At 39.2% G+C, this 257,896-nt stretch overlaps 5 protein-coding genes and 1 non-coding gene across 9 annotated transcripts; 1 reads left to right on the top strand and 5 right to left on the bottom strand.

Annotated features, from left to right (window-relative positions):
• Positions 1-19,095: 19,095 nt before the first annotated feature.
• On the bottom strand, positions 19,096-132,464 carry ZDHHC8 (zinc finger DHHC-type palmitoyltransferase 8). Its single transcript, XM_059827705.1, has 11 exons — positions 132,361-132,464; positions 42,198-42,319; positions 37,750-37,907; positions 34,377-34,549; positions 33,581-33,683; positions 30,123-30,214; positions 28,289-28,421; positions 27,247-27,364; positions 26,395-26,512; positions 22,383-23,396; positions 19,096-19,284 (listed from the first exon to the last, which is right to left on the bottom strand). Exons 1-11 carry the CDS (start codon positions 132,462-132,464, stop codon positions 19,113-19,115), a joined length of 2,307 nt encoding a protein of 768 aa, XP_059683688.1. The 3' UTR covers positions 19,096-19,112.
• Positions 132,465-142,607: 10,143 nt separating this feature from the next.
• Positions 142,608-151,847, bottom strand: RANBP1 (RAN binding protein 1). Of its 2 annotated transcripts, none has more exons than XM_059827479.1 (6): positions 151,780-151,847; positions 149,566-149,702; positions 148,165-148,322; positions 146,023-146,151; positions 143,992-144,057; positions 142,608-142,993 (listed from the first exon to the last, which is right to left on the bottom strand). In XM_059827479.1, exons 1-6 carry the CDS (start codon positions 151,792-151,794, stop codon positions 142,869-142,871), a joined length of 630 nt encoding a protein of 209 aa, XP_059683462.1. In that variant the 5' UTR covers positions 151,795-151,847; the 3' UTR covers positions 142,608-142,868. The 2 variants fall into 2 exon arrangements, with proteins under 2 accessions (XP_059683462.1, XP_059683463.1); XM_059827480.1 differs by having other exon boundaries at positions 142,608-142,990.
• LOC132318933 (small nucleolar RNA SNORA77) lies at positions 143,775-143,907 on the bottom strand. Its single transcript, XR_009484415.1, has one exon. It is a non-coding gene; the product is annotated as a small nucleolar RNA SNORA77 (small nucleolar RNA).
• Positions 151,848-152,498: 651 nt separating the features above from the next.
• TRMT2A (tRNA methyltransferase 2 homolog A) lies at positions 152,499-160,227 on the top strand. Its single transcript, XM_059827478.1, has 11 exons — positions 152,499-153,109; positions 153,826-153,934; positions 154,427-154,608; positions 155,495-155,609; positions 155,871-155,986; positions 156,600-156,711; positions 157,759-157,881; positions 158,495-158,570; positions 159,093-159,209; positions 159,435-159,531; positions 159,859-160,227. The coding sequence occupies exons 1-11, from the start codon at positions 152,499-152,501 to the stop codon at positions 160,145-160,147; spliced, it is 1,947 nt and encodes a 648-aa protein (XP_059683461.1). The 3' UTR covers positions 160,148-160,227.
• Positions 160,228-165,440: 5,213 nt separating this feature from the next.
• On the bottom strand, positions 165,441-179,952 carry DGCR8 (DGCR8 microprocessor complex subunit). Its single transcript, XM_009816744.2, has 13 exons — positions 179,073-179,952; positions 178,465-178,627; positions 176,837-176,979; positions 175,809-176,091; positions 173,935-174,132; positions 172,424-172,525; positions 170,363-170,461; positions 169,017-169,099; positions 167,746-167,846; positions 167,180-167,286; positions 166,835-166,962; positions 166,293-166,406; positions 165,441-165,984 (listed from the first exon to the last, which is right to left on the bottom strand). The coding sequence occupies exons 1-13, from the start codon at positions 179,793-179,795 to the stop codon at positions 165,901-165,903; spliced, it is 2,328 nt and encodes a 775-aa protein (XP_009815046.2). The 5' UTR covers positions 179,796-179,952; the 3' UTR covers positions 165,441-165,900.
• A 16,126-nt stretch (positions 179,953-196,078) lies between these two features.
• TANGO2 (transport and golgi organization 2 homolog) lies at positions 196,079-230,355 on the bottom strand. Of its 3 annotated transcripts, none has more exons than XM_059827649.1 (9): positions 230,323-230,355; positions 222,817-222,938; positions 217,199-217,287; positions 215,129-215,248; positions 214,007-214,121; positions 204,337-204,407; positions 202,032-202,185; positions 199,138-199,242; positions 196,079-197,312 (listed from the first exon to the last, which is right to left on the bottom strand). In XM_059827649.1, the coding sequence occupies exons 2-9, from the start codon at positions 222,870-222,872 to the stop codon at positions 197,192-197,194; spliced, it is 831 nt and encodes a 276-aa protein (XP_059683632.1). In that variant the 5' UTR covers positions 222,873-222,938; positions 230,323-230,355; the 3' UTR covers positions 196,079-197,191. The 3 variants fall into 3 exon arrangements, with proteins under 3 accessions (XP_059683632.1, XP_059683631.1, XP_059683633.1); XM_059827648.1 differs by lacking the exon at positions 230,323-230,355 and adding an exon at positions 229,695-229,742; XM_059827650.1 differs by lacking the exons at positions 196,079-197,312; positions 230,323-230,355 and adding an exon at positions 229,695-229,742 and having other exon boundaries at positions 199,049-199,242.
• Between the last annotated feature and the right edge of the window lie 27,541 nt (positions 230,356-257,896).

The raw sequence follows: 257,896 nt of genomic DNA, 5'->3' as shown, positions 1-257,896 counted from the left end.
GTTCCAGCTTCGCCTCCCTACCCACATTCCCACACTACAAATTGCACTGTTTGTGTTACTCCACTAATATGCCAGCTGGGTAGACGGTTTCCAAGAGCCAGATTTCAGTCAGTGTGAGTGACCCCAGAACAACTGAAAGTAGTCTGTTCCCTCCCCCAAGCACACAGAGATCTGTTTAGTCGCGGTGCTAACAGGCTCCCTCGTTCTGCGGGACATACAGCAGAACTACAAGGACACTGTGCCTGCCCAAAAGAAAATGGTCTTTCTGCTAAAGAAGTTAAACCACTTTCCAGCTTTCCCAGCTCAGTGTCCTTCCCCTGTCCACCACTTTGTGTCTCTGTCTCACACACTTACGGTGCAGTCAGAGAAGTAGATCTGACTGTAGTACAGGTTCTTTGGCTCGTGGACATTTTACAGATCAACAGTGGCCCCCAGGGGTCAAACAGCTGAATCAGAGACCCTGATGAAAATTTGCTACAGACAAGGTGGGTTTTTTCCCCTCCTTTAACCTTCTTGCCTGCCTCATTCTCTATATTTAAGGTACTCAGCTTTCTGTTTCTTTTCATATAGCTTTAAAATTTTAGTTTGATTCTTTTTCTTTAGTTTATCTTGGAAGTAGCCCCTATCATAGAGGCAGGCCTGTGTATTTATACTGTGTATATTATCCAGAGCCCAGGAGGAAAAAGCTTATTTTCAAAACTTCACATCCAGTTCCTCATAAATAGCACAGTTCTTTTTCCTCAGTTCTCGGCCTCCTAGCTTCCTGCAAATGACTTCTAAATCTTTCCGCCCCATAATGCCTTTTCTCTTTTATTCCTCATAACACTCATTCTCCATTAACTGTCTTGCTTGTATCCTACCTCTTCCCCTGCAGTCTGCCCTCTAACCTGAATCCCAGTTTCCGTATTCAACTTCCAACAACTCACAAAAGAAGAAAAAACTGCACCAGATACCATCATCCACTTGAGGACAGGACAGGCTGAAGCTGGATGGGACAAATAGTCCAATTCCTGATAAATCTCTCAATTGCTTGAACTGAATTCTAAAATCATATGTTTCAGTTTGAACCTTTAGTGCTATTGAAGGTGCATCGATTGCACAAATATTCAACACTTGAGGTCAAAATCCCAGTATAGACAGAGGCAAGTTTGCCAAGTGCACGACAGTGGCACCAACTTACACCAGGGCTGAACTCAGCTCACCACCACAGAAGTTTGAGACTTTTGTTATGCAATAATCAAAATTGTTTCCTCAGCAAAACTGTATTGTGGAACATCTGGGCAATCTCATTGTGCTAGAAAATGAAAAAGGATAATACTGATTTTTTGCCTCAGTGCTGTGTTTTGGGTGTCATTCTTCTGCGATAACACTTCACCATCAGAAATCTCCTGTGCATATCCTCACATTCTGCAGTTTATTTTTGCTTGGTTTAGGTTCTAATGCACTTACATAATTTATGTGCAAAAGTCTTTTGAGATTATCTTAGATTTTACTCAGTAAGACCAAAATTGTTATTTTTAATTAGATTATGTTTACTGTTTTGTAAAACTTGCAATTCAATTAGCTTAAAAAACATTCTAAAAATAATTTGTTGAAAGTTACCACTAGCTTGAATATACAGTCCTGCATTACATTAATAACTACTTAACTTCTTGCTCTTTATTTTTTTATATATATTCATATTGGTACTATTCTAATCCAGTTTTATTGTGTTGTATTTCATCTGTGAGCAGAAAATCCATCTAAGAGGATAACCTACTGATGGTACCCACTAATGGAATTATTCTATTAGCTAAAACAGTAAATGCTTATGCTACTGATGCCATAGATCCAATACTCAGGGATGATTCCCAGGGGGTTATCCCATTTCTGTGGCTAGATGCAGAGATACCGTCAAGCAAGGTGCCCAAGGTTAGGGTGGCCTCTTAAATATGTTGTGACCAGAACAAAGCAAACCAGAGGTTAGAAAGCCAGTATGGTTGGCAGAAAAGTCAGTACGGATGTGGCTTGACAAATGGTGTTGCTTTCCCCTGGCAGACAGAAAAACCTTGTGGCAACAGCAGGAGCAACGGCAGCTCTCGGGGTTAACATCACTACACAAGGAATACGGAGAACTTCTGTTTTCTATAGGGGACCTGGATGACTACAGGGATGCGTCAGTGTTTGGATGTTTTACCATTAGCTACAGGGAAAGCAAGGGCAGGTCTCTAGCCTACAATTGGCAAGCAAAATTTACGAACGTTCAGGCTTTTTTTTTTTTAAACAAAACAATTAGAGCAATAAAAGGACATCTGAAACAAGGAAAATGTGGTTTTGAAAAGCCGTTTTCATGACCCCAAGCACATTTACTCACCATGTATCAGCTTCCCAATGTAAAAAAAAAATCTGTAAATTTATTCTCAAAAGAGACAGAAAGAGAGAGAAAAAGGAAATACTATGTCATTTGATCCAAATGTATTCAGACATACACTGTGGACTTACTGCTGGCCTTCTTAAAGGAAACATTGATGTCATCCTGGCCTGCTTCAGACCCAACAAAATTTAAATGATACACTAGTTTAAGCTTTTAGCTTATAAAATGATGCTACTTAAGCTCACTTAATACATTTTTTTATAGAGCAAGGGAGAATACTGCTTTTAAGCAACTTTGGTTTCTGTAATTTGACCAGTGAAAAAAATAAAATATTCTGAAGCAGATGCTGGCTTCCTGACCACATCTGACCGCATCACTGAAGGGTAAGCACAACCATGCAAGTACGGTGTTGGTTAAATACAGCACAAAATTTAGGGAGATTTTGGCATGAAAGCAAGTCTACATATATATGTTAGCAGTGATTCAGATCTTGAATTTAATCTAGGTGTTGTGAATCACCCACTAGAGGATTCTTCAGATCTCTTTTGGCCAGAAAAAAATGAGAGAGAAGCTCATTTAGGATGAAAGACTTGTCCTCTTCCCCAGACACACTCTCTATAAGCATATTTAAAACTAGGCTTCACCTTATCTAGAGCATAGAAAGTCTTTATATCATGAAAGATTAATCCATTTCTTAATTTTACACTCACAGTCACCATCTTTCTCACTGAAGTAGATATTGAAAAAAATTTCTTTAATAACACTGGGTATCACTGGTAGATGGAAGTACCTCAAATACAGCTGTAAGGAACCGCTTTTCTTTCCTGGGACTGAATCTCTTTCCTTACTCCATTAGGAAGGAGTAAGCCTCTTTAGCATACTGTGACTAAAGTCTCATTAACACTGAGAATTTAAAAAAAATCTCCTTGCGCTTCTTAAATTGTCCCAAAATGTTTGAGGCTGCAATGACAGGATAGCTTTAGGATAAAAGTCTGTCTTCGGCATATTGGTGCTACGAAGCCTTGCCTCTGATGGAAAGCATGAAAAAAGAGTTGCTACAGAGGGCAAGAATAAGAACTTTTAGCAAAATCCTTCAGGTGTGGGAGGTGTTACCTGCCAGATCTTCAGTTGCTCTAGAATCACATGGGTGCGTGCCTTGAATGCTACAGGGCATTGCAGATTTATGACAATGGATGTCACCCCATCACATACAGGGTATTGTGTTTTCAGCTTTCGGTGTCTACGTTTATTATCAATGAGTCCTTCTCAGTATCTTAGCTTTCAGTCATTTAAAAACAGAAAGTTTCACTCTACCAAACACAAACAGCCGGAGGTACAAATCAAAAGACACACCAAAAATAAATTTGTGAAAGGAAGGACCTAAGAAGAAATGTAATTTCCGATCTGGTAAACTAGTTTTATTAATACAGTCTCTAGCCCTTTCATTAAGTAAACACATCCAGTTCTGCCCCTGAAGTCATACCCATGAAACTAAGGGTTTATAACAGCAATACTAACACTGCATTATCTAATGTAACGCTCTAATAAATAATGATGTATCACGCCAGAAGGGTTTAATTTGAAACAGATGGTCTAAGGAATGGAAACATAAGCAAAGTATTTTACTGTAATCACTATCCAGGAAACAAAAGGGGATTTGATATTATTGCCTCAAGGACCGCCTCCCCCTCCCCAACATTTTTGTCTTAGGTAACAGTAAACTTTTGTTTTGCTAATGAAGCACAGGTGCTGCTTATAGCTCACAACAATGAAACAGAACTCAGGCATTTTTCCTAATCCTGATTAGCAAGTGAGAATTTGCTTTTGCAACCGCGTTTGCTGCTTTTGCAAAGTTCAACTGATCTCTTTTTACACCATTTACTTCTTTTGCATGTTTTAGAAAAGAAAATAAATTTGTAGTTGTTATGGACTTGACAGTGTTGGCTTCTGTTGCATTTGATAGTAATGGTCACTACTAAGCACTTAATATTTAGGGACCACAGTCTATTCCCTAAACCCACCTCTGCTTTTAGGTGCACTGGCAAACCGTTAAAAGACCTGATCTGCAAAATTCACTTAGCAGGAAAGAGAGCTCTGCTTGCAAAATCATCTGAGGTACTGTGATGTACATAATTACATAATTTAGGAGACTTCTAGTTTTAATAATCCATGTAACGCTTCATAAGAAATACAAAGGCAAAAATTCTAGTTCCCCCAAAACGGATATTCTTTTCTATCTGTCTGTCAGGAGCTGTTTCAGATATTCCCTGCTTTACTTCAGAAAAATCACCCTAGGGATGAGCTTGGCACAGGCTGTCTAAACTCCACTGTTCCTTTTTTTTGGAAACAAGCATTTAAATGCAGTGTTTTCACATACAAGCTTGCATTGAGGTTGTGTAGGCAAAACCCTGGGATGAAATAGTTTTTGAGGCGCTAACTACAGGTCTGGAGAACCTGCAAGATGGTCAGCCACACATGTGACATTTTCTGATGGCAACAGGGCAGAAATAGCAGCTGCAGCTCAGGTTTAGCTAGACGAGCTTTCTGAACACCACCCCTCTTTCAGAGGGACTAAGGCCCAGACCAAGCAAAGCACTCGCTTAGACTGCACCTACCTTTAAATACAAGAATAATCTTTCCGAAGCCACTGGACCTTGTCAGTATTGTGCCAGTGTTCAAAAACCCCACCCTTTTCAGGAGAAATAATGAGCTTGACACTTACTTTTCTCAGGTTTGGGGAGTTTTTGAGAAATAGAATTTTCATATTTCAAGCCCTTCTCTGCAATGCTGAAGACTTTTTTTTTTCCCTTACCTCTATTGAAAACTCAGAAACTCCCATAAACAAGTGTTTACTTGAGACTTCAGGAGCTTGGGGCCTTAAAAATCCCAAGCATTGTGAGATCAGTCCAAATAGCTTGAGAAGTAAGAAAAGTTAATGGGATATTCAACTATTTAAACACAGATGTGTGCTTAAGTGTCTATTACACATTAGTCGCACTATCTACTAAGCTTGATATAAAGCCAGGAGCTAAGAATTCTTGAATATTAGTTGCTCTTCTCTTGACTTACTGTGTGACAAACACTTCAGGAAGAAATGGCCTGAAAGTATTGTCCTGGGCGCTCTGCAGAGACTGTCTGAGCACAAGCTCCTTTCAGACCCTGTGTGGATGAATTTCACACTGCGTTCGCTGGGTTTATACCTTTAGGGAGAATAGCGGTGGAAAGATTAATTTGTCCCAGTGACAGCATTTCTCAGGAAAAAAGGAATGTAACGTGCATCTACATGACTGATGAGACACAAATATAGTCTTGCCTCTGCTGACAGAGATGATGAGCACAGCATCAGACTGAGCAGTGCTGTCTCTTGACGGCATGGTCAAGAGCCGTTGCTTCTAAGTAAGAGGAGTTAGTACAGTTCCTATGTCTGTTCAGCATTTATTTTTGCCTGAACACAAAATGCAAAGTTCAGGACTGAGGAAACAGACTTTAATCACAGATAAAACGATCAGCACCTGGATCCTGTGGAAATATTCCGCACTTCCATTAGTATAATTGAGACCTGTCCTACAGCATAACACACACACTCCCACAGTCTGAATCTCCTAGCTGGGAGCAGCACATAATGATGTTATTTCACCTGAGAATTTTTTCTTTTTTTTCCCATCAACAAGTAGAAAATCATACAATACTCATTACTACATATCGTCTTTCTGTCTCATTCCCAACACTAATAAGCACAGGACCTAATTATCCCCATTTATAAATAAGTTTCTTCATCCTATCTCTGTCCAACAACGTTTTGGCAGGCATCCTCAGAAGAAGATTTGAAATTATGTCCCTGCCAAAAACTATTGCTGCTGATGAATCACAGCACACACAATTGAAAGGCTGTGGTTGCTTTTATAAATATCTGGGCACATACATATATATGTAAATGTATGTGTGTATATATATATGTATGTGTGTGTATAGCAACTTGGAAATTGCTATACGTATAGATCAGGCAAAATGGCATGGTGGTTTTTTCTCGCTTCCAAATGATGTTACTGAGCTCATTGAATCAAATTTCTGCTAATGTATTCATGCATTTCCTAGGGAAATTTTAAGGACCCTCAGGTGAAAATCAACCCTCTGCATTGAGGTAGTCTGACCACCACTTTAGTTTAAGTTATCAAAGTCATCAGTTGTAGGACTCAAATGATGAATTTATTCTTGAGCATAGAATTAGGCAGTCATGGAGCATCCAAGGAACTAGGCTTCAAAAATCAACTAATGTCAACCTGGACTAAAGAGAGCATTGCTTTCACATCCCCATGCAGGGGATTGCTAGTAACAGTAGCAGAGGTAATGCTGTGCTGAAGGATACCTTCGTTGCTTTTCTTGCAATGAATTGTTTTTCTCTCCTAACTGATTTGCCACTAGCACTTTATTGTTATAACCTGGTGTGATTTACCAATGACGTTGCTTCAAAAAGAAGGAATGTATGAAAATTACTTAGCTGAAATGAACTACAGGTTCATTAGCTAAAATAATTGTTGCTATTAGTAGGAATGTATGCAGAATTCTTTTTAAAATATTAGCAAAATCCACATTCAGCAGCCATTGCTGTAGCAATAGCTGAAATACACAGTATACATTTTATGCAAGTTTTTGAATCTGCATTTCAGATCTTCTATAACATTTTATATCTGCAAAATGAAGAGTAATAAGCAATTTACTGTTGCTCCAGATTGAATTTATGTTTTGTAATTAATTTAATATGTCACATAAAACAGAACTTTGAACTGTAAACTGGCCTGGAAAAAAAATTACGAATGTTTTCTTCTTGCCAACTTCAACAGTTTGGGGAGGAGAATTACTTCTACAATGCTTCACTCTGGCTTTTTGACAGTGCATTTGACAGACACATGGCATTGAAAGACTGGTTGCTGCTTAAAATTAAAAAATAAATTTTGTACTAAAAGTGTCCCTCCAAGATAAGTGCAGAGGAATGTGGAATTGCCAAAAACTAATGGCTATCATGTGAGGACAGAGATCCATTTGAACTTTTCCCTGCCAGCCTGCTTTCAGTCCCCAGCCAAACCTATCATAAGGCTCTGAAGATCTGTGCTATCACTCTGCCTTATACCCCTGCCCTCGTCAAGGCCCTGCCTACATTATAACCCTCTTGTCTTTCTGCAAAATAATGATGGAAATCCATCTGGAGCAGGAAGAAGAGATCTTCTATGTACCTAAGAGCGTGCTGCCTGACCCAGTCAATCAATCCTTCATACTGATAGAACTGGAGGAAATTTTTCTTGCCAGCAATAAACCCAACTGCTCTTTGCTCTCTTTTGACACTGTCTATTCCCTTTCATGTCAGCTGAAGATATTTCTTTTCCCTTTTTCATTACCTCTGTTTTCTCTTTGACCTGAGCTAGGGACTGTAAGAATGCCCTCTGAACTCCCATACCTCTGCCAGAAAGTATGGTGTCCGTGTCGTCATCATATAGCCTCTACCAACCAATGCCCTATTGCCAACGGATTTCAGATCTGACCCCAAGGAACGGCCACATGACCCAACACTGCAAGTCACTTAGCAATTTAAATCAACTTCTGTTTCATACCAGAGTAACAGCTGCCGAGCATGACGTGACTTTCCCAAGGTCACAGAGTAAGTCAGTGACACAGCTGCAAACACAAACCGTGCACTGTTTCCCAGGTCTATGCCTCACCCCCACTGGGTGGCAGGTAACAAACACATCCTGATCACCAAAGAGAAACACTACAAAGAGCTCACTGCTTAAAACTGCCCAGTGTTTGAGCTAGGAGGGAGACAGACACACTGTACCTAGACAGACACTTCACAGGTCTCTGCTTCAGGCAGGCAAAGCATTTCTGGGTGCACGGGTTGTGTAATGACTCCATCCAACAGCAGGATGCTCAGATTCCTTCTGGTGATCAATCTCTGTGGGTATATATATATAAAAATAACCAAAATCACAGAATCACAGAATCACTAAGGTTGGAAAAGACCTGTAAGATCATCAAGTCCAACCATATATAAAAAAACCAAACAAACAAAAAAAAACCCCACCAACCCACCCACAAACCACAAAGTACACCACAACCCACACCAAAACAACCCACCCACACCACACAACACCATGCCCATCAAGCCACATCCCACAATGCCACATCCGCACGCTCCTTGAATACCTCCAGAGAGGGTACCACCTCCCTGGGCAGCCTGTTCCAGTGTTTCACCACTCTTTCAGTAAAGAACTTTTTCCTAATATCCAGCCTGAACCTCCCCTGGCGCAACTTGAGGCCATTTCCTCTAGTCCTGTCACTAGTCACTTGGGAGAAGAGACCAACACCCACCTCTCTGCAACCTCCTTTCAGGGAGTTGTAGAATCAAGTTGTTGTTGAATCAAGGATAGCACACCCCAAGTCTCTTTTTACCAAAAAGGACTCTCTCCATCATATGTGACACAGAGCTGAAATGCAATTCTGCAGCATCCAGGGCTTTAGACATACATGAAGAGAGACTGTATAGCTATCTCTAGAATTTGTGTAGATATAACTCAAGAAAAAATTATTTTCAAAAATAAATTAAAATAGTCATAAAGAATGATATTATAAATTCTGTAAAAATGAGGGATAAATACGGTAAATTATTATGGTATACTTTCTTATGAAGGTTTTACAGGTTTTGAAAAATGTAGCTATTCTGTGCTTCAATAGTAGTGGAAATAAATATATTTTGCCTTTACAGTCAAATAAACTCATGCAACTTCTGTTTACACATGCACACACCTTATCTTCCTATCCCTTAAAGCAGGATGTGCCTTCCTGTGTTAAAAATCCCAGTGATTAATAATTTCTAACTCTTTCCTGCCCCTTTATTTGAAAGGGAGTATTGAGTAAAAGACCATACTAGCAAAGGAATTATTTTGTGCACTAATAGATGTTATTCCTTCTTTGATAATCTTCATGTGCTATGAACACAGTATTGTAGATAAATAGATACGTATTTCTGTACAACATTAAAGCAGACACAAAAAAGACAGGAATTAATAACAGTTTTCTAATGGCAACATAGCAACTTAGTCCATGCTCTCAGGAAAAAATGTAAAAGGCTGTATTTCCTCAGCAGCCCACAACATGTCAATGGCTGCAAAACTCAGCTCTCACTGTGTTCTGGGCCACAGCAGCACACTGCAGTGTGCCCCCTTTTTGAGGTCACTCCCAACCTACAGCTATTTCTTTTACTGTATTTCTGCTCGGTAATTTTAGTTATTATTATATATATGTACAACTATTCCAATAAGCAGGCAGGGAAGAGCAGAATTGCTTAAGACTATGAAGTGTATGGTCTCTTGGAATGAGGATTGTGCTATGTGGGTATTACGCAGAGGGTTTGGATTATAAGGAAATATACAGGAGGTCAAGGGAAGGATCAAGGCAGAAGTGTCTTTCATATATTTACTAAAACAGCTTTCCAAAGTCAGTGTGAAAGTCCAAGACTACTGTCAGCAACACTCATCACACAAACACGCAAAAACTTCCTCACCAAAAACCTGACTTGAAATGATGCTGTCATTTAAGGTTAAATATGCCCCAAATCTGCCCTACCGCTCCTGGATACCTGTGGGATGCATCTGCTTGGCTCCAGCTACAAAGCTGATCACATAATGATAGGATTTGAGCCTCTCACAAACACTCACAACACATTTGTGAGGTTAGGAAGTCACACCCCCATCTGACATGGAGCAAGGAGGCACGGAAAGACGTACAAGTCAGCAGTAATTTGTAGTGGAGCCAGCAGCTGGTGCCAGAATGCCTGAAGCCCATTCCTGTGCCTTAAGTGCAGACTGTGTTTCCAGCTGAACATCTAACTGGTACATCTTTTACTGAGAACCATAGCTTAACACTGCGAAACTGCCAACAAAACAGCAGTGCAAAGCACGTGCATTTTGATATAGAAGATTATGGCCAACAACAGAGCAGTTTGTCTGCATTGTGAAAAATTAGTCATAACCAAGTACCACCTATTTATAACTACTTATCTGTTTTTAAGTCTGTTATTTTAGATATCTGTCAATGAGACAATAAGGGCTGATCCCAAGACCATATGGATTCCTAATATTCAGGCTGCAAAAATAGGATCATGCTGTTACTCACTGAATTTACTCAGACACTGCAGTTTCTACAAGGTGAGTTTTTCCTAAGAAAAAGTAGCATTGGTTTGTATTTCTAAAAAAAACCCCACCCCACAACAAAAACCCTTTCACCATCTGTTCAAATGACTGTACAAGAGAAGAAGCTGACAGTAAAGCTGTATTCCGCTAAACCACCTGTGCCCAGGACTAGAACCAGATTATAATACCATTTTATGAGCTTCCACAGTCATCTCTGATCCAAAGATCCCTATGTGCTCTGCACCTACATAACTGAAAGAGGCTTTCAACATGTATGCTCCATGGCAGGGATGTGTGCTTCACAACTGGCACACACAGGAGCCATCCACCTCATATCCATTGAAGCAGTGAATGCATGAAGAAACCACTGCCCAGGAGGCACTTACCTGCACACCGCATGAAGGGACAAGCCAGAAGGCAGAAGAGCACCACGTTGCTGCTTCACTAGTAAAACCAAATTCCCCCCTTGCTGCCTGCCACTCAAAAACGCCTACATGAAGACTATTTATCTAAGTTTTCTGTAGTAGGGACCGAAGTTCCATTAAAAATAGAGTTGGCCCAAAAATGGGATGTGTTTATGAAATTCCACTTTCCCCTTTGTCCCCTATTGTGGGAAAAAAGATGACAAGTACTTGATTTGCCCCCAGTTAGAGGCTTGAAGAAGTCCTAACATCAATGAACTACAGCAGTGAGCTAATTCCTGTGGGTGCCACTCCCAATGGCATGTTGAGTATAATGAGGCACCATTAATATTAAAGGAAAAACTACCATTGATTTCAGGGGAGCTACGATTTCAGGGTGAGCTAGGCATGGCATTTATGAGCTTAATGTGCTATTGTGCCACTCTGAAAACAGGAATTCTCATTTTAGGTGTTCATCTCAAGTATTCAAGGCTTGTGATTTTGGTGTTGAAAGCCCTACATTGAGTCCTCATTGCTGACTGTGTAATGACATGATTTATTGAACCCAAACTCATGGGCATGCTTTGGTTCCAAAACAACAGTGCTAACTAAACTACAGTTCTTCATTTGTATGAAAGGCTACTTTTTCCCTTAAAGTGTTCCAGGCATTGCCCTTTCTCCAGCTATTCAGACATATCCTCCCTATCATTTCTTTCAGTTACCACTGAGTTCAGTGGGAGGGTTTCACACACACAGACAGTGCTCAAATACATCCTTGAAAATCCTGTTCTTATCCCATATTATAGAAATAGATGGTTAGTACAAGCCCCATGTGCAGGCTAGGAGCTTAAAGGTGTGAAATAAACTTTAGGAGGTAGTATAAGGCCCTCATGTTTTTTACATGGCAGATACTTCACAAAGTCTGCTGAAAGGAAGGTTTTTGAATTACTTGTATTTGTAAAATTGTTTTATTTCAGAAAGGGGATATTTTTTAAAATACCTGTGGTACCCCTATTATTCTAAAATGCAACTAAACTCCTAGAAAAGCTCACAAAGTGGCAGAACCTGCTGCATAAATTATATTGTGCACTTCTGCCATACAGTCTGATCAAACTGGCCTATGCCCACGAATGCAGAAATTACTTTCATTAATGAGGAGTGGATAGACAGAATATCTTAACACAGACTACAAATATTGGTAAACCTCAGCATTGGCCACAGTGCTCACATAGCCTCATACACTGTCCATCTCAGGCCAGATATATTCTATATCTAATACCATACTAATAGGGTATGTCAGTACTTCATATTCCTTGCAAATAAATGGCAAAATTACTGTCTGAAAAATCCACGCAAGGGATGCAGGTGTAAAAGGTGAACAGGATGGCAACACAGTATGAAATAAATTGTAAGGGAAAGGAAACATGAATAATCTTCCTTACAGTCAGGAGATGAGAGTCTCTTCCACAGAGGCCACTTTTCTCTCTCTAGGTAAGATCCACTGTCTGAAGCTTTGCAGAAGTCCCTGTTCCATATCTAGCTAGAGTCATGAGTATTGCATCCCCGTTGGCAGAAAAAACCCAACACTTGGGAGGAAGGAATCATTTTGCTCGTTTGAAAGAACTGGTGAAATACCATCAATGCCAGTGGGGCTGAAGGATTCTTCTTGTCACGGCGAAGAGCCAGTTTTCTCAAGGCCACTTATTGGAGGTGATTTCTGATGGTTCGTCTTAAGGTCTCAGCTTCCCCTGAAAGACAGCCCGTTGCCTCCTCCTGCACCTCTCCTTTATAGGTCTTAGCACTGGGGTGCTCTCAGGCATCCCTTGTGCTCTTACGTATTCTCCACTTTCTGCAAGCTTCCATCACTGCTTTCCCTTCTCTCTGAATATCCCTTAAAATGTTGGGTCTACCTACCAGTCTTCCATGGCCTGGAACATAACCACTGGCAGAAACCCTGTTTCCAGTCTATTTTATTTGCTTATGTTTTAGTAAGTGGTTTTGGTTTTGTATGTTGCTGCTGATGCAACCTTTTTTTTTTCTATCAATACAGATCAGTTCCATTTAAAATACACCAGACAGGGACACCTGTAACTAGTTTTACTTGAATATATGTACACAGTTATGTACACATTATATACACATAGGCATTATCTATATACATATATATATACACACACATATATATAAGGCACTGTAAAATGTACCATCACTTCCCTAGGACTGTTTTTAATCTGTAAAAGTAGATCGTATTTCTTTATATAATTTGAAATGTCTAACCAAGACATTTTTTAAATGTTTCAGGGTTACAGAGCTATCAGATATGAAATAAGCCTTACTTTAAAATTCAAGTTACTGCGACAAGATGAACGAAACCTATTTTGACAGTAATTCTAATCTCTTTATTATGTCACTGCTCCTCTCTTAAAAGATATATTCACCTGTATAGTTTCCTTTGTCCCTCCTTAATTATATTCCAAAATGTGAACTGAAACTTGTCCTGCAGAATAAAAAATAACAATAATGGAGAAATTAATACAAACTTGGATAATTTATCCATTACTTAGAGAGAGGAGAGCCAAGATTGCTGTAAGCCAAGATGTCTTTAAATAAAATGTACTGAAACAGATCATGAACTTATATAATTCTGTTTGATGTAGCCAACATCAGTGCAGTCTGGTGACTACATTTTTGGCCATTTTATATATAAGGTAATCTCTGCCATGTGAAGACACGACAGCACACAAATATGACTGGCATTTATAATGAACATGCTTGAATGGATCCTTGCTTAATGTAATTAGCCTATATATGCAAATTATGGCATCAGGAATGCTGCAGCAGCTGCTGTTAGGAGGGCTTGGCAACTGTGTGTGTTATAAGCCAGTCTTACAGATCAAACGGACATATTGTCAAAGACTAGAAACAGATAGATGAAGATAGATTAAAAATTGTACATCTTTGGGATGTATAAACCCAGACACCCTGGATAGAATGTTTCAACAAATACCAATACAACATTTTTTCCATAGTTACTCTGTAGCAATGATTCACAATTGTGTGGACCACAGGATCCCTATTAACCCCACTTTAATAAAAAACAGTATAGAAAACTTCATTTAGTGTTGTTTCATGGACCACTTACTGTGGCCTCACAAGCATGATCCATTGGTCACAACTAGGAGACACTCTTTTAAAGACTCAGCATATTTTCTATTCTACTGTAAGCACCTTGAAAATGAGACTTAACCTGTAATCACTTCTTTTAATATTTTGTCACCTGCAGATTTTGCACTGGAACTGGCCTTTCCAGTGCTACTGTTTCAGTTCACGTTTTGCACAAGTGGAAGTGGAAAAGGGCAGCCCACCATGAACCATCTCGGCAAACAAATGCATCTGAGGTGTAGCGTAACTCATCAGGGAAAACTGGACACTTGAAAACAGTGAAGTGACTCAAAGGTTTAAAAAATATATATGTATTACGAGAGCCACAAAAAAGGTTACAGACAGAGCTCCACAAAGCCTGCACGGATACATTCCAACAATTCAAGGTGGCAGAATAGGTGAAATACAGACCATAAAAACGGTTTGACATTAACTTTCCAGACTGTCAGAGACAGCAACCTTGACCCCATCTTTCCCACACAAAAAAAAAATACTGAATATATATATATATCTATATCTCTAGTCTGGACCACAGATATAGTCCAAAGAAAACCACATTGCAATTTCCACATTAGGCTTATAGGAGAATAGGCATCATCTAAGGAACGTCCATTGTAACACCCATGAGGTGGTTATCTTAGGCCAACTTGACATAACATTATGCTTGGTTAGCGGTTTTAGAATAGCAACACAACACAGTTCATTTGCTGCACGTGGCTACTAACACATAGCTCTGTGCAACCCTTAGAGCTGACTTTAACCAAACTAAGTAATTACATTTGTTTTGTTTAATTTTAAAATAAAATGCAAATGTAAGATACTAGGGCAGTTCCTGCTATCACCTTTCTTAAAAATTCAAGACTTGAAGACTTCTTTAACATACTTGCTTACAGACACATTTTGAGACTGTATTAATGATCTTCAGGAAAATATGCCACCCTGAGGCTTTTTCCCTTGTTCACTTCAGGTTATGTCTGCATCCAGTTTTGACATAGGGGGCCAAATGCTGGTTGTATATCAGTGCAGTATTTGGCCCAGAGTTTCAAAGTCTTTGCTAGTCAGACTTTCTTATGAGGTCAACAAACAAAGTAGTAAAAAAAGAAAATATTAAGGCTTCAAGTAAAAATATTTCCTCTCTCTCCCACCCATGTAGTAAGGTACATTTAATTTCATAATACTCAATATATTATACAATTAAAGATACAGAGATCCAACTTTCCAGGCAGATTGTACTACAATGAAAACCTGGAGGCTAAATGGGAGTGTATGAACAGGGAACAAACGGCTAATAAAATGCAATATGCAATGAAAATTGATGCATAAACTAAACAAAAACTATTGCTGTCTTTTAAATAAGTAATACAATCCACAGCTAAAAATAAAAACATATTGAAAAGATTTAAGACTTCTGAAACATGAAATAAACATGACAAAAATAAAGAAGGTACTTTACAAGATGTGTTAACTTGTGCTGGATTTTCATGGCTGATCCCCACCTACTGTAAATTAGCATAACTTAAATGAGCTTTGATGGAGCCACACCAATTTACACCAGCTGAAGATTTGGCCTGCAGTGTCTGTAAAAACTGAGACTATCTGGGTAGAAGAACCTTACTGCTAATCTGTAAACTGCTTGAAGAACTATACTTTAACATGGGCTGTATTCTGCTCCAAAATTAGACTTAATAAATAGGTCCCCAGTCCCGCAACAGGAGCTATAGAAGCAGACACTTACATTTATGAGAAAATAGCTGCAGGTTCAGTGCCTTGGATGGAAATGAGGCTGGATTTGCTGCATGCAATCTCCTGCTAACAGTTCTGCTTAGATTATTCTTTCAGAAGATTTGAATAATTTCAACTCCAGGCTATGTGCACTGAATTATATGCAAACCTCAAAAAGAAAAAAAAAAAAAAAAAGACTTTGGTACCATTGTAAACCTATTAACAAGTCTAATGTCTCTCAACTGTGGGCAAAACTACTCACAAAATACATAATCCTTACATCTGAACCTGTAATGACACAGTGTATTCATTCTTTCCTCCCTTACCCTTTGTGAACTATGTCAAAATAACCCTGGCTACTAGTGCTTTATACACACAATACTGTGTTTAGTCTTATTGAGAAATTCTCTCATGAACTAACGTAGTTAACTTCAAAGGCTCTTTGGCCCTTCAAGTTCCTCAGTAGCTTTTTCATTTATAAATGCAGGAGAAAGAACAATCAAAGTGGAGCATCACTGGGATGCAAATCTCAAATATTACATTGGTGCAAATTTTCAGCCTTGCTTGCATGAATTTCATGTACGTATTCAAAGATACATGACAAAATGTGCCCTTGTCTCGCTCCCTAGCCCAAATTCAGTGTGTCACATATCCCCTCTTTTTCAGGGCTTACATATGGCATACATGATACTTTAAAAACAAGTAAGTCTTGTGATACTCTATGCACCAGAGTGAATTCCAGTCCTTGAGGAAGTACTGCATCTTCCTGAGGAGTTAAACAGTTAAAGATGGAAGAATTCTATAAGGCCATCTGGTCTAGCCCCTTGCCCCTGCAGGCTCACCTCTTCGAGAAATTTTTTTAATGACTTGTCCAAATACAGTTTGACTGTCCTAAATAGTTAGTCTTCAATACTCTGCCTTGGAAGACTAGTCCACTGTTCCTTCCCCTCCATCTTTTCTGCCCCCTTCTAAATGTCGACCATTGGTTACCAGTGACAACCCTTTGATTTACCTTTGGTTTTACATCTTTTAACTAATGTATTTGTAAAATTATGATACTCAATTTCCACTTCATTGCTTAGCCAGTGACATGTTTTTAGCCCTTTAAATCTTCTCATCAGCCAGCCTGTCCAGTCTTTTAATATATATTGATCCATCTGTACCTGATCCAGTTTGCCAGCATCTTTCTGATACCATGGTGCCTCCAATTAAAGGCAATAATATTCTACATGCCAGTGAGCAAATCTGCATAGAAAGACTATTGCTTCTCTGCTCTGCAATGTCCCTACAGTAGGCATTTAAAATACCACCTCGGCAATAAAATGCATACTGATTTCTAGTTCACTCTCTCGTAACTTTGGCCTATTGCAGCTGCGTTGCTTTCCAAGTTTCTCCGTTCAGGCAACATAAAGCATTACACAGAGAGATGATTAACTTTCTTATGTTCTCTTCAACCTTCCTCTCCAAAAAATGATGTGATATACAAGGGACATAATAAGCATGTATTGCAGCAGATGTCAAGATTTATCAAATCAAAAGATAAATTTTAACCAGGCAAAACTGAGGTCAATATTTGCCTTCTGGAATAATTAATCTCAACATACATGAAAACAAGACAGACGTTATCAACACATTCTGAATTGCTACCAAATATCTGGAGAGCTCTCCATTATAGTCAAGGACTGAAAAGGATTCAACCTCTTGAAACAAATATCCTGAAAAACTATGAATTTAGCTCTCTAGTCAAAACTATTCACTAGGAGAACCAGGTGGGAAGTCGAGGTTTCATATGCTGACTGGCTCAGTGATAAACAATCATTTTTAGTGACTTTGGCAACAGTCGCTCAGGATATTCTTAATTGCACACATGATCTGGCTAGTTAGCATTGGTCCAGATCTCAGTACTTTTGACTTCTGAGGTGGTAACTGAATGGGAAGGAAAAGGAGATAAGGAATGGAGAAAAGAAAAAAAATAATCCATTATTTGTCCCAAAATTCGCTTTGCTAGAGTCCTCACATTTGTGACAAAAGTAATGCACCCCTTTCTTGGTTTTTTTGGTAAAGTTGTCTTTAAATCCATCAAAGTAAATGTAGCTTTCTGGAGACAGAAAAAGGAAACCTCAGAATGTTAAATAGATTTGATTGATATTATTTTAAAAAGTTGTTCCCCAGGGGGAAAAAACCCAAACAGAAAATCCTTTGTCTAACAGTATTGAAGACCAGAGGGAATGTGCTAGTAATTAGGCAGACAGAAAATTTCTATCCTTTAGATGTACACTTGGCTCAGTTACACACACTGTAAAGTCACAGATCATGATAACCTTGCTGCAGGATTACAGACGGCAACAGGGCAAGGCAGTAAACCACGTTATTGCCTAAATCCAACAGGTAATAAGGACAGTGCAGGGGAAGCAGCTGACGGCTGTTTAAAATATGTTCCCATCCAAACATTTCCTTTTTTATCTGCTTGGTTTTGTTTATGAGTCAGAGAAGCCTTTAAAAACCAGAGGGAGCAAGAGGTCAGAGTGGAAGATCCTTACTGGTGGTGCGGTCCTTTTCGACGAGAGACGAACATACGCACGTGCGCGCACACACACACAATTTCACACACAGGAAGGCAAATGGCAGACAGTGAGAAGCTGTTGCTATCCTTTCTCCTGCTCCCGTCTGGGACCAGGGAGGCTTTTAAAGACAACACGGTGTTTGTGGCCCAAGTGCCCTTGCCTTGCTCCTTCCCAGGAGGAGGAACCCAACTTCTAACACCTGGGGGACACAGAGCAGTTCTTGCACACGCAGACTGCCCAGCACAGGGAGCCTGCTTTCCATGTTGGTAGGAAAACAGCAGTTGGGCCTCTGACTCCTGCCGGACACATCGCTGGCCAGAAAAACTGGGAAGGGGCATGGGAAAAGCTGAATGATCCTGGACTGACCATACTTTTTCACAGCACAACTGGTACACAACAGGTTTGTTGGACAGACGTACGCACAATGGCTTTAGCGCTCTCTTGCATGAAAGAAATCCACTCTGTGGTTGTGGTGTTAGGTTGTAGCCAGTTCCTGCCTGTTGCTTCAGGAAGAGTCTGATGGACTGTACAATTTTATTCCCTCGAGAATAAGGCTGCAGCTGGTTTTTGGCCAAAAGAGAAAGATGAAAACAGAACAAACCCAAAACAAGAAAAGGAGAGTGGCCGGATGCTGCTGCTCCTTCTTTGTTGTTACGTGAGTCTTCACAGTGCTCCTAGCTTCATGGCTGGCTGAGTGGATGGCTCTTTATTTTTAATTAATTTTATTTTACACTGAAATTTCATAGGTTGTTCCACCAACTCCAGACACCTTCTTAACATTTGAGTGTCTAGCAGGGCTGACAGGTGTCCCCTGGGAACTTGATGTTGAACCCAACCTGGATATTCCTTTTGGCTGTCCATTTATTTTACTGTGAGGTGTCTTCAACTGCATGTCATCCCTGCATCAAAAGAAATATCAAAAGATGCCATGTTAGTGATCAAAATGTGACAGCAAAATGGCTATCACATTCAGGATAAACAATTATCCCTGTTACCCTGAGTTCCAGTGTTGCAAAATATTCAAGCATGGGAGCAACCTGGTTGAAGCCAATATACTTGATGAAAAGCCACTGAAATGAGAGAATTCATTTGACCGTTAGGTTAGTGGATCAGACCACAGTAATATTTGTTCATTTAATTACTTCCTTAAATACTTTGTTGAACCAAACTAATTGCATAACCATTTGTAGGACTCAGGAGGGTTTAACTGTCACCACTGTTGACCTTAAGCCAAACTGTGTCTTACAATCAGAAATAAAATAGTCAGAAAAAACACTTCCCAGTTAAATATCCAGTTAGACAAAATTATGTTGCTCATCTCTGAAAGACATAAGAGAGAAGAAGCGTAAAAATTCTTTATGACAGAAGACACAAACTTAATCAAGTCAGGAAGCACTCTATGATGCCTGTAATTAAAGACCATATTCCAGATGGACTCCTTAAAATAATTTCCTTTCTTATGACCTACTGCCCAGGAGCATGGACAACAGGCTTTCCTCAAAAGATCTTTTAAATCTAGGCCACTACACACTAAAGCTTAATGTGTCTCATCCCAAAGACTCACAAAGTAATTAAATAAAAGCCTACTAAAGAACTTGTGTATGTTCTGGAAGTGCCAGCACAACTGGGGTCTGCTGTATTCTCACATCTTACTCCTGCACAGTGGATGTCTGCTTGGGTTTGCCTCAGTCTGAAGTTTAAGACTGGCTCATGCCAGCAGCAGTGACTGTGGGCTGAAATACCTTCCAGAAGGGAACGCTTTCTGTCTGCCTGCAAACCAAGGCAGCCTGAGCTATTTCAGACCACTCTGACTTTTTCTGGAGGCCAGAGGGTTTGATGGATTAACTGGATTCAAAAGGCAATTTCTTTCTTCACATGTGTCTGCAAAACAAAATAAACTATCCCAGACTTTTACACAGCTCTTAATAGGCTCAGAATAGCTCCAAAACTAAAAGCACTTTTTATGTGGCAACCTAGTCTGACAGCTGTACCCTGGAGCTGGAGCAGCAGGTCCATCAGCTCACACCAGCCCGGCTTCTCCTACGCGTTTAAGCTATGCTTGCACTACAGAATGGAGTTGTGGGTATCTGAACCAGCAAAACACACATACATAAATATAAAAAAAAAATTGTGTGGTTTCATAAAATGCTGCTGTATCCCCAAACAGACAAAATATGAAGGGACCAAATCCCAAATTCTACATTTGCCTCACCAAAATATTATAAAACCCTTAATTCAGCACTGAAATTCTCCTGAAGAACACAGTCTGCCTCCTGAAACAAGGCAGAAAGGAGCTGGGGAGCGTTAGGGGAAAGGGGAGAAGGGAAAGTCATTTGTAGTGTTACTGACAGAGAATATGTGCTAGGTTTACAAAACACAGAGTGCCTGTGGGAGGTTTACCTCATTAGGTAAAAAACTTCAAGTTTATTAAGCTATTTATTTATTAATCTAGGCACTAGACTTGACTGGAACTTCAGTAAAAAAGATCTTCTGCAATGGTATCATATGTCCGCAAGTTTAACATCTGATGGGACCTGTAGCTATTTTAATAGCTAGACCTCTTTTGCCAGACACTGTATTTTTCATTACTTCAAAGAGCTGAACTGAAATCAATTTACAGGCTCTACATTTTAAACAAGCACAATGTAAAAGCAGTGGGACCAACAGGCTGACAGCATAACCAAGAACCAGAGACTAAGAAAAGATAAACAGCTTTTCATATTAGCGCCTTTCCAACAGCAGCAGCTGACACATCCAGGTCTCAGACAGAGGGCAGAGAGGCAAAAGAAAGTCCACAGGTCTTTCACTGAAACAGGCTCATTTCTTTAAAATAGATGAAGAGGAAAAAATGGCTGTCTACCTCCTGAAAGTTAGATCTTCCACCAGTAGACAAATAATCTTAACAACTACAATTCACTTGAAACATTGAGGAAAAACATGCTGGCACTAAACTTCAGGAGAACTACAATAATGGTTCTCCCACATTTCAATAACTTTCCCCAAAATGTGGGATAATACTGGAGTGAGACACCTGGGACCTTAACCAGAGGACAGCATAGTGCAGTAAGTGCCAGATGCAAAGAAAACCTAGATATTTCTGATGAGCCCTCCAGGCCCCAACTTGGCTGAAATACTGCATCCTTTGCGGGATCATGTAGCTCTTTTCAAACTTTCCAAGCTTTATAGTCTCCAGAAGGAAGAGAAAGAAAGATAAACACATACAGAAGCTGCAGCTGAGGATCTTGCTCAGATACCACTTACTCAGGCTCTCAGCACAGCAAATCCTCTCTCTCCCCATGCTTTCTCACAGAAGGGAAGGAGGCAGCAAGGCCCTAAGGTAATACCAAGATGGTCTGTGCTTTTATCATCAGTTCTGTACTATGGGACACTCAACACAGCTAAATACCCAGCTGTCTGTGCCAAGGACAATTTCCAGGACTGGTCTCAGCCTGTTTCCCTTAGCACAGGGTACGCTTGCACGTGCTGTGATCCCAGCTTTGCCTCTGTGTTCCAGCAATGGCTGCGTCCAGTCTCCCTTTAGGCTGCAAACTAAAACAGCTCCACCCTTTTGTGCACAACAGGAGGGATAATCTGCCTCATATCTTGCAAATAATTATCCAATTCAGCTAAGACACTAAATCACTACGACTTCTACAACTTAACTGACAACCTGTAGTTCAAGTTACAGCAAATCTGCAAACATTTTGTCATGATGAGGTTGCTATGAGGGTGTCACAGAATTGAAGAGCACCCACAAACCTCCCACCCTTGCTAGCCTACAGCAAACATGTAATCTGGGTCGTGTTACAGCAAATCTGCAAACATTTTGTCATGATGAGGTTGCTATGAGGGTGTCACAGAATTGAAGAGCACCCACAAACCTCCCACCCTTGCTGGCCTACAGCAAACGTAATCTGGGTCATGACTCCAGCGAACCATGCTGCACTTGCTTGCAAACAGATTCACATTGCTAAGCAGCACCTACAGCAGTACATACCTTTGTGCTCCCACTGATTGCACCTCTGTAATTTCCACAGTGTTTACAAATGAGACAGCCTTCGGGCCTCCATAAGAAGGTGACCTAGGCATCCCTGTGGGGGACGATGGGACCTGGTGGCCTGGGGATTTGTAGGAGCCATTGCTCACCCTGCCCTGTAGTGCTTGATGGGACTGGACATTATTATTGGCTAAATCAGCTTGCAGAGAGGTTGTGGAAGTCCTTGGTGCTCTTGTCATTGCACTTGAGAGTGAAGACACTGAGGACTGCAGTAAAGGGTTCCTTGTGCTAAAACTGGTAGCAGCCATCAGATTGTCTCTAGATCCATATCTCATTGCCATGCTGCGTGGGTCTTCAGAGAGCGTGCTGACTTGCTGAAGGCTGTAAGAGCTAGGGGTGTCATAGACACCTGAGTCTGCAAACACTGAATCAGGGTGCGAGTGGAGGAGCTTCTCCCTCTCTTCCATCTCTTTCCTCTCCTGGATGGATGCCATAATGGTTTTGGAAAGGTTATCATAGCGGACTGGGGAGGGGTCTCGCTGATGTGGAGCTGGACCCCCCAGCACTGGGCTAAAGCTCTGCGGTGGTTGGCGTTGCAGCTCGCTCCCCCGTAGATGGCACATTTTGGCTGATAAATATGGGGAGTGGTACCCAACGGAGCTGACCACAGAATGGGCGATGCACTTCCTCCCCGAGGGCGACATGGGGTTTAGCAAACTGTCATATGAAAGACTCCCATTTCTGTTTGACAGGGAATTGGGAGAAAAGATGCTTTTGTAAGGGGTGGAAGCTGCCCCTTCAGACTTTATTGGATGAAGGGGCACTTTGTCTGTCCCTCTCCTGCCAGCAGATTTCAGGCTCAGGGATCGTGAATTGATGGCAAAGGAATCTATCTGGAGTGGGGAAGACTGATAGGTCTTGTGGAGGGAGCTCTTCCGGTAGCTGGGGATGTCCGAGCTGGGTTCGGACTGGTAATCAAGGCTCCTGCCATCCTCTTCTATCAGAGCCCCTTGACTGTGTCCCTCCTGCATGGTGACCTGAAACAGAGGTGAATATGAGAAACAGAAGCCAATGATATGTAAGTACAGGTTTGCTCTCCATGGTGAGTGCACGGGAAGAAAAGAGCTGGAGGTCTTTTCTCAGACTCTCAGCCCAGCTGTGACACAGGTTCATTATAAGAAATCTCCTAACTCCTGTTCAGCATATGGAAAAGCACCTTAGAATCAAGGAAGAGTTATTAATAATAAGCGCTAAATAATATTGACAGTAATAGATACGTCAATACATGGACACTGAAAACACAGAATGAGAGACTTTCTAAACTAAGACTCAAGTCTCAGTCAAGGTAAATCAGATTGTAATCTGATAATACTGCCCTTGGCAAAAGCACTTCGCTTCAAGTTTTCTGCAAATAGCTCCTCAGCTGAGGGATGCCTGGTTTTGCGTGCTGAGTCAGAAATACTTTAGGCTTCATTTCAACACACCGGGGACCAGCACACTCTTATCTACTTTACTCAGAGCTATGAATATTCAGTAATTCTGAATTTCTGGTCATAGGTCTTCAAAATTAAGCACCTAAGCATAATTAAAGCAGAGAGGCTCCTTCCCACCATTTAGACAACAAAACGAAGCAATTTTCTCTTTTTTGTTGCCTGTGTAGGACAGCGTGGCCACATCAGAGAAGGAAACATAGGCCATAATTTGTTTATGTGCAGTGAAAACAGGTAGGACTTCACTTTGTTTACTCTATGAAAGATTGCTTACAGTTCTGTTCACTTAAAGTGCTATTCTGTGCTAAGCACATGATTTTTGCTGTTATTTTTAAGGAAGAGTTTGCCATAATGCACAATAAATTGGTTACATTGGCTCTGCAAATACAGAATTATTATCAGTCACATATTTAATCAGAAATGCAGTCAATGCATTTTGTTCTTCACCTAATTTCTTTTAAAGGAAGATTATCCAAAAAAGCCTAATTGGCAAAAATCTGTTTTATTCTGAATTTTTCTTCAAGTTTTTTCTTTGAGCTAGAAGATAGGGAAATATGCAAAACAGCTCACTATCTTCTAGAGCATGGTGCTAAATTTGGCCTTCCCTGGAAAAAGGAGACCAAGCGACAGCCTGTAAAGGAGGAGGAGAGAGCAATGATGTAGCTTATAAGTATGTTTGTGCTACTTATCCTTGTACCCCGATCCGTCTTTCCTAACAGCTTTCACTGCTCAAAAGCAGAATTACATTGACAGGCTGAAGAACTGATACAGAAGAGACAACATGATATTCCTCACACCCAGCTAGTCTCTTTTGTACTGTACCTTATACTTAGATATGGCTTGGCAGACAAATACATGCTATCCTATCAGCTTGCCAACTGAACTCATTTTTATAATATACCCACTTGACTACTAGAAAGTTGTGACTACTATAAAATTGAACAAGTCCACAAAGCTGATTGTACGCACACCAGTCAGCCTATAGTAACAACAGCTTTTTAGGTTAGGATTGAAACAGCAGCCCTCAGAGTGAACATGCTGTACCCTGTTATCATTTCACAGCACTGCTCAGTCTCCTGGCCTAATCAGAACCTATCCTGTATCTATATTGCATCTATGGCTATGTACTAAATTAATAAAACAAGCTCGCCTTCCATGGCGCTCTGACTTTTGGCATCATGACCCAAAATACTGTTGCTTACACAGCTCAAAATTGCTAGCTGATGCCTGTAAATAGAGTATTTTGAATTGGATGTCAAGCCATTTTTCATGCAATAAAGTGAAGATGATAGGATATTAAACTTTTTGGATACAGTGAACACACCGTTGTTCTTATGTTCCCTTTCATAACCAACCTTTTCTTCATGAAGTGGACAAATCCAGAGAATAAGATTTACAATTATTGCAGTAAGACTAAAACCCGAACTTGGTGGTAGCTGGAATTCCACTATCTATCACCATCTTTCTTTTCAAAACGAGAAGGATACTAGAAAAGTTTTCTTTACCATTTAAGGAACATTCTGTCTTATTCCAGTGTTCCTGCAGTCAATTATATATCTCTACCATATTTTACTTTCCTTACTTGTATCACCCCCTTCTTGTTATTGCAGCGGTGACATTGGAGAACCTGATGAAATTAATTGTAAAAAAACTGCATTGTGTGTGGTATGTGTGTTTTAAGGGTATCTCCACTGGTGTGTGAAGACTTGGATACATATTGCAAATATACACGTTAGACCAGTGATTTTCAAACTGCTGTTCTCAGGTCCTGGGGGGCCAAGGAATATTTGCAACAAATCCATGAGAAATAAGTGAGAAAACCAAGCCTATTAGCAGTGGGCTTAGTTTTGCACTCTGCTTCCAAAGGGAACAGTGTAAACTGTTTCAAAACTCCTAAGCAAAAGAGAAAACAGTCAAAATTCCAGAGCAAGGCTCCCTAATTGCTTGGACCTCAGTTTTCTTGATAGGAGGAAATGATGCCAAGTGTTAGGAAGTGTTTTTTTTCCATATAACCCAAACGCGCTAGGAAGGTGCTAAGGAAGGTCAAACATGAGGAATCTTCCGTTAATTTTAACTAAAATATCTCTTGGGATGCTTTAAAAGTTCTTTGTTTTGCAAGCTGACATCTTAAGGAATCACTGAGCATGCTGTCTGTTGGCTAAAGGGTCTGATCCAGGAAAGCGATAAGCATGCCTAGCTCCCTCTGAAGTGAATGTGAGTTGGCACCTATGTCAGGAGAAGCCAATGGGAGGTGACACTTCTCAGCATCTCAGGATCAGGCCGAGACACTGGTAAAGCAGCAGTGCATGCCTGTCAGCAGGACAGATGTGTCAAGCTCAACAGAGGAGAGCTGTGAAAGCAGACATGTTTTTATAAGGAGCATAGTGAAAATATACACTATCACACAACAATGCCAAATGTTGTTATTTACTTCTCCACTCTGACATTCACTAGAGCCCTGCGGTGAATTTATCCTCAGCTCCATGTTGCCCAGTGTTAGCTGGGAGTGGATTCTCCCAGACTTGCTCACCTGCTCAGCCGTAGCATGGTAGTGGACTTTGGGATTGTTGCTGAAAGCTGGTCGATACTTGTACATAGCAGGTGTAGGAGGGCTGATAAGTTTGGGTGAAAGGCCACCTTCTGTAAAAGAAAAAAAAAAAAAAGGACTTTCTATTAAAATGTGTGGACAGAAAGCTATCATCCGTAATTCTTTGCTATCCATGGTCCTCTGCAAACAGATCTGTTCTGGAAAGAATAAAACTTGCTGTACTTTTGTGCAGAATTCCACCAAAATCAATGGGGCCCCTGTTGAAATAACAGTTCATTGCTGCCAGATCAGCAATCTAAAGAGAAGAAGAAACAAGGTATAATACATTAAGTGGGGTGACATATTTTGGTGAGTAGTAATTTTGCCATAATTTGAAATACTAGATATTTGGGTTGAATTCAGCTACTAGTTTTGTCTGAAAAAAAGAAGTTTTTTAATAGTATCAAAGCTTTAATTTCACATTTTCATAAAAGAAATAATTCAGTTTGTAATGCCTAAGCATTTCATGCTAATATTTCTGATTCCTTAGTTCAAAATGACATTTTTTATTTTTAAATTGATCGAAAAATTTAAGAAGGGGTTTAAAAGGGTTTAAAAACTCTGCAACACTGGTATGAAATATCCAACCTAGGCTTGAATGAACCACTTCAAGCTGACTTTTCTCTCCCTTTCCTGCTGTTCATTCCCCTAGCTCAGAACTCCTATAAATAGAAAAAACCCCTTCACCCAGATCCCATTACTGTTTTGAAAGAATACCAGAAGCCTTTTAAAGAGTCTGAAATATTTTCTTATTAATAAAAATAAAAAACTGATTATGCAACTATACCTTCACTGGTCCCCAGCTGCCCTTTTAGCTCAGAGTACTTGCTTGGATCTCCTTTGGGTGGGAGAGGTGGTTGCACATCCATACTTTTATCCTCCAGACCTTCCAGGCTAATTTTAGACTGAAAACGACCAAAGAATCAATCATTACCTGCAACTTGGTTAAACAACAGCACGTGTCAGAGTGCTGGATGTACCACAGAACAAGAACTACCTATACCTATAATGACAAAGATGATTTAGCATCCACTGCAGCCAAGGACTGTCATGTGTAAAATTAGCATTGTCGTAACAAGCCAGTATAATTTTAAATGCACTATCCTAGTCTACTTGGCATGCTAAATAAAATTATCATCACACTAGTTAACATGTGGTAGAAGACAATGGTGTTTTCTAGGATTTTTCAGCAACCTTCCAGGCAGCTCTCAGCAAGTAACTATCCAAAGAGCGTAGCAAGTAACTTTCCAAGGAGTGTAACAAGTAACTATCCACAAAAATCTTGCAAGGTGGCTTCTTTCGAATCCACTGCTTTTTATACGACTAAACAAATCCTTCTATTTCATGCCAGGAGAAACTGAAAAAAGAAGAGGAGAGAAGAGAACTCAGCTTCTGAGCCAATATTCCTTTCACTGGACCACAAGCCTTCCTGCAGTCTGGAAGCTCAAAACCTTCTTTGAATTAGAAGAGCTGAGCTGGTGGTACAAGGGTTCCCACACAGTGTTAGGTTCGTTAAAATTAATTTGAACGCCAAGAGGTGGCAACTCTTGGGACAGAAAGTAACTATTGCAAAGAACAGCCACCTCTTCCAAAAGATGCCCAGAGACATTCTATTATAGAACTGCAAAAAGGGCTGTTACTGGATCAAGAGCTGCTATTACTGAACCTGGGTTACTTTCAGAGGATGAAGTACATGACAAGGACTCAACCTCTATCGTTTTCTCAAAAAAATGCATCATCTCAAAGAGATTTTCAATGACAAACTCATTCTCAGGCTTGATAATGCTCTATTCATGCCTTTCAAAAGCAGCACTTGAAGGCTACCTTACCTTGCTCCGGCTGAGGTTGGCTTGGATCCCATTGTCACTGATCTTCACTGTGATCTGTCGCTCAGATAAATCAGGTCTGAGGAAAGGAGGCTTCACACTCACAGCTTGCTTTTTCTTGGGCTCAACTATGTACCTGATTAATTGTTCAACAGTCATCATTAAAATAAATAATAACCTAAGAACAAGGCATAAAGACAAGAAAATCTTCCTGCTTCCAGGGTATGATTTAGGAATGTGTCAGAATCTAGGTAAGCAAACTGCATTTATTTCAATGGATGTAATAATTAAAGAGCAATAAAAAGATCAGTGGTTTTTTTAGTGAACAAAAGGAGAGGATGCATTAAAAAACCCAAGCAATTCTTGAAGCACTGATGGACAAGAGCACAGTTCACATGAAGAGAGAAAGAGAGGCCTACCACCAATGGAAGCAACTTACTAGATCTTACCTAGTTAACATGAAACAGCTTCCCTGCGGTGGAAGATGGTGACTGGGGAAATAAGACCCAGCACATGGGGAGTTAACATGGAGAAGATGACGTGCTGTCAGTTCTAGCTTACCACACAGTGACTTGTTTCTGTAGCATGTTTAGAGTGTTCAAATAAAGGGATGTAAAAGAAACAGACAGGTCTATAGGAAGCAACAAATCTAAAGGGAAATGGCTGACTTTAGATACAGAATTCTAGTCCACTAGAAAGAAATTAGGTAAGTGCAACTGGGCAATGGCTGGACAATGTATAAATACTAATACACATGCAAGCTTTCTCTGTTTTATCTAGTGAATAGGACATTCTAGTAGTGATGGCTCAGTGATTTTCAATATACAGGACAATATGAACAGGTCTTCACAACACAGAAACATTCTGCTTGCTGAAAGTCTGAGAATAGCCATGATGATAGTACTTACACCCCTCTCTTAACAGGAGTGTCTCCCAGCTTCTAATATCTGTCTCTCTTAAAGTATCTTGACCTGATTTTCACATTTTGGTAAGTTTGAGAAGCAGCTATTCCAGTGTCTTCACTTTAACACACATAACAGTCTTTTAGGACTTACTTGTTGCATAGCGAAGGGAAAAAAAAAAAGGCAGATAATAGTGTCAGGGTCTGGAATTGCTCAACACCCTGAAAAGGCTCAAATACGTCTTCTTGTAGTACGATTATTAACATGTTTGCAGGCTGGTCAGCTCAGCACCTAGGATATTTATATTCCATCTGACCTATTGCATTAAAATCCTGATTTCAAAATGTGAAACGATAAATTCCATTTCCCCCAAAATAGAAAGCCATAAATAAAATCCCAAGTTCCATGATGTAGACCTCATTGAAAATCTGTTTTATGATAATGAAAGTGCCAGTGAGATTGAAAACCACAGAAGCCTTAAATTAGATTTAAGTCCTAAGGAGAAAGGCTGATTTTAGATTCCTTCCTTTTCTCCAGCAGACTAGAACACCTGGACATTGACTGTACAGTGCAAAAAGTCGTGTTGGGAATATGATAACATAGGGAAACTTACCTTGTTACTGAAATCCACTGGATAAACAAGTTGGTGAAGACAAGAGTATCAGCTCCTGATATAATTTGACATGCTCATTCCAAATAAACATTTCTGGGATGAGGGTTATGAATTACATGAAGAAAGCACCTGCTTGTACAGGTTACAGCCATGCAACAGTGAAGCAGCTATCACAGAGCTCTGCCTTCAGGAGTGTTTTGCTTTACTTTCCTGTTATTTCATCAATGGTCTTTAACTTGTGAGCCCAACCAAGCACATTTTCTTCCTCTGTCCCAACAACTACTCTGCCTCCCTCATTCCCAGTTGAAAGCATTTCTCTTACCTGGGAGCCAAGGGACTGCAGAGCACATGTTCCACATTTCCACAGCATCCTCGGGTAAAAGGATTCACTCCCCCACGGAATTTACCTGTCACCTGGAAACATATTCGGGATGGTGCTCAAACTTCTGGTTATATAAAAGTCATCATTCAGCCCTCAGAAAGCCAAGAACAAGTATGCCTTACTCTGACCCTACTGTCCTTCCCAAACAGATCGTTTTTCTTTGAATGCTGCACTTCCTTTCTCCTGCTCTAACACACCACTTCCATCAGCTGCTTCTAGCTAGGAGGCACACCAACTAAAGATCCTTTCTGAAAAGGGTAGTGAGCGCAATGTGACTGGGTTTGAAAGTGGCCAGATTCTCCTCTCCATGCTGCTCCTGCATTAGATTCATGCCTGCTGTCAGCCAGATATCCTGTTTTGGTCCCTTTCATTCCCCTGTCACTTCCACTCCTCTGCCTTGGCAAGTCCCCTCCAAACAAACAGGAATGTCAATTCAACATTCGTAATGTTGGATAAGAGCAATGTTTCCCCGCTATCAGCATCCCATCCCTAGCGACAATCAGTACAAGCCACTGCCTTATGCAGGAGGGTGCCAGGAACTCCCTGGTGATTATGCTGTTTGCCTGGAAATGAGCTAGTTTAATAAAAGCCAAGCCTCACTAGACTGGTGGGATCCATTCAAAGCTTCATAAGCATTATAAAGTGTTTGTACTCTACGGACAGATACTTGAAAGTAACCATATGGGGATAAATACCAATAAAGCCAGAGAGATTAATAGTGGTTGCCATTAAAAGCATGACTGTTGCTGTTTGCAAGTAATGCATTTTAATCAACTCATAGTTCTGATCTAGCAACAAGTTTACAGAGTACCAGAAAGACTTTAATTACTTGCACATAAAATAATGATGATTAAATGATTTTGCAATGTATTATGCTGGCCTCTTTGATATAACATAAAACTTTTTAAAAGGCCAAGAGAGAAATGTTGGAAGTTCTGAGTGTTGGAAGAGTAACCTGATGACTAAAACATGGGCCTGGGACATTTGGCACATCTGCATTCAATGCTGGGCTTAAGCTGACTTATGCCAGATGTTGGCAAAGCAATTCATATCTCTGTGCCCATTTTCTCAAACACCATATGAAAATAAAAGTTCTCTAACTCACAGATTACATTACTAATTATATCAATTTGGTTTCTAAAGTAGTTTGAAATCCATTGATAGAAAGCAGTCTCAGAAGGAAGGATATTTATTTACTCTATTCAGAAACTAAAAATACCAGGATATGAGCAGATGTTGGGTTATGGGTTATTGTGATTCCATAAAAGACTTTCAGAGGCATTCAGAAAGCTCACAAACATCTAAACTCAGCCACTATGCACTCCTAAATCACAGTCTGCCTACTATGAACGCTCAAAACCTACGAACTCTGGAATGAACAAATAACAAAAATTTACAGTAAAACACCAAAAATGTCTGTACCGCCGGCCTGTAAAATGTACTGGGAAAAGAGGACAAGTGTAGCTGAGCATATCGTAACTGGAAAGCTGACATCAGATAACTAACAGTGTGAGAAAAGAGAATTAATACTGAGACTGCAGGAAAAAAGTGAATGTTTTAAAACAGTGGCAAAGCCAGGAGCAGATCTCATATCCATCACTCCTGGTCTGCTGCTCTTATTACTTAGATATGCTTCCTTTGAAAGGGACCTGAAGGCCGGGAACATCCATCCTCTAGTTACAGCTAGGCAGTACAGATGACTAAACAGAAATTAAGACCAGGTTATATTTAATTTTCAGAAAATGTCATGAGAAGATTAATTAATCTCAAGTGGTTTGGTAGTTCAGGAAACCAAATCAAGCTAGGATGCATTTTCCAATAGTTATTACAATCAAGTTAAATGCAAAATTCTCAAGCTTTCTAAATGTTAGTGTAGCCATAAACACAAGAAATTAAGTTTTACCTTTTTTTAAATTTAAATTTTTCATTCCCCCTCAGCCTAAAATTTTCATGGACAATTTTCACCACTGCATGAAGACAAGCCTAAGGCAGACCATGATTTGGGCTATGAGACTGAAATGCCCTGGGTTTTATGCTACTATTGTTAGCACTATCAAACCTAATACTTGGCCAAAGTAAATTTTAAAATGAAGAGCAGCCGATTCCAAGCAGGACAGAGAAAAGCATTTAAAGATCTACAGCTATGGTAAGCCTGCTTTGTTCAAAGGCCACGTTAGGCAACAATTCAGGATGACTTCAGATTCTTTGCTTATGTAAACCTCCCACACTATTCTGGATAAAAGTTTTTATTGTCTCTTGCGGGATAGGAGACAATCTCATCCCAGTTTACGAAGGCCTGGCCTCAGACAGATGTCTTCATCTCCTACAGTCTGCACAGCAGCCATACAAGGTACATAAGCATGAAGCCATCAGCCTGCAGGACAGCTAGAACAGCACACTCCTCAGCATGAGCTAGAGAGTACCCATAGATGCAAGAGCAGAAGAAATGCATTTGGAAAAAAAAGTGAAAAAGGAGTGTGATGTGGAAAAAAAAGTGAAAAAAACCCCAGATGTGTGAGGGGTGCTTTGGAGCTGGAGCTGTGAAAGGGAAAAGCACTGGAATTCACACAATTAATTAGCCTTGGGAAGAAAGCTGAAAATGCTGTCTGCAGCTGACTGGCATGCTGCGTGACCCAGCGTCAAGCCTTCTGACTGAGCTACCCCTTACGAATGGCAGGGGCAAGCTATTGATCCCATGACTAGATGTCTATCATCTGTATCATGCTATTGATATGCACACGCATATAGGTCTGGATCACCCACACAGGGGCTGTGGATCATACACATTTGAGTAACTACAGGGGAACTAAAATTTTACAGGCTTTTTGGCACAGGATGTCATGTTGGCACTTGGTTTGGAGAAGCAAAACAAGTTAGGTCCAATAGCCTCTCTGTGTGCGTGTGCACATACGCACAAGAACAAGAGAGAGACAAAGAGAGCGAGACAAAGAGCTAGCTCAGACCTTATGTGCAGTGTGGGTTAGCTGGGGGAGTTCAAAATATCAGGAGACAGGGCAAAAGCATGATTTAATCTTTTCCTTTGTTTCTTTCATTCAATCTCATGGTTTGTTCAGTCTGACTCATAAAGTTTGAACTTCTGGGGTTGATGGTACTCACCACATAAAACCTATTTCAAGGCCATGAGTAGATTTTAAATGGTAAATAAGCCTGGGATGATCTTTTGTGGTGAAAAGGGGGAAATCTTTGCTTGTAGTGCATTCAGGAAAAAAATCTGAAAATAAAAAGCTAGGCAATCATCCTAGATCTTCACAAAAGCTCCAGTAAGAGTGTTACTGCTAAGATTTGGATCATTTTTTGCTTTACCCAAGCTGAGTTGCTGACTTTTCTTCCTAACTCAACATCTTAGCCACATACACAGAGAAAGGATTGCTTCTTACCTGTTCATTCGTTGTGCGCCCTCGGGCCACTAGAACAATATGGAAGCCAGTGAGACCAATGACTGGAATAAAGAATAACCCAGCCACACACATGACAGCCATTCTGTACCCAGGAGTTAAAGAAACTGGGATGAGTGAAGGGAAAAAGAGGCTATGAAGGACAGGGAGAGAAAAAGAAGAAAAAAAAATCATCTTGGAAACAGGGAGGGTGTCCCTCACCTTTAGTTAGGTCTAACTAAATTTTATCTCAAAGTTAAGTACATCTGCTCCTAGCCTGGATCCTTATCCTTGAGATGGTTAAAAAATAACGTGAACTCATTGATTCTGGCTCTAACCATCTTGTAAAGACCGTTCTGCACTAATCTGTCATCAGGGGTAACACCCGTCAGAGCCAGCGGTTCACGTATTACACTAGCATGCAGGGGGACTGCTTCCAGGGCAAACTCTGCTTTAAAATACAGTAACAGAATTTTAAATACAGTAAATAGTACCCAGCAGTTTAGAGTCACACCCATTTGGAAGTAAAATTCGGGGAGGCAGCATATCTGTCTGCTGGGTTGACATAGCAAAGACCGAGACAGACAAAAGGTCAGCTATAGTTCGGGGGTAATCAATGGTTACACAGGTAAGATGGGTACAGAGGAAAACATGCACTAAGCATTTACAGGGGAAGAGCAATGGGGGATCAGGAAAGGAGTAGATCTTCCCCACTTCCAGGAAGACAGATCTTGAGATTCATTCTTTCATATTTTCCTCAAGGCCACCCTGAGTCTTGAAAGACCAAGAAGAAGGATACGTAATGGTAGTATGAGCTGCTCCCAGCTTTTCCATATGGTTTAGTACGAAGATGAGCCCAAAGGTGAATACTCCAACCATGTGTGTACTTAAGGACAGCAAGAAGAGAAAAAAATAGCGGTAGTTCCTCCGTCCTATGCAATTGTTGACCCATGGGCAGTGATGGTCAAAATCCTTGTAAAGAAAGGGAGAGATAGGGAACAATATCCAAACGGTGAAAGGAAATACATTGTCTTAGAGATAAATCTGAACCATCATCATGTAAAATTACATCAGGCTAATTCTGCAGCTTTACAACAAGCTAGACTCGCTTTATAAGGCTCTTCTTAGGACAAAGTGGTTTCTGTATCTATGGATGGAGAGGTACTTGAGTATTTATAGGGTTTGAAGAGAGGATATAAAAAAATAAAAGACAGGCTATTTATCTGCTAGCAGCAGAAGCACTGATTTTTTATAATCCTTAGCATGAGGAGTCAAATACAATGAAGTTGTTATAACCTAGAATGTTTTGAAGATGCAATACTGCTGCAGAATTCTCTGCCCCACATTTCTGTATTTACACGTAGCTGAATGAATCCACTTTAAACAATGGACAACACGGAAGATACTTTTTTACCAAGCAGGTCCCGAAAGAAAAGCAACAGCTGAATAAGACACAGGCAAAGTTCTGCACAAGTTCATTAATAGTTATGAACCCAAACCTAACTATTTGTCTCAGTCAAAAGTTCCAAGTCCCTCATAAAGTCAGATCCCTTTTAACAGGAGATTTAATAATGAGGGCAAGCCACAGACACCTTTCAAGTACCTTTCCACAGTTTTATAAGCATGTAAATCCACTGTTTTCAGTGGGATTATTCTTGACATAAGATCAAGATCAGGTGCAAGAAATAAACCCTTTTTATTTCTGTGTTTTTCAGAACAAATATTACACACTCATTACATCAACAAATCAATTGTTTATTCTTTGTTTTGTGGTAATGCTATTTTTAAACATTCCTCAAAAATGACAAAGGGGTTTTTGTATTTTTAAGTTTTGCACAATATATTTACCAAAAATTTACAAAATACAAGAAAATGGATTAAAGCTTTCTTAAAGCACATTAGAAAATGACAGGGGCAATTTAATAAAAATAATTTCAGGCTATATCTGAAATGCTGACATAGCATATGTCTGTTATGCAAATCTGGTTGTATGCAGCCCAAAATATCTATGGATTATGAAACTATGTAAGTACCCACTGCAAACACTTCAGTAAAGAAAACAAAAATCTGACCACTTTTGTCACAGATTCATTTTTGGGTCCCTCTGGTCACAGGAGGCTTTAGGTTTTAACTGATTTTATTTTTGCAAGTGTTGTCGTCTTTTGTAGTTTGTTCATTTTTATCAAGTTAGCTCAAAAGCTTTATAATTGGGAAAAGAATTTTTATTGCATGTTCTAGACTGAAAGTGAAAAGATGTGAACTACAACCCTGAATGGGTTCCACACAGAAAAGCCAGTAGAGTCACTCCTATCACTGTCTCCAAGCTCTTCTAGAATAGAGGTGAGTGGGAAATAAGTATCACAAGAATCAATAAAGCATGCTGTTTAAGACCATGATTTATTGATTCAAAGTCATTAATACTTTTTGCCTATATTCCTCCACAGCAGTCATAATTTAATTATATAAGCAGAACTTCTTACTTGCCCACCAGAATAGTAAGGAATGTTCAACTGATCTGACCATCAATAAAACTTCTGGAGAGCTAGGCAGAGTCACCTTGCGTTCTGCTATTTTATTTAGGTTACTTTTGGATTCTCTCCCATTTTCATTTCTTTTGCAGAACTGACTCCCATGGAGGCCTTATGGCAGCATGAAATTGCAAGTGTTTATACCAGTGAGTTCTGAGCAATCTTTTTCTGAGAAAACTTCATTTGTTGAAAATGAATTTTCATGCTGAGCCACTGGGGACGGCAGAAGAAAGAAATTCCATGGGACAACTGAGAATTTACCATTATCTAAAAAATCCTCAGGATCTAGAATTAGCAAAAACATTTAGTTTTAAAACTAGGAATATACGACTCAGGTTTTCTACAAAAAATCCAGCTCTATTCAAAAATTCACAGCAGTCTAAAGAAATTTTGTGACACAACTTATGAATAGCTGTGGCTATTCCCCTCTACCCAGGGACCTCGGCAGCTCCTTACTCTCCATCTTCTCAAATCCCGCATCCTTCTAAGGCCTTCCACAACAGGACAGCCTTGTCCTATTTATCGATGGTTACTAGGCACAGCACTGCTTCCAGATAATTATAACTTAGATATATATTGCCCTGAAGGAGAAAATGACTGGCACAAGATAAACCCAGGCAGCCTTTCTCTCACACGTAACTGTGCTGCTTTCTTTGGGACTATTCCCTTGCTTATGGCAAAGAGGATTAGGACAAAGATGGTGTATACAGCATTCCAGCTGACTCTGGTATTTTTCCCCTTTCTGATTAGTAATTCCTTTCATTTTAATGGCACAGCTGAATATATTTTAGACATATTAAAGATCTCATCTTTCTACTGGAAAAGAAATAGACCTTGCAGCAGAAATGATCCTTAGGAAGTGGAATTTTTAGCTCAGCAATAAAAAAATCCCCCCGGCAATACACTGCTGTGGATACAGCACTCCGTACTTAGAAGTTTGGGAGATGTTTATAGCCCAAAAGCACATCTTACTCTTTAGGGGTTATTTTTTAAAAATCCTGTGTGCCTCACCAAGACCCTAGGGCTATCAAGAAACATGAAAGACCCATAATTCAGAGTGACCAACATTAGAAACATGAACGAGTTCATGTTCTGAGCTAGGGTGTTGAAACAAACATGGGGTCCTTCCATTGACTGGAGAACCACTTGCTGAATTCTGCGTTTGGTTTTCCTAAAGCTCACACACCATTCTAGCTCCTCTGCTTGTCCACTAATGTAGGCACCAGTTTGTTCAAAATTAAATGATAAGCCCTAAGCTCACACATGACAAGCTACAATGGTTCACCCTGAACTTCCTGCTCTCCTGAACTCTGCCTCTGCATCCACTCCTCTATTCACCCCTTTTTTACATTCACGATCCCATAGCTACTTCAAGGAAGATATAGCCAGCATTATAAATTTTTATTCTAATTATCACTGGCAACAAAGCTGACATCAAACGTTATTGCATGTGTAACATACATCACAACTGAGGGCTATGTTTCAAATGGTACTAATTAGTACGAGTCCATCAATAAGGCTACAGCTGGGAATTTCCAAGAACTGAAATATTGGGGGAAGCACCCAACTGCATGTTTCCAGTAGTATGTGCAACCCCATCACTGAGGCAAAGCCAACAGATCATGTAATCAACAGAACTGATACCTCAACACAGTTGTCACAGACGCTGCAGTGAGAGCAGCGTGGAGGACGGTAGAAGTGGCAGGTGGCACACCATTTCATCCGTACTTGGATTCCTTTAATCTCCACGTTCTTGTAGAGTGGAGCTCGGAAGTCATCGTCTTTATCTTCATCTTCATCTGCTGCTCAATGCAAAACTAAAAGTTAGTGGAAATAACAGAGGGTAAAGATAAAAGAGCTAATCCAGTCAGTGCCTTGGATGCAGGAGCACTACACGTGCTCTTGGGCCTGTCAGAGAAATAACAGAGTGGTGGAAGTGATGGACTGTCAGAACAGGTTGTCCTGGCTGCAGAACACTTCAGTGATCAGGGCTCATTTTAGCACCTCCCATAGGGGTGCTGTGCAGTCTTACTCACCAGCCCCGGGACAAAGAGAGGTGTTTGAGTCAAGTCTTAGCCAGCATTTACAACCCGAATGAATAAGATGAGCTGCAGTCTAGTCAAAGAGGGGATGGAAATCACCCAAGCCCTTGCTGTGAGAAGTTCTGCTGCATGCATTTGGGATGAATTCAATGCTAGCCTATCAGTGCATAAAGTGAAAGAAATTACACTGATAAATATTAGAAGGTTGTGCTAGCTCAAACCCCAAAAATCAACCCAGATCACCCTAAGTGATGATGATTTGTTCAGCGCTCACATGATTTGTTCAGTGTCAGCCCACAATCATCCCAGAGACCTGTTGCTCCAGGGAATCTGATGCCACAGTGAGATATACCATTCTGAGGCAATTTGTGTGCCCATGAAAAGTTCTTGCATCAGTGCTTACTTCTTTATAGCACATCCCATGCTCCCCTCTTCATATCATACCCAGAATGCCCTTGCTGTAGTAATGGTACATAACTGGGAAGATCTCACCTCTCTCAAAGGCAGCATGGTCTACTGATCTGAGCACAGGACTGGGAGTCAGGAAGTCCTGTATTCTCATTTTCTCACTCTGTGGCCTTGAGCTAGTCATTTAGCCTCTCTTTGTCATGAGTAAGATGAGGATGACAATATCGTAGTCATCTTATTAGGGACAATGCGGAGGGCAGATGGTTTATCATCTCAGCTAAGTGCTGCTCTGTTTAAGAAAAGAGGCCATTTAAAAATAAATGCACAAAATAAAAGCCAGTCTATAATAGACAAATATATATTGGGAAGAAAAGGAAAAAAATGAGAATGACATTCATGAAAGTTCATCTTCTATTCTAGAGTCCTGTGATCTTTATTTGTTTCCTTTTGACAGAGAAAATCTAAGAAGTTCACATCTATTTAACACCTGGTTAAACATTATAGTGCAGCTGGCATTGGTTGACTGGCTCCAAATTAGGTGGAATTTGATAATATTGTCCCAGCGGGGCATCAATCACTGTCATTTAGTTATATATTAAATCTTCTCTAGATGTGTTATCATGATCCAATTTCCATTGACTTCAGAGGGAGTTTCTCCCTTCACTTAGATGAGCTTGGGATCTGGCTCAGCTACAGTATTTACCTTGCAAGAGTATTCTCTGGATTAACATTTGTGCATGGAAGCAGAGTGCTGTACTGGCACCAGTCTCTATAATTTTCCTTCATAACTAACTAGTCAGTGAGACTCTTAGTGAGAGCTAGACTCTAAATCCCTTAGGCACTTCTATCAATACAATCTGTGGATTCTTCAATACTATTATAAACTAGACCATGATGTATGTAATACATGTGGGCATATGAAAACAAGACACTAGAACAGTCAAACCATTTAAGCTCTTGTAAAAAAAACTGACTATGCAGACAAAAAGTCTGTACATTGTATATACCTACATGCATATAAACACATTAGTCTTGCAGAATTGACACACAGTTGAAGAGCTTGTATAAGACAGTTTCACATCAAAAATACTGGAAGCCAGTTTGTAGTTGGTATCTATAATTAGCCAGCAACGAACGTTGCCAGTCTCAACCCAGACTGTAAATCAGATTTGTCAGGGTAGCACCAATTTCAGTGACTTAATACTTCCTTTCCTTCTCATTCATTTTGGTGTATTACTGGCAACTCACTCGCACAGAGCCAATCCTGATTCATACCAGAAACATTCAGAGAGCCAACAAATTAAAAAATGAGTAACAGATCTGGGAGTTTGATTCAGGCCCTCTTCAACAACACAAGAGTGAGCTAGGTTTACTTCCCCCCATAGCCCAAGTTCCATCTGCCCGAGAACCTGTAAGCACATACAATATAGCTAGAAATGTGTTTATTTCCAGCTTTCAGTGATCTGAGCAGAAGAATACATTGGCAGAGGAATGTATCTTACTATACAGATTCTCATACTCTGATCCACTGACACAGGGCAGCCAAGTCTCGTGTTTTTATACCATATCTTATGATTTTTTGTGGCTTCCTTAAAGGAATCATGTGATTTCATTAGAATCTCAGCTTACGTATTGCTTATTTGTAGTTTTGAAGTACATTTGTAACTATCAGAAATATGCTCAGAAGCTTGAAAACCAAGATGACTAAACCTTATTTCAATAACAGAAAGCAAATAGACCTATTGTATATTTATTTTAAATCACTCCTACAATTTTTGAACTCCTTGCGCTGGCAGCTCTGCAGGCGGCGTGGGGTGGTGATAGCTTTTTTCACATGCACACTTGTGATCTGAAATAACATCTGCTCCTCTCTCCTCCCAGCACTGGTATTTATAGTCTTTTTTGTCTTTTCTTTTTCTTATCAGTTTGCTTCCTTCACACATCTAAACTCCTACTCCATCACTTTCTTCCAGGATGACTTCCATCCCTTTTCTCATCCTTCCCCACTCCCCTTGCTCCCAGCCTCTTCCAGACCCAAGCACATGCACAGCATAGAGATATAAGGCCAAGGCCACAAATGAAGAGAAAGAGACAGAAGGCGAGCTGTAGGAAACTCCTCCTCTTCCTGCTTTGCTCCTGACTCCCTTGTGTTAAGGGAGACGGGAAGGGAGGGAAGGTGATGAGAAAGTTTCAAAGTTTCTATCTGTATGTTCGTCCTTTAAATGCAAAGTCCAAAATGAAGAACTTGTTTGCAAAAGGAAGTTAGGGAAGTGCAAAGGAAGGTATGAATTTACAATACACTCAGTACTGATCACTCATACGGCACGGTAAGCGCCCGGTTATTGGCTCCAGTCTGTGGGAACTACATTGCACAAAGATATTAGATTTCCAGACTGAGATTTTCAAAACCAAACAACTGTATTCCAGCTCTCCTCCTACCGAAGGCAAAAAGCATGGATGCTTTCGATAACCTCACACCCAAAACATGTTTAACCACTGCTATCTCTGCTGAGGTGGAGGAACTAAAAAGTCCTGGAAACTCATTAAAAGCTCTAAGTGCTTAAGCTCTTTTGAAAATCTCACTAGCACCTATTTGTACCTTTAAGCACCTAAACACTGCATCACTTAATCTTGCACAAATGACTGAATTTTGCCTTTGCCTTAGTTTGCCTTTACACACAATTATTTCCTTATCTGGAGTGCTGCAACGCTTAATCAGGGGTTCAAAAGCTTCAGCTGAAAGGAATGGAAGACAGATGCTCGTCATTAGACCCTGCTACCTGGACAAACCTGGCACTTGCTATTCAGGGAAGCCAGCAGGACAGGTACCTTGTTCTTGTCAGGTAGCAATTCAGAACAGATATTGAATTCAGTGAACAGAAGTGAGAAAGCACAGCTTGCAGAGAGCACAGATCCATTGGTTTAGCAAGACTGCCTGGAGCAGTCTCTGCTGCAAACTGCATGTGAATAATTATGGGAAGACAGATAAAATTAGGTGATAATTCTCTCATTAGGATGTGTTAAAAGAGATAGCTGCACTGTGGTTCCCATTACAAAAGCTGAGCGATCTGGATCCTATTTTATCAGCTGTGAATCAGTACTAATTTAAGCAGGCATATCTTTCTAAATGTATACATTTTTAGACACTGTAAGGCAAGCCTTAATCATTATGTTTTTTAGCGTTCAATGCTTTTGCATTTGTTTTAAGGCTTTTTGGAAGGTCTGCTTTGATGAAGCTGTTTCAGAAAGTTCAGCCTCTCCCCTCCACCATGCTCTCTACCTATTGTGAAGACAGTGACTTAAATCCGATGTGCCAGCATGACACAGGGGATGGCAAGCACAATCACATCAGTCAGCAGAGCTACTCAAGGAGAACCATTCTATGCAACCCTGTGCCCTCGACTGCCAGTCTGAGCAAGTGCAAGCACAACTGACACCTCCTAGCTCAGAAAAGAGATAGAGGGCATCCAGCATTTCACCACCATCCCATCTCTACTGCCAGCAAATAAATAAATAAAGCCTACAAGAAAGAATACCAGAAAAAAGGGGATTAGTCAGCAAACAGTGTATTTGGATACCTGACACCTCCTTTGGCTTGGGTTTTTAAATCTGCCCCCCCACAACAGTCCCATTCTTGGTTACCTCGTGGGAAAACTCCAGGGTCCATGAAAGTTGCCATGCTGAAGTTTGCCAGTACAAACAAGAACACGAGCCCATTGTACACTGGGATGGCTGGGGAGATGGCTTTTGTCAACCAGGGGCACCTGTGGAGAAGAAAAGTTGTAGGTAAGGGCTCTTTCAGCTGTAACTCGTAGTTTTTTCCCATTCACCATCATCACATAGAGAGTCCTGTCCCCTCCCCACCAGCCATGCAGCAAGGCTGAATTTGCAATTTAACAACAGAAATTTCCATAGAGACAGTTTCAGTGATCTAAACTACACTGCAGACACCCTTTGTAAAGCTGCTTTGTTCCACAGCACAGAAAGCACCAATTGTTCACATGGCTTATAGGGCTTTGCAACTCCATTGCCTTATTTGCAACCTGGCATTTTGCTTCTCTGTGTAAAACCTTCATCCCATTGTTGCATTTCTGTTTACCTTCTACATAGCCTTGTTGCAGTTGGTGTTACTTTCAATTTTCACTGGCATAAAGCAGAATAGGATTCTTAAACCACTGATCTCCACAGTAGGTACAAAGAGAAGCACACTCACTTCTCACTACGCATCCCTGAGTGGTTTTCAACTCCATATAACACTCAGAACCAACACTACAAAACCTTTCCTTGGGGGAAAGTTTAGTCAGACTGAGCATGGGTTCTGTAGGTGTCGGCAGAATGTAAGAATGCAATATCGAAAATTAAGTGTGTGGCATCTGCCACACGAGCACTTTTCAGAAACACTGGAAAGACTTGCTGCCTACCCGGCAAACGTAACTGAGAGCAACTGAAGATAAAGCATAAAGGAGAAAAAGTAGGAGACTTTGGAAAGAGGATGGAGAAATGCCTGTTAGTTACAGGAAAATTGTTCTAGCTGCAAAGAAGAACACTTCCCACCAGCACAGGAGGGCAGGACCAAGGCAGAAAACAGCCTGCCTTACAGGCAACTTCACCCAATAAAAAGCAGTGTTTATTCACTTAGCCATTTACAACCTCTCTAAAGCTCATCTCTAAACACTAGACCAAGTCTACTTCTCTTTTCTGCATAAAGAGGTTTGGTGTTACAGGGTTGCTGCAGGGGAAAATCTGATCACCCTCATGAATCTTGCAAATATAAATAAGGAAAAATGTGGGACAAAGAATCTCTTTGAAAAAAAGTAAGACCCCTGACTGAGTGACTCCTTAGATTTCCAGCTGCCTTGACATCCAGGCACTCCTCCAAAGCTGCCGAGCAGACAGCCATTCAGCAGCAATACCTTGCCACCATGAGCATAAATCATACATCGGCCCACATATTCTGGATTGTATTTTGCCTGAATTACACCTACAGTTGAATCTGATTGTCTGCCATGCTGAAGCCTGCAGAGAGAAAGAAAAAACAACAACAAACAACCAGCCTTCTCCCAAATCTAATTTGCACTGGTTTTGCTACCGATATGCTGTTTTGAACAGCTGAGAATGGTGTTATTGACCTTGAAGAGACACTGTTAAACATGCTCTTGTGGCCAGCATTGGAAGGGCACCACATTTTTTCCTCCCATTTCTTTGTGAGCAGGCAGGAAGAGATTGTTTTGCGCTCCCCTCCTATTCACAGCCAGGCTTTTAACATTGCTCTGCTGCAAACTGCTTTTAAAAGGACCTTTCCTTGTGCGTGCTTCAATCAGCCTGGCCTGGAGCGAGTAAAAGATAGACAAATCCTACCCAGGGTGAATGAACTATAAAGCCAAGAGCAAGATATGTCTGTGGCTGGGGTCAAATCTCCAGGCTGAGTAAGGGAGAAGGAAAAAATAAATCTTGAGTAAGGATGCTTTGCTACAGCCTACAGAGGGGGAGCAGAAGCATGGGGTTTCTCCTGGGACTGGTCTTAAGCAGAGAAAGGCCCAGGAAATTAACACCTATTAAGAGAATAGGAAAGGGCTGAGAGCTCAGTGGAGGAAAGCTGAATTTCTGTATTTCTCTTGCATTCGGAATCTCAACCAGGTGGTTGTGGAGCTTGGGTAAAGGAGCAGATCTTGTAGAAGAGAAAGCTGATGGAGATGAACTAGCTCAGACAGACCCAGCTGAAGACAGCTTGACTGCATGAGGTACCCTAAGATCCTTACATTCCCCAAGAGGTGGAATTTCAATGTGCAGCGAGGTCATACTGACTTGCTGCCATGCTCAGTTTTCTTCAAAGCAGCTGTCGATGACTGAAAACCAAGGCAAGGCAGAAGTTTCTCGCTTGCCATGAAATGTGCCGCAGTGACCTTGCCAAGCAAGCTGCAGGCCTGTCACTAACAACAGTTACTGCCAGATCCTTTGGAGGAAAACAAAAGAAGTCCTGAAATAAACAGTTATAGAATGAATTCTACTCAGGGAAGGGTTCTTCCCTCTAGATTATAGTAAAATTAGATTCAGCAATGGACATGACTGACTTAATTTCTTCCCATGAAGTAACTGCCTACACAGAGAAAGATTATGAAGTTACCCATTGCTTGTCAAGGATGGAGGAGAGATATCCTTGGCAGTGAAGTCAAGTAAGTTGGCAAATCAAGGGACAGGAAACTCTTTCTTACAGGTAACTAGTTACTCAGAACAAGATTATAATGAGGGAGACTGTCTCAGATAATTAATGTAAGCATTTAACATTGTAATTTGTGATTTACTTTGTCATGTTCCCAACAAACTGATCAAAAATACTAGGAAAAGCTTTAGCCATAAGCTAAACTAAACAGCTCATTTAATGGGTAAATAGTGTATCTGAAAATACTTCACGGAAGTTGAAATAAAGGATAGAGTGAGTCATCGTACATATTAGCCAGAAGGTCTGTTCACAATCCTTGTATTTTTTCTTCCCAGAATCTTTATGCAGCATCACAAATTACATAAAAGTAGATGGAACAAAAGGGTCCTTATTTGTAAACTAGATTGACTGGTAAAAACAGATGTGGAGATCAAGTCCTGGCTCATAACTGTAAAAAGGTCTGAAAAAGAAAATAAAACTGCTACTAGGATTCCCAAAAAATTATGCATCCTCTCTGTCCCTCTCCTCTAATGCACACATAATTTTAGGCAAAGTAACAGAAATTCTAATCCAAGTCTGGCAGTTCGTTTTATCACTAATCCATCATGCACAAGCCTGGCTTCTGACCCTCTGCGCTCTCAGCCTAGAGAAGGAAGCTGCAGAAATGTATGAGCAGGACCTGTAGTGCATTTCTTTTTACTTTGTGCACATCCTCTCTCCAGGAGCTTGGCTTCCAGCAGCAGTAACGCCAATCTATGGGACAAATTTAGCTGAACATTTCAGTTGCTTTTTCTAACAGAAACTGTTATGAATCTAGATAAACACATGGATTCAAAGCTTCCTTTGGTTGGTGAACCCAAAATTTCAAGAGGCTACAGTTTTTGTGTCTTCAACTGATCTCACAGCGGAACTATATAGCATGAAGTTTACCACAAATTTTATAGGGCAAAAATAATTAAGTAGAGCCAAGAGCAGTGTCTAGTCCCCTAATGCAGCACCAACAACACATTTTTCTGAGAGAAAAACTAAACCCCAAGATTTCTGATGTGCACTGACATCTAGGAGCAAAAAGACCGAGTCCTAACCCAGAGCTTTTCTATTACAGCTTAATTATTGTCAAAGAAAGCTGCACTCTGTATTTGCAGGAGCACCTGCAGAATCATGGTCATTGCAGAGGTCAAAGAAAATATCCTTGGACCACCAAAAAGTTAAGTGATGGAACACAGCACCAGATGTGCTATGACTTGCTTTTTGCATAAGCAGCTAGACATGCTTCACCCAGCACACCTACAGCTCAGAAGACTCTCTGTTCCCCATGGCCATTATTCCTCACTACACAATCAACGTTCAAGGTAGATGTGAAAATAAATGTACGATGGGCGCTCTATTCCAAGTTAGTGTGGATCCGTCACTTGAACCAGGAGACCTGAAGGATAATATTGGTACTGTTGTGGGTACCAGCCATGCTACATCAAGAACTGCTCAGGAGAGAAACCTTCAATGGTTTTGTTTACTGTAGAAATTAAGAGCCAGCACACACCACTGTGGCATACTAGAGATAATTACGGATCTCAAATTCTTCTGAACGAAGCACACAATTACACAGGCAGCATTTTCCTCATAATTATACTTCTCTGACATCATAGAGTGATTCTGCTCATAACTCAGAGGAAAATAATTCAGGGTGACAGATTTAATCTCATTTATTCTATTTGCTCTTGAAACCCTATCCTAATAAAATGGAAAGTTAAAAAGATTAGCAAATAGGATCACACAACTTGCTAGGTGTCAGATAGACTTACGCATCATCAGCTGCCTTCCTCTGCTAAATTAAACAACAAATAATCCTTTCTGCTTTTTTGCTTGGTGCTTTGTAGCAAGACATGTTTGTGTCTTATAATCATAGTTCACCTATAATTAAGCAATTGAATAGGATGTTTTTCTTGAATCCTGCTCTAAATTAAGATTTGGTGGTTTTTATTAAAACCTTACACATGCTTAGAGAGGCAGTAGGCCATAGAGGATGAGCTTGGGATTTCAAGAACCAGGTTTTAGTCTTGGCTCTGACATTGGCTTGCAGAGCGACTGAAAGCCATCTGCTTCTCCCCTCCGCCCCAGTTAGGCCTTTTGCAAATGAGACATGAACTACTGACAGACCATCTTCCCCACTGCAGCACAGAGAAGGGGTCACCTTTGATTTTGCAAATCTCAAAGCGTCTTTCTTAGGGCTGGGCTGGTGGCCCTGGTTGGTGTTCACTTCCAGGGAGCGCAGCGCTGGGCACCGACCACCCTCTCCTGAACTGCGGCAGGGGTGAGGCACACCGCTCCTGCTGACAGGCTGTTGTGTGAGGATGTGTCTGTGATTACCTAGTAAACAAGGCCAGCGGTTCATTTTACACTCTGCTTAGAGCACAAGCACGTGTGCACACAGGCTCCCTCGGGGTGCTGGGTGCCTTAAGGCCAGAGATGAGGAGCAGAACATGGAGCAGGAGGCTACAACCCTTCTCTTTCTAACAGAAAGACAATGAAATCTGCTTGTGTAGTGCACAGAGATGATGTGGGAACCTCAAGAGTACAGACAGGCACCCAAACTTTGGATACTTACCCACATCTAATAAGAAGACCCCAGGGATTGTCTATTTGGCTGCTTAGCTGCACCTAATATTTGATCTGAGATGACCACACATCCTTCTCCTCAGTCTCAAACAGATGGCTGATATGCAGCAAAACAATTTATTTCTGCACAAATCACAAGGCATGGGTTTATAACACAGAGAAGAAAGCATCTCTTAACTTGAATCAACTTCTTCCACCATTAGAGTGGTAAAACAGTAATAGGAAATAGCTGATTCAGTGCATGCAAGTAGAAGCAGCTCAGTGAAGTAGGGACTAATTAGATAACAGGGGTCAACAAACAAACATAATTTGACTAAGCACTGGTACTAATTTCACTGAAAACTTTCAAACTGTGTCCATAAGTCTGTAGCAGCCTGGCCTAGTTTGAGTCCTCTCCAAGAGTTTCTAGCCAAACCCTGACTGTTAAGACCATGTACCAATTTGTGTACTGTAAAATCCATGTAAACAATTTCTAGTCATCACCAGATCTGACCAAAGATTTAACATTTCTAACATTACCCCAATATCCAGCAACCCTGGGAGCTGGACCCAGACTCCTGGGCTGCCTGAAAGTTGCCCTACCTCGAAAGGCACAACAGTCTGGATGGCTGAGATGATACGTCAGAGAAGAGACAGGTACAAAGAGATGAAAGTCCTCCTAATCCAGCACTGTACCAGTAGGACCATAAATGAAAGGGCTATCAACTGACTGATTCTGAACACCCACATTTTAGAAGAATTTGGAATTAGATGTAAATGTTGTACCTTAAAGCCCATTCCACCAGTGTGTATGTAGGACAGAGAAGGTGCAAGACAGGACCCTGAAGGCTGTCAACTGCCCAGCCTGCACCACAGAGCACAGAAGGGCAGAGCTCTCTTAGTCTTTAGCAGTGAAAATCTAACACATTTCTCACATATCCCTGTCTGGGGAAGATTTTTCCATTTATATGCTCTTTCCTACCCTGAAATCACAGAAAAGTACCTTTCTGGAATAGTAACACAAGGAAAAAAAAAGCTCATTTTCCATTTTTTTTTGTCACTACCAAAGATAGCTTGGAGATTATTGTACATCCAAAAAATATTTTCCAAGGTGCTAAGACATTTGTGGGTTTAACAAGGCATCACTGGAAACTGTCAGGAGAGAATGTATCTGAGTGTCATAACCAATGTGAAACAGAACGGCAGCTCTTGTGAAAATAGCAGGAGGTTCAGGATAGCCAGGTCCTTTGCTCAGCTCTGCCACATCAGATTTTGATAAATGAACTAATTTCTGCACCATATCTTACTCATTGGCAAAATTGCAAATAATATATTGTTGCCATAGCACTACACCCTCACTGTGAGTACAGCAGTTGTACTGATAGAAAGTGGTATCAAAGTAAAGGATAACAACTCCAAATGTTACATAAAAATGGGAAAAGAAGAAGTAAATACTGGAGAATTTCCTACTGAAAACCAGAAACTGATGAGAGCTGAGTGCCACATGGAGCAGCTCATGCTGATGATAAGTGGGAGATACCAAAACATCTACCCTGGGTTTCCAGGTGCAGTTGTCCATCACAAGAGGCAAAAAATACCCCCAAAACCCACCACCAAAATCTCTATGAATTTAAAGAGCCCCTTCCTAATTGAAATATAGCTCAACACTAGAGACAGAGGTTCAAATCCAACACCTGCTTAACTGTGTTTAATTATTCACAAGAAATGTGCTGGGCTGAAATTCACTCAGGTTTAACAAGAGCTGATAGGGTTTCAGTGAACTTTCCATTACACCCTGGCCTCCATCCAAAGGCTAGTGGTTCATGTCTGGCAATGTACAGATCAGAGGAGCTAAATCAATTAAAAAGTCAACTTGAGATATAATGGTCCTTGGTGAAAAGTCTTATCTGGGCTATACATCACCCCCAAAGTAAAATACACTCGACCCTTTTCACAAAGCTGCTTGAAAGCTCTGGAGCATGTTCCCTTCCTCCCTTTTTAAACAGTCTCCAAGTATCTGAGAAAAGACACTATATTGTCATGTGAATTGATGTGGTAGAAATGTAGAGAAGGAACAAGAATACCAATAACCAATTCTGAGCGAGCCAACCAGAAGGGTAAACATATTCATCATCATCTTCAAGTTCAGAAGCCATCCAGCCATCCCAGTCCTAATGCACAGGCACAGATTGACCCTGCAGCCAGTGGGCAGGACATACTTTTACGAGCTACACACACAATGTGACTTTACATCGCATGCACAGTGAGCAGACAGGACTGGATCGTGCTGGACTCAATACATGTGCTTTGCAGAGATGCTCTCTGCATGCTCAGTAGCTGCTGGGAGTCCAGAAACCTGGTAGAGCACCCATAAAAGTAGCAAAGACATAGGTTTCTGCTGGGAGCTGCACTCAGTTGCTCACAGCAGCGGCGCTTGGGCAGACAGGGGCTGGGCTCATTTGCAGATACAGATCAAAACAGCAAAATCCTTCTCTACACAGTGCTTTGAACTTTTCGTTGTCCTGAAGTGAATTAAGGGCCTACACAGAGCGGGTTAGCGCTTACTGACTGACATATATGAAAGCCCAGGGCAGAGTTTTTGTTTTGATATACTTGTAGAGGAATATGCTGTAATAGTGTAGCATCACTTGAAATGCCCAATTTGCACCTCAAATTGAAGGCATCCATTGTGCATTGATTCTAGGGTATGTATAGGCTGGATTTCAGAGTACACAATAACATTTTTATATTAGGAGAAGGATAATGCTTACATCAAAGTGAGACAGTAGGTCTTCATGGCACTTCAGGCGTCTAATGGGCTGCAAGCAGAGTCACCCTGAGCAGCAGTAAACCCTCTGGTGCCTCATGGAAAGGAGCCAATTGCCAGTGCATGAGCAAATCAGAGCAGACTCTGAGCGCAGGTTACAGAGTGAGTGCACATATCCAGAGACAACCCCCCTTATGTGAAGGTCCTGGGTTTGCTTTCTCAGCTCTGGACTTTACAAAGCCTAAAATGCCACACAAGCTGGAAGAGGCAAGGATGAGTGTAATCCAGGGCTTCTCGAACATGCACCAACCTTTTATCAGTACCACGCTGAACAGCTGGAACCAAACCCCACTTTTTCCAGCAGCTAATAGAGAGCTAAGTGTATGGGTGGTCTTTGGGTCATGACAGAAGAGGAGGACAGTAAGGAGTCACTGCAACATAACTACAGCAGGAGAGACACTAGTTGCCCTGTCACACTGAAAGTTTTAAATCCATTTGGTTAAAAAAAGAAGGAACTGCTGCCCAGTAACATTCCTTTGCAGTTCTGTCTGCATATGGCTGGCCACCAGCATCTCTGTACTGCAACAGCTGAATGAATTCCAGCCCATTCCAAAATTCACATAAGGGAATTATCAAGCTGCAGAAACCTGGCTAAACGGGAAATTGGAGAATTACCACCAAAAGATGCTATATGAACCAATAACTCATAACACAGCCTAGTTCTCAATGCATGTGGCTGCACTGTCCTCAGCCTGTGCTCCCGTGTGCACCATTTCCAGCAATAATCACAGCCCAGCTGCCCAGCATGGTGTCCAGGGAGGTCAAAAGGTACTTCACAGTGTCTGAAAGGGATACACATGCTACACAAGCCAAGTTTTTCTGAGCATTTTCGAAGATGCCATGTGGAATGCAAACTTATGCTTCTAATTTGTAAACACCAGAATTATTAAATCAATGCCACATCTACTATAGCAGTGCTAAAAAGCGACAGCCCCTGATCTTGAGTCCACCAGGGTAACATTTCCTTGAGTAAAGAAGAACACAGTTTATTTGGGTTTTATACCACTAGTGACTCTTATAATCTTCCAGACCTCTCAGCAGTCTGTAACCCAACTTTTTGTTGGATAGATGGAACTGCACTTGCCAGATCCCATGCCTCTCTGATGGAAAAAAAGCACAGGATAGCTCCTCCCTGACTGATGGCTGTTTTCCCTATCGTTCTCATCCTTGTCAACACAGGCATGAATCCACCAGCAATACAGAAAGGTGAGGTGGGCTGCTCCTACAGAGTTACTTTTTAAAATAAGTTCAAATTATCAGCAGCCTAATTCAGACACACTTGAGGTGATCCCAGCTACTGGCACAGAAGGATTTGTACAGACTTTGCTCACTGTATTCCCCAACAACATACTGGCAGAACACATCTAGTACACATTCAGTGTTTGAATTCATAAGATAGTGGTGTAGTGGAAGCAAGGTAGCTCATTATAAGTATGCTGTGATGAGAGAGAAACAGGTAAAGAAATATTATGAGATAAGGAGGGGGATGTTGATATCAGTGAAAAGATACAGTCTATATTACCCTTGTTGAAAAGTTAATTTGACTTTTTAGATCTTCCTTTTCCACATGAGCTTCGGTAGAAAGAAATTAAATTTCACAAGATACCATCCTTTTACAGCTACTGGAAAAACTACTTAACTAAAAGACAGCATCTATTAGATTGAAGTATGTGCCACTTAAATTAACAATGAGCCAATATGCGTAGGAAACGTTCAATATGAGCTCTGAACTCTTTGATCACCGTCCTCCGTGGATTAGCAGAGAATTGGGTAACATAATGTGCTTTCCATGATGCAGGGAAAACGAAGAAAATCAGAGGACACCAGTAGAGACAGCCCAGGTGTCTGAGCTTAATCCCGGACAGCCTGGGTGTCAGGGTGCCTGTCACAGGTCTGCATCAGAGAGCAAGCTGCCTTGTTAAAACTCGGCATTGAAAAGAGACACAGGGGCTGCTTGGGGTAGTGGATACTAGTAGGGAATACCTTATTGGAGGACCTTATCTCTCTACCACACATGCCACTTGCTTCATCAACTGGCAGTGAGACACCAGCCGGCCCTGTCAGGGACATTGCATGGCCTGAGCTGGAAGGACATGAAGGACCATCTAGCTCCAGGCGAGGTCTGACACTGCTGCCACAATTCAGGTGTTTGGGGAGGGCACACACCCTGATATCCAGCCGGCTCTGACAAATCTGCCAGCTGCCCTTTGCAGTGCTGGGGCAGCTAGAGAGACTTGTACAAAGGAGGGGAAGGAAAATCCTGTGAGGCTGGTAATAGCAGTTAAATTTCTTCCATGACTTGAGATAGCTGTTCAGGAAATTTACAACTAATTAAGACCAGAGGTTCATGCAGACTTGTCTGGACCATGTATTGCTTTTGAAATCTGGAAACAATACCTGTCCACGGCCTGAATAGCATGCTTCAGAGCTGCTATGCGAGTTCTTTTATCTATGCAACAGCTTGCTTATGCAGGGAAAGGAAGCCAGTCCTAATCTGAACTCTCTTGTTTGAAGATCTCTAGACACATATGCAGCAAAATTACTGCAGTTATTGAAAGGTCTCCCTGTATGAACCAGAAAGATTAGGGACTTTGTATTTTACAGAAGAGATGAACAAAACAAGGAGGTAGAGGTACCTCTATTGCAAATAGGTACAGAAGATAGCGTAGAAAGTATCAACATTCTCATATATCAAGTACTGGAGCAAACATATAATAATAAAACAAAAGCCTGTCATAGAATCCCATCTTCAGTTTCCCTCTGGAATATCCTCCCGAGGGGTTTTGTGGAAACCTGAACTAGGAACATGACATTTATATACCTTATTCTCACTACACTGAAAAAGAATATTTGCATAGCTGGTATAAGAGGCCCTTAATATATTAAGATTTTAAGCAAGGAAAAAAAATAATCAAAATTACTTTAGCTGAGATTTAAAAAAAGAAAATACAAGAGACCTTCATGTTTCAACCTATAAAACAAACTTTGCATTTGGGAAGAACGTGCCCCTGTGGCCACCTGCTTTGGGATATTTTACCCCTTCCCAAGCCACCAGCTGGTACCAGCCACCTCTCAAGACAGGACATCAGAGGAGAATCATCAGCGATTCAGTCTATTTTGGCAACACCTTTAATTATAAACTGGAACAGACCTAACAACAGGCCAACGTAACAAGACAGAATAGGACATGTCATCCAGTTCAGCACCCTGCTATCACAGACCCCATGTGTCCCACCTTGCCTGGCCATGCACTGTTCTGAAACCAAGCATCATTTTATACACCAAATCTTTTCTCGGCAGGATGGATGCCAGCAACAGCAGGGCATAATTGGGGCCCTCCCAAACCAGTTCACAGCCCATTTCTGCTAGAGGGCTGGGACTGTTTTGGGGCACAAGGACACAGCTGAAAAATCCTCATTTCTTCCAGCAGAGTGTAGTGGAACACACAAGCCAGCAAGCAAACGTGTAAGATTATATTGCAAGCAAGAGATGTATGCAGTTCAAAACAAAACCAAGGGTGGCATAACAATAATAAAGACACTGCTTAGCCCGGTGGAAATGTTACAAAACTAAATGCATTCTTCCATCTGCATTCATCAAATGAAGCAACACATCAAACTTTAGCTTGTTCTCATTATCTCCACCCTTCCCCAGTAACGTCATCATCTTAATTTCCCCTTCTAGTTTTGGGAAGGGACGCCCCCCCAGGCAGCAGCAGGGTCAGAACAACCTTTTTCTGGACATCTCTACTAGAAATCTGTCTTCTCATTCCCTCTGTGGAGCTACTCTCCTTTCCTTGAGTCTCCCAGAGAAATCACTGAGGAACTTTCAAGCTCTGTTTCCTCCTTCCTCCCTCCCATCATCCTGTTGCTAAATTAAATCACCAAGCAGCAACATACGCGTCCTCATGCAGCAAAGGAATATGGTGCTATTGCTGCTTTCATTTGGGTGTGTAGCAACGCAAAGGCGTTCTCAGGTGCCTCCACAGGTCTCGCAGCCCATGGGCAGATCTGCAGGTAGATGTCCCAGGCTCAGAGGCAAAGGTGACACATGCAGGAGACTCATGGCTGTTCCCATGCACTCTCTCAACAGATACCAAAAAGAGCCACTAAGGTAGAAGCACAGCCACAGTCTTCTCAAACTATTAAATGACTGTGACCCCCTGGCTTAGATTAAGTGTTTCCAATTTTAACAGCACAAATCAAGCCCAAGTCCCAAGCCTCCCCTGCCTGCACACTGACGACTGCAACATCTCTGCTTGCCATCTAACATGATTAGGGCAGGCTTCTGGAGGCAGCTTCTCCTGCAGGTAAAATTTTATTACAGGACCTATCAAAACCAAAAATGCTTTTGGGACCAATAAAAACCTAAACCAATCCATAGCGACTGTCACATTAACAGTCATGTTTTTTTATGGAAATGATGAAACATAGCATCACCATCTTAGGTCTAAATGTTTGTCAGCTTGGACAAAATATAAAGGGAGTCTTCCAATATTTGTTTTGGTGCACAGGTATTCAATTCAGGTTGATAGAAAACAAAATTACTTTGCTTAGACAACATCCTAAGAGACGATAGCCTCTTAATTACAGAGACAGGGAAATGAGATTCAACCTGGTATATAGATTTGTTTCTTGCCAATTCCACTCTAAAGTGCAACAAGGCAGGGATCTCACCAGCAGTCATGATGGCAGGGGGAGGTGTCATTGCTTTACTTGTGTAGTATTTGCTCTACCCCGAACCTCATAATTTTTTAAAGACAGTGGAGTAGCTTGCTCACATATTTCTGTGGACACAGGGTAGCTGTTTTGTCACATTCCCTACTAATACCTCAGTATTCACTAAAAGCCTATGGGTTTGTGCTTTTGGGGTGTGTTTTTTTTGAAGAACCACAAAGTTATCAGAAAAGGTACAATTATGCTCTGGGCCTGATGAACTGAAAATCTTCCCACTCTGTTGCCATAATTCAGGAACATAAGGCAGCATTACAACTACCTGAGATACATCAGCAAAGCTTAATACACTCTTGAGTCAAAATGGGACAATTAGCAGCTCCTGTAGCAAAATAGAAGACTATGGAAATGGTATATGTGTCACCATCTGCTAATGAGATGCAATAGGCAAGCCAATTCAGGGGAGGAAAAAAAAAAAAAAGAAACAGTTTGTTTATTAAACTTGTTCCCATTTCCAAGAATCAAAGCAAATATTCAGTTTAAGCATTACACTTTCCAGATTCCCAGCTGGGACCAGAATGAGAAGCGTCAAGCATCTTATGATTTAACTGTTGAGAAATTTCCAGGCCAAACTTTCAAGCAAGAGGTTTGGATACAGATCTGAACTGTGGGATGTTTTGTCTGTGGAGTTCTACCATTGCTTCCAATAGCAATAGTTAGCATTAGTATGTGTACTTTTTAAATACCCAGTTGCTCCTGAACTTTGCTGAAGTTCATAATTTATGCTTTTCCCCCCTTGATTTAATTTAAACATTAGGGACCATCATTTTGCTTTTCAGAAAAATATGAACATTTACTTCTTGCTAAGCAGCTGTCACGGTGTAATGAGAATAATTTACTGTTCAGTTTTTCTGAATGAACCCCTTATTCCTCCTGCCCTTCCTCCCTCGAGTATTTCCTGAAAATCATATGCCACAAGAAAACTAGTTTTGGCTTATACTAGAAAACATCTTAAACTCTGGGATACCTTGCTTTCCTTTTCATTCTTTTTCAACAGCAGACAGAGTCTACCATAATGGTTAGGGGAAGTGTGGAGCTGCACATCATTGGAGAACAGCCACAGAGACATAAGGAAAGCTTGCAAAGTTAGAACTGTGCTTTCGCCTCCTTTGATTGGGGGGGTAAATCAATCAATCAATCAATCAATCAATCAGAGTATCCCAGTCACTACAGTCCTTTTCTGAAGCTGTTTTATAGATTTATTTCATAACACAAACAGCTCCAATCTTCCTGGTCTCATATGTCACTGTCAAAATTTTTGGTAGGGATTTTTTTTTGTTTCCTACATGACTACTGGAAAATCCAAGCACAAAGCTACAATTCATATTCTGAAGAAAACTTCGAAGGAAACTCATAACTTCTCAAAATGCAGTAAACTGTACCTGACTCCAAAGGACAATAACATGATAAAAATGAACCATGTTCTGGGAAGCTAAACCCCTGAAGTACCCTTTGGTGAATATGAAAAGCAATTTATTTTTCAGAGCCAAAAAAAAGTCCCTTTTTCATGTCTTAATTCCAGGATGCACGTTTGAATCCTACAAAAAATATTTTTTCACTCACCCACTGGACTAAAAAAAGGGGTTTTTTTATTTACCTGAGAAAGTATAGTCAAGTAGTTAGAGTAAGTGACCTTGTCAAGGGTTGTTTTTTTCACCGGTTTGCCTATGTATTCCACAATTCAGCAAGTTTTTTACTCCGGGAATACCTCACCTTTAACAATAACTGCCCTCCCTCAGCAGGGTTGGGAAGTTTTCCTTTTAAAAGAATACAAAGATATGTCAATAGAAATTAACTGGAAAGCGTTATAGCCAGGCTCAAGAGAAATTCACCAACTAGGGATAGACACAGATTTGCTGAAAGAATGGCTGAAATCAGTGATTATCAGCAACAGACTAGCAAGTCCTTAAATCAAGAGATTTACACTGCTGCAGGTCGGGCATGGAGATGCAGATGTGGAGTTGGGCCCATTCTCTTCCTCATCTTCTATCACAGCAGCCCTCCCAAAGCTTCTCACTTGCGCTGTTTATACCTAATTTTTGGCATGCTTACAGGCCTGTTTCTGTACACTACAGTTAGGAAAATAGCCTTTTACATTGTTTGTTCCTCAGACATGAGTGACACACTCATTATACCAACTCTTCAACGTTTACTGTTCAACATTAAACACAGATATCATCAGGGTTTTATTTTTTTACAATACCAGATCAATCAAGTAATTGACAAGTTAACAAATCTGTTTGCTTTTCATGGTGCTTTGCTTTGATTTTTTGTAATTAAACAAAAGACTGTTTGGATCCTGCCTTTTCCCTCAAAATGGCGCGCTGCCCATACAGGCACTTCAACTCTGTATTTACTTTCTAAAGTATCGTATTCCCTCTTCTCCCTCCCTATGACAGCTCAAGGCAAACCACAGTCCCTGGGACATCTGGAGGTTGTGGTTTGAATGAATCCCTTCCAGCCATGAACAAAAGCAATCATCTTTACTGAATTAATAAATACTTAAGACTTGTTAGTATTTCTGAATTGCAAAACTCTGTGCTTGCAAAGGCTAGACAGAACATAGCCCTGCTTTAAAAGGTTATTAAAGGGAAAAGCAAAAGCTCCATGTTAGTTGCCTTAACTGTGCAAGCCGAGAAAATACATCTGCCTTGTGTCTTTAGTAATTGATATGCAGCACCTCCTTTAGTATTCCTCTTGAATTCACATAACCATGGCTTTAGTTACCCAAGGACTTTTTGTGAATGTTGGGGAAAAAAAAGGCTAGAGATAATGATATGGTTATGCTAAAGATACAGTGAACACAACCAACAAGAAAATGCGAGTATCCTCATTCTGAATAGCAACAAATGCCAAGACAGCAGAACCCAGGCTGGAACTGGAAATGTTTTAAATTCTTCACAATTTGTGCCAGCAAGACGAGGAAGGGGTTAAAGTGAATCCAGATCATCTTAATAGACCTAGAAAAAACAGAGTCTGTCCAGAGAGTGTGCTCCCATAGGAGCCTCTGTACCACCCACGAGGGACAGCATGGCATCTGTGTAGTTAAACCATTTCAACAAAGCTGAGCCCTTCTTAAAAGTCAATCTGGGTGTGCACTTCTGGCAGAAAGGCTGCCTGAGCAGCAGAGGGGAGGAGAAGGCAAGGAGAGACAGATTCACTTTCTACCAGGATTTTGTTTCCTACGTGTTCGACTCAACTCCAAACGCTCACCTTCACAAACACACAGGCGTTGAATTGTTCAAATTACATATAATCTTGTGTTGCTCATTTACGACAGCACAAACAGTGACAAAGAAAAGAACTTAAAGGGCTCAGCTCCCTTCAAACAGGAAGAAAGCCCGCGGTGACAGGCTAGAGAATGCATCACTTGTTTTTCCATCACCCCATGATGCACATATACCACACTGAGTTTGGGTAACTCCAGCGAAACTCTGCACACAAGCTCTGAGCAGTTGTCTGCAACAGAGTTAAATCTCCAGCTCCCCCTCCCAAAATTAGGAGTACAAATCACAAAAAGCAGAACCTCTCTGGAACATCTCTCTTGCAAATTGTTGTAATTTCCCATCCGTCTTCAGTTCGGATGACTTTGTCGGGTCCACAGGGGCAGGGGACAATTTACAACATTCGTTTTGGATTAAGGGTTCCTAAACTGTGACTCAGGAGACAGAGTAAATGATCTGCAGCTGCCTCACAGAGCCATGTTAAATGGTGAAAGTGCCAGTCTCATGTGGCTGTGCTATTGGGTCCTGAATGAGTTTGAGTCCAGCAGTTGCCACTTGATCTAAAATTTTAGGAATCAATGACTGTGTCAAGTTGATTTGCAGACTGATAAAAATGTGAAAGATTTGTTGGATAACCTCTATTGAAAAGGACATGGTTTGTTCAGGCATTTTTTTTTTTTAAACTAGTACCGTTGTTGGCTGAACAAACCAACACAACATTTTTTTCTACTAGTGAAATCTATTGTTTGTCATTTGCTTCTGTGTTGAAAGCTACTTCTAACACCACACCTTGCTTTGTGTGCAAACAATATTACAAACAGTTGTGTTTGGCTTGACATCTAGTCTAACTGCAGCGTGACTCCACAGAAGTTAGCAAAGGCAAACAGGCAAAATAAGAACTGCATCCTCTGGATCAAAAAAGGTTTTCAGAAAGGACACATTCATTTGCTCATTATTTCTCTGGCAACTTCCGAATTTTGGAAATTTCTGGATTTTTCAGTAGGCACAAAGTCCTTTTTCTAGTAAATAGGAAAGGCATGTTTTACATTTGTCTTTTATGATGGCATTTTCTGATATTCACAGAATCACAGAATCACTAAGGTTGGAAAAGACCTGTAAGATCATCAAGTCCAACCATCAACCAACAACACCACGATGCCCATTAAACCATGTCCCACAATGCCTTATCCACACGTTCCTTGAACACCTCCAGGGAGGGTGACTCCACCACTTCCCTGGGCAGCTTATTCCAGTGTGTCACCGCTCTCTCAGTGAAGAAATTTTTCCTAATATCCAGCCTGAACCTCCCCTGGCGCAACTTGAGGCCATTTCCTCTTGTCCTGTCACTCATCACTTGGGAGAAGAGACCAACACCCACCTCTCTGCAACCCCCTTTCAGGTAATGGTAGAGAGCGATGAGGTCTCCCCTCAGCCTCCTCTTCTCCAGGCTGAACAACCCCAGTTCCCTCAGCTGCTTCTCATCAGACTTGCGCTCCAGACCCCTCACCAGCTTCGTCGCCCTTCTCTGGACATGCTCCAGCACCTCAATGTCCTTCTTGTAGTGAAGGGCCCTGTAGATCACCTAAATATTTCTTCTTATGTATATCAGCAACAAGGGCAGAGTGCTTCGTGAAAGCAAATTCCTAGTATTTCTGGCTTTTTTCAGTGAAAGGCAACCATAAAGCACCATAATAATGTGTTACTTTACCTTCCCCTCAACTTTCAGTTTCTATACTGTCACATTTTACTCAATCAGTTGTTGCTAAGTTGTCTCCAGTGCTATATGAACTTGCCTGTATCATACCGCTCACAAGTGGAGGCTAGACTGTGAGAGTCACCTTGAAATGTTTTGCTCCTTACGCATCCCCTTTCTGCAGAGCGGATAAAACCTTACAGGTGGATGCTGCCAGTCAGTATTGGGTAATTAACTGCAGTCCCGTAGAAAAATTGCATTAGCACAGTCAAGCCTAACATCGATCTACTAGATCACTGCAAATCTGCAATGCAGATGCAGACGCCTATTTAGCCAGTTCATTTCAGTATTTTAAGTTCAATAAATGAAGCAACTCTACTAGTTAGCTGCTCAGCACCTTCCACACTGTGGAAGATTCTTCATAATCTACCATAATTCTCTGTCACCGGGTGGTCTGCGTGTTGAAACATCATTGAAACAGTGAAAGCGGTCCTGCCTGCAGTGTTTGCAGACTGGTGAGATAACTCCCAACACAGGAACTAAACAAGCATGAAGAAACACAGCGCTGTCGGTATTATAATCATTCAGTGCTACCTCATCTCCTACCATTGCAGCTGTATGAGAAGAAAATGGTCCAAATGAAGATATGTGCTCAGCCTCCAGGTCCTCCCAGTTACATTCTATCTTAAGGTGGCTGCGAACTACGGCCCTTCAAAGCTTTTGCAACCAACAGCTGCAACTCCACTGTGTCAGGCTCAGGTCCATTCCATATTTACATATTTACAAACCAAATCGCAACAATTACAATGTGGACTAAGATAAAACAGACTAATAGACCAGCACCTCTACTGAAGCACACAGGAAGACAGATTTTCCTGTGTATTAGTGCATTCCGTCCTTCTGAACAAAGATCCGACGTGAACAAGATTGTAGTACCAAGTGCAGGGAATCAAAAAACAACCTGTCAGCACAGCTGGAATTGAGCACCAGCTGGAGCCAGCCTTGACCCTAGTCAAAAGGGAAGATGGCAGCTTCAAATCTTTGCCTTCTAGAGATGATGGCCAGCAACACTGTCACCAACACCTTGCCATAGCAGATGGCCCCTTCTACAGAGCAGCACATCTGAGAGGAAAGCAGGGCTTCTACAGCTTTTCCTACAACATCCAATTGCATTAAGGACTGAACTAGTTAAATCACTGCTCCATGCCAGTTGATATATTCTGTTCAGAAACCAAGTAAGCATTTTGAAAAAGGTTTGATTAGAGCTGCCTGGGGGCCTGGCAAGATACAGGAAACTTATGTGACCCACTTACGTTGCTGATCAGAAGCCTTCTCCCAGCAGACGGTGGGAGGGTGCATGAGAACAGCCAGTGAAATTTCCGGGGAAAGCTCTCCAAGGAAATATTCTGAGTTCATTGTCTCCAACTTCTACTACCATCACCATGTAGCATCACAACTTTTTTGAGCTCTTGTCTTCCAAGAGTACTAAAGCTTCCTAATGCAATTCCTCTAACTTTTGCTTTTCAATGGAGCTTTTTTGTAACTAACTCCAAAAGACTTTGCATACTATTGATGTGTCAGGAACACCCCCTGTGCATAAAGAATTTACATGCTATGCAGCAGGAATCTTTTAAAATTGTTCACTTCTGACCAGAAAGAAAGCTCAGAAAAAGTCCCTGATGGATCATAAGTGGCAGTGATGGTAAAGTAGGAGTAAAGTGCTGCAGCCATGAAAGAGAAAAATAATTCAGTTGGATCATGAAGTAGATGCTTGGAACAGATGTCAAGGCCAGATCAAAACAGCCAATTGTTGCTGTTATCTACTTAATCTTCTGTTGTGTGGAAAAGGGAGTTAGGAAATTCTGTTCAGCCAACGCGACTGTCTAAGCCAATGCCCAAGGCAAATAATGCTGTAAACAATAAGGCATTTTGTTTAACTCTGCAATAAACACTAAATTTGCAAAGACAGCTGTTTAGTTGCAGTCTCCTCCTGCAATTTCCAGTCAATACTTCATATTTACATAAATGCATAACCATACCTAATCCCCCCACCCTCAAGTCTCAGCTCCTTGAGAGAGTGGGCATGAGGTGGGAAATGGGGGCTTAAAAGTTTAATCCTTGAAACAAAAAATTAGGCCACTTCCTTGAGAGCTGCCACATGGTGCCTCTTTGAAAAAGTGACATTCAATAGGGGCACCGTAGCACACGAGATTATTTTGTGGATTTTTACTTTTGAGTTATTGAAATCTTTTCACAAGATTATCAATCATAGAACAGTTTCATTACAGAAGGTTCTCCAGCAGAAGAAAGAACTGACAGAAGCAGCTACTGCATGAAGAACAACCGCAAGCCAAGACAGCAATCTGAAACCTTTGCTTTCAAGGGAACCCAGCCTTGACAAATTAGCACCAGCATCTAACTGTACCATACAACGGTCCTTGATCTTTTAGCAGCCATATTATTCATACAGTAGATTAACTGATTATTGTTTGCCCTACCTATTGGTTGTGAAAAGCTAATAAAATATAACTTTGGCTGAAAATGGCACGTGCAAATCTGTGCCTTTATGCTGAAAGTATCAGTAAAACGAGTAAAATCCACAAACACAAATCTTAATTTATTGGGATATTACCCTGAAGGTACACTTATCTTCCTGTACATACAGTAAAGTTCTATCATCTTTCTTTGGCAGCACAGACCATTAGGAGCATAATATTCATAGGTCACAGTATAGACTGTAGAAAGACAGGAGTATATTCATTTAAGTTTTAAAATATTTAACAACCCTCAAAATGCAGGCTTCTGGAAGCTCACATATCCTACTTTGCCAAGCAGAGAGTTATCCATTCTTGCACTCACACCAAACTCTGCTAAACTTTCCATTCCAAGACCACAGAAATCCCTTGAATGAAGATGAATGAACATGGTTGTTTGCAGATATAGGAGCTGACAGACTAAGCCTGCCTTTTTCTCCACCACAAGCACTCCTTCCTATGACCAGATTTCTGCATGATGGCATAGCACAGTAGGGATGCTCACCAGTCACTGCTGCAGACTCTGAGGATAAAAAAGTTTTGAATCTAGCATCATCCCTCTGAAAAAAAAAAGAAGTAATTTTTTTCCTATGTAATTCAATGCAAAGCACAACCTCTTGCAGTCATTGTGTTCACTAGGATGAGTACAAATCTTTAACTTGATCTGGATCTACTACCATCTTCTTTTAGAAGCTAACTTGCATATGGCCAGTCAAGGCTAAAATAGTTATATCCTAATGTAACTATGGACTGTTAATGGACTGGATCTACAGCTTGAAAAGTCAGTTATTTGACTTGCTATTGAAAAGGCAGATGCTTGAAATGTGTAAGAAAAAAAAGAACATGAGCCCCAGTATAGCTCTTATACCCAGGTGCATCTTGCTTCCTCTTCCCTAATTCTTCACCAGGCACATGGCCCATTCATTGACAAGTGTGTTTTCCTGGTTTGGTTTCCTGGGAGTCTCTATTGGCTGTACATCAAGCCAAATGTTCATTTTGCTATCAACATAGCCAGGGGGCTTAGAGATGCTAGCCAACCCTTGTTCAACTAGTGTTACTGTTTTACAACATGTCATGCTTGGTGATACTGAAAGGAAAAGCCAATAAAAGGAAAAATTAATCTTGTGATTAAACACAACACTTTGGATTGCAGACTGCTGACACTGGCACCATTCCATCCCCTCCAAGGACAGAATAGAACCTGTCTGCTGTCTTCAACAACAAAAGGATTTTTACAAAATAAGGGTCTCTTGCTATGAATGATCAAAATGAGCAGCTTGGCAAAGAGACCTGGCCATCCATCAATTACATCTTTGTTCTATCCCAACTTAAAGCTGATATTGTCCAGTTCCAGACTGAGATGATCAAAGTCCTGCTCTTCCAGAATTTCTGCATGCCATGTAAGTTACAGCTAAATTCACAATGTATAGAATTTATAGTGAATTTATAAGAGAGTAAGAGTCTGAAAATTTGTTTTTAAGATATTTGCATGTGTCAACACAGAGTACAGATTGTTTTGAAATCTGAATCCTCAGGGCTTGCTAAGCACCTGCTCCCTCAAAAGCAGGCTTATGTGCCGTTGAAAGATTTGTACTGGTCCTCTGGAAAGGGATTAATTCCTTTTCAACTATGAAAATTTGCATAGGATACTGTGTTAGTTATGCCAAAGTCCTCTTTGATACTTGCACTCAAGCATAAACAGTAGTTTTTGTGATCAGTTAGACAATGTTCATTTTTATGCTGGCAAATGTTGAAGTTTAAATTAAACTCTGCTTAGAAGGTCTCCTTTAGGGAAATTCAGATACGCAAATATACTTAGTGAAAACAAGAAAGCTCATAAGCATGGTCAAATCAGAACACACTACTGAATGACTTCTCACCACCATTGTGTTAGAGGAATATGACAGAAGCTCCATACTATCAACAGCAGGGTCTGGCCTTTATGTTATTTTGCAAATGGAATCCCCCCTTGTCCAGTCCTGCTCTCCCTCTTTCCACAGATTCTTTAGTCGACCACAAAATCTTATCACTTTATACATGTAGTATTTTCTTAAAGTTTAACAGCATAAGCACTGGACAGTCCTTCCTATCATTATGGCAAATCATGTGAATGACCAATATAACTACCATCACCACCAAAACCATCAACAACACCTTCACAAAAGAACATTTTAAATATGAAGAAATCTAAACCCAGAAGACCCTAATTTCTTATTTCAATATGGTTGCTGATGTTACAGTATATCCATTAGTTCTGGCAGCATCAAGGCTTCTCAGTGGATCACTGTGATGAATGATGCTTCTTATAAAATAGCTTTCTAAAAATCAGTTCTGCCCAGCAGCTGTATACGGCTGTCTCCCAACAAGTGTGATGACATAGCTGCTTCCCAGTAATAAATGGTAAAGATACCACTGCTTCCCAAAACAAATGCTATCTTTATAAAAACCTCTGCATTTGCATGTTTTATTACTTTCAGACATTCCTAAACTGCATCAAAGGGGACACTGGGAAGTCTCACTAGGAGGGCTGTGAAGACACAAATATTTTGATCAGAAGAAAACTTTCACCAAACCTTTGACGATGAATAGCAAAGTAACAGTTTCTGGAATCAACATCTCAAGCTTAAAATGGTTGTGGCAGACAAAAATGGTTCTGAGGCATAAATCACATAATCTGAAATAGAGTACAACCTGCCTGTTTGTGTGCTTCCCCTGCTGAAGTAACTGTAAGAAGCTGTTCTTCAGCTCACCAGACAGGAAAAACCATGTGTTGATAGAAAAGTTGTGTTACCTAATGCTATGAATCTACAAAAGTGATGAATAGCCCTAATGTTGACGCAGCCGGTGAGAAGATGCTGTCAGATCATTAAGCATAGCCAGGTGATTTGTCAGTGTTCAAAGACGTTGAGTTTTCTGTCTTCCACTTCTTCCCTCAGGCTCCTTGTACATTCACATGTCCTCCAAAGCCATCTTTCATTACAGCCTGAAAATCTATTTTTCCTCCTCCCCATTCACCTTAAAAATCCTGCAGGTTTCCAGGCATGATTTTCAGCTCAATCTCTTCTTTCTTAGAGAGGTTGGGTTTGTGCACAAACATTTATTAGCAAGTTTAGGTTAACACACTGGTCTGTGATTATCACGTTCAGTGTTCTTAGGAAACTCTTCGCTGCTGCAGTAGCTGAATGCAGCCATCCTACATGTGGGCTTTTTTTTTTTTCCTCTTGTGGCTACAGACCATAAATACTGCTTATGTATGCTTTTTACAGAGCAGCATATTGGTGTTAGATTAATTCTAAAACCTATTTTATCAGATTAGTCTGATTAGCTCAGATTTCAGATCTGTTCTGCAAGACATACCAAAAATCTCTCTCCAGTTTAAGTTCTGGGAGAAAATGCAGTGAATTCTCAAATGTATCATAACAGAGAAACAAAGCTCCAGCTAAAAACAAACCCAGAAGTGAGGGGCACCAAGGCCATGACAAATAGAAATAGTAAAAGCACAAAAAAGCATCAGGAAAGCTCCTCCAGTAATACTTTACCACGACCAACGTGCCTATGATTTTGCTAAGTACCACTGCAAGATCACATTGAGTTTTTTTACTTACCAGAATGACTCTGCATATGAGCAACCTGCCAGGGATGTTTTCAGCTAAAGAGTTCATAGTCTAATCCCACAGATACAGGTAAGAGGGTAATTGGAGCATTCTTCATATTGTTCACAGGGTGAATGCTCTTCTGACTTAATCATAATGCTTGAACTGAAACATCTCACAGGAGACAAGAGGAATAGACACAAAGATTATAGTGCAAGAAAAGGATCTTTAAAAACACAATACAGAGAAAGCATTTTTCACACTTGTGCAACTAAGATAATTTCTACTGGGAAAATCCACTCCTGCTGTAGGGTAATATTTTGTATACAGTGAACATAACCCTGATCAAGGAGATCTCAACTATGACATGAGGAAAGCAGATACCTTTACATTCTCAAAGAAAGCTAGCTTTTGGCCTGCTAGGGGACGGGGGGAGACACAATAACCTTATTTTATCTCAAGTGACTGTTTTCCTGTAATTCATCAGCAGTTCTGCACTGCATTAATCTTACTTTGCAAATGCTCCACAACATGGACTGGCTGGGCTTCAGGACAGTCGAAAAAAATCAAGTGGAAACTGCCTATGTTTGCTCGACACCTCATTTTCAGGCCACTTGTCATCTTGGTATTAACAATGCAATGTCAGTTTTACTGTGGAACAAATTCCTTATGAACATGGATTTACAAAACTGAAATGTCTAGGTAATAAAGACAGCTGAGAGACACAAACCCACAAGTAGGATCGTATTTAAGACTGGTTACAAAATGTGACCAGACTGACAGCATACAACTCTTCTTAACATCTTTATAAATCTCAAATATGAGAAATATGCACTTAAACAATACAGCAGAGGACAAAAGTAGCATTAGAAGACTCAAATGAATGCAAGTCGCAGATACATAAATAGAGTGTTTTATTATTGCACTACATTTTCAGGCTGCATAAATAATTGTACATATATTCTGTGGCTGTACTAAGCCACTGTGACAACTCTGACCTTATTCTGGCAACAAAATGCCAAGAAATCCCCTGAGATTTAGCAATATTTTCTGACACTACAATCCTGCAGCTATCTCCACAAGCAATTAAAGGAAAATGCTGCACTGCCTCCTGCTACATTCCAGAGAGCTATATAAGGCAATTCAGCCTGCCTAAGAAAAACATTGAAGATGTATAACCAGTGACTGACAACTGCCAATCAGCTCTAACATATTCACTGCAACTTCTTGAAGTGGTTCAGATAGGCTTGCAAGAGAAATACTACACTGTATTCCCCAGAAGATGTGAAAAATATCTTCCAAACAAGTTCATCTTCCTGAAAAGGAAACCTATATTCTTCATGGGGGAAAAAATTGCAGTTGTGGAAGATGCCAGATTGCTTGGCACTTTCTATGCCAACCTTCCCTGCCACTCCCCCCCACATACAGAGAAACAGGGCCATGCTGCATCGAGCATGGCAGTAGCCACCAAGAATATCCCAAAGGGGAGATATTCAGCTGAGTCCAGTCAGGCGCCCAGTCTGCTGCTGTCAACTACTTGCTTGGGTGGAGGAGCGGGGAGACTTGAAGCTGGCTAAGATGTGCCAGTGGTGACATACAAAAAAGCCCTGGGAAGGGAACAGAAAGGATGTGGATGTTTCCCAGGGAGTAAAGGCAAGGAAAAGCAGTTAGAACTGACTGTCTTGGATTAAGTGTGTAAAGGAATAAGTGAAAACAGAGGGAGACACTGAACGTAGATGAGAGAGCAGCAAGGACAAAGTACATTGGACAGAAAGGAAAACAAGAGTAAAGGAGGTGGCAGAAAGTGTTCATTCCTTCTAGTGTGATTCTCACTTCATCAGTCCACAGTAAAAATCCCTGCCTCAAAAGGACTACTAACAACCAACCAAGCCTGTCCTTAGAATAAAGTAGGGTGCTGAACATGGGAAGGCTTGGTATCACACAAGATTGGTCCCCAACTGCTGCTAGGAAGAAATCTAGTACATCCTCGAGCTCAAAGCTACCAAGGGCGCTTCCACAGTAAATTTACCAGCATTTCAGTGGTCAAGGTCAAAATCACAGATGAGTCTCTGAATCATCAATATAGTCCTTAGCTCTTATAGGTTATTCATACAAAAAAAGGTAATGAGTAGTTGTAAATTTTGGCTTTTCTTTTTTTTTGGGGGTGTTGTGTTTATTGCCAGGTTTTGGCTCTTCATCCACTAAGAGCTGGGCTAAGCTTCAATAGTTGTTAGCTATTATTTGTCATTCCTGAGCTGGAACACACAGAGATGCAGCCCGTATGCAGCATCTGTGTGACAGCCTCTTCCTCAGGTTGTTCAGACAACTACTGCGTCCACCAAAGAACATGCTATGCAAGAATCTGACACATGGGAATTGATTTTACACATAATTCAGGATTTTGCCTGTTTTCATCATGCTTTTCTATTACAAGCAAAATCACTTTCTGAAACTATTAAAGGACCTGGCATCAAATAAAGCAGAGCCTCAAATTCCTGCCTGGAGCGTCTATGCTACAGCATTTGTGGACTCCATCAAAAGGCAAAGTTTGCTGATAGATTGCCAGACTTTTAAACTTCATTTGCTCAGGCTGTACCAGAAGCATCCAGCACTAATACAATTCTCGCAAACATAGCAATCATTTGTTCTGCTTGACAAAGGTCACTAGACATCAGCTTGAATCTCCCACTGAAGTCCGTTTACCAAATTCTGCTTTCAGTGGCAGAACCAAAGACTTACTTCACAATGAGCTGGCCTCATTTTTTATGATGAGCAGTCAGGAACATTATGCCTTTCTTATACTCTGCAATTTTAAATTTGCAGGGTATAATCCTGAAAACCAGGATTAAATTTAATATGGTTTGAATTCACATGATCTCATTACATAATGAGATTATTCTAGACAGACTATGCACAACTGTATGCTAAATGTACTCAGAGGCCGAGTATGTGACAACTATGCACATAACTTAGCAATTCTGCCTGGAAAGGAGGGTTTGAATAATTTTAGTCAAAGAACCTTTTGGTTTTACTCTTAGTCAAAATCCAAACCAAGTGGCAAATTCTGAACGCTGAAATAGCCTGCCACTTAATGGCAACTCCCCTTAAAACTATTAGATTTTATTCCAGGGCACCAAAAAGGTACACAGTTTTAAAGAACCTTATGCTGGTCTCTTTTACTATAGCAAGGTATCAACTTGCTTTTACCTTGCAGTAGGATTTGCAAGGTAACAGCAAGTTGATACCTTGTCTAATTCCACAAGTGCAGAGGTATGTGGCTTGTGTGTCTAATTTATACATGGACATTTCCAACCTTCAAAGGGGAAAATGTGATTTAAGGACAAGATCGTCTGCCAAATTCCTCAAACAATTACAAATGTTTCTTACATGTCTGACCTAAGAGGGCTGACTGCTGAAATCTAGACTTATCCAAACCACTACAATTTCCTCTACAAGCCATTTGTCTAGAATAAAAGGACAAGAGGAGACCTAGATTTATGGATCATGACACAAACTTGTAAATCTTTGCTCTTAGTTTACGATTTAAAAAACACTTAAAACACAGAGTTTGTCAGACAAAGTAGCTTTTGGTCCTTTAATCATGTGTTCCAGTTTAATGGAGCAGAAGCAGCACTTGTGTTTCCCTGCCTTAATGTACACTTACTGGTTTTGTTCAGTACCAGTATCTGCAGCAAGAAAGCATGTAACCAAATTTGCAGAATATTGGAAATGCAGCTGCTAACTCCAGAGTGGGGACTAGGCCAGATGAGGTACTTTTTCCTTCCAGCCTAAACACTTGATTGACAATTCCAAGATAAAGAACATGTCCTCAGTTTCATATAATTTACCAAACTTGAACCATTTTAGGTGACTACTCTGAATATGTAATTTTCAATCTCTGTCAAATGAATTTTTCAGCTATTTTTTTAAACAAGGAAAAGAAAAACACTTCTTGCCCAATTAAATTCCGGTAACTTAATCTTTGTGATACTAATGGTAATGATGTTTTGGGCCTAAAATTTGGCAGGGTGTTGCCACTGACATTTCTTCAAACCAAAACTTTTAATCATGTATTATCCCAATTTTTAAAATAGCTTTAGCTGGTTCAAAACACCATTTTTTCAGTGAATAAGCTATTCAAAAATCCTAATCAGGGACCCATTTTACTAGGCGCTGTATAAACACAGCTGCTAGGAAAGGTCTGGTACAGACTGTAACATAATGGTTTGAATTCTGTTTGGAGAACCACCTCACAGTGGCAACTTAAACATGCTTCTGTGACCCCAAAGAGAAATGTGATGTGGCTTGATTAAAAATAATGTGCAATTTAATACTCAAAAACAAAGAGCGGAAGGTGGAACCAGAGCAACTGCCATTTAAGTTATGTGTATTTGCACAGAAGAGCAACACCACATGAGTAAGAGACGAAGAAGAGGAGCCGAGGAAGAAAGATGGCTCTGAGGAAAGAGGAGTGAAAACAACTTGAGGCAAAACCAGAGCCAAGGAGGCCACCTGAGACCTGTTCTGCCTACCAGAGCACTGCTAGCCCTGGCCATCGAAGCGACTAATGAGCCACTAATTCTGAAGGAAGGCTTCCAGGATTTAGCAATAACATGTGGAGGGCTCTTCAAATTGTATTCTGCTTCAGTTGGGTCATTTTCCTTCAAAACTATTCACTGCTTTCAGGGTCCAAGAGAAATCCAGTGTGGAGCCAAAAACAGATGGGAAAATGGTTAACAACAAGCAGACTCAGTGCCAGGAGAAAGCCCAAACGCAGCGATTCAGAGATAAGGCACATGGGGCTACAGGTGGAAAGTACTGAGAGGACTGTTTCAGGTGGTTGCTTCCGCAGGCTCCTCTGAATGCTGCAGAAAAAGATCAAATACTGGTTATACACACTTTCCAGTGTTTTTTAGTGAGGGGGATGGGGGTTTATTTGCTCAATGCTGAAATAGCTCTCAGTTCCAGCTATAGACAGTTATAATCCTAGCAATCATTTTATTTTGTCACAGAAACATACATTTGAGATAGTCTGGCTTCAATTTATTCAGTATATGTAACAGTGACAAGGAGTTTTCAAAAAGGGTTTGCGGTTGGATTGATGGACATGTAATCATTTTGGAAGGCAAGATGAATCACTCAAACTAGTGGGGTAAAGCAAAAATGCACACTGAATTCTCCTTAGCCAAGGAAACAAAAGAATAAATTATCACATGCTACATATATTTTAAGGTATTACAGAAAAAAAAAAAGACCAGAAAATTTTGCAAGAGAACTGACTTTAAAGAATATTTCAGATTGAAAGGATTTCTAGGAAAAATCTTTTTTGAGTGGATGTGGAATTTGCTATACGTAACTACGTAGCTTACCTTCTTGCTGGATCTTGAATTCTCATTCCTAGGAGAGAAGAGGAACATATCAATGTTGTATTGTCAGGCTGAAGCTGGGGGGTGCTGTTAAGAGAATTTGCAAAAGTATCTACTTACCTAACTCTGTGTCTCTCAGGTGAGGAAGGTCCCTATGATTTTGATTCTTTTGATCATCAAAAAAAAAAGAAAAAAGGGTGCTGCATCTCAGATCGCAAATGCTGGTGTCACCCAACTTGAACAATCAGTGTTGGCTGCTGCAGTTTAAATTGGCTATGGCAACACAAATCACGTTGCATAGCAAATGACTTAAATCTATTGTCAGTCCCACCTATACTATACAAAAAGAGGGCAGCATTCATTCAATGACCAGGTTAGGTTGCTTGAGGGTTTTTTTGGGTATTTCTGTTTGTTTCTTAAACTACCAGTTCTGTAGACTGGACAATTTTGTACAGAATAAATAGTTCCTTTCAAAAATCCCATTATAGACTATGGATTTTTCCCCAAAAATTCTACTCCCACTAAAATTTGCAGTGTTTTCTTGGACTTTCCCTGCTGGCAAGGCAACACATCATGGCCTATTCTTTGGATCGTTCTTGCTTCCTTGTTCATAAGAAGCAGTCTGGCCTTCCTAATAGATTGCACCTGTGAGAGATTTGTCCAAGCAGCAAAATCACTCCCAGAGAAATAGTTTTTAACCACACTCCTTAATAATGATCTCTGGGATATACTGCCTGGACTGTTGATGACTGACAAAATCCTTCCATGAAATGGAGCCTTTAGTCTCATTATGAGGGTCCTTCTTGCTGGGATTGATCTTGATGCTCATTTTCTTTATGCAGAGATTGCTAACTTGGAGAGGGAGATCAGGATAGCCGAGGAGAACACCAGGGGTCAAATCAAGGACAGGAGAAGGCTACTTGGTAGGGTAACTACAGATCCCCGTATTTTGCTGCAGTATATGATTTGTACATCATGCATTGCATTAAGAATAAGACACAAAAGCCACAAACGGTTTATCATGTTCAATCCTGGCAACCTAAGTGGGCTACAAAGTCCAAGCCCGTTAGGAGGAAGCCTATACCCTATGTTTGACATATGCTTGTTCTTATACAGCCACTCCTTGTAATTTTACCCATACACTCCAGTGTTTAACTGTATGGCTCACTTTTTGAGTTCAGTTTTGGAAGGTACTAACAATCTTGACAGAGGATACCTTATTTACATCAAAACAGTTATCCAGATTCTCTGACAAGACACCGGACAAGTTCATTCCAGACACAAACTGACTATAGGAAAGTTCGATGAGTTTATTTTGCAGCTTTACTAAGAAACTATTGATGGATTTCTGATGCCTTATTACATCTCTTCCACTGACATGTGGCTGACATTACTTTGGACCTTCAAGCAAAAAAAAGTTTCAACTGCATTAATAAGTATGAACCAAGAAATTATTTTTGGTGACCTTTGAGGATTGCTTACATGTCAACTAAATGTCTATAATTACTGATAAATTCTTATCAGAGGTTGAACTTAATTAAGATTTCTGTTGATTATCCAAAGCCTTGGAGACTGAGGATTCACTATTAAAATACTTATCAAGTATGAAGGTAATAGGAATAAAACTACCTTAAAATGGTTGTAGGCTAGCTCCCACAGCTGGGATTTATGCTTTTATGCTGAAAGACCTTGGTTCAAACCCACAAACTCTTTTGGGGTCACTGCATAAGTGCTTTAAGTTTTCAAAGAGAAAGATAAGAAAAGATTAGGTTCAATGGTCTATTCTCCTTAATAAATAACAATAATAAAAATCTATGAATCATTCTCCCCTTCCTGAGTCAAAGCTTCCCAGAATCATGCCAAATTTCCTTCCCTCCAGCCTTATTCTAACAGAAATCCCTGGTAAAGTAAAATGAGGAAATTCAGTGCTTGTTTCTAAGAAGTATTCCCTCCCACACAGCAAGTGTTTTTCCACCCTTGGAAAAACACTACTTTACTTCCATAAATGGGGCACTGCATTAAATAGATATCCCTCTGTCTGAATAGGCAGAGGCACGAATTCCTCTTGTTTCTGGGGAGGAGGGCAGCCTCCTAGCGTGATAACAGAGCCTGACACAGCAGGTGGAGAACGCTGTCTATTCACAACTAATGATTACCCCAGGTATTTCGTGACAGAAGTGCTGGAGCTGTGCAGCACTCTGCAAGGTAATTGTGCAGGCCAATTCCCTGCTAAGTCTGTTCCATGCAAGCACACACAGTCGATCTGGAAAACCTTTTTCTGCTTCGGTTCTGATAGCATATGAAACTCTTAATGGAGTATTTGACCCAACCTTCACATAATCAGATAAATCAGGTGAAAATGTAGAAAATGATTACCAGAAAATTATTAATTTCAGCCTTTTCTCTGGCAGAGGACTAGGCAGAAACAAAAATAAGTTTTAGTAAGTCTGAAGAGGTCAGGGAAAAACATCCCCAAAGGATGCGAGAGGAACTGGAGTCATACAGGCAAACACATGGTAGAGAATCAGAAAATCCTCTGTTGGATTCCAACTCCTAAATTAACAGTATATTCTGACGCACGCTGGGGAGAGACAGCATTGAGACAATCTGGTTGTTCTCTTTATTAGATGGAAACAATCTCTTACCCTTGCTCAACCTTCTCAATAATCACATGAGGAATCACTCCAGTCTGTCACACAAGGAGTCAGGACACCCACCCAACTAGGTTGCACGTGGCAGGTTTTCCCCACCACTGGTGTCCCTCTTCTCTGCCCAAAAGGGTCAGTCCATAACATTACAGCTCACTACCAAGCTCTTCTAGGGACTGCAGTGGATTTATAAGGCACATACTGTTGTACCTCCAAAACCACCTGCAGGACTCTGTGACTTGTGGAAAGTGGAGGGGAGAAAGGTTATCTTTTGATAGTAGAAAAGAAATGCAAACTTTAATCGCCATATAGCTAGTGCCTAGCAGATGTGAGCAGTGAAGATAAGGAAAATACCTATAGTATTTCAAATTGAGTTTTGAAGAGAAAGGGCTTAATCCATTTCTAATTAAGTCACCAGAAGTAGTGAATTGACACTCTGACTAAATGTATATACGCAAAAACAGCTGAGGAGAAAAGCAGGATAACTCATCTCACCACAAGTTAAGATTACTTCTGCAATCTATAACTAATCTTCGGGCAACACTAACAGTGCCAAAACTCCACGTGGCCACTTTGAACTGGAAAAGAAACCAAAAACAGAGGACAGCCGTCCAAAGGGAACACAAAAGTAGATTCCAGCAGCTTTGCTTAAGGGCTCTATTCACACTGCTTAACTCTACACAATGCAGCCTGGCAGCGCTTGCCTGACCAAATTAACAGCATGTCCCTAATGAGCGTGCCTGACAGTTCAGTGTGTTGCCATTAACCAAGCAGTCAATGAGTCCTCACAGTCCTCTCCCCGCTGCCTGCCCAGATGACAGACTTACCCCTTTCCCTCACTGCCATTTCCTTAAGGACAGGTTAGTGACCTGTCACAAAGGCTTGTCATTTTCTTTTTTTTAAATGGTGTTCTCAGATGAACTACAGCCTTAAGCCAAGAGGCAGGGAAGGGGAAAGTTCCCAAATCCTCCTAGATTTGCTAAAATTACTTCTGTCCAAAGAATTGTGCTTCATAAAAAGGTACAGAAGGGGAATACCACAGCATTGATCTTGACTCAGACACTGCTCATCTAGCAGCTGTACAGGACTCTGTGGCAGCTATATACCATTGTGTCCTGATTCAGGGGTGGAACAACGCTGTCACTTGGTCTCATATTTTTCACAAGGACCTCCATCCCTCCACCCACTCCAGTTCCCATCTCCAACGTCAGATACTAAAAAAAGAGCCGTCTTACAAGCATTCCCAACAGAAAAGGAAGTGATTGATAGTTTGGGGCCTTCTTGAATCTTTTGATGGACACATGATTGAAGATGGGCTAGCACCACAATATTGAACTTCAAATCTGAACTGTGAAGAGGCTTGGACAGAGTTGTTCAGCATACTTAATTACAAAGTTTGGTCTCTTGATTTTTGGCACAATGTGGATTCAGAATTCTGTGGTCTACTTCTATTAACCTCTTTCCTCATTAGTGTGTGTTCAAGGGCTCTTACAGGCAAAACTTTCATGAAAACATAATAAGCGTAAATGACACTTCAAGATCAACTCTTCCAAATCTCCTTAAATGCGTACAGTGCAAATGCAGCATGGGAAGCTTTCTTCAGTAAATTAGAATTCAGCTGGATTGATCTCTAAAGCAGTTCAGATACAGAGTGTAACCCTGAGGTTTTTACTAGGCTTCATCCTAAAGTTGGCTCTTCCACTGAAAGATGAAGTGTTACGATATTGTACTGCAAATTCAAAAGCAGGATACAGGATATAAGATACACATTCAAAGTGCCTGCAAGAATCAAACATAAAAGATACTGAGTATATTGCTGCTTTCAGAGATATGAAAGATGATGATTATATTTTTTCTATGTTACATGAAAATCTTCCAATATCGGGTCAGCAACCACAAGACTTGTGAATACTGTAATGACACTTTACTCAACCTCTACACTTGGGTAGACCATTGCATAGTAAGGAGACCTCAGCTATCCCAAACTGCAGCCTCTTTAATCTGGATTAGTTTATCTGCTTTCCAGCCTGTGGTTCTTTCATGAATTTTCAAGTGCAGACGGGAAGAAGGTGCACACTTTCAAGGAGCATAGAAATTGAAATAGCTCACTGAAATACATAGTGATCCTTGATCATCAAAATCCTTCAAAATAGGACCTGCACATCTGCCTGAAACACAGGCTTCAATACTTCAAAGCAAAAGTTAGCAGCTCTGTGGTCTTAGTTTTCCAAGAAACAAACTTCACTGATAACAACTGCTCTTCCAAACCACAACTGTCTTTCATTTTCAAATCCTTGTTTCATCTCACTAACAAAGCAAATGTTAGTTAAGGAGCCTAGAGGACGTCATGTACAGATAGTTAAGACAGCTCATGGATCTATTTTACATTTTAAAAGGCAGTTATACTCTTACACATCTAAATGTTATGACTTCCATTAAAAAAATAAGTCACTCAACATTTTTATCTGTTAACACTATAAAAGAAAATTTTAATTTTCACATTGGATATTTTTTGTTAATTTCCTTTTAGCAGCAAGTTTCAAAATTGATTTGCCGTGCAATTCTAGGTGGGTAAAATTCTGAACGGAAGACATTTCCCAATTTGTCCCAACACTGACAAAACTGACAACAGCAAAGCATGCTACTTGCATTGTCCAAATGATCCTTCTTTTCAGCTTTTCTGCATACATTTAAGATGCCATGAGGAAACCTGTATAGAAAAAAAAATCTCCTAATACATAAATCCTATGTAATACCAGAAACAAGAAAATATTCCTTCAAGGTAGAGCTCTTAAGAAAACCCCAAACCCTTTCAGTCTCACTCATACAGGAGCTTTCTAAAAAGGAAATATTAGTAAAGAATCTTATCCCTTATAAATTTATTGGCAATTAAAGCAGAACAACAAATAAATAAATAAATAAAAACAACAAAAGAGCCCTCTAAAACACTTTTGTGACCCTCTTGCACTGCTGGTTCTCCACAGGTAGGACTGCAAAGTAAGGAAGTCCACAAAGGCAGCAGTATGCATTGGTTTCGCGTGGTTTTGAAGTCTTAACTGCTTTTCTACCAAACGAAAAAGCACCCTTTTTTGCTTAAGCCAACTAAACAATAGTTTGTTTTCACACCAGCTCAGATAGCTTACAATAATGTTAATTTGAGTTTTATTTTTAAAAGTTGATTTCTCATCCCTGTTTGGGGGGAAAAAAAAAAGGCAAAAGAAACCTCCAAAACATAGATAATATTAGTAACAAAGATATTTGGATTCAGATTTCTCCGAGATTGGCAAAAGTGTATGTGAGGCAGTAACCTAATCTCACTCTTGCTGGTTTAACTACATTGCTCAGTCTTGTTTTCTTCATCTTGCAGAGCAAGATGACATGGGAGGAGATGCAGATTTTTATCACACAGTCTGCTACCATAGACTTTAGACCAGAAAGAAGTTCTATTGGGGAGAGAGAGACAAGATATATCCCATACGACACAACCCAACACCACACAAAATGAAACCTTACTTAAGTGGGAAATTCAGATAGAAAGAAGACTTGTTTAGATCATCTGATTTGTGTTCAGAGCAAAGCTTGCTTTAATTCCTGTCCATTTTACTAATTATACCAAAGTGTATTTCTGTGCTCAGTGTTGCTAATCGGAGTGTGCAAAAAACAATACCCTCTCCGCAGTTAGAGCCAAATTTAGAGTTCTGCTGTCCAGTTCATAAAGTTTAATGTTTCTCTGAATAAGCCCAATTAAGCCCTGGAGAATATCCAGGCTTCAGGAGATAATTCCCACGCAGAGCCTTTGAAGCAAGACTTTCGGCATCTTTCCTCCAGGAGACAAACGAATTCCAGTGACATGGCATCGTATTTTTTTTCCCTTTAACCTGAGACAGCTTAAAATGGAACACTGTTTTTAAGCAGGAACCAGCTCTTCCTCTAGATATTTTGTGTATGATGTCCTGGAATTTATCCAGATCCAACATAAGAAAACATCCAGAAATAAAACTAGGAAAAGAGAGTAAGAGCAGGCCCAGGCAAAAATGAATAGCGCCTTATCCTTGTTTTTTAAAATTCATCCCATGTACCACCAAACTGCTGGAAAACCTCTTCCTTCCCAAGCCCCAACTTTTCCCTGTCTCATTACAGGTTGCCATTCAAGGCCAGTGACTCAACACCTCAACAGGGAAAACAGTCCACGCTGAAATTTATACCCAACAGGATGGGAGAATGTTAAGCTCATTGCAAGGAGGAAGGAAGGAAAACCCATTAGTAGTCAGAAGGGAAGCACATTTCAATAAGGCTCTTTTGTCTTTAGAAAAGGGAAAGCAAGCAGAGAAACACGTTCTCCCTGCTACACAGTTGTGCTTACATAGGCTTCTTGCTTGGAAAATCTTTAATTCCTGCAAGAACTACGCAAAAGAAGAAAAATTACTAAACTGCTTAAGAAAAGAAACCTCCTAAATAACAATAACACAGATGTGTTCTGGAAGACATCTAAATATTTGCATGTTTCAAGTAAATAGGAGGAGTCAAGGACAAGTAGGTGCCAGATAAACAATATGTACTGACTAATTTTTAAAGTGTAGCACTTGAGCAGGGATTGAACATCAGACTGGCTCTGCAAGAGTGGTTGGGCAGAGACCTGGGACACTGCTTGGTTGCTGGACTCTATTTTTTCCTATCTCAAGAAGAACATAAGAAACACCACCCCAGGGCATCCCAGAGGCCTCTGAGACCCCACCAAGTCACAAGACCTCTTCATCATGCAACTGTCCAGTCTGAAATGGAGAATCCAGCAGTGAGACAGAGCAATGAGGTGCTTCTGGAAAGGATGTAAGAGTAAGCTCATCAGGACAGGGCCCACAGCATACTTCAGAAATGTAAGACTTAGGAACACAATGAGTCTTTGATGCATTTTTCTTCTACTACAGCTAGCAGATCCTGGGAACAGGCAAGCGTATGTCACTGGGAGCTGGGAGTAATGCCAGGCACGTTCCTCTTCAAAAGGGCATCTCTGTGAGCAGCATGGGGTGTGAGACCGTCCATCCACTGGCACGAAGCAGCAGCCCCATGCAGAACAGCAGCGCTAGGCTGACGTCCCTGCTTGCAGCACACGCCTGGGTAGCTTTTCCAGAGAAGTCACAGCACCTTCTGCAGCTGTGCCCGTCCATCTGTTTCCTGCTTTTGATGAAAACTCAGCAGCTTGGCTAGACTGGATTTCAGCCTTAACAGGGATTATTATTTTTTTTCTCTAACCCTTGCCATTGGAAACTAGATGCTTAAGCACAGCTATCTCTCAAGATCACAGAAGACAAAGTATTATGGGTTATCATATTAGCTCCCTTCCATCTGACAACTCCAACAATAGGAGCATTACGTACCTATCGCTGCCTGTCCTATTGAACAAAAGCCGCAGTACTTTTATGCTTTCATTCACAAGTTTAAGCCAAGAAGAACAAGTCCAGCGCACTCCCAACTCAGGCCATCCTACACCACCCAACGGTGAGTGGCACCAGATGAAGAGCAGAGCACCTTTGTGTACACTGCAGGTATGGCTTGGCCACCATTCACACCACCGCACATAATGTGCTCTCGGCTTGGCCACCATTCACACCACTGCACATAATGTGCTCTTCAGAAAAGGGACGAACAATAGAAGATTTGTGAGATAATGTAGTGGAGCAGAGCTGAATACTTAACATTTTGAAAAATGCAAGGGCCCAACGAGTTGAGCAGAGGCACATACTGAACAAAACTTTTTCAGAGGCAGACTGAAGCTTGCCCACACGTTACCAGCTACTGGCCTCCACAACAAGTGTGAACTGAGGCTCGATTGTGTAACGCAGATCAGAGGCTTTCACCAGAAGCCTCGCAAACTGAAAAGCTCTCTAAGTTTCCAGCAGTGGGGCCGTTAGCAGGAAGCACAGTTCATATGACCCCCCCTACCCTCCTCAGGAGCAATGATCTTCAGGAAGAAAAGCAACAGCCTAAAAATGCAATGGAGAGTGGGGATCAGCACTTTCATGATAGCAGAACAGCTCCTGATAGCATCTAGTGCCCTTTTGCTTTTCTGGAGGAGGCTTCTCCTCTGCATATTTCAAGTCTCCACTTTAGCTGAATAGTTTTTGGCTACAGAAGGTGCTGTTAACTTATTTAGCCTTATGACAATAATTATTTACTTTAGAGTCCATCCTCCTTCAATTATGCCCAAAACGTATTATTGCTTGAGCTCAGAAAAGCAAATTCTCTTACCAGACCTGCTCTGAGTAGCCAGCTCTGGCATGGGACTGCTGCCCAGGACCTGCTGATGACAAAGGAGCCACACACTCATCTGAGCAGACTATCCCTCCCAACCTGGTAACCAGCACAGCTTCTCCATGGAGACATCAGGGGCTCAATCTCCTGTCTCCTCTGCGCAAGAAGCCAAACACTGGCAGACCCAGCCCTAGCCATGCTGCTGGGGCACTCCCTGCAACATGCTCCATGATCCTTGCTTGACATTGTGCAAAAAAAGACACCACTGCTGATTTAGGAGCACTCTGGACTGCAGTCACAGGAAGCAGGGAGAATATTTTGGCCAAGCATCTCATCTGGCTTGTTCCAAAACTCCTCTTCAGCTAACTGCTACTAGCTACAGTCAGAGACAGGATATAGGGCTAGATGGACCCAGTACAGCTGAAGTAATGGTTGCAAGAAATGCACTGTAAGAGGAAGTGCAAATCAACACAGATTTATTTTTTTAGGTGTCACACTGTGAATAATTTGACCCGCAGGACTTTGGCAACACGGGTAGAGGCAGAGCACACTGCGACTTTCAGATCTGCACGCCTGACAGAGCTGCTCGGTTTAAAAGCAATTCTCATCAAGAGCCTCATGAGGCTACAGGTTTCTCTCTGGTCACTCAGTACGAAAAATTCTGTTCAGAAGTAAAACTATCTTCAAGTCAAAGCAGGGGTTTTTAATTGAAAATTATTTTTAAACTAATGCTTTTTGGCTTGAAGCCATAAGTAGACAAAGTTCCATTTATATTTATAGATCAGATTACCTCCTCACCATTCACAGATCCATCTGTTTAAGAGGTGCACCTTTCATTTATACCTTCTTAGGAAAAAAAACCCAAAACAAACCCCAAACCTTTTAATTTCTCCAAAGCCTTTCAATGACTATAACTGAAATTAACAGCACCCACTTGTGTATGACTTCATTTCATTGCTATTTGGCATATAAGCCTCCATTCTATGATCACATTAACTTAGATGACAGCAAGAAGTAAGGAATTAAACAGAAACCTGAAAAAATATGACTAAACCTGGGGTGGGTTTGGGCCATCTGATTCTGAATGGACTGGAAACTGAGCTCACGCCTGCAGCCACTACCTGCCAACATGCTGTCTGTGTGTACGCTTCCCACGCTCCCACAGCTCCCCTTCTGCCATGGGTTAACACCACATCACAGGTTGTAAAATCCAAACTATGAAATAAGGAACAGGCCGACACACTCCTTTACAACAAATAGTTGCTTTTAACAAACGTTAGCTTGGATGCAGCTACATAGGTGAGTTTTAAGTTTGGGTTTTTTTTAAGTAAAAGCTTGTCATCTGGATACAATGGCCTCAGAGACAGATACGTGACACAAAAAATGTTTGGATAGTACTCTATTCAGGTGTACTCACAAACAGGAATAGCCTATAAGTGCCTCTTCACACAATCCTCCTTTGTAGTTATCCCAAGAGAGTTCTTGAATCTGGAGAAATTAAAACTTTAATATCTGCTGCTATAATAAGTAAGAGGGAACCGTGTCTGAAATGGAACATTGATTTTCAAAACCATTCATGTTTGGCCCAGATTTTGGAAGTAGCAGTATAAATGCTGGCCCAAATGTCCCCTTGCTGCCCCCATTTCAGCCCTGAAGTGTAAGCCCTGGTACACCCACACAGCAGAATGGCTGTGTACTGAATAAACAAGAGAAAGTTGTCAACTAAAGCTCCTCCTAGAGCTACTGTTTTTCCCCCTTACCCAGTCAGATTAAAAAACATGAACACTAATATAAAGAAAAATATTTACTTAATGCTGTAATCTTCTCAACAATGATTGTCTTGGAACAACAAGTAACAACAATGCATTGATCACTGCAAGCAAATGACTGTTTTCCAAAGACGGCCTTGGAAACCACACCTGCAGCTCTCAGCACACCTGCCAGCGGGTTGCAGATGCTTAGTCACCTCTTCAACAGAGCAAACAAACCAGCAGCCACGTCTATGCCTGCAAGTGATTTCATTTGCAAAGCTACAGATGTACCTACTCAAAAGCACGCTATAAAGGCAGCTCCTCAGAACATTAAGCCCCTTTACACCTTCTAAATAATTCCAGCTGCCGTACAGCAGGGATGTTATTTGTTATCTCATCCTTAGGGATTACAGTTGAATTACTTTGCTGTATATTATCCTCCACCCAAATATTCAAAAATCACACTGACTGCTTGTCTGTGCAGGAAGTGTTTCAGCTGTATCAAAGGGGAGGAAAAATCCACACTGTGTCTACAGAGAACCTCCTCTAACATCCCTCCCCCCACATTGTGCTGTGTGATTTCAATGTCAGCACTATTGTAGTTCAGCCAGACTGCCAAAGCCTACTTAAAAACTGAGCAACGAAGATTAGAGATGGAGTGGCTCAAAAATGAAGTTAAGCAAAACCTTTATGCATTTATCAGAAAAGGATAGGCTTCATAGTCCATGAGGATATTACTTGGAAAACAATCTGCAACTGTGATGAATTTCCTTAAGCTTCTGCAAGCACAGGTCTGTACAAAATGGGATTAATTCAAAACCTTATCAGCAAAAATTCATATGGCCCAATTCATGGATCCTGCTTTATAGGGTTAAAATTTAAGCTATCTGGCATACCATGGAGGAAAAAATTGTTTTTGTAACCACACTTATGATTCTCAGAGCACAATTCTGCCCTTGAGCAAGTTTGCTATTTCATTGTTAATAATGAAACCCTAAAGGAAAACCTCAAAGGAACTAAAAGGAAGAAAAAGAAATCTTGAACTATTTTTTTGTATTTATCTGTTCTGCTGACATTCCCATTTCCCCAAAATAAATATTTATTACACTCCTTAAGCAAAAGGAGATTTAATCCATGGTTCAATTTTGAGATAATACTGAGCACACTATGGATTTTAGTTCCATCTTCCTTTTCTACCAGTACAAGCTGTAGGTAAAAACACCCCGAACAAGTGTTTCTTTTGTTGCTGGTGTGGAAAATAAAAGCTTGGGCATCTTGGGGAAATTTTTTCAAGTGCGGTGGGCCGCACGCCTATCTCTACAGTGATATGACAGCAGCTGCCTCTCCCATCACTCACAGAGGCAGATACATTGAAGAAGCAGCATACTCATGGGCCATCAACTGGATTAATCCTGCTGTAAGCAGATGGCTCTTCCTCACCCTTATAGCATGGCTACTTTGATAAAGACATCAGTAACGGATAATTCAAGTTATAAGAAGCTCCATCAGAAGCATGTAAAGGGTGTTGACTGCATACCAGCTGGTCAGGAAGTGATGTTCAACATGAGTTTGCACTGTTTTGATTTCAGAACAGCCTTTTCCAATTCTGCTGAAGGCTGAAGCAAGATTAGTAAAGACAGATTAAAATTAGTAAGGATGGATTTATGCAAAACTAAACTAGACTTGATTTTAAACTCCATGCAGATCTTCCCTCAATGTAACAGATTCTTCTTCTGAAATTACAATTTAGTGATATAAATTTGCAAAGAGGCAAGCCCTTGAATATTCTGGACCCTCTTCAGTATTATTCCGAGGAGAAAAAGCCCTCTCATCTAGTCAGTTCTGCTTCTCCTCCCAAACCCTCAAAGTGTGTGATGATAACAGTGAGGTCCCCTTCTGTAGATACTGGGTCCTGGGAAGCTGCTGCAACAGCTGCTAAACTTGAGAATCTAAAGCAAGAGAGCAAGCTGAAATCTCCAGTAGCCCCAGTTTAATTTTTGACTAAGAGGCCAGACCAGTTTCTACACCTGTCAAGGCATTCAAAGATTTAAGAAATGCATGTTAACTTTAGCTAAACCATGATGAGCATTCCTATCTGGAAATATTTATTAACATCTCTTTCCACTGAAGAAAACAGAAGAAGAAACTAGACTTGTGAAACAAAGTATAAACAATGACATCAACTACAAACACTGTCTTTACCAGAGATGCTGACCTCTGACCAGCACTTGGAAGACAGAAGCGCATTACAAGAGTCACCAATGTCTTGATGGAAGCCAGCAGTCTGTGATCTATTTGAAACACTTTCCTCACACGACACATGTTGTATCCTCTCCATATTTTCCAGTCTGTTTACATTTTTTAATAGCATCAACAGATACTCAGCCTGTAATGAGTTCATTTTTAAATGTAAGTGTCACAGTGCAGGATAAACTGGATGCAATTCTCCACGGTACCCAGAAGAAATGACTGCTAACCTCACACTAACACTTAAAGTAGAACAGCCTTGGCAACTGCAGCCTTGTTTGTCCAAGATCAATGCCAGACTGAAACTGAAAAATTTGCATAGGTTTCTATTAGAGGACAGGAATGCAACTAATGGCAATCTCAAGGGGTTTATGATACTGATATTCAAACCAACCTTATTTCAGAATTTGAAATGACTGGTTTGAGTGGTAGAGTTAGTTGAGTAGTTAAGATTTTCAAGGCATATGACTTATACCCCATGATACTCTGACGACAAATTTGGCTCCTGTCAATAAAGTGCATGTTAAATGAATTAAGGGTTGGCCAACTGACAGGTCTCAAAGTAGTTGACAGCATAAAGTCACTGAGGAATGGAATTTCTTCAGTTTGGTTTTGCATTAATCAGAGCTAGCCAGATGCTCATCCAGATCCATAAAAACGCTGAAATCCAGATATAACAAATTCCTTGAAAAATGTGCTAACACATAGATGGGCAGAATGATATAAAAAATAAAAAGACAAAGACGACCAAAATTGTGCGTACATTCAGTTGACATCAGTTAAAGTAGGCGAAGCCAGAGGCAGAGCTACACCTTTGATAACACAGAGCACAGGCAATAGCTACAGAATAGAGGACGAGTCCCAGAGAACTTCAGCATCCTGGCAGGTAAGTGATTCAAGAGTAGCTTGCTTGGTTACTGTCACAACAAAATGAGTAAATGACTAACGCAGCCTTCAGCTACCTGAAACAAGGGAGCAGGAATTCAGCAAGTTATTCTGTGGCACCACTGCTGTATTAAATTCAAATCTGGGTATCCAAATTTTTAAATTTGTATTGGAAAATTGAAGGTGGCAGAAAAGAAGCCACCATTAAAGGAGTTTGAAGGTTAAAAACACAGTTTCTGTGAGAGATCTTAAACACTCTATCTGTTGAAAAGAGACAAAAAAGTAATCCTTATGAAGATCCTAAAGGACTCTTCACCTAGTAGGGAAGGCACAATGGGGCTCAGTCCCAGAAGCACAGTTTAAGCAAGACAAATTAGAAATATGGTACAAGTTTAGTGGTGAGGCTAACTAGTTACTGGAACAAAACTGAAGAACTGAGACAGCAAATCCTTCACTTGGTGTCATTAGATCAAAATTATAAGCTTTTCAGAAAGATGTACTTTAATCAACAAGATACTGAGTTCCTTGCAAGGATAAGGGTAATGCCCATGGTTACCAATGGTGAGACAAGATCATTACTGGTTCCTTCTAGCTGTAACTTTTTGCATCTGAGCCAGATCCTACAAATACTTTCAGGTATACTAATGAGCATGCAGGCCTCTATCATTCTACTAAGGATGTGGAGATGACGTAAACATTAAGTTGAGTTACTTTAATATTAAAGTTGAGAGTAGAGGGAAAACAGTCAATCAAGGCTAAGATGATGAGATGGACAGGAGAAACATTAAGTAATTAAATTAATATTGACATTTTCTAGACAAAATTAGCACTTGGGAATCACTGAATCAATATTACAATCTCCCCTGAACATTATAGGAGAAAAAAAGAGATAAAAGCTAGTTTGGTATTATGTACATATTTACATAATCTTGCAGTCATTCCCTTAAACCCTTATCACACTGAACATTTAAATGTAAAGTTAAATAGCTACATGTTTTCCAAATTTTACATGCCATTTGGAAAGCTTCCTGTACCATAGCCTCTTAATTATGATTCTGCTCTACTCATTGTATGCCTACAATTAGGTACTAAAACAAGGAAGAATGAAACAGGAAGGGAAGCAAAATCCACACAGAAGAAAACCAGCAGAACTACCTGCACTCATTCAAAAAACACAGCAAGGCAACTTTTATGTTTAGACTACTTGGCCTCAAATTTCCATTCTGGAAGTTCCAATTCATAATTCAGGAGCCAACACAAGTAGGTGGGTTTTGTTTGCGGATGAGCTAATTCCTAGCCTTTTCTTGGATTAGATCCAAACTCTAAAAAGGGCAAAAAGGCCAACTCTGAGAAGGGCAAAAAGACATTTACTCCATTCAGGAGCTTTCAAGACCTATCAATATCAGAGATCATCATATGTTCCTTGTGCAAGGCCCATCCAATATGATCCCTTAAGGAGTAATGGAAAAGTCTAAAGCTCAAGCCTACTAAATTGGAACATTTACACAGGAAAAAAAATTAAAAGTTTAATTGAGAGATTATTCCACTCATATCTGCCCTGGATATTCAGATGCAAAACACTGCTTCCCTTCATTTCCTTATTAAATCAGAAGTGGAGTCATCATCCAGTTAAACACAGATGCACTAAGATTATTTCAAGTTTTTTATTGCTCACAAAGCTTTAATGTGAAAAGCTGAACTGACCCTGTATGTATGTCTGTGCAAGTGTTTGTAGGATCAAGTTTTTAAAATTCATAGATGTTAAAGTCAGGAAACTTTAGAAATTCAAATTAATCAAGGAGGAAGGAGGGGCAACAAACCAATAAAACAGCAAACTCAGAAAGATTTTACTGGTGAAAACATTATTATTCATAGCACCAAGCTTAACTTCTTTATTTGCAATTTCAGATATTCATATTGGTCACATTTGCACAAATGAAATCTAGAGACCCCTTTAGAAACTTACATATTAGATAGATGGTAGATTTAATCATTTACAGTCCTAAACTTTGTATACGTAAGTCCTGATCCAGCCTTTTTCATATCTAGTCATGCCTTTCAAATAAAAACCAGAATCTCTGGCTAAGACACAGATTGTTTTACAAAGTTAAAGATAAGAACAAACATTTTGTTTCAAAGGTAGTGTGTTATGAACCTCCGAACCACTTCTCTGCACAGTTTCCAGTACTCATGCAAAATATGAGCGTGATTAACCTCTCACTTCCACAGATACTCTTTGATATGTGAGCATGATACATTTGCCAAAGCTGCTTGCTTGAACAAGTACAAGGGTGAGTGGTGTGTGGCAGACAAGAATGATGCACAACCATCAGTCCTTTGGTAAAGGGAGGCAACATGAATGCTTTGCTTAGAAATTGCAGTCCTCCTCCTTGGCCCATGTAGGATGCATTACAGCAGTCCAGTCATGCAGGACTCCCCTTCTTCCTCTCTGTTTCAAAGGGAGAGGATTTTCAAAATTCTTAAGAAAATAACATTTGTATCATATCAGAGCACAAGTTCAGCAAGCTCAGCCTCCTGTCTCTGACAGTGGCCAACAGCAGATGCTTAGGAAAAAACACCTAAGAACTACTCATTCATCACATTATCTATTCTAGTGTTCTTGCGTCACTGATGGTAAAGCTCAGGGCAAACTGAGCTAGCAAGATCATAATTTAGCACCAACAATAAAATCTTCCATTCACGTTCAAAGCAAGACATCTAAACTATCAGAAATTTGAAGCAGTTCAAGACAGAAGATGAAGGGCAGGTACATCTATCAACTGTGCTTTTGGCTGAATGCGCTTTTTTCATAGGGCTGGATTTGATGACCCGTGAAGTTCCTCCCTGCAATAATATCAAATCACACAGCACTTCGTTTTCTTTGACTTCAAGCAGTCAGATGAGCCCCAAAGAAAAACAATCCAAGGATTATAGCTATATTTCAGAGGAAATTTGTTTCAAGTTTGAGGTTGTCTCTTTTCTCTGTCATTTAGTCCCATTTGACATTCTCAGGTATTTCTTACAGATTGTCCCATACATTGTTTTAGAAATATATGTGTATATAGTTCATATATAAAGAAAAAATATAAGTAAAGGACAAGAATTAAAGGGAAAAGATACTACATGCCCTACACTGAGCTAAGGCTGGATGAACTAGAAAAAGATACTGCTAATGAACCAATAATCAATCACGCTTGTAGAGATTAGTCTATTCATGGGTGGACAGAAGCAAATTTCCCAAAAGCTGGTGTTGAAAGAAGTGTGAAACAATTTCTGACTCAAAAATTACGTGTAGATGAAAAAATGGAAAATCTTTCCACATGCATGAGAAGGGAAAATAAGTGGGTTCTGTTAGCAACCTCATTTCATAATCATGCTCTATTAGATCGCACAGAACAAAATTCAATTATTTACTCAGGTAATAGGGAAAACAAAACAAAACCCACAAATTACTTCACAGGCACAGAAATGAAGAAGCGTAATTTCCTATTTGTATCCTTTATCCTCTCAACAATTCAGTCCTTCCTTCCAATAACCCCACACATTTACAGTAATTCCAGCAGGCAGAAGACAGTATATGCCACAAGCAGTCAGGAGCTCCGCGGATGCAGACTGACCCCCCCGTCCACGCTGGCCAATTCACTGGTCAGCTGCTGTCAAATGATGTGCAACAGCTGAATGCTGCCTGCATGCTGCTTTCTCCTGAGTAAAAACATTAATTTGTGTCACTCTTCTATTTCAGAGAGAGAAATGCTCTTCCAGGCTTCTAGCTCTCTTTTCAAATGTGGTTAAAGCTGACCAATGAATTCAGAAGTTATTCAGCTGACAGGGCAATCGCAGAAGCCTGGCATTTCCTTAGGAAGCAGTCTAAAAAGAGTAAATAGCCTTATAAAGTATTCAGATTCAATCTGGGCATCTTTGGTTTGAATACCAAAAATAGTAAAGACAGATAAGAAGTTGCCCAATATAAACGTCTTTTAAAAAGCAGCAACCGGGAGTTTAACGTTTGCAGATATCTGGGAAGTTGGGAAATACTAACCTCTGAATCATTCAAGCAGCATCCAAGCTCTAACCATAACATTTAGTGTTTTTCACTGTTAGACCTCTGGCGGGCTGGTTCTTATCATCAAATGGTATCTAAATGGACACAGCTTGCCCTAACCTAGTAAGCTATTTCAAACCCAGGCTAATATAATACCAGTTTCATTCTTCTTTTAAGTTGAACTTTGGTTCAAACTCTTCTGCAGAGCTAGATGACTAGAACTTGCTCAAGAAACATCTTTCAGGTTTCTTAGGCTTACTGACATGATACATAAAGCACATAAAAAAATATAAACCAAAACTTGGCTTTCTAAAATAACACCACACAGCATGCCCAGGTATTCACATCTGTAGTTTTCACTTCTTATGCAATTATATAGTCTGTTTTGTATGTTACTGATGAGGCAACTTTATCATTCTATTGCATTTTATGTAAGGGCCATTTATATAAGGTCTAATCTCACTAAGCATCAGAACTAAAAGCTCATTATTCTCAGGCAGGAAGGCAATAAAAAGATTGTGGCAGACAAGGCAAAGCCCTCCAGTGTCAACTGCTAGAGGCTACTAACCAAGCACCTCAGCTGCTCTCCGCACACCCGAAACAATGCACAGCGTTCTGCGGAAATGGCCCTCCTCATGAAGGAAACTGTGCAAGGAGTTCACAAACTGATGGCTGCTGCAGGACCTCAGTTTATCACTTCAGCAGATGCTATTTCTATTCTTTTCACTGAGATGAAAGTGATTGATGGAGTCACTGATTAAGCCTAGAAACATTTTGTACTGCACAGTTACTATCCCAGGTCATCGTTCTGAGATTTCTGGCACATAAGCAATAATACAGATACATTGACAAGCTATATCAAAGAAACAAAAATCATTCTTAGTGCAGCCCGTAATGAAGCAGTGCCAAACCTTGTTTAGGAATGCCAATTAAAAAAAATAAAGCTTGTTTTTTGTCATGAATTAGGATATTGTTTAACAAGACAAAATATCTCCACCTTTTTATTTCACAATGATGCATGCTCAGGAGAAAAGTAATGTAGGAAGGTATCAGGCACTCAGATTCTACTTTAGCTTACAGCTCAGCAAGTTGGCTATAGGTATGGAGGGAAGTTTGAACCCAGATGTTTGTTTAGATACCTCACTGTAATCTACACTTTGGCATTCTTAAAGAATTCTCAGAGGTCTCAAATACCCACAGACACTGAGCACTCAATCTTGCCTTTCATGGTCTTCCTGCCAACAGACAAGGCACACCAGATGTGACCTCCAGAGCTGCTGTTTATCAATCAGTCTTGCATAGTGGAAGTGAGAAGCAGCTGCAAGTAGTTCCATATTTTGACTCTCATCACCAAAAGTGAAGGCACACCCTCGATCCCTTTTGAGCATCCCTACTAACAAACAATGGCCTTGGAGGACAAGGTCATTTCGTAGAGTCAAATAGGAAATAATTACCATGTGATGAAACTTCGCATTAAGACTCTTTCCCACCTCCAAATCTACATCTCAAGCACCGACACCAAACATATTTCAGAACAGACATCAGCTGTTGTACAGAGAATTCAGGCTCAGTCTCCTAGCAGCATCACTATTAATAGAATCCATTTAGAATAATCTTCAGTTTCAACCTCACTGAACTCTACGGACTGAACTTCAAAAGCCAGTATTGTATAGCTATCCATAACAGGTTTTTCCTCCCTAGTGTTCTGCAATTGGTATACATAATGTCAGAATTAGTCCAAAGAACAACATCCTCATTAAGCAGTTGATCAGTCCAAAAATGGGAATAAGAATATTTTACTTTGATTACAAATCAAGTGGCCAAAAGGGGCTTATGTTTTTACCATTGTGCTTGTGCTACGGTAAAGATATTAAGGGATTGTCTAGTTCTACAGAGCTGCTTCTAGAATTAAAGCAACTCTCCAATGCTAGCGTGACGCCTTTGAAATTAAAAATATACACATGCTGACATGTTTTCAAACTTGTCAGTTCCCATCTGGAGCAGCATTCACTCATCTCTGCTTTCAGCTTTAAAAAGAGTGCTGTTCCCAGAATCACAAATGGAGAAGCACAGTGTGCACAACCCTGGTCCACACAGCCCAGGGATGGGATCCATTTGAAAAGTGCAGCAGAGACAGCAACTGCATCTGTATCACACTGAGAGGGACTAACAAAGTCCAACCTCCTTCTCCTCCTGCCCAGACTCCCAGACAAAACTCTCTTCCAACTGCTCTCTGATGCTCCTAACTCCCAAAAGGACACATGCTCCAAGGTACATGGTTTTTAGGCCTTTGGGAAGCAGAGTACAATTGAGGGGGTACTAATAATTGCAAACAGCCAGTTTCTACTTAAACAATTACAACACATCTACACAGCTGCTTCTTTCCCCCTAGGTTTTAAAGCACCCAAGCCACTAAAAAGTCTTTGTTCCTTACAGCCTCTCTAAGTGTCTTTCCCACAGTCTTAACCATCTACATACTGCTCAAAATCATCTATAACATCCCATCATTTCAGCTCATTCCACTTCAGTTCTACCACACTTGAAGACTATTTACAGCAGCTAAAAATATACAATGATCTTACTGTTCTCTGAAACAATCTGAGCTGCCTTTTACCTGCAGTCAAGCATGCAGGAGACGATCATGAATCTTGTTTTGGCAGCTGTTCTGTTTATTAAGCTACTTCTACTCTTCCTACAAAGAAGGGAGTTCTCTCTTCCATTCCTCTTGTATCTTGAACCTTGAAATATTGGTAGACTCTGTATCAGTGTCACCACTACCCTGGACCCTTTACACTACCATTTTCAGGGAGCGGCAGATTCTGACCATCAATATCTTATGGTGCAAACTGCTTTCATCACATTGCTTCTTATGCAGATGCATTTTCATGGTATCTACAGTGCTTTGAACATCTTCAAAACCCACCTATTCCATGTATTATATCAATAATGATATTCTCATGGCTCTCTTCTGTGTTTTCCAACCATTGAGCACTGGACAATTCTTCAGGGCAAGGACTATGTATTGCTTAGCATATTTTATCTCTTGTAAAGCACAGGATAAATAATGCTTATATTTAAAAAGGGACATGGTAAAATTCAGGCCCCAAAAGTTATATTTCTTTCACATTCTTTCACTGTTTTACCCTCTCAATATCCAACTGCACCAAGCATACACTCACACATTAAACACTCTCTCCTGTAAACCATCCAATGGGATCTCTAGCTCCTGTGATACAGCAAGTCAAACTCTTCGAAAATCTTATGTTCTCTTAGCCAGCCACTGGATCACAAATCTAGAAATCTGTTTATTAGTAATTTTATAGTCATCCTTTAATGTAGAAGACAAACCTTTGTGTAAGTCAATATTTATGTAAGACATTAAACAGCCCCCTAAAGACTTTGGACAGGTCCTTTTAGCTGTTTTGATCGACTTACATAGCCAATATATGACAAATAAAAGTCATTAATTCAAATATAAGTCAATATATATAGCACCTGCATTTGGGGGGCGAGAAATGCTTAGTTCTATGAGACTGAAACTGTAACTTGACACTAAAATAAAGGTGTTTCTAATCACCCTCCAGCTAAAAGGCTTGACACTGAGAATTTCAGTTTAAGTGGGGACACAAATCACTGGTAGGTTTAAACACTATTTACTTGGCTGCCCTATGCAATCTAGGAAGTGACATGCTACGAATCACTTGCATGCCTGGTTACATTGCATGGGCATAAAGGAAAGATTACAGAGCAGAAAAACACCCTGTTACAATCAATTCACCATGCATTTCCTATCCATTTAAATTTGCAGGGCACCACTTTCCTCTAAAGAGGAGGTAAATAAATCACCAGCCACCTATACAGAATCCTCCTGCTTCTGAGATCAGTTTGAAGCCCAGGAAATCTAGAGGAGAGGAACAGTACTACTTAAGCTGAAGAATGAATCTCACACTAGATAAAGCTAATCCACCCCTGGCAGGTCTGACTTTTATCAGTAGTTGAAAAGATACTTTGAAGACAGAATGTTTTGTATTTCAAATGCATCTCAATTCTTACAAAAGACCATGCAAGGCAGGATTTCTGCTAAACCTCTCCACAAGAGACTGCTTTTCTTTACAAATCAAAATGAGGACTCAACTGAACCCTGGGATCTGGGTAAATCTTCTCTCCAGACAGTTTTGGGTTTCTTTGCTCATGAGTAAATCACCTCCTGGAAAACTGGGGTAATAGCGCTTCCTATTTGCTGTACTTTCACCAATAAGGGGTTGGGTTATTTCCTGTAGCGGAGGGAGGAAGGAAGGGAAAAAAAAAAAAAAAACAAAACAAAAAAAGGGTGGCAAGTTGTAAGAACTGTTCTTAATACTTATCTGTGCTTAGTAGGACAATTTGCTAGCACCTACTGGATCCACATAAATCATCTGAAGAGCCTTCAGGTGTTTGCCTCTCATGTTTGCCTGACTTTACAGTATCTATCCTGTAAATTCTGTCCACCTGACTGAACACTGCCTCCCTTTCCGGACCTTTCACTCCTGTGCTTTAAGAAGGGTAAAAGCGGAAGAATGTTTCAGAACATCAACAGTGAATTACCAAAAGCATTTCCTTCAAAAGTGGCACGCTTGGTAAAAAGCTAATTTTATGTTGATCATAACCTACTTTATTAATAGAACTATGAACTTTAGCTTTCAGCTAGTAAGCAAAGGAATTATTATTTTAAGAATCTTGGTTTCTGAAGACTCACTAAATTTCCAGTTTTTACCTTTACATTTAGACATTGCTGTTATGGGAAGAGACTTGGTACAGATCACCTAAGGCTGACAGTTTTGTACTTTACAGGCATACTTCTTGGGAAGAGAGATGAGGAATTAGGTCCACCATTGTCCTCACCATGCTGTCCCTAAAAGGAAACAGCTGGGGTAAGCAGAAGATAGGCAGACTGAATCTGATCACAGCTTAAAGTGGATGTTCTTTAAAACACAAAATTATTGCATTATTTTGTGATTAGGGAAATAAGGCCTGCAGTTTCAAAATGTAGGCCAAGTTTTCAATACTTGAATGCTAAATTAAGGCACTCTGTTCTGTATTGGTTCAGGTATAAACTCCAAAAGTAGAATATTCAATTATGCGTATGATCGATATTTAGTGTCAGAGAAAGCCCACTGGGTATTTTGTGGGTTTTAGAAACAGATTTACAGTCTTTTAGGAATGAAGTACAGAGACAAAGATCCTCTCTGGAGAAACTGATGAATGCTCTGAGTACTCCACACCACCGAAGCACGGCATTTGGGACTAAGTTTCAGAGCATCCGAGATGTTAAAGAGGATTTATTTAGCCCTTTTCCAGATTTCAAGTCCAGTGAGTAGGGAGAGAGTGGGGAAAAAGTAAGAAAACACAAGTTTTTCATTTGTCATCTTCACCCACATGCACATACAATATTCTGTAGAATCTTGCCCAGCCGTCCTGATAAGTATCACTGGAAAATGGCCTAAAAATTCACTCTGATCTGCTTTCAAAGTTTAAATCTCTTTATATACATATACAGCTAGCTAAATATGCGATAATTTTGGAGTTGTGACTCCAAATGTGTCATCCATTCAGCTCTACAACACCTGGGATCTCTTAACCTATGGTCTATGTCTCTGCAGTCAAACAGCAAGGTCAGTGCCTTTGGTCTGAACACATTGGCTGCAGCTGATAGCAATTTACTGTCTGATCAGCTTTTCCCAGATCAAAACTGATAGTTTCCATTCAAGGAATAGGTTTAAATCTGTACTGTTTGAGATGGTTTACAAAAAGACAAAATAACAGCTGACCTCTCAAGGAAGCAGAATTACTACACAGACTCAGAAGCCTATGCAAGATCTTATTTTGTTCAACTGCATTGTAAATCCACCCACCATCCCACAAAAATAACAGATTGCACTATTCTGTTTCTTGGATGAGATTTTCCAATGTTTTCTGAGTTGGCCAAAACATGCTCCAAGACTTTTACTAGCAACTTTAACAGCAGAAAAACCGACACGCCTCTGGTAGCATTGAGACCAGTCCCAGTATGAGATGTACAATAAAGCACTCTGCTTTTCAGCCATCCAAGCAGTTAAAACTAAACATTGCCAAATAACCATCTTGAATGTGTTAGCTAAAAAAACCCTGGCCAGCAAGTAATCTGCATGGTAAAACTGGATGTTAGCATGAAGCTTGCAGATTTAAGAAGTATCCACAGGTACGTTTCAAAGTACTAAATTTCACTAAAAGCCCTTATTTTAAGTATAGCACTCCCTGCAGATAAAACCTTCCATTCCTCTATTACATGGTATATTACAAAATATACAACTTCTATTGTGCTAAATCATAAAGCAAACATTTGATTTCCTGAACACTAAGGTCTGAAACATGGGAAAGCTAGTCAGCAGTCCTAAACCAAACCCTTCCCACTAATACACTTTCCTGTGCTCTTCTGCAGAACTTTGTCACCAGAATGAAGACACACTTTCAAAACAGCTACTTTTTAGACATATCGTCTGGAGTACTAGCCCCCAGGATAGGGCTGTTGGAAAATACAGGAGTCCTGTCTCTCCCTTGAGCTAGTCCTTCAGTACTCTGCAGTGTAAACTGCAAACTTCTACAGAAATCTGTTGAAGAAATAACATTACTTGGTACCTAATCAGAACACGTATTTCCTGCTATTGAGTCAATTAAGTCTTGTGTTTCTCCTGATCAAAAGGCAGCAGCTGGTTATGATGATCTATTGACAGAGATTTGTTTCAAGCTTTGCACACTGCAGCCTCCACAGCCTAACACCTTCCTCCGTTTCATTCCACCATCAGAAGATTAATACAGCATGCAGGGCCTCTGCTAGGTTAGGAAGCTAGAGTAATTACCAGCCATTTACTGCTAATGCCTGTGCAAACTCTCTGGGTACTTTGCACACTGTCAGAAAAAGTATTAATTCAACTCCTGCTTTTTTGCTAACCAAAGGCCAGCAAGCCTGCCCTGTTAGAGTGAAGAGCCTGCTTAAATCCCACTAAAATTAATGGGTCTAATGCACGCCAAAGAGTTAAGCAAACTGAAGCCAGCATTTACAAGAAGCACAAGTATTGCAGAGGCCTTCCTTTAATGCAGTTTTTTCTCAGGATGTCATCAGCCTTCCAGGGCAATCTAAAAAGCTGGCTACAAAACAAGACCTCTAGAACAACCCCCACCTCTAGAAACCAAGACTTCAGTTCAAAGTCTTGACTATATCCGGGATATACAGGAAAGAATGGAGTTTTTGAGCCATTTCCCACTCTATCTGCCTTTTCTCCCAACAGATCCTGAGAAGTTCGAATTTGCTCAATACTGTTTCAGATATTGCTTGAATAAAAACACTCTTGCCAAAGCAGAAAATATAAATCAATCTTGCAGAAGATTTTTCTCTAGCTATAACTTTGCCTAGTATAACCATTTTCACTGCAGTCCCACCTAAAATTACCACTTGTGAAGCAACACCCTTTTGACAAAGGCACTGTACAAGCAAGCATATACAGTCTTGAAGTGTTTTAGGACTCATTGCAAACAATTTGAATCATAGCCAGGAGTGATTGTTTTAAAAATTCCATTGCTTACTTGTCCTGTAGCATCTTGCATGCACGGACTCTCCTTACAACAGTCAGGGGAATTTTATCACCCGCTGAATACTGAATGTAACAACAAAGCTAACTACAGCCTGTGAAATAGTCTGAAAGCAACAGCAAACTATCCAGTGTAAAGTGTTAAGGCTAGTTAGCCAGAGAAGGGGAAGAAGAAACTGAAGCTTTTTTGTACTGCATACAAAATGCAGTTCATCTGGGTCTACTTTGCTGCCAAGATTTTATCATGGCTGAGTTTGGGTTTTGTTTTTCTCTTCAAAAGATTAGTGTCCAAGCATATGAATAAATGGTATTTGTTTTGATGTCAAAACATAAATACCGTGTGTTTCATCCAGCAACACAGTATGCTTCAAAGATTCATCAGAAATGGAAGACATACCATAGGCTAAGCCATTTGTCACGTAGGCAGCAGAGTCTGGGGCAAAATTTCTGACTTCCAGCTCAATCTCTAAAGACTAGGTATTTTATACTCCACAAGAAAGCACCGATACATTCTTTGCTCTTCTGTTGTTTGAGATCCACTCAAAGTCTCCCAATGCATGTGTTTTCTTTAAAATTTCATCTCCATCCCCACCCCTAACTACTTTCTCAAAGGGAAATGTCAATGTGAAGAGGCCCTCATATTTGCTCAATTTATAGCCTTTTATTAGCTCCCCCTGCATGTGATGCCAAAGGCTGGTTTTTTGCCAAGTCTTTTCAGTCCCTGCTTAAAGCAGAAGCAGATGCTGTATATTGTCAGCACAGAAATACATGTTCTGATTTAAGCCACCCTATTCTATTATTTATAGGTAATTTCAATTCCTACAGAAGTTTGCATATCACTTTCTCATGGATAGGGCAAGAATTGCTTAGGAGTTTAAATTGTCTTCTTCCCAGACACCCATCTCACTATGAAATATTCCGTCCATGCCTACTAGTGGCCTAAAAACAAGCCCTCCGATTTGAGAGTAGAGGTGGGCAAATTCTTCATTGCAGCAGGAGAGGAATTCCCCTGGCAGCACAGCCCAGACCTTTGGGCAGCCCAGCCCAGACCTCTTCTTATGCTTCTGCTGAATGTCTGGCCAAAGCCCTGTCTTTTCATCAAGTACTGCACAATTAAATCGCAAGGCCATCGCACATGCTGATAGATTAGAGAGTATTAAGTTACCTGACAAAGAATACCACTAAGATGTGTTCCAGGCGCACACTTTCCTCTGCTCTTTCTTTTACATATACGAAGAGTTCCTACACTTCCACTACATGTTCATGTCTGCTAAAATGTCTTTCTCCTCCTTTGGAATTGATTTCTCAGTCTTTGTACAGCACAGACATGATATACAGCATGTGTCACTCCTCAAGGACACAAGAAGAGCAAGTCCCATTCTTTTCCAAATGCTTCAAAATCCTGTTGCCAAGTAAAGCCTGCAGCTTCAGAGCCAGCAGCATGCAGCTCCTGGATTAGCAGTTAACCAGGTCCCAGCCACTGGTAGACAGCTTTGTGCACATACATCCCTTGATCCTTTCCTCAGCCAGACAGCAAGTTCACAGCACATGCCAACTTGTGTATTATTAATGATTCCTCCTTCCTCCCTATATCCTTCTCATTCTATGATCCAATTAGCTCAGCTTTTAAAGAACGAGTAATTTGCAGCACAATCCAAAATAAAAATACTAAAACCAATTACTGGCTATGTCCAGTAACATCATGACCCTGTTAGAGCTTTCTTAGCTGAGTTTCCTATCCTGCATATTTTTCAGACATCCACATCTTCTTGTACTCCTTTGGACCAAAGTCAAATGGTACAGTACACAGCATAAGCCCATGTTTCCTTTTCCAAATCAAACAAAATTCTGGAGTAGTTTCAATACTCTAGTCAAACACCTGAGAAGTTCAGAACACTATCTCCCGTGTGGACATGGCTTTCACTCACACATCCCTCATATGCAAATAATTTAAAAGACCATTTAGGTGTAGCAGGAGGAGGGAACAATAAGCTGGGCTGGGTCAACTACAGTAACCGAGAAGCAAAGTCGAGAAAAATGCAGGTCCGTGTTCGATGGGTTTATAATTGCACATGAGATGAGGACAAAAATTAAACTGTTGACTCTTCTGAACAAAGCATAATTGTCCTACTTCTGTTATGGGTTTCCTGGGTATATATACATACATATATATATGTAGGTAGGTATGTATGTATGTTTGTGGGGTATGTGTGTATATATATGCTTGTTACTGCTGCATAAACCATTGAAAACACTATAGAGAGACACTGATTTTCCTGCTTCCCTACCCAGTCACCTTAAACACTTACTGAAGTGTCTTACAAGCCCCAGGAAATGAAAAGGCACCCAAAATGACATTTTCTTAAGTGTTCTGATTCCAGAAATGTTAATGCAAGAAACTGGGTCCTACTCATAGCCCATTTAAACCTCAACCAATGGATCTAGCAATCTTTTAAGTGACAAGTGCCACAACAAGAGACAGGATCACTCCTCATTTCTTAGTAATATTGAGGCCGCCTGGAATTGAGCTGTACAGCAATGTATTTCAACTGATGTTTTATTGGCACAGCAAGCTATTTAAAGGTTTTGACAGTTACGAATTTTGCAGTAATTTTTCCTTGCAGTATTTTCTGATTTTTTCTGCATTCCTTCCCACCTGCCTCCTCTGAACATCCAAGCAGCTGAATAGCAAGTGTATCACAAAGCCACATTAATCTTAAACGTAATAGACTCCTGTGCAAGTTACTAAGAACGATGAGTGGCTCAAAAGCAATAACCTTCATCAATGTAAAGTAGTGGTGTTTATGCAACAGTTTCCCCCTCTAAGAGCATTATATAAACACAGTGTTCACAAGTCCTCTGCATTCAGTGCCTGTCAGAAGAGTGAGGCATCAGTGGCTCTTGACACCCCAATCCAACACATCTATAAGCTAATTTTACACCTGAGACTGTTTAAATCAAGAGTTATGACACGTGTGACAACATACACTAGTGTTCCAGCACCACCTCTGACACAAATCAAACCTTATGAAATTCTAATTTTGAGATGCACTTTGAAGACATGCACTAATTCAGACCCAAACCGACTTGATTGCAAAGAAAGTACAAGGAGTATGAAACTGGCCTGGTTAATCAGCTCTATGCAGATAAGAAAACATTTTCCTAAAACATGTGTCCTAAAAACATACTCCCATTTACAACATACTTCCAAAACAATCTGATATGAAGAAAAAGGATAAACCATTCCCTTAACGTCCTAACTGAGCAGACTGTTTCATAGCTTTTTTCCAGCAAGGGAGTAAATTGCCAGTTTTGTAGCTACATCTGTGGTGTTCTTTGTTAGAAACGCTCCTCCAGTATCTCAGAAAAAGAGCAAATATGGGAGAAACACAGGAGGCAGATGTTGGCAAAAACAAATTTAAGAAAAACACACAAAGAAATTCAAAACATGCAAAGCCTGGCAGATCTTATGTTTTATACACCGGTACTTTGTCCTGTTTGCTTAATGATGGTTGTTCAAGAAGAGGGGAGGGATGGGAGTATGAAAAACAATAGAAGCCTGGCCCACAAGGAGCGGGACTGAAGTCTAAAATAAAGGAGAAGCAAGCTACAAGAGAATCCAGATGCGGCCTTGCTAGAAAGAACAGACAGATGCTTAACTACCGCCCTTCATCATCTATTTGCTAAAAATATGGGCCAGATCCAGAACTCTTAAAATGACTGGAATCACTCCAATTAAATTCAATAGGCTTTGGATCAGATCTTTAATTGAGCCAAAAGCAAGCTCACCATTTGTTGATCAAAACCAAAGCTCAACAAGAGCTTTCAAAATACGTACTTTTCTTGGTAAGGACAGACAATTTCTAAATCTCTTCAGAGTTCCTACTGAAAAAGCAACAACCAAAGCATATTGTTGGCTGATTCACTGGTGTCCCCTAACTATAGCTTTAGAACACACAGAAAAAATCTTCATGTATCTTCTATTTAAGGGTATTTATTGTTCTGTTGTCATTAAACTGAATCAATAAATAAAACTTATAATAAAAATAAAATTTCTGAAAACCTGAAAGTGTAAAAATCCTTTTTAATTAGTAACATATTTGGATTATCCCAATAAAACATTTCTCCAAGTAGTAACCTGGACAAAAGGCTCCACTTATATATAGTGGTTTTCTTTTTATTTGTTTAGAAAGCTTTACAGCTATGGTCTGTTAGAGATCTTGAAAAAACAGCCTCCCCATAATGCACCTATTCACTCTATTTACAGTCCTACTAAAGCAGGGCCTTTCTCCGCAAACACATTCTTTGCACTCCCATATCTAGATAATAGGGTATTACTGTAAATCATGCATGCCCTAGGAAGAAACTGTTACATTTCCAACACAAAGTGAAGTGCCAAAGTCTAGACAAAATATCCTCCTAAAAAAGAAAATACTGTTTAGCTTCCATAAGAACGCACAGTGGACTGGCTGGCACAGATGTGTATGGTCTCGGTGATGCTAACACAACATCTTTAGTATGAAAGTGAAGCTATTTCTTCCACTGCATATTAAACAGCAACGTATTGCACTGCCTCTAGTCCCTCCCCTAGAGGAAGATAAATATTGATGTGAAGTTTCCCTCCAGAAAATGTTATTTTGAAGTAAACTTTTAAAAAAAATGTGCTGTTAGGCTATCTTATTTCTACAGCTCTGCAAGAGAAACAGCTCTTGCTGTAGAGCTCTTGTTCCCGTGGACAAAATATTCAGACTTAGCCTCAAAGAGGAGAGCTTCTTACCTGCACAATTTGTGCAGCTGTTAAAACCAGTTCAAAACTCTCCCATAGACAGATGCAAGGTGAAACCAACGGGCAACTTCATTTGTCATCTGTATGAAGCACGTCCCACAGAAGAAAGTATCTTCAAAAGGATCCTTAAGCCCAAATGGGAGATTGTGCCAGCCTATTTTTGCCAACTTTGGAAGGGGATCATTTCACTAAAACCAGAATCAAACCCTTTCCGCACTTACCCTGTTGAATAGCAATGCAAAATAAGACAGATGGTTCCCTGGCCTTTGATCAAGCCCTTTATTAGGGATATACTGGAAAGAAGTAAAGAAAACAGCATGACATTCCTTTTTTTGTGACTAAAGAATTCTTCTGTTGTTTCTCTAGACAAAAGGGTTACAAAAAAGGGTCCAAAGTTAGTCACACACTTGTATAAAATTGTCTGATTGCCTCCTAATAAGGCAAATTCACAAGAGGAGAGAAAAGATGAGCTCTTTTTGGTCCACAATGCTTTCAGTAACTTAAGGGGAAAAAAGTTGCATCAGTTAACCTACAGAGCAGAAACAAGCTAGAGAAGGGGCAGGGGACTGTAGGGTCTGTAAAGCATAACCCTGCCAAGTTTAGCTTTTTCTTAGTTCCAAAGTATTCCAGTCCTCCAGGGTTTTCACCAGAATAACTCATTTCAAACGAAGAATAGCATTCTAGCATTTTTATGGTCACACCTGCACACACATTTAGGAGGTCCATTTCCTGCCTTACTGTATACAAGCACAGTGAAGCTCCTGATTTTTTTATTGCTCTCCAGTCAATATTTTTACACTGATGAAGAAATAAAATGTACAAAATCATTTAAAAAAGAAAAGAAAATAAAAAAGAGAACTGAAAGTTATAAATTATCCTAAATGCCTGTAGTTTAGGAAATGTCTATGATTTACAGTTAGGTAGCACAAATACTTAATGTGAAGAGAGCCATCTTTGCCAAGATCTAATTTTATAATCAAACTGCCTGAAGCTTAGGCATTACAGGACCTGCAGCATTAAAAAAGTGGCAGTCATCCAAAATACTACACAGCACCCAACAGATCTTATCTTCCAGATGTACGCAAGCATCTTTTGCTTAATTCCTCCCGCCACTCAAGATTCCTGAAAAAAAAACTGACCAGGGCGAACAGCGGTCGGGATCCTCTGCTGCGCTCCACCACAGACTCCACCTGGCAGACTCACATGCGGAGAAAGAGCCTTCCTTCTTCTGATTGAAGAAGTGCAGCAGAGGAGCTGGACATCGCCTTACGGCTGGAAGAAAGGGGAGGAGATCTTGGCTTCCTTTACATTCTCTTGATAGGAAAAGGCATTTCCCATGGATAGGGACGCATGAAACCACTTGGCAGCTGGGAACAACTGACTGCAAGGAAAAGGGACACTTTACAGTGGTGGAGGCCACTCACTTGATCATGATGTAGATATACTTTAAATGCAGATAAATCAATAACATATAAATGCTAGTACTTAGCCTCAAAGCAGTTCCACTGTTGCTGCCTCTCTATATTTTCAACCATCATTTCTTAATGCTCCTCCACTAGTAACAAAAATAGCCTTTTAAATATGCCAAATGTGCATGGCAAACATACTCGGTTTCTACATTTCATTTTAGAAGCAAAAAATGAGGAAATTGGACTGATCTGTGACAAACAGCAAGACAGTCCATGTTAGCATGCTTTCCCTCCTATGTAAATTTTTTTGGGAAAGGACACTACAGATGTAAGGACTTGGGAAAGGATATTCAGGATAGCGTCAACAGAAGCAGATTTTTGACAACAGCATTAAACGAAATGAAAGATCCCCTCATCATCAAAGCCATCAGCCCCTTCTGAAAAAGAAAATTATTACAAAGGTACAGAAAATTTCACAGGAAGACCAGCATCACAGCTCAGCTTTGTGGGACAGGATCATTCCCTTCTCATTGCTCTTCTACAAACACAGAACTATCAAGTTGATTGAATTCTATTAGATGTGCCTCTATCCCTGACTACCTGACTACCACGCTTTAACCTCATTTAAGGTAGAGATCTAGTAAGTTTTCTTTAGGGAGATTCAGCCTCTTGCTGCCCAGCTAACCTGCACTCTTCTGGAATCTCAGCATTGGCTTATCACCAAGATGGGATGAAGCCCAGAGTAAAAGATACAGGAAAATATCCTTTGTGGGTGGCCGCATGTTTGACATGAGCATCTCTTCACTTCTTGAAATTCTATGATTTGTCTCATCTTGTTTCCCTCAAGTTCACAAGCCAGCTTTAAATGGAATTTAATGTCCTTTCCTACTTACACAGGAAATACACACCTCCAGTGGGTTAGTATTAACCAGTTTCCCTAGTTATAACCAAGGGAAATAATTTCAGTAGCATAGCTGCATTCACAATAAGAAACTAGCACATCTTAATATAGTTCATCCCTTATATTACTCTAAAAAGGTCTTTCCTCGTAATTTAATTACTTGGAAATTACTCTAAGTCCAGCTCCCTCCAGCAAGCCTGAGTTTAAAAATGCCTCAGTCTGGTCACTCATCAGCTGCATTTCTGGTGCTCTGCAAGGCACAACAGCTTTTTTTATCATTTCTGATTGTTAGAGGCTTCTTTTAACAGCAGGCAAAAAAAAGTTTTGTACATTGAACTGATGGTCGAGACCCAATTAACATCAATATTCTGCAGAAGTACACATGAACTCTATTTATTCTTACCCTCCAATGTTGCTCTGTGCCATGAACAACCTCCCAGCCAAAAAGTAAAGTATTTCCACTTCTAAAGCTCAGCAGTTTCCCTTCTGGATTACCCACAAAGAAGTTCACACAATAAAATGAGTCCTTCTGCATACCAGAGGAAGAAGAGAAACGTGAGGCCTGCCTTCAGCCATTCCACACAAGATTTGATGAAAATTCAGAACCATACAAACCAAGATAATTATTTTAAAATATCGAGGTACACTATTACTCAATGGAAAAAGCCATGCAATTCTTTGTATATTTGGTACAAGCTCAATATTATTCCAGGTCGTGAAATTTTTATGCCACACATTCCTGGAATGAGTTCTTTTAGAAGTAGAAAGTTACAATTTTTTCCTCTAGAAAAGCAACGTTTCCTTTAGCTGAACCACTTTATGATTGCAATAAAACATTCCAGGGTGTGGTGACAAACTGTCTAATAATCACCACACCTACAAATAAATGAAGTCAATGTGTCCCAGCGCAGATTAGGTGTGGCCCGCTCGGACAACACCATCATATCCTGTTGTGAATTATTACTTAAAAAAAAAAAGCTTAAAAGGGGGCAGGGAGGGTTAGGCAGTGCTGAACCTTAAAACAACTCTACATGTACACTACACAACATGGAAAGACAAGGAAGCAGAGAGAAGGATCCATCTGCATTTGCTTGAGAATGTAAAAAGTTGCTCAGAAAAACCTTTCCTAAGTGTAGAATACACAGAGTTTTTCTTCCCTTTTCCTCCTCTTCCCCCATCAAAAGAGATTAGAATAACTTTTCTTTGATGAGATGATTCAACACTTACTGGGCTTTTACATTTCCACAAATAAATTACATTAGAGGGAGGAGAGCAAGCAATAAACATGAGAAACTATTATAAACTCTCCTGAAGTCAAGGCAATGCTTAGTTTTAGTTCAGTTTGGTATTGGAGAGCATCATGACATTGACCAAATCTAATTCTGCTTTTTTTGCTGAAGCAAAAGCTCCAGACATGCAGGAGACTAACTGAAAAATCCCATGACTATCGAAAGCGTGGCTTGGCATCTTACAGAATTGTGCTTCATTCTGTAAGTTTTCTTTCCAAGAAAACAAAAGCAAATTTTGAAACCTTCAAAATTGTCCCGCAGTAGAACTATCCTTCCCTAACTGTTCATCTAGCTAGAGTTTAATCAAAATTTGATCTCTTTACCTACAAAATCTGATCTCTTCTCCTACAAGAGCAAGCATGATTTAAAACTCGTGACTGTTTCACAACATTGTTAGCCTAAATGTTCTTTTGCAGTATCATAACATTTTTCGTATGTTTACACTCAAATCAATGTAACAGTGTCAATTTTAAGTGTCAACTTTGAGGGGTTGCTTAGAGCAATAATTATCTTTTAAAATAAATGGTCCACACATTTCCTTCTGTTCTTTGGGGAATTAACAAGCTGTAAGCACATGGTTTGTTGCTCATGCAGCTAGGAGACATGGAGGCGACAGCCATCACTACAGATACAAACCCACAGTTCTCGTAATGCAAACCAATAAACGTTAGGATATACAGAAGTCTAAATAACAAGCAATTTAATTTCTTGTCTTCCCAAGCTCTTTCTTGCAATAGAATAAAGATATTTTGGTTATACTATTCCAGACTGGAACAGCAACCACTTTTCCAGCAGCATGTCCTCCCATTCTGCTCCTGTCTACCCCCACCCTTCCCACTGCTGCCACCAAACCCCATTTGCCTCCTGGAAAAAGAAAGTACCTTTCTTAATCATTTTTAAAAAGCAGAATAGCATCAAACTTTTAACCCATTTAGCCTCCTCACACACACACTACATTTTTTACTCTAAAAACCTTTCTTAAGTTCTTTATAAAACATGGGGAATTACATTTAGGCAAGAAATTATTTATTCTTATCTCACAGCCAGAGACACATACAGTTTGGCCTTTTTTTTTTTTTTTCCTAATCCTTAGTTAAAAATACTAGAGGAAAAAAGATACCTTAAATCTGTGCAGTAGGACTTCTAGGACACAATAGCCTCCTTGTTTTATTGTGCCACAAAAGCATGGTGATTACACCTTCCTGCCCCCCCCCCCCCCCCCCCCCCCCCCCCCGCTTCCATCAGGGACTGATTTATTTAGTTGATGAATAGCTTTGAATGCAAGAATTTGAAATCCCAGTTATTTCTGTCTCAAATAGTTGCTATGCTTGTAATTATTTCAAAGAATAATAATTACTTTCACCCAATCTATTTGAAGTTATAAAAAAAAAATCAATTTTTGAACTCAAATCTATAAAACCACAACTTAAAAAGTCATAAAGGATTGCAAAAGAGTCAAACTTGTGAAATATTAAACATTCATGGGAAATGCAAGGAGGCCTAAGGCTTTGTTCTTAAAATATAAGATTTATATTTATGATACTGCTTACTGCTTAATACCTCATATGGTCCCCTTTTTTAGAAGTGAGAGATGGAACCGTCCAAGTTAGTCTTGCAGAAATGTGACCACAACAAACTGAAACCCATAATTCTATTTGTAAAAATAGGCTGTGTGCTAAGATTAATAGACTTTACTGTAATTCCTGGGGAAGCAAGCATTTTTCCTAATATTTCTGCATGCAGTAGCATCTCTTGCTCACTGTGAGATCACCTGTGACGATTTCGACAATAAAGAGGAAAATCGCACCGAAAAAACTCTGATCAATCCACGGCAACCCAAATTGCTTAATAACCTTTAAGTTTTTCCACTTTATAGATAAAACATTGGATTTCTTACCTTCCACAAACTAATAATTGACTGAGAAAAAACAGCCTCAAGCCCAGCTCTTGTTTTTGCAACTTGACACTGAAAGTTCATATTCATCATATTTTTTAAATGTATTAAAGTGACAACCCTGGCATGAAGGCAAGTGCTCAGAAAATTGGACTGCTGGAATAAAACTATCAATGAAACTTTAAAGTCGCTTACACGTAACAAGAGGGCCAAATTTAATCTCTTTATTGCCTGTATTCCCTAAAGGGCTGCTGCTACTTCAAGCATGCTCGCTGAGCAGGTAGCTGTTAAGTATTTCTTTTCGTTGTACCCACTCAACGTGTGGCTGCGGGCCATATTTGCTGCATGCTATGCACATTCTGTACTCCGTATAGAACTGTTCTCCTTCTGGGATGTTCTGTTATAATTAACTTCATATGAACTTTTTGCTAACATTAGCATTTACCATTATAACACCCTAGGAGTTGTTACAATCTCTCCATCTTAGTCTGATTTTGCAGATGGGAACCCAAAATGATGTGTGTCCCCCAGAACCTGACTTCTCAGAGACCTTCACATTTTGCAGTCAGTGAAAGCTGCAATGCAAACATAGCACAAAGCTGATAGCGCTCAGAGCTCAAAGTCCCAAGTAGATTACATTGCTCTTCAAAAAACCAAGACTGCAGTCACTCTAAGTTGATGTGAAAACAGCTTACCCAGCTACTTTCAAGCTCTTCGCCCTCCCCCTCGCCGCCTTTCTCCCTGATTGCCCACCATAGAAGCGCTGAGAAAACACATGAGGAAATGTTTCTGCTCTCATTTCTGACGGTAGCAAGATCCAAAGCCTGGGTGAAGAGCCACATATGAGAAGTGCCCTCCCTGCCCCATGTCCCCTCCACAGTCTGTAGAGCTGCCTCCTCGGGACAGGGCAGTCCCGGTGCAGGTAGCAGAGCTCCCCCGGCAGCAGACCATGCTCCATGAGGGTGAAGCATTACGAAACTGTAGCGGTCAGCCACTGAACACAAACCCCAGTGCCCTCTGTAGAGATATAAAAATTTGGCCAAGTTTAGGAACATTTTCATGAGGACAGAAAAAAGCCTAGCACAAAAGCCAACCTGTTGTCCCATTTCAAGTCCCTAAAGTTTACTCTCCCTGAACTTGAAGTTACCCATAGGCAAAACATTTTTTCTTAACATCATTCTGGTTTACCCTAAGCACACACAATATCCCTCAGCGTGAAGCATATTTCTTGACCCAAATGGCTAGTTTCACGGAATTAAAAACTAAGGTCTTATAATGGAAGTGTTGGAGATAATTACAATTAAGGTAGCTTGTCACTGCAACCTGTAATTTAAATGACAAGACACTGATTTCATGCACAAATGAGGTTGAGGGCATAGTTTCACAAAAACTTTATGCCAACACCAGTGACAACTGCAGACAGAGCAGTCCAACCCTCTTTGCTACCGGTTACATAGCAAACTGAATTGGGGAAACACACCTGGATGAAAACCAGCACCACTTTGCCACAGGAAGACTAGTGCTGGTAGACAAAAGGAATAAAGGGCCATAATAGCGGAGAAGGTATGGTACCTTTCTCAGAAGCAGCACAGGGTAAGCCAGCTTCTGCCAATCATTAAACAACGTCCAACAACTGTGACAGACGTAGTTAATTTCAGTCCTCACTTCTGTCCTCAACATGCTCAAGTTGGTATCCATTTTACTGCTTGAAGTCTTCCTTTGCCATGTTTTCCCTCCTATTCACATACTATTCGAAGTTGGCCAGGAAAGATTAGAAGAAGAATAGTCTGTATTTTATTTGTTCAATTTCCCTACTTTGGAAGCTTTTCACATGGAAGTGAGGAAAGCAAGTTTAAGAGACAGGAAAGACTGACTGAGGGCTTGAGAAGCATCTGAAAGTACTGGCTTTGAACAGGACTACATTGCAACTATTTTTTTATTCTAGCAGTCCAAAGCTGGGCAGCTCTCTATTTTTGATGCAAGCCTTGTGGTCAACATAGAAAGCTCCAATTTGGACAGTGATCTGCGGTACTTTGACAGAGCAAAATAAATAGAGAAGGTAAAAACAGTGAAGAGAGATGTGAAATCATACCTTGGAGCTCCTGTCTCCCAGGCTTCTCATGAGTTATGAATGTCAGAGGGAAGAGTTCCCCCTCTGAAAGTAACTATTTAAAAAGTAGTATGTAGAACAAATAGTGGCTTCCTATAGCTTTAGTCATCTGACTTCCAGACAAGCTTGCTACTCAAATGGAGGAATGAACAGCAGAAAATTAGTGTGTCACTTCATGCCATTGTTGTTCTCTGAGCCCCAGCTGGAGCTCTGTATTCTGCTCCCCTGTGCCTGCGTGCCAGTCCCAGGCGTCGCAGTTTGAGGGCCTGCCAAAGGAAGCTGCTTTGTAGGGCACACTGGCAATTGGTGAAGTCCTACCCAAGCCAGCGAGCGAGGAGCCAAGGTTTTAAAAAAAATGCAAGCTCTTTATTTTAATTAAAAACATGCAGATCAATAGTCACTCTTCTAGATACACATGGCATCAGCTTAACTAAACCAGTTGGTTCTCTTCTTTCCACAGCAATCAATGAAAACCATTTTCATTGATCAACTGAACAGCATCCTGACTCTTAAGATTTTAGTATAACACTGGAGCACTGAGCAAGCAAGGCAGTGTGGGAGAAGAAAAACCTCATTTGCCATCCATGGAGAACAATAATTTAATTTGAAGTCCTAGTTGCTTTCCAAACAAGGCCCTGCTGAAAATAACTATGGGCCATAGTACTTTTTTTTTTTTTATTTCAGAGGAACAGTTGGCACAAGAACTTATCAGGAACAAGTGCTTACTCCCTTTCACCACAAAGCAGATACAAGAACAAACTTCCAGCCAATTAGATTGCATTTTTCATTAAGAACAAAACTTTTTGAGGATGTGCATGTTCAAATTTTGTAACTAGAGTATAAAAGTCATGCAATATATGCTAGTGATTGAAGAAGCTGCAGATGACAACACAGAAGTCCCCAGTCCTGGTCTCCATCCATACTAGCACCCAGATTAGTTGTTCACACAGCCAGAGGAGTGAGACTGGTAATCATTGTAGTTCAGTTTGTCACTTGCCAAGTTTTCTTTGTTGTATTACAGATGCAAGAAAATGGGCCAGATATTTAAAAAAAATTAAATTGTTCTGTACACATTTGCTGTTCAGTGATGGAACAGGTATGCAAAACCCCCCATATTGTAACTAGATCTCTTCTTTGTATTAAATATCATGACAACTTCAGTCCTTTGCATTATTTGCTTATTCAAGACTTCATAATTCTTTCAGGATGACAAAAAGAAACATATCAGTTCCACTAAAACTCCAAATACTCCTTTGCAGTACCTTAAATCAATAAAATTGCTTGTGTAGAGAAAGAACTGAAGTCAGCAACAGATGCATGACAGTCACTTAATTTTTCTAATGTGTTTTAAAATAGCTAATACATGACAGGCTTTTTATATAGCTTGGCATGTGTAAAAAATGTTTAAGCCTTCGGATCTGAATTTTGATTAGCCTCTTCTTTTGGACCTCTGACACAGTCCACCTGTCTCTGGTCACTCTGGATCATATTTCCCACCAGAAACAAAACAGGATGCAACAGGATAGGCTCTCTCTCTTGCTGCCCAAGGACTTCAAAGAAAGGTCTCTCAGCCATCATTCCTGGGGAGCAAAATCTCCCTGCCAGCCCCTTGAGCACCCTTCTGAAATTGCCAATGCCAAATGAAGACCCAGAACAGTGACCAAAGCACTCAGATTCACCTTACCTCTCACTCCTCCCTCCTATGCAGGTTTGTCCTATAAGCCAGCAAAAACAACTGGTGTGAGGAATAGCACCACTTGTTAGCTCATTAAAAGAGCACAGATTAAATACCCAATGGTTCCCAGTCACTTTTCCTAAAAAAGTGTCCATTTGGGCCTCACATGCTTAAGCAAAAATGACTTAAGTGAACAGCAGGGATAGTCCAATGCACCCCAGAATAAGACAACAGCTTTGTGCATTGCCAGGTGCTCAGAAAAGGACGGAAGCCTGAAGTGGAACTTGGTACGCAAGGGTCATATTTTGCTGCTTCAGGAAGCTGCAGCTTCTGCTTGTAATAGAGTAAGTTTAAGGTGCCTATGAGTCATCTCTATGCAATACTACCCTCCCTTTCAGCAGGTGATGCAGGATGCCCAGCCATATGGCTGCACCTTGGAGAACCTGCTGCTCTCTAAGTAATCTCAGCATGTAAAAAGGGAAGTAAGGAGTATAGTAAGGAAGACAAGCCCTTTGCACCATACAGGTAATCACAGTAAAGCCCCAACCAGACCCTGGTCTATTAAAGGCAGCTATCATGCACACACCTCCCCAAAAAACAAAACTGCCTGAACAATCTTCAACCTGTTAATAGAGAACAGGAATGTTCTTTGAAAGCAAAGGATGAGTTTGGTCCAGTAGGATTTTCATGCTTTGCTAACAAGCTATTGAATGAGCCAACTAGACTCACTACATCCAATTTGGGCTTCAAATGTTCGATATATTCCTGGCAACAACTCTCCTACGTACTAAAAGAGCTACTACTCCAGCAGATATTAGTTCCAGTTGTAATTCAAAAAAGTAGCTCATTAAAATGCTGTCATGGTATGATAATAGTGTTTTCAAAAACCTGTAAATCATTCAAAATGCCTACATTCTGTTGAAATTCAGAAGGATTTAACTACTACCCATATTAAGGAGGGCTGGCCAAAACACTGACAGAAAAGTTATTCTATACCCGAAATCAATTCTCTTCTCCAGCCAGACTTAAGAGTTCATTACTAATATTAGCTTTTTGACTGCATGAGATTTAAAAGGGAACATAAGATAGGCACTTTTCAGAGGCACACTGGAAAACATTGCCGTTTGGTTCCTTCCAACATGCACTGAAGCAAAATTCTCCATGCTCTATCTATGCTAGCTGCACCAACAGCAACTACCAATTGCAGTAAAGCTTTTGCAGTGGGTGTTTAGATTTGGGAGAGCAAGGGAAAAGAATGACAACTTTTCAGTATCATCTGCTTTCAGGGAGAAAGAGCTGACAAATCCAATGGTCTGAGCCTGGAGAAAAAGGGAGAGCAAGTACCGACCCCTTGCAAGCCATGAATAACTGGGGCAATGGGATATTCACATGGGCAAGGAGTGGAGATGTGGCAAACTGGCTTTTTAAACAGTTTGGTAACTGACTGGGACTTCAAGCAGCAAGTTTGACCCAAACAACTCCATTCTTGCACTATCCAGATTATCTGTTCAATGGTTAGCATAATTTTTTTGTTTCAAAACAAACCTCTATTTTATTTTAGGCTTCAAGATATTACTATAAAGAAGTACAGTTTCCAAAACTGTCTTCCAGTTAATGAAGTCAGTCATTGTGCATCAGGCCAAATGCACTTCCTTTTAGAAAAGGAGAAGTGTGAAGAATAAGAGATTAAAACCACTGCATTAAAGTGGGTAGAAAGCCTGTCAGCATGCTCAAGAGCAGCTTATACCTCACTTAAATTTGCTCCAGGCACTCACAGCACAGTTACTACTCCAGTCCAATGTAAGTAACACTATTTTCATATACTTGGGTTTCTTGCATCTAGAACGTTAACCAGATTTCAAAGTTAACCTGGAATTAGTGCTTCACAGGTAGACAGCAAATTAAAATGGTTCCCCATGAAGTCATCAAGCTTAAATACAGATGACCTAATATAACTGGTGATGTTCACAACACACACCAAGCGTTGATAAATCTGGCTACTGCAGAAGTAAATGAATGCCACAGTAACTGGGATCACTCCGTATCATATGCTGAGGAACAATTGCAGCTCAAGCTCTTAGCTTAGGTGGCATTAAATAGGCAGTTTCTCATCGCATTAACTGTTAGTGCAAGCCAGAGTCTGACATAAATACATCTTTAGAGAGCATCAGCTTTTTCTATCCAGCCATGAGGCACTGGAATCTTAAAAGAGGAGTCTCAGCTCATTAGACTGTGCTATAAACATATTTCCAGCAGTCTGGATACTGTACCAAAATAAACAGAGGCATTAAAAGCAGTTCTCTGGTATTTTTAAAGGGGCCCAGGAAGGACAGTCAATTTGGTTTATACCGAATGTGTTTTTTCTAATTATACAAGGAGGTGATCTGAGAACTCCTCCATATTAAGATGAAACAACAGATTCCATGAGCAGATGAACAAATGGATATACATCCTGCGTCCTTGTGTAACATCAACCCCACCCTAGCAATCACTGCTCACGCTCTTTACGACTTTTTCCTTTGTATATTGCCTCTGTTTACATACATATCAAAGTCTCCTCTACATCCTCCTTCAGAATATTATCTTATAACCCTGAAGAAACTCTTCTTCCAGTTTCCCTTCATGTTCCCCTAGCAGGCAATCAAGGGAAATCATACCTGAGACCTGGCTGAACAGTTTTCCAATGAGGATGGCAAACTTGGAGATCTGTCCAGATTTAAGTGTTGAAGTCGCATGAAAGCTATTCCCTCAGCAAGGCAATAATCCATGGTTTCTTTCCCATGCTCAGGTACCAAATTTCTTTTATCATCTGAAAGGTTTCAGCGCCCTTATTGAACTTGATAGAAATAGGTAATGGTTTTAAAAGTTCAGAATGGAAAGAATGTACAGATGAATGAACATAATAAAGTCTCATTTCTTTAAGAAGCCAGGCTACAAACAGTAAAAGTGTTCCAAAAACCCAGAATGCCATAACAGACTTCCTCTAGTTTCCTGAATTATACAGTGTTTGTGAAGAAGTAGCTATTTTCAGCAGGTATTTACGCACACAAGATGAATCTGGTTACAGGCACTAGTCAGTTTTAAAAATGTACTAGTGAGCGAAGGTAAACCCTGCGGGGCTTCGAAGCAATAGGTAGTATCTACTTATCTCTGCATACCTTTGGCACTGAAAAACAGCTGAATAATTATCACTAAACAGATGTTCAGAATGAGCCTGGCAACTTCCTTGATATCACAGTGAGCTCATCACAAGCAAGGATCAGCTGTTCGCAGTGAAAATTCAGCCTGTGCCTACATGCGTACCAGAGGTTTTACAGCCAAGTTTCTCTACTGCTACCTAACCCTGCCCAGGGCATTCAGATCAGATGGCTCTGGGCAGTCCCACCAGATCTCTTGACATCAGGCAAAAACAGTGCCAAGAGGACATGCTCATACATTTGTACAAGGAACACAGAAATAATTTACGTTACTGGGAAGAGTAGCCAAAGGGGAAACAGTTAAAATACTACTGTTTGGCATTATCTCTAGATTAGGAGAAAAACAAGCTAGCAGACCAGGGCAAGTACTAGAAGATGGACACATGCCACCTCCATTCTGGCAGGGCAAAACACATTGCTGTCACACCTACCGAGTTTAATGCATAACAGTGTCATCTCTTGACAGGTGTAGTATGAGCAAAGGCAATTACAATGGAGTGCTTCAGGGTAGGGAAAAAAACAACTGTGAACTAGGCTTAAGCTTTAGTATTTCTGTTCTGGAAACTCCAGTTTTCACAGAGCTTTTGACCTAGTCACTTTTACTGACATTGACAGAAGATTATTATTCCTGCTTATCCCTTCCTGTGTATTCTCCTCTCTAATAATAGGGTACAGCTGCCAAAGTTACCCAAATATATCCCTGGAAAACTGTGGTAAATGTTTCATATTTTGTCCCTCTACTACATGGATGATAGCATATGCAGTCTCCACATAAAACCTTTCCTTGCCCCCAGAGGAGAGGCAGATATTCTCTGGAAAGTTTGTTCTAAAGAAATCTCATCCCTGTAACTAAAACCAGCGTTCAACAGGCGTTAAAACCAAAAGAAAACATCGTGTTTTCTGTGAGGTTAGCAAGAGTGACAACGCTTTCAAACAGTCAGTCAGAATTAACGCAGCTAACTTTTGAGGTTAAGTAGTAATACCTGCAGCCAGCCCTTATGGGGGGGACAGTTTATAGCCGGTGCAGTGGCAGCCTTTCCACCAGCAAGCTCATCTTCACCGTCAGCTCGCAGACACACGAGAACTGATGTATGTTTGTGTCCTGTGCTTGAATGAAACTCCCAGCTCAGACTCCAGCAAACACCAGACTGTGACAGAGAAGCTATTAAGGAAGCCATGCAAATGGAAGATACTTGAGACACATCTGAAGAAGCCACATTAACATGACTCTCAGAATCACAATGGAAATTCTGAGGAATTTCATCAATCAGAGTGAGCCATCACTGTACTCTCACATTAGATAATTTTCCTGAAGAATGTTTGTTAAGAGCTACTAAAAACCAAGTAGTTCACTTGCAGAAAAATTAAGTAAATCCATTTTCCTCCCAACTGGTTTGACTGACCTTGGTGGTGCAGCTGGGGATGATGAAGGTCAAAAGGGCTTTTTTTTTGTTGTTGTCACTATCATTGCTTTGTCACAGTTGTCTCCTCCTGTGTGTAAAGATTCACATAAATGTAAAACTGCTGGAACATCTACGTAGAAATTTTTATTTCTGAGGGATCTAGGTTCACATGCCAAGGTGCTGGCAGCGGGGCTGCAGGGGCTGACTCTGAGGAGAGGCCGGGGATACCCCGCACTGGCCACAGCCGGTTCCAGCCGGTTCCACAATGGCCCCACCACAGGGCACGGCTGAGCCCCTCAGCGAGGCTGGTGGGGCCTCTGGGAAAGCACGTTTAAGAAAGGGCAAAATGCTGCACGGAGTGAGGAAAAAAGTGTGAGGAACAGCCCTGCGAGCACCCAGGTTGGAGCAGGGGGCCAGAGCAGGGATTCCCCTGCAGCCTGTGGAGGGGGCTATGCTGGAGCAGATATCCACACTGCAGCCTCTGGAGGACAGCTCCTTTCCTGAAGGAAGTAGGGCCAGCGGAGAGGAGCCCACGCAGAGCAGGTCTCCCGATAGGAACTGCAGCCTGTGGAGACCCCACGCTGGAGCAAATGTGTGAGGAAGAAGGAGCGACAGAGAGTGACTGCTACAGACTGACCACAACCCCCGATTCCCATCCCCTCTGTGCCGCTCAGGGGGGCAGGTAGAGGAGTTGGGAGTAAAGGAATGAAGCTGAGCTTGCATGAAAAGGGGGTATTGGGGCGGAAGGTGTTTAGTTTTTGTCTTTGTTTCTTACCATCCAAATCTATTTTAATTGGCAATAAATGAAATTAATTTTCCCCAGGTTGAGTGTTTTGTCCACGATGGTAACTGGTAAGTGATCTCCCTGTCTTTATCTCAACCCACAAGCTTTTTCATCTTATTTTCTCCCCTGGCCTGTTGAGAAGGAGGACTGCGGGAGTTGCTGGGTGGGCGTCTGGCAGCCAACCAAGGTCAACCCACTAGGGTAGGGTAAAGGGAGAATCTTGAATGGGAATGCGCCCAGCCTGCTCTATACAGGGCTGTAAACAGTATGAGGTGCTAACACAGCAAGCTGGCTTTATATTGATGGCTCCAGCACCTGGCACAATCTACCTGCACAGAATATTTCCAAAATCTGAGGCCGTAAACTAGCAACTCTATAGGAAATGTTACAACATGAAACATAAGCAAGGGTGTATTTAAAACTGCTGTCATCACTAGCTCTGATCTTTCAAGCTTTCATCCTGACATTCACTACCCTTGCAATGCAATACTGAATGAATGGACAGAGTAGTGACAGGTCTCACACAAAGCACTGAGGAAAGCAGCAGTTTAAAAAAAATGAAAAGATTATGCTTAAAAACAAAAAAAAAGGAGAAAGATGATTTCACTAAAAATCAGCCAGCCAGATTTTATTAATCCTTCAAAGGACTACAGACTATTGTACTTCCTTACGTAATTGTTGCCAATCACCTCTTTAAGCTAGAGACACTGCACAGAAAGTGGCCTTACAGAAAAACATTTTTTTAAAAAAATTTGTCTGCTTTAAATTCATTAAAATACTGGACTTTAAAAGAATTCAGGGAAAAGAGATAAGGATTTAAGGAGGGGGAACAAAAAAAGTCTTCAAAACAAATTCTGGGGTTTTGTTCTATCTAGAGTATTTTAAATTGCTGTTGACCATAGAATGAACAAAAGTAACAGAAAAAAATATTGCCGTATCTAAGTGCCACGTTCCCGTGATAATATGGAACAGCATCATATGCTGCAATAAAATGTTTTAGCTGATCATTTCTTGTCTTTTTGGCACTCTGCTGACACAGTTTTAAAAGTGTTAATTAAAAAAAGAATCAAATCAACACTACAAATTGGATAGACTTGTGCCCTACAAACAGTCTCTTCTGACCGCTAATTTGTGGAGCTGGGGCTCCGCCAACTTCCAATGAATCTGTGGAGAGTTTCCAGCAAACTGTCATTGGAGCAGGATACAGTTCTTGATAGGGTGATCATACATGGCAAGTGAAGTGATGCTGAACTGTCAACTAAACAAGTCTGTTTTATTGTGTCTGAATCTTCCTTCAAGGCTCATCCAAAAATGGAGATTGGCAGTTTATTTCCACATACACATTTATAATATAATGCACCTAAAACCTTGTAGTATCTACATGGAAGCATGCTTTTTGGATTATTGTCACATTGTGGAGGAATGACAAAGAACACGGGACTAGCCGTAGCTCTAGAACGCAAATAGTTTTAACATTTTTCATATTTATAAATAAAATAGGCCATGACAAGAGACCTGAACATGCAGTACTTTTCTCTTAGGGATTCTGATTTTTTTTTCTTTCTATTTTCTTTAGTTTGAAATAAAAAATTTTAGATTTCAAATACATGACTGCATTTTAAGTGTGCCTAGAGCAGCAGCGACCCTACGTTAATTTATTGATTATATTTTTAGGAGGCTACTTTCAAGATACAGTTAAATAAACACAAAAAGAAAGCTAATCTGCATGTAGAATACTAATAATAATTTGGAAATTCAGTGTAGATCTATTGACTTTTGACAGGTTTCTGCTTTCTGAACATGGACCCAGACAAGGCTACTACAGCACAGAGTAAAAATCAGCAGTGAGTTAGTCTAGGCCTCCCTTCATGTACCTTCCCTCCAGCAGCCTTCAAAACATCACAGGTAAAGTCAGGGAAGGGGTAGTCAAGTATTTTTATAATCTTGGAGAAAAAATAAAATCCCTTGTGTCATCCCTTACTGCCATGGGAAATCAGAACACCTCTTAACCACCCTGCAACTTCCTCCTTAGATACACTTCCTTTGTCCAAACATTAAGATGGGCGGAAAATGAAATAAATCCTTGCCTATTGCAAGGTTAATTCACAATAGCAGTATCTTCTCCTGTCTTTCCATCCTGTCCCCCACCAATTAAATGAGGGCAAACTGGTAAATTGTCTGAATTGTCTTCTAAAATAGATAATTTAGTTTGAATCACTGCTTTCTGAACTCAGAAAAACAAAGAGCAAACAAGACCTTTTTAAGACTGTCACCCTATGGAAGAAGCAGATTTAAGAGGACTGACTTTCAGAGGGTAGGCTTAGTACTTCTTGAAAATTAGAATGTCCAACTTGAAAACTGAGGAGTGAAGAGTAACATCTGAAGACTAGCAGCCACTGGAAAAGTTGATGGGAGTGTGTTCAGATATCTGTTGACGGCACTGAAAGGGCACAGGTATATAGCAGTGTTGCATGGTGTTTTCCATCCTAAATCACTTTGCCAAGTTGACTGTTACTCTGCAGTCTTTCTGCTAGCTCTCCCCTTCAAGCAAAATGTTTGTCCCACTTTAAGGCTTTAACCAAAATGATTCAGTCATTTCTAAGAGGAAGTTGAAGATTGTTATTCTTTTTTCTCTTGGAAAGCTCATCACTTCTAAGTTACAGAACAGGATCTTGTCCTTGGGCAGCAGACAGTCCTCTTTCAGAAGGATAAGGCCCAGGATGTGCAGGATGATAGAGGCAGCTGAAGTAACACAATCAGCCAGGAGGACCAGCAGCCCTCCAAGGGATTTAAACCAAGCATGCAGTCACTTGAATAGCTAGGAATAATCACTTTGCAGCAAGATTTTAATTGGCATGCCAGGAGATCAGAATTATGTTCTAGCTTTACATGGGTTTCATCCCATCTGTGTAATTCTTAGACAGCTTCATCAAGTTATTTAAGCAGGCATGGTAAGAAAGAGTGAGAGGGAAACTAAGGGGAGAAGTCTGAATTAGATGCAAGCTGTTTAATTAACTCAGTATAACTGTAAACTCTTTTTTATTTAACAAAAAAAAACCCCAAACCACAGTACATCATTCCTTGCTCCAAAGAAATGTCTTCCAAAAGAAGAGGCTAAACGGGGACTAGAAAACAGAATGTGTATTAAAACCGTAAGTTTTCTAACTGAAGAATTGTCAGGACTTGCATGCCCAGGGGAGTCTATCCCTCATCAGATATGCAGGCATCCTCCCATCATGCACGCATAGTATGCTGTTTGGGAGATGTATCACAACATACACAACGGCAGCAGCAGCCCAACAGAAAAGTATTTCTAGGGGAACCAAGAAGAAAACTGGCAAGAAGAGACACTTTTATAATACCAAGTGGATACTACACTCAAAATAGCTCTTCCTCATTTCCAAAGCAGTTGAAGCAACAAAAATAAATAACGCCACTCTGAAAGATGCAAACAAAAGCATAAAGCATATTCACCCCAAAAAAGCAGGATCCAATGCATCACTCCACTAAAGAGGGCTCTCTTGAGAAGGGGACAACATAACTGGCAAATTGCTAGACTTCTCTTTCCCTGTTGACCAGACCCAACTCTGCTTACTTTTCTGGATCAAGTAAATTCACAGACTAAGAATACAGAACTTCTCAGTGGGGAAGAAGATAGAAATGTTGGTCTGCCTCTTTGGAGAGGATGCCAAATGTGTGTAAGTCACAATAAAGACAGTGACCCACTGAGAGTGCTTACAGTTTCCATAAAGAAAAATTGTTGCATCAACCCATAACAGCCACTCCAGCTCAACAGATGGGATTAGATTTTGAATTGCACCTCATAACCCTGAATCCCTTTTCTCTATTCTGGCATTTCAGAAGAAGGTAAACAAGCAGTGGATCACTCTGTGTGTGGGTATTAGGCAAAAAGCCTTATCCAGCTGAAGAGACTGATCTGGAAGTCACCTGTCAAGAAAGAGACTGAAAACAGCAAAAAAATCCCAGCATAAGAGGAAGACAAGAGGGAGCCAGATAGCCCAGGAAGAACCAGAGTGACTGTAAAGACCACTCAGAAGTCACGTAGGAAGTGAGGGATGTATTGTGTAAAGGGGTTAGTGCTTAGTCCAGATCCCTATCTCTCTTTGAGATGGAGAGTGGCTGTAAATAGTTGCTTATGACATTTAAAAAACCTTGTACTTCTCCATTTCCTTCTTCTGCCAAGTGCCTCTGAAAGCATAAACCACACACTCAGGTTATGCTAAAAGTCAAGGGTCATTGCAGCGGTCCGCTACAGCAGCTATGAAGTTTGGGGTCAATGCAAGTCCTGGGGCCAGATACTACAAAGGATACAGTCTGAAGGAAATGGTAGGTGAAGAAAACGTGGGTCTGGCAACCACCTTCTTCAGGAGCACTCCAGAGCCTAAAATTCACAAACCCCCAACATCCACCAAGGGAAGAATTGAAAAAAAACACCTAGATAGTAAATGGAGAGACGATAGCTGGCTCAGAAGTTTGCACTTCTATTTTATCTGACATGAATTATAAATCAAACACAGCAGGCTAGAGAAGGAATCATTAATTTTTAAGTTCTCGAACCACAGATATCATGTTTATCGCTATCCCACTAGCCTTTGTAATACAATGCAAGAAAAATTATTTGGCAAAAGTAATTAGCCATTGTGGAATGACATATAAATGAAAGTTTAAAGACTACAATGTTACCATTAAACTTTTAAAGACAGACAATGAAGCTTTAGTACGTGTATCTCCATATTCATACATTCATGCAGATTTAAGTGTTAAAGAAACAAAACAGTCTTTCCGCATGAAATTCCCTTGCATTTGAGGATGGCCCAAACTGACATTAGATGGAATAAAAACTGTGGAATAAGCCCTATCTTCAGAAGCCCTCTCTGAAAGAATTATCTCCAATGAGTCCTGGGCTGACAGGACATTAGCCTGGAGTTGGCACATATGTGCAAAACTTCCTAAACACCAATACTCCAGTTGTACAGTGCCTCTCTGCCTCAGTTTCCCTCTTTGAGGAACAGGGATGATAGCACTGACGACCTAATTCACAATTTATGCTGCTTGGACCAGAAGGGACAGACACATCAACAAAGGGAATGGCACAGTTTTGCCCCAGCTAACTACCAGTATAAGAAACAGCCACAGATAAGATTTTGCACACACCTGAGCATTTCCCAGATCTGTGTCTTTTACAGCCTTGCCCTCTGACTGAGTAATGGTGTCTCCTGGGCAACTCCCAAATGGGAATCACACATAGCCCTGCATAAGTCAGGAAGGGTCCCATGAAGGCTTATGACCACGCTCAAAGCTTCCTACCAGAAAGGGCCCAGATGTGAAACAAAAGATCACTATGCTGTGTTCTATCAAGTCTTCTTCAGCTCAAGCATTAGAGAAGGAAAGCAGATGTTTCCCAACCTGTTGGAAACACTGTCATCATCAGCAGGGCCAAATCCAAAGCCACATGTAAGAACTTGTATTTTATCATCATTGCAATCTATCTGTCCAATGCCATTTTCTGAAAATACACAAAGATGACATGACCAGAACCAACCCATTTCAAGGAAACAATCCTTTCACTATTATAAACAAAACTATGTCCACCTGTCCTCCTCCATTATCCCCCAGCTTCTTAAGAACACTGCTCATATATATACACACAAGCTTTTATTTCAAAATTTAACTTTCAAAATGGATATATTGCATAAGATGAGGGTATGTTCTCAGCAGAGCTCTGCTGAGAGGAGCTGAGGTGGTCCTTGCAGTTTATTTCCTGATACAGTTCTGCATCTGGACATGGACTAGAAGTTTTGTTCCACAATTAAAAAAAAATAAAATAAATCCTCATTGATTTAATGGCCACACCCAGCAAGTCCTGTTATTTTAACCTTGCATTGTCTTTGCACTTTGAAATTTCTGTGGTAAATATTATCCCCTTGGTTGCTGCAGATACTACAACTTCCATACATGAATTAGAAGTTACCTCATCAGCTTCAGTGGTTTCCTATCTCCTTCTGTTTGACTCATACTATGTATCAGGAAGCATTCACTTTATATACCTCTTCCTACAGAATTATCAAAACTTGGTCATTTGAAAAAAAATTCCAGTTTTGCCACAAAGACTTGTTAGCCATTTATACAAAATGCGATACGTGCAAAGCCAGCCTACTTGTACACTGATCAAGTTAAAAGCTATAGACAGAGGCTGTTGCTTTGTACAATGTTATTTTAAAATGCACATAGTATGAAATCTCTCTTTAGAGCTGCATTACTACACAAGTTTGTACTTGGTTCTTTGCAGAGTAATTAGCATACAGCGTAAACAGTGTTAAAGAATTTGATGAGAAGTAATGACCCTGTGAATGAGGATACTAAATTATAACCATATTATATAACTGATATATAACGATGCTGTAACAGGGTTACCATGCATGTCCTGTTCACTGTTATGGCTCTACCTGTAGCAATTTTTGCTAGCTTCTGCACACTTCTCTAACAGTTTTAAGCATTTAACCTGGTTCAAGGCCAGCTGCAGAAGTTTTAACTTAAGGCAGGCAAGAAACAAAATTGATTTGGAGGTAGGGACCAGAATAACATTTCTCATCCAATAAATTTGTGAGAATGGGGAATTCCAGTTGTCACCTAGATAGCAGTTAACAAAGGAGACAAGATTCTTTAACCAGAAATGCACATATACAGGAAAGGGTTCATGCATTTGGGGTCTTGCTAATAATTTTTAGCCAAGGCAACAACAGGGCTACATGTCACGTAATACCAAGAGAAAATCAGTCCTGCCAAGCCAAATCCTAACTCCATCCTAGAGACCTTTGTAAGCCACAGATGTAAAGCACAAGGACAGAGCTAACGTTTGTACAACGCCCAAAAACGAACCTAGATTGCCAACTCAAACCACAAACCTCCATCTACATTCAAGGAGTGATCTGTTAGTAAAGTAATTTGCTTCCACGTGGCCAGGTGATAAGGAAAGGGTTGCAGCAAGATCTTCAAACACAAAAGATAGATGTGAGACTTACGCACCATACAAGAGAAAAATTAGAAGATATTTTAAAGAAAAAAAGAACCTAGAGTTACTGATCAAAGTCACAGGTTTGACCACATGAAGATGATCACACAGACATCCCCAAGTCCTTGTTCCACTGCTGCGCCTTGGGATGTTGGAGGAGAAGCCAAGTTAACAGTGTGGTTCCAAGGGGAAGTCTCTGGGCAACGGTCCCCAAGCCCAATGCCAGACACAAACCCCATGGAGGGAGAGCGCAGCCACCTGCACAGCTAATGGCTGCTGCTGCTTGGAGCCAAAAAACTACATAATCAAATTCTGGGTTTTGGTATAACATGGGAGGTGGTTCAGCAAGCTGCTGACAGCAGACAAGGGTTAACCACTGGTGCTCAGCGTTATGAGATCATAACACATCTGGAGAGTCTTATTGCTAGGGCAAACATTAATCTTCAGAGAAAGCTAAACATGCAAAATGAGATCTCACTCATGAGAAAAAAATTGAAAGGGAGGTTACACACAATGAAAATAATCACAAATAACTTTTGAAACTGAACTGGCTGAAAAGGGGGAGAGGGAAGTGTTTTTCCATAAGAAAATACCTGCCTCTTCCAGCCAACTGGAATCAGAGTAGGCAGAAAAGTTTTAAGCTGAACCTTTCAATTTTGAAGCATTTCTGTGATTGACCCAAGTTTAAATTAAAATGATGCTTGTTTATAGAAATGTCCAAGCTTTCCTTATTCCCAGCACTGTACTTAAGTTGTGTTGATATAGATACTACATTGGATTATTTCCCTGAAGACATGAAAGAGAGCTAATGTAAATGCCAATTTAGTTTTAAGAATCCTGGGAGAGTAAGGCTTTGTCTGACTTTATTTATGAAAGCCCATATATATTTAAGCAGTTTCAAGTTTGCTTTGTTAGGCTCCAACTTAAAAAGCAATCTGTTCTTTTAAGAATATTCTGCTATTAGTTTAGTCTGAGTGCGTATAGAGGTTTTCTGGATAGTAGTAATTTCAAAGTGGCACATACAAACCTTATTTCCATTGGAATTACTGAGTAGTCAGCCTCTATGAACGCCTCCTTTCATCAAAAAATAATGACATCATTTTATATGCAGCTTGACAAAAATCTGTATTTCATGTTTTCCCATCTTCATACTGTCTGCCTTGTTCCACAGAGCTTGTTGTCCTCTTGCACAAAGGGCAGCATTTCCTAATTATGTGACTTCACACAATATTAAAGTACATAACAAAATGGTGCACATGTACGCTGGAAACAGCTACTTTTATGTTTAGATCTAAAATTCAAGAGGTCTTTTTTTCTGCACCTGACTCCACTGTCCTTTGTTACTGAATGATCTCAACACACAGGAGTACAGGTATTTCATAAGGATTTCACATTTGAAGTCCACAAATTCTGCGTTTACACTTTCACAAACAGAAAACCACGGTAACCACTGCAATATCTGAGTTATTCTACAGTTTATTCTATAATATCCATTCTGAGAAAAACAAAGAGTCAAGTACCCACTAATGTCTGAATAATAGGTTTAGAGCTCAGAATTTTAGGCACTTCGGACAGCTTTGAAGCAAGCCTAGCTAAATTGCATTAGTAATTGCAGAAGAACAATCAGTGACTAATTAAATCCTCTTTCTGGATACAGATTACTGGCTGAAGATTTATGTAGTATACACTCTGCTGTGGTGCACTCATTTGAATTAATTATTGCAATCACCAAGCAAGGATCCCCAAAACTGCCTCTCATACGTTAAAATAAGATCTAGACTGACTACAGTTTTCCAATCTATGGTAATCTTTGCAAAAGAATAATACAGAATTTCCATTAAAACCTGCAGCATTACTGTTTCAACTCACATGCCTCTTGCTTTCAACTTCATTAGCAGCTCTCACTGACAAATGATCAACTAATAGTAGCTCTGTAACAGTGCAGCCAAATTGAACATTAGTCTTGGATTAGTGAGAAAAGTCTTGTGTCTACTGGCCCAAATCAAAGGACAGTAAATCAATGTTCCACTTTTGCACTGGTTACACAAGTGTAGCGCTGATTCAGCTTTTAAGATACTTCTCCCCACTCCAGAATGTATCTATTTCATGACCTAAATTGGCTTGTACCACCTTATTACAGTGTTCCAGACATCTTCCAATGCAAGCTAAACAAAACTCACGGTTTGCCTCTGTAGGCCTTGAAAAGTTTCCTTGTAGCTTATATACTAAGTAAAATCACAACAGAAAACCTGTTCCAGGTCATCTTTCACAGGTCCCACATAGATCCCCAGACCACAGGGTCCTACAGCTGATTTCAGCTAAGAAGCACCTAGTAACAGAATAAGTTGTTTACACAAAAATATTAAGTGTATAATTAGCAACTGTTGCAGGTAACGAACCTCAAAAATCAGAGCCCCAAGGTCACCACATGTATCTGTCTCTCAGTTTAAGTTTTATTTGTGTTTTGAACAGTAGCATTACTAACAAACCAACTGAGTTCCCATGTCATTTGAACAATTTTGTAGAGATTGCTTCTATTTATAAAAGGATACACGTGTGGCATACTTGGACAAACATGGACAGTATTTAAATTAGCATCTTCAAAAGGACTTTAAACATAAATAGAAAAATTGCTTGTATATTCATGTACAAAGGCTGAGAGGCCCACCCCGATCTAATTGAGACACTCTCTCGTTCCTATTTCCATACATCCTTAATCTCTGCTTATTAGGAAGAATAGAAAGGAGGTTGCTATGGGCATAAATCACACACTGACTACAGCTGTGGATGGCCCATGTACAGGAATAACTTTCATTGCATTAGCTTTTCTGCCTTTAAAACTAGATCTACAGCGAGCATTGAAATGCCACTGTGACGGCTGCATGCAGATAGCTGTGCATCCCACAGCTGAAGATGTCTAGCTATTTACTACCATCAACGAAGATGATTCTCCTTTGCCCTCTCCCACACTACAGGAAGAAAAAATATTCCTGTTGATAATAAACATTGGGTTTTTTTCTGAAGGAATTAATTTTAATACCTTTCAGAAGTGTGCTGTATTGCCAACTTTGCTGGTCCCCTTGGAAGCAAAGATGATAGAATCAACTAGTTAAAAGCAGTAAAACTGAGCTCTCTTCCAGCACAAAAAAAAAAAAAAGGCTTTTCACACTTCAGTTAAATGGATTTTCCTGTTGATATTGCCTGTCTTTTTATCTTGCATGACAAGCTTGTCTAGATTCTCTTTACAAAAATTATATATCAAGATGAAATTGCCACAGCTTAAAAGGACATTTCTTTGTCATAACAAGAATAAATATTTTTCAGAAGCTGACAGACACGACAACTGAGATGACTCAGGTCAACCTGGCAAGCCTTACCTTTTCTGGATCTCAAGCAGAGTGGACAGGGAAAACCTGCTATTAAAGATGCATTTAAGATGGAAAATGTTAAGATATCTCAGGAGGATAAACGGCACTACTTGCAATCAGTGTTTGTTTGTGAAGACAGTTTTGAAATTCACCTAATTAAACTGATGCGTACTTTTTTGCACACCCTTTTTCCTCTATATAATGTCATCTGCATGGCTGTCAGTGAACGTATACTTTGTGAAGCTGCTCCCTACCAATTCCAGCAATTTCTTGATTTGACAGGTGGGAAGAAAAAATTTTTTAAAAAACAGGAATACGTTAATACTGCAAGTAGTGAAGTATGGTTTGGAAAGAAAGTTCAAGAAAGGAGAATTTGTTCTTTTTCACAATTAGCATTACCAATATCAAATGAACTGCTAGAATGGCTAGAAACAGACAAGGAAGATGAGCTTTGTGTTGCAAAGGTTTCAGAATTACAAGAATATCTGGTGTGACCGTTCAGTTAGTACGAGGGGGAAGTGGATAAGCAGCGTGGCAATGTTTCCATGTGCTTTCATACACACCACGGTAAACCTTGAACTTCTAGCATCATACCTCACAAGCAACTGCCACCAGAGCTACACCCAAATCCACCAGCAGCTTTCAGCAAGTTATTAGGCAGAGACCAAACCGTAAGAAGGACAGGAGGCAGAATTCATGCTGTCCAGCAGCGTATCAAGATTAAACGATCTGATCTTACGATTTTATCTTTATTTCCTTTTTTGTGCATCTACTTATCAGCATCCATTTCTATTTCCTCTAGGCTGATACAAAATGCACCTGCGCTACAGATGAAGCTCCGTAACATCTGTAATATACATTTTAAATCACATGTTATCATTTGTTCTAACTGAAATCAGAACACTGAACTGGCAGAAGTGAACATCTGGAACTGGAGTTCACTGAAGTCCTTAAAATACTTTGGGTAAGAAAAACATCTTTGGATACAAATCAAATTCACTAAAGCAAAGATGATCTTCTATTAGCTTGACCTTTGCTACTGACTAAACAAACCCAAGTCAAAAAAGTAGACGATGCTTTCCCCTTTTTTCATCTATGAACATATGCGAGTCATGAGAGGATGAGATCTAACAGATAGTTCAAGAATTTTAGGTACACATATAATTATATTTTCATTAACTACCATTCAGAATGGTTACTATAGTTTTGAACTTTAAAATGCTATTACATATTTATTTTAGGGCTATTCCAGTGCAGGATCAGATAATTGCAGGAGGTGAGGGAGGAGTGCTTATGATTTAAGAAGTCCATTTATCATAAGTGTATATGAATTCATATCCAGCTAACCTGAATGTTTAAGCCATTGCAGAAATGCCGAGTCTTTCTAGTTCATGAAATACAGTTGCATGATATACAAATGTGGGGAGAATACAAAAAATTTTTTTAAACCTTCATGAATGAAGCCAAGCTTTCCTTTTTGCTAAGGTAAATCCACCAGCCCTGCTACTGAGTACAGTCTACCAGCCATCTTCCTCCAAGGGTATAGGCTGTTTCTCTACTTTCTTTCCATCCCTACTGTGACTTCAACTTCAGTTGCTCTTTTCCACCAATTTATCACTCCTTGGTTGTTTCCTGAGGGTAATTGATATTAAATTCCCCTGTGTCACAGACTGCATTAGAGTGCCAACTGCACGTGTCTGTGGCATATACCTGTGATTACCTCCCATTACGACTTCTAAGAACAAAGTTGACATCTCATTTTCAGTATTGACTGAATGAGTTTTTGCCTTACTTGTGCTTTCACTTCACCCATAAAATCAGCCATTTTATTATCCCATTTAAGGGACTAATATACAGCAGCATTACTACCATGATACCAAAGAAGTCGTGGCACCTGGACGCACCTGGACCTTTGTTACGAATTACCTGTTTCTGACGTACTTCAAAGATGCTCAAGTGACTGCATGCTACAGAAAACACAGTCTGAAAATGGATATTTTATCAGAAATTTCTAGTCTACAATATTCAGTGAGAAAATGAAGAGCTTTTTTTCTCTTTAGTAAAATGAGCCACAGTTTTTCCTTAAAGCCTTATGCTTTTAGCTTCCTGTGTGATCTATAGATACAGGCATTGCAGCTGCTAAACTCACTCAGAGGTTCTCAGCACTAAAAACTACAGTAAGTAGCACAATTTAAACAGGCAAAGAGAACTTTAGCTCCAGAATAATCATAGAGTCATTTAGGTTGGAAAAGACCTTTAAGATCGAGTCCAACCACAATAGTTCATTGGGTGATGTTATGCTTTACAGCATTATGCTTACTGACAATTAAGCTGCATTCTTGGCTAATACTGAAGTTATGCAACCTAAAGTAAAGTGGGAAGTTCTCAAAACTCAGGTTCTTTGAATGAACACACTAAGGTTTACATCACAGCAGTCGGTAGTCCAAGGCATAAGAGCCCAGACTTCACTGAAATAGGTTAAATTGTTATCTCTAACAAAAAGCCTTATGAGAAATCAAAGAGAAAAGGTTTTGGTAGAAATAAGTTCAGGTCTGCTACAACTGAATCACTCTGGATTCTTGCAATGTTAAGAATTAGTTCTTCCTTCATTATGCCATTTGATTTGTTCATATAAGTAAATTAACCTAATCATTATATATAACATTATTGATACGTTCCTTCATAATGCTTAGAGTTAATACTTGTTTACTCTCTTACTGTGACAAATTAGACCACCTACTCACACACTTGTATTTATTATTAAAGGAACACACATGGAGAGCTAAAAGCCTGCGATAATACAACTGCAATATTTAGTTGCCTTTACAGGCAATAATCTTGATAGCTAAATAGTTTAGTTCCCCCTCATAAAACCACAAGGGATATAACAGCGATACAGTGAATCCTAAACAGTTAGCTGAGGAAAAAGAATAAAGGAGAATCTATAATGGAATTTTCCCAAATTAAAGTATAAGAGTACCACTGACCAACACCACCATATGTGCTGCTGTTTAGCAAAGGTGTTTGGACAAAAGCTAAAAATAAAGACTACATTGCTTAAAAGCTAACCCTGGCCTTTAAGTTCAAAGAGTTTTTCATCTAGCAGAAGACACTCATGTGGCTTGAGCCCACAAACACGCCTAGGGAGGCAGCCGAGTCAGAGCCTCTGTTTTTCATACATGTTACTCATACACTGTTTGCAGTGCCCTAAAAGGATTATTTTTTCTATTAAGTGGTTTAAAAAAGTTATTATTCAATTTTCCCACCTATATTAACCTCCATTATTCAGTTCCACTGCACTGAAGTTGCTCAAGTCCCTGATATCCCACTGAGCTGATCTGCACCCAGAATTTAATATCCGAGTCCCATCCATCGTCAGTTTCATGTATTTAAGCACAGGTTAGTTCATTAACAGACATAGCAGCCTTAGAGCGTAATGACACAAACAAGGAATTAATAAACACCCATGTGAATCTTCATCTGATAAAGTTTTGTGCTATGACAAGCAAGCATGGATTGTATCAATAACATTGCTTAAAGCAATTTAAGGCCAGTACCTCAACCGTTGCGTATCAGAGATCTACCTAACATCAAAAGAGTTGTGCAAATCAACACCCCTAAAAATTCAGGTCTACCTCAGCCTTTAATAACATATCACAACAAAAAGATTTTCAGGACATTTTCCACTGCCTGTGGGAAAAAAAAAAAAAAGGACATGCTCAGGAAAGTGGAAGAGAACCCACCACCAGACAAAAGACACTAATCTCATGCATACTACTTGCCTTGATTCCAAGACAAAGATAGATTTTATTAAAACTGCTCAGGATAAAAAACAACAGCAATTCCATACAAGTTTGTCTGAGTATTTTTGAATGGACAGGACTTCAGATACTGCCTGACAACAGTTGCTCAATTATGTGTTACTTTTATTACACACAAGACTTGGCAGCAGCAGAAAACGTATGTCTGGGACAGTCCTCAAAAAATTTACTAACACTTCAAGATGCACAGGCCAAGTTACAATATGGAGAGATCCTAAAAATACTTCATTTTGCATGTAATTATTCACTGATAACAGAGGGAGCAGAGTTAAGTTTGAGATTCAGTAATAGACTAAAGCCAATTGCTTCTTCCGTACAGTAACAAATTCTAAAACGAGCATCTCAGTTGATGTCCTGCTGCCAAAAGGATGTTTCAACAACAACTGTGTTACCAGGAAAGTCTTACATCACTAAGCAATTTGTAGCTCTACAGTGGAAGTATCATATGAAAATAAATATACAGCTTCCAACACAACCTTCGTGTACACCCATTTCTCAAGATGCAGGAAAAATAAGTGCCAGCATTAAGACTATGAAACCATTTTAAAAACATTCACAACACCAGTGTCAACCAAGTTCATCACAAAAGCCAACTTCTGTCTTGTGTTTGCCCGCGAGCGCCGAACTATAATTAGATGCCCAAATGACGAATGATAGGCTTATACTTGTACCAGTTCTTGGGGCTTGTACCAGTTCTTGAAACAGTATAATATCCTGAAAGGATTTACCAGTACTTCATATCAAATGCATTAAAAACAAGCAATGAGAAATCAAGTCACATTAAGTCAAAAGCGTAACTCAGTGTCAAATCTGTTCTGATTTAAGAAACTGTTAGACAAAACAACATTTGCGTTTTATTCTGAAATCCTGTATTAAGATTACCATACCAGTAATAAGCATTTTGAAACATCGAGAATCGTATCATAGCCAAACCAAGAAGGATAAAGACATAGACACATACTCCCACTGTTTTATAGCCTTCTGCTTCTAACAGCTTCACTGAGCTCAGTTAAAAATTAGCAATGGGAGAACAAGGAAAACAGAGTTTCAAACTAAGTGAAATCCAATATCCAATAGCAATCTTTTCACCTTCCCAAAAAGCAGCTTAGTCAAAGCTCATTTCAGAGCACGGTTTTGTAGCATCTCTCTCGAAATACCAACAACGCCTCTGCAGGGAAGCTGCCGTTACGCCAGCATAGGAAGGATTAGCAGTCTACCTAACTCAAGTTTACATAAAGGCAGAGGAAACAGAAAGCTAAAGCACTACACCACGCACATATTAATACAACTACAGGAGATCTGCAAGCTGACCACCAGAGCTCAATTTTGCATTTAAGGGCGAAGGGAATGAGAGAAGAGGAAACAGGGAGGGGGAAAAAAAAAGTTTCCCCCTCCCTCCTTCAGGCAGATCTAAATTTGTTCATTAGATCCTCAGGCTTTTAGGGACAGTTACATAAAAATATGTAGAATCCATAACACTCAGAATAGGATTCCTTCCACTTGAAAAGGTTCTGCCGGATAAACCCCGAACACACGAGAGATTCACGGAAAAGGCCAGCGCTCCCTCCTGAAGCAGAAGAGACCGGCCAGAGAGAACACAGGCTGGATTCACGCCTGTCGGCACCAGGGCGGCCGTGGCTGGAGATCCACGTCGCTCCCATACACCAGCCCTGCTTCACAGCCGGGGGAGAGGGGGGCTGCGGGTAACTGGATCTTTGATGTACACAGCCGGCAGCTGCAGGAGTCTGATAGGGTTTACGTGCCATGAAATGGTGGATCTGACTGTCAGACACATTCTGTGATACGGAGAGATAAGAAGCCTCTGCAAACCAAAGCCGGGAAGGATAGCGGGAGGCAGGCAGGGAGCGGGACCAGCAGCGGCAGGGCCTGGAGGAGCTGTCAAGCCCAGCCGCCTCCCCCCGCCGGGCCGGGCGGCCCCAGCCCGGCCCCCGCCCGGGCCCCCCTCCGCCAGAGCGGTACTTACGTGAAAACAAAAAATAAAGTAGTCGAACCCACTAATAAGGCAGCTGCTGTAGAGACAGGGATGTATTTAGTAGGTTTAAACCTCTTTCCAGTGCTGCTGGGCATCCTGTAGTTTACACATCACTATGTAAATCCAACCCGAGAGGAGGGAGCCGGGAGGATGCGGGGACCCTCCGGCGCGGGGAGAGCGGGACCGGGCGGCAGGGAGGGACGGGAGAGGGACGGGGAGCAGCTGACCTCCAGCACAGGAAATCCCACCCACACCGCCCAGCCCACTCGGCTGATGTCAACCAGCCCCTTAAGGTAGCGCTGCGGGGAGACGGGGGCGCGCAGCCGGCGCGGCCCCGCGGCGTCCCGCAGAGCTGCGGGCGGCACAGCGGGGCCGGGCCGGGAGCGCCGGCTCCTCGGGGCGCAGCTGGGGTTGTCCCTCCTGCGGCAGCTGCCCCGGCGGACAGGGGGGACCCAATTCTCTCCCTCCTACAAGGAGAGAGAAGAAAAAGGGCTATTTATTGAGCTCCACAATGATGGGCCATTAAAGCTGTTCTAACACTTCACTCTGCAACAGTGCTCTAGAGCTTGGTTGCAAAATACCTCGGTTCCGCAAGCTGCTGCACTGCTGCAGCACCCCGCTGAACTCGGCAGGGCTCCGCGCGAAGGAGAGGGTCCTTTCAGGAGAAGCACATTGCAGGACCAGGGCCTGCAGTAAATTCCGAACTAGTCAAGCTGGACACAAATTGTGCATTGCTAGCTCAGTGAGTAAACCCTACATTTTATTCAGCTAAACCTAGATTCACAGTATTCAGAGAATTGCTGCCCTCTGCCAAATTTAACTAATTCTAAGATGAAATTTCACTATACTGTCTTCTTTTTAAATCTATCCATTAGCATCAGGAGGCAGAAATAAGAGGTAATCTAAGGTAACATCAGAAAGTTCACCAAATCGGCTTTCTAAAGAACACTGTGTGAATGGCTCCTCTGTTCACATGCAGGGGGCACCACCCAGAAGCTCTCCTTAGTCAGAAGTAAATCCTCAGACAGCAGGAAGGGTTCAAGGCCACTTGGAAGTTTAGAAATCAAGACCAGGAGCTGCAGCTTGCTCCCTCCCTCCCGCTTTCTTCCTCAGCTAATCCACCATTTGCAGCTGCCAACACGCAGATAAAGCAACCACCGCCTAAGACAACAAAAGCCACATTTGCAGCTTCTGTTGGGTACTCTTAAAAGTAAGCTTGCCCTAGAAGGTATATACTCCAGTTCTGTTCTGAAAAGACATTATCATTTCCCATTATGAGAGACTAGATGAGCTCCACAGTCCTATATTAAGAACAGAACAAGTAAAACCCAACAAAAAAGGAAGTAAGGGCTGTCAACTTTGCAGTTTGCAAAAAAAAAAAATCTGAGCATCAGCTTTAATATAAGCAAATCCAGCAAGTTCCAGCCTGAAGGCATATGGTTATGTGAAATCTCAGCTTTTGCTAACAACTGCCCCCGCCCAAAAAAACCCCAAAGTATTCTCTCTAGCCTTCTAAGAACAACTTTTTTAAAAAATGTCAGGATTTATCCAAAAGGGACTAAAGCCAGAAAGCAACTTAAAATGAACTCCAGACTTAGGTTTTTGAGGAAAGGGAGGGACCACATCTACTTAAGTTGTTTTTGAATGCTTGGGGGACATTGAATGTTTCCTATGCTTCACTACTTGTCATGCCAGCTTATTGAAATAAATGATTCTTATAATCCTTGTAACTAATCAAAAGGTCAACAACTTCACACAGAACCAAACTCCGTGTACTAATCTGAAATCCTTCAGACGCATCTACGTTAGCATATTAAGTTGGATCAAAAGTGTGCTTTGGAAGCAAATCTTTCGATCACCATCACTTACCACAGTTTGATGCATATTGCTGAGTAGTCTCAAGGTAGGTAACTGGATTCCTTTTCAACAAAACTAAGCCGGAAGATACATGTCGGGAGCACACCTAATACATTCAAGTCATGAGTTAGCTTAGCACCACTTGGATGATACAGGCAGCGACTTTATCACTTTCATCAGTTCAAGCCCCTTCCTCCTCCCCACTCAAGCAACATTCTTGGTGAAGAATTTCAGTTGCAAACAGAACCCTGATTATTTTTCCACTGATACTTTTATGATAACACTTTCCAGTTTAAAATAAGCAGCATTATAGACTGTTTATGAACTTTAGTTAGCATCCTGTAATGAACAGTAAGAGACTTACTCAAATGCATTTCTCAGGGCTTGAAAAGTAGTAAAGAAGTTCTCTTTCAAGTGACAGACAGATCTGCATTTTTAGCATGGACATACAAGTTTCCTTTCAAGGTGAGCAACAGAAGCATCCTATCAAGTTTCTAGTAGGAGTTAGGGAGTAATAAGCACAAGCTCATTTTAAGATACACATTTGGAGGTTGGCGATTACTTAAATTTCATTCTTTTTAAGGACAAAGTCTTTCTGGGACACTAACATTCCTTGATGTGAATATGGGAGTTACTCTTAAGGAGATTACTCCTACTCTGTTCTCTGCACCTCATTACTTTCAATTGTATTTTCCTATAAGGATTCTCACATCTCAAGTCTGCTTCTCAAATACAGCTTTGCAAGCAGGGAGGATTCAGTGCTGCTGCTCCTTCCACCCTTCAGAATGGTCTTCCCTTTATCACCGTGACACACTAATAGCTTCTCCACAGTCTCACTGTAACAATTTAGAAGACCAATCTTTCAAGCCACTCCTGTTCCAAAGAGAGGTACTCAGCAGCAAGCAATTTTGCATTTTTTGTTTTAATCTCCCAGTCATGCAACACTCTTACAGAAAGGAACAGTAAAGTAACAGTGCAACTATGTGGTATCAGGGCACAAAGAATTGTAGCTTTTGTAGCGACAAAAAAGGCACATTTCCAAACCTCAACTGATCTTAAAGATCACTGTGCACACCTGGTCTGCACTACAGTCATCCTGTGGATCAAGACACTTTTGCTGTGCAACAGTGCAGTCATGCAGAACCACCATTTCCAAAAGAGGGCTGAGACATTCCATGTTACAAGGCTACAGTGCTATGCTCTATTGTCGTATGAGACATTTTTTTCTGCTGCACATTGTAGACTACCTATCAGAAAGCAATACATTTCTGTGATTTGGTGTCCAACAATTCCCACAGTTCACCTCACTTCCTTCCCACTATCATTCCAGTTCTTGAAAATGGTCTATTTTTGAGACAGCATAAAGCACTGCTGAGCAACATTCAATCTCACTATTAAAAGGCAAGTATATTTAAGGCCATGAAATGACTTTACCATTCAAACAGTAAGGATGTCTGAGGAGGACTTGACTAAAGCAGAATAGGCATGTCTCAGTTGCTCTCCTGGGACACCTTTATTTCAAAGACTGTAGTTTCTGGATTCACACTACTTGATTAGGGTGCCAGAAGATTTTGGCAGCACTGAGGTAAACAGCAATGGCACTGCGAGTTAGGAAAAGATTTAATGACTTCCCAAAGAACTGATACAGCTACAAAGAACAACATAAAAATAATCTGGCAGAGTATGGCTAGTAATTGCATGTCTTTTTGCAAGATTCTTCTCTTTTGGGATAAAACCTCAGAGTAAGGACCAACCACAGAAGCTGTGTTGGAGCCACATGCCAGGGAACCATTCTCAAAGCTGGTAAGATGAAAGGAAACTCGTGACAGAGCAAGCATCAAGAAATCTTGATTGCCATGCATTTTCATATCAAATCATGGCACTAATGTTAGCTGGAAGTCTTAGCTACATGGTTAAGAAAATTCTTTGATTTTGCACACTTGGAAGTACTGAAAATCCCTGGAAACTTGCATTGGTCACTGGCCAATTCAGCTCCTAGCTTGTATTAGCTGTTGTCATTAAACAATGACCAAAATAAGTAATTCTACTTCTCTTACTGGATTTGCCAGCCCATGTAGTACCGCTGACCTGAAAAACGTTCAGGGTCACTGGCAGGACCCTGAAGGATCAGCAATTAGGTGTTTAGTAAAAGCTGTTTTCCCCTCAAACTTGCAGTGCTCAGTACAGAGGACATCTGGATCATCATGCGCAGCATGGTACTGGCAAAAAGTCCAAGCAAAGCTGGACAGTTCTGGGTACAAGCCAGGCCTACTAAGTTACCCACTGGAACTTTAATATGACAATTTTCATTTAGCTGTTCAATTTTATTTCTTACTAGATATATCAAGAAATTATTGCCTAATAATGACTTTTCAGTAACCTGAACAGATATTCCACATACTTTTCTAGATTCTTCCAATAGATATTTTCCATGGAATAGCATTTGCTTAGAACAGAATTCATGTAACATGTATTTCCCAACCGCAGTGTTGGCCGTGCCAAGTTGCATTTATTATGAGACTTTGATTACTTTATTTACAGACTGATTCCTAAACCATCCCCACAAGGAACTACTTACATTAAAATAATGTAGGCCTCTGAACAGTTTTGAAGATTCACCGACCATCCTGTTCAAAACCATTAATAAAGTGTAAATTCTTCTCCACTAGGATGGAATATCACTCTGAATGTTGCTGCTGAAACTCAGAAAGCCAACAGTGGTTCGTGTACCAGCAAACAAATTAAGAAATTAAAACTGATAAGCATTATGTACATGAAGCAATGTAACTTTAATTATACCTAGTAGAATAGTCTTGAGAAATATCCTCCAAAGAATGCAAAATATTAAGTCATTTTAATGTCCAATCCATCTTTGTTCATGTTTACATAGCTATAATTGCTTTCATGGAGAAACAGCATTAGAAAACTATATACTTTTAGCTACTTGAAACGAGGACAGCCAGCACAACATGAATAGGCATGAACTTGTGACAATATTAGCTTCTCTGTTAATTCATAAGTAAATTGCACATCTTGACACAACAGTTAATATCTACAGTACAGTGAATCAGCTGATATGTAGAGTCAAGACTGATAAACAACAACAAAAAACTGGACTTCTCCAGCTTGAAAGCTGAAAATAAGTTTAAGACTATAAAGTTCATGAAATACTTGCAGTAGTCAGATACCTTCCACAAAGTAAGTTTGCTGTATGTAACACCTAATCCAGAATTGTGCTAGCACCTTGTTCGTATTTAAAACATGTCATATTGGTTGAAAGCATAACAAACTATACCCTGCAAACCCTAGCTTCACCATTAATACTTAAAAGAAGCATTTCTACAGATGTTATTTATTTATGGATCTAGTGTAGGTTGCATTTTCACTAGACTATAGCGAACTAGTTACAGAAACAAGTCTTTCAAATACGAACAGGTCTTAAGTAAGTGGTTAATGTCTAATGTGACAGAAGTGGACAAAGATATTCCATACTTAGATTTGCATATTGGAAAAATACACCAGTGGTCATAAATCTGATGCATAGCTGTAGATACTAGTAACTATCCAACTCTTAAATATAAGGAGGTTTTTTGCTCCCGTGCTTGTCAGTTTTCACAACTTCAATTATTTCCTTATTACATAATTGCACAAGCTGCTTACTTGAGAGAGCACCTTGTTTTCAGATGAACTAGAGTCTGAGAAATCACTTACATGTACAATCCACTCTACAGCTGATTACTTCAAACTTTTCTTCAAGCAAAATAATTCTGATCTGTTGCAGTTAGTTTTCGTTATGTCCTGCCTCTGAAAATGATACATTGTCAAAGATTTAGTTAAGGTTAGTGAAAGGCTGATAATTCCTCTTATTTCTATCTTAAAGAGTAATTCTAGCTAAATCTAATTAGGAAGACATTTAAAGTAAATCCTAAATAAACTATCATAAAAGCAAAAATTTAAGAAATCCTTTATACACACCTCACTTGACTGAACTAGTGCAAGTTTACACATAGACAAGACCTCATCAATTTAAGACCGCTTCGAAATTCGTTTGACTAATCAAAATTAAGACATTAGCTTGCCATAGACCCCTTAGAAAATACAGCTTGCTAGAAACAAGCTGGAGCAGCCAGAACAGATAGCTGTACTGGGAACAGAAAGGCATAAATGAAGACGGCTACAGAGACTTAATTGGAGAGAGATTCAGTCTGTTTTAAATAACCACACGACTGTTTAAGTACTCAGCATTGAAAGCTGATGGCAATCTGTAGAGGAGATCAGAAAACAGTAAGGCAGTTTATAATGTTACCTCCCCCACTATCTCTATTTCTACACAAATAGAATATTCAATTGCAGTTCAATATTAATAAGGTATCAAGCTGAGTTTTCTGAACTCTAAATCAGATAGCCTTGTCTTTAGAGAAAAGTTCCTAGTAACATTAAACTTTCTCATTAAGTTGTTCAAAGGAATGCATCGAGCGATGAAGCAGCACACGGCATAGCATTTCTGTTGTGGGAAGTCACGAGTTCAGCATGACTCGTCCTTAGCCATAAAGCACATCATCCACCTTCTGGACTTGACAGATTCTCAGACTAGGAAATCCATACTCCTAACTGGTACCGTTGGTCTGGGCTGCAGGTGCTCCTTCACAGGCAGGGAAGCACTGCTCAGGCCACGGATGCTTTCTGAACCAAATACCACCCCACACATCTACACAGAATACCAAGCGAGAAAAGAGACTATATACCTGCAAACCTCACCCCTCCTCCTCCTCCTCCTCTGCACAGCCCTATCACAGTTCTTTCCATGATGAAGGTACATGTACAAATTAATTCCTCATTTTTCAGTTAAACCCTTCAAATTTTTAAATTAAACAAGTTCCAAGAGATTTAGTAACAAAATTGAAAAAACTATTCAGACGCATTTTTGCCCTTTACATACAGGTATTTCTTGAGCATGTTGCATCAAAACCAATAAAGATTCACAACATTCTCATGTCTGCATAGTGTTGAGAAGAATTTTAATTTTCTGAGTTTTTGGTATCACAGAGAACTTGTGTTTGATACAAGCTACCTTATTACACAGGAAAAAAATAATCATTTACAGTGTTGAAATACAGCAAATTAGGGTGTTTGCAATTTGTGAATAAGACATTTAGTATCACTAATACAAGCTTATTCCTGGAGGAAAAAAAACCCCACCTATTAGTGTAGTCTTCAAAATAATTAACATAGGACTTAGAGAGAACTGTTTTGAATTCATTTTTATACTAAAAAACTTGAGTGTATTTTTTTTTAAGACCTAACTACCTGTTAAGAAGATACTATTTTGATGCTCATCAAAATTTAACTATTTCTAAGTTGAATTCATCATTTGGGTGTCCTCAGACACTCATCCATCCGGTTTTATACACATAAAACCATTAGTACCAACAAGGGCTGGGTTATTAAGCCTGGCTATATAGCATCTTTCTGCAGTTGAAGCAAGCAGAATTTGTACAAATTGCAGACTTTAGCACCTGACAATGCTTTACTAATGCTATTGTAGTTTCCTTTTTTACCAAAAATGGATTAAAACCTCTTAAAAATCCTCACTTGTACCTTCTGCAAGATTCAGCCATATTCTCAGTAAAGCTGTTACTGAAATTAGAAGTCCTTAAAAAGACTTTATTCTCTAGCCAGCTGCATTAACAAAACTATATTCCCCATTATTTAAACATGCTAGGAGTTACCTTGCCTCACTGGGAGTAAAAGGGAAAGTAGCCACTATTCAACTGCAGGTGTTAAAATAGCCTAGAATCCAATCTGTCTCTAGAATCCTGGAGACAAATTAAGTCTCAACACACCCCTATAAAGCGCAGAAATTAAAGATTCAGTGAATTTCTGTACTGTGTCTGAACAATGAATTAGAAAATTTTCTGCATGATCCATTTTTACTATGACACAATACCTTCAAACAGGCTCAGACATTTAAATCACACTGAAGTTATTGCCATTTCAGAAACAAGTATAAAGTAACTGATGTATTTCAGTAGTCGCCCACAAATTCAGGAAGGAACTTTTGCACTACAAGCCTACCTTTTTGTCAAAGGACTATTACAATTTTTGAGCCAAGTTATTATTTTAAGACTCTCTGTTGCCTGACAAGACAGGTCCGGTTCTATCATCTCAATAACCCTGTTAACAGTGAAGATGGTGGGAAAGCATGAATACCTGGTGATCCGGGCAGGGGGACAAGACACTACATCAGCCAGAACTTGAGAATACTCAGTCTACCATAAACTACAAAAACATTTCAAGGACATCTCTTGACAGTCTATGTTACATACAGGAAAGTTTATCATTAGAATGACCTACACAAAAAAAGCCTTATTTCACTGAGATCAATTTTAAAAATACTTGCTGCTTTTTAATTTGTAGAACAGCACGCCTATGGCTTCTAAAGTGACTAGAACATTGACTAACCATCCTTTAGTTTAGATGAAGACATTCTTCAGCCAAATGCTATCCAGAAAAATTATTTTACTTAGTGGTCCCTTGTAACTTGGCTCTTTGAGATCGCAGACTTGCATCAAGGATGGCTGTAATCCATGAACCGTAAACATGGATCAGTTAACCTGAACAGGAATGGAAGTGTCTTGAAATCATTTAAGCATGCATGAATAAGTAAAGAGGGGAAGAAGAAAGGGTAATAAAATCAAGCAGGAGTCATCAATATCTAAGATTAAGACAAATTAAGTCATTTACGTGTTTTCCTCCCCTCTTCTGTACAATGTTTGACAGTGAAATCAAACTCACCCATTTTGCTGCCTTCATCACTTTGCCCCTGCAGGCTAAAAATGCATTCCCAATAAGAGTTCTTTAAATAAAAAGCAAATACTTTAAATGAAAATTTAAATTTATTTTGAAATTTTTAAATGTAATTTCTATCAATTTAGACACACTGTTTGACATTTTCAGATCAGAGAATTTACAGTGACTCATGGATAAAGATTTGGCTTTTACATTCAAATATTAAGTACTTCAGAATAGCTTTGTCATGTTATTTCCAAACCAGAAACACTAAAGAGCATTTTATTTTGCCTTTCAACCATCTTTGTTAATTAACAGACTTTTGATATCTGCTGTACTTGAAGGGGAACATGCACAACACCAAAGGAATTACTTTGTTTGAACGAAGTGAGTACCTTAATTACAGTTCCAGATTTAAGACTAGTTCATTGTAGCATCAAAAGGCAGTGCTAAGTAGAAAGACGAGATTTTTTTAAAAATATATTTTCCTCAGGTAGGCTGCAGAGCCTGACCTACTTGGAAAGCCTCTTTATGAAGAGACAAGGTCTTGCTATTCAATGTTAACATCATACAGTCTTAAAGTTTAGCAAGTTTTGTCCAGTTTTCATAATTATTTTGGAAACAGTATTACTAATTCCATTGCTATCCTAACACCATCTTGTATTAGTGGTTAACAATGAAATTCAATTAATCTATCAGACTTAAAAATTGTGTTGATTTTATTGCTTACTATATTCTCCTACTCTCTAGCACTAACTTAAAACTGGATAAACAGAAAACATTTGCAGGGAAGAGATTTGATCAGTTTGCCCATTCTGGCAAGGAGAGTGCCCCTCAAGCATGTACAACATAATTAATTGTTCCAAAGTGAATGTCAGACCGCCACTCTCTAAGAGGAACAGCCTCCCACCATGCATCTTAAAAGTTCAGAACCCCTCCAGTTTGTAAAAACAATGCAAGCTCCAAAGCCCTGAAAAATCACTGATGAATTTTAGAGTACAACTTTTATGATATGCTGACATGGGGAATCTCCTAGTAAGGTACTCAAACAGTTAAGATTGCTTTGTATACACCTTAGTATAACAGGCTGCTGCTGCCTTCAGTCAGCAAGCAGCGCATCATGGAAGATCTGAGACCACCGCAACAACTTCGTGCTAGAGTCAAGCATATGTAATATTAACAAATTCAGGGGGGGTGTGGGAGAGCAGAGATTTTGTTTTCGAAGAGGAAAATACTTCTCAAGTCTCACATAATACATTTTCTCCCCCACCTTTATTTTCACTGTCTGATGGAACATCATTAATAGTGTGCTAGGAATGTTCTATCGCCTGATTCCAGAAGTCTGCTGCGTTTCAAGAATCACAGGCACATTCCCTGCTCAGGAACACAGAGCAGAAAAAGTGTGTCAGGTCTGTTGTATTACAGTTTTAGAAGCCATATAAGAAACGTTTGTAATCTTAATCTTCCCTGTTGGTGAAATCTGTTAACCTAGTTAATCCACAGGTATGATGATATGTATCTCAACACTCAATGAAACAAGTGTATTCATAAGCCTTTAAAGTATATAGAAAACTCAGTTCTGTCCTCTGATGCTGTTTTCAAGTTTGTTTTATTCACTCTTTTGGATGACTATAAATAAGTGTTTCCACTATGGAAAAGAAAGTTAGCACAGTACATTTTCATGACTGGGGAATGGATTTTCTGAAGACATCTTCAAAAGGGCAAAAGCTTAGAAAATACAACCTGAACGTTGAATTCAGTTCCTTATAAAGTCCCTTGTAAAAATTAAAAAAAAAAAAAAGAAAAAGAAAGAAAGAAAACAGTAAAGGAAAAACTGCAAGGCCCAGGATGATTTATTGCTTTTCTTCAGTTTTTTCCTTGGTCTCTTTCTTCTCAGATTCTTTGCTCTCTTCCTTTACAGAAAGCTCTTCTAGTTTTTCAGCAACTTTATCAGCATTATCATTTTTGTCTGTGCCTGCTAAGAGATTGATTAGGAAAAAAGTTACATACAGGCACTAATGGATTTTCCTGTTACAGGGGAAAGAGTAGAGAAGTGGAAGGTGAGGGGGGTGGGGAGAGACAGCTGGTATTTAGAATAAGAACAAAAGTAAAGAAATTCTCCACTGAGCACTGGAGTGATCCATTCCATTTCTTTTCCTTTGATAATCACCTCAGATATCAGAATTCAAGAAATACCACTTGCCTATTTTAATCACTAAATGAGGGCCTAATCGTAGTGACTGAGAAACATGTAATATTTGGTCAGCTTTGCTGCTACCAGTAACAGACTCCATACAGTGTCCAGTCAAATAAGTGTCTCAAGTTCCTAGCTTCTTGCCTGTCTAAATCAAAAAAACCCAAAAGTCAAGTTCCCCAGTTGGAAACTGGGGAATAGGAAGTTCTTAAGACTGAAAAATTCTGATCTAAATGTCTTGAAAAGCATTGACTGCAGGCCACTAGTATTTTAGAAAGATGGAAGTGGTTTGGTTTTTTTTTTTTACATGGTGAGATATCTTGTCACATAGGCAATTCTACAAGGCCGTGCATTAATCTATTAAATAAAGAGAGACCTGTGAAGAAATGCTACAACTTCATACATATTAACAACTATAAAAATTAAATATTCTACTTGCATGATTATGTTTTTGTGGAATTTGGGAAGCGGAACTGGAAGGAGGAAATATCACTATGGTTACAGTGCTCACAGTTCATTCGTATACTATGAACCAGAAATGATTCCTCAGTAGCCTTTTTAAAAAAGCAATGTCCCAACAGCAATTGTAACAGCCTTCTACCAGAAAGAAGGCAATTGTCACTCCTGTGAACTATTACTCTCGCAGACAGAAAAAGCACCTGAACTGAAGAATGCAGTTCAGTACAGAGTGAGTCTGCTAAAACACAATGATACTCCAGAGGGCTGTAACCAAACAGCTAGAAAAAGTGGCATGGTACTACACTTACAACTTTTAACCTTACCTTTCTTTGCTCTCTTGTCTACTTCATTCCTGCATTCTTCAAATTTTGCCTTGAATTTCTGTGCATCTGTTTCAGTAAAGAGAATATTTTTTCATTAGTTTTACCTCCTTGCAACATTAAATACTTCCAATCTTGAGGAAAGATAGCTAAGTTTTGTGTGAACAAAACTTGTAGGCACTTATGAAGTAATCTAGTTTAAAATCATGCAAGACACTATGCAAAATTCTTGAACCACATCTTTGTGCAGAAGCAGTTTATTTTCTTTAGCAAGTCTATTAAAGCAGCTTATTTTGCAAAATATTTAAAACATAATGCCAGGAGCTGTTTGATAGTTATTGCAACTCCAAGCTGCCCCTAGCTTACAGGAGTAAGAATATGATGTCAGAGACTGCTAATATGACTAGCTGTGAGCAAAAGACTGAAGATTAGCTTTGAACTACTATCCTTGTCAGCTACATTATACCCCAAGACCTCCACATCCTTACCATAACTTAAGGTTCTTAGCATCAAGACTGGAAGATAAAGCCTGCTTCATTAGTATAGCATTCAGATTCAATACCCAAAGGCCTGGGCTCAAGCTATTCTCGACTACAGTAGCTAAGGGAGCATAACCTTCATTATGTTTTGGTCTAAGCCACCACTTGATTTAACAGTCATTCCAAGCAGTCAGTAAAGTTATAATAATGTTTCTACACAAGTAATACAAGCAACAAGACGCAAAAGCAGATCAGGCAAGGTACTTTAACACCAGAACCATACAGAAGGTAATTTGATATGCCAACTTGGTCTGACTGACCACATGAGGTCACTGTTGCCCCACAGGAATTCAGAAACCACTATGAAACTCGTCCTGGAAGTATTTGTATTCATTCCTTATCAAGCATCTCAAAAAGGAAAGATACTTGAAGGGCATACTTATGTCTGTTCACCTGTCATCTGCTTAGTCAGTACTGCAAAGGGTAAACAGGCAGAAAGGACTGCTCCCTCAAGACAAAACACTCAATAAGCTGAACAACCTCCACCAGAAAAAAGGAAAGACTTTTCAAAGATAAGCAAATAGTTACCAAAACCCTTGTTTCATATTTGATTAAGAAAGAAACAAGCACTAAGCAGGTGGATCAGAAAGATTTATTTTGCTAAACAATATGATGTTGGAGACTAGAGGAAAAGGAAGCAAGATACTAAGTTCTTCCCAGATATAGGGAATTCCATCTAGTTTTAAAATACACAGCAACTTTATTAGCCATCTAGCATGTAGCGAGCAGTAGCTAACACACTAAACTTGTGTGGCAAATGGTAAAGCACGAAACGCAACAACATTTTTCCTCTTTAATTTTGCTTCTTTTTTCAAGAAAAAACCCACTTCTTTAATTCAGTCCTAAGGAGTTGGGAGAGCTACACCGTAATCAGCCCTACTAGCTGATCCATATGTAATTACAGACCTACTTTCTGTTCTGGTAGTCAATGTAGTCACTCCAGAAAAACCCACCAGCTAGTACGATAGTTGGGTTTGACTAGCACTTTTCACCCAGTGTTCCATTTAATCAAAATGAAGAAAATACTACTTATTTCATTAAAAAAATAAAAATATCAGATGTTCTGCTAATGCAGATGGACCAGAAATCTCAGGTCAGTATTTCCTTGCTTCTAATGCAAAAATGTAATCTTAACTACAATTGAGCACCTGAGATAAATGAAAGCAAGCTGCATGTATTAATCTCTACCCCATAGCATTACTGATTTTAGGTTTATCCTAACTGGCATTATACTTCCATGAAATGGCTTAAGTTAAAAAAGTGCCTAGAGGAGAAAGCTCTGTAAGTATTACTGGAAACCTTATTATTACACTGTCTGTCAACACATACAGTTAAGTCATTAACTGACTTCTCTCAGATAAAGCAGTAATTAGCTAACACTACCATGCAGTGGTAAGATACAGCATATCTACAACAGTGGTTTACAGTAGTGTTTACACATGTAGTGTAACATAACAGTATACATTCAATGTAAGTTCAGTGCCAGTCCACTCACTCTCTGCATTTAAAAACCGAATTGCCAGAAGTTCAGGCTTGGGGCTTTCATCTGCAAAGTCAGCATGTGTGTTCCAGACCCATGCCCTGTCGCTCCCAGCATTAGGCTTCAGCTCCATTAAGGGTGTGACTGAAAAAGAAAGCAGTAAAATATGTAAACAGCACAATAGTAAATGTTTTTCACACCAGCCTCCATTAAGTCTTATTGACAACCAACTGCGACGGTTATGTAAAGCACTTTACACATAATTACTTTTGGATAAATAGAAATCAATGGTGGCCATATATACTTTTCCTTACATCCTCAAACAAAATGACACAAGGCCATTACTGTATAAAAGAATGCTAGAGTCCCTATTGTTAAAAAACCGAGAGTTTGATTCAATTCTTGTTTAAAAAAGATGACTGTGATACTAAGAGAGATGCAGTCACTAAGCACAACTCTGAAGAACAGTCAAACGGTTTAGGAGGAAAAGGTATCCAGATAGACAAACAGCATTCAGTCTTCTTTTGCATACTGAAAACACTACATACTACAAAAAAATTATTTTAAAAAAAGCATTATTTATACAATTAGTCATCAAATCAGGTTCATTTCTCTCTCATCAGTTTAAAGCTCTACTAGAAGGTATTATAGAATTCTGCAGTACTGCAAGATGTGCACAGCATATTTTCAATCCATTTGTTCCCTTCCAGTAAATAGAGACCTCTCCCTCCAAGACACTACAATTACTTCACCTGACAGACCAGAGAAGTTGGAATGTTACTCCTCACACTACTCTAAGACTTTTTAGATTACACACATGCAAAGTTTAAGCAGGGCTTTTTCTCCCTGACCCCTGGCTCCTTTGTTTAATTCAGAAGAAATCTGAAAAGTCTACTCACTTAATTGCATTTTTTAAATTTAGAGATCAAATTACATTTTTGTTTCGTTTAATATTTTGCAAAAATGAAGAGAGTACTTTTGTCTGCCTGGGAGTCAGCATAAATTCAATAAAGAAATCTATACTGAAAGCAGTTTTTCCAGGAAAAAACCTTTTGATATGAACAGTATAAATCCATCAATTCTGTTTTGCATATGTGCAACATTTATTTTCCTAAACAAAAGGTTTATTCTTATTGGCTGGTGACAACACTGCTTTCATATTTGCCATTTCATTTACTAAACAGGAACACCTGTGTCCTCTGAATAGTCAGACTTTCTGAAGAGATTTACCCAAAGAAAACAAGCATTATTGCTTCTGAATCCAGATTTGTATTAAGCTACTTCAAACAAGTTATTTCAAGTTACCTAAATGTAGTTTAATTCCACAGAATACTATATATACTGGTCATATAAAAAACTGAGTATTACCAAAGCAAGCAAGTAACAAAGTATTACCAAATTAGTCTACTTGTTGCCAGTTATATTGACTTTCAAGTCTGTCTGGCCCTTTCATGTTTATTCAAAGAGGATCAAAGGAACAAACCTCTCCTACTCCATCAGCTCTCAGTACACACGCTTTTTGAATGAGTTGGTGAATATACCGCATTCATTTCAGTTTATTTCACAAGCAGTGAAAGGCAGCCACACATTAGTTTAGTACCTCAGTATCTGTTTTCTGATGGTTAAGCAATTGCTTCTACCAATTAAAACATTTAGCTCAAAGTAGTAAATTATTACATGATTGCTTATTTCTCATTGTTTTATGAAAACAAACCAGCATACATTAATTTCTTATCCTAAACAGCATTAAGGCCTATGTTTTCTACACTCCATTAATCATTAAAAAACCACACACACTGGGAGCAATCACATAATGTCTGTCTGTCCCAGCTAAATTTTAAAGTGTCATTAGAACACTATCAGAGCCTGAAGAAAAAACCACAACTTTAAAGACTCAGCCTTGCAGGCAATCACCAAAACCAACTACAGTTTCTTTCCATTAATAAAAATAAGCACTCGTTGGTTTTGATGCTTGTAGCCTTGTGTGCAGAACAAGAGACAACTATATTTACAGTCTAATAAATCTGACACCTGTTTAAAGACACAGCAATTCTCTAGCTGCTACTAAAAAGCCACTGAGCTCTTTACCTACAATGTACAATTCTACAAGCTTATTTTTTAAAACAAAAATAAAAAGTATAGCAATGTATAACATACTATAGTGGTTTGCACAGATTTTTAGGGTTTTATCCCTCCTCATGAGGAGACGAATTGTTCCCTTCTCCTTGTGTTTCAGGAGTTTTACATCACCAGTTCCGCGTTCTTTCCATTCTGGAAGGTCATTCTCAGATGCAAATCGGAATAGCTTTGCTCGCCTTGAAGAGAGAATTTAAGTAGTTAGCCTGCATGTAGAAACATTTATCAAAACAGCATACTCGACTGAACAGTACAGTTGTTTTTTTAAAAGCCACACACAAGAAAGAAAACAATTCCTTTTGTAAGGTTCCGTGTTCTACTTCACCACACAAATTTAGAAAAAAAATTAATAACAAACCATTAGGAATTATGTAATAGCTATACTAAAATTCAACAGGTTCTGGACACAATTCGGGGGGGATGATAAACATACTTGGTGTAGGCAACCCTTTAAATTAAGGTAGCTAATTAACAGGTTTTGTATTCATAAAATATATAGGAACTCTAGCTGTAACAACTGCTCCATCTAACCAGCAGTATTTATTAATTCAAGAAATCGAGCAGCTTGAGGCTAAGTAAAGACTCTTGTATAATTCCAAGCCCAATGTTTGATCAACTGTTAACAAAGTTCCTCACCCTCTAGAGTCACTCATTTCCTTTTAACTCCAAAAACCTAGTTAAGGAAGCTTAGTGCTGCACTGCAGTGCAACATACCTGCTTCAGAACACCACTGTTTAATCTTCCAAGATGCCAGTGTGCCAAAAGAGAAACAGGAGTAGTTTGGGACATTAGTCAAAACTGACCAGAGAGACAGTCCGAGCTCTGCTAGTAAGGAGTTTAAGACACTGCTATAGGAAAGGAAGCACCTGCTCACACTACAGGATATATATGAAAATACACTTTTCTATAAAAGAGCAAGGGATAGGGACTCATAATAAGCCAGGTTCTTCAAGAGAAGGTGTCAGATGTTGGAGCAAGCTACTCTAACAGATGCTTTGATGCAGATGAACTACTTTGCTCCAAAGCAAGTCCTTCCTTCCAAGTCCAGCTGGCATTCAGGAGGTGATTCCCCCAAGTTTAGCTATCAGAACAACCAGCATTCAAAAAAAGGATTCCTTTCCTCCTTTGTAGACATAAAAATGAACCTACAGAGCACTGGAACTTACATTATTAGTTCCCCGCCTCCTACTAAAGCCAGATTCGTAATATCAGCTCCCTTCTATTGTTCCAGGCCTCAGAGTTTCTTTGGGCATTTTTATTTATCATGCCCCCACCCAATCTCTGCCACCACAGTAAATACCAACCAACTTAGATTACCACTTCATACACAGAGATTTCTAACAAGTTATCTAGCTTGTTATAAACACATTCAAGTTTAAGCCTACTACACATTTAGATAACATACAGAAATACTCTGCTTACATCTTAAAGAGTTCTTCCTCATCCTCTTCCAGAGTTTTTATTTCTTGCTCAGGAAGGGAAACTATGGGCTCAAACTGAGGATCGTGGTTAGAATCATCTGCATTTTCAGTAGAAGTATCATGCTCCTCATGTGTTTCCTGGACAGAAAAAAACCCCAAGAAATACCACAAAACTTGCTATGCACTTAAGATTTCAAGTACTCATACCTGTGTTTAAAATGAAAACATTTATGACTATTCAGCAATTAGATCTTAGTAACTGGAATACTCTGTAACAATAAAAGAAAAATCATTATAGCTGAAAACAAATGGCTTTAAAGTCAACATACAGTTCTACTAAGAAATAAAAAAGGTGCTCTTGCAGTGCTAGATGTTTTAATCCTACCACTCTTAGTAATTGTGCAGAGGCTTGGCCTTGGAGCAATAGCTCTTGGTTATGGAAAAATAATTTATTCAACTATTTTTTCTATATCATGTGTTTTATGCTACTAAAGCACTACTATTTCTTAGTGGTTAATGACCTATCATTAACAGGAAAAAAAAGAAAAAACCACAACACCAAAGCAACCACCTAACCCAGCTTAAGGGACACATTACATCCAGAAGTTCATTATTCTAGTCTTATGTATTAGAATCACCCACAATCAAAGACATTTTTGAAGCACAGTTGCAACACTCATTAAATAATTTAATTTTTTTGCTTTGAGACTCTTTGGGGAGCTTTAGGTTATGGGTAAGTGGCCAAAATGCTACTTCCTATTTAGTTATTTAGGAATCTGTCAGGAATTAAGCTTAAGAATTGTTTTTAGTATGTGACTAGTAAGTAAATTACAAACATCTCTAATACTTCATACATATGCACTGCTAAGAAGCATTCAGTAGAGAAGCCTAGAAGGGAGATTCATCTGCAAGTTTAATGAGGCCACAAACAGCTATCTCAGGTCAAGAGAACTGATTTGGCTTTTTTTTGTTGCTGTTTGAATAACAGAGAAAGGAAAAACAGCCTACACACTGAAGACACTTAAACCGTATTTTCACTTTACAGATGGGAGTCCACTCCTACAGGCTCTATTTAGAATATCCTTTACCAGAGCAGGTACATAACAGACATGCATAGAACAAACGAAATGAAACAGTCTGTTTTTACTAAATAGTAAAAGAAAAAAAAACGGGGGCAAGGGGGAATTAGGTGAGAAATGTTGCAAAATAAACTCTGGTTATGTCAACAACATCACACCAGCTACCATTAGTTTTATGTCCCCAGTGTTCCAGTACGTAAGAAAAAAGCGAGAAAGACATTAAGTCACGTTTGTTTTCAAGAAACAGGGAAAGAAACATGGGCCAAACTTTTATATATTGTCTCCTCCAGTACTAAGTAGCACATCCCATATCGTAACTCATCATCGGTTCTGCGCCTGACCAATTAATTACAGAAGGCATGAGAAATGCATAATTCACAATAGCCACATGTGAGAGAAAACAGATCCCGTTATCACGGTAAGATCCCGCCCTGCCGCGATATAAAGCACGTGGGGCTGCCCCTCTCCACTGCCGGGCCGCGGCACGAAGGGCTCAGTCAGCCGGGCTGGGGGAGGGGCGGAAAAGAGGGAGGAGGAGAAGAAAGGAGGGAAACGGGGAGAGGGATCACTCAGAAGCGCCCGAGTCGCAGACGAGACCGTGGCGCCTAAGAGAGGCTCCGGCTTCCTCACGCTCGGGAGGGGACGCCGCCGGCGCAGGGCGCAGGCCGGGCGGAGCAGGAGCGAACCGCCTCGGCCTCCCACGCTGGGCTCCGCCAAGGGACAGGCCCCAGGCGACACACGTGCCCGAGCCACCTGGAACGGCCGAGCACCCCCAGCCCCGCCGCGCCGCGCGGAGCCAGGCAGGGACGAGGCGGCGCTGCCGCTCCTCGCTCTCCGACAAGGCCCAGAGCTCGTCCCTCCCGGCCCCGGGCCTTGCTTGACCTCCGGTCCCCCGCCCGGCCTAAGCCCTTCGGCTCCTGCGGCCCGCCCCGCGACCCCCGCCCCGGCAGGCCCTCAGGCCCTCTCCCCCGCCGGCCCTCTGCCCCCGGCCGGGCCCCACCTGTTTCCGTTACTCTCCCGCCCTCATCCCCCCTCGCCCCGGCCCGCGCTGCCTCCTCTTTTCCCCTCCGCCCGCCTCCTCCCCCAGCGACAGGCCTTCCCGCCTCGGCCCGCAGCAGCGCGCCCGCTGCCCTCACCTTAGTGTCCGCCATGGGGCCGGGCTCGCTCCGCTCTGCTCGCCGTTGCCGCCTGGCCGCCGAGCTTCCTGCCGCGCGCCCCCGCCCCTCCCGCCTTTACCTCATTCCCGCAGCCCGCGCCGCTGCTGCCGCAAGGCCCGATGGGAAACACCCACTTTCCCTCAGCCCCGCGCTCCCGCCCCGCCCCCGGCGCGCCGCGGCCGGTGGGGGCCCGGCGCGGAGAGAGCACCCGCCGCGCCCCGCCCCGCCCCGCCCCACCCCGCCGGCCCCGGCCTGTGGCGCCGATCCCGGCCCGGGCGCGACTCTGCCCGCGGCGAAGTTTTTTTTGTTGTCCCGCTCCCGACGCGCTTCCCATCAGCCCTCGCGGCATGGCGGCGGCCACCCCGCGTCCCGACCCAAGATGGCGTCCACGTGTGTGACGGACGGGGGTAATATTTTAGTCGCCGTTATTATTGCTTTTAAGCGGCGCAGCTGAGCCCACACGCGAGGAACGGTAGCGGTGAGGGGCAGGCATTTAAAAGAAAAGAACGTCGTTTCTCTCGCCCCCCCCATCCTTTTGCAACGGTCTGCCGGTGACGCCACAGCCCCGCCCCCAGGAGCCCGGCACGAGGAAGCGCGAGGTCTGTGCGGACCACGCGGGGCAGGGGTTGACCTGGTGTCCGGGCCGAGGGGAGGCTGGCGCCGGCGTGTGCGGCCCCATCGGCAGGGCTGGCGGGAGCATGGAGGAGGAAAGCGAGCGGTGCGACCCCGACCACATCGCGGCTTCTGTGCCGGAGGCTGAAGACGGGGCTGAACTGGAGAGGAAGGCCGCTGGGGGCGGGGGTGACCCCGCGGAGAGCCCCGCAGCCGGCCCCGACGTGTACAGATACATCAAGGGAGACTTGTTTACCTCCGAGATCTATAAAGTAGAAATACAAAACCTTCCTAAATACATCGGGTTTAATGATGTGAAAAAGTTCCTTGCCAAATACGGACTCAATCCTCACAAGATAAAACTTTTTGGGAAGCAGACGTTCGCGTTCGTGACGTTTAAGAGTGAGGAGGAGAGGGACAAGGCCATGAAAGTCCTCCATGGGGTTTTGTGGAAGAGCCGGCACCTGAGCGTTAGGCTTGCCAAGCCGAAAGCTGACCCGATTGCAAAAAAAAGGAAGAAGGAAGAGGAGACGGAGCAGGGAGAGGTGAAGCGGCCGGCTCCCTCCAAAGCCAGCGGAGAGGAGCCCCTGAGCAAGCAAATAGCGGATGTCGTGACGCCGCTGTGGAACATGCCCTACGAAGAGCAGCTGGCCAAAAAGAAGCAGGAATGTGAACAAGTGCTGCAGAAGCTGACAAAGTAATTCCTGTTTGTAAAGCTACTGTAATGTTTACAAGACTTGACCTTATGTTGGGATATAGCAAAATTTGCACAAATTGCTATCTCTAAAATAAAGTAAGTTAGAGGTAGATCAAAACCCAAATCCCCTGACAGAGCAAATAAAAGATAATCTGCAATGCTAGGACTTAAAAACAGTTCCAGCTGACAAAACTTGCTATTGCTGTTCTTGGTCAGCCTTGAAAGATTGGTAAATCTAAGGGGCATTATTTTAAGGTCTGTTGTTCCATAGGCCTAAGCGGGAGGATGTTCGTGCCCTTAAAGTTCAAAAAAAATTGGCACTGTCAAACAGTGTAAAAGGTAATCAGTCTGTAGAGATAGTAATTTACTATTAGGATTTTCCCTTTAAAAATCCCCTCAAATTTTTATGCCTGGTCTTTGTAATCGAAGTATCACTTCTATCTCTTGCCTTACTTATGTAGATAAAATTGGTATTCTTTTTATGCGTGGGTACATTGATAATACCTTTATAACTACATTAAACTCTTACTTTTTCAGGTTACAGCTCTTTCAAAGTTGGAGGGGGTTTGCCTGTTAAAAAATTCTTCTGGAAGTAATATTCTTCATCTGATAATATGATACTCTTTTATAAAAAAAAAGAAAAAAATGTCTTGTGCAACTGTTAACCTCAGTTTTTCTAAATGTGTACTTTACAATTTTTGTTTTGATTTGGGCAGGGAAATAGGAAATAACAACAGAGCTTTATTACCTTGGTTGTTCCTGCAGAAACAGAAGTACAACAAATTGTGTTGCCCAGTAGAGGGAGTGAAAGCATCACCATTACAGGTAATGTAATCCTAGGTAAAGTATGGAATGGGGTTAATGAGTTTAGGGTTAAACTAGTCATTTGGTCTTAAGAGACAGTGGACAAACTGAATATTTGACTTCTTGTAATGAATGATGAACTTTAGACATTGTTGCCTTTTATGTAAATACTGTGTGGAAATATTCACAGGAAGCAGAAGAATAGTTACAATTAACTGGATATTCTACCTATAAGATGAATATGCTGTCCCTGCAAGATTGTGTTGTAGGCTAATACAAACATTCTTCAACAGAGGCAATATTTTGGTCTTTAAATAACAAGACATAGTAATACTTTTTCATTATTGCTCTTAGTTCTTATACATCAAAATCTGTGAATATCTTCCATATGAACTAAATGTCCTGTGTCCATTTGCAAATACATTTAACCATATGAGAGTTGTTTCAGGAGAAACTTGGCATGTACAAATAAGTGCTATGTAAATATCTTACATAACTTTATTTTAAATCTAGACTGAATATCGCAACAAATGTGAGTTCTTGATTGGGATTGGTATAAATCAAGAAGACAAAACTGTGGGTTGTCGTCTTGGCAAATATAAGGGTGGTACATGTGCTGTAGTGGAGCCATTTGATACTATTCACATTCCTGCTATTGCCAAAAAAGTAGTAAAAGCTTTCCAAGACTACATAAGGTGAGCATAAGTAAAATGAGTTATCTGTAAAGGTTTTGATGTCTTACTCAAAATATATTTATAAAATTAAATATTATGAAAAGCTTAGTGTCTGTTCTGAGCTTTAAGACCTAAGATATACCAGTCTCAATTTTTAGCAATTCTTTGATGTTTACACTTTGTGCCTAGATCACTGGGCATTTTTCCCTTGCTCTTGCTCAGCTGTTCTCAGATGGAGGGACAGATACTCACCAAACACAGCTTTATTGCAAGCAATGAGATGTATAAGTCTACAACAAAAAGTGTCTGTTATTTGAGAGCTTCTTCCACTAACTGTAAAGAAACACCGAGAAAAAGGCTTTTTCAAAGAGGAATTTGAATAACAAAGGTCAATTGCTTCCTTGGATGAAGAGAAGAATCATCCTACAACAAGGAATAAAACAAAAGTTGTAAATTTAAGCAACAATACTTTTTAGAAAAAGGAGCAGTTTCTTTAAAAAGCAATTAAATCCTCAAAAATGGAAACACGAAGATGGAAAGTCTGAACTGGCTATGAAGCACAGAAGCCAATGAACGTAGCATAAAAAGTTGTGTCATTCTCTGAAGGCAGTGAGAAGCTGCCTGTAGCCTATCTATAATTTTGGATGGGTTAAAATGGGTAAGAGGATTGTGAGAAGTAGGGACAGACTATTTTGCACTAGGACATAGGATCTATTCATCAGTCTCTTTTTTCTTTTTTTAATTAAGATGTGGAAGTCATTCTTTTCTTGAAAAATCAATGTAGCCTGTGTTTGTACTTAACATTTTTGATCACTTTGCACGATGAGCTTCTTTCATTTCAATAAACTATTGAATGTTATGCAAAAAAATAGTTCTCTGTAAATAACTGAGCTTCTGAAAATTGCAGGTCAACTCCTTACTCAGTTTACAGCCCAGAAACCTATGAAGGTCACTGGAAACAGCTCACAGTCCGTACCAGCAGGAATGGCCACATTATGGCAATTGTTTATTTTAATCCTCAGGTATTTAAGTTGATATATAATGTGCAGCCCAGACACACAGCTTTAAAATTACATAAATTTGATTTTATGAATAGTGCATGCAAAAGAGAAATAGAGTAATTGCTTGGTGTAGTTTACCTTGCGTTAATACTCTTCTCTTTAGACTAATCTGATACATGGAAATGAACAAGTAATTAATATGCTTATAGAAGGCATATGCTAAATCTTATCTTTTAAGTCACCAAGATGATTATTCTCCCTTCTTTCAAATGAAACCTTTAGAAATTAAGTAAAGAAGAGCTAACTGACCTGAAAATATCTCTGGCAAAATACTTCACAGAAGGGATGGGAAAGACCAGTGGCATTACTTCTCTGTACTTTGTGGAGGAAGGACAAAGGTAAGGGAATTGACTTTGCTTTGGGGGATTTTGGTGGTGGCTGGATTTTTGGTGTTTGCAACAGAAAAGTAGGTAGCACTTCCACACTTTGTCTATTTCATAAAAGTAGCAGCAGTGCTACTAATTTGTTGAACACTTACCTTTTCCACAAGAGACTGCTGAAATTCCCCGTTCTCCTGTAGTAGTCAATGGATAAAGGCAGGTAGCGTTTCAGTGGGTGAACCCATTACTAGTTGCTGGCTGTCAAGCTGTAGATGGATATTTATTATTAACAAGTAACTTCTGCCTCCTTTCTTACCTATTTCATGTGATTTTTTTAATCTCGCCATCCTCTTCCACAGAGCACAAGGCTCACACTGTCTTCATCTAGGGACAACGTAGGTCCTACTGTTTGCATCAATGGAACAATTGTACACCATAAGAAAAAAATGTCCAAGATAGTCTCTAAAAGGATATGACAAATGTTGACCCACTATAAATTACTGCTTAGTATGTAGTACTGCAGTTTTTAAGATGACTACGGCTTTGGTAAAAATTGTCACAAATGTGTTTGTTGTCTGTCTTTTTTTTTTTTTCTCTTTATTTTGTCTCACCGTGCCTTGTCTCGTCCCAGGAAGTCTCCCAATCTAGAAGACTTGCCTTTGGAGCATGTGGCTGGTGATAAGTACATATACGAAGAACTTCTTGGCCTAAAATTTAGAATTTCTCCTCATGCATTTTTTCAAGTAAGGATGATACGAAGTTGTTAATTTAACTGTATTTGCATTAATGCCCTTAAGCTTGGCTAATGCTGTGTAACAAGGGAGTATATACTTAGAGATTTAATCTTTTATATATTTGGCGTGATTAAATACCTTCGAGTATCATATTCGGCTGTAAAAATGCTCAGTGAATGAGTGTAAACTTGACGAGGGTATGTTGAAGATAATTTTTTTCTTTTTAGTAGTTCAGTATCATTTGCCTCCTATTGAATCACAGCCTTTATGTACACAGAACATGCAATATGTAGTTCAGGAATCCTTGTAGTACTGATTTTTGTTCGTTTTTCCAAAACTTACTTCTTCCCTTCCAACACTTTAAAGTCACAGCAGGTAGCCTATATCGTTGAAATGGAAAGTATTAATAGGAAGGAAGTAAATCACCACTTGGCATTGTAAATACATTGAAGCTAAACTGTGTTTTCTATTGTTTGCCATAGATTATAGGCTACTTTTTTTTCCACAGTGTGCTTTGCTTGCTCTAGAGGTACTGCTTTCCAAAGCTTATTACACACTACTTCCTAAACCATAATGGCTAATTACAGCATTTACTGTAAAGCGCTGTTATAAACAAGGTTAAAATAAAGCTTGCTTGTGTGTTGTCATAGTTACATTCTCCTGGTTTTGAATTGTTACTACTTCTGTTCAAGGAGAGGAAGTTATTTTTAAAGTCCAGACTTCACTTTATTGCTTAGCCTTTTGCTTAATTATTTTGTTTGTTGTGTCCTGTACCTTCCAGACTTACTTTTTAGGTACTGTAGAACAAGTCATGTTTTTACTAGAACATAGATAACAAAACATTACTCCTCAGAGAGAATTGAGTGAGACTTTAAACAATGGAACAGTGATCTCTTAATACATACTGGTCTAGGTCAGTTATATGCGACTTTAACTTTTATGTGAAGTTGACTTGTTTCTCAGAAACAAGGAGAAGAAAACGTGCTTTCCTAAGACTCATTAAAACACATTTACTATTTATGAAGAAGTAGACCTATTTGATGCTTAATTTCACAGGTAAACACACAAGCTGCAGAAGTTTTGTATACCACCATTAGGGAGTGGGCGCAACTGAGCCAAGAGAGCACTGTACTTGACATTTGCTGTGGTACAGGAACTATTGGGATTTCTCTGGCAAAGGTGAGTAACTTCTGTTCTTGCATCTAAGCTACTTTTAACAGATGTACATCTTTAGCTGTGCTTACAATGAAAGAAAATACTTGATGTACTTGAAATGCAATACATTATATCTTAATCTTTCCAATTAATTTCTAATTAAACTGCCTGCAGCTCTTTTACCAAATAATTATGAAAGCTCACCCTTGTGTCGAGCAGCCTGAATTATTTTGAAACTAATTCAGCCAAAAGAGGCAGTAGTTCTGTAGGACAACCAAAATTTACTAGAATCTATCCACTTAACTGATGAATAGCCGATGTTTCTTCTATCATTTTTAGAGCAGAGCTTGCTAGATCATAAAAGGAAGTCTGGCCCCCCAAAAAAGAAAGACACCAGCATAACGAGTCTGTCACTCCCAGATTGGGATAAATGGTGTTCATCCCACAATTTCAGTCTAAAAAGTCTGTCTTAATTTGCACAGGTCCCTTCTCAGCCTTTTTTCTGGCTGCAAGGCAGTAATTCTCTGACCAGGTAGTAGTCAGCATTCACGTATAGTAGTTAATTGCTGATGCTGTGAATAACGGTTAAATTTACATTTACATACCACAGATGGATTTTTTTTCTTTGATTCTATAGAAAGTAAAGAAAGTGATTGGAATTGAACTCTGCCAAGAAGCTGTGCAGGATGCCAAAGCGAATGCCCAGATTAATGGTTAGTTAAGATAACATGCTAAGATCTTTGTTTGTTAAGAAGCATAGTAGTTGTATAGCTAGTTCCTCTTTATGTTATCTAAGCAGCCTAGAATTACATGTTGTTGATAGTAATCTTGTCCATTTTAAACATTTCATCTCTCTTGAAGGCAAATACTATGTTAATCTGTGAGATCAATTTTCCTGTTGACTAACAGCTTTTTTTTTTCTCCAAAAATAAAACATTTCAGTGTAAAAGTGAGATGAAGCCGCAGTTGCCCTCATAAATAAAACATTAACAAGTAAAACATTAACAGCAGCTATTCTTTGTGGGGTTTTGCTTTAGTCCAGATAATGGAAGATGCTCAAGTTACTGTTGTTTAAATGATCTGAAGTACCAGTGATTGTTTAAATTACACTGATTTCAGGGTAGATGAAACAATTTGTAGTTTCTAAGGCATCCGAACTTAATATCCAATTTGAGTGTACTGAAAGATGCTTTGACTAGATAAGTACTTTCATAACATCTTTTCTTTTTTTATAGAATTGAATAATATTGAATTTCATTGTGGGAAGGCTGAAGATGTTGTTCCTTCACTAATTAACATATTAGCTCCTCAGAACCCGATTACTATTGTAGATCCGCCACGAGCAGGGCTGCGTAAGTTTACCTTCTCTTAAGCCTATTGTCCTAATTGGCTTTCAGTGGTGAACCTAAGAAACCACCAACAGATGAGGTTAAGTGGGAGGCTTCAGGTATAGCTTGAAGCAATGGGGTATTGCAGCAGTTTTGTTCATTCTGGAGTATAACCTGGAATTTTTCTGCAAGTCTGTTGATGCACACAGAACTAGTAAACAAACAGCTGTCTTGGTTTTGATCATCTAGATTCCAAGGTAATTCTTGCCATTAGAAGAGCTGAACATCTGAAGAAGCTTATCTATGTATCCTGCAATCCCAGAGCTGCAATGAATAACTTTGTGGAGTGAGTATTTCTTGTATTAAGTTAACCAAGTAAACGTGGCAAGGAGAAAAACTTGTGCTTCTTGGGGAGGGGGACCATCGTTGGATTTTTATTTTTTAAGCCCTATTCATTGAGGTTTACCTTTTGCCAGAAACAGTTGATAGCTGCTACACAGCATGCTTGGAACTCTGTTACCTAATACGCAAGTAATAATGGAAATACTAGGGGTGGTGAATAACCCTATTGTGGAATTGAGGCTTGGGGAAGAAAAACCTTTCTTAGAAGAGTAGCAGTGATGAACAGTATACTAAAATGTTAATACACTTCTTCCATTTCTTTCCCATCAAGTCTTTGCCGGGCCCCTTCCAACAGGGTCAAAGGAGCCTCTTTCCGTCCCGTTAAAGCAATGGCTGTGGATCTCTTCCCTCAGACCAGGCACTGTGAGTTACTGATACTCTTTGAAAGGGTTGAATATGCAAATGGGAGCTCTGCTGAAGCAACGCCTGATGCTACTCACGTCACAACAGCAGGATATGACTCGGAGCGCTTGGATGGCACCAACCCATCTAACACTGATGCGAGCCAGGCAACTTCTGCATATGTAGATACTGCACTCGAAGAGAGGGAGTCAACTTAACTCCTGAGAGACACCTTCCAGAAACTACTTTTGCTTGTTAACTACTTCAATAGCATTGCTTCTGTAACATCCAGGTAATAAATCTCTGTACAACAGAGTAGTTGCAAGGCTTCCAAGTTATTTCATCATACTAATTGGAGTTAAATTAGGCCAAATCCTGCTTTTCTCCTCCTGCCCTCAGGTCGAAATTTAGGTGAGTGAAGTAATATATAAAGTAATATATATGGTGGTCTCACTCTTTAAACAGTTGAAACATAGCTTTGCATACAGTATTCCACAACTATATTCAAATACAACTATTTGAAACCTGGGCTGATTTTTAATGCAACACAATCCCTTCCAGCACAAGTATAATGCACCGCACTTGAAGTGTTAGGGAATAGCTGCTATTTATCAACAACAAAGCAACTGACCAGTAAGGAGGACCCTGCTGACTAACCAAACGCAGTATCCAGTTCCCAAAGCAGGTAATCTTGTTACAGGGATCTGTAACTGTCAGAACTAACTTTTTTCAGCTCTGCTAGCCTGTCAAAACAGTGCAGTGTCTTTTGAGTAAGCTAGTAAAGATTTAGCAATCTGAAACCTTCTGTAAATAATTCACTTGCTAATCTTCACTAGGAAGCAACAAACTCATATTCTCATAAAAATGCTATGATTTCCACAGCTGAAATCAGTTTTATTCTGAAACTATAGCATCACTGACAATACAATAAAGGCTTTCTTAGATAATTTCCTACAATGTACAAGTAAAGCTGAGATGACTTCACTCTAGGCATGCCCTCACCAGTGAAAACTTACAGCCAGAAACTAACTGTTCAGACACCAGTCAGGGCCATCCATCTTGGCAGGAAGAAGTAAGAAATTTTTCATTTTTGATAAAGAGGCTCATTTTCCTCTCAGGTTGTTAGTAAGTCTGCTCAGTGGATACCTTCAGTCCAGTAACTGCTGTGTTACAATGATCTCTAGGAAGTTCTGTAGCGCCACTGAGGTTTTTTGATCCTGTAGTAGCTTTAAAAAGGCTAACCTTAGCCTCATGGAAAATGCAGTTATGGAAGAGTGATGTCTTAATGCAGTGACTACTGAAGAAAGAGAAAAGCAACGGGAATATTACCTCAGCTTGTTCAGTGTTCGAGGTTATAACTGAAGTACTTTTGGACACACTTACTTTCTACCAAACCTCTGCGCTAGACTGGAAAGGATCTTATCTCAGCTATCTTCCCAACTGTTTTACTCAGAGCCCTGTGCAGTAGGAGAAAAAGGCAGTTGTATTTAATGCAAAACCTTAACGTAGTACACACGTGTTGCAGACACCCAGGTCAAGACAGTGAATGCTATTTGACAAGGCCCGGCACCTTAAGCATCACTTCCCACGTATGTTACTGGGTGTGAAGACAAACCTGGTTGATTCTCTTACCCTTGCATGAGTTGCTCTCCAGTCAGGTTCATACTTCCGTACAGATGCTCAGCACCTAGCATCAATTTAACGGATTGAGATCCATGGTACAGAATAGACAATACTACTGATTGTTAGAAGGAATAACCATTTTAAATCTCAAGTTATTACACATCTAATGTACATTTGATATGGACTGAACAAAAAAATCTACTGTTAGAGATCATGGACTTACTGATAGCCCTTTCCTTTCCAGTTAGATAGGCGTATGACATCAGGTACCAAAACCAGCAACTTTGGGTTGTGTTATTTCCAACCATGACATCATTTAAGTAAAAATATAAATTCCAGTTCAAGAAAAAGTTTTAATTCAATTTCAAGTGATGTCTAACCATGTAAACATTCAATTCCTTACCAAAAAAGTGATAAAATAAGTACTTCCATAACCAGTAAGCCTGCACTGATTTCATTTCTATTTAAAAATACCTACAGGAATCAAGGAATGAAAGTTCCTTTCTCTAAATATGCTTAAGCTATCATCATACTGATCACACTGGAGCATTTTATAATATCAAATTTTATTGCTCAAAACTAATTGTCTGAAAAATACACATGTAGTACTCAAAGACCAAACACATAGGATTATATGATTGTGCAGAAAAAAAGCAAGCAGAGGCTCAGTGAAAATGAGGCTTTATAGTTGTACCAATTTAGCACTGGCATCAAGCAACTGCACCCAATACAATTCATACAGCAACCACTGTTACCTACTTGGGCAATAAGAATGTATTTTGTTTTGTTTTTTCACTTTCCTTTCTCAAATAAACATCAGAATACTGTAACTGATCATTTTATTTGGTTAACAGCATGGCTTCTTGCACTTCACGGAAAGTTAGGAGGCTATCACTTCCTGAATTTTACTCCAGAACCAAAGTACAGTCTAGAGAATTAGTAAGATAATCATGATGCTTTTAAATACTTGGATGTTACAAATATATCTGTATAAAGCCCAACAGCATCACAGGAAAGTGGAAGTTTACATACAACAGTTAAGTTTATGCATAATAGTCTTTCCAAACTTCTGAGTACCCAACTACTTCATCAGTTTTGTTTAATAAATATGTAAGAAAAAGCTGGATGACTGGTGTTTAAATAGGTAGCATCTGACTATTCACTGGAAGTCACAGTAAGTTTTCCATCAGTACCATAAAGATTTGAATGCACACTAATTTAATCCTTAAAGTCAATATACCACACTTTTGTCGAGAAGCACATAATATGCAAAGCAAAAACTGTCTTAACTCCCAAAGGATAGAACAGTTCTTAAAAATACACTCCATCCCTACAAAAATACCCATCCTCCTCTGGATACAGAAGGGATAAATAACAAATATCAGTGACAAAAGCAGCAGTTGTTTTATGCATTCATACAATCAAGATCTAAACCTTTACAGCCGATTACCTAGAAAACACACAAGAGTTACAAGACAAGTTTAGGATACATCTTGAATCACACTGTAAGTGTTCATGCAGAAGCTGAAGTTAATGCAATGATCTATCCTCTATCACAGCAGCTCGTGCTTATGTGCAAATGCAAGACTGTTACACTCCAAACAATAGTAAACATTAAAACACAAGAATACTTCACAATGACATAAACAGCAGTTAAGTTGTTTTTGTTCCAGCAGTTATTGCGCTATTTTCTGGACATCTCTCCAGTTAAAGGCTGCAGCAAGGTCTAATACCATCTTTTTTTGTTTGTTTTTGTTTAGAATGCATAATATACGTTCTAGGCTTTGGTTCACAATGAAATCTCTGGATGTTTTAATTAAGGGCAATGGTCAACTTGTGATTCTGATAGTGGCAGACTGAGGTAATACAGCAATCCTCTTAAAAATAATGAAAACAAATTTGTAAGCGAGGCATCTATGGATATTCTGCAGATGACCTGCAAATGCATTGACATTCTGATTTCAGAAAAATAAAAAGATCTACACGGGTGATTTGTCTTTTACAGTGCCATCCAAGTACAGATTTTTCTGCTGAAAACACATAAGCTGAAGTAAAAACTACCTAAGAGAGTAATACATTTAGGTATAGAAAATATAAGCCCTGTCTTTATGAAAACAGAACAAAAAACCAAAAAAAACCAAGAAAAAGAGAGACAAACAGTAATCACTGCTTGTCACTACTGCACCAATATTATATACCCTTCAGAAGATGGAGATTTATTAAAGCTATACAAAAAAAAGCAGAGGCAGTGTTTTTTGTTGTTGGTTTTTTGTGGGGTTTGTTTGTTTTTGTTTTTTTTAAGATAGGCCACTTCTTTAAATAATAGTTCATGTATAGTCTTTCCAACTACCCGTATCCTTTTACAACAGGATTACAACTCGTGGAACTGAAAAGCTAAATATAATAATAAAAAATGAGTGAATTCATATTTGCAGAGACCTCTGAGCATATCACTCAAACACAGAAACAGGTAGGACTGCAAGACTCCTCCTGTTTAACCTCAAACATTATCTGCAACATATTAGAGAACATCAGTTTGAGATACAAATTAAAATCCACATACTTTCAAAATAATGGGTGATATTAAAAGGAGGTCTTACAATACTGATGCCCATATTGTTAAAATCCAGTAGGCACTAAATTCATTATACTGCAGCACTCTATGTGTAACATGGCAAAACCAAAAAATCAAAAAAACAAAAGAAAAAAACCCTCAAGCCCCCAGATCACTGTCCAAGTTAAGTACCAGGAGCTGCAGCAATTCTAAAGACCTGACCTCTTTCACTCCTGCAGGAGAAAGAGTGTAAAATATAGCAGTACAACTCTTGGGTAAATCACTGAAGCCCTACCACCAGCTTGGTTTTCACTCTCTTCTTTAACAACAAACCAAAGAACCGAGAAGAATGGTTCCTAGAGAAGACTTACTGCAATCACTCAGTAAAGAACCCCAAATGAAGAACAAAACCCATGAAGCAGTGCTTTCACTACAGCCAAAACTACTACTTCAGTGCTTAATGTAATAAAGCCTCAGATGACATGGTGAGTACTGTCTGTTTTCTAAGATTGTATTTCATAATAGTTGCATATTTGTGATTTTCTTGCTTACCAGTATAACATGTTATGGTCTCATTCTACTCATTACTATGTCATATTCCAAATCTACATTCTAATTTTCATTGCAGAAGTTACACTTTTCCTTTAAAAACTAAAAATGTAATTAAAAAGTAAAAACAAAAACTTCTTAAAAAACCTAAATTGCTGCAGTTATTTCAGATTTCTCAGGATTGTGTTCTTTTTGTTTGTTTTTTTTAAATTCTTTGCTTTTATGTTGCAAATTAATTGAGATTTAATTGATCAAATCAGATGTATTCTGACTCCAAACAAGCGAGAAATTGTTTTATTGCTGGGAGAAGCGAGTGGAAGGTCTTCGAACACCTCATTGGCAAAATATTTTCAGACTGTCAACCATCGTCAGCTGCATTTTGGCTCCAAGGTTTGAAAACCGCCTTTCAAATTACAGTTTTTATTTTAGACAAATAAATAGGGCCATATTTTCCCCTTTCAACTGATCTGTAAACTAACATAGGCTCTTTTCAATTAAAATAAAACCCAGTAATTCTGGATATCCAGCCTGTTGCTCTTAACACTACCAGGTATACTTGTTCTTTTCAAGTAATAAAAAAATCTGCATACTGTGATCTTGAATAACTAAGCCTGGCAGGAGACAAAAACCAAAACAGAACAAAAAGAAACAGCATTACTGGCCTAATCCTATGGCATTAGGAACATTGCTCATCACTTTCATGTATTTGTCACCAAAGTGTCTTATCAGTGCATATTATTATGTGCTGAAATGCAACAAAACTTTTCATAAAAATAGTTTTAGGCATGTTCATACAAGAAGATGTACATATATTTCTTTTATATATACATATATATGAATGTGTATATATATATAATATCAGCTTCAACCTGTACATAGATATTCTGAATTTCATCCTTAAAACACATCCATTTCAAACAACATGAATGGCTTTCCAGGAAAAAAGTGCTTGATTGAGTTTATCCTGTGTGAACATGCCTGTCCTCTGTGCATTTGCCCAAGTAGAGATCTTTATGATCAATCCTTTAAACGTACGGATCTCAGAGGTATTAAAAAAAAAAAAGAAAATAAAAAGAAAGTAGGAAAAAGTAATATTGCCCTGATGATGCAAAAAGAACAATGCATAACTGAAGCAGCTTGGATTTTAAAAGTTATCTTGCATTCTGCAGCAAACAATTTTTAAATAATTGTTGAAAATCTAGTTCCTCTATTTGTGTTATTGCTCCCCACTTGCAAATTTTCTCATTACACGTCAACGGTACACAGAGGTTCACTACCAGGTTGAGCTGATTCCACTATTGTCATCTTGGGTTTCTTTCGTGTTTCCTCCTAAAAGAAACAAACCCCACCACACAGTCATAAAGAGAACATAATAATAAACCACCATTTTAAAATTTTGAACAATTTCAGCCAAATTTGTGTGTCAAACTTTGTGAAAATCTAACTTGTTCTAATGTTAAAAATAAATTTACTGAAGTAGGTAAAATTAAATTACAAGCCCATTTAAAAGAGAGGATGAAAATCTCTCTAAAAGTAGTCCCCCCTGCCAAAAATAAAGTTTGCAAAAATTCTAGTAATTGTTAAGTCTGACCCATGGCATTCTTCCTGTTTATAAATACAAAAGAGCATATACTCACTCTTTCTTGTGCCAATTTTTTCATTTCTTCCTGTAACTTGTTCAGGATGTGCAGATTTGGCTTGTTCTTTTTGGCATACTGCTGAAGTTCTATCACGCTTTTATCAGAGGTTTCCTATTCAACAGAGCCACAAGCAACAACAGATGAGCTTTTTTTTGATAAAAAACATTTAAAATACATGGAGCAGAAGTTTAATATGCGATAGCTGTACTTCCTTAAGTAATAACATATATTTACATGAGTTGCTTAAATATTAAATAGGTTATATAATTTCGACCTCGAAGATGCGAGATTAACAGAATTATTGTCAATGAAAGCACTTATCTTATGTTCTGGCAAGAGCAAGGTATGAGAATCAATTCAGAAGAATTGAGAATTGCTCATCAAATGCACGCTAACCTTTACTATGACAGGGAAAAACACTATTATGCCAAAATAGATACCATTAACACCTTGTTGTAATTAAATTAAGACATCCAGAAAAATACAAAGGCAAAAATACAATCACAAGGTAAGTTACAATCAAACAAACGCATGTTCACCTGTTTAACCATCTTGCTACTCTCTCTACCATACATACGCAAAAGAGAGCCCCAATTTTTCACATGTGGATGCAGTAGCTGTAGGATTTTCTGAGAAGCTAATTGTTTCCCCACTCTTTTATTTTTGCCTGTAAAAATAATAATGAAAATGTATCAATACTGGCATATTATGTGATTAGATGAACACCAATATTTACCTGTGTTATTCAAAATTGAGATACCAGAAAGAGTAGAATAAGCATATAACAAGCTAGATAGCTGAACAAGCACCTACAAAATGGGCAACAAATGAGAACAGGAAAAAAGGAAGATATTATCAGAGGCCACACTAAGTACTGTACTTACACCAGCCTCGCACCGTGTGCTTGCCACAAGTCATGACATATTCGCTCTTCTGATTTTTACCAGGAATCACTTCAAACTTTATGGATGTATCACCCATTCCATGGTTTCTTAAGCACAAACAAAATCAATACCATATACTAAGTAAAATTACAAACAACTGAAGTGGTTGCAGTTATCTTTGACAGTCATTGCAATAGCATTAGATACATTAACAATAAATTTTAAGTCATTAATTAATAGAGTTCTTTTTTAGATCAGTAACTTGACTTGAATGGAAAGGCAAGCCTGTATAAAGGAAAACCAAATATATTTATATGTCCCACAACTAAATCCTAATCTCAGAAGACAAGGCATAAACAGCAAATACAAATTAAAGGAAGATACAACAGTAACCAGTTCAGTCCACACCACATCTCTTCTAGCTGCAGTGAGTGCAGTAAGCTTGGCCAGCCCACAAACGTCCACGTTACTGACAAACACTATGGGTACCAGCAACCAAGCAAACAACAAGCCCCGACCCAAACACCTGTACACAACAGAATTTGCTCCTTATTCTGCAGCCTTACCTTTTAAGGCACTCATGGAGAATCTGATATGGAGACAATAGTCCAGCTTTACTGGTGAGTTCATATACCCGTGAGTCCTCAATACTGATATGGTTAAAATACTACAAAAGGAATTGAAAAGGGTTATTGAGCTTTTGTGCAAATAAGACCTTAATCCTCTTCTTAACTCTTATTTCTCCTTAGCAACACTAAACAAATTCTATTACTCTGTGCTTAATACTTAAAAAAGTATTTTTATATCCATAATGGAGGTATTTACCAACATCACTAAGACTGCCACCCCTAATGATATATTTGCAGACAGAAATTTAAATAATTCTTTCAACTCCAATTTTACATTACACAAGATGGACATAAAAATGACAGTCTTATAAATTCTTTATCATCCTTTCTCACTCAGGACAAGGTTACTTTATTTGTTTTACCTAATTACGAAATTCTACTTACCAAAATGCTGTGGTTTAATAAAAGAAAACTTAACAGCTATGGCAACGTTTCGTATTTTATTTTAAAACAATGGAAACAATTCTCTGCATTTTCTTAATGACCATTTCAATAGTGTAGTGCATACTATACAGTTTCAAGTTAAAGCAAGAGTACAAACAACTCATCACACTTCTTAAAATGAAAACATTCCTTTCAGGCTGATGACAAATTTTTCCTTTACTCCTTACTACATGCTGAATTGGAAGTGAACATACCACTGATGAACTAGCTATTTAATATTTCCAATACCTGAAAATATAGTACATGCTCTCCACTTAAAGAAACTTTTCCTTTGATTTCCTCAAATGTCACTGCTTAAAGTCTGAAATTTTAGCTGTCTGATCTGGCAATAAGTTGCTTTCACAGCTACGTGAAAATGTCTCAGAAACCTGGGCACTTTTAGTTCTTACTTGGTCTTCTAAGACGATCACACAAAACCAGAAAGCATCTAGCTCTGAACTTCTCAAGGCATCAACCAGAGGATTCTGGAAGCCAGGATAGTACAGGCAGTCTAGTGTCTTGGAACATTTCAGCTCTTCAGTAAGTGACCTGATATTTCAACAAGGGACTAGTTCTCTGCATCGCAGTATATTTTCTGATCAGTTCCAATAGAAAAAAAAAAGTATTTTCATTGCCATAGATCTTGCTCTAAATGAAGAATTTCACATTTCCATCTGACTGAGAAAACAACATTATGAATTTTTGTTAGTATTTCTGACATTGAAGGTGTAATATTTTTAAAAACAGACTCCAATAATGACAGCCAACAAGCAAGAGTTCAGTACCTCAAGTTCTTCACTGTCTTTGGGCTTCTCCTCAGAGGTCTGTTTAACAAAGTCGGGAATAAGGATTTCCAGTGTAGCTCGAGCTGCAGAAAATGGTTAAACATCTTGATTACGTTTATTTTAAACAACGATTGTAAAGAAAAACAGCAGAATGAAGCGCTCTTTAAGCAAGCTTCACATCTCCCCTAGAAATATCCACTCTTATTAGAGAACAACTTCACAGGTAAGACAAGTATCTTCTTTTTGTAAGAAGTATATTCACTTGCACTTTTTAAGGAAAAAAAAATAATTCTACTTGTCCAAGTTGATAATGAAAGCCTCACAACTAATTAAACAAAGAAGAAACTGCTTTTTGCAAATGTCTATGAAAATAAAAATAATTATAATGAAGTCCCATTTTAAAAGTGACGTAGAGCCCTCAGGACCTAAAATTAGGACCTTAGTTGTTACAGCCGAACCCTAGTATTGTATCACTAGGGCATTCAGAACCCTAGTATTGTACAAAAAGCACACCCAGTATTTGCCTAAATTTTCACAGCAAAATACTTTTTTTTCCATACACAAACAATTATGGGCTGGCTTTTGGTGACTTAGCTATACTGACATACTTCACAAATGCAGAAAGTACCACAGGTACATTATACATCTTTACATTTTGAGAAGTTATTTTTTCTTCATCCTTGTGCTAAAGACATTTAAATCTGGAGATCAGTAAGAAGTTCTACCATGTCAGACGCATCCTCATCTAGATCTTAATTATTTGCATATTTATTACAGACTTACACAATTAGAACTAATCAATGAAGACAAGTATTTGGAAATCAATAATCACATAGTTCAGTGCAATTGTTTTATGACCAGAAAGAGAACCAAAACAACCAAAATCTTGAGGGTTTTGTTGTTTTTTGGGGTTTTTTTTTGTTTTTTTTTTTTTTTTTTTTTTTTTTTTTAAAGAAGGGCAAAGACATAGATTTTGCTAAAATCCATACACCAGGTGCTTATATAGCAGGTGACAGTACAAATATAAAACCCCCAATACGTTCTTATTGGTCTGATCATTAGAGACAGACACTCTTAGAGCTGCTGAATATACATCAACAGTTTACATGCAATAGTTAACATCTGAAATTTCTTCAGGGTTTTCTATGTCAGTACACTGTTGAACTTAGGTTGTCAGAAGAGTCTCTGCAACAATATTTATCACTTTACCAAAAAGGCATGAGTGTACCACCTTTGACTGTAAACAGAATGATTCCTACTTATTATTGCAAATATGACATCTTCAAAGCAGAAATGAAAACAGATAAACAATTCAGTAGTTGGTATTAAGAAAGAAGAAGTGTTACCAGCTTTATTCTTGGCAAGTTTTTTGCTGCTGGCAGTTCCTGCCCCATAAGTTACTCCATCAATAATCACTGAGGCTCCAAAAGGTTCACTTGGGTTCTCTGGAAATGGAGGAGGAAAGCAAGCTTTTCAGAACTCCCAATGTAAAATACTCATCATGAACATGAAATACAACCACTATCAATATTCATTTTCTTCCTCATTTCAACTTCAAGAGGGATGGAAATTGTTTACTCTTCAGAAAGACTGTAGAATTGCTTACTCCGGTATATGAAAAACCAACAGAGTTTTCCATTAACAAAGACTTAACCACCGTATACTTCGTTCTTCCAAATGAGGAACTTCGACATTTTAAGAGATCGTTTGTAATCTGCCAGAATTCAAGTGTTAGTTCCAAAGTTTTTGCATCACTAATGCAGTGTAAATACAAGAGCTAGACATTCTGACACTGAAAATTCAGTTACATTATGTAATGCATATACAGGAAGAACGTAATTCTGAATAATTATAGATTCCACACTAAACTAAGACAGCCGACTTTTAATTCCTTGGATGCTGACCGCAAGACTTAATCCTTTCAAGCCTGCTGCTGAAAAAGGTATAATTTCTTCCTCCTCCATAAGGTACCCCAAAAAAATGCCAGCAAAAGCAAAAATGCAAGGAATATATATGCTATACCACTTTGTAAAGCAAATCTCAAATGTAGCCAGATAACGCAATCTGGCTGGAATTTACAGAAAAAAAATCCAACATTAATTTGATTTCAGTTATATTTGCCATATATGTAACATTTTTAGATTCCTGGTTAATCATCAAGTGCATTCCCTCAGAGTCTTCATCTAAAATAAAATTCTCCCTGAGTTTTTGTTTTTCTGAGTGCTAGCATCACTTACGCAGTCTCAGTACAGCCTAAGTCAGGAATCACTAAACTACCTCACACACCACAGACACAAAATAAAATTAGAAGCTGTTTAAAAATGCAAATAGATATCCATCCAGCATTTCCCATAAATCCCATACTAATCATGGAACAACATAGTCCTGGTAACTCTTTAAAAGTTACTTTTAGTCCAGGAGAATGACACTTCTATTTCCATTCTTCTAATAATATGAGCAAAATTAGTCAACATTTATACCAAATCATTTCCTATCAACTACATATGAACTTTTTGCAACCTGCACCTAACTAGTAATTTCTCCACTAATATTAATTATAATTTATCAATGACAGCAAATAGTCACACAAAACAAATAGCCTACATAGCCATTTCTGGTTTCCATTTAAATATTTACATCAATTTGTACATACACAATTCTCTTAGGATGACCGGATTTAAATATGAACCTCCATGACGTAACAACAATCATAACATACAATAACTTGAACAGTTACAGGATTTTAAAATTCTACATATCTAAAAAAACTACTGTGTTTTTTGTTAATTGGAAAAAAAACAGAACGGAACAAAACCACAAAAATATCTCAAATTATTGCAGCTTTAGAGAGGGCACATATGTGTCTGCAGAAATCTTTCTTAATTCTTAACAGCTTCATAATTGAAGGCCTACATAGTTCTCTCCAGAAACTATTTGGGTTTAGTATTTAAGTTTTTTTTTCCTCCCAGGATTCTGATGATTCACTAAAACAATCCGTGCCTTACAATAGGATTTTCTGGACATCAATGACAAGAAAATGAAGCAAATATTAATTGCGCACAGTCAGCAAAATTGTAATTGACCGTATTTCACTGATGTGTCCTTTTAGATGCAAATGAGTTACTCAAATCCATTTTCACTTAGGCATAGTTTTCCAAGTGAAAAGCCATACTGTTACTTTAAATATAAGACCACTCGTATCCTCAAAAGCCATGTTTAAGATACAGAAAATGTTTCTTAGCTAGAGTTTGACTCACAATAGACTTTCAAGACATCCCCTAGGAAAACTGTCCATCGGGGGTTTTTTTGTTTGTTTGGTTTTGGTTTGTTTTTTTTTAAGCTAGCCAAGCATGAGATAAGCCCTTCAAAACAGCATGTGGTCAATTAAAAAAACTTAACAGACTTACCACATTCAAAGAAATTGTAAACAGGGCGAACCTTTAGGACTCGTTGCATATATTCATGCAGTATGCAAACTTCGGATTTCCCGTTGGGATTAATGACAAATTCTACAAAAAAAGAGGAGGGGAGGGGAAGACAGCTAAGTAGTTCCAGTCTTTGAAAGATAATTTCTACTACAAATAAATAAATAAATTACAAGCTACAAGCGATAAGTACCCACTCAAATTAAATACAATGCTGTTGAATCACACATGGATAATTATGACCTCAAAGTCCATTTTCTCTGAAAAAGTATTGAGAAATAAGCCTGAGAAATTTTCTGTCAACAGCTGGAAGTGCACTAATTATGAGCTACGTCAAATATTCTATGTTCAATGTTTGCAGTCCCATCGTCTCTGGACCTCTACACGCAGCATTTTTGGCAGCTAACATCAATTAGAAATCCTCTAATTTGCTCCTAAATACATGTTGTATCTCCCTTCTAACAACAGGCATGTAGAATTCAAATCCACAAACCAGAATCACTCCGTTTTTTTTCCCCTCACGAAATCCTGTTTAGCAAGCCACAGATAATGTCACCATCCCCTTGCCCTGAACATGCTCTTTTTATTTGAAAGTCCTTTTTTTTTTGTTTTCTGCAACAGTGTTGTTAGTCAAGAGCACAAACCCTGCCTCAGCAGGCACTATGGCAGTACGGGAGAGAAAGTTAAGATTTAGATAGATAAAGTAGAAGTAAGTCCTTAATTCAGATGGTTTTAACATGGCTTTAAACCTAGAATTTAAGATAAAGCATATTAACTAAAAAATTCAACTGCACCTCCCTGTAACAGGTAATGGTCAATATGCAGCTCAAACTTTAATTCTGCTAAAGAGAAGAAACCCAGAAACATGACAATGTACAAAACAAGAACAAAACCCAAATCACAGGTCTATGGACATTTTAAATATCAGACTGCAGTTAAACATACTACTGTGGCTACACAGCCAATACAGATAAAAGCTAATTCCGTCGGCTTCTCATCAGACATGACATCCACTCCTCACACCACAGGACACAACTGCACAGAAAGTTCTTTCTTAACTGTTTCCATCAAACTGCTTTAAATTTGTATTTTTAATTGTAGGTTTTAATCTGGATCAGTCTGACATTTGTAACCAGTCCCTCATTTGGGACCAGTTAGAACTGGTATAGAACTGAGAAGGCAGTAGCATTCAGTGACTAGGCAGGAGGGTTTTTAGCAACAACCAACAGTAAACAAGCAGCTGAAGGTAGTAACTGGTTACCAGGACTGCAACCTTAAATAAAAATCCTTTCATTTAGGAATTATTCTTTTTAAATAGGAAGTATATTTTGACACTATTTTCCCTTTACTATGTAATACGATGGATCCAAGAACACAGAATTCTAGTACAAGAAGATAGTGGACTTCTTACAGGATTTCTTCTTTTCAGTCAGGCTTAGAACTGTAATTAGCCTTCAATACAGACTATGTGAACTCCAGGTAGACAAACTAACCTTTCTTTGTAGGTGCATCTTGCACAGACAAGGTAATGAGTTTCTGATTGGCAGGCAGAATAGGCCGCTCAGATTCTGCCTGCTTCCGCTTCATTTCACGATTGAATTGCCGTCTCTCAGCCCAGGTTCTGAATTTTTTTACTGTAACTTGTTCAAAGTCAAAACGCTTTTCAAGATAGCGTCTAAAATCTTCCAGATCTAAGAAACACAAGCAAGTTACTCTCTCTACTTTACCACTGAGCAAGCATTAACTTCGCTATTTCCACTGTTTTAAACATGTTATAATTATTTTTTTAGACTAGGAGCAAAAGTAGTGGCTTTAGTTCACATACTCAAGGTTAAGATCCTATTTTATACTATCAGAACTAATTACAAGTTTTCCTGTTACTGGGTCAAATGCAAAACATTTGTGCAAACTGGAAAACAAAACAAAACAACATTTTATTCTGTCACTTGAAGATTTTACTAAGCCCTAACCAGGATAATAACCAACACAATTTGTAACAAAACACAAGTAATTGTTCTACTTAATCACCTATTCACCTTCTCATTACCTGAATCAAGGTATACAGTGAGTAACTGTAATGACACTATTAGCCTCAGTTTTCTGAAGCCAAAACTGACTATTGCTGCCTATTTCTTAAACAGTGTACCATGAAACACTATATAATGATGCTCCATGAAGTCCATGAGTATCTGCTGGCCTCTAAACAGAGTTTAACACATTCATTTTCACATACAGAGTACTAAAAGACTGCCCCCCTTGAAGTACAGCCGCTTCTCCTTTATAAGGTATTTCTGCAGATATAGTCAGCAAAAATAAAGAGTAGCATCCCAAGATGTAAACAAACAAAAGCAAGCTGCTGGCATTGTTTCCTTCCACAAGGAATTCCAAATGCAAGTCACGCTTATACTTGATCACTCAGTATTTTTTTCAGTAATACAGAACAGATCCTATTTAAAGAGAGAGATAGACAGGTGAACTTCACGTAGAAAATAAGTGCTTACTCATTTTAGTTTTGCTGCTAAATATTGATGAGTTCTTTTTTTTTTTTCCTAAATTTTTCGGCATGGTTTTCAGACTGAACAGGACACGTGTAATAATAAGGACGTGTTTTATGTTTGAACACTACAAGGAGTGTAGCCTACAATCCATAGCAGTATTCTGAGCGGCAATAATTTACATGGATGGTACTCTCAGGTACGTAGTATGGTAAGTGGCATATAAGCTTTCTCTCTAAGTTCCTCTGTAAGTTTGGCAGCGATTTTGGCATGACTTCTTTAGGCAGGTTTTTGTATAAAAGCTATCAGACTTGCATAAACAACATAACAAAGCATCACACCCCTCTGCATGAGTGCAATTATATTTGCATAACTTATTCTGCTTGACTTGTGCTAATAAGCAAATCTAGTTTTAACTGCACCATTTATCTTAAGAGATCATACTGAAAATAGGTATTTCAGCCAATACAGAGACTGCATAGAAAAGCCTATTTAAAGAAGTCACACAAACACACTTGACAACAGCAATTCACATATACACATTGACTTAATTGATTCTTAAACTGAGATAAAGTCTACAAGACTAAACTTCCAAAATTTTCATGTGTGTAAAACCTCTGCATGTGGACTCTCAAGTCTTCTGTAAAAAATCTCCACTGTACGTTTTTCTTCCTGTTAAAATCAAAATTGATTTCTAATACTGGATCTATTTCTCCAGATCTCTGCATACAAAAAAAGTGTGCAGAAAGACAACCGACCACTTGATCTCAGGCAAGATATTATTCAGTTGCCAAGTCTGGAATAAAGCATATGTATCCCAAATGCCATTGCTCTAACTCCAGCCAAGAAAAGACTCCACTTTCCATACGTACCTACAGATTCATCTTTACATACTTCAACTTTGGCCTTAACTTGTCCTAAGGCTCCTTGTGCTGCATCTCCCCCTGAGGGGTCTTTGTCATCCAAAGGCCCAGAATCAGCAGCAGTAGAATCTGGTTCTTCTGTTTGGCAGTCCAGTTCTGAAGATTTATCTAGGTGCTTTACAGGTGATACTTCCCCATTTGGGGTTATGTCATTGTTTTGTTCCCTTTCCTCATTTTCCTTCATTTTTTTGTAATGCAAGCAGGGAATGCTGCTAAGGGGAGGATCATGTTTCTGCCAATATAAAATAATACAGAAGGTTTCAGTACCTCAAGGTCACCAAAAGCAAAACTCAAAACCAAAACATGTAGTCAAGATGGAAGTTACTTTCATTTAGTCTAGTCTCAAGCTTCTCTTTGGTCAGCAATCTTATTCTAATTAAGATCTGAGTACATCCACTCCTATGGTATCTTGGCACCATTCAACCCTGATACTAACCTTCAAAGTGTGTCTGCTGTTTTAGATCCAAATTATAGTCTGTTCAATTACATGTGAATACTACATACTTTCATAAAATCCATTGAGCTCTCTTGGGGTTTAAGCCATGACATTAAATCCAATTTCTGCAGATTCCTTGGGTTCATGAATATCACATGCTTACTTCTGTAAATGTGGACCATAAGCCACAGCTCAGGCTAGTTTATAGCTACAAATAAATGAACTAGATGTATTTCATGGTGGAATAAAGCCAACATTTTGCAGCCATATGGCAGAACAATGAAGGCACCAAACAAGACCATCTCATTCACTTTAATTGCCCAAACTCATAGCAAAAATGGAAAAACAGAAAAACACCGTAAGAAAAATCGTATCGTATTTTCAGAAACAGAGTTCTTTATTCTACCTTAATTCTCATACCAGAAAGCAGCTTGCTAATGTAGAAAAAAGCATTCATGTAGAAAAAATGTATCCAACTATTTGCAGGAACATACCTAATTTTTAAATCTCAGTAAGTATTTAAGTAATTGACAGCGCTCACCCTTATGCTTCCTGTTCCCAAGAAGTAAGGTCTAGACCAGGTAACAACTCTAGATTCCCTGTGCAGATATACAGGAATGCCTGAGTTATGGAATGTCATGATCCATCCATCTGGCAAAGGTTCTGTAGGAGGGCGGCCACGACCTTTAAAGCAAAGAACCGCTTTAAACTTGGATAGACTACTTAGAAGAACAGAAAAAGAATCAAGGTTTTTATTTTTACTGCTTTTTCTGTCTCAAAAGGCTAAAATGACACTGAAACAAGACTAAAAAAGTTTTGTAGAAAGATTTGGTTTTGCTTTAATAAAAAGGCATATGCTTCTAATCTACAGTAAATCCTGCAAAATTACATATTCCATTATGTTTTAAACTGAAAAGCAACAGTAGCACTAATTTTTATACATATACATACATATACATTATACATGATTTGTTCATTTCACCATTGAATTTTCTCTACTCTTTAGTGTTCTTTACATACTTACATCATCACAGGCACCACTATATTTAAGTTGTACTTGCTTTTGAAACAACTGAGTTTTCTATTAAAAATTTTTACACTTGACACTGAGGGATAGATTTGCATTGAGACATCACTAGACCCACAGACCCAAACAGCCAGCAGTGAGTTAGGCTGTAAGCTAACGCTTTCCTATTACATTTTTCAGCATAAGCACAATACAAACCAGGATCAAGTCTACAAGGCTTTATACTTAAATATCTTAGCCATCAAGAATACTACTTCTTCCAGAAAACAAGACTGAAATGAGACTACAATAAGCCAATATGAGGAATCACACAGCAAGAGAAACAATATTGCAGTAAAATGCTTATGCTCACACTCAAGTTAATAATATAGGGCCTCACTCCTTTCTATTCCAGAAATCAGAGAATGGGCTCACTCCTCTCTGCATCAGAAATCAGAGACCAGACTCATCTTAGCTAGGAGCTTCTTGGCAATCCTGTGTTAGTATAAAATTCTGGAGGGAAAAACTGTTTGGTTTCTTATTTCACAATATAGTGAAGCTGTAAAATAATCCTCTAGAGCAGGTTCAAATTTTAATTCTAATTCAGACTATTTTTAGCTACATTCTTCTGGATTGGTTCACATTCTCAGCTCTTCTTTATTAGTAGTTTATAACATTTACATGATGAAACTTGATAAATGCAAGCCACTGACTTCCCTAATGATTTTTACCTAGTATTGCACACATAAAGACGTCACACACAGCAATTTCAACAACAGAAGTTATATAACTGAGGTAGGAAGAAGTTCACAACGACCACAGTCTTCAGCAGTTTCACAGTATTGGAGACAAAAGAATAGATCATCCTTGTTCACCTCCCCACCACTGAGGTAACATTCTTCATAATTTTTCACTAATCCACACACTAAAATAGTCTCATTGCATACAAGAGATGAAGATCAAAAGCACACCCAAAAAACAAGTTCACTGTTCAGCAACATGAAAAATCATATCCCATAGTAAGAAGCCTTCAAAACAATTCTGTAACATATTAACTATCGCACAAGAATTGCTATGCTAAACTTTGCTTGCTGATATACTTTGTTTTACAGACATAAGCCACACAAAAAAAAATTATAGATATTTAATGAACATTAACTTACTTTTAAGTACAGTTTTAATTTTGGTCATCATTGGCTGCACACTTGTTTCTCCATCAGACTGGTGATCACTTTCACCACCATATTTCTCATTTTCTAATCTCCTTGTTTTGGGTGCTCGAAGACCCTCTTCCAGCAGAGCATCCACATCATTATCAAAGTCATCCTGAAAGAGACTTCATCAGACACCACCCTTCTGGGTCTACTAACCTCCCTTTCCCCTTCCAAAGAAAAAGTATACATTTTCTCTATGTACTTCCATACAGACAGAAACTAGAAATTTCCAATGATCCCAGTAAAAAGACTGAAAAATAAGAAAATAAGTTTTCGTAAGTGAGAACTCGTATTTTTCATGATAAAACAAGCTGCAATTGTGTAAGAAACCTTTTAAATGTTATTTTTAAACAAGACTATAGAAGCTGCCATACAACAGAAGTCTGACCAAGATAATTTACAGAAGTTTTCAGCCAAAGTTCTGCCTCTGAAAATTCTGCATCTTTGACTCAAGTACTGCACATTTCTAGAAGAGGCTGTTTCAGTGAACATCTTTGCATGTTTTTTCTAGCCACTTGGAAACCTCTTACCCACCAAAAACCTCTGGATTTACTTACCTCATATGAGTAATTCAAGGTTTCTTCATCCACTTTATCTCTTTGAACGATTGCTTTAGATGTGAACCCTCCTCCTTCTTCATCTATTTCCATCAAATTGTCGGTAAAATCTTCTAGCTCATCCAAAACTGCATATTCCACTCTCTTCTCCTGATCAATATCATTTTCATCATCCTTCTTGTCATCATTTTCACCCCCTATTCCTACAGCTTTACCATTACTACCACCGAAAGGACAAACATGCAAATCCCCATTGACATTATTAATACCAAAATCTGTATCTGCCTTATAATCCTGCTCAACTCCAGTGTACAGAACTTTCCTATCTTTGCTTTTGCAGCTTTCTGTAAAGCTAACACTAATCTTTACATCTTTAAGTAACTTAAGATCTGGGGTGAACTTTCGAACTGAAGGTGCATGACGAGCAGTTCTTGGGCTTTGGTCACTATTGTTAGGGTCTATTATAAGACGACTTTTGTAGCAGGCAGATCCCTTTGTGAGAAGCTGTGTTCTGCAGATACTGTGCGTGTCCCCAGCAGGGGTATCTGACTGTCCATCACCACCAGAGCCAACGTCCATTACCTCTGCGTCACTGGACGTTTGCAGGGGAGGTGGTGGAGGCTGTTCATTAGGCGGCAGAGGTGGGGGACAAGTATGATTCTCCACATTCATTTCTCTTGCAGGTTCTTTAGGGAGGGGTGGTACATTTTCGTATTTCTCCATTTTTAAAACTACTGGTTTTAAAAAAACAATGCTTTAATAAATGTTTATATCTATATTCCTAACATGCATAAGTCCATCAAGATTGGTTTATCATGCTCTATTCAATATGCAACACTGATGATTCAGTTAAGCTGACTACATTGTTCTTTTCATTAATGTAGACAGCTTTCAGAATCACTGTCTCAATTATTGGAAATCACAATGCATTCAGCTTAAATAGCTGAAGACTAAGACTGCATCTTCATTGGACAAGCAGGTCTCCCTTTCTTCTTTCAACCTAGAAGAAGAATAAAAAAAGATCTTTGTCACAGAAAAAAAAAATTGAAACAGTATCCCAGAAAAAAAAAAGTCACTCCTTCCGGCATAAATTTCAAGTAGAAGAGTGACATTTTTATAGTGAAAAAAGCAAGGTATCTTGATACTATTTTGAATGAGGCTGAAATTAGATTGTTTTTACTGCTCAATCTGCACACCAGCACAAGAATTTGCTAACACATAGTTGCCTGTATAATTTATCGACTATCTCTGCTTGGTTAGCAGGCAGGGCATTAAGCATGGCATTTGTAGGGACTAAACTAAAAACTGTATATTTTGGGGGGGATTCTCCCATTATTTAAACCAACCTAGATTTGTGCCACACTTACCCACACAGCAGAAAGGATAATTATCTTACAGTTTAAGACAATCTGCAAAAACAACAAGATTTTAACAACCATGGTCTTATAAGACACATGGCTTTTTGAAAGTTTAAGTTTATTTTTGAAATCGTACTGGCAGTTTTCACAGGAAATATCTAAAAACCTCACACAAAATTACTCTCTAGATAACCAGATATTAGGTATTTGATTTTATATTCCACACTATTATGTGACTATATATTTATTATGTCCGAGGAATTCAAGTCCAGATACACAGCATTAAAGCTCAACTTAATTCTGGAAGGCATTTAGAAGTCAGTGTTTTAGGTAATTTAACTCGGCAAAAACATTCAATTGCTCTAGGACATTTTACAGGCGGTGGGGCATGTGTGTTTTGGGTTTTTTTATTTGTTTTTTAGATTAAGGGGGTTCTTTCTACCATGTCTATGATGACTTCTTCAATTATACTTTTGTCATCTGTGCAGGACTATAAGCACCTGGGGAAAGGAAGCATAACTTCTTACCTGCTATTTTGGTTTCTCCAAGTCCCTCTGTGCCACCCCAAACTGGGCTTAAATCTTCCTACCAGCTGGAAATAAAGCAGTGTTACTCTGCCCAAGACAGCCAGCTGGCTGAATCTGCTCTGTTCAAAGTATTTCCAGGTAGCAGCAAAAGTCTACCCCAGTGTTCTAGAAAGATAAGCTCTGAGACCTCAGCATTGCTGTGTAACATTTTGAAGGCAACAGGGCAGAACGTCTGGGTTGTCATGAGGGACTTAAAGAAGCCAAATGTAATTCTCTAATGTATCTCTACACCACCCCAGACAGAACAAACCATCAGCAATATCCAATCACCAAACGGGGCAAGACAGGAAGCTGGGAATCGGGAGTTATAATGGGATCAATTAAAATTCAACAACATACAGAAGCTACCTACCTGGAAGCAAGCAAAATACACAATACAAAATCTTGTTTTGCTGGGGCAACAGGGTAGTTCATATTTTGTGGGGGTTTTTTTTGGTTTTTTTTTTTTTTCTCTAATATACTCAAAACTGTGACACATTCAAGACGCTGAGCTTGACATGCATTGTAGAATCACTAAGGAAAAAGACTCCATTTTGATAAAAGCTCTAAAATAATCCCATCTTCTCTGATACAAACATATTACCTTCCAGAATGAAAAACAGCTCATTCACCAGTAAGACAAGCAGTTCTATATGTTTAAATCCATTCCATCCTACAAGATGATCATACAATCACCCAAGCAGCAATCAATTCCTTCTTCTTTCAACAGGTTCTGAAATACCTGATGTTATATAGATCACCTCTAGAAATATATTTGTCTAATAACCTTACCCCTTCCTCATCTTCAGATTAAAAAAGAAAAAAAAATAGTGAATGACAAATTATTAAGTTCTTCACAACAAATTATTACTGTTGTCATTGCTAATTTTGAACAAAAGAATCAGAAGTCACAGTACAAGTTCAGTAACTCCTAGAAACTAAATGTCTAAGTAATATAATTTTTCCACCTTTGAATCTTTAGAAGATTCTTGAAGACAGCAAACAGAAGTAATTTACAGAGACACGAAATACTGAAATTGGTGTTCTAGAATTTGAAAGAACACTACCTTCCCATATGATCAAGGAGCTACCTGGTCCAACTAGAAAGACTATTTCTGACAAGTCATAAGACATGATCGTGAATGAAGTTTCCACAACCCTGATACACGTCCTGCTCCTACGCTAAAGAGTGTTTTAACAACACCATGTGAAAACACAAGAAATTAATCTTTACCTGCCTAGCTTTGGCAGTTTGCTGATACTACACCTCTGCTCTTTGCATAAAAGATGTCTTGTTATTATATTCAATCACCATTAACAACAAAATTCTTGTTGTCTTCCCCTTCTTGTTGGCCTTAAAAAAAAATGAATAGCATACCAAATCACTGCCAGGGATCGTCTACTACTCAGTACAAACACTGCGGCCAGAAGAAGTCCTAGACCAAGATGAGTTTGAACTAGCTTTTGCATTTCTGGCCATAAACCTGCCACATCCCTAGGTAAGGTAACACGGTCTGGCAGCTCTACAGTTACAGTGGGCTACAATACCTTCCTACAAGCTACAAAAAAGCCGGGGAGAAGCAGAGTAACACAGGTCCAACTGCCATCTACTTTCTTGCCAACTGATCTTACAATACGCCCTTTATATCAGGGGCTGGAAAAAAAACCACAACAAAACCCATACGGATTTTCCCTTAGATATCAGGTATTTTAAAAGAAAGACAGGAGAGATGAAACCTAAATGGATGAGTTAGATGAGCCTGTAAGTTAAAAGCAGCCAAACAGACCTTAGATCAAAGGAATCCAACAACAATGTATAAAAACAGACTTAGCATGCTAGGTTATGTAAAATTAGAATACAACATAAGTTAGTCTGCCTACTGTCACCCTTAATTAACTTGTCCTGAAAAAAACAGATTTTATTCTCCCAGGCTTCACCAAGTTCCATCAAAAGTTTCTATACGGACTCCTTAAAAAGACATGGAACACCACTGACAGCTGCAGCGGCCCATACAAAACACCGAAGGAACTCTGGATGAACTGCTGGAAACATGAATGCACAGCTCAATACATGGAAATTTCACATTTTTAATTGCTTGCTCTTATTTTAGCAGAGCATTTGAAAAAGTTTCATGTCACAAAGTAAACTCAAAGAAACAGATATGTGGTGGACATCTAAATGTAATGTAGCAAACTGCACAGGTCCCAGCAAAAGCAATGTCTTCGCTTGGTTGTCTTATAGATGTTCTATGAAGGAAGAAAGCAAAACCCCCACTTCTTTCTTTAAAAAGTACCACTGCCTATTCCCACAGTCAGAAGGGGGGGGGGGGGAGGGAACGTACTCATAGAAAAGGGTATCTCTTTTAAAGACAGGAAAAAAAACAGAATCTTTAAATTTGTAACCAGCACTGTCCAAACTCAAAGAGGAACTCCCTTCACTCTGTAGCTTCTTGGCAGTCTTACATGTGAGTTCAATAAAGAACATATTTTCTTCATGAATACCTGTCACTGCAATCAGGAACGAGGAACAGCATACCACATAGTCTCTCTTCAAAAATCACTTCTAACAAGAAACTGCTTACTTCACATTCATTGGACCCCAAAAGGAAGCATGGTCCAGAGCAAACTCTCCTTATCTGCTATCCAAATACAAAAGTTCTCTTCCTCATCCTCCGACTCTAAATGGCAACTCTGCAGAGCAGAATTTATGAGGTATTGATCATGTTTAAAAATCCACTCAGCTTTAACCCTTGTCAAAGTAATTCCTCGCTCACAATCATCTACCTTCTTTTTATTATACCTGTACCTATTCTATCTTTTTGATACATACAGTCCTAAAAATAAGTTAATCCTATTTATTATCAACTGCTAAAATACCCCCAAAACCAAGACGACTGAATTTATTTTCTTTAAACCAGAACAGGAAGTCTCAAAAGAAAAATATTCTGTAAGTTAACTACTACATACAGGAACTCGTTTCTTGCCCATTATCAGCTTTAGAATAGAAAGATTCTGAGGGAAACCACCACTTTGTGTAAGTCATGAAGGCAATTTAAGAAAAGGCAGTCTGGGCCTAACCATAACATTATCAGTGGTAAATACAGACATGGCTAAAGAACTTCTCCAGTTCATAAGACTTCATCCCATTTCAGAATAAGCAGAGTACATAACTGTGGAAAGGCACCCTCAGAAATGGCAAAGTAATTGCTGCTTTTATAGCTTGACCAGTTTACTGGCAGGGTTTATATGGTTTCAATTAATTGTGTAAAACAGGAAACAGTTTTTTAAAAAAATCCGCAAATCAGAGCCTAGTAAGGATAAAAAATATTCTTCCATTCACATCACAAGTAGCTTCTTACTTGTAAAGAAAAACAACAGACACAAGGAACCAAATTCCCCTCTCATTCTCTACAAAAGCAAATTAATCCTGGTAATCAAAAGGAGCTGCTCAAAAGAACTAGTGACCTAACTCCTCATCCAGAATTAAAAATAGGAACCCTTAGGTTTAGTTACCTAAACAGAAGTGAGAAGAGGTGTGTTCACAAAACAAAAATTAAAGATCAAATCAAACTCAAATGTCTGTAACTCCTAAGGGAGTAAAGAAATTGAACGGGTGAACCAAGCAAGACCTCAATCCAAGTTTGTAAGGGAGTGATGCCTTGATGTTGTTACCAAATGTTCTGTAACAATGTTAGGGGGCCCAGCCCCTCAGCAGGGGAACAGACTTTATAGATAAACCTGAAGAAAAGAGGTGCAAAAGAGACACTTTTATTTTTCCAGCCAAAAATGGTGAAGGAAGTTAGGAGAATAAATCTTTTAGAGACTGAAAGAGAAAATTTAGAGGAAGATATAACTGTACTTCATTATTAATAGAAGAATCCTGAGAGTCAGGGACAGACACACCACCTTATCTTTACCATCCCAACGCACTAGAACGAAAAAAAGTGAATGAACGTCCGCACACACGCTGGTAAAGGGCTGCCTTTTCTTCCTAACTTTGCAGAGGAGGAGAGACACGTTCTTCTCCCCTGTATAAAGAATGTGTCCAGCGGAAATCCCTCCTCTCACCCTCCCTTTACCCTAAGACGGACACACGTACTGCGAGACACGATGCGATGTTGAAACTCATGCCAGAGCCGATACTCCCCATCACCCCGCTGACAAGAAGGTGTGCAGGAGGGTAGAAAGACATGGCGCTTCCTTTCCTGCTACTACCCTAAATGCAATTCCACAGCGGGGGCCAGCAGGGAGATGGCTGGGGGCGGGCGGGAAACAAAAAAAAACCCCACCAACAAAACCAAAAAACAAAACTAAACAGAACAAGCCACCAGCTCTCAGGGAAGAACCGCCAGCCGGGGGCTTGGGGGAAGCGCCTCACGGCAACACCCGCCGGGGAGGGCAGCCCCCTGCCTGCTCGAGCGACTGGATATCGGTGCATTCGCCTCCGCTGCTCGGGGAAAGACTCCTCACGGCTCCCTGCCCACGGCGCCGGCCCAGAGGCGGGGAGCCGCGCGATACAGGCGGCGAGGAGCGCGGCGGGCCAGGCGGCCCCCGCAGGCGCCGCGGCCTGTGGGGACGGAGGAGTTACTGCCCGCGCGGCGGCGATTGAGCCGCGCAGGCCCACTCATGCACGCCCTCCCCATCGCCCCACGGGCTCAGCACCCACCTGAGCCATCCCCGGTACCCCTGCCGCGCCTCCACGAGCGTGGTGGTGGTGCGGGGGAGGAGAGCGAGCTCGGCCGCTTCACGAAAACCGTCCCCCAGTCCGCGCCGCTGCCGCCATCTTTAAACGCCTGCTGCGAGCCGCTTCAGTCACCCTAGGCGGGACTCCGCGCTCGCCAAGCCAATTGTGTTCCCAGTCTCTTCTGTCACGAATTTAAAATCTCAGTAGCCATTGGTGGACTCCCCGGCATGTTAACACGCTCTGCCAGTAGAGACGAGAAAGGCATACGCCCTCACAGCACCAGGCCAATGAGAGGGAGGCGGGGGCGGGACCGAGGCGCCGGAGGGCGCGGCCGGCCATGCCCGAGGGAGCTGCGCCCGGCGGAGGGCGGGCTGCTTTGTCTGGTACCCGGGGAAGCTGTCGCCGCAGGCGCCCAGGCCCGGGGGAGGCCCCGAGCCGGTCACAGTGCCGCTGCCATCGCGCTGTCTCCAGGGCAACCCCGCCGAGGGAGGAGCCCTCGGCAGCAAGCAGCGGTGCCGAAGGAGATGGTTAAAGGCGGCCGGTGAGGGGAGGCGGGCGAGCAGCGAGGCTGAGGCGAGCGGACAGGGCACCGCCCGCGTCGCTGAGGGGAGCGGCAGCGCGTTTTCCCCGGCGCACAGCCGCCCGTGGCGCGCCTGGCCTCGGGGCCGCGGCCTCTGGTTCCATCGCATCCAAAACAAATCCCCCGAGGCGCCTTACCCGCAGCTGCAGGCGCGCCCGGCCGTTGCCGCAACAGGCTAAGGCAGAGCCCTGCTCGCGGAGGCGATGCCCAGCCTCCGAACTAGACCCGGCCCCGTCCAGGCCCCGGGATCCCCCTCAGGCGGGGCGCGACGAGATGCCAGCAGCTGCGGTACCGGGGCTTCCTTACACTGCCAGGGCGATCAGGAGGATCGTCCATACCGCGATTCTGACCTCATTCGTCTGTTGGAGTAGTGTGAGATTTGATAGCCTATGGGGCCAGCTGATTCTTCATTGTTTTTGTCCTTCTGCTGCAGCTGCTTTTATTTAAAATTAGAAAAAATGTAGGAGAAACAAGGGTTTGGAGACAGTTAATTGCCTTTTATGAGAGGGGGTGGAAGGACTGCTCAAGGCTTTCCCCCCCTACACTAGCTAGCTAAAAAAAAAAAAAGAAAAATGCCACTTTTTCCTACAAACACTGCTTTATATCTTTAAGCAGCACAACTACAGCATTACCCCTTCACACTTAAAAAGGGTAAATCAAAGTAGGACCATTTTTCATACAGTATGGACCAAGCAGTTCATAGAATAAGCCCCAAATCCAAGTGTAGTGTTTAGACAAAATTCCTAAATAATCATAGAAAACATCTTACACAATTTATGTAAAACTACTTCTGAAGGGTTAATGAACATTCCCTGTTCTAATTCACCCTAATACTTTATTTTGGGTGGGGAAGCAAGTTATAGAGAACCAGGACAGCTTTTACTCATACATTTAAATTATAGGGTTGCCTCTCTTGTCCTTCACTATCACAGTGATTTAGAATCAACATCACACACAAAATATTTAATAATACATATTGGTTTAATCACAACAGTATAACAGCATTTAACTATGATTTTGTTTGCTTCCATATGCAATTTCAGGACATGAGAATCTTTTTCTAATACTTCACTCATCTCATGTCTTTGAGGTCCCCAAATACTGTTATGAAGATAACAGTAATATTTTAATAATGTTTTAAAACCGTATTTTGAAGACCTCTGTTAGGCCTTTCATCTTTATGTTTGTCTGACTGGACCAACGTATCTAATGATAGAGCGGTAATTTGTATGGACATAATGTCATAGTATGTATCAACACATAATGATAAGGTTACTGGAACTGGTTTAAATCTTTGCAAGCTGCCCTCAAAAACTGAAAGCACTTTCTAATTTTTAATTCCTCATAAAAGACTTCTGCACTCAAGCCATTATTTTAGAGTGGTTTTAAAATTATGACTGCTTTAATAATGTTAAAACAAACCACTTCAGAATGCATATTTAATAAACATCCATGGTTTGCAAAACAGCTATTTACATCACACTTCAACTTTCAAAGCTGAGGAAAAAAAAAAATCTCATGATTAGGCACAGAATTTGAGTTGATGTTGGCATTTGCTGTAAACTAGCTGTGTCACGTCACCTCATAAATTGCTAACATTGTGACAGGAGAAGATTGTCCCTTTCTAAGGGTATATGAAAATGCAAGTATCACGACTCATTTGCATCCATTTTATGTGACTGTATAACTGAAGTATTGCACTGAGTACTGCACAGTTCAGAAAATAGGTTATTTTTTTGTATGTACATAAACAGCAACATTTAAGTTAGAATCAGAAGAGGCACAAACACAGGTTTTTGCATAGAGCTGGAAAGAATTAAAATGCCTGCAGTGCTTTGAAAGTGAAAAAATAAGCAGTATGTTAGTTTTTCCATTGTGCATCTGCTTTCAAAGAATCAGAATTATAGGATTTAAAGCAATGATGCAATGATTCTTTGAGACGCTGACACTACAGGGAAAGGTACTTCTAACTTTTTATATACAAAATAACAATCCAGTAGCAAAACAATGGTTTCATAAAACAATATTAAAATCACAGTTAAATTTTTAAGCCAGAAGGCCTATGTGACTTCAGGAGAATTAAATCTCATCTGGTGTGTCTGGCAAGTTGCAAATTCACCTGAAAAAATTTTCATCACCTGGACTTCTGATGAAAGACTTGTCAAACATGCACAAAAATCTTATCTTCCATCCAGACTTTTGAATTAGAAGTGTACAGGTCCACCTGCGTAGCATAATCAGGATTTACAACAGTATCATGAATATCATTATCATCAACAAAAAATCAGTTCCTAATGACGAGGAGATTTTCATATACAAGATGTAGGAAGGCTGGACAGAAACAGTTGCTGCCAACACAAAATACAGAAAAAAGCCTATAAGGAAAACAACTATGAGCTTCCTAATAAAGTTAACAGGCTGCATTCATCGGAATGAAAATTAGGTGGAGCCAGTGTCTTTTTCATATTCTTAGTTACAGTGTCAGTAACTGCAGCACATAATGCGCTGTTCCAACAGTGAAAGCTACTGGAAGACAAATTTTGCTCAGCCCACATTACTTTTATTTCAGTAAAATAAGTTGGTTTGCAACTTTGTACTTGTTTTGGTACTGGTAAACTGGTATTCGCTTGCATTATATATTTTTGTGTCTCACTTTTTGCCGAAATCTGCTCTCCTCAACCTAACATCTGCCAGTCATCACCTGACAGCCATGGAAAGATGTCAAAGGGACCCCGTGAGCAAGCTCAGATCAGTCCTCTAATCTCAGAGGAGGTGGTTGATTGCTACAGAAGACAATCAAAGTAGACACATCCTTTGGCTCAGTGGTACCAAGGAGTTACTAATCTTGGACTTTGGCATCCATGCAGATGTAAGGCGAACTAAACTGTGTTGTCTAAAAAAGCACATCTGATTTTTCTGTTGGAGAAACTTCAGCCAATTGGTTACTCCTCTGAAGTTTCAAATTGCTGTTAGCAATTTGCCCAATAAGGCAGGCATTTTTCTAGAGACAGTATTACTTAAAGTGCAGTATGATGACTAAGAGGTCAAGTAAAAAGTAGCTACTCCTTCCTGTTATAGCCCACAAGTAATTTTCTGTTCTAGGTTTTCTTCCCACCTAAATTACTCTATCATTATATTCAAACATTTTATATACGAATGTTCTTGTGATAAATGCATCTGGGCACAACACTGGAGATCTGAATTCCTGCCTCCTATATACTTTGAGTGACCTTGCCAAGTCTCTCTAACAATCAAATCCACTACTACTTTGGTGGAAAATTTACAAGGTGGATGCAGCTGCAGTTTAAATATGGGACATGTGCAAAGGCAAGGCTCTTTCCCTCTCATCTGTCCTGGAATATGCATAGTGTTCCATACAATTCCAACCAGCAGCAGGAGAGCATTTAGCTCCATATTCAATAACCTGCCTTTGACGAATTTGGTTTAATTTTTTTTTTTTTTTAAGTATCTTCCAAATTTGGATGGAAAGAGAGATGATTTTTTTAGTTAACTAGGTGACCTTCACATTAGAAGCCGGACTGCACATGTCACTCATCAATAACATTCTCTGCAGTTGTTAATTGGAGCTGGGTTGGTGCTTTTGTACAGCGGCCGAGGCTGCCCTTGCTTGTTCCTAATACATGGAACAAACTTGTTCCTAGGGCTGAAAATCCTGCATTCATAAATAGACTCAATTTATCTATGGGAATATTAGAGAAAAAATATTAAACATACATGTGGGACAGAATACCTGTCTTCATACTTTGCTTTCTGTAGGCCCTTTCATCCAAGTAGTTCAGAGCACTTTTCTAGAAAAGATAATATTTATCTGCTATTTGTAAAGATAAACTTAAGCATAAAAGAAAACATAATCCTCTGAGCCAGCCTTTTGGCTGCTTTAATGTCATACATCTCTACCATATGCTACTGTTCAGTTGTTAAACTAACCCTGCAAGTCAATCTTAGTTACTTTTCAAGAGCTATAGTAGTACTCCATTGACAACTACTACTTTAGACATGGGCGGCAGTTTTTCTTATGAGTCATTATACATCATGATGTTTTAAATTCAAACTTGTGATAACAAAGCATACCTTGTTGTTCCATAGGACTGCTGTGAACTACTGCTAAGAAAATGTTGCTCAAATTCCATAGCTTGGTCTACTGTATATACTGCTGGTGGCACGCAGACATGAATCAGGAGCATAATCTTTGGCTGCCAGAAATCCAGGTGTAGTTGCACTTAGATGAGCAAACCCATAAATATCAGTACCTTTGTTTTCCCCAGCAGAGGCAAAATAAGTTATGCTTCTGAAAGCACAATAGTGCTTGCTGGTATAGCTGGGTTTTATGTAACTGTCATTCTGGGATTGCTTTGCCAGTCTAAACACATGCATATTACCAGGAGAGTACTTGGACTTGACTGGCACAATATATTGCTAAAGAAAATACAAAAATTTGCAACTGCCATATTACAAGCATACCAATACAACACACATCTATCACATGCTACATCTATAAGTAAAGCAGACCAACATAAGCATATTTATGCAACAATTGGTGCCGAGTACTTAATATCCATGCTATGTGCATTGCAAACAGTTTTGCTTCAGGCTAAACCTATAACCTGTTGGAGTACACTTAGCACATTCCTGAAGCACATCTATCAGTCCTGTTCCATCTGAAAACAGTCTAGTCCCTGTGATCTGAGGTTATCCTAAAATATGAACCAAAGCACAGTAAATAGGGACTATCAGAAAAATCATATAAGGGCACTACCAATCAAACTAAGGTACTAACATAAACTCATCTGTAATTGAAAGGACAGTTAATTCCTCTCTAAATGCCAGCCATTCAAGTGAGACATGACAAATATGAGATGGATATGTGCACTTGACTAAGACCTTGACTCTATGGTTATTTCCAGCAGAGCTAGTACAGGGAGATTAAAAAAACCCCTAGCTTTCTCATTCACCTTTTTCTTGGAAGAGCACATTCTTTTAACAAGAGGCAAAAGCCTCAATTATTGAATACTAATTACAATGTTTACCACAGAGACACTACTGGCTCCACATATTCTCCAGTTTATTATATAATCTATCTTAATTAATGTCTGAAAAGTGATGTGGTTTCCTCCACCGAACAGAAGCAATCAATGTGTTTACACAATTGGGTAAGTTACTGACCAAGGTTGGCTCTGTGCCTGTAAGGGCTAGCATGTCAGATGAGATACCCATCAAAAACATCCTCCTTCACCAGAAGCAAGCTTGTAAAAGCACCTTACTGCATTAGTAGGCACTGTCATTTCTCAGAGGCCACAAAAAGAACAAGCTTATAAAATAAAGTGTCATAAAACCAGCTCAGTTCCAGAACATTTTACAGAGAATATTTAAGCATATAATGATTATCAAGAATGTTCTCAAGTCCATTAATTCAGAGCAAGTTAAATGAGGACTAAATACGCTTCTAAGTGCTCACATAGAGGCCAGCTTATACATTTGTTTAAATTCTTTAAGTTACTATTACAGAATCATAATTGCAGAGACCAAGCATACAGTAGCATCATTACATTTCATATTAATTTTCATAGATAAAAATGTATTGTGCATAAATTACTTTTATAACAATTATTTTTATGCTATTCAAAATAATTTAAGGAAGTTCAAATCCAATACCTATGTAACAATCACAGTTTCAATGGAAGCTTTATAATCTGTGCACAGGATGGTTGTTCTGGTTTGGGGTTTTGGGCTTTTGGTTTGTTTGGTTTGGTTTTGGGTTTTTGGGGTTTTTTTTGATCAAAAGAATACATTACTGAATGCCATTTCCAGCTCAAACTCTTCAGGAGAGAGATCAGGACTTCATGTGCATTTTTATGTTTTAGGGAAAAAAAAAAAAATCAAGGTTTTGCCTGTTAAGACAAATATTTAATAATGCAAATACTACAGTTTTAATAAGTAGTGTGATCATTCAAGCTGATATTTAATAAAGACACAAAGAAAGAAAGTAAGATAAATCACAGAATGAGATGGAAATTAAATGCATGCTGAAAAAGGTGCCATTTTACCAAAGATATTCAGAATATGGAGGTTATTTTGTTTTACTCACCTGTTAAACCTAATGCTTCCATTGAAGTCACTATCAAGTGTTCTTCAACTTTGCAGTGCTAGTTGCTGTTTATTTTACTTTCATTATAACCACTTTTAAAAAGATAAACTCTCTAGCAATACATTACAGAATTCGCTACATAGAATGATCTTTTTGGCATGGTTGCGTGCAAGTTGTATCAGAACAGATATACCATTCTGATGATGAATCTGAATTCTCCATCAAATTATTTGTAAATATATTTTTATATGTAAATATTTTATATTTTACATATAATTTATAAATCTATTATATATCTCTCCATATAAAACAGTAGCTTAATCAGGCCACACGAAACTTCATGTTTAGAATAAAGGTCTCAAGAGTGCCAGTAAATATTCCAGAGGTAGCCTGGATGTCTTAAAGCTACACTGTCCATCTTTGTCTACTTGTGAAATAGCCACTCCTTTTCCATTCAAGCTTTCGCAGATAACCTTCAGAACATCTTTCAAGGTAATGGATTTTCTTCATTATATTTGTTCTCTGCCCAGTTAAGTATGGCCTTCTCCTCCACTTCATTTCTCCAACTTCTGTTCTGTTTTTAGTTTGCACTTGTTTTTCTCCATTTATCTTTCTAGTACAAAGACACAAAAAATTAATGTGAATCAGCAGAGAAATTGCTTCATTCACGTTATGTATGACTTAAATAGAATATAATTCTTGCCTACCCTACTTAAGATAAAAGTTTACATTAATTATTATTTCCCCCCTCGTCTATGATCCTAAGTTCAGTCCTTAAATCTTCTGTTTTAAAAGATATGATAAATTTGAGTACTTTAATCTGAGAAACTGAATGAAAAAGTAGTATAAGTTCTTCATATAGGATGTTCCAGAGATAGTTACTTAATATATTCATTTTATATACAAAACATTTTCTTCACTTTCTTCACCTTAACTTACATTTCACAGTGTGAGTCATACTGATGGGTTATGTAATTCTCAGTTTATTCTATTGCCTTTCCAGTTGATTACAATACAGATTCTATTTTTACCAACTCAAGGCCATTTCCTAAATCCTCAGTAGCTGTCAATAAGACTTCTCTGCAGAAAATTAATCAGATGAAGAACATTAGCAGTGTTCTATTACATGAATCTGAATGATATAAAACTAATTCCTAGTAGCTAGTATTTCATATAAATAGGGATGCTTGCTATGCCATAGATGTGCATTATTTTAGTTTTTCAAGCTAAATTTGAAATGTAAGATGCTTTAATTATTACCTTATTACTGCTTAGCATTTCCTTGATTAATTTTGAAATGACTTATTTCCTTATGATAATGTATGAAAACAGTATTCCAAGTCTTATCAATATTTTGTCTTAATATTTAGCTCCGAGATGGCTCCACCATTTTATAGGCAACAATATGCCAGTTCCTCTTCCTTTACGGGCCTGCTTGGCACATTCTGGTATTAAGATTTGAAGGATCCACTCCAGTCTGCAAGGGACAAAGCAGATTCCAAGTACCCTAAGGTCATGGCAGGAAGAGGGATGCTTGAGACATTGTTTCAGACATTCAATGTTTGAGAACCTTTGTGTTTTCTATCTGATCTTGCTGTGGAGTGGAATCCAGCCAGGGCTAGTAACAAGAGGACATTTACTTTTGGGAGAGGAGGTGGTGGGCACATATTGGTTGTCAGAAGTTGGAGAGTATTTCAGAGAATTGATTACTGTGACACTTGGTCTGGGAACATTCCAGTCAATACATTCTGTTTACTAACCTGAAAAACAAAGCAAAATGCCCCCAACCTGGATTACTAGCTTTAAAGAAATATTTTCCAATTTCTTACCTGGATAAGACAAGTATAACCATGCAACAGCATAGAATTAATAAAAAAAAATAAAAATCACACACAAAACAAAAACCAAACAAAACCCCCAGAAAAATACAGCACTCTTAAGAAGGAATTAAGTACCAGAAATGGACTTTAAGTTAAAGCTTTTTCATTTCTAACACCTCATGAAAGGTTTTACTTCATCTCATCACACAAAGCTACAGGCAAATTAACATAAACTTATGTGCAAAAATGCACAATCTATTAATGTTGACAAAGACTCATCACCAGATTGACTTTATTCTGACTCTAGTTTTGAACACACATGTAAACAATTATGAAACAACTTTAAGCAAAAAAACAGATTTGAGGCTTTACAGGTATTTTAAAATTTCTTCCACTACCATTTTGATAGAAAAAAAGACAGGAAACAAAAATATCTTGCAAATTTATGACTTTGAAAAGATGTTATATATAAGCAAACTTAGTAACATGCTGTGCAATAGTTTCCTATATACACTTTTTTCCTTTATATCCTTTAAAACTGATATTTAAAATCCCCTTTTATTCTTAAAAATACTTTTATAAAAATAAAATACTTTATTTGTTAACTTTAGCTACAGTTTGCTTTTTCCAATGGATTCATTGCAACTCTAATTTGCATACAGTAAATTAGGGACTTGATGAATACCTGATCATTTCTATGGACAAGCAGTGTTTGCTGATATCTGCACTGCAGTCCTGATCCTGTTTCCACTGAAGCCAATGACAAAAGTCTCATAAGCCTCAAAAAGTTAAAAAGCTCACTTGATTAACTATCCTGACATAGTAAAAAAAAAATAACATCAGAGGTTTTGGTTCTTTACTGTTTATTTTAACTGTCAGAAAAAGCAAATCCCAGATTTAGAATTTTGATTCAAGCAAAGCAAAATACATTATCATCTGTTTTTACACCTAAGCTCTGACTTGCTTTTTTTTGCCTATATGTAAAAATAAGAATAGATTATCATTATCACAGGACTACTATAAAAACTAAGGTTTGTAAACACTTTTAGCATGAAACAGCATGCAAGCATTTTGCTTGCCGTTTAGGTAATGTATTCAATGTATTCTTGTTCAAATATACACTGGCGATTTTTTTCTTAAGATACAAAAAAGTTTGCTACGCAAACTCTCAGTAAGAGCAAGTCATCGAAGCAGAGTTTTGTTTTTAAATATGCATTTGTCAAATTCAAATTTATGACAACTATGGCTATTTCTTTGCATCTAATAACAACAGTAACATTTTTATTCATACAAATACATGGTTTAAATAGTCATCAAAAAAAGGGCTAACCATTTCCTGCAGCTCAGAAACACAGTCTGGAAGGCTCTAGGCTTGCAACCTCGTGCGACCAAACAGGACTGTATTGATCATCTTGCAATCAAGGTGGTCAAAAAGTCATTTATATAGTACTGAATCAACAACCTGTGGCTGGTCATGCAAGCAGCCCTGGTATCTAGAAGATATTTAAATATGCAAATACAAAGAAAATAATTGACTAAATGCTGCTTTAGCATCTCCTGGCAATTAGAAGTCTGGGAATGGCCTTTCACAGTACTTCATCTCAATGGCAGGTCTAATTTACTGCTGCCTCCATTACAGACACACACACGTCAGAATGCTTGAACACACAAGCTTGAGTACAGAAGAATAGTTGCACATCTTTGTGAAGAGTATCAGAAATATTGATACTTTGTAATAATTAATAATCAGAGGCTTGTAAAAAGAATACATTCAGCACATACAGAGAAAAAATAGCAGTGATCCGTTACGAACTTAATCTTCAGCATTCAAAATAAGTCAAAACAGAACACCAATAGCAGCAAAATAACTTAGGATTTTAAATTATCTTGATATTAGCTAGAATCTTCTATCACCTACACTGGCACTGAATAATTGAAAAAAGTACGCATTTAAATAGCTTTTTAATTCACAGATGTTAGAACATATGAAATGCATCTTAATACCCAACTTTTTCAGCAACTTAAGACTGCAAAAATGTCTCCTTACGACAAATAGCTATTTTTACTAAAAATCTATGAGCAGTCACTCCAGGCTTTAACAATATTATACCAATAAAGAAATGAAGCCAAAATTGCACATGTACAAAACAGCTGATATATGTAAACTTCACATTCAGCTTCTGTTTGCAAACAGATACCTACTCCTTACCTGTCTGCTGGGGAAGAAAATAACAAAACCAAGATCGCTGATTAGACTATCAGGAAACAAGATGTTACAATACACATAATTTTATTCCAGTCAAAGATAAGCAGGTTTGCTCCCATGATTTTTTTCATTAAAACTGAACAGAAACTGAACTAAGTTTCCTATCTACTCTCAAATCAAGCTTTAGAAATAAGATATATTGCTGTACTATCTATAGGAAAACAAATTTAAAGAATCACCCCTGCTTTGCCCTCCCCAGGCAGAACATTGCACCATGGCATTGCTGAAAAGTTTAAATGTTGCTAAAGCACTTAATGCTACAAAGATAACATACATTCATTTAACACACATTGGCATCAGCTACACAATCTTAAAAACATATGTTGGAGGGAAAGCAAAGTTTGGCAAAACCTTCAGATAGAACAATAAAAGCAGCAAATGTTTCCTCTCCTCAGAACTGAAAACATGTTGAAGAGTCTACTTACAACATCTTTAAAAAAACCAAAATACCCACAAAAAAAGCAATGACTTTGTCTTGGGCAAAGATGGCCTTGCCCTGGAGGCAGGGTGATATTTAAAAATTTATTTCTGATTAGAAGTTGCTACTTAATGTAAAAACAGTCTCTTCTTTTGGTTTTATCCAAAGGATTTGTGAGCCTGATAGGGTACGTTAGCAGTTATTTAAACTTTTGCTTTCCTTGCTATTTTTAGCTTGTGGAGGCTGGCACAAAAAATTTACTGGAGCTTAATGGCTTGTTCTCTCATTGCTTTTATTACAAACCATTCAAATGGAAAGTTGTTAAGTGTGCAGTTTGAATTCATAGGTGCTTGTTTTCCACTGGTTGACATCCGCATTGATCATGTTGCGCTCTGTGAAAGTAACCCGTCCTTCTGAATCAATGAGAATGACTGTGTTAGTCCTGAAACAACATAAGGGTAGATGGTTAAGTCTTTTATGCCCATTATATTTGCAGGGTCCCACCCCTCATCCCCAAAGGTTTTAGCTTGTTTTTTTTCTTGACCACATCACCACACTAGCAGGGCAGAAATCATCCTGGCAAGTTCAAATGGGCATTTTCAGTCCTTTCTTCCGTCGCTCCACTGCTTGATTCCCTGTTGCACTTGCAGCAGCTGACACACAAAGCTGCTCATTTACAGAGAGTATGATAAAAGGTTAAACTTTTTTTAGTGCCAAATGTTCCATTCAGAAGTAGCATAAAACCAAGTTTTTCTTCACAGCCTACATGTACCCTCACGGGTTACTCATATCAATAGTACTCTTTCATTCCTTCCTTTCAAATCAATTGTCCATCAAGATTTAAACATCATTAATTACTATCATAGGACACTGATACATGATCACAGAAGAAATTTTCTCTCTCTAGGAACTTTCCAAAGAGGAAATTTTTTTTCATGAAAAGCAGATTCCATTCATGCATCTATGCAACTTTGTCATGTGTAAGCTGTCATTTCTCTATGGACACTACAGTACCCTACCAGAGAGAGCTGACTGACAGAAGTAGGAGTTTTCCACCATCCGGATGTGGTGGCCTTCCCCACGTTATTTCACAGTTGTTCACTCATAAAAAAGTGCTTAATTTTCATCAGAATAATACTGTGAGGCCTAATTAACAATCTCTATTCACTAAGCCATGTCGCTAAGGGAAAGCTAAGTGTGAGCATACAATCATAGTAGCAGGGAAGACTTGAAATATAGTGTTAATTCCCAGAAGAGTTTAGTATTTCTACTGAGTTATCCCTGTTTTCTTTGAAATAGCTAGACTGCAACCTGTGAAGCAAGGGAGGAAGATGCTTCTTTTACTATTTTAAGTCTTCATTATCCCATATTTAAAATGTTCTTTGAATACATTTTATAGAGATACTCAGTTTTTTAAGTTGGTATTCTGAGAAAGAAACCACTGCAAATACTTGAAGAAATGAGTGCTCTCTGCTTATCAGTTTACATCTCTACAGTGGAAATGCTATGGCTGACTATGCCAGAGACCAATCTGACAAAATCGTTGGCTGTCTTTTAGAGTAGGAATTTCCTACCAGCAGCAACAGGGTTCACCTATAATTTTGTCCCATTGAGGATTAAATGCAAGATGCATTGCATTTTTCTGTTCTTGCAGCTTTCGTAGAACAGTCTGAGCAGTAAGTGAGAATATCACAGTAAAAACAGCAACATCAGTTAGGGGAAAAGTGGAAATACATGTTCTTTTGAACAACAGCAATACATTTTTAATGTATGAAAGCGGCAGCTACATATTACAATGACACGCCTAAAGAAAACTCTAACTTGGTTAGCTATGCAGATGAAACTGTTCTTGCTCTTGGAAAAGAAACATGTTCTGCAGTTCCTCAGCTATAGGAGATAATTGTGGTTTTCTGCTAAAAACATGACTTCAAAGCTTTTCATGTTTTGATAAGATCAAAATTAGAGGTGGTCAGATCTGCTACTACACTGGGGAATCAGGACAACTGTATTATCCTGTCTCGGACGAACTGGAGCTATGTCACACTCCCCACCAAAGATGAACCATAATGTGTGCTTAAAATGCTCATCAGTAGCAAATCTAAGACACCAGAATACTGAGCAAGGAAATACTTTACTAAATTATACTTGATTAATATCTGAACAAATTTAAAGCAGTCACTATAGAGTTAAATATATAGCAGCATAATTTTGATTTGCTATACGCTTTGATCCAGTACACATCTATTTCTGACTATGATTTTTTTTACCTTGTTCCATAACCTGGGCAACGAACACACACAGCTGCATACTTGTTCAATATAGGACGTATATAATCCTTCCCTTGGTCTTCAATCGCAGGGTCTGGTAATTGACTGAAAAAAGTAGTAAAGTAATAAAAAAAAAGAATTCTCCAATATTAACACATTCATCCCTCTTGAACCAAGCTGTGTTAACTGACTGGCTGATAAATAACAATCACTTTTAAAATGTACAAAAGTGTGAATTGTGTTCAAAGCTAAAGTATGACGAAAACCAAAGATAAAACAGCTCGCAAGCTCTTATCCATGGAGATTCTTTCAAGGTCTTGAACTTGTATCCCACTTTTAGAAATTTTTTCATATCTTGACAAGTTTTTCATTTTCGTTGTTATTCTTTGTCTGTCTTTCTGTATTTTAGTTTCAGTTAAAACATTAATGATCAAGTAATTTGAGGCACATCACATAAACCAGCATTTTTCCAGTTAGACTCCAGGAGTTCTTTTTGTGTCGAAGAAAGACCTCTCTGCTTCCTTCAATCTTATTTGGAATACCTGGAAAATACCTAGAACAATCCTTAAAATAAAATTTGTGAAATTGTAGCAGAGGTCAAGGTGAGCTTGGGCCGCAAACTTCTTGACATATATTCCTATCAAAGCTTGAAAGATATTTAGAAACATGATTATAAAGCATATCAAGCTTCATTTATTGTAATTAAACAAGTATCAGCATCCCACAGAAGATATGCTAAGGTCACAAAGGTTACTGCAGCAACCCTACATCTCTGGCTTTCCACTCACATCACCAGAAGATATTCTCAAATGCTAGCCATAAGTACAGTTTCCCATTTCAATAATTAAAGATTCCAATTTTATTTGTCGAAGTCCAATTTAACTACTATTATAGCAGGTTTTTGTGTTTGATTTTTAAGCTTCTTCCATCTTCAAGAAATAATCCCATTTCTGCCTCCTAGCACAGACCCAGTTGTACCTATTTCTGTTAAATAATAATAATTCAGCAGGCTATCAGCTGTACAGTGAATGTTGGGCAAGAGGGCAGAACAAAACAGACAGATCAATTCAACCCCACTTTCAGAGCTCATCCTGATCTGTAGAGGAGACTGTGCAGTTTGTTATACTGTAACTGACCTTTACATCTAACTTTACATCATCTTTGCTGTTGTAGTGGAGAAGAGGACCTGTGGGTGTTTCGGGGAGAAGCAAGAATAAGTGCAATCCTAGTGCAAATGGAGCAACTATGCCCTTCTCACTCCTGTACTGGCTGGAGCATACCACGCTGTAACAGAGAAGGCACACAGAAGCTGACAGTTCTCATGGGCTAAGTGCCCTGCTATCTCATACTCCACCACTGACAGTTCTTGTATACTCTGCACAACAGGCTGCTCTTCAGCTTAATGAACCCAAGCGGTTTTAAGGAGACTGGAGGAAGTTGCAGTATGTCCCTGAGATCACAGTCAAAGGCAGGGCTGAAGCAGAAGAGAGGGGGACTGGACAAAAACCTGTATCCAGCAGGGAAGAAGGGAATTCTAAGAGTAAACCAACCATTGAACCCACTTAATTCCTGTAACACACACAAAGCGATGATGAAGTAATATGCAATAAGATATTTTAAGAAAGTTCAAATCTAGTGCCTAACCATGTGTTCATATTTATCATGAAAAGATCATTTAATCTTGAAGTGCACTTTGGAAAGATTACAGTCTTTGTTTTAAATATTGCTTTTTGTAAGTAAATGTTTTCATTTTACAGTCAGATGATTTCAGATGAGATCATACCGAATTACTGACTGTACTGTATCTTATACCTGCGTCTTTTTACTAGTAAAAGGTTAAATATAAAAATTCTTTGAAAAATCACTTGATCTGGTACAAGACAAAAAAGTAATTAAAACTGCTTAGCAGACTTCCCAATTACTACTCATTGCTCAGATGTCTGAGTTCTTATGTAAACATTTATTTTGAACCACTGAAAAATGCCACAAACATGAATGTTGGCATTAAAATTGACTGATAAAGTTAGAAAACTGTATCCATATACCAGAAACAGCTTTGCTTCAACACAAATCAACCCCTAGTCAGGTAAAAGTCAGGCTAAACATGAAAGTTTCTGGACGGTGAGCAATGATAGGAGTTTAGATGACAGCACCTCCTTTACCCTGCTCTGGGTCTGGACATTTAAATGGTATCAATTTACTTCACTTTTAAACATCCTGCTTAAGGGCTCAGGTTCACTGCATGGCCAGTACTGAATGCAGGGACCTTACTTAGGTACTCAAACTCATCTCTTGGGAACTTCCTTGACCAGAGGCCTACAGGTGAACTACACAAATACTCCCTTACCTCCTTCCCCCATTTAGCCTGAAATAATTGCACTTTTGAGGAAGGCAGCTGGTTCTACTTTGAAAATAGCTTGCTTCTCCACCCTCTGTGTCCATTCTAGGCAGCAATACAGAATAGCTAGCAGCTACTAACACAAACCTGCTCATGTAAACAAGTGCTTACTCTGTGTGCAGTAAGAAACCGAACCTTACCCTACACAGTGAGCCTCCACAGAGCTCACAGCGAGCAACTTACACATCCTTGCCTTGCACTCATTACCCTTACTAAGAGAAGTGCAATCTTTAAAAGAAAAGGGCACAGAGAAATCAGTGTACAGTCTATGAGTACTAAGACTGCAGTAATAATGTTTACTGTGTCTGCTGCTTAAAAGAAAAAATATTGCTGAAAATCAGTATAGAGAGAAAGAACACTACTTTTGCCCGTCATTATCCAGCTTTAGTCAATTAATATAAGGCAAAAGTTTCTTTTCTGTCAAAATAGCTTCTACATGCAATTTTTAAAATAGTTGTATCGCATTTTGAGGAAACTCTGGCTATCATGTTCTTACGGCTCTTGATTATTCATCACTGTAAGAAGCTCCTGCACCAAGTCTTCTTTGGTAAGGTCTTGACTTTTCTTGACCACTTCTGTGAAAAGCTGTTTCCCATATTGAAGTTTCTTCCATGGTGTATCCAACAAAGAATTACTCAATCCATATATTCCTATACACACATACAAAAAACCCCAAACAATTTACTAAACTCTGGAGCAAAGAAAAATAACTTATATACTATGCAAAAAATAACTTCATAATTATTTTATCCCACACAGTCTGAGGGACAGAAACAAATGCTATAAGCAAATTCATCATCAATCTCTTATGATAATTTGCTTATTTATCCTATTGCCAGCTTTCATTTTGCTTCAAAAATAAGAGAAGTCATTAAACTATGTATCAAAGTTGTATATTGTGATAAAATAAATACAACACCCCTTCAGATAGTAAGAGTCTCCTAGGTGTGCAACTCATAATAAAACAACCTAATCATTTCTCAACAATTCTTCTGGACCACTACTTCTGACTGTCCTATTAGGAGGGAAAAAAAAAAACCACAAAAACAAAACACAACCACAAAAAAACCCCAAAACACCCACTTCAGAGGATCATTGCTTTAAGTTTACTAAGATCAGCTGAATTTGAGATTTTCAGCACTGTTATTAACACAATGTGCACTGTGGTGTGAAATCGGGTGAAATATCAAAGCCTTTTTTTCCTCCAGAACACAACACTAATAGAAACATTAGGGTATTACATAATCTAAGAACAAAATAACTCGTAATCATGATATTGTTGATTTTATTTCTGTAAAGCAGCCTTAACCCTTCAAGCTTTACATGTCATGAAATTGATGAAATCTGTAATAAGAAGGTTATGTGGAAAAAGTTTAAGATTTAAAAGCAGTAACAATAAGTATTTACAGACCAGTCCCTGCGGGCCACTTCTAGCTGCATAGTATCTACATACTTACTAAATAATGTTTGGGGGCTGGGGAGACGGGAGGTGAGGAATAAAAACCAATTTAATTGAACATGGTATTCTGGTTATTTGCAGTTGTCATTACAGATTTCACAAATTTTAATACAATTTCAGTGATTCCCCAGCTAATCTTTAGCTGCAGGTATGCTATAAAACACATGCCCTATTCCTAAACAGGAGACTACAGCAGGCATGCATTTTACACTACGCTGTGCTTAAGCGCTCCTCTGTCCTAATATACAGTACTTTGGTTGACAGTTTTACTCTAATCCATATTTGCAGCAGTTACTTTTAACCTCTGGTTTGCTAAACTATGAAAAAGGTACAAGAGAATTATATCATTTTTGCAGTCTAGTATTTTCCAGTTTAGCTATATTAATCATTAATCTGATTTTACTCTTGAAAAACACCGCCAAGCAACATCTGATGACAAGAATGAGCCTTCTCTTTAGAGGGACCCTGTATTTCTCACCACAATCCAAACAAGTAAGCACAAAGATTACCAATCCTCAGCTCTCCCTCAAGACAGCCACGTACATAGAAAAGAAATTTGTTTTTGAAGCATGCAGACCAGAACTACCTTTGCTACAGTCTGCAGATACCCAAAATTTGTAATTCAGTTTCTCATTACAAAAAAAAAATATTAAAAATCTGGCTGCTTGTTTTGTTTGTATTAACCTGTTTTGTGCTTGTAGCTGTACAAAATTTAACAGCTGTTTCCAAGAATTTTTGCTGTAATTGCTACAGTAACTATTTGCCTACTGGCAGAACATTTTGACCATTAACTTAAGCAGGCAAAATAAGCCACTGTCATTAACTGTTATCAACCACCTACATTGCTCAGAGCCTTCGATGTGTCCTTGTCCATTTCAGTTGGCTTTTTGATGATGAACTCTGGAGCAAAGGGCTAGATCTTAAATATTCTAAATCAAGCCACTTTTTTTAAAAGCCAGCTCTGTCCCTAGGGGAGCATAGTCACACTATGCCCTTAACACTGCTGGGTAAGGAGAGTTAGGGCCAAATCCACGAACCTTTGAAAATTCCATTCCTCAAGACAGACTCCTGTCCTTCAGTCACAGTTCACTAAGGAGCATCCCACTAACTGCAGTGCAGGTGGGTACAGTGTCACAGGTAGAAGCTTTTAATTAACTATTGATTCTTTACTGAAATTTATTAGTAAATACTTAAATGAATTTAAGGACATTTTTCTTTTTTTTTTAAAGAATGCAAAGAAAAAGTTAGTGAAGACAGCTAAATTACTAGAGCAATACAGCTACATTCTGACTCCTTTAAAAGAACAGAGGGTAATACTCAGGCCTTTCTGAAGAAAACCTACCAGGATTTAGGAAAACAGGTTCTGGTTCTCCTTTGTTTCCATAGTAGCAAATTACATCTCCTTTGGTGGTACTGAAAAATAAAAATAAGAATTTCTCCTTGAAAAACCATAAATTTCTATATTTGATTATGCCCTAATTTCACACAATCTTCAAACACAGCAAGATGTTTCTCCCACTGTTACTACTATGATACCACAGCCCAGAGATTAGTTGATGAATTCTATTGCTCTCCTCCTCTCAAAAAACTGTATTAGCTGTACCACTGTCAAATAACACCATTATAATTTTTAAACATCACTGTAATAAAATTCAGTAAAAACCCAGAACTGCTGCATGGAAAGTAGCCAGGCTTAACGACAAAAGTCTGTATGGTTTTGAATAACTGGAGATTCAGTTACTTGGGGGAAGGGGGCACATTAAAACAAAAGGACAATCCATCACAGCAAGTAACATTTACCCATCATCTCTTTTGCACCGCTACTGCATTCGAAGAGGCTGACTACTGTGGGCCGTTTTATCTGGCAGAAGTAAATTTTCAGGCCCACTTATGGCAATGTCGTAGGGCATAGTTGGGTCCTTTAAGTGACAGATATGCATTTTCAGGCTGTTTTCAGATAATTGTAGTTACTGTTTGTAAGCTCTCTCTATTTGTAGGTACTGGCTTCAGCACTCGCTCTCTCTCGTGCACAGTTTAGCAGGGGGGATCTCACGTAACATTCAAAGACAGCTTCCAACGTTGCAAATAACTCTCACTTGGCAGAGATTATATCAACATATACAAATAGCATAGATTTTTAAGTAGTCATACTGGTATTGACAACACAAATACCAAATGAACGGATAAGGAAAAAAAAAAAAAAAATCAAAGTCATCAATAAGCCTTGTATGTCCTGTGGGAAAAGGAGAGTGGGGAATGGATTGCCATTAGATGGCTCACTCTCAACATCCCTCAGTCCCATCAGCTGACATGAAATAGTGATTCTTCAGATTGCTCCCAGTTGCTGGGGTTTTTGGGGGTTTGCTTTTGGGTTTGGGGTTGTTTTTTTTTTTTTAATTTGCCAGGACACAGCCATGAGATCATATAATTCTGTATTTCACTCTATGATTTACTTGTTCACCGTGGAAAAGAGTATTATTCCAGTTACCAACAAATACATTCTGACCAGTTCAGCTTTTAGTTTGTCCCTCAAGGTCTACCTCCTTAGACAGCAGATAGACTTTTTGAATGACAAAAAAAAACCCCAAACACAAAACTTACAGTTAAGATTGAATTTGGATTGAGTAGCGTAAAACATAATACAGCAGAGAAGCCATTTCTAGTTCCCCATTTTTCCCTTAAGATAAGAAGACATATCTGTGCCTTGATGCAAGTAAGAGTATATACAATGCAATCAATGATGTACTGGAAGTTAAATTGCTCTGCATAAGGTAGCATCCACTACTCAAACCTTAATAACAAGCAAAACATCTTGATTTAGCTGTTTATATTCTTAAAAAAGCCATTCTGAAAGACATTCTACAGCATCCTTTGCAAGTCAGCCAAATGAAGAAGGAAGTATTAACTTACTAATTAAACAAGTCAGAAGAAGCAAGAGGAGGAATACAAAAAACACATAAAGCAAAAGTAAAACTGTGTTTCCTCCTCTGTGCACTACTATTCCTCCTCCTCCCAAACCTGTAAGACTTTTCTGGTGCCTTACAGAAAGGTGTCCAAGTTTTTCAGCATCGTAAGACGACAGTAATTATAGCAGGTAATATTTATGTACTGTTGCTTTTATTGTTAAATATCAAATAAGACAGCTCTCAGTTATTCAATTTACAATTTATCTACTGTTAAAAGAAAAGAAATGTAAGCATGCTTTAGTTACAGCAGGGCACTGAATATTAATCACTCCTTTCCTGTTCTGGCCCTAATTCTTATGCACTGAAGATTTTTACTAGTCTCTGCTAGACATGTGAATGTATTACCTGTGATTCAGTAAAAATATTCTTATCCATCAGTAAAAAAAAATAAATGTTAGTGAAAAGGCCATTTGTTCCTTTACCCCATTTGGAGTATTTGCATTGGGAATACCTAGATAGTCTGCAACAAAAGCAGCTGAAACGAGGTAAAAGGAAAACAAGATATGAGCAGAATTTTCTTTCCTTAATTTCTTGAGATTCCACTACCACAGATTGACTTGCATACGTGACCCACTTATGGAATCTGTTAAAAGAGCTGTGTTTTCTTAATCAGAGACAAAAGGGTTTTTTAAATTATTACACACTAAAGCAGAGAAATATAGCATTTTCAATGGGTATGAGAAAGTGCTGCGGAAAAGTACAGGTGGAAGAAAAAGAAGAAAAATTCTATAAGGAACAACCTGAACTTCCCCTCTATTTCTTGAGACTCCTTCAGGTACAAACAAGTTCCAAATTAGAAGTCACACAGAAAAAAGGTATAGTTTGTTCATGCGCAGGTAAACACAGCAATCAAAACAACAGCTATTTTTCACTAGACACACAACATTTTCTTTGTTGAATAAGCTTAAGTATTTGAAATAAATTATTGGAAAAGTGGGAAAAATATAATGAAATATTCACCTATTACGCTGGTTCAGCAATTTTTTTTTTGCCAGTATACTTGTCTGCAGAAATATTTGTACAAGAAAAATGAGCAAAAGGTATATTTTATATTTTTATAGTGATGCTATATACAATGCAAAGTCTTTGACTCTTTCCTATTACTAGCTCCTTCAGTTAAATTACCAAGATATTTCGCATTTAAGCTAGATGGACACTATTACAATTTTTTAAAAATTTCAAATACAAGACTCCCATACATTTTTCCCTTAACTGGATTCTGCCAGGTCTTCAAGGAGACAAGAAAAACTTTAGATAGCCAGAGAAGTTGAGCCATACTTTATCTGGCTGCAAACACTAAGCTACGTATCTGAGATGCCTGGGACCTTACAGGAGTAAAAACGGAATGGAGTTCAAAGGATCAACAGACCTTCTGTGAGGAGATCTGCGTGTCTGAGCTCAGTTATTCAAAAACTGGAACCTTTGAAAACAAGATGATTATTAATTATCTTGCTCAATGCATGTTATGGCCCCTGCAAAGCCTTACATAAACGAAGTCTAGACTCAGGCTGAAAACTGAATGGAAGTTACACTTAACATCCTCAAGTCCTTGTTTATTAATGTTAGGTTAGGACCAGTTGGCCATTTTAGCAATGTCAGGTCTTTCCTCTCCTCAGCATTCGTTATATAATCTTTAGGTCCAGTTAATGGTTAGCATAAAGTGATGTTAACATATGTATGATGCATGTCTATCCCAGCTGGGGTTAGACACCTTCCTACAAGCCTGGTTCTGATCGGTACATTTAGAGTTGGCACACAGTTATTAGTACTAATACTAGAAAGAATCCCTTGGCAGCTAAAGAAGGAGAGCATTGACCTGAGCTGTCATTAATAGACCGGTCTGACTTCTTGGCCCCAGTCACATGCTAAGATACAAGAAGTCATATACTCATAAGAGCGCACTGGCACACTGCGTTTTCCAAGAACAGGGGCATAGAAAAAGCAATGTGCAAGTAAAGCATTTTAGGTCACCTGAAGTTGGTGTGTTTCATGGAGCAACCCATTTCTATTGTATCTCAAAAGCAAGGAGTAGTACTTTGAAAAATATAATCCATAAATAAAAGCCAGTTGGAATTAACACAATACAGACAATAACCAAGCACAGGGAGAACAAATAAACAAAAGTCAAAAAAATGAGAGGGGGGAGTTGGCTGCTAATGGCCTATTTTAACATTAACACTTGGGTCATTAAAAAAATTAAAACTACACCAGCAATTATAAATACACTACTACACTACAAGCATTTTCTGTATTAAGCAAATAAAGCAAAATCATTAAGGTCATTTTAGGGTTTTTTTTCAGTTAAGACACCAGCAATTACACAAACTATTTTATCGGTGCATTAAATAATTTATTTTCAAATTGCCCAACCTGTATCTGCTGCGGAAGGTCTACGAAGAGAAAAGAGCAGAGCAATTGTTATCATCTGAGGTCTCAAAAGACAGAGTTTTAGATGGAAAGGTAGAGCCCTTTAGATGGAAAGTAAGCCCTTGAACACAGCTGTAAGACAAGTCCTGTCATAAATGAGACCACATGCTGAATAAGTAGGCATTACTGACTTCCTTTAGCAATGACTTTTTATGTGAAAGAATATTATCATCTAGCATCTGTTCCGAGATTCTTGTGACTGAGCAATTCAGTAACAAGATCCCCTGGAGTTTAACAAAAAGATGGGGAATACATACAAACTGCGGGGTCACTAATTCTGGACATCTGTATCTTATTGTTTCTACATTCCACATTCCCCCAGATGTGTGTTTTCTATTACACTTGCCTCCACTGCAACACTGCTGCTGTCTTCTGTCAATAGAAGACTGAAGCCTTCCAAGACACTTCTGAAATAGGGATACTTCCAAAATCTAGTTCAGTGTGCTAGTCTGCTACTCTTTCTTTTATCATTTGGCTCTGCATATTCTCTTCCTACTGTTTATAGATACTCACTACTGAACACAAAGGCAGAAGCCAAGACGAAAAAAAACACTGTAAGCTTGATCACAGCAATAGACTCAAAATCCTGGCCTGGACTCAGATTCTCTTCCATCCCAGCTTTACAAGTATAGACACCAATTTCACTGGCGAAGTAATAAAGGCATAATTAAAGTGATGACAATAGGACCCAGTAGACGCATTTTTTTTTAAATCCCAGCCATAGCTGACAGCAGAAAGAGAAAAAACTAAGACTACATAAAAATTGTGCTTAGATACATCATTCTGTCAAAAAATAATAATAAAAGCAATAATAAATATTCTAGGCAACATAAATCTCGGTAGCAATAGATGCTTCGCAGCAACACGAAAGCCATGCAGAGTTTGTCAGAATTACTTCTTAATGCTGATGAAATATAAGCAATGTCCTTCTGCACCCCTGCCCTGCTTCAACTTCAAGGCAGCTCCAAGTCATGTTCAACAAAAATATAAACAGGAAAAGAAAAAAGTAATGAAGCAATAAAGCTCCACAGGGCATGGCTATCACCAAGAGATCACTCGCCCGGGCACTGAGCTCTAATCTTCTAACAGGGTGAGTATTTTACAAACAAGGACATTGGATTGTTTTATGAATAATGTGTGCATGTATTTTTTGTGCAAGGAGAAAAGATGGAATTGGCAGCTTGAAATGCTGAACAGTAGTTTCAACTGAGTACTATGGTTCACAGATTAATTTTCTTTTCTTCAATGTCCATGAGCTAATCAGAAAACTCTTTCTGTTCTGAAGTTTAAAAAACCACACACACCAAACCACCAACTATAAAGCCTAAGTGTTTTTGTACATATACCACCTACCACCAAATAAAATGATGAAAAGAATACTGCTGGATACTCACAGCATACAAAGTCTGCTTTAAAGCACTACTCTGATTTTGTTGTCAGTGTCTAAACATTTCTTTGGTGTTGTCCTAATTTTTTGAGCCAGGCAGAAGCTGATACCAGAAAGAAGAAATAAAATAAAAAGGTTTTTCAGAAGCTTTTTTCCTTCTGTTGACATCGGACTGTCCATCTCATTAGACTTGCAAATGACTGAGGATCTATGCAGAAATATTTCAAAGGTGGTAGTACAGAACATGTTAGAGAAGTACCTGGATACCCCATTTTCATGAGGAAGTCACAAGGAGCAAGACAGATATACTCTGCAGAAGGTGGTATTAGGACAGACAATGCATGAGAAGACACGTAAGTGAGCTTACAGAGCAACCATGACAACTTGCCCATCTACATTCTTTCCACACCAGCAGTCTGACCCTATCTCACTTTTCACTGGAAAGAGTCCTAAATCTAATTTCTGGAGAGCAATCAAATCCCTCCCACATAGCCTTGTTTTCATAACCATACTGAATGAGACAGCCCATGTTGCTAAAACCTGGTCACACTATTCAGGTGTTTTAATCTTATGAGGTCCTACACTATCAACAGTTCAGTTAACTCTTCTCCCAAACACCTTTTCTTCAGTTTGTTTTTTTTACCTCAATGATATTGCTGCATAACTCACCAACTGTAGATTTCCATATTAAAAAAGAAAAAATATGCATTATATATATTTATACATAATCTTATATATAAAACCACTTTTAAACATATATTTTTATATTATATATTTGTTTCTCTATTCCACACACACTCCAACCCCACTGTTTTGGGGACCTGCAGTTTCAACTGGAACTCAGTCCTATCCATCATCATATCAAGGATAAAACCAATTATTAACCAAACTTCACTCTCCAGATCAGAACATGAAGACTACATTCTAGCACATAATCTCTATTTTCAATACATTACCAAATTACTAAATGCAGGTGACGGTATAGTTTACTGCATTTCCCCTGGAGGGATTGAAAACTGCCTGTCACAGGGGAGAGCAGAAAAGCTTACATGAAAGGCCTTTTTCTGCAGCTCCCTCCAGCTGCCTTGGTTTGTAAGGGACATTTCACTTACTCCTCATGGAGAAAGTGATTCACTCCTATTACACAGGGATCTTATTGCACACAAACAGTATGGGCTCTAACCGACAATCTGTCAGAGGCTCTAAACTTGCTGGGGGAGTGACAAGAAGCTGTCCCTTCAGTCTGTCCTTCAGGGCAGTCTGTATTACACACTTGGCAGTACGGAACACAAGTGAGATGCTGCCACAACAGCCCTAACACAAGTCTGAGAAAGTCTGAGTAACTGTAGCAGCTAGATTGGTTGGACATAAACACAGGTTTTCCCAAGACAGAAATGCTGTCCTGATCATCAACAAAAGCAGCTGACTATTACTTCAGATATTACCACAAAGGGAGAAAGAAGGAAAACTGCTCTGAATCTTAAGCAGACATTTTCTTTGAGACCAGTCCAGCTTTGGATAGCCTTGTTCTTCTCTAATCAGACCTACTGATAGTCAAAGCTGGGGGAGTAGCCTTCTTAGAAGCTAATTTTGCAGCCACACAAGACTCCAAATAGACACAGTTTGCCATATGCCATACACTCAACATAAAAGTACCTTTAGCATAATGGGATAAGTATTCATGACTCTCATGCTCAGCAGGTACAGCAATATGATAAACTGAAGGGATTAGAAAACTAGAAGTACTAAGTATTTTTTCCAACACAGTATTCTTATTAAAAAAATAAATTAATAGAGTTTAAACTGACATCATGTGATGCCAAAGAGCAAATAGATTACACTAAAAATGTCAAACCCCATGCATGTTTAAAATAATAGTCACCAAAGCTGTGGAAATACACAACGAGATTTTACAACCTGTATGATGGTTTCCAGCTCTCCTTCTCACATCACTGCACCTCTATCATCTAGCATACTTTCATCATAATAATAGAGAGAAGATGAAAATTTCTGTTCCTGAAATGTGTACCTGAAAACTCAAATATTGTAAATCTCTCTAAATGTGCTGCTTACAGTCAGCAATATCATGTGCTCAGATATACCCCTCCCCAACAGTGCTTCATTTACACTTTCAATTTGAGTTTCCTCTCCATTTCACACCACTCTTACAGAGCCAATTGCTATTTGTTACACAACAGAACATATTAAGAATGGTCTTCAATCTTTTCTTTGAACAGTAACATGGCCTAACAAAATAGCATCAACTACAATAACATTTTCTATTTACACAGAAAAGCATCTTCCATTTATATGCTACATTTGTCTCAGGAGTACTTCTAACTTCCTAAAATGACAAGTTTACATATCATAGAAATTGCTCTGCATCGTTAGCTTGCCAAGATTTTAATTTCATCAGAGTATCCAAGGCTAAGGACACATCAAAATGGAGACATTAATCAACACATACAGCTTTCAGAGTGATAGTCAGCAAGGAATTATGACCTCCATCACCACACAAAGACTATTCAATTGAGCATACAATTCCCTATCAGCTTAGCATAGAGGAATAAACAAACAAAACCAACACATGAATGATTGCCTTAACAAATAATGTCAATCGAATCTACTTTGATACAACTATTCTAGCAGCCATTATGACTATTCTATTTACCTACATTAGAAAAATGAAACTCAAACATACTTACTGCTTGCTAGGTCACACCTTCAATATCACATTTGCTTGAAAACACAGTAAGACTATTTCTTCTGTTATCTTTTCAGTTACAGATAGCCTTCCAATTTATGAAAGCTAGCCAGGTAGCAACATGCAGAGAGCACAAAAAGTCAAATCCTCTGACCATAGTAAAAATTAATTAAGCAACAGAAAAATTTTGGGAAGTCTCTGGTGGGATAATGAACTTTGTAGAGTTAAAATAACAGAAAAGTAGCAAACCCTGTAATTGCTTAACCTGCTTCTGGATTAAACTTCTGGAAACATAACCTATATGCTTATTTCTAAGCAGGTGCACCAAAGCAGAAATACACTGCTGGTATCTTCACAGGTGGCACGTGTTTGCCTTTCTGTATTCATCCTTTTAGACTTCAATCACCTATGAGTTTCATTTCACTTTCCTGTCATATCATAGCAAATCAAAAAATGAAAACTAATAGCCTGGCAAAATTTGAAATAAAGGCCTTTCTCAAAAAAAAAAAGAAAAAGACGACAAAACACTTGCAGGGAAGTGGGAGAGTAGGGAATAAATCACCGGTAAGTCTGAACCACCAGCTGAAGGTGGTCTAATACAGAAAGTGAAAAATGTGAACACAAGGTGATACGGTGCTAGAAATTATTTTCACTGAAAACAGCAAACACTATGACCTTCTGCTTTAAGTGTATGTGGTTTCCCAGAATTGTGCAGAAAACCTGAGTGGGAGAAGACAACCTGATGGTGCATGGCCTTATAAGATTAACGCTTCTGCAGAAAGTGTGCCAAAGCAGTAGTGTGCTCTTGGCAATTTATACCTGCTTATGATCATGAAGTATAAGTCTAACAGTGGTTGGTATGTAGCCTGGAGATGACTTAGCCCTAGATTTCCATTCTTCTGAATCAGGCATAATGCAAAGAAAAATCAGCATATATGCATGTATGTGCACACACATGTATGTGCAGCAGAAAGGACTGTGACAACCACATTGACTATAATCAAGTATCCAAGGGCCTTTCTTCAGCTACAGAAACTTGAAGAAGTTAAGGTATTTGTTATGCACTGATTTTTTTTAATGTTTCAAAGATTAATGATACAGCCACTCTGACAGGAATAACAGCTTGAAAGCTTTCAGCTGTTCTAATCCTGCCACAGCATGCAAAAAAAAACCTCTGAGAAATTATGGAGCCAAGGTTTTGTTTTCTCCAAAACACAAGCCACATAGCCTTCAGGGTAAAGATTGACTATGGCCTATTAGGCAGAGTTGCAAGAAGTTTTGCAGGAAGCAATGATTAGTATACAAGATAGCCCTCCAGTGTTTGAAAGATGAAAAAATAACAAAGGAAATTATGACTAGACTAACATTAAGACCTTACATACCAATTAGCAAAAAAGAAGAGCTCTAGCTTTAGTTTGTGTCAGGCTTCTTAGCATAGAAGTGTAACAATACAGAAGTATATGTACTATACTTTTTATAACAGAATATTCTCCCTTGACATTTGAACCATGATGTTTTGTAGACTTACTTTAAGTCAGCTGCTAATAAATTAAATCCATTGTAAAGATGTCCTTCTAGTGAAACTTTCTTCAAGTAAGAGTAGCTGTCCAGATCTGCAGTCAAGAAGTTTGTTACAAGAGCACCTAAGAAAGAGAAGTACATAGAGCAACTTGTATGTGTTAACTCACTATTCTGACAGGCTTGGTAAAACAAATAGTAAGACACAAGATTCCTGTTACCAAGACGTATAACAGTGAAAAAAACCCAACAAAACTGGCCAACCCAACCCAACCAACCAGCCTTTAGAAGTCTTAATGTGAACACGATACAACGCTGTAAGAGCTTGACTTTCACTCTGAAGAACTCGGGTAAAAGTTCTCAGTCAAAATTTCTGCAGAATTCATATTTACTAACTATTCTATACTGCATGTGCCTTTAGTCTCCTCCCACCTTGCCGAACTCTTTCTTGTCTTGCTTCATTTCCCTGATATATGACCCTAAAATGAAATACAAATGACATGGTTCATTTGTTTCTCTATATAACATGTTTTGCCATTGCAATATATTCCCAACACAGTACCATATGACAGTTACAAACAGACCTATTTTTACTTTAAAAAAACCACAGATGCGCTCTTTTGGAAGAGGGTTTTTTCCCTATTATTTCTCCTCCTCTGATTTATCAATGTGCAGGGGAGAAGGGACTATAATAATATTTTAGGCTAACCTCTAGCATAATCCAAGTTGCATTGTATCCCTGGCTTAGGTGTTCGAACAAGAACATACACATTTAAAGTCTATCATAATCTAAATGTAGCTCAATGCTTGCTTAGTCGTTCTGACTGTTAATTAGAATTACTATTAAGAGAAGACAGTTGGTGCTGCATTTCTTGTCTGAATGTAACTTCAGGCTCTAGGCACTACATCTTGTTTTACTTTTGCCTGCTTGATTAGAATATCATTATCCAAATCAAGTTCCCCACACAGGTACTCAAACTCATCGGTTCACTAATTCTGTTTACAGCACATAACCATTTTTTTGTCCATAAAGTGGTGTTAAAAAAATTAATACTGTAATCATCACTATTTTACTGGGACACCAGGGCTTGTTCGTCCACTTTCTTCTTTTTCTCTTTCTACTCCTTCATACCTCTTCCTTTTGCATTTTTATCAATCTTTGGCTGCATATAGTTTGTCAGGGCTGCCATCTTGCCTTTCTTACTGATTCCCAGCCACGTCCCACCTTCTTTTCCTTCCTCCATATCCAGACCTAATGAAATAAGTAAGAGTTACGCTATTACATTAATTTTAAAAAATCTCAAGCTTAAATCAGAATTTCTTAATGCAAATCCCGAGTCTTGATTCGGCTCGATAAAATGCAATAGGTACAAGACTGTCTCTCTGGACAAGTGAAGTAAGCCCACTTAAACTACCCGTCCTCCAAGTCTGCACTATCAAATACTTTCCAAGCTACTGCAATAATAGGTAACAGATAATGAGAAAATTAACTGTAAAAGCAAAATTATAAGCTTTGCCTATATGCTAAAATTAATCTAAAACTTTAAGTAGGCTCAGAATACTGGTTAGCTCCAAAGCGAATCTCAGAAGATTAATGTTATTTGCAAGTTTACATTCACAAGTAACCAGAAAAATTTAGAGTAAGCTAGGTAACTGATAAAAACCTCGGACTACGGTAACAGTAATTTACATTGAGGAGGGGGACCCACAAAAGTGAAGCTCACAACCAAACCTCTTGAAAGAGAGTACAAGTTTTAAAAAAAAAAACAACCACTACCTATTTGTAATGAGCTCAAGATAACCAGCAAGCGTTTAATGGAAAAACAAGAACTAGTTCAATATAACATGTATACTGTTAGAAACCTTTTAATTCTAAATAATTTTGTCATAAGATAACTTTCATTAGAGGATCAGGAGAACAGGTTTTAGATCCTTATTCAGAAACTCCTTTCTTTGTCCAGTATCCAAAACTTCAATATCGAGTTTAGCCATATCACATCTTTACACAATACTTTTACTACTGTTCTCTACCTTAACTGAAGAGCACACAAAAGAAAACCACACAGCTTTGTTGACCAATGCCCACTGATTAACATATAGCAATTCCTGTTCTCGGAAATGGCTGTAAGTGCAAAATATTTTTTTCATTTTTAACTCACACAAAGAATAAACCTGATTTACTTTGGTTCAACTTGCTGCTTTCATTTGAGATAGCATTATTAACTCAAAGGCATATATTCATGGGATCTCCACAGATACACCCCCTGGATGGAGAATATACCAGTTTCTTACGCCAAATATGGACAGAGCTGACAAGGGTATAAAAGACAAAAATTCAGGGCCCTTCAGTTTTCAAGACAGTTTTTTGTTTGTTTGTTTTAAACTGCTACATAGCAGGAGAGGCAGCATCCAGAATGTCTGGCACAAAACAGAACTGCCAGCCAGAACTTCAGAACCAAAGAAGTTGCAGTGCAGTGGGAGCAATCTATCCTCACAGGCCTCCCTGCCAATGACAATAACACACAGCAACAAAAAAGAGTATTTGCAAAGTCAAAATCTTGTATTTCAACAATGCTTTGTCTTCCAGAGCTTCATTTCTGTTTCTAAGAAAAGGCAGAAGATTAGATTTAAAACCGACTACAGATAGATTCCCTACAAAGAAGAACCAGACAGCTGAGTGACTGTACTATCAGTTTAGCAAAATTTAGACACAAAAGCTAATAAACTGATGGATCAATAACTAAAATTACTCTGTAGCCTATAAATTATTAACTGAAAAGAAATGAGAAAGTTTTCACTTTCTTGAGGCTTGGTTTAATGATTTCAAGTCACTATTACAGACAATGAGTCTGTGGAATAACTAATTCCACCTATTTTAAGAAGTATTTCAGTGTATATGACAAAACTAAAGTAATCATTTGTGAAGGACAAATTAATCTGACATATTTCCATTGTACTGCTCGGACTGAAATCAGTTAAGGAACATAAAACTGGGAAAAAACCCAGAAGATATTAAAACACAAATAAGATCATAATAGCACAACTCATATTTCAAATTTATGATGTATTTTCCCCAGAAGTATAGCGAAGAAGCATATTTCTTATTAGAAATGCAACACCACCACCACCCCAATAACAAAAAATCCAGGCCATAATTCCCTTATAAATTGTATGAAAACCACTCAAAACAAGACATACATACCACTAAGGATCTCATTGCTGCTGTCCCAAAAATCTGCTGATTTGGATGGTCTGTGGTAAAATTCATCTCTATTAGCTGCTAGAATAAGCCTGTAGAACACGAGAAAAAAGACAATATTACTTACAAATAGGAACTTCACAGTACAGGCAGGAAAAGAACACACTTCTTGCCTCAGCATTAGCTCATTTTAAGTATGATACGGTCCTTTACCTTCCCATCTCACCTTTATCACTCAGTGTAAAGGTCAAATGACAATTGACAGCAGCCTTCTCTCTCATTGTCTTGACACGTTCAGTAAGTCTATCTTGCTGTGTGAATGAGGCAACTATTATTTTCAAAGAATAATACTTACAGTGCAAGAGATCGAATTAAGATTGCCTAAGCAATCTTTAGATTCCTCAGCATGTGAAGTTACAGCTTAATTAACGAAAATTTAAAGGTAACCCACAGATTTATAGGTAACTTACAAAAAAATCTGAAGCATGAGACTACATTTTTATTGGATCATTACTTAGAATGATGTAGCCACAGTATTTTTTAATCTAACTTTGACACCTAAAGCTTTATTATGTGGTTCAAAGATACAAGTCAGATACTTTTGTCTAAGTACCCAGAACAGAAATAAATTTGCGATAGTCTCAAAGGTCCAGCCCCACTGAAATTTGTTTGAAGAAACAACAGCATGCTCAAGGAGGCAGAGAAGTAAAGGGAAAAGGCATGGGGTTTTGTAACAATCAAGAGGTATTTTGGTGGGGCTTTTTCCCTCTGCTTTTTGTTGTTTTGTGGGTTTTTTTTTCATGTGTAGCTGCTTGCATAAACTGAGTTCTACCAGAACAAAATAGTTGAATCATTAATGAGAGTCAGCCCTTGCAGCAGAGAAACTACAAGCAGCCCTGGAGGCTACACAATCAGGAGGCAGGAATAAGTTATGAAAAATAATATGCAATTGAAAAATGCTGCCAGATGAAATCCATTATTTATATTTAGAAATAAACACATCACTCCACAAGACCAAGTGCTGTCCTGACAAAAAGCATGCTGCAGCTCTTCACATGCCATCTAAAATTCAGGAATTTTAGAAAACAAACAGATATTAAAAAACACCAGACATTATTAGGAAATGGCAGCGACAGAAAATTTTGCTAGCTATGCCTGGTTCCCTCTGCTCTGTACTTTGATAATTATCATAAATGGCACCTGCAGACTTGAAAGACCAAGTTCAACATGATATTTAATAAGCAGCGGACATACAAGATAGGATAGGTCTTCCTCAAAAGATCCAGGCTTGGCAGCAATGCAGATCAGTCAAATTCAGTGATAACACCAGTTCAAGCCAGTCAGGCTGTGAATGCAAAGCAGGTAAGATTTAAAGAGTCAGTAGAGCCAGATAGCTTCGGAGGAATTTAGAACAGTCTCAGTTCTCAGCCTTTGAAAAGCAAAAACTGTTTCTCTGTCTATTTCATCCAGCAGAAGTTATTAAAACAAAGCAACTTGTTGGGTGTACTCCCTTACAGATCATACAAATATGAATGTATGCCACCGTCCTTTCATTAGCAGTGTTAGTACTGGAACACTAGAAAGAAAAGTCTATGTTAATCTGACCGTGCACATCCATCTTTTGGAAGTGAGAAAGTTAACATTTTCTGTTATTCAAAAGCATCAGACAGCATAAGAAACTATATTTAATGACTTATTGCAACATCAAATAGATGCAGGCTATCTATAAATAAAAAGTTGAGTTAGAATTGTTACTGGGTTTCTATGCTGAGAATCAGCATTCAGACACTGCCATTTTTAAACCTGTAGACGAGCTTTCATTTGATGCTGATCTTCCATCAGTCTTTTCAGTAATTATTTCAGAATTTAAAAAAAAAGTGTTTTTCATTGGTAGAACATCCTCACCTGAAGAGCAGGAAATGGATTTGACTGATCCAAGTAAAGGCAAAAGACAAGTGTAACCCTAGGCAAGCCATATGCTGGAGACTCAGGGCAATAGGTGAGTGCAGACGTGCTTGCGCATGACTCCACCACACTATGCTGTGATCCAACAGTTACAGCTTCTGAAGTCCTGCTCATTATTACCCATAACATGACTTGTCTTTATTTCACTTGTGAGATTGCAAGCGTTTCCCATTCTCTCCAGCTACGTTGCTTAATATTTAATTTTAATGAAATGCCATCTTCCAGAAACCTTTCTTAAACAGCTTCCTACAACCTCAGTATCTTCTTCACTGTCAGTTCCTCCTACCAGCTGCACATCAATTACATATACACAGCAGAAGCCAAGTTTGTTGCTGTAAACAGAAGTTAGACCATACAATTTTCATTCTAATTTTTAAGCCACAACACACAAGAATCAATTCCAATGAAATCTCATTACTTTTCTCAGCATCCAAATGTACTGACATTTTCTGCAGGTTTCTGAGCCTTTCCTGCAAATTCAACTCTTTGTTAACACAATGTTAAATGTTTTAAAACATGATCATGAGGTGCCAGTTGCAATTATAATCAGCTATAGAGAAAATAAAGAAGGCTAACACTTCAGTGGCATCCTTTCTGTAAGGAAGATGCTTTGTATTTTGCCCAAAGACAGCAATCTGTTGGAAAGCACAGCATATGTACATTTTTATCTTCTCAATGCCAAATAATCATAATATCATTCCTTTCAGACTTGCATTATTTCTCTTCTAGCTGATTCTAGTCTTTGATCTATAGGCTTTCAGTTGGTTTACCAAATTTCTGTCATCTTGCTTGAACATCCTCCATTTACGGCATGCATCCTCCTTTTACAGATTTTTATTTAAATAAACATCTCTACTGTTAAAGATAGTTTGGCTGAAGTCCATTTCTCATTTCCTGAAGCTCCAATTATATTTTGCCTTCAATGATTCTTGACACAAAACCACGGTTTGTTTATAGTATCTAAATACTAAAAGTAAGTAAAGTCTTTCTAGTGTGATTGAATATTCCCCATCTCAAGTTTAATACACAGACTCCTAAATTCAGCACAAGGCGACTATACAGGATTGCTATAATCAAAACATCTTCATTTTATCTTTTATGAAACATAATCATACTGAGAAGTGACCCTCATCTTCTAATTAATTGCAAAAAGCCTATTCAGCTATTTTTATAGCTGAAATAATTCAACTGTATTAGGACTTACGTATTAAGATTTATTTTAATGTTGAGGCAGAGAGATGAAAACATGAGAAATCATTCCATTAAAGCAATTTCCTACAGTGTAATTCAGTAACATAAGAAGACTCTGTGATTATAGCTTTGACGCTTGAAACGTATTTATTTGTAAGATGCACACAGTATATTTCAGAAAGATGTAAAGGCAGCACGTTACCTTTGACAATAATAATGGACTACAGTAAAGCGTTTGTTACAATGCACTAAACTTTACTACAAATAGGCCTGTAGAGAGAACACAGAGGAAAAAGGGCAGAACAGCAAGTTGCAAGGGTACAGGAAGATAGAGACTCATTAGTGTATCACAAAGGTGAATTGTAAGCTTTTTGCTTAATTAAGTGCTCATGAAAATTGGCCAATGTACTGCTCTAGAAACCAAAGTCTACCTGGATGGAAAATTCTCCTAAGTGTTATGGAGAACATGTTTTAGTTTGAGAAAGTTTATTGGCTATAAGAAAATGGTCAATGATATGCAGTTTGTCTTTTCAACTTTGAATGCCTATTTTAGACATTTTCTTTTAGTTAGAGATGCAAAGTAGAGGATAGCAAGAAAAGTAATTGTAGATGCCTGTTTTAACGTGTACAAATTAGTATGTCTGCAGGTACAGGAATCCCCTTTTGCTTGGGAAAACTGTTCCAAGACCTCACCGTGAAATAAACAGAGCTACAGCACCCTGTAACACATACCCATTGTCAGGAAAAATTACAGTTCCCATGAGACTAGCATAGCGAGGTCTAACATGGTCTAATGGTTGTTCAGAGAATTAGGAGGGCTGGGTAGCATTCACAACTGATACTCAGAACTATGTCCTTCAGAAAGCTGAGGTGAAGGTGAAAAAAACCTAGGACTGATTTAAGAAGAACTAACTTCAACATTCTTCTGAATAAAGAAAAGCAAAAAGATTTAGTTATGGTGTGTTAAGGAAAAAAGGGGACTGAAGTTATGTATCTGATGTTAAAGTCTGACACCGAGAACACGAGGGCCTGGCACTTTTCACCAAAGCAGATGGCTCAGAGTAATCTCTCTCAGAGGTATGGAGCAAGACATCGCTTAACAAAAGGTACCAAGAAAGTTAATGTAACTATGTATTTCTGAATTTGGGCCAAAACATCACAAAAATGTTTTCCTATTTTGACACTGATAGCAAGTTGTTTTCTGCTATAAATCAATAATTTCAATCTTGATGCAATTTTTTATAGCAAGCAAACTACTATAAGTTTTACTTTTAAATATTGATCATGGCAGAAAGTTCACTTGTCAAGCAACTACAGTTTACATCCAAAGGATTTTCCCAAGAGGCATCAAATTGATGAATCTGTCTTTTGCTAAGTAGCAACACAAAGAAAGTCGGATCAAATAAATGGATATATTAATTCAGCACCAGTCACATCATAAACAAAAACCCTTTTTAGGCAGATACAGAAAGGAATGCACTCTATGGACAATTGAAGTTTCAGTTCTCATTTCCTTTCTTTCTATAGAATGGCATTGCTTCTCAATACAAAAGGGCAGAAAAACAAGTCAATGAAAGGCACAATGATTTACTGAGCACACTGACTCTTATGGTTTCTGAATGAATACCAACACTTGTACCCCAGAAAGTAATATGGAACCTATACAGTATGTATAAATACAGAAAGCAATAGAACTCTACAGTCCTCTTACTGGCCTGAAGTACTATCTTTCTACTACATATTGAATGTACTCAAAGATACTGATGTTGGATATGAACTTTTAAAATTAATGGCTGTAGTGAGGCAGAAAATTATTACAGGGAGCTTAATGTTTGGGAAATTCACTGTACAACATCAACACGTCCAGTAAAACTTACCTAAAAGCATGGATGCTGGTTTTGCCTTAAGCTTTTGGCTAAGCATCTCACACACATGACTTCGTTTGTAACCTAAAATTTTAATTGCAGGCAGATTTGGGGGAGAGGGAAGGCTACAACACCTACTAAGAGTTCCTTATTCTCCCGTTCACAACACTACTTGTTTTACATTGATACAGGAGTATAATCAGTTTGGAAGCAGTGAGATTTGATGTCCAGCATTTTCTGAAATTGCAAGTACCTAATTTTAGGACAAACAGCAACTGAAGCTCTTTAAGTACACCTTGTCCCAAAAGCAAATTGATAGGCATAAATAACCTTGACCTCATCTGCCTATATTTTAAAAAGCAACTGCACCTATTCACAAGCTAGCCTAAAACAAAGTCTAAAACAAGCCAGTCTAAAAACTAAGGGTTCTCAAAATGTTACAGAAAGTCCTCCCATGGGGAAAGTCATGAAGTTAAACATTACAAAAGCATAATTGAACGCCTAATACTGACTTCAGTTTCTAATTCAAACATTGGCTACAAAAAGAAATTGTATAAAAAAAAATAGAAACAAGTCTGTTTTAACTAGAGCCATCTTTACCTGTATGCATTTTTTGAAACTGGTCGGGGGTCAAATTTGAATAGAAGGATGCACATTGAAGAATTGGTGTTTAAATCTTGCTTCTTCCACAAAGGCTCAGTACAAGGTCATTCTGTAATAGCCTACAAAGTAAATAAAGATTATCTATTATACTGCAAATTATAAAAAGATAACCTTGCTTCTACGCTGAAGCTTAAAGATTGCAATGTTCTCACTAATAGCTCTCAATAAAAATAAATAAAACAGGACTTCCAAAACAGATTTGTTTCAACAAACGGTTTAGTACCAAAATTCTTACAGTGTTTGTTTCAAAGTTATGGCTGGCTAATTCAGATTTTTAGGAAAGAAAGTAGCATCAGAAAAATACTGACAAAGTCTGGAGTGCTAGCAATACATGAAAGAAAGACTTATGTAATTTTCCGCTCATTACCAGTTAAGTACCACTACTTTTTTTTCCCCTGTCTTAAGTAAGGCAAAATGCTTCTGTAAGAATAAAGGAGAAAGTGAGACTCAAACTGTGGCAGAAGCTGGAAAATCCTGATCAAAGACACTCCCAAACCTGTAAATAAATTATACTTTAGGCCAAGCTATTATTAAAGTCCAGGAGAAAGTATTATTGTTTGTCATAAGGAAAAATATCAGGTATGAGCAAAAATACTCTGGACCAGAGTATACATTTTGATTAATAGTTTCCAGCACTTGTGGTATATTTAAAATTCTGACCATGCTCAGATGGCATGACAAATGTGCTTTCTATTTCAAAACCACGTAACAGCTTTCAAGTATTTTGTGTTGCCCCACCGAAAATTTTTCCGATAATAAAACCGCAGCCTGATCCTTTCTTTTTGTGGCTGCTAAAACAATTATCAGAACATTACCAACCAACCATACATAACCATGTTTTACTGCTACTGAGAGTTTCTTCCATGGAAAAGTTTTCAAGGTAGGTGAAGAGGGGAAGGGGAAAGGCAGAATTCAATACCACAACTCTAAGACCATCTGAGCAACCCAGTGACCAAATCGATTTCTGTACAAAAAGGTAGGATTTTTAACTTTAAGATTTTTTTCCAGATATGTAAAAAGTGTCTCTCTTGCTCTTTAACTTCTACATTATTTACCTTAGAGATATCAGGAAATGGATAATCTTGACTACATTTCATATTACCAGAAGTAGTGCTACAAGTGCAACATTTATACAGATTTTTTTAATTAACAGCTTGCCAGTAGCTGCTGGCTCCTGTTAAGTCACAGTTCAGCACAGAACTAGCCTGCTGTCGCTGTCATGGCACAGCAAGTTCAGTCTTGCAATCTAATATTCTGCAAAGAGACTCTTCTGTTGCATGAAGTGAAGTAACTCAAAAAGAGGTGCAACACTCCTGACACACTTGCCAAGGCAAAAAGAAAATTAATGCAAGAGATGTATATACACACACACACTATCTCACAAAGTATTTTAAACTTTGTTCTGTGACAAAAGGATTTTTCCTCCCAAGATAACTTCATAGTCTACTAGCTAAGAGCAGCAATAGCCTAGCTATCCAAACTACTTTCTGTCTAACAGGTTACACAATAAGGCATCAGGGAAAACAGAATTAAATCACACCACAGGCTTTCTTCGCCTCTAATAAGTCAATCCCAAAATAACTGGCTTAGAAATTAATCACAAATTTAAGATGCAGACTTGAATTTTGGATAACCGATTTACTAGCTAGGTGTTTAAAGATATCCATAGCCAGCTTTATTTAGAAAATCTAATCAGTCTTAAGAAGGTGTTATCACCCTACTGTACACTATTGTTCACTGGTCCCTACTTCATATCAACAGAAATACAACAGCTTTTCCTCAGTATGAGCATCAAGATTGACATTTATAAATGTTAAACCATGCCAGATTACTTCAGAAACAACACTCATAACTCAGAAGAGATCCCCTTCAAATCTACAGATGAGAGGTACCCATTTACAGCATCAGCACGAATATGGTAGGTAATCCTTAAAACTTTTTTTTGACAAAGTGCGAAGAAGTGCACTTGGTGAAAGTAGGGATATAAAATACAATTTTAATGAGGAACTGTCACTGACTACTCTTGCTGACTAAGGAGATATGGCTCCCAGTATTCATTAGGTGTCCTGCCAGATAATTAAGTGGATTACTCAATAAAAAACCATTGACAATTAATCACTCATAAGTCTACTATTTTAATAAACAGGTTTCAGGTCCATTAGCTGATTTACTGAGTTCCGTTAAATAATCCATTCAGTCCAGCTGTTTGCGCAAAGTTAGTGGTCAAGCTTACACAAAAACTGCCAGTCAGAAAACAGCAGCAGAATAAGTTCTAACACTTACCACAATTATCTAGAGGGACAAGTATTTTCACCACTTTGATGTCTTTCTAGAATCCATATTCATTATTATTTGGTACTACTGATTTGACAGAAGTATTTTTTTGTCACCCCATCAACTCTGCTTGAAGTTATTACAATTCTTTAAGCTACATTTGTGCTTTTAGTAACTTCAAATATCAAAACAGTATTATTTCTCTTGGGCTCCACCTGCCGGCAAGCATAAGTGGTTTAGGTCCTATGTAAACAGTCCAACATTTTTTGTAATTCAGACAGAAGTGTTTAAGTCAGCTAAAACAGAGCTACCCCTTAAAATAGCAGTGATACTTAATTGGCAAAGGAGGCAATCAAGGTATTTGGGTACTTTCTTCAATCAAAGCTGATATTGCATTCGCAACACCTGTTGTGTTTTTATACCCATGTTTTTATTGAAGAATTTTAAGTCAGACTCAGAGTTGGATATTCTGAAATTTGAGACAATTAATAAACATTAAGAGGAAGAAAAACTGAAGAAAGGCTGTCAGACATGATAAATACATAAACATTTAATCAAAAAGTCTTCATACAGGTGTCATTCTTTCAAGCTCATATTCACATAAAAGAGGGTGCTGCAACTACAGGGATGAGACAAGCATATTGCACGGAGCTGCCAGTACAAAGCAGCATGCTCAACTCACAGCCTTCTCGTCATTCAGTTATAGCCTCCCACAGATCAAGGGCAGGAGAAGATGAAAAAGATTAGGTCAGCACTGGCTTCCACACTTGCAACTTGATCCTACAGCAAGTCCAAAGCTTGATCAAAAGCTGACTTTCTAGCTCCATTTCAGCAGAAAATGTGTCTTCAGAACTATACTTAGAGACACAGGACGCGGCTTACTTAAAAAAAAAAGTTCAAATAAAAAAGGTTAAGTTGTGGCACAACACACACCTTCTGGTTTTCTTTTTTGAAGACAATACAAGCCAGACTATGCATACTGTGCAACATGACAAGGATGGGGGGAAAACCTTACTATAAGGTGGAGACAGTGAAGACATTGCTCTCTGGATAATGAGCTTTTATAAAATCCAGTTTGATTATACCTAGTCAATAAGACAACAGTTATCAAGGATGAAGTGACAGCAACAATCTCATTTCTGTAATATGTTTCTACTTTGCTGTCTAACTTCACACAAACCAGCTGACAAGAATTACAAACATCCTGTAATTAAGCGTTCTGCTCCAAATGGCACTGCTGTAAGTAACTAACATTCTTATTCTGTGCTACTGTACTCTGTTAGACAGTACAGTGTGTTGTGTTGCTCGTTTTAATGATCTGTTAAAAGCCTGAGTGGATACATGCCAGCATAAGGTAGCATTTAGAGGGACTATCAAGAGACCAAAACATGATAGATTGTGTATGTTCTTTTCATAGGGTTCTACCATCATTTGGTTGATTAGAAGCAATCAGTTCACAATTTGGCATAAAACCATTTTACCCTTAAGAACTCCCAGTAGCAGCCTTTGAAAAATGAAGCCATTTGTTAGGTATTTTGTTTTCACAAATGAAGCACCATAAATAACATCTGTCAGTTACCACAGTGATCTCAATTGCTTCTCAACTGATCCAAAACTGTTGTTTAGGTGCAGTCTAAGAGACAGCTAAAGATCATTAGTCACTAGATTCTGATAGTTTTATGTACCACAAGAATAACTCATGGTCAGCAGAGTCTAAAACTATTTTACTGCTTCTTTTGAATTTGTCCAAAGGAAACTGAGCACTACACTCCTCAAATGCCCATAAAAGAATAAAATTGGATACATTTTCTTTCAGTAGTGGAATGAGATTTTTTTTTTTTTTTTACACTGAACTTTAAAATCATGGAAAATAAGAGATGCTTGATTAGTTTTTAAAAAGCAATCTACTTTTTTTTTCCCCACAGAAAAGTGTCTCAGTTGCATTTTTTAAAAACATTTTATTGATTTGCTTTTGCACTTCCCTTGTGAAGCATATGTCCTGCGTAGTAATACTATTCATTAAAGATAAAGATGAGGTGGAATAGATGGATCTATAATCTGATGCCTTTCAGGTTGCTCCACATAAAAACAATTTGTAACTAACCTAGGGTTTGTAACCCCATCAAGGTGAAGAGTCAGTCTTCACTGCAAGAGACAGCAATGCAAAGTAGAACGTTCAGGAAAACACAAAAAAAACATGTAAGGTGCATGCCATTCCCAAGTTTAATAAGATAATTTTATTTTCAGTTTCTCTCTCTGGCATCTTACTAGATTAAATCCACTGTACAGCTCCCAAGAGAAGCAAAGGACAGTAAACATCACCTTTCACCCCACCATATTTTAAGAACATTTGCAAGGGATGCAGTAAGACAGCCTTTCCCTCAGTTTCTCAAGAGTGCTAGCTTCTCCTCTGCCACAGATCTGCAGACCCAGTCTTTTGCTAGACTTCTTCCTCCTTTTAGGCAAAGACTGTTATTTTTTAGCTTTCACAATTCTTAGGTTTTCTTCAGTGAGGAACCAGCTAGGAACCCTATTTTTGGGCAAGAAAATCCATCTTCTATTTCTTATTCATAGAAAGTCTGTGTTACAAGTAATTGGAGGAAATACTTAGAAGAATCCTACATACTTGCTCTGTTCTTATGCTCTTCCCTAGAGATCTTCCTCTAGACCCTCCCAGAGAAAGAGTATCAGTCTATATGGACCTTTGACCTGACCCAGTATGTCTGGTTCATATTCTTAAGCTTAGCTTCCTGTGACGGAAAGGCTGCAATCATCACTTACATAAGCGTGTTTTTATTCCCATCCTTCCCACCTCATCTACAGTAACTCTAAACTTACTACCTACCCTGAACAAAACTTAGAGGGACCATGGGGTGATAGACATCCTAGAAACCTGGGCGGGAGGAAGGGACCAAGAAAAAACACAAATCCACAGCAGTTAAGTAGATTAAAGAAGCCCTGCAAGTATTCTTGCCTAAAAAAAGCACATTCTTTTCTTTCAAGACAGCGGATACAAAATGAACATTGCAACACAAGAAGAGCTTCAGTCAAAGCTTATTGCTTTGATTTAAAATAATCCTTCTAGGAGACATAAAGCAAGGGCAACAGAATTTTGTTAGTTCTGACGTTAAAGTTATTTATTGAATTGTAATTTTAAGGCACTCTAAAAAAGCATGTGCATAAAAGTAATTTGGCTGCTCGTTATCAGCATTCAGCAGGTTCACTTGGAATGGCTCTCACAAGAGCAAGAACAGTGTCTAGGCCTACCTACTTTACTGCAGTATGTTAGATGCTCGGTTCTTTCCACTTTCAAGAATATAGTTGTTGTGTTAGTAGACATCCCATTACTGAGTCTGGAACAAGTGTAAGTAGTTAACAAGAGAAGTGCATAACTGCACTGAAGCACTGCCAAAGGTACCAAAACAATTACACAGACAAATAGTAGCCCACACTTCAGCTAATTCATTTAAAATATTAACTGAGTATTTGTAATACTTAGCTAGCAAGTTGGCTTCAGTTAGAGCTGAGATAGTTGAATCTCTGTATAGCCAGGACCAATCCAGTCAAACTGCAAACTGTTAGTAAGAACCATGAGAAGGCTGAAAACAACTCAACTGAAAATCAAGAGTTAGTGAATTTAATTGAAGAAATCAAGTTTATGTTACATATTTGGACTTTTAAAAACAGCACAACACACAGTGGAGAGTGAGCTAGTAACCACGGGCATCTCAGAGCTGCCTCTGCCCTGTTGGCCTCATGTAATCGCAAAAGAAATCTCTCAAAAAAACCTCAATGTTTTCAATACCTACAAACTGAAACATCGATAGTTTTCAGTGTCTTTCTGTGACCATTTCTTGACATACTGCCATCAAAGGGTCACCATATGTTAAAACGATCACTCCATCAAACTCCTGTATGTGACCCAAGTACCAACTGGACACCACCGGCACAAGAATTAAATGCCATCACAGAACCAAAGAAAACAGGTGTTGGTTCAACACTTGAAAACGCTCCAGTCACTGCTGCCGCGTAAGTTTAGGACAAAAAACTGCCTGCACGAAAGCCGCTCAGGAGCAGCGTTTTCCTTCGCGCCACTGGCCCTGAGGGGAGGGGAGGGGAGGGGAGGGGAGGGGAGGGGAGGGGAGGGGAGGGGAGGGGAGGGGAGGGGAGGGGAGGGGAGGGGAGGGAGGCCGCCACCGCGGAGCGCTGGGGCTGGGCCACTCAGCCGGGAGGGGCCGAACGCCGCTACCTGAAGCACACACAGCCCTCCCCTCCCCAGCCAGGAGCCCGTTAGCTCCCAGCCGGGCTGCGCCCCGGGCTCCCCGCCGGTGACAGGTGAAGCGCCTCAAGGCTATTTCTGAGGCTGGTCCCCACCCCTCCCACCCAAGCGCGAATCAGGAGAGGCGCCGGCCCGAGATGACTCCGCCAGGACCGCGCGGGAGGAGGGGTCCAGGCCGCACGATTCCACCAGCCCCCTCAGAGCCGCGGCTCCCACCGGGGGAAGAGCCCCACGAGACAAACCGCGAGCGCTCCGCACTCACCCAGCGCACGCCGCGGACACCAGCACATCCCCACGGCCCGGCTTCCGGGAGCGCAGCCAGTTCAAAACAACGCCCGCCCCTATTGGCTCCGGGCACCCCGCCCCCCCGCGCTATTGGGGGACGGATCCCCCGCCTCTCCCCCTCAACCTCATTGGCTGGTTCGCACACAGGTGCCCGGTGGGCACCGCCCCCTCCCGTTCCCCCCAGGGGCCCCGGCGTCGCGGGGCGCCGTGAGAGGAGCGAGGCCACCTGCTCCCCGCCCGGCCCTGAGGCCTGCCGCCACTGCCTGAGGAGGGCCTGGGCCTGGGCCTGGGCCTGGGCCTGGGCCTGGGCCTGGGCCTGGGGCGTTTCGAGAGAAGGCCGTACTGGGTGCTAGAGGCACATCACCTTCAACACAGCCCTGTATCCGTGTCTGCCATAGTGGACTGGAGAAGTTGTCTCTGGTATTATATAGTACATGGGCTGCTTCTTGGCTGCCTCAGCCCGTTTCCAGTATATTTTGTTTCAAGGTAAGAAATAATAACATCAAAGGCCTGATCTGAGCTTCAAAGGGCTCATGCCTCTGAGGACTGATACACCCGGGACTGGGTTGTTGACAATCTCACTGAGTTTGGATGGAGCTACTTACCCATTTCTAGAATAAGGTCCCTGTGTGGGATGCACGGTAGGATGGCTACCTTCCGGAGGGACTCCGCTACCGGGAATGCCCCAATCTCATTGAGCCCTGAGCTTGCAATGGTATGAATTCAGAGCAGGGCAGCTTTCCTGGGATTGAGGAAAACACAGGTAACAAAGTCAGATTTGCTTTCAGTTACTATGCACAGCATGATCAGAACTGATAATTAAACATTTAGTAATTTTACCTAGACTTGCAGATCTGGGATTGGATCTGTGCCACCTTTCTGTCCTTTCATACGGAAATATTAACTTATTCATGGGTTTTTCAAAGAAGATTTCAAACTATATTTCTGACTTTTTTTCACAGGTGGCAATAGAGGGGTTCAGCAGAGCCTGTACATTAAAAATGTTTTACGGTGAAGCCTCTAAGGGAAGACCAGAAAAGCCCTGACGGCTCTTCTAGGTTCTAACACTGATACACACAGTACACACAAGATACAGAACACTAATGAAAAGAACTCCCAGGGGTACATGAGTGTGTAACGTGGCTTGCAAGGCAAAATCTCTCATCCTGGATGCAGAAATCCTGAAGTCAATTGTTAGCTTTACCACTGGTCTGTCAGATGACATTGAGCGAGTTCCTCTCAATGCTTTCTTTCTCCATCGTCAACAATGGGATGATAGCATTGACCTTCGCAAGGTCTTTTGAGATCTACTGATGAAATTGCTGGGCGACTATATTATCACTATTTGCGCTATTACTTTTGAAACACAATAATAGATTGTAGTTATTACCTATATCTATCAACCTTGATACATACAAAGCTAAAATATATTTCTGTTTTCAGGTACAGAGTTGTTATTTAAAACAGTTATCTGATTAATAAGTAGACAAATTATACAAATCTCAATCTTCATTACGTTAAAATTGGAAAAATGCATGCACATTAAATGTAATTTATTGTTCTTTGCTGTCACTCTGTTTCTTGAAGTATAGACTCATCACTGTGACCAAAGATTATTTAGCTTCTATGCTTGATACCCATTAAAAATCTTCAGATGATAGGTCTGCATACCTTCAGCAGGAGTTATGTGCGTGGGAAGAAGAAAAGGAAAACTGTCCATAGGCTTAAAACTTACTGGCGTTAGTTTTTACTGATTTTTAATTTTTTCATTATTTTTAATTCATCTGGGAAGTTAGAATAACTTCAGACTCATTTAAAAACATTTTTTAGGAGGCCTCACAAAAACAGCCCGCTGGAAGGATTTCTGAATACTGGATTTGGTGGCCATTCAGACTCTTCCTCCTATCTCCTGCATCTACTTTTTGTTCTGCCTAAAACAGCTTGGTTATTGTTGTCCCTTTCAGACCCCGTCCTAGGGGATCTGTGTATAGCTCCCATTGTTTGTCAAACTTGAATAGTCTGATCCCAAGTAGGCGGTGACTCTGCATCCACTTTAAGTATCTTTGGTGAAGGGAGTGGTACTGGCTATCAGCGCAGAACCTCTGTTGGAGAAAGCTAAAAAACAAGCAGCAGCTTAGCGAAAAGCTTGTAGAATTGTCCTGAGTTAGTCTCAAAAACCGAAAGAGAAATAGTCCTGACGTTTGTTTAAAAACTTTGTTCTATCTTTTAAGTGCTGGAATGCTTGTTGTATGGAATGCATAATGCACACCTTAAATGGATTAAATGTCTTTTCCCGGAGAGCTCTCAGAAAGTATTTGCTAAAGAGGAGACATCGGTGACCCAGGCAGAGTTTTCTAGAGATCAGTTCTTTCTCTGATCCTATGCACTATCTCTATCAATTGTCTAGATGACGTAAGATCTTTATTAGCAAAGTCCATAGCTTAGTAGATGAGCGGGTAATTCACATGACTGATTAGTTACAGAATAATCTGATGTGCCCAATTAAATCATCCCAGTCCGATAAAATGCATTTTTAATGTCAGAAAATGCGAGCAAACACATCTGGAAATAAAGAATGCAGGGATGGGGACCAGCTTGGCAAGAAGTACTTCAGAAAAGAATTTATCTGTTACTATATATAAATGTTTCAACATGACCTCTCAGGGTAATACTGTGGTAAACTGGACTAATGCAATCCTTTAATGTATAAAATACAGAATACATAGGGGAGACAGGGGAGCGATGCTGCCTTTGTCCACAGCACTAGTAACCTTGGAACACAGCACCATTTCTGGCATCCACGGTTAGGGAGGAGGGGAAAGCCACTAGAAATAATTCAAGGAGGAGCATAAAAATAATGAACGGGGTACATAACGGGACATAAAATCTGGGGTTTAGAAAGCTGTTCAACTTATGGAAGAGAAGGCCGAGAGGTGACTCGACCACTGTGCACAGACCAGTGCCAATGGCGAAAAGGTCAAGCCAGATCCGCAGGGAGCACGTGCCAGCATCACCTGGCTGCGTTGCACCTGACCAGCCCTCTGCCACACGCATTTCAGACATCAGTTGGACCCAGCATCTCCCAGCCTACAGCTGTGGAAGTCCCATTTAGTTTCCCCAAGAACAGAAAACCTTCAGCTGTCCTGCAAGTCGCTGGGCTCAGTGCTGCACGCCGGTCAGCGCGGTTCCGCGTACCCATCCAGTGAGGTGACATACTGGTCCCTGCTGGTCCTGACGAAAGCCCATCGTCAGTGCACCGCTCCCGCGGGCGGCGGGGCCGTGCCCCGCGCACCGCGCTTTGCCGTGCGGGCAGCCCCGTCCCTGCCCTCGCAGCGGGAGCGCCTCTCGCCGGGCTGCGGCGGCTCCTCCGGCGGCTGCCCCGCGCGCCCGCCGCGGGGCCGGGCCGGGCCGCCCCGCTCGGACGGACAGTCCCGCCAGCCAATGCGAGGCGGAGCAGGCCGGCCAGTGAGCGGAGCGGGGCGGAAATGCACCAGTGAGGCTTTGGTTGCTGGGCGCGATCGCAGAGGAACTGCCCAATAGGAAAATTCGCGGCGCGGGAGCAGCGCGCCGGCGTGCGTGCCGGCCGCAGACAGGCAGCGCGAGGCAGGGGTCGGCGGCGGGAGCGCTGGCGGCCGTGGGTCGCGGCCTCGCTGCCCTCCGCGGCCCGCCCGCAGCTGTGGCGATGGGGCGGGGGCCGACGAGGACGCCTCTTCCCTTCCGCTAGTACTTCCCCCCAGGTGTGAATGTTGAGGAACGATAACGCCCCGCTTAAAAAAAGAGTTGGAAAGACGGTGCCAACACGGGCTGGCTGGGAAATGCGTTTCCCGCTCCCGGGGGGCCTCGCCTGAGGGACGCTCGGCGGGGGCGGCTTCGCGGGGCGTTATTTTCCGAAACGTAGTTTCGGGAGGGCACGCGTTCTTCAGCGTTGCCCTTGGACCTTCTTTTGCAGCGGCCTCGGAGGCCGTCGGGAGGACCGTGCTTCTCCAGAGGTGTCGAGCTGGGATGCGGGAGCGGGGACCCGGAGTCGTGATGGCAGCGAGTTTATGTGCTCTGTAGGGAGGAGAAATCCCCTGCGTGCTTCAGAAACGCAGCCAAAATCATAGTAGGAAAGGTAAATGTAAGAAAAGGGTTAATGATTGCTTCCACCTCCCCCTCCTGCCCCCCGGTTGGATAAAGATGGTCTTGGATACCCTTTGTAAATAGGAATGTGGAGGTGGGAGGGGAAAATCAGCCCGACTCCGTCTACTGCGCTGTCTTGGTGGGTAAGAAGGCGATAGAGGGGCTGATGCGGCCCGGGCGCTCTCCCGGGAGAATGCGCGGGGGGACGGACGCGCCTTCCGCGGCAGCCGGGCACCCGCGGGGCTGCGCCGGGGTGGGGAGGGCGTGAGCGGCGGGCGGGGAGCACCGCGGAGGGGGCTCCGGCTCCCGGGGAGCGGGAGGCGAGAGAGGAAGACAAGGCGCTTTCGCTGATATGCTGCCCAGCGGTTGCCGAGTATTTTATTGAAGAGTTGGGTGGGTTCCCCCCCCCCTTTTTTTTTTTGGTACACCCGCCTCCTTGAAGCCGGCAGAAGCAAGGAAAATAAGCTGAGGACAGAGAAATAAGAGAAGACAGAGGAGATGGTGAGCAGATCGCTGGGGGGGAATGAATGAGGTTGCCGGGCTATTTTCTGTGAGAGGTTCTTGCAGAGTGTAGTACGTTTGGGATGATTTTGCATCACGATTGCAGACTAGCCTTCTTTGTTTGCTAAAGATTGCTCTTTAAGGTTTAGCAACGTTCATCAGTTTATTGTGAGATACGCAACGAGGAGTTGATGTATACGAATAGCTAAAATTACATACGCAAGCCACACACACAAGCAATCCCTAAACAAACCAACATTGTATTAATCCTGCAATATGATGGGCAGTTCTTGTCATGGAAGGAAGTCATTGCTCAGGTTATTTGTGGCATGCATAGGAGATGAGTCTCTTTGTAGCAAAGACCAAACAAAACTACCCTATTTCTTCACAAACGTGAAATCCATTAGACTTAAAAGGCAAAGTTAGGGGGTTTTTTCCCTTTTCATTTTCCCTGCAGTATTGCTGTACATGATTAAAAATCTAATGTTTGCAAAACTTAATCAACTCTTTAAAATGTTCACTTCTAGCATGCAAATAGTAAAGACTGTCTCCCTTTCTTTCTCTTTTTTTTTTAATGTTTAACTTGTTTGTGTATGTGGAAGGGGGAATTCTTTTAACATGTATTTTGCTTTTTACAGTGTACTGTTGTGCCTTAGGTAGGTCACAATACAAAATGTGAATCATAGCATGTTAAAAAAAAAACAACCAACCCCTAAGCATTTTTTTTTACATCAAGTGAAGACCTCTTTTTATACTAATAATATCTTAAACACTAGCTACAAGTTTGTGGGGAAAAAAACTGCTGTTTTGTATTAATGAGAATGCTTTATGGTAAAAATCATGATTATAAATGACGGAATATTGACATTGGCTGATTGTATCTTCCTGTGGATGAAGTGCTGCAGTCTGTATTAAGTACATCAGCCCTTTAAGCTCCCATAAATTTAAACATATTTTTGTTTACAAAATTACACAAGACTGCATGGTGCAGTAGTAAAATCTGAAATTTTAGTGGCTTTAGAAATGTTGCAAGGCACTGCAAAAGAGAAAAATTGCAGCTTTATTTTAAATCTGCTGTGGCAAAAAAAAGGATTTGTTTTATAATAAAGTAATACAGGACATACGTGGTGGCTAAATTAACTGAAAGGGCTGGATAGTTTGGAGTTTCTACAGAAAAAATAAGTTGTGAACTATGCTGTGGTCTTCATCATGCGAGGTATTTGGATGGATGGCTGTTAAATTTATTTTAAGCAACATCTCTGTAAATGCTTGTCTGAAATATTTAAATTATATGCTCCATTAGGCAAATGGGTTTATCTTCCCATTGCTTGGCTAAAGGAATGTATTAGGAGGGCAAGGTTTAGAAGAACAATAGAGTTTGACTGCATAGTTTCACTGCATAGTTTATCGTCATGTATTGTTCAGAGATGCATAGAATGTGTGTTATTTGACATTGGTGATCTTTATAAAGTTGACTTTGCTGATTTTATTTTTATGCCATAGTTGCTGTTGACATAAATAACTGAATTTCAATTAATATCACCATAGATTTGACCTACTGTTTAGCTAGAATGCATGAAAAATTGTTCCCTTCTTTGATTTTCATCTATTAATTCAAAATCTCTGCAATGGATTTCAGTCTCAGCAATTCTGTAATACTGGAAGAAGTGGTAAGAGTTACAAATAGGGAGAGATTCCCATTATATTGAGTTAGGACACTGCACTAGAAATGGCAAAATTCTTGCCTTTTGCTAGTACTTCAAATTTTGTACAAACTGCGGTTTAGAATAGGTATCTTATCCTGAAGACCATCTGCATGCATATTACAGTTATATAAAACTAAACTTCTGTATTTGATTTTATGTAATGCAACACATTATTTCTGCAGTGCTTTTGGTGGATCTTGGTTAGTGTCAGGATTGAGACACTGTGAGGAAAACCTGTTAGAATTGTGCCACCAGGTTTATAATTTGTTGCTCTTAATATTTTATTGTGTGAGTATAAATCATTGACACAAGCATTGTAAACAAATGCTGGAGCAGCTAAGTGTGAGATTACATTTAGCTTATATCTTTACAGTTTAACCAGGGTGTGACAGTATCTTGTTTAATGTGAGTACATTTGATTCCTAATAGCCACCATAGCTATCTTCAAAGCAGAAAGGTTAGGTCAAATTTTTTACTTTATTGCCTGTAAGGAGGAAAATGGCCAACTCCAGGGTTACCCAATATGGATAGGGAAAGAATTTGTCAGATGTGTTGCGTGTAGTTACCTTATTCAGACTTCATATGAGTCACCTGGAAATTGGCACTGAGATTTCTGTTAAGATTAAAATCCACATATTTTTAGAAAAAGTGTTCTTTCCATAATGCAAAACATTTTAGAGTATACATGTAACTTGGCAAACATATTTTCTTCAGAAAAGGGCATTAGCCCATTTAAACCCCATCATGGGTTTAAGCATTAGAATGAGAACAAGGAGATCGTGAAGTCTTCTCTTAAATTCCAGGTAGGATGTGGTCTACATGTGTGCTGAAGCAAGAAGGTTAGCCACCTATCTCAACATCTGAAAAAAGTAGCAACCGTCTTATGGAGTGAAGTGGGTTTTTTCCCTCAGCGAACTTGTGTAAAACAAAGCCAAAGCCAAAAAGCTGTGGTGCAAGTTTTTTTGTTCCTTGTTTGTCCTTTTCACTCCTACCTTGCATTTCACAGGCAATCCAAAACAATCTGTAAAGCTACTTCTGGTTCTATATGCTGAGGTTCTGCATTAGCTTAGGTTGCATTCATTTTAAATAGTATGTAAGACAAATAACTCATTCTAGTGAATCTAATTCTTTTTATGTGTCTGTTTTTCTGCAGTGTTGTAAGAACAGGCAGCTCAATTTAGTAATATCCAATCTTTTGAAAGGCTGGCAGTCAACCCTCTAGCAGTCACATTTTTAAGAAGTAGCATTTTTGGTGTGTAAGTGGCTAATCATTTAATAGTAAGTGGACAGCATCTATTATTCATCACTAATTTATACACTCTACATCAAAAAAAAAAAAAGGCGTTTTAGAGTTCTGATGAAACTCATTGATTGCCACTGTGTTTCAGATTAGTTTGACATTCTGACCCACCAAAATACATGCCTGCCTTGGAATATCAGTTTATCCTGGGGATAAAAAAAGTACAAGAGACCAAGTAGGAATGTATATATGGGTGGCATTTTAAAATATTTTAATCTCTTGTAGAGAACACTACAATTTAGTTAATGAAGCTCATATCTAGTCACTACTCATTCCTACAAAGAACATTACTGAATATATTTTCTTACAATAGCTGTCATTACTGGGAGCATACCACTATTGAAACAAATGGCCTCTTTCTGAAAATAATGAATCTTAACTAAGTAGGGCATTGTTATACCCCTGAAATGACTGGCTTTATTGATTTTTTTTTTTAACTGATTACTTTATAAAATTCTGTGAAAGTTGATAATGTGTTTATATCCTCATATTTTGCTATGTAGTTATATTTTTATTGTCCAGTCTAGATAAAATTTGATAGAAGTGTCACTGGTTCCAAGTAGGAGCCATCTAAAGCTGGTTCTAAGAGGCTGGCCACAATGAAGTCAAGGGATCTGCTTAATCATATCTTTCAAAATCAGGCCCTCTGAGGAGTTTACCTAGAAAAACAAAATCAGTGGGTACTTCTGTAGATATGTAAATCTCTGTTTTCTCAAGTGTAGACTTTTTGCACAAGATAGAAAATGTTTACCAGCAATAGTACACTGAGGAAAGAACCTGTGAGCCTGAGTATGTGCAGTTCTGCATCTCTCCAGTACCTCTTTGTGAAGGATCTCTTGGTCTGATTTTACAAGTCTTAATCCTCTGTAATCAGCTGATATTCCTTACCATGAGACAAGTTGAGTGATTTTGAATATAGAGTATATTTAGAAAGAGCAAAATTTTAATATTTAGATCACAGATTCCAGGCTGAGTAGCCCAAGAAAGTAATTTTCATCCAACACTTGTTTAACGGTAATACTGCTGGTGGCAGTATTACAAGATACTAAGATCCATTAAGAACAAACACATGGGCAGGATTGTGCTTCTCTGCTTCACTCTCCAGTTTATGTTGTCCTGGGAAGCCCTTTCTGTTTCTGAACTACATGCAATATACTTTATCTCTACAGATATGATGGCTTTCTTGGTCAGTTTAGGATCTTTGTTCCATAAGGTCCTTGACTGCAGCATCAAAATCTTCTGTGCATGCTTCAGTTGATGTTTTTTATAATAATGTTTTTTCTGCATCTCAGGGCATGTGCATTTTGTTTCAGAAGCTGCAACAAGGTTTCTGTGAGCTACTGTGCAGATGTATGCCAGTGCACCACTAATCTATTAGCTTATGATTTGTAGGTCAGGGAGAAATTGAGATATTTTGCTATCTAAGCAATATCATGTCTTTGCTGCTTCAGTGCTTACGTGACATCTCAAGTTGCCTGAAGATTAAAAGGACGCTGTCAAGGTATCTTTCACAATTTCATTTTTATTATTTATTTTGTTTGCCTTATTATTGCTGTCATAAGCCATTGGAAGCTTGAAGTCTAGTGCTTTGCCAACAGGTCTTTGTCCTCCAGAACAGTTACTGTTTAGCTCCTTATGGTTTATTTAAGAGTTGTGAAGCATTTACTGTCTTCTGAAATACATTATTGAAGAGTTACAGCTTAAACACTGCAAGTGAGAGGGAAGAAGTGAGTAAATCAGTTTGGGGCCAGTCCTGACATTGTGTAGTTATGGTAAACTCAAAATATTTCTTCTTTTCCTTCTTTCTTTTAAATTTAATAATTTGGCAGTATAGAATTAGGCATCAGTGCTTCCTTTGCACAGTTATCTTTAAATGAAAAAAATAATCTTTTTGACAATATGCAGAGTAGTAAAGGTTGCAGAGATTCCCCAGAGGAAGGCGAATTGCAGACTCTCATAAAGTGCAGACTATCTCATAAAGTGCAGACTATCTTGGGGAAGGAGAATCTGAGATGTGACACTTAAGTTGGGGTAGTTATAATAACTTCAGGCATGTCAATTAGACGCCTGAGTTAGAAAGGGCAGCCACTTCTGGCTGCAAATAAGAACAGTGGATAGAGACAGACAGACAGACTTCTCTGGAGGTTGATTCACTCTATGAGTCTGAATCAAGTGTTTTAACTGGCACTTTGAAGGAGCCTCTCTATGCTGAATAGCAGATATGGATGGTATTTGGAGAATAGCTTCCTAAATTAAGCATCTATGTCAGGTGCTGAAAGTGAGACAGCATGAATATTATTCTTGTTATGTATACATCAAAACTTTGAAGAACTTTCATGTGGTGTGTATTTTAATTGCTCATTGATGGGTTGAATTTTCTTTAGACAACTGTTCATACACCTTGCCTATGAAGCGAACTGTACGAGGCTGAAGGGAACAAAGTAATTTTGGTCATTTTGTGCAGTTGTCAGAACTTTGAAAGAATTCTGTTGATGGTTGGTTGAGTTTTTTGTGATGTGTACTGATGTAACATCACTCATAGCAGTCCAGTAGACTCCATAAGTTTGCTACTGCAAGAATTTCTGTTCCTGTTTTGCTCTTCCTGGGAAAGGGAAGGAAGCCTTAGACAAGGCTGCCTGCAAAGCGAAAGGTGGGGATGAGCATGACTTACGGTGTTATATTGGGGTTTGTCAAGGAGAATCCCTCTAGTATCAACAGGAGATACATAAGAAATGCAATTAAAGTGTCTCATAAAAACAGTGTTCTTTTTAATATGGTGTGTTTTGTGTTTATTTGTTTTTTTAAGGAAATGCAAGTTTTATTAAATGTTGCAGTGCTTCTCTAGAATGTGTACAGAACACTATAATTATTGTTGTAGACATTTTTAATAATATTCTGCTCTTTTCTTTGAGATATAATCCTATTATTTTGTTAATCCTCTACAATGGGTTAAAATGGCATAAAGATCAGATTGCTGGATGTAGGAAGTCTTTTGTCTTTCATGTCTGGATCTGTTTTTCCATTTATATAGGCCAGTGACAATGAGTATTCTTGTTTTGCCATGTGTCTACTCTGAAGTATTTAGAAGAAAAATGCTTATATATGCTAACATTAATGAAGTGTTTCATATAATTGTGATAATAACATTATTTATGCTTGACTTTTCAAAACTTCACAAAACTTTGGCTTATGGTTAGTATTCTGCTGTTGTATATTGCTGTCAAGTTTTGATTTAGAAATGAACTCCATTTAAAAAAGTCAAATAATCTAACATTCCTTCTACAATTCTTAATCTGATGCAAGGAAGCTTCAGTCATGTTGGTCAGTAAAATGACAATAACCATCCATAAAACTTGGATTCAGTTTTGCGTATCAGTTTAAGTGCATGCCAATAATGGTCCCAAGGTATTGAAAGCATAGTTTTATTGTATGCAGTAGCTATAAATTTAAGAGTTTTCCAGTATGTTTAAGATGTAATCTCTTCTTCCTGAATAAATACCACATTTGACTTTATTTTATCAATGTAATGTCAAGTGAAGTCTCAAACGTGAATCCTAACTTAAGCTGTCAGTGTTCTGCTTCTTTGTGCCACAGGCTGGGTCATGCCATGCTGGTATAACTTCTCCACATATTTTTAGGCTGGTTATTCTTTAATTCAGTGTGACAATACAAGCAGTGAGTTATTGATGGCAGCTAAAGTGAGATCATTATGACTGTAATCAATAACACACCTGCATAGAATAACAACTACTACCAGGGACATATTTTGTATCGATTCAGGAATTTATGCTGTTTCCACTACACCCAGTCTGCTACTTCCGTAATTTATGTAATAAAATCTCTACTTTAGAGAAGCTGTTACTAAGTTAAATACCAAGAAATGATGACATACCAAGATGTAAATTACATATTGAAGATTTTACTAGAAGCAGAAATAGCACTTGCTAAATTCCTGTGGGTTCTGATTCAGGACCAAGGCACTTCCTTACTGCAGGCTGAAAGATGATGGAAGTAAAAAACTGTGTTCCGTCTCCTGAGGCAGTATTCTAGAGGTGGAGGGTAAGACGCTGTTTTTAATGTTTTTAATGTGATGTGGCAATGGAAGCTTATTGGATTGTATAGTCCATAAGTTTGAAACCTTGGTAGAATTTCCTTATCAGCAACAGTAACCCTTATTCCAGTTCTGTCCTTAAACTGGAATGTGATTTTTCCTTTTAATACTGATACGTGTTTGTGTCACTCTACTATAGGAACACATTCTAAAAGATCGATGCTATCCTCTGATTTTCTTTTCCAAGCCTGAAGTCAGTAAAATTGAACAGAAGGTATAGATTATGGCCAGGAATTTTGTAATACCAATGTTCCTTGAATGTAATACCTACCTTCCCGGAGATACGTGTTTATTCCCTTACTTGTTACCTCTTTGTTTTGTTGATCAAATGATTAGCCATGAGTCCAATGGAAAATTACTATGTATTTATACTGAAAAGAGTAAAATCTCTCTCTTGGTGGGTTTTAAGCATGATAAGCAAACTTAAACAATGTATCACAAATAATCTTGGTGTGTGAAGCCTGTATGAAGCTTCAAATTCAGTTGTTCATACAGATTCATGTATACTTTATTAATTCTTGATTTGAATGTAAAACAAAACTCAAATTTGCAAGTATTGCACGCACTAGCTTCCTAGATGTACAACCTTCTATTTCTGATGGTGTTACCATCTTTGTATCCACATATACCTACAATTTGTCAACAGGAGTGATTACCCCTGTTGTGTGTAGTCCAGAGAAATATGCATGTCTTCAAATTTACTGTTCTTAAGGTTATTTGATAAAATCCTAGTTCTTGGTTAACTTCTAGATCTTATTTGTTGCCTGTCTTCTGTTAAGTGGCATTATACCAAAACTCTATCTGCTGTAGGAACAATTACAGTATAAAAGGACTGGCTTGTGCTTTAAGTTCAAGACTCAGTACTAAGAAGCTCAGCATCAGGACTGTTTAGAGAAACCCTTCCATATGAAGCTTGAACTAAATTAATAAAATTCCAGTAAGATATTATATTCTCTTTTTTAATGTAATAGTATATTACATGTTGGTTTTTTGCTTAATGCTGAGAAAAAACTCCCAAAATATGACAGAGGAGGATGCAGACAGAACAGTGTTCCCCACACAATTTTCTTAAGATACTATTCGTGAGTTAACTCACTAGTTCTTGAACCTGATATTTTGCCCTATATAAAATGAGGATATTTTCTTGGAAGAATATTTGCTACATTATCGTTTTTACCAATGTTTCATGATGGTATGTTCTTGTAGTTCATAAACAGTCTTCAGCTTTTACAGACTGCTTACTGGGTTGATGATGAGGTTTATGAATCCCAACCCATGCTCATCTGTCTGTTCAAGGAAATAACCACTTCATTTCATTTATGACACCACAAGCCACTTTTCACTGTTTTGAAGCAGAGAAGCAGTATGATAACTCTGAATTTCAGGAACTTTAGTTTTTAAGGGACCGAAGAACTAATGTTAAACAGAACTGAAGCTTGTTATATTCATTTAACTCTCCAGGAAGATCTAATATAACTTGTCTAGTGACATACAACCCAATAACAAAATTCTTGTTTCGTATTGTTAGCAGTGGTTTTTAAATTGAAAATTAACATAAACTCCAAATATCATTAATTGTATAAAAGTTAATCTCTTCACAATGCTAGGCAAGTATTTGCATTTGGATGATCAGGAGATAATACAGGATTCTGTTTTCCAAGGGGTTTTTCCTTCCTGACTGTTTGAACACACTTACTCTCTTTCCAATGCAAAATTTTTGTTTTTCTGGACAGTTATCACTGTACTCTTTTTAAGTCTTACTGAGAGGACAAAAAATTCACTAAGGAATTTCTTGAGCTGTTGGACCTTCTGCTAACAAGTAGCAGAGGTCTGATGAGGTTTGCAGCCTGGCTTGCTTAGATTTCCTTTGAAAAGTGGTGGTTGAATCCTGAGTAAGAGGAGTATGTGAGAACCTCTCTGTGATTTCTAAATAAGTTGATACCCCAGCTGAGACTTTCAGTGATCCCGTAAGAATTTAGGCCCAAATTATTAAAGGGATTTAGGCACCCAGTTCCTGTTAAATTCCATTATATTTCTTTACAATATTGTCACCGAAAACAATAGAATTGCATTTAGAAATCCTTTCAATGGTTTGGATTACAGGTATAAACTTCCTTTGACTTGTTTCTTTTAGGTTTGTGGTTCTTTCAGCTTTATTATCAAATAAAGATGGGTCCATTTGGTAAGATGTATTGACAAGTATGTTTAAAGAATTACATTTTTGCAATTATTTTAAAAATGGACTTGGAGATCAATTTGAGAAAAGTGTTGATTTCCTCAGACTACCAAACTAAAAGCTCCTCTTAGCATAAACCTTGAGTTTTTTACTTTGCTTACGCTAGGGGATTTTTGATGTCAAAATATAAATGTATATTTGTATACTTTTGTGGTATCTCATTAGCTACTGAGTTTCACAGGATTTGGAAGACTTGAGGTCATACAGTAAACACAAGAATTCCTTTTTTACCATGCTTGTTTAAAACTGCACACAGGCTTTATTACATTCCCAAACCTGAGTAAAAAAAGTTCAAAGGTACTTAAAACTGTGAAGAGTTTCAAAATACAAAGCTTCCATTTATGCTATTGTAAACTGTGTAATTAAGTCCAATCTCCAGTTGAGATTGTATAATTCAGAGAATATTGAACATCCACGCTTGCCCCAAGCTGTCTAGTGGACTATATTGCCCACAATTAAACAGATGAATGCACAAATAAGGACAGGCATCCTTCCAAACAGTTCTATCTATATTTAGCAAATTCTTCTCATTTTCCTCTCTGTAGGAGGGTAGTGATGTTGGTAACCTTAATATTGGCCAACAGAACTGTGAGTGTCTTAAGCCCTGTCCTACAAGATATTTTCCTTTCCCATATTATATTTTGACCTTGTATTCTCTCCCTTTCTTTTGGATTAAATCTTTTTGTGTCCTAAACGAGAAATTTGCTTCACGTTCTCCATCTGAATATAGAAGTAAATAAAAATGAGTTTTCTGTGCCACGAAGAAGTAGGAAGAAATTAAAAAATTCACAAGTTAAAATGTTCTGAAGTTTGTAAAAGATATAACTAGGTCAGGGGGGTGATACAAAGATACCTGCTTTTTATGGAAACCAAACCTATAGATTCTATAACTTTTTACGTCATTTTATGTATCAATATTTGAAGGACTATAATGCCTCTTGTTAAAATGCAGCAAGCTTTCTATGTAACATTACCTTTAGAAAATAAAGAATTCACAGTTTGTCTGGTTTTCTTAACTGATATTTGCATTTTCCTTTCTTAAACTTCCATATTATCCAAATATGTATTAAAGTTGATGCTGTAGCTGGCAGGCTTGAAAGATGCAGTCTAATTCAGTATAATCTGAATGATTTTCATAAATAAATGACTAACTTCAATTTAAGAAAACAGGAATAGCTGTTTAATCTCATACTTGCTACATGGAGGTGTTTTGTTTCAGGAGGGAGACCTTGTAACTGTTAGATTTGGAAAGTAACTGGTGTGAATTGTCTTTTTTTTTTTCTCCTCCCTTTTTTAATTGGGAAAGAGAAGTATTCCAAAATCCCCTTTTCTTGAGGCCAGAATAAGACTAGACACAGGTTTTCATTAACTTAATTTCTTTCTTTCTGTGCTTTCATCAGGGAACAAGTTGTTTAATTTGTAGAGAATAATTTTTTAGTTGTTGAACTCACCACATTGTTCAGCAAATGTCAAAATAAGATGCAAAAGCTTATGTTGCAATGAATCTTAAAGAAATAGACCATTGAGTAGAAAAGCTTTGGAACTAGAGGGACAGAAAACAAGTCAAAGCAAGCTAAATCATAAAGACCTGTAAGATCATGGGGTCCATCTTTGCAAGATTTCTCCATGTAGCATACAAAATCTTTGCTTTAGACTGTAATGTATAGTAATTCAAGGAATTTCCTTCCCTTCTGCTAATTTTAGAATAAGTTATTTCATTCGCCTCTTTGCTCTTTTTACTTCCAAGTACCTTTGCTTCTCAACATTTAGGTGTTTAACGGTGGAGATACTGTTCCTGGGCCATCAGATCATGATGAACTGTATAATACTCATTTCAGTAATATAATACTTACCATAGCATATGTCCTGTTTCCTGTGTCAGCTGCACCTCTGAATCTTGTAGGTCTGGGACAGTAGCCTGAGTCTAGCACTTCCTTCCCTTTCTTAAACTTAAGAAAAACACTATTTCCTTTTCTTTCAAATATGAATTTGCATAGATACCATAACCTTCATCTGCATTCCTACAGCTAAGTGCCTGGCTTTGATATGTTAGGAGAATAAAGTCATATATAGTAGTTGCATCTAAAAGAATATTCTCTAAGCTGCCAGCATGTTACGTCATTCCTTTGTCATTACAGAAACCTGAGCTGTAGAGTAAGCAAATGGTTTCACATTGGAACTTCCACTGAAGTTTGGCTATGTGGGCTTTCCTTTGTGTCTGGACAGCTCTGCTGTTCTTCTACCTTTTAAGCATCTTCTACATAATGTCATCATCCCAAGAACTGATCGTTCTGATGGTTGAAAATTTCTCCATACTGCAGCTTATTTGGGGGGTTTTTTGGGTTTTTTTTTTTTGGTCAGTTCATACTGGTTTGGTTTTGGGCTTCAATGGCTCCTCTTCTTCTCTCTCTGAGAATTGCATATTTAGCATATTTAGTGAGGACAGTTCTACCTCCTTTCAGCTGCTTTTTTGCTGGGCAAATAATCCAAACTCTTATTTTCTGCTCATAAAATGGCTAGGTAGTTTCAGTAGTCCATATTTATGCTGCGACACTCTTTCTCTAATATGGATCTCTGGAATATCATACTGAATTCCTGATACAGTTCTTAGGTTGTCACATACACTAGTATTAGCAATACCTGCCTTCTACTGAAAATAGTTCACTGTTAGATCTTAGTATTATGTTGTCCTTTCTCACATACAGCTCTCCCCGTTCTTACATAGTTGACTAATACTTTTTTCCTTCTTTCTTGAAGAAATCCAGGCTAGGTCTACAGTTTCTGCACTTACTGAAAATGTATGCACCTTAAAAAAGAAATATTTTTGGTTCGCCAATATAAACTAATATAGTGTGTTTTGCTGCTTTTCGCATCAGACTTGATGAAGGGGCTTGTATAAAGAACCAGGCACTAGAGATTAAACAATAGCGTAGATAAACAGGGAATATCCCAACTAACACTCAAATAAAATAGCTAAGCTTTAGCAAAGAGGGAGTATACTGCTCTGCTTGTTTTTTCAGTACTGTGACATTTCTCTTTTACTGTGGTCAGTTTAAGAGAGGATTCTAGTAACACTAGTGATTTCAGGACCCTGTGTCTAGAAGAGGAGGAGGGATTTATGTGAACTAAGAGACTACACAGGGAGTGTTAGAGAATATTTTCTCCATCAGGAGATGGGCATTAGTTGGACTGAGAGAACTGCAACAATTGGCAATAGACATTTTTAAGCATAAATAAGACTATGTATTGGCTTTTTATTGGTTTTATCTTTTGTGCTACAGGCTTACTACCTGCGCGATAATGAATAAATACTGCTGCCCTTTGAAAGTGCGGTGTTTTACTTTTTTAAACAAATTGGTTACTAATCCCTGCAATGAAAGAACTTACAGGTGCCAAATTCAGATGCGTCTGTTGCAGTAATGTTGTTGGGGGAAAAGGAGGCTGTAGGCTACAGATTTAGTGTCTATGTGATTGTACTGTGTGGTTCCACAAGTGATGCAGTAAGCAAGGCCTGTGAGAGATACCTTTTAGCCCTTGAGAGGCCTAAAAAAAACCAAACTAGGCTGTAGTTTGTCATAGTACCACAAAAGAAGAGAAAGACTAATAAGAATTACAGAATAAACACAACTGTTTCCTGTGAAAAGAGGCTGAAGTCTAGGGGAAAGCAGCTGGTCTCACAAAGGAAAGAGTGCTATTTTTTAATCTAATTTTTTTGTTTGGGTTTTTTTAAGCAATAAACCAACATATTTTGGTATTGTAAAAGCTTCAAAAACAGTAATACAGGTATCTGCTAAAGAACAGAGCTATTGTTTCAGAAGTAGACAAACTTGGGAGCTGTAATGTGTAGGAAAAGTCCCGATCTTTGGAAAGTTTCTGACTTTGGTTAAATTCAAAAGGATAAGTGATGTAGAGATCTCAGAAGCTTTTTTGTCTGCATAGTAGCTCAATTAAGAAAACTAGAATTTCATGTAGTGTCTGATTTAAATGAGCTTTCTACTGTCTGTTAAGTATAGCTGCATGTACCCATGAGACTGCTATACAGGAATATAATTATTTTGTTTACTGTTTTGAGATTGATGTGAATGGAATCAATACCAGTTACTTTGCTTTTCATTACCGAAGGCATCTGAAATGTTGACCAACCTTATCTTACTTGTGTCAAACAGATCACAAAGCCCTTATATACACACCATTTGACCTTCTAGGACATTCTTCAAAGAACTGGCAGACTTAGCATGTCACTTTTTTTCTTCATTTGAAGAAAGTAAATCTAATTAGGAGGATCCTATTAATACAATGTAGATACAGATTACAGGTGCACACAGTGTGTGGAGAGTCCAGAATGAAAACAGCTGTAATGAAGAAGGGGGGCGGGGGGAAGACCCTGAAATAGGCTGACTTATTTTAGAGTACGAGATTGATAATTTAATGACTTTAGTAGCTGCACAGATATAAAATATTTACAGCAAGTTGGAGAATTCTAATGGGGAAAAGAAATGTCTCAAGACATTTTCTTCTAGAGAATATAAAATGAGAAAGGAATTATGCACAAATATAACAATTACACAGTTTTAATATTAGTGATTAACTGCCTGGTACTAATTTTTCTCCTCTTCACACAGGTGTAGTTTGACTGAATACACCTGAATTACTTATGTATTTTAAGAGGCGAATCATGAACAGAATTGACTTCTCCTTGGGAAACCTTTGACATTTCACTGCCCATTAATGTTGTCTTTCTTACAGCAAATGTCACTTGAGACTTTTCTTATAAAGAACAAAAAATATGCTTGTGCATTCTTGTCATTTCACATGAAATAAAGTGACTGATTTCTGATAGAAATCTCAAGAGCATTGAGTTTATACAGGTTTCTCCCGGTTCCACCTCAGAATAACTGCTTGCATGTATTTTTGGAGGCAAGGAATGTTAATAGTAGTTTATTCATGAGCAAAGAATTATTTAAAATATCTTTGACACTATGAAATTGAAAGAAACTTACCGGATAAGTACAATAGTAAGACAAAACCCAACTGGTTTAAAGTAGGTGTAATATCCAGGAGTAAAAAATGCATGCCTGTTTTGTATGTTCTTGTGTGACTAGGGAATTCAGAGCAGTCATTGGAAGATGAAGGAATCCAGCTCTCTGCATTATTGGACCCAGAGGCCATACTGTGTTATTACTAATGCATGCAGGCATGTTCAATAAATTTCATGGTTATACATCTCATTGTCATTTTCAGAGCTCATTGATTTAAGCAGCTCCCACTGATCAAGAATACTACAACAGGCAGCACAGTCTACTATGCTGATAGGAACAAAGTGGAGAAGTCTTATTTAGACCAGAAACTGAGGAAAAAAATTTACTGTAAGGGTGAAATGAACACTGGAGCAAGTTGCCCAGAGAGGTTGTTGAGATTACAATCCTGGAGACTTGCAAAACGTGACTGGAAAAGATCCTGAGCAACTTGCTCATAATTGACTCTGCTTTGAGCAGGGGAATTGTAGCAGATGATCTCCAGTGGTCCTTTCCAACATCAACTGTTCTGTGAAAATAAGACAGAATAATTTGAAGGATATTCAATTATTAACTGTCTTCTACAAGAAGCAAAGTTGGAAGGATCCTGATGGTGCAAAGGACAGGAAGTCCAGAAAGGAGTTTCAGGGATGCAAGACAATCCTTTACATTTCTCACCAGTGAGTATAACCCATCAGTGAATCTCCCAGCATGGGCAAGGGATGTGAAGGGAGAGCTGGATGGACAGAACTGTGGTGCAGGCTGGGATGTGGCTGCATTTCTGAGGGTACCATCAGCATCTGCATTTATGAAACACCAGTTTGCTTGGGTTTTTAAACCAACTTAGTTGTATCCATTTAAATTAACACTTAAGGTCGAACTTCTGCCTTTAGTGAAATAAAGAATTTAAAAAGGTCGATTTAAATTTAAAGGCTTCCACTGTCACTTTATACAGCTGGCTTCAAAGCATATTGAATATAATCTTCTAATTAGTTTTGGCTTTGCCAGTAGATACATGTTTCTTCCATTATCTTGTTTGTTTCTATTTGGTATTTTGTACTTTGTGAGTAATATTTGCAATTACTTTTCCACAGTACCATGTTAGTAACAGCAGCAGGAAGCCATAGTTAGCTCAGCTGGAACATTGTGGCCTCTAGAGTTCTTTTTATTGCATTCAGAGTAAGAAATAAATGCCTGCTTACCTTTGTGGTATTCTGATTCCCTTCTTCCTCTCATCCCCTTTTCTTGTCCAGTATTACTTTATTGGTTAGACTTCAGACAGATGGTAGGAATAGTAAATCCAAGTTGATTGCAACAGATATTGTCTGACACTGGCATGTCTGTAACTAGGAAGATGAAAACAATGGGCAGTAAATATTTTGGACAAGCTGAAAGAAGTTGCTAAAATAATTCGCAATTGTCTTGCCTGTTAGACAGGATAAGAAAGCAAAAATAATTTCCTTTCATTTATGCACATTTTTTTTAAGAGCCTCAAATTCTGTGATGGTATATTAAGCTGTATTTCTGCTCAGTGCTCACTGCTTTGTGTTGACATATTTAATGTTACCTGTAACTTTTGTCAGTGCAGTCCTCCTGTTGAGAATGTGATACTGTGGCACAGTCATGGGACCAGAGATCTGTGCTTGGTTTTCACCTCTGCAACTAGTCTGCATTAAAGTACCTTGAGGACATATTTGTAATATTAAAATAAAGGTGTTCAGTCTTTGTTTAAAAACCTGCCTCTGCGGAACTAGGTGACCTAATGAGCATGTTTTACTCATCTCATGGGGACAAAGCCTGAAATGTTAAATCTGTGGCAGCAAAACAAAACAATTTTTGAACCAAGTCATCATTTTCGGCATCAATAGAAGGTCATGCCCTTGCCAGCCGGCTTTGGTTCAACATAAGGTTCCAGTCAGAATTGGCTGCATTATGCTTAGAGCTGTTCTTTAAGAGACCTTCACCCTTTACTATGTTGGGAACTGCTAATATGGTGGGTCTTTTGAATATTTATAAGAGGCTTAAGATAGTCCTTACTGCAGTTATTCAGAGTATATACTCATTAGTTCTAAGTAACGGGTCTGGCAGAAGGAAGTTTGTTCAAGCTCATGATGCAGCAGTAGATTTAAGTGCTCTTTTTCCATCAATTCTTCTTTCCTTAGTGTTGTGTGTTAAGCCATGATACTTATTTGGCAAGTTCAAAATACAACTCCACTTGTACTACTTCTGTAGTTTCAATGTTGGCTTGGTTCCTGAGAAATTCAGACCTTTTGGGACCTGGAGTTTGGCAGACTAAACTTCTTTTAACAAGGTTATAAGTGAAGACTGGAAATCTTGTTGTCCTGCTTTGCTGCTTGACTTGCCTAGTGTTTTGCTTAGCGGTACAAGGATATCCAAAATCACATTACATCCACACCCCTTGCAATTTTAAGAGTATGTTAGTGCAAAAAGTTAGAGATATGTTTTAATAGCAGGTGATTGTTCTCACCAAGAATTGCTCTAGTCTGATCTTTTTACAGTGCACGTATCATACACTTGAATTTTTCTTCCATGAGTCAGATGCTGAATAGTGGTTAGTTCTTAATCAAGTGAAAATTACTGGAATGTGGACATTCTTTTTTGAGCAACATAGCTCAAAAAGTGAAAAAGTTGTAACATACATAGATGTAAGTTATAATTATAATTTCTTCCTGAAATCTTACTAGGTGCTACAGGCATGTATAGGTAGCTACTCAGATTTGTAACTCAAGTGACATCTTTATTGAAAATATGAATTAAAATGGCTTGCCATTCAGCTTTTCATTTTCTTAATCAGATTCTTAATGGTGATTTTTTTTTGTTTGTTTGTTTAATAGGCCATAATTTTCCACCTTTTTTTAAAGAGTGGAAGCTTCTAAAATAGCTCATACAGAATTGCCATACTTGTTTAAAAAAATGTAGAAAGGTCAGTTTAGGACTTGTTGCAATGTTTTAAAACTTAATCAAGCTATTAGTGACATTTTTAAAATCTGTAATACTACCCCAATGATGTCTGTTTAATATTATTTCTGATTGTTATCAATATTGGCATTTCTTTTTGGTTAGGGGAAATTGTGTGTTTATATTTTTGGAAAAAATTTTTAGCAGGGCAAGCAATGGCAAGATTTTGCTTCTGACCTCTGGATTGAATTGCTCAGCAGGCAAAGTCTGAATTGCTAATAAAAATGAAACTTTTGAGGAAAATTCTTGCCTGAGGTTGGATTTGTACTGATTCAATACATATCTTATGAATCTACCATCTCCCTCAGTGCTGCTTCTGGAACAACATGACCCTTCTAATAAAATTTTATTTTGTGACAAACTGAATTTCCGTGTACGTGCTCTACTTGCTAGCATGTTTCATGTTTGTGATGAGGTTTCTCCTTTGTTCTGCACTACTTAAAAGCATTTATTTATCAGAGTTGAAGATAAATAAAGCATCCTGTTTACTAATTATATAAATTTTCATCAAGTGTCATCTTGAAGTCACTGGAATTACTGTATTAAGACATAGTGTTTGCTTATAACTTGTAAATTATGAAATGAAACATAAAATCTACCGTGAAAGGTGAAGGCACACAGGCAGAATATATGGTTTTTGTAAGGCAGCCAAATGCTGACTGGCTTACAAGAATGGGGGGGGGGGGAGGGAACCACTCTTCCTTCATAACAGTAGTCTGCAGATAGCTTTGTTCATATTTTTTTAGATCTCTTACAAATCAGGTTTTTGTGGGTCTCAATGTTAGTAATTTTTTACGGGTATTAGTGTGTTCATGTTGGGCCTTGTGTGTGAGCACTCCTCATTGAGGACTGTTTTTTTAAAAAACAAACAAACAAAAAAAACCAAAAACCACCCCAAAACACCAAAAAAAACCCCAACAAAAAACCCACCCACAAACAAACAAACAAAAAAAACCACAACACAAAAACCAACCAAAAAACAAACCCCCACAATTTTGGTGGTATTGAGTACTTAAATCACTGTGACAGTGTGATTGTCCTACAAATCCAGTCTAGCCGGCAGAAGGACCAATGGCCAATAGTGCTATGGCGTTGCAGTGGTATAGTTACACTTGGGCATATATATATTTGTATATTCCTCTGTGTCTTGCCCAGTATGTAGTGATAATCAAGAATCCTGTGGTACTACCATTCAAGTGTCTTCCTTCCTTTTTTTTTAACTTTAGAAATTCTGTAGAGGAATCGGGGATCTGAAGTTTTTTTAGATTTTAAGGTCAGAGTAAAATTTATGCTCTTCTCTCTTGTAACTCCAGTGCTGCTAGCTCTTAGTGCTCTGCATTAGATGAAGGTGTGACTTCCAACTTTCCGTGTATGCATGAATCAGGAGCATTTCTAGCTTGGAAATAAAGGCAGGTAAAACAGTTGGAAACATACGATTTTTGGAATTAAAAAAAACAAACACAAAGAACAGTTGATCAAGATTTGGCAGTAGCCCAAGACAGTGTGTTCCCTGGGAATTAACACTTTGTATTATTGTTAACTTGACTTGAAAAATTCTCCAATTTCCTTGTAACTTCAAGTATGTATGTTTTTTGTGGAAAATATTCTTGTTTGTATATAACAAGTGTTAGGTCATTGCAATCAAGCGTATGATCCAGATAAAATATATTTAAGTGAAGAGAAAATAAGGAGAACCATCTTGGCTGTTTTGCATCTTGTTACTGTATGCTTAAAACAAATGATTTTTGGATTTTGTGATCCAGAGATTTCAGGAGAAACTTGTCCACATTCTAGAGCATTCAAACCAGACAGAAATTTCTACCATGAACTTTGATTTCAGGAAGCAGGAACTCTAGAATCTGAAAGTCTTGACTTATCTGTTTTGAACTAGGGATAGTAGTCCAGTTTTGGCAAGTGTTTGGGCTGTGAAGCTGTATATAGAGTTGTCCCATTACTCAGGTCAACAAGCCATTAGTCATATTAGTTACAGAGATTCTATTCAGAGTTTGATCTCTCTTATGTTTTTCAGGGATATCCATAACTTTGAGTTGTGCTTTATGAACAAGGAAAGGGCCTAACAACTCGCCTGAAAGGGTGCTAAGAGTTGTTAAGATTTCCTTACATATATTTTTATTTCTTTTATTAACTACGCATGTTCATGTCTATGAAATCTAGAAGGCAAAATTGTTACTGACTTAATCCTTCTTGTTATTTACTGTTCCAGACAGTCTCACAATTGTCATTCTTTAGTCAACAATAAAGTGATGAAAGACTAAATTCATTTTATAGTAATAGTCTTTACTGGCCTTTTTCTCAAAGACTAGGACTATTGAACTAAGTATGGCTAAAATATGCAAGAGTTTGAATTAGTCTGCTTGGAATAGCAAACCACCATATAAAAACAAATGTCTATATAATCAAAATGAAGAATAATTAACTGCACATAATGTAACTAATAATAAAGCTTCCAAAACTTTACAAATGGACCTTTTCAGAATGTTTTGTTCTGCTGCTGTCCTGCTTTTAGAGAAGAGGTGAACTGGCTTCCCAGCTCCTAATTGCCTGCTCTCAGCCACTCTGTGTTCAGTTGTACCATCAGACTTCATTTGAGATTGTTCTCTGAGCTCTCTGTGCAGGAGTCTGTGGCACATGAATGTAACACAGGTATAAATTCAGTGGTTGTCTACTTGTGTGATGGGATGTATGGTTTCTGCAGCATTTGACCCTTCTGCTAACTTACTGTTTTTAGTGAAGGGCCCTTGTCAGAAGAATACATTTAGTGTAGTCAAAGACCGAGCAATTTGTTAATCTATATGGCTTCCGATGACTTGGGAAGTCATTCCTGAGATAACTAGCCAGACAGAAGTCTTCTTACATAAGAAAAAGCTATCTACATTGGGATAAAGGAACATAATTTTTAAAAATTGATCTTTTAAATTACTAAAACCAGAAGACAACTGTACTTGCTAAATGAATAAAATTGATTGAATAATTCAAACTTTTTTAAAAGCCTTAATTTTCTAATTAAATTTCTTTTAATAGTATCTTTCTAACTTTGTTTTAGGGAAAGTAGAATTTTGGTTGAAAGATGGGAATACAGTTTACATAGTACAAGCAAAACTGAAAGTTACTGTTTCTTAATATCCTAAACAACATAGAAGAGGAGATTTTTCACTGTAACAGTCATCCTGAGGTGAAATTTTTAGTATTTAGAGGAAAGGAAAATAATTGTAGGAGTGAAAGGGAATAAAGTAACGGGAACTAGAAGGAGTTATCTCTTACCAAAATTGTTCAAAATTAGGAAAAAAGTAGCAGGCAATCAATTGAGATGCTGTTTGTGGATACGTGAACAACCTATTATTATTCTGCAGTGTATTTGTGAAGTGAAGTACAACTTTGAAAATGATCCTGCTCCTTCTACACTGAAGAAACAGTAGTAATTGTGCTATTATTACCAAAGATTTTTTTTGCAGATTTCATGACTAAGACTGATTTGCTTGTTTCAGAAGAGAGGTATACTCTGTACTAATTTTAAAGAGTATGTCACCCTTAATTAGGAGTGCCATACACTTTCAGAATGATGGTGCTTTCAATTTATTGCTTGTCAGCCCTGTAGAATGCTGGTTAGTTCCTTTACAAGTGCAACTCATTGGCTGAGACTGCTCACTTATAAAACAATTTTAGGTTTATTTTGATTGGTTATTGGTTTGTGGCATTTAATGACAAAATAGAATTGCATTTTTTTGCAGTAGACATCTTAGTGGAAAATCTGAAAAGTTGGAGCCATTTGGAACTGCTCTTACTCCCACTGAGGTCAGCAGTAGAATTTCTGTGGCTTTCAGTGGGAGTAATGTTATACTGTCTGAATGTGAAGACTTTTCCTCTCCTTTCAAAATCTGCTTATAATAGTCTGCTATAGCTACGGTTACATGAAAACTAAGTAACTATTGTACTACTTCATTATGAAAAAAAGGTATTTCCTAAGTAGGCGAAAGAAATTTTAACCATTTCTGTTATGCCAGCGTATAATTTTTTTTTTAATAGCTACAGCTCTGAAAATCATTGCACCATAAAAATTGGCTACCTAAATTATTTTGCTTATATAATCCAGTGTTTTTTATTATATTGTATTCAGGAGTAGGTCTGAACAGACAGAGTGCCTTCTCATGAGGCAAGAAGGAGAATTGCAGGATGAATACTTATTGGAGTAATAGTAGACATGGCCTAAATCCTACAGTCACAGATATTACTGTTCATCTAAACAGGGAATCCAGATTAGAGAGGAAGCATGCAACTTTGTGAATAGATGTTAAGTTTTCAAAACTGTGTATTAGTTCTCAACTCTTTATAAAAGCTTAATAAAATATTAGTGGCATTCTTATGTACATCATTTAAAAAAAAGATTAACTTTTTTCACAGGTGAACATCTCAAAGTGAGATACTGTATTCACTATGCAATAACTTCCATGAAGAACTTCTTTTTCTTCCTCTAGGAAGATGCTATGACAAGTGAATTTGACATAAAAGCTTCTAGCCAATGGTTGCCCAGAAATGATTTGTGAAACATGAAAAATAACTGCCTAACTTTTCAGAAAGTAATATTAAATAGATATTTCCAGAACTGTGGTTGTGTGATTTTTTTTTTTTTGTAAAATGGGCAGTTTTGATTGTGATATGCAAAATGGAGTTGACTTGATTTGAAACATATTCCAGACTGCCAGATTTCAGACCTGAGCCATCCAGAATGTATGTTTTTTTTATGCTAGAAACATTTTTTTTTTTCCCCTTGTAATTAATTTTTTTCCCTAATTCATTGCTCGTAGGTTAATGTCTCCTTATTTGGGGCTTCTACTGTCTTTTCTGGAACAATCAAGAACAATGAAATAATGTTGTTTAATTGATGGGTTGCTATAGATTAATCAAACTCCTACTTCATGTGCTTGATATTTCTTGCGAGTAAGCAAGCACATACAGACAATTAAAAAATTGTCTGTAGTTAAATTTATAATAAAATTAAGTCTTGGGCATGTCAGATTCTTTGTCAGACCTGGAAAGTGCAAGATAGGACCCAAAGATTAGCGTTTCGGTTTATAAACATTTGCAGCATAAACAAGTCTGAGCTAAGTAATTTTAGAAAGGAATTTCCCCTCCACGTAGTGTATATAACATACTAGATGTTGATTAGTGACTCTTCATATGTAGTTCTTGGAAATTATTTTTAGCTGGTTTATCTGACACCAAGTTTGTTTATCTTGAATTTGAACTTTTACTATTGTCTCTGCATGACATTAGTTTACAAACTAAGTCTGCTGACTTATTCCATGTTGTATGCCTGAGACTTTACCTCTACATGATTATCTTTAGTTAACGATCATATAAGCCTTCCAGAATTGCTGATGAGTCCTAATTTTGCCTTTGTTATTACCCACACAATTCTAGTGCCTTTGGTGTTGTTGAATGGATTGAAAAAGGAATGTTGGATTCTTATGTACAATACGCATGGAGTTAATTTCACTTTCTAATTCCTAATTTAAAAATGGTTACTTGTTTGAAAGCATGGGGAATTTGCCTTGGTGCTGCTTATGGCCTGGCATTGATGATCATGTGGTCCAGGCAGCTGAAGAGTGGAACTCTTTCTGTTAACTTGTATGAGGCCTGGGTTGCAAGCCACTGTGATGTTGGAAGTTGCTGCCCTACGTGTTTAGGTCTAACAATGATGACGGTAGCAAGAGCAAGCCTGGTGCTCTGCAGCAGTGGCACAACAGGCAGCAGGCTGTGGCTATTTTCTTTCCTCCAGTTCACTGTTTGTGACGCTACAGATGCGCTACCAGAAGATAGGTTGTATTACTAGAAATAATACTTTATGTCTTGATCAGGTAGGGTTTACTAATTATGATTCACTTTATGGAGCATCAGAACTACCGCAATACAGATTATCAAAACAGGCAGGCTTTTTTTAGTAGGTTGTAGTTAATTGATTTCTTGATGTGGCACTTATAACCTACTTATTAGCAAAATGTCTTGCAAAAATACTTAATCTGTCTGAAGGAGAATTTCATTGAATTGCCTGGATAAGGTTGGCCTTAAAAGTGGACTTTCACATAGCTGAAGATACTTCACTATGTGCCTTCTTGCTTTTTACTTCATGGCTCAGAAAACTTGCTTCATCTAAAATGCATTAATATTCAAAACTTGTATGCTTTTCTGAAAAA

Source organism: Gavia stellata, chromosome 21, assembly GCF_030936135.1.
Source record: "Gavia stellata isolate bGavSte3 chromosome 21, bGavSte3.hap2, whole genome shotgun sequence".
NCBI lineage: Eukaryota > Metazoa > Chordata > Aves > Gaviiformes > Gaviidae > Gavia > Gavia stellata.
The sequence above is the reverse complement of the archived record's forward strand: the minus strand, read 5'-3'. Positions and strand labels throughout refer to the sequence as shown.

What these genes read in the sequence shown, in the direction of transcription:
- ZDHHC8 (XM_059827705.1), bottom strand. Translation starts at nt 132,464, where the DNA reads ATGCCCAGCAGCACTGGAAAGAGGTTTAAACCTACTAAATACATCCCT. An exon ending in GCAGCTGGGGACCAGTGAAG is followed by an intron (nt 26,513 to 27,246) that starts GTATAGTTGCAT and finishes TTTCTTTTACAG; the next exon opens with AAGGTGGCCTTTCACCCAAA. An exon ending in CAATCAGTGGGAGCACAAAG is followed by an intron (nt 19,285 to 22,382) that starts GTATGTACTGCT and finishes CTTTTGATGCAG; the next exon opens with GGATGACATGCAGTTGAAGA.
- RANBP1 (XM_059827479.1), bottom strand. An exon ending in GAGGAAGAACTCTTTAAGAT is followed by an intron (nt 148,323 to 149,565) that starts GTAAGCAGAGTA and finishes TCTCTCTTCAAG; the next exon opens with GCGAGCAAAGCTATTCCGAT. An exon ending in AATCTGTGCAAACCACTATA is followed by an intron (nt 146,152 to 148,164) that starts GTATGTTATACA and finishes TTTCTTTTTCAG; the next exon opens with TCACACCCTTAATGGAGCTG.
- TRMT2A (XM_059827478.1), top strand. Translation starts at nt 152,499, where the DNA reads ATGGAGGAGGAAAGCGAGCGGTGCGACCCCGACCACATCGCGGCTTCT. An exon ending in GTGCTGCAGAAGCTGACAAA is followed by an intron (nt 153,110 to 153,825) that starts GTAATTCCTGTT and finishes TGATTTGGGCAG; the next exon opens with GGAAATAGGAAATAACAACA. An exon ending in AGCGAATGCCCAGATTAATG is followed by an intron (nt 158,571 to 159,092) that starts GTTAGTTAAGAT and finishes CTTTTTTTATAG; the next exon opens with AATTGAATAATATTGAATTT.
- DGCR8 (XM_009816744.2), bottom strand. Translation starts at nt 179,795, where the DNA reads ATGGAGAAATACGAAAATGTACCACCCCTCCCTAAAGAACCTGCAAGA. An exon ending in ACTTGCCAAGAATAAAGCTG is followed by an intron (nt 169,100 to 170,362) that starts GTAACACTTCTT and finishes CATTTTCTGCAG; the next exon opens with CTCGAGCTACACTGGAAATC. An exon ending in GTAGCAAGATGGTTAAACAG is followed by an intron (nt 166,407 to 166,834) that starts GTGAACATGCGT and finishes TCTGTTGAATAG; the next exon opens with GAAACCTCTGATAAAAGCGT.
- TANGO2 (XM_059827649.1), bottom strand. Translation starts at nt 222,872, where the DNA reads ATGTGCATCCTTCTATTCAAATTTGACCCCCGACCAGTTTCAAAAAAT. An exon ending in GTTTCAAAAAATGCATACAG is followed by an intron (nt 217,288 to 222,816) that starts GTAAAGATGGCT and finishes CGTGTTCTACAG; the next exon opens with GCTTATTCTAGCAGCTAATA. An exon ending in TTATTAGCAGCTGACTTAAA is followed by an intron (nt 204,408 to 214,006) that starts GTAAGTCTACAA and finishes TTTATTTTTCAG; the next exon opens with TACCACCAAAGGAGATGTAA.